General features: G+C 45.0%; 7 protein-coding genes across 16 annotated transcripts; all 7 read right to left on the bottom strand.

The window, feature by feature from the left end:
* Positions 1-54,489: 54,489 nt before the first annotated feature.
* Positions 54,490-92,849, bottom strand: HNRNPR (heterogeneous nuclear ribonucleoprotein R). Of its 3 annotated transcripts, none has more exons than XM_058304137.2 (11): positions 92,360-92,849; positions 88,977-89,145; positions 86,570-86,688; positions 85,775-85,882; positions 81,492-81,605; positions 69,064-69,240; positions 66,829-66,964; positions 63,754-63,959; positions 58,230-58,379; positions 55,906-56,027; positions 54,490-55,773 (listed from the first exon to the last, which is right to left on the bottom strand). In XM_058304137.2, exons 2-11 carry the CDS (start codon positions 89,131-89,133, stop codon positions 55,161-55,163), a joined length of 1,902 nt encoding a protein of 633 aa, XP_058160120.1. In that variant the 5' UTR covers positions 89,134-89,145; positions 92,360-92,849; the 3' UTR covers positions 54,490-55,160. The 3 variants fall into 3 exon arrangements, with proteins under 3 accessions (XP_058160120.1, XP_058160121.1, XP_058160122.1); XM_058304138.2 differs by having other exon boundaries at positions 88,977-89,142; positions 92,360-92,511; XM_058304139.2 differs by lacking the exon at positions 88,977-89,145 and having other exon boundaries at positions 92,360-92,511.
* Positions 92,850-109,094: 16,245 nt separating this feature from the next.
* Positions 109,095-124,247, bottom strand: ZNF436 (zinc finger protein 436). Of its 4 annotated transcripts, none has more exons than XM_004465430.5 (4): positions 117,195-124,247; positions 115,849-115,943; positions 114,900-115,026; positions 109,095-112,901 (listed from the first exon to the last, which is right to left on the bottom strand). In XM_004465430.5, exons 2-4 carry the CDS (start codon positions 115,879-115,881, stop codon positions 111,649-111,651), a joined length of 1,413 nt encoding a protein of 470 aa, XP_004465487.1. In that variant the 5' UTR covers positions 115,882-115,943; positions 117,195-124,247; the 3' UTR covers positions 109,095-111,648. The 4 variants fall into 4 exon arrangements, with proteins under 4 accessions (XP_004465487.1, XP_004465486.1, XP_004465488.1 ...); XM_004465429.4 differs by having other exon boundaries at positions 117,199-124,247; XM_004465431.4 differs by lacking the exon at positions 115,849-115,943 and having other exon boundaries at positions 117,199-124,247.
* A 140-nt stretch (positions 124,248-124,387) lies between these two features.
* On the bottom strand, positions 124,388-160,509 carry TCEA3 (transcription elongation factor A3). Of its 2 annotated transcripts, XM_058304136.2 has the most exons (11): positions 160,316-160,507; positions 155,902-155,964; positions 155,147-155,252; positions 154,471-154,612; positions 147,182-147,244; positions 138,649-138,812; positions 138,441-138,496; positions 135,283-135,438; positions 128,835-128,981; positions 126,838-126,909; positions 124,388-124,505 (listed from the first exon to the last, which is right to left on the bottom strand). In XM_058304136.2, the coding sequence occupies exons 1-11, from the start codon at positions 160,382-160,384 to the stop codon at positions 124,497-124,499; spliced, it is 1,047 nt and encodes a 348-aa protein (XP_058160119.1). In that variant the 5' UTR covers positions 160,385-160,507; the 3' UTR covers positions 124,388-124,496. The 2 variants fall into 2 exon arrangements, with proteins under 2 accessions (XP_058160119.1, XP_071073772.1); XM_071217671.1 differs by lacking the exon at positions 155,902-155,964 and having other exon boundaries at positions 160,316-160,509.
* Positions 160,510-163,079: 2,570 nt separating this feature from the next.
* ASAP3 (ArfGAP with SH3 domain, ankyrin repeat and PH domain 3) lies at positions 163,080-210,905 on the bottom strand. Its single transcript, XM_058304135.2, is given in 26 exon segments — positions 163,080-164,519; positions 165,438-165,497; positions 165,499-165,529; positions 166,122-166,347; positions 167,186-167,381; positions 167,539-167,646; positions 167,744-167,811; positions 168,177-168,292; positions 168,450-168,535; positions 169,475-169,652; positions 169,872-169,966; positions 170,190-170,323; positions 170,407-170,597; positions 170,689-170,737; positions 171,882-171,969; positions 172,303-172,372; positions 173,228-173,337; positions 173,498-173,584; positions 173,758-173,833; positions 174,302-174,387; positions 174,591-174,702; positions 184,298-184,347; positions 185,388-185,462; positions 187,551-187,696; positions 187,791-187,863; positions 210,493-210,905. Coding segments are annotated over 26 exon segments (2,715 nt in total). The 5' UTR covers positions 210,622-210,905; the 3' UTR covers positions 163,080-164,444.
* On the bottom strand, positions 176,468-184,289 carry LOC101416308 (ATP-dependent RNA helicase DDX18). The gene has a single exon (XM_012527864.3). The coding sequence runs from the start codon at positions 179,865-179,867 to the stop codon at positions 178,104-178,106; it is 1,764 nt and encodes a 587-aa protein (XP_012383318.2). The 5' UTR covers positions 179,868-184,289; the 3' UTR covers positions 176,468-178,103.
* A 30,080-nt stretch (positions 210,906-240,985) lies between the features above and the next one.
* On the bottom strand, positions 240,986-261,640 carry E2F2 (E2F transcription factor 2). Of its 4 annotated transcripts, none has more exons than XM_004465422.5 (7): positions 261,216-261,640; positions 255,887-255,992; positions 253,692-253,905; positions 252,734-252,892; positions 251,508-251,622; positions 249,475-249,679; positions 240,986-244,349 (listed from the first exon to the last, which is right to left on the bottom strand). In XM_004465422.5, the coding sequence occupies exons 1-7, from the start codon at positions 261,465-261,467 to the stop codon at positions 244,099-244,101; spliced, it is 1,302 nt and encodes a 433-aa protein (XP_004465479.1). In that variant the 5' UTR covers positions 261,468-261,640; the 3' UTR covers positions 240,986-244,098. The 4 variants fall into 4 exon arrangements, with proteins under 4 accessions (XP_004465479.1, XP_004465478.1, XP_004465481.1 ...); XM_004465421.5 differs by having other exon boundaries at positions 253,686-253,905; positions 261,216-261,635; XM_004465424.5 differs by lacking the exon at positions 261,216-261,640 and adding an exon at positions 259,081-259,253 and having other exon boundaries at positions 253,686-253,905.
* Positions 261,641-286,412: 24,772 nt separating this feature from the next.
* ID3 (inhibitor of DNA binding 3) lies at positions 286,413-288,026 on the bottom strand. The gene is made up of 3 exons (XM_004465420.4): positions 287,630-288,026; positions 287,433-287,515; positions 286,413-286,901 (listed from the first exon to the last, which is right to left on the bottom strand). The coding sequence occupies exons 1-2, from the start codon at positions 287,927-287,929 to the stop codon at positions 287,456-287,458; spliced, it is 360 nt and encodes a 119-aa protein (XP_004465477.1). The 5' UTR covers positions 287,930-288,026; the 3' UTR covers positions 286,413-286,901; positions 287,433-287,455.
* Positions 288,027-288,358: the final 332 nt, after the last annotated feature.

The following is a 288,358-nucleotide window of genomic DNA, read 5'->3' as shown; positions in this document are numbered from 1 at the left end:
TCTTGCTGAAGTTGGGTGGGCACTTAAGACTGAAAACTGAAGGCAGCAACGCCATACAGCAAAATAGTAACAGGTTATTAGGGAATTTACAGACTGGGAAGCTGCAAGATGATAAATATATTTTCTTGAAGTTACTGATATGTTCTAGGAGCAGTTTAGTACAGATAGTTATTGTGCTTAGGAGTGTGCATGTGTGTTTTATGATGCACTTACAGAGGTTTGTTTTTTTGTTGTTGTTTTGTCTCACCTAGGAATATAGTTTCTCTGGTTTATGGCCTCACGCTCCAACCCTCAAAAAACCCACTCTTATATTCTACATGCCCCTCTTCCATGAATATCCCTAAGCAGGAACTGAAGGGCACATCTGGAGGCAGAATTTACAACAAGAATATAAGACACGAATACTAATACCTATGCTATTAATGTCAAAAGGAAAATTAGTAAAACAGATCTCCACTCTGTTAGGTTAACAGGGCAATACTGACCAAGGCATTCCATCTCAGGGAGAAGTCAACAGCTGCACACACCCACCATCAGTTAGATATGGGTTGCAGCTACTTCAATTGCCCATTTTAGGAATTCATTTAATTCTGTTGTAAAGAATAGAAAAATTAACCTAAGGGCCAATATAAGACATTTAGTAGGAACTAACATGGGGACCATTTGGTAATACGCAAGTTACAGGCCCATTTTCTCACAAGATAGTCCCAAACATTAGTTTCTTCCCCAGGGAAGTATACCAAACTTTAGTACCTAAGGGTTCTATGGCATCAGGCAGGGCATTTTATAAAGGAGCCTGTGTTTCAAGCACGGGGCCCTTCTACATATATGGTAGGGATCAGAGTTATAGCTAGTTTCTTTCCTTGAACCCAGTAAGAATACTTGTCCACTTGGATGGCATTTTCCAGTGTAAGGCTCACCAAATTTGGTGGGTGCCTTGGGTATGGCCTGTGACAATCTCAATACAAGTACTTGTTCTCTTCTAATTGGAGGAATATCTTGTTCTGATGTTCTATTCTTACTGCTGATGGAATAGATATCTGAAATGTTCAGATGCTAAGGTTTGTCCAGTTACTGGTGCACTATTAACCTGGTTGCTTCCAGTAATCAAGGTGCCCACCTATGCAGTGAATAGTTGGAAGAAAGCTTTTGTAGCTCCACAGATTCCCATATCCCTCAGCTTGTGTCATTTTTGGTCTCCGGGTTGGCTCGCCAATTGTATAGCTGTGTGAACCTGCAGACTAGGTCCCATCAAAGTCTGATGCACACTTAACACCAAAAATTGAAGCAGGCCACTCCACAGAAGGATAGCCATAGTTTATTAGGGAATTTAACAGACTGGGAAGCTGGTCCCAGGCAGCTGCAGGAAGTTCAGAGTAGTGTTCCGTGCCACCCAGCAGCTTACAGGGGGCTATACAGGGCAAGAACAAAGAAGGCACAGAGCCAAGAAGGGATTTCCAATATTGTAAATATCTTTCTTTGAAGTTACTGTTATGTATCAAGAATAGTTTAGTGCAGATAGTTATTGTGCTTAGGAATGTGCACATGAGTTTTATGAGGCACAGAGGATTTTTATTTTTTTTAGTCTTGTAACTGAGGGTTAAGAATTAATAAATGATTTTGATTACTAAATCATTATATAGATGGCTTTTTTTTAAAGATTCATGTATTTATTTATTTCTCTCCCCTTCCCCCACCCCTCAGTTGTCTGCTCTCTGTGTCCATTTGCTGTGTGTTCTTCTGTGTTGCTTGTATTCTTGTCAGCGGCACTGGCAATCTGTGTCTCGTTTTGTTGCATCATCTTGCTGCATCAGCTCTCTGTGTGCGGCACCACCCTGGGCAGGATGCACTTTTTTCGCGCTGGGTGGCTCTCCTTATGGGGTGCACTCCTTGTGCGTGGGGATCCCCTACACAGGGGACACCCCTGTGTGGCACAGCACTCCTTGCACTCATCAGCAATGTGCATAGGCCAGCTCATCACACAGGTCAGGAGGCCCTAGGTTTGAACCTTGGACCTCCCATGTTGTAGGTGGACGCTCTATCCGTTGAGCCAAATCCTCTTCCCCTAGATGTCTTTTTACTTTCTAGTATATTGTAGAATAGCCAAAATTAATACCTGAAATTACTAAAACCTGTTAGTTTACCCTCAACCTTGTTTTTAGTTATTCTAGACTAGTCTCACCCTCATTTATGGTTATTCTAGACTGGTCTTAGCCTTGTTTATACTTGCTATTATAATGGTAACCACTCCACTCTCCTGTTTGAATCCATAAAACACTTAAACAATTCAGACAGATTTTAGGCCAATAGGCCCTCTGATCTCCCTGCTATGAGCTAACAAACGCTTTCTCTATTTGAGACCCTCAGGAAGTGGTCATTTGAAGTACATCCCATGGGGAAGAAAAACCCACATTTGCTCCTTAACAGTCTTATCTGGGAATTTATGGCTTTGAAGCAAGCTAGTAAAATAGGAAATCAATAGACAGATCTCGAACCTGGCAAAAACCCCACGTGAACGTCAGTACCCCCAAGATGGCTGCTGGGGTCCCAGGTAGAGAGGAAGGGGTTGAAAGGTGATAAAGCAGGCTGATTTACAGACTGCAATTCCCCATTATAGATTATAAATCCCTAGGTTTACTTGCATGGCCACAAGGCAGAGGAAAAATGGTGAGAGCATGGCGCAGAGGGCAGGATGGGTGCACAGGCGAGAGAGCACACGAGAGAGAGAAAACTCAGGCCTGGCACCACTTTTTGACATGTTAATTATCCCACCCCTTTGCTAATGGCAGGGGAGGAGTTCCAGCTGTTTACTGTTTTGATAGCTTATTTCTCCCATCAATCTCCCAGGAGGGCCCAATGATAAAGTCCCTGGGGAATATTCGAGGCTTCTCCTGACTTCTGGAAGAAGTCTTCTTCTGAGTGGCAGAATCTTGGGGAGGGTCTTCCAGCAGCCCTCTTGGGGTTATTGATGTCCACATGGACTTCTTGCCAGGTTCCAGATCTGTCTATTGGTTCTCTAATTTACTAGCCTGCTTCATTACAGCAAAAAGGATACAAATCAAAACAAAGAAGAAGAGGTGATAAGGGGAGGTCTAGGAGAGTCCCAAATATGACATTTCCATTGTCCTCTCCCCATGGAATCAGGACACATCACCTTCTCACCCTCTTAGTACATCAATATATGACAACACAAAGAGCATTACCCACACAAAAAAGAAAAGAAAAAAAAAAGAGTATTACCTGAGGCAGGTTAGGAAAAGGAATGAAGAAAGGCAGTTGGTCAGAATAAAGCTGTAACAGCTGAGACCCCCCTGGTCAGAACCCCCCTGGTCAGAACCCCCCTGGTCAGAACACAACCATGAGCCCCTGCCAGGAAACCCATTGAGGAAAAGTAGCTACTTGAGAACAAAGCCATAATCATTACAGCTGAAAAGCCCACCAAGGCCCGGGTCACGAAGTTCCATTTGAAATTTCCAGGCTCAAAAGAAGTCCTGGATAACTCCAAACAGAAAGGCCTCCCCATTGGTTCCCTGAAAGCTCACAGGGGAAGATAGAAAGCAGCCAATCAGGACAGCAAATAGCCGGGGTCCCTCCTTAATATGGTGAAGGGGGCAGAGGAAAGGCTTTACAAATGCCTATCCCAGGGCCCTATGCACGCCTCTCACCCTGTAGCACATCCACACCCATGTCTCGGGTGTGCACTTTTCCTTTTTCTTGTTTCTTAATAAACTCTTGCTACTGGCCTTATTAAGCTGGCACATCTCTGAATTAGTTCTTGCAATGAGCCAAGAATGGAGAAACCCAGAACCCAGAGCATTCCACTAACATTACCAGCCAGAGAAGCTCACCTAAGCTTCTGTGTCCAATGTTTTTTTTGAGGCATGACTGATTGAATCATTCATGGTTGAACTCAATGTCCAGCCCCCTTCCCTCCCTGGAGGTAGGGCTGATATCAAGTGCCTCAAAGTATCAGCCCTTTAATTACTTTGATTTGCCCTGTCATTTGGTATTCACTATGAATAGCAAAGACATTCCTATCATTCCATTCAGAAATTCAAAGATTTAGAGGTTACCCCCCCAGGAGTCAGAACAAAGACCAGATCTCACTTTGGAGTCCAAATTCCTTACTATATAGGCCATTCACTAGCCTTTCACCATGGCTTTTGTAGCAAAATAATCATATGCCTGGTATTTGAGGAGCCAGAATTATATAGTGCTACCAATATCCTCCCCATCCCCCTAATTTCCTAGATCTACCAGAAAAGTGGAGAAATCCAACTAGTGGAGAATCCTCCCTTGTTCCCCTCTTGGTGAGTGTGAGCACTTATAAAGGGATGTAAGCCAGCTAGCCCTTCTTGCCTATATTTCTCTCCGATTTAGAAAACCAGTGTTTCAACTGGTCATTCCAATTCTCTATTAAACCATTACCCTGAGAATATCTCTCTGCCCATTGTTGGACATTATGGTCTATAAAGTGTGCTCCTTCCTCTGAAGAAATATGATTCAGTGGTCCAAATTGGTGCAGTATCTTCTGTTCCAATTCTTCATAGTATTTGAGCATCTGTATCTACCAGTGAGGAAGCAGAGCCCAGTCCAGAATAAGTGTCTGTTCCTATCAGAACCCAATTGTGGTCTCCTGCAGCAGCTGTCAGACTTGCCAGTTACATGCAGAGCCTTCCCCCTGGGGAACCTGCCCCATAGCCATCTGCAATTCCTGCCTCTCAGGTGGGCAGACAGAACAGTTCTTACTGGCATTTTGTGCCTGAAAGGGTCCAAGAGGAATATATCTCAATTCACCCTATCTCTGCTTTGCTACAGCTCCCCCAACGTCCACTCATTCAAGGGCCCAGGTGGTCACCTCAAGCAAGCAGACTGGGATATCTATTTGTCATTTCCTATTAACTCATAATCCTAGAAGAGACTTTTTCTGATGGGCAAACCCCTCAAATCCTGTAGTGATTTTCATGGGGCCATGATCCATACCGGCACCTCTTTAATAGACCAACTGGGGTTTGGGCCAAGGGATCAGCCAGAATTCAATTCTTGGATTGATTAGATTGCTGGATCATTGCCCCAGGTGATTTAAGGTCAGGTTTCTTGCATTCCTCCACTAAAGCAATGTTGACCTTCAATGTTGGGAGACCAAGGGGAGCTCCCATAGGTCTTCTCAAATTCTAAGAGTGCTGCATTTAGACCTTTGTTTTAATTCATAGCCATCTAAAGAGTTCCACCCTGTTGGGAAGAGTCCCTTGATTCTTCCCTTCCCCCCCCCCCTTTTTTTTTTTTTATTCTAATCTTCCCTATCTGTTGTTTCAGCATAATTTACCCTTTGGAAGAGGGTAACCAGTGGAAGATGCAGTCACTAACCTCAGAGCTTCTTTTAGCACCAGGATCTGCCCCTGTACTTCCTTTGGCAGGGGCCCTGGCCAGCCAAAAGTCAAGGTTCTATGTCTTTAACTTTCATCTTACCTATTACAGTTAACAATATCTGAGGAATTACTTATTTCACTTTTTTCTTTTTCTTTTGTATATCCTATGATTCCAGTGAACCAACTTCCTGAAAGTTGGATCTATAATTTCTAAATTCCGTTGGTAAATTTTACGTTCAATAACTGACCACAACACAGCTGCTATTCTATACCATGGGTGACCCCATGATCACCCAAGAATCAGTTTCCTCATCCTCCATCCTTTCATCCTTTCTCATCCCAAACTACAAGTTTTGGTGAGATAGAGTTGTTCTAGTGAATCTCACTTTGTTAAAAAGGTGAAAATGAAGCCGGCTAGTAAGATAAAGAATCAGTGGATGGATCTGGAACCTGGCAAGAAGTCCACGTGGACATCAATAACCCCAAGATGGCTGCTGGAAGGCCCTCCCCAAGATTCTGCCATTCAGAACAAAGACTGCTTTGGGAAGCCAGGAGAAGCCCCAGATATTCCCCAAGGACTTTATCATTGGGCCCTCACAAGGGATTGATGGGTGAGGTAATCAACCAAAACAGCAAACAGTTGGAACTCCTCCCCTACCATCAGCAAAGGGGTAGAATAATTATTAGTTCAAAGAGCAGACACAAGGTCTGGATTCGCACTCTCAGCCTGTGGACCCCAGTTCCTGCCCTCTGTGTACCACTCTCACGTTTTTCCTCTGCCATGTGGCCATGCAAGTAAACCTGGGCATTTATAATCTATAATGGGGAATTGTAGTCTATAAATCAGCCCGCTTTATCATTTTTCAACCCCTTCCGCTCTACCTGGGACACGATCTGTTATTTTCTCCCATTTCTCCTGCCTGAATAAATTACTGGCCTAACTTACCCAATGTGCTCTTGAAATTCATTTCTGCAGCACAGTCAAGAACCTAGACAAAATCTGATAACAATAAGTGCTGTACAAAAAGTAGAGCAAAGTTAGGAGGATTTGAAATGCCTGACTAGGGGAGGTCAGGCCAGCTATTATTTTAAGTAGGGTAGTCAGTAAAGGCCTTATTGTAATGAAACCATTTGAGCAAAGACTTGAAGGTAGTGAGTGGGTGAGCTTTACAGATATCTGGGGAAAGAGTAATCCAGGCAGAGAACAGTCAGTATAAAGATCCTAAGCTAGAACCTGCCAAATTTCCAGTAGCAGCAAGGAAACCATTGTGGTTAGAGGGGAGTGAGAAAGTCATATTTCTGCTAAAAATCCTCCTCTGACTTCCCATTTCTCTCAAAAAATCTTTGCAACAGCTTCCAAGGTCTGACACAACCTGATTCTCATTACCGTTCTGATTTCATCTCCTACTCCTCCTTGAAGTGCATTGTGGTAGTTTGAGATTAGTAACGAATCCCAAAAAGAGAAAGATAATGTTTGTAAAGTGATCCATTTCTCTGGGTGTGATACCCATTGATTGTATTAAATTTGAAGGATTTACGTTTTCTTGATAAAATCAATTTAGGGCTTTTGATTGGACCACATCGGTAAGGTGACTCAGGTGGCATCCCCGCCCTCTTGGTAGTCTGATATAAATGGACACTCACACGAAGACAGAGAAGAGAGAGAGCTCTGTCATGTTTGATCCTGGGGCCCCAGGGAGAGATGGATCATTTGCCTGATAGTTTGCAAGATAGTTTGGAAGACAGCAGAGACTGATACAGGAAGCCCTCAGAGACAAACCCTAACCAGGAGAGAGAGAGGGGAGTAGAAGCCCCAGGAGGGGGAGTGAAGGAGAGAACTGGCAGAGATCAGCGACCATCTTTAGAATGCTTCAACATGTGGCAACTAACTCGGTAAGAGAGCAACCTGGAGGTGGACTTTTTTTTTTTTTAAGATTTATTTATTTTATTTATTTATTTCTCTCCTTTCCCTGCCCCCCTCCGGTTGTCTGTTCTCTGTGTCTATTTGCTGTGTCTTCTTTGTCTGCTTCTGTTGCCAGAGGCACAGGAATCTGTGTTTCTTTTTGCTGCGTCATCTTGTTGTGTCAGCTCTCCGTGTGTGTGGCACCATTCCTGGGCAGGCTGCACTTTCTTTCACGCTGGGTGGCTCTCCTTATGGGGTGCACTCCTTGCGCATGGGTCCCCTACGAGGGGGACACCCCTGTGTGGCACGGTACTCCTTGCGCGTATTGGCACTGCGCCTGGGCCAGCTCCACACGGGTCAAGGAGGCCCAGGGTTTGAACCGCAAACTTCCCATGTGATAGATGGATGCCCTAACCACTGGGCCAAGTCCGCCGCCTGGAGGTGGACTCTTTATGGCCTTGAAACTGTGAGATTTTACCCCAAACCCTTTATAAAAGCCAATAGATTTCTGGTACTTTGCATCGGCACCCCTTTGGCAGACTAACATATGCATAAACATTTTTGTTTTAACCATACTAGAAAAAAATAGCCTTTTAAAAATCCATTTTCATCTTCTCAAACACAAGAAACATTTTCTTGACAAAAGGTTAATAATACTACTGTACCATAATGACAGAAGTCACAAACCATCCTGAAAATTGCATGTAGATTAAATTGTTAAGGACTGTCAAAGTATAATGTGTGAAATGAAAGACAGATACAGGAAAGTCCAGGACTTGTATAGAATTCCCTTCTTGCTGTCAGTTTCTCATGTACAGGATTTCCCCCTCCAAAGTGTGCAGGTTTCATCTGTTTCAGAGAATTACACTGTTGCCAGACAGAACACCTGGCTAATCAGCCTGATGCACTCAAAGACCAGTCTCCAAACATCAGGATTTCAAAGAGAGGAAGAGTCTTTATTGCATTGTGCAAACAAGGAGATTAGGAGAAAATTCTCAGATCTATTCTCCTCTAATTGTAGGAACTTTGGATTTTTATGAAATTCAAGCAAAGGAGGGTGGAGATAGTGATGTTGGGGTGTTAGGGGATATTGATTCATTTGTTTAATTAGAAGTGTGTAAGAACAGGCCCCAGAGGCTAGCTGGGGTAAACATCAGGTTACAGATCACAAACTGGGTCATAAATTGGTAATGTACATACATTAGGAACTAACAAAGTTTGGCTGGGATAATGCATCAAGTTGTTAATAGTTCAATCCACATAAGATAATGCTAAACTGGTCAAAATTTGGCTGGGATAATGCATAAAGTGTAAATCACCCAATTAACATGACTAAAATAACCAAACAGGCTTGTCAAGGGGCTGTTAAGGATTGACAGAATCCATGTATGATAAATTAAGGGAATACAAACAGGGGTTAGTTACAAATTAAAGATTAGTATTTCTTGTTTGACCTAAAGTAAGGGGGAAATGGAAAGGAGAAATGAGTTTATATGGCTACGAGTTTCTAAAAAAGAGTCTGGAGGCTGGCAGAAGGTTTGCCCTCATGCACAACTGAGCAGAGTCAGAGAGACAGATAAAGCAGATACAACCCCCAGATATTGGTTCCTTTGAGGGCTAAAGAGACCCATGGGAGTTATGGTCATGGCCGATGGGGTTAACTACCAGGGCAGATGGCCCCTCTTTGGAAATGGTGTTTATGTGTGATGAATCTGGACTCAGATGGGATCTCCCTTCATAAGACTTTCATGCTAATGTGCTGGAGGTGCAGTTAATGTTGGGGTTTAAGATATATTTAGGGGATTTGAATCTCTGGACTGACAATGTGATAGCCAGATCCTGAGCCTCAACAGACTCCAGCACCTACAATCTGATTTATTGGACTTACCACACTCAGCTAAGATGGAGGTGAAGAAGGACAACCACCACACCATGGAGCCTAGAGTGATTACAACTGAAAATGGGAGGATTGCATCCAGCATCCAGGTGGAATCTGAGCCTCCTCTTGACATAAAGGTGCAATGGACACAACCAATCCAGTGTCCACATAGAAGAGGTGGCATTGGATTGGGAAAAGTGGACATAATGGACAAAGGGTATGGGGAAAGGCAGGAAGAGATGAGAGGTGGAGGCGTCTTCGGGACATGGAGCTGCCCTGGATGGTGCTTCAGAGGTAATCACCGGACATTGTAAATCCTCACAGGGCCTACATAATGGAATAGAGGAGAGTATGGGCCATGATGTGAACCAATGTATATGAGGTGCAGAGGTGCCCAAAGATGTACTTACCAAATCCAATGGATGTGTCATGATGATGGGAACGAGTGTTGTTGGGGGGGGGGGAGAGGGGGGGGTGGGGGGGGTGGGGTTGAATGGGACCTCACATATATATTTTTAATGTAATATTATTACAAAGTCAATAAAAAATTAAAAAATTAAAAAAAAAAAAAAAAAAAAAAAAAGTATTTCTATTAGAAACAAAGAAATAAGTTTCAGATATTTGTCTCTAGCTACTTTAAAGTTAACATACATCAAGGCAATGGTTATACTACATTATACTAAAAATAAGAAAAAATAAGAAAACATCTATATAATAATTCAGTGACTAGAATTGTTAATTTTCAGTACTCAGTTTCGACACACCTTCAGATTACCTCCAAGGTCCCTTTCAGCTCCAGACTGACTTGTGGCTTTTCAGAGGAGCATATTGCAGCTCAGAAAGAAGAAATTATTTGCCTAAGAGACACATAACCGGGGAAACTAGGAGTCTATTTTAGCCACTAGATGCTACCGTCTTCCAACCCCCTAGCCTTCTCACTCAGCAGCTCCTCACCGAGTCTTCCAGAAGCTCCCAAGAGGACAAAAGTACAGAAATTCCCTCATCTAAGAATAAAACATTTCACCTTATTATTCTCCAGGGACAATTATGGAGTATTTCAGGTTGTGTCACTGATTACTCGCTATCATTCTGCAACTCCAAATAACTAAGTTCCCATAGCAACACACTCTGCTCTGGAAACTGACATTGTTCCCTAATCCACGTGGGAAGGAACAAGAGCTTCTCCTAGAAAACTCACAGCAGGTGAGAGAAGTCGCGCCATGGAATGTGGAAGACGGGATGGTTACTGAAGACTTCCTCCAGTCAAAGACAATGAACCAGTCTTGGTCGCCACTGATTGACTGATCAATCTTCAACCATCCTGGATGGGGCCCAAGGAAGACAGTCTGCCAAGAAAGAGTCTTCATATTGCAAAAAGTGCTATGATGTTTACAGAGTAAGGCAAGAAATTGAGATCCTAAGGTCCATCAAATGGAAGAGATTTCTACTAAATTTCACTAAAAGTACACACTTTTTTTCTTTAAAAAGATGTTGCAAACCCAAAAGATTTATGTTGACAGATAAAACTTAGAGACCTATCTATCTATCACATTCTGAATTATTTGAGGGGTTGTATAACTCATGCCTGCAACCTACTTTGAAATGGGTCATAGAAATAAGATGAATTGATTGATGGAGGGATGTCTAGACATGTAACAAAGCAAGTATAGAAAAATATTCACTTAGAATCTAGGTGATTGGTATAGAGGTATTCCCTATAAATTCCTTCAACTTTCCATAAATTTGAAATTTTCATGGTTGGAATAATCTTAAAGTCATATCACATTATGAGAGATTGGAAAGAGAAAAAAAATAAGTGAGAATAAAGGTGAAAGGGCAAGAAGGAAAAGTGATAAAGAGAAAGGAAGAAGAGGAGAAACAGAAGAAAATAAGTCTCTCTTTCAGTTGACTCCTTTTATTTCCCACTTCTGTCTTTTTTTTAAGATTTTTATTTTTAAAGATTTATTTATTTATTTAATTTCCCCCCCCTCCCCAGGTTGTCTGTTCTCTGTGTCTATTTGCTACGTCTTGTTTCTTTGTCCTCTTCTGTTGTCGTCAGCGGCACGGGAAGTGTGGGCGGCGCCATTCCTGGGCAGGCTGCACTTTGTTTTCACGCTAGGCGGCTTTCCTCACAGGCGCACTCCTTGCGCATGGGGCTCCCCCACGCAGGGGACACCCTTGCGTGGCACGGCACTCCTTGCGCGCATCAGCACTGAGCATGGCCAGCTCCACACGAATCAAGGAGGCCCAGGATTTGAACCGTGGACCTCCCACATGGTAGGCAGACACCCTATCCATTGGGCCAAGTCCACTTCCCCCATTTCTGTCCTTAAAAGCCACTTACAGTAGAAGATCAAAACTGGGGAAAGTGGATGTGGCTCAAGTGATTGGGCTCCTATCTACCATATGGGAGGTCCCAGGTTCAGTTCCAGGGGCCTCCTGGTGAAGGCAAGCTGGCCCATGTGGACAGCTGACACAACAAGATGATACAACAAAAAAGAGACACAGAGGAAAAACAATGAGAGACACAACAAACCATGGAGCTGAGGTGGCTCAAATGATTGAGTGCCTTGCTTCTACGTTGGAAGGTCCTGGGATTGGTTCCTGGTGCCTCCTAAAGAGAAGACGAGAAGAGAAGACAAGCAGACACAGAAGAATGCGCAGTGACTGGACACAGAGAGAAGAGAGCAAGCTGCAAGGGTGAGGGAATAAAGAAAGAAAAGAAATCTTTAAAAAAATTGAGTTGGGTATGAGATTATTGAAATATACCTTGTCAAAAGGAACTCAAATGAATTTTTTTTCTTAAATATTAAATTATTAATGTCACTTGAAGTTTTGGAATTGGCTACTGTTATCCTGTTATATATATTTATGTAAAATAAAATAAGCATCTATGAAGGACAGGGTAGATTTAAACAAAAACATGTTATTTAGGTAGGAAGTCCAATATCTAAAATTTGGAAGTTAAAGCTGACAGCTTTTGGATGTTAGGCCTATTCCTCAAGTTCTAGGCTAGCATAATATATAGTTGGAAGGTTTCTTTAGGCTTAATGCTCATTCCTTTACACAGAGTCCAAAAGAGTAAGTTCTAAGGTATAAACCAAGCTTTGCAAAAATCTTTTAAGTTTGAAGCTAAAAATTTTCTGTGAACTATTGATAGAAACATGCTGCACAAACCCTTGGAAGTAGTTCTAGTCTGAAAGCAACCAAGGCCTATTACCTGTGAAAATAATGCCACCTGGTGGTCAGAATGAGGAATGGTCTAAATAACTTTCCTACCAACTCTGTCTTCCTTTTTGGAGGATTATGTTCCAGATTCTACATTTCCCCCCACCATTCCTAGTCATTACATAAACATTTATAAGGATCCTCTGATGTCCAAGAAAAAGCACACAGGGCTTGGAACCAGAAATCTTATCATCGTACTTGTTTGGGAACACCATAAACCTCACCCATCTAAAAAGGTGAACTTAATTGATAAATGTTTCGTGCTCTGCTTACTCCATCGATCAACCATTCCCCATCTCTCTCCCTCTCCTCAGATCTCCCTATTCCCTGAGACACAACAATATTGAAATTAGGACGTTTAATAACCCTACAATGGACTCTAAGTGTTAAAGTGAAAGGAAGAGTAGCATGTCTCTGACTTTAAATCAAAATGATTAAGCTTAGTGAAGAAGACATGTCAAAAGTTGAGACAGGGAAACAGACTTGGCCCAGCGGTTAGGGTGTCCATCTACCACATGGGAGGTCCGCGGTTCAAACCCCCGGCCTCCTTGACCCGTGTGGAGCTGGCCCATGCACAGTGCTGATGCGTGCAAGGAGGGCCCTGTCAAGCAGGAGTGCCCCCGCGTAGGGGGGGCCCCACGCACAAGGAATGCACCCCATAAGGAGAGCCGGCCAGCGCGAAAGAAAGTGCAGCCTGCCCAGGAATGACACCACACCCACGGAGAGCCGACATAACAAGATGACTCAGCAAAAAGATACACAGATTCACGCCCACTAACAACAACAGAAGAGGACAAAGACGATGCAACAAACAGACACAGAGAACAGACAACCGGGGGGGGGGGGGAGGGGAGAGAAATAAATAAATAAAATCTTAAAAAAATAAAATAAAAAAAAAAGTTGAGACAGGCCAAAAACTAGGCCTCTTGAACCAGTTAGCCAAGTTGTGAATGCAAAGGAAAAGTTCTTGTAGGAAATTAAAAATGCTACTTCAGTGAACACACGAATAAAAAAGCAAATCAGCCTTTTCACTGATATAGAGAAAGTTTTAGTGGTCTGGATAGAATATCAAACCTGCCACAACACTCCCTTAAACCAAAGTCTAATCCAGAGCAAGGCCTTAACTCTCTTCAATTCTATGAAGGCTGAGAGAGGTCAGGAAGCTGCAGAAGAAAGTTGGTTCATGAGATTTAAGGGAAGAAGCCATCTCCATAGCATAAAAGTGCAAGACAAAGCAACAGGTGCTGATGTAGAAGCTACAGCAAGTTATCCAGAAGACCTAACTTAGATAATTGATGAAGGTGGCTGCACCAAACAATGGATATTCACTGTAGACAAAACAGCCTTCAAACAAAAGAAGATGCCACCTAAGACTTTCATCACTTGAGTTGAGAAGTCAATGCCTGGCTTTAAAGCTTCAGAGGACAGACAGACTCTTATTAGGTGCTAATGCAGCTGGTGACTTTAAGTTGAAGCCAAGGCTCATTTACCATTCCAAAAGCCATAGGGCCCTTAAGAATTTTGTTAACTCTGTTCTGCCTGTGCTCTATAAAATGGAACAACAAAGCCTATCAACAGCACATCTGTATACAACATGGTTTACTGAATATTTTATGACCACTATTGAGACCCACTGCTCAGAAAAAAGATTCCTTTCAAAATATTACTGTCATTGACAATGTACCTGGTCACCCAAGAGCTCTGATGAAGAGGTACAATGAAATTGTCATTTTCATGCCTGCCACCAAAACATTTGCTCTGCAACCCATGGATCAAGGACTCATTTCAATTTTCAAGTCTTATTACTTAAGAAATACATTTCTTAAGGCTATAACTGCCATAGAGAGTGATTTCTCTGATGGATCTGGGCAAAGAAAATTGAAAACCTCCTGGAAAGGCTTCACCACATTAGATGCCATGAAGAACATTTGTGATTCATAGGAGGGGGTCAAAATGTCAACATTAACAGGAATTTGGAAGAAGTTGATTCCAACCCTCATGGATGATTTTGAGGGGTTCAAGACTTCAGTGGAGGAAGTAACTGCAGATGTGGTGGAAATAGCAAGAGAATTAGAGTGGAGCTTGAAGATGTGATTGAATTGCTGAAATCTCATGATAAAACTAGAATGAATCAGGAGTTCCTTCTTATGGATAAGCAAAAAAGTGGTTTCTTAAGAAGGAATCTACTCCTGGTGACAATGCCGTGAACATTGTTGAAATGACAATAAAGGATTTAGAATATTACATAAATTTAATTGATAAAGCAGAGGCAGGGTTTGAGAGTATTGACTCCAATTTGGAAAGAAACTTCTACTGTGGGTAAAATGTTATCAAACAGAATCACATGCTACAGAGAAATCTTTCACAACATGAATAATCAGTCGGAGGAAACGGATGTGGCTCAAGCAGTTGGGTTTCTCTTTACCATACAGGAGGTCCAGGGTTCGATGCCCAGGGCCTCCTGGTGAAGGCAGGCTGGTCCGCATGGCAAGCTGGCCCACTCAGAGTGCCGGCCCATGTGGGAGAGCCACCCGGCATGGGAATGCCAGCCAATGCAGAGAGCTGGCATAGCAGATGACACAACAAGAGACACACAGGAGAGACAATAAGAGACCTAGCAGAAAAGGGAGCTGAGTTGGCACAAGAGAATGATCAGGGAAGCGGACTTGGCCCAGCGGTTAGGGCATCTGTGTACCACATGGGAGGTCCATGATTCAAACCCCGGGTCTCCTTGACCCACGTGGAGCTGGCCCATGCGCAGTGCTGATGCGCGCAAGGAGTGCCGTGCCATGCAGGGGTGTCCCCATGTAGGGGAGCCCCACGCGCAAGGAGTGCACCCCATAAGGAGAGCCGCCCAGCGCGAAAGAAAGTGCAGCCTGTCTAAGAATGGTGCCGCCCACACGGAGAAATGGCACAACAAGATGATGCAGCAAAAAGAAACACAGATTCCGGTGCTGCTGACAACAGCAGAAGCGGACAAAGAAGATGCAGCAAACAGACACAGAGAACAAACAACTGGGGTGGGGGGAAAGGGAAAAGGAAGGAAGGAAGGGAGGGAGGGAGGAAATGATCACCTCTCTCCCACTCTGGAAGGTGCCAGGATCAGTTCCAGAGCTGCCTAATGAGAATACAAGCAGACACAGAAGAACACACAGCGAATGAACACAGAGAGCAGACAACAGGGGGGAGGGGGAGAGAAATAAATAAATCTTTTTAAAAAAAAGTCTATCAGGGGAGTGGCGGTGGCTTAACCTGCTTCCCACATGGGTTCGGTTCCTGGTGCCTCCCCAAACAAAAAATCAAACAAGCAAACACACAAAAATCAACTCAGGGGAGCTGATGTGCCTCAGTGGTTGAGTGCCAGGTTCCCACATGTAAGGTCCTGGGTTCAATCCCTGGCCCTGGTACCTCAAAAAAAAGAAAAAAGTCAATCAATGACGTAAACTTTATTATAGTCTTATTTTAAGAAATTATCACACCTTGAAGACATCATGTTGAGTGAAATAAGATAGACACAAAAGAACACTGTATAACCTCACTAATTTGAAATAATTAGAATAAGTAAACTCAGAGAGTCAGAAACTAGAACATAGTTTACCTGGGAATGGGATGGGGATAGGGAATGGGAAGTTATGGCTTAAATTGTACAAGGTTCCTATCTGGAATGATGAAAATGTTTTGGTAATGCATCACATTGTGAACATAATTAACAGCATTGTAATATATGTATCTGAATGTGGTTAAAGGGGGAATTATTAGGTTAGATATATGATAAGAGAATAAGGTTTAAAAATCCATGGAACTACACTACAGAGTGAATCCTAAATTAAACCATGAACTACAGTTAGTATACAAAATGTATAAAAATGTGCTTTCAATTGTAATAAATGTTCATCAGTGCAAGGTGTTAATAATAGGATGGTATATGGGAATCCTGTATTTTATGCATGATTGTTCTGTAAACTCACAACTTCTCTAATAAAGAAAAAAGAAAATTGCCACAGCCACCCCAACCTTCAGCAACCACTACCCTATTTAGTCAATAATCATCAACATCGAGGCATGACCCTCCACCAGCAAAAAGATTCCAACTTGCTGAAAACTGAAATGGTTAGCACTTTTTAGCAATAAAGTATTTTAAAATTAAGGTATGTACATTATTTTTGACCTATTGCTTTGTATACTTAATAGACTACAATATAGTGAAAACATAACTTTTATCTGCACTAGGAAAACAAAAAATTTGTGTGACCCCCTTTATTGTGATATATTCATTTTATTGAAATTTTTGCTTTATTATGGTGATCTGGAACCAAACCAGCAATATCTCCAAGTTATGCCATATTAGCTTTGAACATCACATAGCCCACAGACCAAACTGCCTCCCATTCAGTGCCTTCATGTATTTAAAAGTATAATCATTTTGGTCATTTTATGGGAAATCACAATTTTATATAATTCTCAGAGTCTTCAAATTGAAATGGGAATATCCACAGGAGGAGGAATACCTTAAATGAAAAGACCTGGATTCCTTGATTTCTGCTGTCAGTTTACTAATTGTGTGATTTTGGACCTTCGAATCTGCTTTTTTTAGATGCTATCTGTTCAACCTAATTCATAGGGTTGTTGTTTGGATCTTATGTCCTCCAGAAAAAACAACCTCTGGGATCAGCAGTGCAGGCCTTACTTGACTCCTCTCTTTCCCTGGTAGAGAGAACCCTCTCTGCCTCAACTTGCTCCAGCTGTAAGCAGCAGCTGAAACGGCAGTAAGTCAAGGCAAAAGCAAATACAGCATACCTTCAAAAGCTGACAAAATGAAAAAAGACAAAATGAAAGTTGGTAAAGTAAGACTGCTCAAAGTTGTGGAGATCATTCAATCCAATGAGTTGTTATAAACTTTTTAAAGAAGTAAAAGTGAATTTGGTGGACCAGTCATAGAAGAAATAGGCCATGGAGGAAACAGAAATCCCTGGGCCTTGATTTCTTCATTTATAAAATAGAGAAATAATAGCATTCATCTTATAGGAATGTTTGTAAGGATTAAATTAGATCATTTATTTAAAGAGCTTAGCACTGCTACGTGAAAAGATGCTGCTATTGCTATTATTTTTAATAAGGTAAGTTATTTTTTATTTATTTCCCTCCCCCTCCCACCACCCCCCCCGCCCCCCCCCCCCCCACAGTTGTCTGCTCTCTGTGTCCATTCACTGTGTTTTCTTCTGTGACCACTTCTATCCTTATCAGCGGCACCGGGAATCTGTGTTTCTTTTTGTTGCATCATCTTGCTTTGTCAGCTCTCCATGTGTGCAGCGCCATTCTTGGGCAAGTGGCACTTTCTTTCGCACTGGGTGGCTCTCCTTACGGGGCGCACTCCTTGCACATGGGGCTCCGTACGTGGGGGACACCCCTGCGTGGCAGGGCACTCCTTGCGCACATCAGCTCTGCACATGGACCAGCTCCACACGGGTCAAGGAGGCCCAGGGTTTGAACCGCGGTCCTCCCATGTGGTAGGTGGGCGCCCTATCCATTGGGCCAAGTCTGCTTCCCTATCCCCAGTTCCTTAGGAAACAGTTTGCTCATGGTCCTGGGCACTGCCCTGTTAACTCTTATAGTCAGCAGTCCCTTGTCCTAGGCAGTACCACTTGATAACTCACCCACAGCTTTCTGTAAACCACCTTTTACAGAGTTCTGGCTCGACAGTTCCCTTAGGCCATCAATAGATGGGGCCAGACATACATGCTTCCAGTATGTGCTTAGGGGTTCTCTACTCCCTCCTGTACTGGGATTAGGGATCTACACTGGGAATGCAGTATGGATGGAGCCCTTGAGGGTTGGGGACTCCCTGTCCATTGGGCCAAGTCCGCGTTCCTGTTTCCAGTTTCTGACATTTACAAATGATGGTGCTGTGAACATTCTTGTATATATATCCTGACATATTTGTATGAGTTTCTCTATATATTCAAGGAGTAGCAATACTGCATCATGTGGTAAAAGCTTATATATCTTAAATTTACTAGGTGAAGACATAGTGTTTTATTTTTTTATTTAATGTCTGATTTGGCTGGCAATATGGTCTTTTTTTATTCTTTTTTAAGGAGGTACTAGGGATTGGACCCAGGACTTCATATATGCGAAACAGGTGTTCAACCACTGAGCTACACCAGCTCCCCAAGACATACTGCTTTTTAGTGATAGTTTTAATTGACACTGCCCCCAGCAGTGTATGAGTCTTTCAGGTGCACTGCTTCCTCACTAACACTTGCCATTGTCAGATTTTATTATCTCTATCACCCACCAGAGTGGCATTTCATTGTGGTCTTAATATGTATTTCTTTGATTACTAATGAGGTTGAGCATCTTTTCATATGTTTAGTGGTCACTGGGCTACCCTGTTTTATGATGAGCTGACTCAAATTTCAAATCTTTTGTCCAATTTTCTATTGAGTTATGAATGAAGTGTTCTAGATGTGGTTCAAAAAGCAGAAAGGGAAGGGAGCTACCATGGCTCATAATATCCCTAGTGCTAGCACAGACCTGGCTTAATAAATACTTGCTGATTGATTAATATAAGTCCATAATACTTACCTGCACTTCAAAAGGCCCAAAAATTCTGAAAACCAAAGTAATTTTTCTAAATTTGGTACAAAATTAAATTGAAGACAAAACCTGAACTAACACAAGACTACTTGTAGTTGGGTTTTTTTAAATGTATTTTGCGTGGTAATATTTGACTATGGATGCCACTCTAGACCCTGCTGGGGGATACATAATATACTGTATACATATCTATGCCCCACAGTAGTTGTCTAAATTCTGAAAAATTCTGAATTCCTAAATACACCTGGCCCCAATGATATTATATACAGGATTCTGAATCTACCATTTATTGAATTCTTATAGTAGTCCTAGCATCATGAATAAGTGCTTTACATACATAATAGGATGTAGGTATTAGCCCTTTCACATTTTACAGAGGAGACATCAGAGGCTCAGACAGGTTAAGTAACTTGATTAGTCATACAGCAAACACAGGAATGCTAAGATTCAGGATCACTGGAATTAGAATATTTTGCAAAATATACATTGTGCATATTGGAGCATACCTGAAACTAAAGAGTAATTATAAGGTATCATCAGTACATACTTTTTTTCGGAGGAAGTACCAGGAATTGAACCCCAGGACCTTGTACTGGGAAACAGGCACTGAACCACTAAGTTACATGCATTCCCAAATGAGAGTTGATTTTTTTAGTTTGTTTTGTTTTCATTTGGTTTAGGAGGCACCAGAGATGGAATCTGGGACCTCATACATGGCAAACAAGTACTCAACCACTTGAGCTACATCTATCCCCCAATACATACTTAAAAGGAATAAATGAGCCAAACAGAATGCATGCAGCATATTCAAGAAATGTGATTTAGACTGATTAAACAATCAGTTACACAGAGAAGGAAGAAACTTCGAAGAAAAGCTAGTGTATTCTGCTGGTAGAAATGAAAATACTAAGTGTCAGAGAGGGGAAATGATATGTCCAAAGCCTCACAGCTACCCAAATTTTGATGAATGTTATGACATTAATTTCCTTCTCCTGAACAGGGCTTCCCAACACTTGATATACCCACAATCAACACTGCATTCCTCTATTGTGGATTTTTAAGACAAAGTCAAACTGTTATTCCTGAAAAAGTTAAAGCAAACAAGTTTCAAATTAAGTAAACTTTCTCAAATCTCCCTTCTTACCTTCCAAATTTATATATTCTTACCTCCAGTTTCAGAGGATGAGAGGTCTGTCTTCTTGTCCAAGGTCAGCCTCTCCATTGGGACCTTCCATCCCATTCACTTCCATCTTCTCTAGGGCCTTATTGCAGCAGTCATCATCCCCTCTCTTCCAAGTTCAACCCACCCTTCTAATTAAAAATAAAAGACCTCCCCCCTTCATTCCCTTCTAGCTATGCCTGTTTCCTTTCTCACATTCTCTGCTTTAATTCACCTTTCCCCACCTTGAAAGCTTCCCTTGGGGCTAGTAGTACTCCTGTTTTCCAATTCTGGAGATTTATCTACAGCCTTGACATCTCACTTGAGAAGTCACTTGAGAAATACACATATGGATTATGGATTTCCAAATGCAAATTTTTGGCACCTCCAGAGACAGATCAAACTAACTGTGCTCAAATTCCTTACTCACTCCTCTTAAACCCAGATTTGCTACTGTTTCTTATCTCAGTAAATGATTACAACCTACCAGATAAATCTAGAAACCTGGTGGTCATGTCAGACTTCTTCTCTTGCCCTCAAGCCCTAAGGCCTACATTTACTTTATCAAATAAATAAGAGGAAGAGAAGTCTCTTCCTTTCAAATTGATTGAAAAAATATTTATCAAGCACCATATAATATGCTTAAAACTTACTAGAATTCACCTACCTACAAGTAATTAACCTGCTTATAAAAAAATTTGGCCACCCCAATTGTTGTTCAGAAGTTCTATATGTATACTAAGCAATTTATTTAAATTTAGAACAAAATGCTTTTGGAGAAATCACTAAAGTGTATCAGGAGGGAACAGATGTGGCTCAAGTGGTAGGGCACCCACCTCCCATGTGGGATGTCCCAGGTTCAGTTCCTGGTGCCTCCTAAAGAAGACAAATGGACACAATGAGCAGAGACAATGAGCAGAAAAAACAAGCAGAGAAAATGAGCAGACACAGTGTGCAGACAAACAAGAGGGCCATTTGGGGGGTGGAAAAAATGTATCAGGAATCATAAATAGGATGTTAAGGGCCAACTTTATATACTTGGTTTAATGACAGTGTATAGCCTCAAATTTACCCCAAGTTGCAGCAGCCAGCCTCCAAAATGGCCCGATTCTCAAGTCCTGTATTCTTGCACAGACCTCTCTGATAATGAATAGGATTGACCTGTGTAACCAATAGGATATTGTGGAAATGATCAAGTGTGTGACTTGTACCTTGCTCTTGGATTATTTGCTTTGGGGGAAGAAGCTAGCTGCCATGTCACAAGGACACTCAAGAAGTCCATGAGGGGATTTGCTTGACCAGGAACTGAGGTTGACTGCAAACAACCAGCACTTAATTGCCAGGCATGCAGAGGTTTGTGGAAGGATGTCAATGGACCAAAGGCAGAGCTGAATGCTCTCACAAAAACAAGGGAGAAATAGCCAAAAGTCATCCAAAGGATCTGCTTTGGGGGTCAGCAGACCAGGACACTGCTACACATCTCCCAGGAGGGTGAGGGACAGAGAGAGGAAGAAGCTGGGTGACAAACATGAGTTACCAAGTCCCTTGATGGCTGGGAAGGGTTCCCCTCCCACACCCCCAAGGTATTAAGCTGGGGTAAAACACCTGTCTCACTGTAGGGAAAAAGGAGGGGAGGTTGGGGTACGTTACTTCAGAGGGTTTGGCCAGCAGAGCCCGTTTTGAATCTCCAGTCTGAAGATTCAACACAGGAACATGGGAAAGCCAAGAAAGAAACACCTCCATGGAAATGTGCTCTGACTAGTGCCATCTTCTGGCTGGTCTGGAAATTGCATGGACAAAAATTCTTCATGCTCTCTGAATCCAACCCCGGGGGAGGGGGGGTGGGGGTGGGGTCTGCAACCCACTAGTGAGACCCTGGCCCAATTTTGAAAGCTTAAGCTGGGCAACTTTTTTTTTTTTTTTTTTAACTCAGTGACTTTTTTTTTACTTGAAATATAACTTTACTTTTTATTTTTACAATACAGTGTACAGAATGAATAAGAGTGCAGACACAGGATAAGAATGAGTGCAAAGGATTAGCAAGTCCCAGATAGGTTACCTTTATTAAGGCTGAATCCCTGGTTTGTGTTTTCCACACACATTCATAAAACTACATTCAAATTATTCCTTATCCTTAGACCAAGAGAAAAAAAAATCCAGATTTTAGATTTTCATAAAACAAATCTGGATTAGCCTAAATATGATTCTTCCTGTTTGTTCTGACTTATTATAGAAATGATACCAATAACTAATGAAATGTACATAAGTGATTAAGACAATTACCTCTGACATACCGGGGTCTTAAATCAGGACCACAGCAGTATAGGAAGTGGAATTTGGTCAGAATAGCTAGACAACTAAGACTTTTTTCCATATTCTTTCCAAGAAGCCAGCAATAACTCAGTTTTCACTCTGTTTAGGGACTATGATAAATATCAGCACATCCATATTACTAAGATTGAGAAAAGTTGTGGGCACAAACATTTGTACCCTCTATCAATGCTGATGAGGAAGGAGAGAATAACAGGACTTTGCTGATACCTAAAACATTTCTTGCCACCATGAAAACTTCCTAAAAGTACACGATGGTATGTATGGCTTGTGCTTGGTAGAGGATCTGCTTATGAAAAGAAGCTGGGCAACTTTAAAGACTGGGAATGAGTTAAACCAAATATCAAAGAAGAGCAGTGAAAAAAAAAAAAAAAAAGAGGAAGAAATTGGCCATCAAAGTAAATTCACCAACATACTCAGATACCTAGACATCAGCAAAAAAATTACAACCCATACTAGGAAACAGAAAGAGATGGCCCAGCCAAAAGAACCAAATATCCTGGAGAGATACAGGATTTAATACAGTTAAGCAGAGATAATCACAGAACTCTTCTAAATCACTTCAAATAATTTAAAGAAAACACGACTAAAGAAATAAAGGGTATTAAGAAGACACTGGGGGAAAAGGATTTGGCTCAACAGACAGAGCGTCTGCCTACCATACAGGAGATTCAGGGTTCAAACCCAGGGCCTCCTGACCCATGTGGTGAGCTGGCCCATGTACAGTGCTGATGCTCACAAGGAGGGCCATGCCACACACGGGTGCCCCCCACATAGGGGAGCCACATGCACAAGGAGTGCACCCCACAAGGAGAGCTGCCCAGAAGTGGCACTGCACACACAGAGAGCTGACACAGCAAGATGACACAACAAAAAGAGACAGATTCCCGGTGCCGCTGACAAGAATGCAAACAGACACAGAAGAACACACAGCAAATGGACACAGAGAGCAGACGACGAGAGGGAGGCGAGAGAAATAAATAAAAAATAAATGTTAAAAAAAAAGATGATGACGACACTGGGAGAGCATAAAGAACAATTTGAAAGCCTGCAAAGAAAAGTTACAGGCCTTATGGGAATGAAAGACATGATGGATGAGATTAAAAATACATTAGAGGTGGCAGACTTGGCCCAGTGGTTAGGGCGTCCGTCTACCATATGGGAGGTCCATAGTTCAAATCCTGGGCCTCCTTGACCTGTGTGGAGCTGGCCCACGTGCAGTGCTGATGCACGCAACGAGTGCCATGCCACGCAGGGGTGTCCCCCGCGTAGGGGAGCCCCACGTGCAAGGAGTGTGCCCCATAAGGAGAGCCACCCAGCGCGAAACAAAGAGCAGCCTGCCCAGGAACAGTGCCACATACATGGAGAGCTGACACAAGATGAACTTTCAACTAGGTAGTAAAGTAATTGGGGCTTTAGTATACAAGTAATTGACTTAAAAAATGTTTATTGGAGTATATAATTCATACATGAACATACATAAACAGTAAGTGTATAGTAAAAGTTAAACTTACAAAACAAATATGCATAACATCATACAAGGGTCACATACATCAACCTACCATAAACACTTTGCATTGTTGTGAGACATTTGTTACAAATTACGAAATATTGTCAAAATCTTACTAACTATAGTCCATAACTCCCAATTAGTGTATTTTCCCCTAATGCACCCTATTATTATTTTTTAAATATATTTTTATTACAGAACTTGTGAAGTTACAAAACAATCACACACATGTGTAGAATTCCTATACAACACCCCTTCATTAACACACACCATGGTGGAACATTTGTTACAGATTATGAGACAATATCATCAGACAATTACCACCAACCATGGTCCATAGCTTACACTTGGCACCCTTTTTCCATACTCCTCCATTATCAACACAGTACACCTTTGGCATAGATGCATGAATATTACAGTATTGCTGTTAACCACAGTCCATAGATCATACTAATTTTATTTTTCCCATGCTTCTCCATATTCCCACCACCCTGCAAAAGTGATGTACCTCCAATCTAACTCACAGAACACTCTTGCATCTGTACCATCAAGCACAATTCTCATCCACCTCTGGGTTTACTGTGTTATTCAGTCCCTAAATTATTCTCTAGCTTTCTTTCAATTGACACTGACATTCTTAGACTATCCTTTCCAGCCACATTCCCAATTATAAACCAGCTGCTACTCACTATGATGTGTTATCACCAACTCTATACATTTCCACACTTTTACAGTAAAGTTAATTAAAACTTCTACATACATTAAGAATCAATAGTCCTTCTCAGTCCTCCTCTTATCCCCTTTAAGAATCACCACCTACCACCAGGTCTTGAAGATGTTTCTTACATTTTCTTCTAGGAGCTTTATGGTTCTTCCTTTATATTTAGGTCTTTGATCCATTTTGAGTTAGTTCTTGTATAAGGTGTGGGATAGAGTTCCTCTTTCTTTTGGCTATGGATATCCAGTTCTCCCAGCACCATTTGTTGAATAGACAGTTCTGCCCAAGCTGGGTAGGTTTAAGACTTGTCAAAAATTACTTGACCATTGATATGAGGGTCTTTTTCTAAACCATCAATTCAGTTCCATTGGTCTGTGTCTATCTTTATGCCAGTACCATGCTTTATTTATTTATTTAACTACTGTAGCTAGGTAATATGACTTAAAGCCCGAAAGTGAGAGTCCTCTGACTTCCCTTTTCCTTTTTAAGATGTTTTTAGCTATTCGGAACCCCTTACCCTTCCAAATAAATTTGATAATTGTATTTCATTTGTTTAAAAAATGCTTACAGAAATTTTATTGGGATTGCACTGAATCTGTACATCAATTTGGATAGAATATCTTAATGATATTTAGTATTCCAATCTATGAACATGGAATATTCTTCCAATTACTTAGGTCTTTTTATTATTTCTTTTAACAATGCATTAGTTTTCTGATTACAAGTGCTTTATATCACTGGTTAAGTTTATTTGTAAATAGTTCTTTTAGTCACTATTGTAAATAGAGTTTTTCTCCTGACTTCCTCCTCAGATTGCACATTACTGTGTCTTTTAAGTTCTATTTCACCTGATATAAGTACAGATACTGTTTTTTGTTGTTTTCATTTTGTTTGTTTTTGTTACTGCATGCATGGAATATATTTTTCCAGCCTTTCACTTTCAATCTATTGGTATCCTTGGGTGGCCTAAGGTGAGTCTCTTGCAGACAGTATATAGATGGCTCTTATTTTCTTATCCATCCTGCCAGTGTGTCCTTTCTTTTTTTCAGTCTGTGTCTTTTGATTGAGGGGTTTAGTCCATTAATATTTGATGTTATTACTGTAAAGGTAATTCTTATGTCACCCATTTTGGCCTTTGGATTTTATCTGTCATTTTATTTTCACCATTCTTTTGAGACTTTTAGTTTTACTGATAAAAATCATTTCTAGACTCTCTCCCAAGTCTTTCTCTCCTGTCTTTTCATTTCAGACTGTAGCACACCCATTAGTATTTCCTACAAAGCCAGTCTGTTATAAACTCTCTCAGTTTCTGTTTATCTGTGAATATTCTAAACTTGCCCTCATTTTTGAAAGACAATCTTGCCAGATATAAAATTCTTGGCTGGAAGATTTTCTCCTGCAAATCTTAAATGTATCATACCACTGCCTTCTTGCCTCCATGGCTTCTAATGAGATATCAGCACTCACTCTTATTAGGTATCCCTGATATGTTATGCACTGTTTTCCTCTTGCTGCTCTGAGTTCTGTCTTGTCTCTGGCATTTGACATTCTGATTAGTATGTGTTTCAGAGTTGGTCTATTCAGATTCAGATGGGAGTAAGTTGTGCTTCTTAGACATGGATATCCTTCTATAGGGTTGGAAAACTTTCTACCATTATTTCTTCAAACATTCCTTCTGCCCCTTTACCCTTCTCTTCTTCTGGGACACCCATAACACCTAGGTTTGGACATCTTTTGCTGTTGTTTAGTTCCCTGAGACCTTGTTAAGTTTTTTTCCATTCTTTTCTTCATCTGTTCTTTTGTATGTTTGTTTTTGAAGGCCATGTCTTCAAGCTCACTGATCCTTTCTTCTGCCTCCTCAAGTCAGATGTTATATGACTCAAGTGTATTTTTTATTTCATTTATTGTGCATTTCATTCTCCATGAGCTGTTTTGTCTATGCAAGCCTTCAAAATTTTGTTCACCCAATGTCTTCTTAATATCCTTAATCTCTTTAGCCATTTCGTTGAACTTATTAAGGTTTGTTTGAACTTCTATTATTAGTTGTCTCAATTCCTTTATGTCATCTGGAGGCTCATCTTGTTCCTTTAACTGGGCCGTATCTTCCTGTTCCTTGGTATGGATTGCAATTTTTTGTTGGTGTCTTGGCACCTGGCTTACTAGATGTATTTATTCTGGATGCAGTTTCTCTGTTTAGTTTAGGGCTTTCTTGCCCTTTCTCCCTTGCTGGTTGTGTAGGAAGAGCTAAGGATGTACTTGGTACTGTAAGCTGTGAAAACTGAAGCTGCCCACGTTTCCCCAGGGATCAATGAAGCTCCTCCCATGTTTCTCCTTTGCCAGGGGTAGAGACAGAGACAGTCATGTGTAATAATCCAAGTAGTGCAGGCCAAGACGGTCTGTAGTTGCCCACAGAGACTGATGAAGCTTCACACCCCTTCCTCCCCTGCCTGGGGTATGGATGCAGCTGCAATTGTGGGCAGCAATCTATGTCATGCAGACCCGAAATGACCACAGTTGCCCAGGTAAACAGACACAGCACCAACCCCGCCCTCCCCACCAGGGGTGGGGATGGACCCTCTGGACTGCCCAACCATATAATTTGTGTAGGACAAACGCATCTGCAGTTGCCCTGAGAGGCTGAAGGAGTAGTGTCCCTTTTGCCCTTTAGGGGTGGGCTGAAACCACCAATGCCCAACAGGTCAGTCTGTGTAGGCCAAAAGTGACTGCTGTTGTCTGGAGAGGCAGAGTAAACAGCCGCCCCCTCCTATCCTATTGGGTGGTGGGGGTGGATCCACAGGTTCCTAACAGTTCAGTTCCTGTAGGCTGAAAGTACCTGCTGTTTGGAGAGGCTGAGGATACACCAGGCCCCTCCTCCAATCCTATTGGGGGGTTAGGGTGTATACACAAGTACCCCAGGCCATGAAGGCCAAAAGTGCCTGCCATTACCTAGAAAGGATGAGGAAACAGCTCCCTTCTACCTTACTGGGGGACAAGGATGGAACTATAAGTGCTTGACTACTCTGTGTGAGCCAAAAGCACCTGCAGTTACCCAGAAAGGCTGAGGAGACACAGCTCCCCTCTTATCCTATTGGGAGCAGGGATGGAGCTACAGGTGCCCAAGTATCCAGTCTTGTGTAGGCTGAAAGCACCTGCAATTTCCCAAAAGCTGAAGAAACCCCAGCCCCCTCCTATCCTATGTAGTTGGAAGGGTGTAGTTGGAATTGAAGGTGCTCCACAACCTGTTTCTGTGGACAGAAACTGCCTGCAAGTGCCCAGAGAAATTGAGGAAACACAGCTCTACTTCTGTTTTATTAGGGTGTGGGGATGGAGCCCCAGGTGTCTGACTACTCAGTCCCTGCTGGCTGAATGTACCTGCAGTTAGAGGCTGGTGCAGGTACCCCCAGCTTCCCTTCCAGAGTGGGGCTGGAGCCTAGGCTAGAGCTGCAATCCAATCTGGATGGAATGAAACCGTTCCTACCAGCTCTGATTTCCAGACAGCCCAGCTTGCCCTCATGCTGGGGGGGTAGAGTTAAAATGGCAGCTACCAACCTCTGACTTGAACATGTTCAAACTTTAGCTGTTCTTAGGATTATACTTTAGTCAGCCAGATTTACTCATCAGTAGCTGAAGTCAGTGCCCAATCATTTCTTCCTCCTGTTTTTGGGAAATGGAGCTTCCAATTCCAGCCACAGAATATCTTCACAGGCAGGTTGCGCCGCCAGTGTAGAATAGACACAGTGTAGGATAGGTGCACAGAGTGCTCTACTCAATAAATCTCTGCAGTTGGGCAGCCTCCTTCTTCCACTCTTTCAAGGATGTGCAGTTTGCTCTTCCAGTCTGCAGGAGCCCACAAACAGGTGCTTTAGATAGCTGTAGGTGATTACTAAATGCCCTCCCTGTAGCACAACCTGACTCTTAGAGTGCCTTATTCTGCCATCTTGCTGGTTGTCTCAATAGTAATTCACTTTTTAAAAACTGAGATCCAGACAAAGTACCCTGCACCTCCACTAATCAGATGAGAGTCACACAAGAACTAAGGGAAAAGAATTTGAAACTCACTAGCCACACGGTCAGGTTTTTAGACCATTTCTGCCCAACATTACAATTTACCTTTACGTTCCTATTTTCTATTCCTTCCATCTCAAGCACCAAGTAATCCAAATAGCATTAATGGCCAGTGCAGACGTCTCTAAAAAGTACTTCTGCACCTCGTAACATACTATTTTCATATGGCTCACATTGTATTACACTTAAGTCTCACTTGTCATAATTGAGAGCAATAACTTTCTTTTTGCATATCTGAAGCTTAGCACAGTACCTGAGCACATTGTAGCTGTTGAGATGGCTAGTATCTGCTCTATAATTTGTGACCTCAATGTTTTAGTTACTGTCCTCCCATCACCTTAGAAATTACCCACATTATACACTTTATTTCTAAAGTCCAGGGTTATTTCAAGTACCATCTCCAAAATGCTTTCTAACTTCAAATCACACAAAATGGAAGCAATCTCTACCTCATATGAATCCCAGAAATCTTTAAGCTGTATTTCTTCCTAGCATTATACTTGCTTTGTATATCTAGTCTTTCTTAACAAACTGTGAACAAAAAAGCACAGAAACTGGATCTCCTGTTAGGTCAAATCTTAGTTGAAGAAAGGAATTCAGTTTAAGCATTCCATCTCTAGGAAATCTTTCTTGAATCCCCCTTCCTTAGGTGTAAACTAGCAGTCAATAAAATGTACTCAATCACCTTAGTTTGCCTCCACCACTATACCCTTCATTTCTTGAGGGCACCTAAAAACGATCAAAATGTTGAACTGGAAAGGTATGGTCCACCTCCCTTTACTCTTCCCCTTGTGCCCACTGTTCATCTTTTTCCACAAATCCTGACCATCTTGCTGGTGAGAGCCACCCAGGTATTTTGTAGAACACTATAAAAAATCTTTAGTCCTCTGCCAGTTATTTGGGTAGTTTTAACTTACAGCTGCCTCTCTGAACCTGAGATGAATATTCTCTTCCACTTTAGGTAGCAATCTACATGAAGAATTCAAGGGCTAGAACAATTTCAGGTGCAATACGACTAATGTTGGAAGATAGAAGGCACTAAATTTCCATGAAAGCCAAATCACATTCTTTATTGCTGGGTAGATTTTGTCAGCTGAACTGTTAAAATTCATGTTCCACATGGTCCCCTTTATATGTACTAAAGTGTAAACTACAGCTTTGCTATTCAGCATCACCTGGGAGCTTGTCAGAAATGCAGATTTTTTAAATGGTACCATTTTGGAAATCAGTTTGGCAGTTCCTCAAAATGTTGAGTAGTTACCACTTGACCCAGCAATTCCATTCTTGGGTTTTCACCCAAGAGAAATGAAAGCATGTTCACACAAAAATTTGTTGACAAATGTTTAGAATATTATTCATAATAACCAAAAGCGGAAACCACCCAAATGGCCATCACCTGATGAATGGATTAACAAAATGGGGTACACATCCAGACAATGGAATACTATTTGGTCATAAAAAAACCAATTAAGTACTGAATATGCTACATGAACTCTGAAAACACTATGCTGAAAAAACACACAGTGACAAAAGCCCATGTTATGTATTCCATGTATATAAAATGTCCAGAATGAGCAAATCCAGAGCCAGAAAGATTAGTGGTTGTCAGGGACTGGAAGGAGGGAGAAAACGGAGAGTTACTGCTAACGTGTGTATGTATTTTTTTAAGATTATGATGAAAATAGTGGATGAAACTAGTAATGGCTGCACAACTCTGAATATGTTAAAAACCACTGAACTGTTTACTTTAAAGGAGAGAATTTTATAGTATGTGAATTATATCTCAAACATTTTTTAAAAAAATGCACTCAGGCTGATCCAAGACCTACTGAATCAAAATCCACATTTTAACAAGATTCCCCAGGTGACTCATATACATTAAAGTTTAAGAAAACTTGATATCTAGAAGAAATTAAGGTCAAAATTATTTATCCAGATAATTCATTATTCATGGAATAGTTAACTCAATTTCACCAGGGCATGTTTTCCTTGTCACACTGCTTGAGATACACACTCCACCACTGCTCACATTGGTTTGACAATTTTCCTTTAAAAATATGCAGTTTTAGTATTGGGTGGAATCTGCATTGAGCTAAGAGCAAGAATTGGCATACATGTTTTTAATCTCTCAACAGTATGAAGTATTATAGTAGGTGTTCTTACTTTCATTGAATCACCAATTTTGAAAGGGGCAGCAATAATATACATAAGGTGACAAAAGATATGGAACCCAGGGGGAAATGAGACAAAACAAAAACAAAATTAAAAACCCAACAACAAAAAACCCCACGCACTTCAGAAAACAGTTTATTAAAGGTAAAATCAGAATTACAGAAGTATAAAACAACAAGGGATAAAGGTGCAGAGGTTTCAAGTCAACTATGCATACAAGAAGAAATAAATTACCTACCTGGGGTTCTCAAGAGTTTTCTTTACTATTGCATCTAATTTTTTAAGAATCTTGAACGAGAAGTCTGAACAATTATTTCACATTTTTTCATGATTTAGCAGCTAAAAGAAATGTCCACATTACAAAACAAGATAAAATGTAACTGATTAGCTCTGCTCATCTGCTTCCTTGCTTCCAGTTCTTTAAGTTGGGGGGGTGGGATGGGATGGGGAGAATTGGGTCATTTGGCAAAATGGCTTTCTTGGAGCTAGGACCTGAAGAAAGGTAATTTTTAGTACTGTACTAGGTTTATCTATTAATATGTTTATAAATGCTCGTGCTGTTGGTACATTTCATTTTAAAAACTAGGCAAATTTAATATGGAATATTTTATGGCCACTCATATTCAGTTTAAGTCTATAAATATCACTCAAATTAAGAGTATAAATTCTGAAATCAATCTGCATAGGTTCAAATATTGGTCCTAAATCAGTTGTGCTAATTTGGGCAAGTTAACGTCTCTGCCTTACTTTTCTCATCTCTAAGTATGCTTTAATATAAGTGGCATGTTAGTAAATAATACACGCACACAATCTTTCAAACAGAATTTATCATATTCAGATTAACATACTAGTTAGTGTGGATTGGTGAGAGGGAAATGGAATTAGCTTCTTTTTATTAAAGAGTTTGATTTCCTAAACTAGAATTCCATTTGTACTGCTATCCCTAAGAATGAACTTCTTGAGAACAGCAACTATGTGCTAGTCCATCTTTGAATTCCAGGGCCTGGCACAATGCCTATTAGGCAGGTATATAATATATGTGGAATAATTTAATCCTAGTAACTGCTGAATTATCTACAAAAGCAATACAGAATATGCTAAATACATTAATAGAGACCTATAAAACCCCATAATTTTAGATTACTCTTATTTGACTAAATTTCTAATACCATTTAAGCCTGGCAGAATGTTTGAAGAATTTTAAGAAGTTTTGCAATCGTTCCCTCGAAGGATGAAACTAAAACTCAACCAAAATAAAATAAAAAAAAAAAAAAAAAGGATTTGGGCACAACAGGGCCAACACTTCAGCACTTCATAAACGTCAATCCAAGTTTTGGCTTCGATGCTGAGAAGTAAAGAACAAAGCTGTTACCACCTTTCTCCACAGTATTCAGAACCATACCAAATCGGTGCAAGACCTTTTGAAGCCAGAGTAAAGAAGATGACCATCTTTACTAACATGGAACTGGATTAAAAATACCTAAGCATCTTTCTTCAAAACAGACATCTCACTTACCTTTTCAGTATATTTCCTAAAAACATTAAAGACAGATGTTAAATCTTAGCTGGTAATTTCCATGAACTCAGTTCTTTTCCTCTGTAGCTGGAGTAGATGTGACAAAGCAGGTTTGGGAATGCTAGAAATGAATTCCTACTTCCCCTTGCATTCTTCAGATCCCATTTTCCCCCAAATTTCTGCATTGGCAGTCTTCCATTTCACCATCAGTCACGAAATCTTGAAGGTCAGACACAGTAAACATGTAAGGACATAAAATTAAGTAATATGGGAGTAGTTTGAGGTCTCACAGTTTTAATAAGGATGAGTCATACCTTAAAAGTATGTGGAAAAGAAATACAAATTCTGTTCCTTAATGAAATAATAGCTTAGTCAAACCAAAGGTATTAGTTTGCTACAATCTGAAATTTTGTCTGCTTCTTTTAACAAGCGAAAAAAAGGAATTTCTCATGAAGACAACACAAGTTGATCAATTTACCTGTGTCCCTGACTTATTTTGCATTATAGGTGTGTAAAGGAAAAACAATTTTAAAATTAACAAACTGTTCTGGGTGATTTTCTAACTTGCGAATAAAATTTGAAGTGTTATTTTATTTACATACGTTGTCTGATTATTAGTACAGCTTTAAATTTAAAAAGCCTATTCCATGTAACTGCTTTAGTTACAGAAAATTAGCATTAAAAGCTTAATTTAATTAAGAGGGAAGAAAAAAGAATACCAAATAACTCATTTGGAATTAACCATCAGGAAATGTCTTTACACTTTGCAAAATCACAAATTAAAAATCAAAAGTCTCTACACTCCAAGTGGTAAACAAATTCCTTTTACTTGATTCCTATAAATCATTCAACAAATTTGCTGTAGTCAATGACACTTCAAATCCCTTTGACACCCAAAAGTGACAGAACTAGGAAATGGCACCATTTTGGGTATGAAAACAAAAGTAGCTAGATAAGGGGAACTGTGATACTGACAAACCTTGCTCTTTAAGGGGATGAAAGAGAAAGCAACTGGTATTCCTTAAGAATTTGAGCACTCTGACCATATAATCAGGAAGTTTATCCTTGCTGAATGGTTGTGGATTCCAAATGACACATTCATCCTCTATGTAATCAACCCATCACTGGTTCAGCAGTGGTTCATACTGGAAACCATTTTAAATTGAGCAGTTTGGAATAACAATTATATATCTACACAGCTAGAGAGGCAAAACAAAAGTTAGCATATACAACTATCTTTAGAGAACAGGGCAGAATATTTATCCATGAGTGATAAAAAAAAAATAATGACTAGATACAATAAAATCAAAAAGTATAATTAACTTATCTGGTCTTGAAGAAGTGAGTTTTATTTTTAAGGGTAGGGAATCTTAAAATGCCTGTTTTTCAAAGTATACCCTCCCCTTCCTCTGCACAACTTCAGGATGGCATTTCAGACATGTAAAGAATATAAAATAGCCAAGGAATTTGCTTATCCTGTAAATTATATAATGATTAAAGGACATCTAGACCAGAGAAGAAAAATCCATTAATTTTGAAAAGACATAGCAACAACTGCTACCGCTACTATGTTCTAATAGCAAAAGACAATAGGGACTCATGTTACCTGCTTTTCACTTTATAAAGAAAAACAAAGCTTAGTTCAGTTTAAAAAAAAAAATCACATTTAGGATGACATGAGAAAAAACTGAGGCATTAAGTACCAAGGAGTTGGAGAACAAGTTGGGCTCAACTCTCTTAGTTTGCAGTAAATAGAATATACAAGATGTATATGCAAGTTTCCTTCCAAAGCAAAAACACTACTCAAAGCTCACCAGTGAACAGAAGACCTGTTAAACTAGTATCTGAAAATAAAACAAAAATTAAGTAGTTTGTGGCAGGATTTAGATACATCTTGGATTAAATTCTCTAAACCAAGCGACCTGGTACTTGGCAGTTTTCTGCACTTTGATATCATGGTTTTACTAACTGTGTTGTAACAGTCAACAATAATTCTTAAGTTTCAAGGTTCATATTTGAAACTGATTTTTTCAGTCTTGCATTATGAGTTTCCATGGTAAATCTTCAAGGTCAATGGTAAGACCTAACTACTAAACACTTCTACTGTTGGCATTTCAAATCCTCTAATAATATCTAACATACTGAAATCAGGTTTCACTGACATTTCAGTTGCCCCTACAAACTCAAAAAGGGGGAAGAAATGTAACCATTTTAACTATTCCTAGGTTGACAAGAATGAACCCCATGATCTAGAAAATGAGTTTTTTGTTTCTCTGCATGCCTGGTTTATAAACTGACAACTTGGCATGAGAAAAAAAAAGGGGGTTCCTAAGTTTTCAGAGGTGTTTTCATAATTTCTTGACTTAAACATTTTCCTGGACTCTACCATAAGCAAATAAATTGCCATTGTTCAAATCAAACTATTTCACGGTATTTGTTTGAAGCAGCTTAGGTAACTAAAAGTTTTTCACTCTGGTTTTAAAGTAAACTCCAAAGATACCAGCTTGCCCCACATATAAAAATACATTATAAACTCACTTCAAAGTTAACTACTCTGAGCTACTAACATTTGCATTCTTATGGTGTAAATAATCAAGAACCATGAGTTATATCTTCATGTGATAGCCATATTTCTCTGGCCTACAACAAATTCAGCCACATTTTTAATTGCATGGCGCTTTAAAATATTAATTTCAAACATATAAAATGAGTAACAGTACTATTTTATTGAAAACCAATACTCAGTGTTCCCTGGATGGAGTGGGCTCAATAACCCATCTTTTGAGGAAAACTTATTTGACTCATATATTTTAAGTAGAGCTGAGAGCTCAACTTAGCTCTCAACTCAGGGCCAAAGCCAAGGACAAAACTGAATCTGTAGGTTAGAAGCCTTGATAACAGGCAAAATGGCTACTTTGGAGATAATAGTCAATTACACATATATACATATATATATACACACATACATATATATATATATAAAATGTATCATATATATGGTATATAATGGTTATTGACATAATAGTTAATGGATAAAGGTCAAATGTAACCTGAATCCATAAAATGGCGATTTCTGCAGTGTCAGCTCATGAAAGATTTTAAGACAATGACCCTTTTAAAAGATAAGCAAATGTTAAGATTAGTTTAGTTGTAAAATATTAATTATATCAGGGGAAGTAATAAGGAGAAGGAAAAAAAATCCTAAACCTTATTTTTCTTTCTTTATATACTTTGACAATCTTAAGCCATCAAATTGTTCCTGAGAAAGCCTTTTCCTATCTGATAGCTAACGATGGTGAAGAAAGACTTGTGATTTATTGAGATTCTTCCTTTAGAGGTGCTGTTGCTCTTGTACTGACATTAGAGCCATTGCTACTACCGGGAAACAAAGCAACTGCTGCAAATTTGGGCCTCTAGACTGGCTTTCTATTCGTCCCCAAATGCTTACTTAAGGAATGAAACACTTCTTGTCAGTTGTAAGTAAATCACATACAAATCAAACCAGACCACAAATTGCTTAATATTTGTTATCACATCCTACCTTCCTAATGTTAACCACCCCCCAACTCCATTCCCAACAACTACTTCTCTATTTTCTTTTTTTTAATTTGTGGGGAAAAAATTTTTTTCCACTGCAATAATTATCTGTACTTTCCCCCTCTACTTTCTTTAAAAAAGACATTGCTTTAGGGTTCTTGGAAATTAAAGGTGAAAAAAAATCAAGCTTTAAAGCCACAAGCAGATCTTAGTAAAAGATTACTTTTCATATAAATTATAATCCAAATGGTCAAATTAAGGTGCTTCAAACAATTCTGGTTACCATTCCTCTCACTGTTCTTGCCTTGGTCTCTAGAGTGAAAATCAGAAATCATGGTAACCAACAGAATGGCAGGGACAAAGTGAACACAGGTTATTTTTGAAAAGGATGACTACACCTCTCTTTTAGGTAAAGAGGTAGGAACAGTGACTGGGGCTGTGACAGTATCATGGGCCAAAGACAGTTGTTAGTTTCAGCGTAAATTATAATTTACAAGTTCTATGTTCCCAATTCAAACTCCACAAGAAATAAAAAATTCAAACACAAGCACTATCTTTCAATCATTGCCAAATCAGTATTGCTCTCTTAACAGAAATACCAACATATGCACTCTAAATACCTTATACAAGCCCTCATTTTTCAATCTAACCTGTACTTCCCAGTAACTTTCTAAAAAATGCTATAAAGCAAAGAAGTCATAAAGTCTAGATTCCACCAAACTTTGTTAGTGACTGTAATAAAATCTGGGATGTCACTTGTAAAAATAAACGGACATGTTTTTAAATATTAATGGAGGCTTGTACTCAGTTTCTCCTTGCTTTATGAAAGTGAATTCCTGAAAATCCACTGAATCCATTAAACAAAATTTTATAGTACAGACGAATTTCTTAACAGACTATGATTTCAAAGATGCCTTACTATCTTCACTTCTGATTGCTTTAAAATCAGCACAATCCATCTACATTTTTTTAAAGTAAATTTTTCGAGTTCTACCTGGTATCTTAGATGAATTTGCAATTTTATCTTGCTAATATAAACAGGATATTAGAAGTAGAATATTTCTGATATATTCTTGTCCTCAATCATTTCTAGACTGCATGGGGTCCTTATTCTTAAAGATATGATTATCATGAGAAAGCAGGAAAAGAAACTATATAATATGCATATGTAAAAGTTCATGTTCTCAACTGATTCTGCAGAAGAACCTAGCCCTTGTTTATCATTAACTAGTGAATTCTACTCCAAGTGAATGGAGTGTATGAAAACTTCTCAAGTCCTTCTTTCAGATATCTAATTTTCAAAGAACACTCTTTATGACAAAAAAAAAAATGAATGTGCTAACATTTTTGGTGTCACTTCTACAACTTCTAGTCATAGAAAAGAAATCACAAGTTCATGAAGGATTCACCTTTGCACACTTATCTAAGTTATGTAACAAATATGAATAGGCTTAAATCCAGTGAGGGTACTGGGTTAATAAAAAAGCATTTAGGGACAAAGCCACAGTAATACCTGATTCTGATGAATCTAAAACATGTTTTAGATTAATATTTGCTATTCACTATAAAATTAAATAAAAATTTCACAGAAATACATTAAGACCCTAAATATTTTCTAATGTAACACGAGACCACCTTTTTCAACCTTAAAGATTAAGAGAACTGATGCTATGTTTATAGAAATAATAAGCTCAAAATAGCCCCAAGAGTTCTGGCTTAAACTATACCATTTGAGTTGTTCTGTAAATAATTTTCAGGTTGAATATGGCTAGTATGTAACTAAAAAAGAAAAAGATTTCATAAACCTAATGGAAAGTATTCCTTATACTTTGCACCTATGTCCTTCTTCAAGTCTGAGTGCGCTAATACATGTTGGGGGGAGGGGGAGATCAAAAGAACATTAGCACAAACATTTCCAGTTCATATTACAAACAGAATCACCAGAGAGAAAACAAAACAAAACAAAATAAACTCAAATATGTGACTACAATGAAAACCCGAGACACACAAAATCAAATTGTATTACTTACCAAACCTCTACCCCATGTCCTGACAAATATCCAGGACAAAATGCGAGAAACCATGTATCTATTAATGAGCAGAAAAAAACACTTTATTGCCCTCTTCCTAAATAACGTAATTCAAAATGAAAATTTTAAAGACAAGACAGTACATTCTGAAGTGTTTCTCAGGGAATTTCTAAACCTCTGAATACAGTTCCAGAGTTTCTTGCTCCCAAGTTTGAAGCCTTTTGAAAAGGAATGAAAGCAATCTTTAAATATGTATGTGTGTGTACATATATGTGTATATATATATATGTTTATAGGAGAGAAAACACAATATAGAACATGTGGTAGAGGGAAGTAAGGGGTGTTGGAAGAAGAGGAAGAAACACCAAAAACAAAACAAAAAAACAAAACTAAAAACCTTTTTCAATACTCTCGGGCTCTATTTTTTTTTGCATGTTACTTAGTATGTGAATCATAGCTCAACTACTACCTGTGTGACTTTAATTAAATCTATCTTTAACGCCAGTGCCCTCAACTGTGAAGTGGGGTTGTAAAGATTAAGTATGATTTTTCTCCCCCCCCCCACCCTTTTTTTTTTTTACTTTGCAAAGGTAAAAGAGATCTCCTTGAAGGGCTCTCTGAATATCTGGTATTTATGAGTGTTTTGACAAAGTACCTCATGATTTAACTTTCAGAATAGCTTCAGGAAAACTCTTTTAATTACTGTTTACACAGAAGTAGCTGACCCAAATATAAAATAACACACCTCTTCTCACCTGCATCAACTAATACCAGTATTAGGAAATGGAAGGCACTATGACTTTGTATCATCATGTGTCTGCACCCTAAATAATGAGTGAATTGAATGTTCAAGTTTGCTGGGGGAATAATCAATGTCACTAAGCTATACTATTTGCCAACTTAACTTTTATTCCTTTCTTCTAAAAAACTCAAAGCTTTTGTTTATACAAAGAACAAGTGTATCATTCACAAAATGTGGCAAAGTAGTATCTTTGAACAATGCTTAGGACAGGGGTAACAGAAGCATAAAACAGCAAATTTTTTTTTTAATTTAAAAGAGCTTACTGTATATTTATAGAGAAAAGTAAAAATGAAAATAGAAAATTAATTCTACTTGCTTTGTCACAAATTAGCTATAAAACCTTGGCTAACTCAAATCACTTAAACCCTCCAGACCTCAGAGAGTAGTATCTAGGGATACTACCTAACTCAAGGGTTACTGGGAAGATTAAAGATATTATAAAGCACCTGATTCCATGTGTCTGGCACACAGTAGGAACTCAACCAATAGGAGCTACCCTAAGGATAACATAAGGGGGGTTGGACTAGATATCAGTAAAATCAAAGCTCAAAATATTAAGAAGCCTTTCTTTTGTACTTTCATTTCCTCAAGAGACTATAACATGTAAGAGATTAAGGAGGTACATCCGACATAAGGGTGTTTATCACCATGATGAAGTAAATAATCCCTTAGTTTACCCATAATATAGATTATATAGGCATAGACTGTAACAATCCTTGCTTTCAGAAAATTTACAACAGCATGTACAAAATTTATGTGACCACCTATGGAACTTTTAGGAGTAGGCCAGAACTGGTAAACTGTTTTCCTACAATTTGTCCTGTGAACTTTTCATGAAATAGGATTTTATGAAGTGAAGCAAGAGACTACTTGACAATAGTCACGAGCAAAGAAACGTCTGTCCTTTGAATCACTAGGTTCAGTCTCAAAACCTGTCTGCACACTAGGATCCAAAAAGCTAATTCTGACCCTTCTGTGGTTACTATAGATTTTGTTATTCAAATCATCTAGATAGAAGACTTGGTCCAAATTTGTTGTCAAACTGTCACTTTAGTGATTCCAAGTAATCACCGAAACGGGCCACTGGTTGGAGTTTAGAAATTTTCTTTTTAAAGGAGGTATTGGGGATTGAACCCAGGACCTCCTACATGGGAAGCAAGCACTCAACCAGCGATCTACAATCACTCCCAGAAATCATTTTTAATAGTTCAATCATATGTTCCTGTTATCCTATGAATGGTGTCACATTTCAATCCATGTCTCTTTAGAAAATGGAACAATCTCCAAAATAATTCTAGTTACATGATGGATTAAAACAAGGTGGATAAAGGGGGTAAATTAGTGTTTTTTCCTAAAGCTAACAGTAGACTTAAGGAATGGCACTCAGACTGGAAACAGAATAAAAGGTTTGAAAGGGAAGATGGAATGCCAGGGAGTTTATAAGATCTCCAAGTCCAGAAACTTGAGATTCAACACTATGAGGTAGGAATGATGGGGTTTGTATAATTCTGTAGATAGTAGGGAGCGAGTTTATACCAGATCATTAAAGAGGATTCTAATAGTATAGGAATTGACTTACTTTTAAGGAGATACCAGGGATTAAACCCTGAACCTCATACATGGGAAGCAAGAGCTCAACCACTTGAGCTACATTCACTCCCCAGGAACTAACTTTTAAGATCCAAAGCATTTGCTTTCCAACTTATAAATCCTAGACTTTGGGGTATTTGGAGAGACAAAATGTGTCTCCCTTATTAATAGAATATTAACTCTGTAAGGGGAGAGACTGTCTTAGTGCTATATTTTTTATTATCCAGGATAGTATAGTGTAAAGGTGGCCCTCTAATATTAAATATAGTTAAAGCTGACTGTTGTAATATAACATAATCCACATAAAAATATCCTGAATTCCTAGAACCTTTTAATTCAAATTTTCCAATCAACTGAAGTACTGAACATTCAGCTGTTTTCAGTGACTAGTTGATAATTTTTTCTATACTGGTTCTAAACCATTCTCCTACAAAAAAGGTTGAAATTCACCATCCCAGGATACTGGGTTAATGAATGGAGAAAGTAAAAGCCATTTTAGAAGAAAATTTAGCAAGACTTAACAATCCAAACAGAAGTTATTATGAATGCAGTCTGCATGAAGACTGCAGTCTCTGTGAAGAGGAACTCCCAAAACTTAATTTTTTCAGGGCTCTGTTCACAAGGTTTTGTTCCTTTTGTCAGATTTTCCTCCTTGTATCCCCAATACTAGAGCAGTGCCACCAGCACTAGCGCAGTGCCAGGAAAACAGGTACCCACTGCTTTTCAATGTAAGTTTCATGTGATCTGCAGGCACATATGGCACTAGAGTGAAAGACAGGTTTATTGTATGATTTAGGAAGATATAAAATCCAGTAGCCCTAAACAGCGGACGAAATTCCTACGAGGACAAAAAGACATGGGAAGGGGATGTTACAGGAGACAAAGAAATAAACAGAACTGTGGACCAAAAAGAGGCAGCAAAAACTAGACACAAAGACGAGTTTTGAAGGTTTAATAAATGATATCAAAAGCAATAAAAAGATCAAGGACAATGATGGGGGAAGAGGGAAGGCAACTGAAATGGCCTGAAGATCACTGCTGCCATCTCTGCACACTGATTTCAACTGAGGAGTTATTAAAAGGGTATGTAATTATTAATCTTTTAGGCAGAACACAGCTAGATGGAACACCAAAGCAAGAGACGGCACATTTTTAGTAAGATGAATCACAGTCCTGATATTTCTATTTATTCAATTACTCCCAGAGAACAGATTTTTCCAAAGTTAATAAATAGCAAGGATGCCATTCACCTTCACTTATGCATACTACAGACTTCTTCATCCAGGAATCAAGGTGAGTGGATAACTATCAGGAAATAAGTTCTGATTCTTCTTTATTATTATTCTTTGACCCTAGCCTACACAAATCATTTGAATTATTAAATGAAATTACAACTGGGGGTAATCAGAAAAGATTAAAAATTTTTAAAAAAGTTCATCGACACTAAACAAAGTCATGGTATGTATGCATGCAACCTGCATACTTCATGAGCTTCCAGAAGCTACTTCAAAAGACATCAAAGAAAACCAGGGAATGTACAAAGCAGGTCAACTAATAAGTATTTCACAGGGATCAAGTGGCATTTACCTTTAAAAGAATAAGAACTCCAATCTGGAAAGAGAAAGTTAAAATGATAAAACTGAATTCCATGTAAAAATCATAAGAGCTGCAAAAAAAGTAAACACAGTCTGGCTAATTGTATTAAAAGTAATTTAGGGAAGGGAGTGGAGCATATTGGAATCTCCTATATTTTTTATGTAACATTTACGTAAAGTTTAATTAATTTTTAAAAATTTAAAGCAAACCCTGAAACACTCTAGGTGATCATTTAAGATTGGTAACAGAAATCTTAAATCATAAATATCTCCTAGAGATTGAGAAACAGGACCTCTGGTAACAGATCTACCTGGGTTTAAGACCAGATTAGGGGCGCCGGTGTAGTTCAGTGGTTGAGTGCTGGCCTCCCACTTATAAGGTCCCAGACCAGTAAAGACCAGATTAGCCATTTCAGTTGGAACAAAGTATCTGCATCTCAGCTTCCACATTTACACTTACTTTATAGGGTTAATGTAGTTTAAGTAAGTTAAAGTAATTAAGATAATGAAAGTACAATGGAAAAATACTCAGTATTAGCTCTTTCAAGCTTTTTGGCTGAAATTGTATCCAGTTCAAAATGTTAACAGTGGTTCCTCTCATGCTAAGTTTGTAAAAAGGAAAATGTTTATGAGTAAAAAATAATAAACAGAGCCTTAAGAAGTAAAAAGGCTGGAAATTCACTGGGTAAAACCATGTATTCCTAGAATTCCCCAGGTTTTTCTACAAAAAGGAGCTATTAGCATCAATCTTTTCTTTTTCAAGTAATCAATCCCCTTAGCAGTTACTCATATGTCAAATGTATTAATATTCCATAATACTGCTGACAAAAAATGAGTATCACATTACAGTAAGCAATCTGTAAGACATAATGGAGACTCAAACAGCATAACCTCCTAAGAACTCCTAAAAGTTACTTTAGATGAACCCACTTCATTTTAACCAAGAAACAACTGTATGTCTGTTTATCTTTAGGAAGGGAAGAAATGTTCCTGGAAAACTGCTCATTAATTCAATTCAGACTAGGGATTTCCTGCTTAAAGGCTTAAGTTTTCAGTAATGAAAAAGTAATGAATAGATAAAAATGTAGGGAAACCTACCTTTATATTTGTTCCTTCAGATTCACACAGCACTCAGCCACCCCATCTCTATTTTTTACATTTTCTTTAAATAAATAAAAGCTGAACTGTACAGGTGAAAATTCTTTAAAAAAGCAAGTTACTTTGATCATATCCAGTGGACACTAATTTAATTAGCTAAAAAAAAAATCACAATATACACATTTTAAAAAAATAACCATACTTTTCACTTTCCTCGAGTAATCCAAGTCATACACATTATTAACGTACAATTATAAACTGAATATTTTATGAGCACAGTGTACCTTTCAAATTTCTAATGGTGCTTCTACAAAATTTGGTTTGATGATTATCACTATCACTTATAAATCTATTATTGTCTCTTGTAATCTCTTCTAAATTCTTTGAGGACAATTATAATTTACTAATTATGTACTCCTAATTTCTAAAACACTCAATGAATGGACATATCAGTTATTAATATTAGGCAAATATTAATATTAGGTAAAATCTAGACTTAACCTTTTCAATAAATACCTGATTTTTAGTTGATTTATCTACATTTGGTTGATGATGCACAAGATCAATCCATTTAATGATGCGCCTTCCTAAGCATTAATAGGTTGACCCAGATATTACTGTACTTTCTGAAGAGAATAGTTTATTACTATATACTTCTCAAGAATAAAATTTAGGATAGGAATTTTTGGTAAGCCCTACCACCATATTGGAGGTTTACCTTTTGGAGAAATAAACTAGCAGTTGTAACACAGTTTATTTTTGCAATCCTCTTTTTAAGATGAAAAACACTATGTTGACTTCATAGAACTAAGAATTTCCCACATCACTGCAAGACATGATGAAGTCTCAATTTAGGTTTATGTTAGAGTTATTTAAATATTTTCCTCAAATACTTGTTAAGCAAAATCATGTAAGTTACATACTAAGAGTAATTCACATAAGTGGTCTGCTAGAGCAGTTTTCCAAACTTATACTTTCTTCAAAGCTGCTATATCATACATCTGCATATAGGCTTTCTGCTTTAGAAGGAATCTTTGGGTAAATTTTAAGAAGCATTTATCATTACTTTGACCTATTTTCTGGGATAAAATATAGAGCAACATTAAACGTTACACAAATGCTATTTTTAAAAGAGCAATGAGAGTGAATTTTCAGAAAATATTAACCAGATCTTTAATTAACGTAGCATTTCACATCATTAATAATTTCCTTCTGGCAGGCATTTAATCTACACCAAAGAAAACTATTCCTGGGAAAATTTTGTAACATACATTTAGTTTTCCTAGAACCAAATGAGCTGATAATAGTCGAAAACTAAAATAACTGAATTGAGAGTTTAGGCATGGAAAGAAGGCTTCAGCTTCTCCCTAATGTAGTGTGACAATACTGCTGACATGGTGACCTTAAATTCAGGGCTGATGAATACTCAGAGTCCCAGATTCTATCCTGAAATATTCGATTATTTTAGCAATGAACCAAATTATACACTGTTCTAGAAGCAAGGTTATTTCCATCATTATGTATTAACAAAAACACCATTATCTGTTAACCTGTACTGCTTTTTGTAAGGCTGATATATTTGCATGACTTACAACAGCAGAAAATACTCTAAATGATATAAAGCCATTTTACTAAAATATTTGAAGACCATCTGTGTAGCTGAATCAGAGAAGATAAAATTCTAAGATTACATAAGGAACGCAGGTTCTCCATAACACCAATTTCAGGACTGTGCATAGTGGTTTCTTTCATGTGTAATGCTTCATCATTAATATATGTAATACAAATACCCTCAGGTCAGGTAAGTGAAGCACTTTAACAAACTCTTCCCCTGTATTCCCGAAAAATGTAGGAGGACTAAAATTAAAAATTACATGATGAGAGACAGCTTAATAAATGATCACCTTAAAAATGCTTAAACATTGGATTAAAAATTGAACTCAAGAATGAAGATAAATTTGAGTTGTGTGAATAAAATGTTGAAGGAAAATTTAGTGACATCCTTTTTCAAATCAAGTATAAGCTTGCCTATGTAAACAAAAATCTGGCTTTCTTAAGAGACCAAAATCCAATGATATTTTGGCCTAAATTTTTATAAATGAACAGAAGAAAAACTAATGACAAGCTATCAAAGTAAAACACCAAAAAAAAAAATCACATTAAGCAATTCACCTCAATCTAGGACATTTATTCTAAATTCAAATTAGGTTCAGTAACATTTTAAACTTTATTTAAAGAGCTGTAAAGTAAACTTTACTACTCAATTCTAATCTTAACATTACTAGGCCTATTTCGAATGTGACTGTGTGTGCACTTGGAGCAAGTCTGTTAGAACAGGATTGAATCTTGCTTTTGTCACTTTATTGACTACTAACAAGTTATTTAACTTCAATCTCGAGTTCAGGGACAAACCACTTACCTTGCAGGGTTGTCCATAACATGACACACTGAATGAAAAGTGCCATTTTAGCACAGGGCCTGGTACATTAGTACTCACACTGTAGTTAGTAGTGTTAATTTACCATAAAAGAAAAGCTCATCGTAAAATAAGGAAGCAGCACAGTACGTGCTTTCCATATTTCATCTACAATATTTAAAATACAGTTCTAGAGTTGAGAATCAGCTATTTTATCATTTACCAGCAACTACACCCTAGCCCCTCTTTTTATATAGATTTCTATTCTTCCCTAGCATTTCCCACCCGCTGATTCCATGTACGTTGCTTTTAAAAATCTTTTACCATTTTCTTCTTCATTGTGCTTTAATTTTGCACCACCGACTTTACCCACATTTGATCTAATGAAGAGTAACTTTCTTTTGCAAAGTTAGAGATTTCAAAATAAAGCCACATCACATATTTAGTAATCTATTAATCACTTATCTTGACTTGCTGAGCTATCAAAAGGCATTTTTTAAACAAGTTTATTGAAACATAATAAAGCTACAATTCATCCAAAGTGTACAATCAATGCTATTTGGCTTTTATGTTTTTTATGACTTTTTTTAACTTGTTTTCTAAGTCCTAAGTAAACATGCCATAACATTTTCTTGGTGGCCTGATTATTTTTGCCTTGTTTTTCAAGTTTTTGTATAGTTTTAAATTTATGCACTTGTAATCACCTCACTTATATGAAGCTTCCTTTCCTGTTTGTTTCAAAGCTTTTTCCTTCCCATTATTTTCTATCAATTTTCCCAAACTATTAAAACCTGTTTTTCTAAACTCATTTCATTTTCTTGCTGACTATGCCCTTAATCTCTCCTTAGGATACTAAATACTATTAACATTTGTAGTGCCCTTTACCAGTTGTTTTTTTTTTAATCTCACAATTAGATCTTCAAATAGTTAAAGTCAAATCAAGTCAAATAGCCATTAACATTTTTTCTCCTTAAGTCTTTATACTGAAGTCCCTTGAAATGTGACATCATCTACGAACTTGCTACTACTCAAGTGTGGCATCACCTAGGAGCTTGGTAGAAATGCAGACTCTTGGGTCTCATCCCAGAGCTACTGAATCAGAAACTGCATTTTTAACAAAATCCCCAGCAAGTCCCACCCACATTGAAGTTTAAAGAGCAGCAATGAATGGCGAATTCTGGCCTACACAGCTTAACTAGCAAATTACAATAATCATCAGAAGTTCTTTCAAAATTATTTTGATAAGTGAAATAAGTGGTCTCATTTATCTTTTCTTTCACATTTAAGACAGTCTGTTAGAAATGACATTATAATTAAAAAACAACTACATTGCTCCTTTCCCCTCAGGACTGAAAAGTTTTAATAACAGTATTTATTGTTGAAAGCATTTATTTAGATCAAATAACCTCCCTCACCAACAATACATAGATTATGTTAAAAGTGATTAATCTATTAAAGATCTACTTCTCGTCAGGAAGAATGGAAAAGTTTCAGTATGACAAGTCAATACTATGCATGCACTATGCATCCAAACAAATTTAATTATAACTTGCCAGAATACCCAAGTTCTTCTGATCAAACCAATTCATGTACTTGAACATTAACAAAATGTATAAGCACAATCATAATCAACAGATTCACATGAAAACAGAATTTTTGATAATTCTCATCAATGTAAAAGAAAAATTTCAAAATAGTGGTTTAGTTGATTAAAACAGAATGGCCTTTCAAAATATGTTAACATCTGCTTAACTTACTTAAAAACCTAGGCAACTGAAACTTGCAGATTAAAAAAATTCCTGGCTAAAATATGAACTTAATCCACCAAGAATGGCTGTATAGAATCTCTCTCCAAATTCTATTAAAAAGTTCTGTAAAATATTTGAGATCTTCAGTAATGCAGAGATTTCCCTTTAAGGAAATATTTTCCTATTTACATATTTGAAAACCTGAAGCTAATTTCTTTTATTTAGCAATGTTACTACCCTTGACAATATTAATCCTCACCTTCAACCTTGTGGAAAATAATTGTAAAGGCATTAAACCCATGTTACTCAAAAAGGAATGATGAAGTTTTAAAATTTTACAACCAGTTAATTCTCCTGCTCTCTTACTAAATGGTGAAAGGGGGCTTAGAAATCACCCTTTTGGAATTTTCAGTGAATAGTTAGTTGAACAAAGTACTCATTTGTTCTTAGAAGAAAGTTCTACATGTGGTCATGAGTTATAGTCACAAATTTCAAATCTAATGAAATAGAAATACAATTTTTTTCCCCGTGGTTATAGGCAGAAATAATGATATTTCTCCCCTGTGTGAATATAATACACTCCAGAGGATACTACCTAATAAAATCTTATTTTTAAAAGTAAACAAAATAAATTCAGGGCTTTAAGTCAAGTCAAAAGACACAAATACAGCCTAAGCTTAAAAATGCTCCAAAAGTAACTTTCCTCTATTTTTAAAAAACTAAACAGAAATCAGTAAGCTTTCCTCCCCTTACTCAGGCCACCCTTATCCCTCTACTTGGCTGAGCCAATATCTAAAGGTGTCCACGTTTAGCTATTTTTGCTCTCAGAACACTCTTTTCTGTTTCAATGATTAATCTTTTGATTTTAGGACAAAAGGAAACATTTGAAAAAAAAAAATTTAAGCACATTCTTTCTGGAAAGCACTGGCTTAGGGGAAGGATTTTGTCTACTCACCTTTAAACAATAGGGTAACCTTTTCTTCCAAATAACTCATACTTAATAGTCTTCATTCAAAAGAGAGCATGCAGAATATGCATGGTCTTTTTACTGTTTGTTTACAAATCAAGTCCCTGTCACCTTCCTCTTAAGTCAATTTTCCTATTAATTGCACTGTTAAAAGAATTCCAAAGAAATTCACAGAAAGGACCGGAAAAACATGGAAAAGTACATTACTTCAAGTAGAATTCCATCTTGAGTTGTGGAACTTCTGTTAGCATAGTAAGGAATTATACTCTCAAAGAAAATCAGCCACAAGAAAAACTACTGTATTAGGGCTACCTCTAAAGAATGGGATCAGTATGAAAACAGCAACCTTATAAAGCTTACCCTAAGAAATAAAGGAAGAAAAAAAAGAAAGGGAGAGCTCTTTATGTGGTACTTCTCACAACATATTTCCCACTGATGTATCTCTCAACCTCCAACTCAGTCTTCCTGGAGAACAGTGGGATAAAAAACCTACCGAGAGGCTCGGGATTCAAACAGAAAGCTCCCGAGTCCTGTCGGCCGTCAATAAACCATTTTTCCTTCTCAAAAAAAAAAAAAAACCTACCGAGAGTAGTGCACAAGTGCTTCCTTATGTTCACCTATGTGGGTTCTCCGGATTCATTTCCAATGTGGTTTCTGCCACAATTTCCTCAGAGAAACTTGGTAGTCGGTTAAGCCAAAGCCAACATTCCCATCTGCTACCTGCAGTCCCAGTTCTAACTCCAGCAAAGCTACTTCCTGATACTAATAAAACCCTTGAAATTCAGCCCTTTTACTTTTACTATATCACTCCCTCATTACCTTCCTTCTAACATAATATCTAGTCCTGCATTTAATAAGAACTCCATTTCACCTCAAAAGTCTCAGTTACAGAAATAGTGAATCTCTTTTGTACAATTGAACCCATCACACCCCACCCAAAATCATCAACACAACATTTTGAGCATGTTAAATTTTATTTAAAAATATTTAACATTGTACAAATATTCCAATACAGTTATGGTACATAAACACTGTACCAAAAGCATGGTTTTTATTAAACTGACGATTAAATGGAAAAGTCTTGCAAATGTTCCTGTTTTAATATTTCTCATGTACTATACGCATTACCAACATGTTTGCAGTTTTCAGCCCAATTCCAGAAACATCTTCAAAGCACAGTACTAAATATCATAATAGGATAAATAGAATTCCTACCTATATTTCTGAACAGACTAGAGAAGTCCCTTTTGCCCAGCGATCGTAAGTGTGAAACAGGGATCCTGAAGTTTCTACATCAAAAGAAAGCCCTTATTTATGTTTGAACAATTTAAAGTTTTTTCCCACAATGTCTCCTCTTCTTCTGGTCCCCTGAAATATATTTTTTTCATGGATAAAGCTTATAAATTTGCTCTGTATTTTTCTTAGGTTACATGAACTTCTCAGAATTACTTAACTGTTCCTACTGTTTCCGATAAACTTCCAAAGGAGTTTTTTAGAGCAATCTTCAAAGTTCTCTACCCTGATCTTTTCTATGACTGATATATGCAAAAAAAAAAGATATGTCAGGAGAGAAACAAGAATTTTGATACAACCCAGCAGTCAATGCAATTCTTGAAAAATAATTCCATCGTAGCAATTTACAGCTACTACAGCAAGCTTACAGATAAGGGTTTTATTCATGACAATATTAACACATGTATAACACCTAAAAAAATTCTTTTTAGACCGACAATCCCAACCAATAGAAAATAAGATTCAGTACTATAAGAACATGGAAGGTTTCCTCAGGCATGAAAATTTATAATTACTATTAATCATTGCTTACAATACATTATATTACATGTATTTTCTCATATGGGATGGTCAGGAAATGTCTAGTTTATTAAATTTTATTTTCTGAGTACACTTTAATTCCGAGTATAAAATGGAGATTTTATTATTTAGCAATAATCTAAAACTTGACTTTATTCAACCAACAGATACTAATCATATCTTATTAACAGTCCTGGATTTAAGACAATACAAATTGTTGATGGGTTTGTGATCCTGTCATTTTCAAGATCCTAATAATTCAGCCATGCAACTTACTCCAGACCCTAGGCATCATATCAAATATATCTGTAAACTGAGCCTAATATTATTTTGTTAAATTGCTAAAACTAATTTTTTTACGTTTCACTTCATAATGTCAATATCTTTTGCATGAATTTTTAAAATAAATTTCTTGTGGTGTTTAAACCCTCCCATTCTATCAATATCTTCCTGCTTTGCTAAAATTAGTGTCCAATAAAAATCTCTTAAGATGCATTAAATGCCAACCTACTCATAAAAATGAAGAAAATATGTTAGAGGGACTGAAATCATACGAAATATGGCAAAATTTATTATCTATCCAAATTACTACTTTTTAAATCATAAGATATATCTCTATCACTTAAATATACCCCAAATATTTCATTAATTCATCCTTGTAGGTATTTCCTACTGACCTACTACCAATACGAGAATAATGAGAATGAAGTACTTATGTTCCTATTAAGAACAGAATTATTTAATATTAAAGCCTTATTTTTCTACAAGTCTGGCATAATTGCCCACTTACAGGATATGGGTATTGCCCCACATTTAACATCCCACTACTGAATAAAAAGAAAAAAAAAAAAAAATAGGAAAAAAAAAGTTCTTACCAACAATTCCACTGGTTATCGTCCCCAGCGAACCCCACCTAGCAAGTCGACATCATGACATGTCAGGTCAGGGCAGCCTCAAACACGCTTCCCTGATAGTCAGGTAATAAAAGGAAGGAGTTAAAACAGGAAAAGTACACTTGAAGATTTCTGGATAACATCTGAAAATGATTAAAAACAAAAAAGAAAACAAAAAAACCAGAGCTTCTGGTAACCTCTAAATAATATGTCTTTTTTTTTAAAGGAAAAAAAAAACTTCTGAAAAGATTAACTGCAACTACTTCAAATTAAATATTACCCTTATTTATATTCAATTACTGACCAATACATTATATATGCAGTATTGTTAAAGTTTAGTGTTTGCATTGTTTGCATTTCAAAAACAAGACCTAATGCAAAAGTAAACATGCCTAATCAATCAATTTGTCATTATGGATTCTCCAAGAATCATCCAATTCACTTGTTTACTCAGAAGAACTCCACCCCTAAGTTAACAGAAGCTCCCATTCTCAAAGAAAACATAAACACACTTATAAGTCCAGCTCACTCTTTCTATAAGGCTTTTTCTTAGCTGTTCATATAAATGGCTTCTATATAATTACAGACAACACTAATATCAACATGTCTTCCACATACTTTACTGGCTTTTTAAACAATACTGGATCAAAAGGGTAAATTTTAATACATTTAGAATTCTTTATAATTCACAATAGCCTTATAGCAAGTATTTACTGGAAGGGATTGCGTTTACAAATAATACACAATAAAACATAGGTATGATTATCCAAATGGGCAGGAGGCAAATGATGCAATGAGTTTCAAAGAATACTATATTATATGGCTTTATGCTAGGCGTGGAATTTTATGTCCCTTGTTTTTAGGAATTTAAGATATGCAATTTCTTTTGATGCATCATCACTGACCTTTTTAAAGAGGGTTCACCTTCTAAGTCAGATTTCAAAGTCAAATTAGAGAATATCTACTACTAACAGAAAGCAGTGGGCTTTCTTATGCAGAATAACCCCAGTAACTAAAAAAAATGAAAAAAAAAATTATGCTGAACTCCTTTCTTTAAACAAACAAAAAACTAACTACAGAACCCTAACAACTCATCTTCCATATCTTTTGATCAAGCTTGGATTAGAATCTACCAACTTAGAACATTTTTTGCTTTTAAAAAATTAAAACACCTTCATATAAATATGTACATTTAAGCAACTGCTATAAATGAGTGATCAAATAAAAATTAGCATTCCAGTATTTGAAAGGGGTATATTTATGACAATCTCAGGAGAATACATCCTAAGAGGTCTAACTCAAAGCAAATATATTTCCCAATAGACTTTTACTAGCCAGGTTCATAAATAAAACCAAATCAATTAGGTTGGGGAACAAACTGATGGAAAGGCAGGAAGTAGGAAATCAAGTTTCTCAGAATACATAATTTGTGCCTTAAAAAAAAAAAACCTAATGCAAATCTACAAAAATTAATTTACATTTTTTAGGTTTACATATTACAATGTTAAATTTATTTCTGTGAAAGCTTAATAAGCTTTGAAACAATTTTCTCTGAATGTTAATATATCAATAATTTATAAGACACCAAAGAGGAAGAGCTCTAAAATGAGACTGAATGTTTATAAGGTATGTTTTTTGTTAAATAAAATATCCACAAAACTAAAAAACAGTATTAGCGGATGTCTCTGCAGATAAATATTTTAACTGGTGAGAAGGACAGAGGAAAAGAGAGCCACTTTTAAATTCAAATATAATTTGCAATGAGAAGATTCTGACAAGTAACCCGAGTTTCTGTTCTTGTATGTTTTTGCTACTAGTATTTAAATTTTAGGATGGGTACGAGAAGCACAGTAAGAAATTGCTTTTTCAGAACTGCTTCTATTCCCATTCCTAATATTCTTCATGACAACTTTGTAGCTGGTAACATCTAATTTTTTAAGGAAGACAACATTTTATTTGTAAATCCTTTGCTCTTTTAAGAAAAATCAGGGTTTTAGTTTAGCCTAATTTAGATTTATAGTTATAGCATTAAATCATATTTTCAAAGTTTAAAACAGTATTTAAATAATATTTGGTGTCTTTACTTACACACATGGGCATAAGAGAAAGTGGATCTAAGCCTTACCAAACAGACACCCATGTTAACTTGAAACTACTATACAACAGACCATATAATTCCTTTATCTGTTTCCAAAAACATAAAAGGAATATTAATAAGGCCTGTTAAATTACTATTTAGTAATATATTTGAAAGAGAATTGATTCTCTTTCAATTATTATCAGCAAGTATGATTTTTTTTACTTAAAAACAGGGAGCAAATACAGCTCCAAGTGGTTGAGCGCCTGCTTCCCATAGATGAGATCCGGGGTTTGATCCCCAGTACCTCCTAAAACAACAAAACAAACAAATGAAAAAATCAACTCACTGAGTAGTGAGTGAAGCTCAGTGGTTGATCGCCTGCTTCCCATGTACAAGGTCCTGGGTTCAATTCCCAGTACTCCCTAAAAAAATAATAATAAAATCAAAAAAAGAAGCCATGAAACCCTAAATATGATCTAACCAAGCTCACAAGGAATTAGGTGGCTTATGATTTTGAAATTTAATGTTGCTGTCACAAAAGATACCAAACAGGAACAAAACACAAAATAAAGATGTGTCTATTTTAATTGTTCTCCAATGGCTTATTTTTATTAGCATAAAAACATTTTAGAACCACCTAAGAGTAAAATGGAACAGAAAATACAGCATTAATTTGAAAGCAATCCAGACTTTTCTGCACTGTGAAGTTTTCTCTTGATCCTCCCATTCTCAGCAAAAAAAAAAAAAAAAAAAGTAAATAGAATAAACTAGAATTTCTAAAGAGTAGAAATTCCAAAAACAGATGCTGTGACTTGGCCAACAAAAAATTTAGCCATGAGGGACAGTAAAAAAAGGATATCAAAAGAAAGCCGGAAGGCTGCTGGATATTTTCAAGCCTCTTATAAGGCATGAATGTTTCTCAAAGTAAATTTACATAGCAACAGGAAATTATATTCCTAAACCAGTAACTGAAACGATGGTCATGATCACGTATACTAAAACTGAAATTTTGTTCACAGTGCAATTGAACAGTACTAATGGTTTTCCCTGTTATATATTTTATCCAGAAAAGAAGGACTTCAACCACAAATTATCCTTTATAGAAAATTCAAATGTGGGTCAAAATAAACTGCAGTCTGCTTCCCCAACCCCATTTTATTTGTTTTAACAACTGCAAATTATTCAATGCCTGCAAGAATGATCAAAAGCCTTTGAGGCTGTATTTTTAAAATGAAGGATAAAATTTTTTAATTAGAAGTGACTACAAGAGAACAGCAATCAATGAAGTGCCATTTGAAATAGTTGAATTTAGACTAATTCTCAGTCTGATATTCACAATACATGTTGGAACAGACAAGAAATTTTGCATGAATTTGATCACTCACATAGGCAGTTATACTTTGAAAACAATATTCCTTGCAAGAATTACAAATAAAATAATGTTTTAGGACACAATTGAATTTGAAATAGGTAATGTTTTGAATAGATTTTTGAGTTTTATTGAAATCTTACATGAACAAGAAATTGGAAATACAATCACATCAAAGAACAAATTGTCACGGCTTTGACGTTTAAGCCAAACAAATTTTGTAGGGCAGATTTCAAAAAAGTGTGAAGTTATAACAATTTAAAAACACAGTTAACCTACTTCTAGGAATGCAAAACATACAATCATAGGTTATTTTCAATACAAGAAAACTTAAATTTGTTTGCTTTAATTTTTTAAAACTACTAAGACAAAGCACTAAAGCTTGTACTTTTATTTACAGCATACTCCATACTCCTATGTAATCTATCCCAAATCCAAAAAAATGAAACTGTCCAAAACCAAAGGTTCTGCAAAATCATGATTTAACAGTGTGCCCAGCTTGTTTTGAAGCTAAAATGAAGCCTGAAACGATAAAAGCATTGTAACTCCCAGAATAAGGGAACTCTGCAAGCCCAATAATGTCCAAGAGCATTTATGAAAAGAGGAAAAATAATAAAAAGACTTGAGTATATACACAATAGTGATTCTTCAGCTCAATACAAATGGCAGCAAATTGCTACTTAAAGATGAAACAGTTAAGCCAATTTTTTTTTTGAAGAATGTAGATCTAGAGCCAATCGTTATCTTGCCAATATCATTTTCAAGCCCTCACTTGTCTATTTCCACTGTTGCCCATAAGTATCCTGATAAAATTCCTGGTTGTCATTATTGTAACCATAGTTACCAGAATAGTCACCACCTTGCTGAAGCGGTTGCTGAGCGATGGGCTGGGAACCCCAGTTCTGTTGGTTGTTGGTCTGACGACGCTTGGAATCAGGCTGGTTGTACCCATCTGCCTTTCTCTTGCCTCCTACATTGCCCCCACGATTGCCCCGAGCTCCACGGGAACCACGGCCTCTCTGCTGTTGTGCAGGACCCCCTCTGCCACCCCTAGAGCCTCTTGGTGGTCCCAAAGGTGCCCCCCTTTGAGAATAGCCAGCTCTACCTCTTGGAGGTGGTGCTCCCCGCCCCCTTGGTGGAGGTGGAGCACCTCGCCCTCCCCTTCCTCCTCCTCTTCCTCTTACTGCATAGCCATCATCATAGCCGTAGTAGGGATCTTCATAGCCTCCACGATAGTCGTGATAATCATAACCATAGTAATCATCATAGTAATCTTCGTAGCCATAGTAATCTGGAGGGTAGCCATATCCACCTCTCCCCCCACCACGACCCCGACCTCTAATTGGAGGTGGCATGCGAGGAGGAGGGTGATAGTAATAATCTTCATACCTAGCAATGGAGGGAAGGGAAAGAAGAAAAATAAATTAGTTTTCCTCAAGACTGTTCCTGATTTTAATAGCCTTATCTTTGTTATCAAGTAATTCTCTGTTCAAAGACATATGTATTAAAATACAAACTCACGCAGTGCTTCTGGAGGCCTGTCTAGCAGCTTGGCGCTCTTTCCTTTTCTTGTCTGGTGGCTTGGCTAAGACTATTTCAATTTCTTCCCCTTCTATTTCTTTCCCATTCATTTCATCCATGGCCTATACAAAATTTAAAAAATCAATGTGTAAGTAACAATATTTCAAAATTTAACTACATAAACATGCCTGTGTCATTTAAATACATTTATAAACAAATCACATTTTAATTTGCAAAAGATGAATCTACACAGAAAGTAAAACACAAAGAAAGTACCCAAGTACCCATTTCCCTCGACCTTACATCCCATACAGAAATCACACTGCAAACAAAACGAATGGCCTGCAATTATGCTTACAAAGTTAAAAGAACTGCTGTTCATTAAATTAATCCTTAAAGCTGAAGCCATACCAAAACACAAGTCCACACCAGGGGGGAAATGTCAATATTAATATAAACTAGGCAAAAATTATTTTAAGTTCTCAGGATTCAAAAGTTAATAATCACATGGCATCTAGCATATAGGTCTGAAACAGTTCCTCAATACAAATCTTAGGAATCTGAAACACAAAAGGGTAACTGAATAAGGTTACAAGTTATAGAAAACTAAAAGCCTAGATTTCCTTCTAACACTTAGGGCATACTTTGCCTGAAAAGTTAAAAAGTAAAGAGCCCATAAAAACCCTTAACTAATGAGGACACAAGTACTAACCTAGAAATCAGTGATCAAGTAGTCTATGTTCTAGTCCTTTACTCATGTTGTTCTACCCATCAACCTCTGCCATACTTCAAGGTTCAGATACTCAATAACAAAATATTACCTCTTCACCATAGCTTCCCTCTCTCCCTATACTACCTTTCCCCACTCTGGGCACACACAGTAAGATGTTTTTTCCATAAAGAGTTTCCAGTGATATATAAGGATCCAAGACAAGAACTAAATTAACCCTCCTAGAAAGAGCCCAGTTTTCCTCTTTTAGCACCCCAGCTTTGGGTTACGGCCCAATCCAGAAAAGCTACCTGGTATAAACAAAAGAATGGGGGTATCTACTCTCTGCCCTATTCTGGAAAAGTGATTCCCTGCTCCTCAATTAGGAATTTTATAATTTCGTAGGCTTCTTTTGCAAATCACCCTACCAAAAGCTCTTACAAATATGTTTTATTAGGAAAAGCTATTCAATATCAAACTCAATGAAAAGGACTATTTAGAAAGTATAAATTAACTTAGTTATCTGTGTTCTACACCACTGACAAGTTTAGAAACCAAACATTAAATCTTACACTAGTAACTGTAATATTATAAGCAATACTGCCCTCACTAATTAGCTTCCAGCAATAAGTAAACCAATAAATTCTACCCTATTCCAAGTTAAAGATTCTATAGCGCCCATTTAAAAAAGTAGTCTGGGCAGGAAACAAACAAATACTCAATTCAGAGGCAGCATTATCCCAAACGCCAAACCAACAGAACATGTAGAAAAAGAAACAAGTCTGGAGTCATTGAGATTTTGAATCTATCTTTCTAATTACATAAAAAATATTTTATTAGTGTTTTGTTTTGTCCCTACCCCTATCACCAGGAAAGGAGAGGAACAAGAGGAAGAAAAACTGAAATTTCTGCTCATAAAAGAGTGTGCTGATTCGGTATCAACAGAAAGCAGCATTACATGAAGGTTTTATATTTTAGACATCATATGAAAATATCTTTTTTTAGTTTTCATTACTAATATCAAGGACTAAATCAACTACTAAACATAAGAAATATCTCTAACAACTGTTGAAATCAGCAAAACACGCCCAATATCTTAGAACTTTAAAATGACTAAAGGCAAAACTTTTGTTTTAAAAGTTTTTTTGTTTTGCTTTTTAAGTTTAAAACCATACTCTCAGAATACACCCACTGAACTAAATATGCTGTCCTGTACATAAAGTCATGTACAATGCTCAGTTTCTTTCAGAGTCAGAAAACTGAAATAAAGCAGTTACAGTGCATTCACTACCCATTTAGTATTTAAACCAAGTAATTACTAGATCTTGTAAAAAAACTTCTGAGGCACGAAATGCTATCAACTCTTTTACTTTTAGCTTACAAAAATACAGAGATTAAAAATTACTTAAGATCACAATCAGATTAATAATCAGGCTTTGAAATATGGAATCTTACCTGTTACACCATCACCATTTTATAGAAATATTATTAAATTTCCAGAGTTTGGAAAAAGCTAAAAATCAATTCTATTTCCCTTTTTAAAGGTACTTTATGTATTCAGTAAGTCTCAAAGATGAAACTAAAACATTAAGAAGCATATTTTCAAAATTTCTACCTTAACAGCTGCTCCTCTGTCTTCAAAATGAACAAATGCATAATCTTTCAACTTCTTCACTCTTTCAAGTTTTCCAAATTCGGAAAATGACTTCTCCAATATTTCTTCTGTCACTGTAGTAGCCAAATTTCTCACAAATAAAACTTTCACCTAATATCAACAAATATACAACATTGGTACTGGCCACTTCATTTTAGTTGAAGTCTTAAATAAGTATTTTTTCCTTTCTTCATGGCATAGGCTTTTCTGCTATAAAACATTAAGTGCAAAAACAAATGTCATAGAAATGAGAAGCTGCCAAGAAAATGATTCTGATATTACTTACCAATTTATATAAGCTGTTGGTTCCTGTCCTTACAATTAAACTACCTCACATTAGAATCTGGATCTTTGCGAAACCAATATATAACTACCACTAAACTAGATTAATAATACCACAGCTACCCCAAAAACAACAAGATTTTTCTGTTTCTTTTCTCCCCATGGAATTCTATAAGCTGATTCTAAAGTTTATATGAAAAAATAAGAAAAGCTATGGGTAGGCAATGGAGAATAAGCCCCCAAATTAGAGACTAGGTATGGGAAATACATGGGAACACTGTAATTTCCACATATTTTTTCCATAAACCTATAACTACTCTTTAAAAAAATGAACTTAAAGACTAGCACTACCAAATAAAAAGAAACTATAAAGCTTAAATAATTGAATCAGTAGTCTTATTAGAAGAATAACTAGATAAACAATAAGACAGATTAGGCAGTCCAGAAATAAGCCTAAAAACATGATAAAAGTTTAAAGGCCTTTAGTGATACAACTCTATTTGAAATCAGACAACTTTTTTTAAAGAAAGTACCAGAGATTGAACCCAGGCCCTCATGGATGGGAAGCAGTCGCTCAACCACTGAGCTACACATCCAATCCCCAATGAGAGGTGGTTTTATCGTTTGGTTGGTTTTTACGCAGTACCGGGGATCAAACAATTAACTTCATTTGCTCCTCCAGATAGAATTTTAATAAATCGGAGAACTGGGTAACTATCTGGAAGAATATAAAAGTTGGATCCATACCTCACACTATACAATAGGATAAACTTCAAATAGATTGAAAATTTAAATGGAAACGGGAAAACGAAGAAAGTATTAATATTAGAAAAAAATAACTTGGAATGGGGGAAGCCCTTGTGATTAAAATCCACAAACCACAGAAAAGTGATAAATTCAATCACTAAAAATAAATTTCTACATGGAAAAAAATTTTCACAAGCAAAATCCAAAGAATGACAAACTTGGAAAAAAATTTGCAACATATCACAAAGAGCCCTTCTCTTTTCTATCTAAAGCTCCAGAAAATAAGAAAAACTGAATTGAAAAATAGGCAAAATTCATAAATATATAGCTCATACACACACAAAATGAAATACAAATAAATAGGGTCCTTAAAAACTCAGTACTCATACACACTAAGAAAAATAAATTATAATGGCCCTGGGATACCATCCATTATCAGAATGGCAAAATCCAAAAGCCTGAACACACACTATTTTGTCAAAAATGGGGAAAATTGGTCTCTTATATTTTGCTGGTGGGAGTACAAAACAGTACACCTCCTATAAAAGGGAATACGGTAACATCTTAATAATTAATCCTTTATCCTTTGGCCCATAATTCTACCCCTGAAAGTCTATCCTACAGAAATATCTACACTTATTCCAACTGACAGGATATAAGCTCACTTATTACAGCAATATAAGAACAAAAGATAAGGGAAGCGGACTTGGCCCAGTGGTTAGGGCGTCCGCCTACCACATGGGAGATCCACGGTTCAAACCCCGGGCCTCCTTGACTCGTATGGAGCTGACCCACGTGCAGTGCTGATGTGCCCAAGGAGTGCCCTGCCACGCAGGGGTGCCCCCACGTAAGGGAGCCCCACGTGCAAAGATTGCGCCCCGTAAGGAGAGCCGCCCAGCGCGAAAGTGCAGCCTGCCCAAGAATGGCGCCGCACACATGAAGAGCTGACGCAGCAAGATGACGCAACAAAAAGAAACACAGATTCCCATGCCGCTGACAACAACAGAAGCAGACAAAAAGAACATACAGCAGAGAACAGACAACTGGGGTGGGGGGGAAGGGGAAAGAAATAAATAAAATAAAAATCTTAAAAAAAAAAAAGATAAAAACAACTCAATGTCCAGCTGGTTGAAAATTCTATGGTAATATGCAAAATGTACAATTAAAATTCTGCCATAAAAAAATGAGGAAGATCACCATGAGCTAATATGGAGAGATCGCAAAGATACAATGTTTGTTGGTAAGACACATTTTTCCCCCATTTTTACATTTCTGAAATAAGGATTAGCTTACAGTCAATGTGATAAGCAAGCATTAGGTCAGAGTTTACTTGGCAGCATTTTAAAAATTCCTTAATGTACATGTACCAACAGTGTATTTCCTTAGGGCTGATGAAGTAGAATGGTGAATAAAGCAAATGCAGATCAGTGCTACTAGCAACCATTCATGTAAGAGGTAAGGAAATAAACATATACACATATCTGCTTGTATTTGCCTAAGGCAACACTAAAAGGATAAACCGGAAACTATTAAAAAGAGATGTCTGTAGGCGACAAAGGAGATAAGGTAGACAGGGATAGGGGTAGAAGTGGGATCTCTCTGTCTATACTTTTCTCTATCATTTCTTTTTTCTTTTTTCAGAAAAAGCAGCATAACCTTTATTTAGTGATACAATAGGTGAAAAATTTTTAATCTGAAATTTTACTAATACAATAATTTGTTTATCTAGGTAATTTAATCAAATGTGTGCTTCTTTAAAAATACACTTGGGTAAGGGAAAAAAAATAAAATAAATCTTTAAAAAAATACACTTTAGGGAAATGGATGTGGATCAAGCAATTGGGCTCCACAGCTGGCCCGGGAGGCAAGATGGCCCACGCGTAGTGCTGCCCTACACGGGAGTGCTGGTCTGTGCAGAGAGCTGGCGCAGGAAGATGATGCAACAAAAAGAGAAAGAGAGGAGAGATAATAAGAGACAAAGCAGACTAGGGAGTTGAGGAGGCGCAAGAGAACAATCACCTCTCTCCTCCAGAAGGTCCCAGGATTGGTTCCTGGAGCCATCTAAAGAGAAGACAAGCAGACACAAGAACACACAGCGAATGGACACAGAGAGCAGACAATGGAGGAAGGGGTGATAAATAAAATCTTTTTTAAAAAAATAAATTTTAGGAACCCTAAAATTAATATTAGAGATATGTTTCCTGGTAATACATTATTTAACTTTCTGTAATTAGAGAAAAAGTTTTTTCTTTTTATTCTGACAGAATGTACTATATCTATCTTCCAAAACCAGAGCACTTACAAGTTTCTAATTTATGCACTTCATTGTTCAAATCGAAAACTGAACATCTTCCAAGTAGCCACACTAACAGTCCTACTAAAAATACATTCTTGAGGAGTAGAGTGGCGAGGTTGGGGATATGTATATGGGAACCTCTTGCGTTTTTTAATGTAACATTTTTTGAGATGTATATATCTTCAAAAAAATACAATTTAGGGAAACGGACTTTGGCCCAGTGGTTGGGGCATCCGTCTACCACATGGGAGGTCCGCGGTTCAAACCCCGGGCCTCCTTGACCCGTGTGGAGCTGGCCATGCGCAGTGCTGATGCGCGCAAGGAGTGCCGTGCCACGCAAGGGTGTCCCCCGCGTGGGGGAGCCCCACGCGCAAGGAGTGCGCCCGTGAGGAGAGCCGCCCAGCGTGAAAAGAGGGAGCAGCCTGCCCAGGAATGGCGCCGCCCACACTTCCCGTGCCGCTGACGACAACAGAAGCGGACAAAGAAACAAGACGCAGCAAACAGACACCAAGAACAGACAACCAGGGGAGGGGGGGAAATTAAATAAATAAATAAATCTTTAAAAAAAAAAAAATTTAAAACAACTGAACAGGCTGTTGCCTCTAACAAAGTGCTGTATGAGGGAAGCGGACTTGGCCCAATGGATAGGGCATCCGCCTACCACATGGGAGGTTGGCGGTTCAAACCCCAGGGCCTCCTTGACCCATGTGGAGCTGGCCCATGCACAGTGCTGATGTGTGCAAGGAGTGCCGTGCCACACAGGGGTGTCCCCCGCGTAGGAGAGCCCCACGCGCAAGGAGTGCACCCCTTGAGGAGAGCCGCCCAGGGCGAAAGAAGGTGCAGCCTGCCCAAGAATGGCACTGCACACACAGAGAGCTGACACACAAGATGATGCAACAAAAAGAAACACAGATTCCTGGTGCCACTGATAAGGATAGAAGTAGTCACAGAAGAACACACAGTGAATGGACACAGAGAGAAGACAACTGGGGGGTGGGAGAAAAATAAATAAAAAATAAATCTTTAAAAAAAAAGTGCTGTATGAATAAAAAGCTCAATTTGCACAGTCACAATTGTATTAGGTAAAAAAGAATATGGAGTAAAAATAAAGATAAAAAACTAGGGCTAATTAGATTTCCAGTTCCCTTCCTGGACAAATATCTATTCAAGAAATAGGAGAAAACATACTGAGTACTCCTAAGAGCCTTTCTGTTTCAAATCCACTGGATCTGCTCTGCTTAACTTAAAGATGTCTTTGCCTACAAAGTCTTTACCATACTACTATAAACCAGGGCTCTTCTCCAAACTTGCCTCATCAGAATCTTTAATAAAGGCTTGAGAAAAATGACTTCTCAGTCAAGGAGAATCCAACCAATAATTCATGGCCACCCACAGAGTTGTGAGTTGCTTTGGGAAGGGCAGACACACATACCAAAGCACTAAAAAACTCACTAAAAGCAGTGATGCAACTATGGTCTATTCCTTCAGCCTCAGGAGTCATCCAGATGAAAGCCTAAGAACCAGGATTCAAGGCACCACCAGGCAAAGATTCTGGCAATATAAGTACAGGGCTGCTGAGGAGGAAACTGAAAGCTATCCACACCTTGTCTTACATATTTTCCCACTACCAGGTAACAACAAGCATGGCAACCCTTTGCTTTTCTTCATAGGGACAAACTCCCAATAATTTTTTTATATTATTCATTTTTTAAAAAAAGAAAAGCTAACAGAGAAAACTTACAGATAAATATGAATAAAGTATAATTCATAGCCATAGAATAAAAGCTGTAATAGGATCAATGCAGATTTATAATTCAGAATCTTGAAAACATTACACTCAACAAGACCTTGTCTTTTTCACTCTGTATCTTCTTGGTGCCTAGTACTGAACAAATATTCAGTGTGTGCTGAATAACTAATTGAATGGATTTCATTTTAGCTCCTTTTGCTCATTTAGTATGAAGCAAAAGAAAGGGTTAATGGAAATTCCGGGAATGAAAGTAGGCTATTAACTTTAGTGTTAAAGCAATTCCTTGCCTCAACAGTTAAAAGTCAAGAGCTAAAAATTATTCTTCCTTAAATCTGTCAAAAATCTCATCTTTATTCCGAGTATAGAATTCAAATGATAACACCAACCCCAGCCCAAACGAATGTATTTACCTTAGCCATGACTTCTGGATCTGGTTCTTCCACAGGGTCAGCCCATTCAACTGTAACTACATTTCCCCAGACTTTTACTTTTCCACTCATCAGCCGGCGTCTGGCTTGTGCTGCTGACTTGTGATCCTCATATTCAAGGAAGCAGAACCCCCGATTCTTCTTTTTGTCATCGGGTTGATGATAGAGAATAACGTCCACCAAACCCTCTGTTAAACCAACAGCCAGATATATAAGCCAAAAGCATCCACCACACACCTAGCGACTAGGCAGACATAAATCCACTTGCCGAAGAACAAAAAAAAAATTACTGAAGCAGCCGCAAAGTGATTCACTGATTACTGAGCAGATAATAAGATCAGCATTTTAGATATGGAGAATGAAACAGTATTTTATGTTCCCTTTTAATTTGGGAGGTTCTGAAATATACGTAGACAGTCCAACTACTGCATTCTGACATATAACGTTCTCCAGTGTTCTAGAATGCCTAATATAATTTTAACAATACCTTATAATTTATTAGAACACTATCAAGGAACTTGGTTAGGGGTTGAATTGTGTCCTGGAAAAAGAAATGGTCAAGCCCTACCTAACCCCTGATCCTGTGACTTTGACCTTATTTGGAAATAAGGTCTTTGAAGATGTGATTGGTTGGGATAAGGTCAAAATGGATTAGGGTAGGCCCTAATCTGACTGGTGTCCACATAAGAAGGGGAGATTTGGGTACAGACAGACAAACAGAGGAAGAACACCATACAATGACTATAAGGCAAAGAACACCAGGGACTGCCAGCAAGCCACTCCCAAAAACCAAAAGAATGGAACAGATTCTTCCCTACAGACTTCAGAGAAAGTGTGGCTCTGCTGTCACCTTGACTTGAGATTTCTAGCCTCCAGAACTATGAGAGAATATATTTATTTTAAGTCACTTAGTTTGTGATACTTGGTTACTGTAGGAAACCAAGGCACACTAAAGATCAAGTTATCAATATGAATCTAAGAGAACTATGATTCGGTAACAGTCATGTACAAAATCTTCCTTGGATCTAACTTAAGAAGTTACTCTTTTTACCAAGAATGAAAGTGATTCCTAAATATTTTAGTCCCCTCTCTTTCTGTGGCCTTATGAATGCTTAAGTTTTAAATTCTATTTCTAGCCTAGACCTCTTTGAGATACCGGTATATCTACTTGCTTGACATGTACTCACTGATATCTCAGACATTTCAAATTTAACATGCCCAAAACTCTACCACCATTCCCAAAATGTCTTCCCTAAGACTTCCTTACCTAATCTATCTAATAAATAGTAACACCTACCCAGTTCTCAAGCCAGAAAGCAAGGAATCATTCTTGAGTTCTCCTTTATTTCATTTCCCCAAAATAATTCCAAACCCACATACTTTCCATCTCCACTGCTATCACCTTAATCTAATCTTCTATCTGAACTACACTGACAGGCCCAATTAATTTATCAGCTTCTACTTGTGAGCTGTCTCCAAGCCATCATTCCATATAGGAGTAATATTCTATAAATACAAATCAGATGTTATTCCCTGCTTAAAACCTTCAAATACCCTCTCATTATACTTTGAATAAAATCCAACCTCTATATAGTCTACAAAAGTCCCATCTGCTTTTAGAACCTCATTCTAACTTTCTTTTAACAATACTGGCCTTCTTTCAGCTACTTTAATTTATCAAGTTCTTTCTTGCCTCAGAGCCTTGTCATGTGTTGCTCTCACTTGGTTCCCTTTACTCTTTGTATGGATTGCTACATCCTCATTCTTCAGGTCTTGGTTTAAATGTCACCTAAGAAAAGCATTCCTTGACCCTCATATCCAAAGCAGGGATAGTAGCTATTCTCTAGCTGATTTTTATCCCGTATTTCCCCTTCACAACACTAACCACAATGTACAAATATTTAATTTTTTTGTCTTCTCTTCTTTCCCAGCATGTAGGCTCTGTGAGAGTAGAGAAAACAGCTTTTATTCAATATTGTATCCCAGCACATAACATAATGCCCAGCACTTGACACCTGAAAAACATTTATGCTGAAGGAATGAACAAGGAGACAGAAAGGAGCTGGTGGGTAATAAAAAGCAAGAGGTCTAAGATCTGTGCTAATAAAGGTTTGTTACCAACATAATTATGACAGGTAGTAGAGCAGTGATTACAAAGTGGGATGCAAACAAAATCGGGATTTCAGAGTGGATTGAATTTCTAGTAATAAGATCTAGAATGTGATCTGGATGTGGAAGAACTGAAGTAATGGACTGGAGATGAGGGGTTAACAGAATGAAAAGTCTAGAGTACTGGACAGTTCATATACATGAACGTTAAAGGCACTAAGAATAAATCAAGACTCTTTTTTTTCCCCCAAGACTTACTCTTAAGAATAAGGAAGACTGTGAGCCACAGGCAACCTTCTGAGAAGGTAAAACCAGAGGAGCAATATATGACAGCTTCAAGGAATGGGAGAGGATAGTATGTAAAGGAATAGTGGTGGTAATGGCCTAAAATAAAAAATGTTTTTTAACTGTAGGTACCAATAATGGACTTCAATCAGCATTTTTTTAAAAATGAAATAGAACAGGAAATATCAAAATAAATCATTTGTATTATGGGAAAGTATGGTTTCATAAAACTTTGAGTTATAAACAAATGTATAGTCAGTTGTGATATAAAAAGTACTTCTCAGACAAAGTCCAGGAATTGAGAATTGGAAAATTTGAAAAATCTGTTCTAGCCAAGGCAAGATAAGGGGGAAGATAAGAACCCTCATTCCCCTCAGCCCTAAAGTACAGGGATTATCGAGGAATAAAAGCCTTCACTTGACAACTATGGAGTTAAGGTTCTGAGAAAAACCTGGATAAAACTGAAGCAAAGAAGTGAAGGGAACATTCCAGGAAACTGAGGATATGAGGCAACTTGCTTAGATCAAACCACTAAAAAGCAGAAGGGAGGCAATTTAGACAAAGGAGATTTGAATTCTAAGATTAATATTCCCCTCCCCCCTTTACACTAAGAAATAATGACAATTTCCCCAAAACTAATCTGTAAATTTATTTTTGTTTTACCTGTGACTTTACTGAATTCTTCCAGAATGTTTTCTTTAGTTTTATTCTTCGGAATTGATCCAACAAAAAGCCTGTTGTTTGCCACAGAAATGCACACTCCAAGGTGTTTACCAGGACGAATTTCATAGCTGTCACACTGCAAGGAATAAAAGAACGAAAGACACCCCACAACCACCCCAAACTCAGGACAAGTGATCTTAATCTATAAAATTCAGCAATTTAAGGCCAAACTGTCTCTGCTTCATGGATTCACCAAGTTTCCTTGTGACTGCCATAATACAAATTTGTATTTTTAACTTCACTGTATAGTCTTTCATTTTAGTTTGGTTTTATTGACTTTCACTGCCCTTCCACACTTAAATGACTTATTTGCTTTATTTTTTAAAAAATATTACATTTCATATTTCAATTTTATCTATCTTAAAATTTCCAGAGAATTTCAGAAAAAGTACCCAAAACTGACCATTCAAAGGTCCTTGGAGATGAAACAAGATAAAGGTAAGCCACAGGCAAAATAACAACATATGAAAATCAACAACTATAACTTATATCAATGCAAAACAAATTTGAAATTTCACAATCTACACAAAGGACAGAACTCAAATATATAAAGTTTTAAATTACATATTAAACACAATACTTTCAAAATTATATAAAACGATAGAGCAAAAATGGGGGTAATGGGAACTACATACTTTTATGTATTTTCTCTGTAAACCTAGAACTGTTCTAAAACTAAGGTTTATTATTATTTTTTTAAATCACTAGGGTGGTGCTTGATTCCTTGAAAAACTTTAGCTTAAGCTTTAACATTACTTATTCATCAATATATTAAAAGCTCTGACTCAAATAAAAAAATTACTTTGCCAAAAAAGGGTAAATGAAGCTTTGAAAATTTTCAATAGTAAACAAATAAATTGGAAGGAAAAGTCCATAATGAAAACTAAAATCTGGGTCAAGCTAAGAGCCAAAATAATTCTGAAACCACTAATAAAATTAGAAGCCTTGGTGAAAGAGGTGGTCACCCGTTCTAGAGGAATCAGAACTAGACTGTGAGGCCCTTGGATGTCTGGCAAAAGAGTATGCCAAAAAACAATGACATTATTTTAAGTTACTGAAGCTAATTATCTTAATACAGAGAAGAGAAGATATGCTTAATTTGCAGAACTTTGTTTCTACAACTATAAAGTGAACACAAAGAAAGGCCATTTAGAGATGGAAATTACTAGAAGATGATTGGCTACAAAATGGTAGAAAAGAGAAAAAAGTTAAAGAATGTTATAGAATGAAAGGACACAAGGGTCTGGAAATAAAAAGATAGAACTAAGAACAAAAGCACAACTAGAATATAAATTAATTGTATGATTAAGCTAAGACAAAAATAAAACAAAAGCCCAAAAGAAAAATAAAAAAGATTCAAAATCATTTTCCTGAGTTGTGTTCTAAAAGTCACTGTTGCCCATTTATGGTCCCAAAAACTTCAAACTCTTAAGTTTAACAGCAGGGACTGATATTATTCTTACCTATAACCAAAAGATAAGAGAAATGCAAAAGCCAAATAGTCTAATGAAATTTTTGATATTAATCAACTTAATGATAACATATTAGAATCATGGGAGACCTTCTATGTAACATATATTTCTTGGTATTTTTATTTCTTTCTGCTTCAATTACCCAAAAAAATAAAGCTAGGATCACTCAGGCAATATAAAGATATTCAAAACAAAAAATAAAGAAAAGGGAAAGCGGACTTGGCCCAGTGGTTAGGGTGTCCATCTACTAAATGGGAGGTCTGCAGTTCAAACCCTGGCTTCCTTGACCCGTGTGCAGCTGGCCCATGCGCAGCGCTGATGGTGCGCAAAGAGTGCCGTGCCACAGAGGGGTGTCCTCGCGTAGGGGAGCCCCATACACAAGGAGTGCACCCCATAAGGAGAGCTACCCAGCGCGAAACAAAGCTGAGCCTGCCCAGGAATGGCACCCCACACATGGAGAGCTGATACAATGACGCAGCAAAAAGAGATATACATTCCCGTGCCGCTGACAACAGAAGTGGAGCAAAAAGAACACGCAGCAAAATGGACACAGAGAACAGACAACTAGGGCAGGGAGAAGAGGAGAGAAATAAATAAATCTTTAAAAAAAAGAAGAAAACGAAAATTATTAATTGCAAACATTTTAAAATTGAGATTGAGGCCCTTGAATGACTCTTAGAGAGTGACTATGTCTCTCACATACCAGTTTAACAGCTTCCTGTGCAGCTTCCTTTCCACAGAAGGTAATAAACGCATACCCTCTGTTCTGACCAGACAGTGGATCCATCATAAGACGAAGATCCCAAATGGGACCAGCCTTCTCAAAAAGGGGCACCAACTCATCTTCATATAAATCTCTTGGTATCTTACCTACAAAGACCTGAAATGAAATTTCTTTATTAGAATTCAAACATAAGCATTTGATTTTTAAGCCATAAAACCTAACTGCTCTCCCCCCTTTTAATGCAATGGGAGGAAGAGAAAAAAAAAAGGATAGAGATAATTAAATGTGCCTGGGAAAAGAGACAATTTGATTAGCTGAGTCTTATGTTGACTTGGGAGAGTTAATCCTAATTTTATTATAATGACTCTGGAGTCAAAAACATCGAACATTATTCTATGCTCAACAATGGAAACTGATTAGCACGCAAAATTTGTACTAAAGACTCTACTTATATAGTATAATGTCTTCTCATAAAAAAACAGAATAAAGAGCACATATCATCATGAAAATATGTTCACATTTTTCCAAAAACAGTGATTAAATGAAAGATTGCCACAGCATTCTCCAAGTTTTCTGAACACTAAAAATCTTTACTACTTAAATCAGCAACCTCAGTATTTTTCAGAAACTCCAGTGCTCCAATCTATTTCTCTTTCAGGATAGCCTTTAAAACTTTTTATTGCAGTAATAAATGCACAACTCAATTTCCCATTTTAATCTTTTCAAACATACAATTCAATGGCCTACATTATATGCACAACCAGGATATTACTTTTTTTAAGGATATTATTTTTTACAGATTTTATTATTCCCCACCCCGTTTACACTTGCTGTGCCTGTTCATCTTCTTTTTGTGTCTTTAGGAGGCACCAAGAACTGAACCAGGGACCTCTGACGTGGGAGGGAGGCACTTAATCACTTAAGCCACTTCCATTTCCCATTTTACTGTCTTTTGTTTTTTGTTTATTTGTTCTTAGGAGGTACTAGGGATTGAACCCAGGACCTCATACATGGGAAGCAGGTACTCAAACCACTGAGCTACACCCATACCCCTCATTGTTTTTTTTCTTCTTGTGTCTCACTGCACGATGTTGTTGAGTCAGCTATGCCATACTTGCCAGTCACACCAACTCACTGTCATCTTTAGGAGGTACTGTGAAGCAAACCACAGACCTCCCATGTGGTAGGCAGAAGCTCAATCACTTGAACCACATCCACTTCTCTTAAAGATATTATATATATAAGATTTAATTATTTCTCTCCCCCCCTCCATCCCGGCTGTCTGTTTTGTGTGTTTCTTTTGCTGAGTCTTCTTTGTCCACTTCTGTTGTTGTCAGCGGCACAAGAATTGTGTTTCTTTTTGTTGCATCATCTTGTTGTGTCAGCTCTCTGTGTGGGCGGCACCATTCTCAGGCAGGCTACACTTTCTTTCACACTGGGCGGCTCTCCCTATGGGGCACACTCCTTGTGCGTGGGGCTCCCCTACGCAGGGGGCACTCCCACGTGGCATGGCACTCCTTGCGCGCATCAGCACCGCACATGGGCCAGCTCCACACGGGTCAAGGAGGCCCAGGGTTTGAACCGCAGACCTCCCATGTGGTAGACGGACGCCCTAACCACTGGGCTAAATCCGCTTCCCTAGGATATTATATTTTAAGGTATGAAAAAAATTCTCCACCATTTGAAGAGTTTGTGCTCTATCTTTAATTACAAAATTATTTAAGTAGGATCAATTATACAGTAATTTACAATTAGTCAGAAAACCTCAAGTAAATATAATATCAGACTACAATTTTCTTTGAGCTTGCACAATGTCAGCAATATTAAGAACAAACAGATGTGGCTCAACTGGTCTCCCGGCTACAACATAAGAAGTCCAGGGTTTGATGGCCAGGGCCTCCTGGTGAGCGCAAACTAGCCCACGTGGCAAGCTTGCCCACAGAGATTGCCGGCCCATAGGGGAAAGTCACCCCGCGCAGGACTGCCAGCCAACGCTGAGAGCTGGCACAGCAAGATGATGCAACAAGAGACACAGAGGAAAGAAAATAAGAAGATGAAGCAGAACAGAAAGTTGAGGTGGCCTAAGAGACTAATTGCCTCTCCCCCACTCAGAAGGTCCCAGGTTCAGTTCCCAGAGCCACCTAATGAGAATACAAGCAGATACAAAGGAACACACAGCGAATGGTAAGAGAGCAGACAACGGGGGAGACGGAGGGGGAAGCTTATAAATAAAATAAACCTTTGTAAAAAATCCAATCTTTTATTTAAAAATATTTGCAATCCATATAGTCTTAAATTTAGTATTTATTTGAAAGATGACTCTTCCAGTGAAACTTACCTTCATCAAACTGCACATTGTGAAAAAATACTCTGAACCACAGGTAACAATGTAATAATAGCAAGCAAAGGATGCAAAAATTACTGGATACTAAACTTCCTGAAGTTAAGATCTGTAACAGCTGTGCTATCTTGACACAATCCTTTCCAACACAATCAGATTTACCTTTACTGCTGCCTGATAAAACTTTAGGTTTGACCTAAAAAGCTCGTAGCATGATTCCCACACAACTACTATTCCAATTCTCTATCTTCTTAAACAACCCCAATCCTCATTCACAAAGCCCCATTCTAAGGAGAGCATCACCTGAGGTCAATGATTTCCTCATATTCTTTCCTCACCCTTAAAAAGCTTTCCCAATATCCACCCTGACTTCTTTCCTTCCTATCTCAGAGAGAGATTTACCTCCTCTCCTTAACCTTAATAAATAATCCAATTCTTCTTACCTCCTTTATGCAGAAATAACTGCAAACCTTTATTCCTTCAACTCTTTCCTTTTGTTCAACACATCCTTTCCTTCCCAATGGTTCCTTACTAACTTCAAACATGCCCTAACTACCCATAAAAAATAAAAGTAGAAAAAAAATTCAGCTTATATTACATACCTTTCCTTTCACTTATGCAGCCACCATTTTTAACACATCTATTATATATACTTGTACTGTGAAAGCTACAGAGAAGTAAAGTAAAACATCTAAGACAAGGAGTATCCCTGTAGAAACATCTTTCTAATGAAAACTCAATCTAAAAAGTACTTTGCCCCTTGCTCTCTTTAAGTCCCTAAAATTGGCTTCTTCCTCTACCATTAAACTATGTACCCAGATGTCAGTAATGGACTTTTTTTTTTAAATCACAACCCCCACCCTTGTCTGCTGTGTCCATTCGCCGTACATTCTTCTGTGTCTGCTTGTCTCTCTTTAGGCAGCACCAGGAACAGATCCTGGGACCTTCTGGAGTGGGAGAGAGGTGCTCAATTTCTTACACCACCTCAGCTCCCTGGTCTGCTACAGCTCTTATTGTCTCTCCTCTGTGTCTCTTTTTGTTGTGTCATCTTGCTGTGCCAGCTTCCGCTCACGCCACTTGCCACACAGGCCAGCTTGCCTTCACCGGGAAGACCTGGGAATAGAACTCTGACATCCCTTATGGTAGACAGGAGCCCAATCACTTGAGTCACATCCGCTTCCCACTAATGGACTACTAATACCCAAATTCAAAACTCTGATTTTTTTTGCTCAAGCAGTTTTAATTCAAAAATATGAAATTATTCCCTCACTTTAAAAAGTATCTCCTAAATTCTTGTTTTTAAAAATAAATTTCCCAACAAATAAAAAACAAAAATTTCCCAACATAATAAAACAGTTTAACTTATAGTTCCAGATAATGCACATGTAAATTTAAGCAAACAAAAATGATTTATCTGGAAATCCTGTAAGTACTTTATATAACTGCCTAACTGCTCAAAGTTTCCTTTTCGGCAACTACCCCTCTGCTATGGTAAATAATGCTAAAGAAACATTTCAAACCATTTAACTTAATCCTGCTAATTGAGACCCATTGTCTAGTTTCTTTATATCTTTTTATTGAAAACAGCACTGAACACTAAATGTTCAGCTTTACAATAAACAAATAATCTCCCTAAACCTCTAAATATTAAACAGCTATAGGGCTCAAACATCAAACCTTTTCTTTATCTCACATGTTCCCTTAGTGACTGCATCCAAATTTCTGGTTTTTAAATACCAACTAGATGCTGATGCCGCCCACATTTAAAATCTCCAGTCAGCCTGAACTTCAGGCTCATATAAGCAACTGCTCACTCAACAGCTCCACTTGGATGCCTAAGAAACATCAAACTTACAATAACGTTTTGGTTTTTTTTTTTAAACACTCTAACTTGTCCCTCTCCAGTATTTCTTCATTTCAGTATGGGCAACTCTATTCTTCTAGCTCCTCAGGTCAAAAACCTCAAAGCCATTCCTGACTCCTTTCTCTCATGCCCCCATATCCAATCTGTCAACAAATCGTGTTATATATGCCTTCAAAATATCCAGAATCTGACCATTTTTCACCAGCTTCAGCTACACCACCCTGTGTATCAACCCTATAAATGAGCACTCATTAGCAGGAAACAGCACTAAAAGAAAGCCACTAACAAAAGGTGTCCTAAAGGTGGATGTGAGTGAGGGGGAGAGGGTGGGATATATGGGAATCCCCCTGTATTTTTGATGTATCATTTATGCAATCTAAAGCTTCTTTAAAAATAAAAAAATAAACTTTAAAATGTGTCCTGAAGCAACAAATACACAAGAATAACTGATATTAATTTTCAATTGTGTGGCTAAGATCTCTGGCCTAGCCTGACAATATATTTTTGAATCTAAGCATTTTTTTTAAAGGTTTATTTTATTTCTCTCCCCTTCTGCCCCCTTGTCTGCTCTCTGTGTCCATTCACTGTGTGTTCTTCTGTGTCTGCCTGAATTCTTGTCAAGTGGCACCGGGAAACTGTCACGTTTTTTGTTGCATCATCTTGCTACGTCAGCTCTCCGTGTGTGCGGCACCACTCCTGGGTGGGCTGCGCTTTTATCGCGCAGGGCAGCTCTCCTAGCACGTGGGACACCCCCACGTGGGGGACAGCCCCATGTGGCACGGCACTCCTTGCGCATGGGCCAGCTCACTACACGGGTCAGGAGGCCCTGGGTTTCGAACCCTGGACCCTCCATATGGTAGGTGGACGCTCTATCAGTTGAGTCACAACCACTTCCCCTAAGCATTTTTAAACTGTCTGGAAAGCAAATTCAGCTTTATATTGTTTTCATTAATATAATGCAATGTGCTTAATAAAAATACATCTTTCATCATCTTTCTTTTTTCCCTACGCATTATAAATATATATAAAACAAAGAAAGAGCACATGCAATGAGTGGCAAGATAAAAATATATTTGACACAGCTAAATGAAGAAACTAAATGTCTACTACTTATATAACAGTTGTGCCTATATTTTAGAATTAATACTGGTCTGTCTCATTAAACAAACTTGGTAAGAAAAATGAGTATTTTCCTTACTTAGGAAATTTAATGATTAATCACTTACAGAAAGGATCCACAAGAGCGGTATCATTTGAATATTAACACCCAACTTACAGAATTTTTCGTAAGACTACTTTGTTCATTATAAAAGAAACACCAACAAATCTGTAGTCAGTAAAGTCCCTAACATTACAGTCATTGGGGTCCATGAAGAAACAAGCCATGTATCAAAAATGCAAGTGTATCTGAGAAACAGGATGGGTTCACTTCAAGATAATTTGTTAGGACCTAAAAAGAATTTTAAGGTTATGTAGGGCTGGGGAAGGATAGAGGGATTGAGAGGTAACTGCCGGGGGGGTGTAAAGTTTTTCTTTTTGGAATAATGAAATTGTTCTAAAATTTTGTGTGGTGATGAATACACAACACCGTGATTATACTAAAAGTCTTTGTACACTTTGGATAGATTGTATGGTATATGACTATATCTCAATAAAGCTGCTTTAAAAAAAAAAAAAAAACTAAAAAGAAACAGTATTCACAAACTAATATTGCCCCCCAACCCGCATCCCAGCACAGGACATGACTCCTGGGGATTGGCTTCCCTGGCACTGAGGAATTATTACCAAGCACCAACTAGAGATACCATTTTGAAAAAGACCTTGACCGAAAGGGGTAAATATTAAATACAAAAGAGATTTTATGACTATGAGATTTCAAAGTGAGTCCAGAAATCACTCTAAAAGTTACTGGCTGCCACAGTGAACAATGCCTCAAGCAGCGGTGCTCCTGAGGGCTCTGAAGACATCTAGACATGACAGGCAGGGCAGACAACCCCAGGAAATCAGCACCCTGTTGGTGGGCCTCACCTTAGAATATATGTTAACTTATCTCCCCAACATAACAGAGTAAGACTCATTTACAATTTTCCTACACGTGGTTCTTCTGCCCCTTTTTCTTGAACGTATAATTAGCACTCTACCCGTTAAATATATGTCCCAGAGACTTAAATCTTTGGTCACATGTTTGTTGAGCTGAATCTCAGCAGAGTAGGAACTAGCACCTACTCTCCATTTCACTGGACTCAACCAAGACAACTAACAAAATGATGATGGACAATGCCCTTCCCAAAAAAAACAGAGTATATACAACTGCAAGAAAGACAGTTCCATCCATTGGCCCCACGGGATGTAAGCCCCCTCTCAATCAGAAGCAGAGTGGGCATCATCATCCCCAAATCCTCAAGACTGAGGACTTTTATGGAGGGAATGCAACTAATGGACCAAAGTAGAATTGCTATTATTCTAATAATGGAAGAACTTGTTAACACTGATATAAAGGCATGATCACCAGAGGTTGCAGGGAGGAAGAGGGAAGAATAGATTTAACACGGCCATTCTGGGACATTGGAATTGTTCTGGATGATACCACAATGCCAGATCCAGGCCATTACACATTTTGTCAAAACCTATAAAATTGTACAGTGCAAAGTGTAACCATAATGTAAAGTACAGATCATAATAGCAATGCTTCAATATATGTTCTTTGATTGTAACAAATGTACCGCACTAGTCAAAGATGTTATTAATGGGGAAATTTAAGGAGGGGGGTAGGGTATATGGGAATTCAGTGTAATTTTTATGTAATCTAAAAAAAACTAACAAAGTCACACAACTATGGCCAGTTAAGTCCAGTTGATTTTTGACAACAGCACCAAGACCATAGGGAAACAAGAGTCTCTTCAACAAATGGTAACAGGGCATGCAAAAAATGAATTTGCAACCCTCCCTCTCACCACATACAGAAATTAATTCAAAATATATCAATGTCCTAATTTTTAATAGCCAAATAATAAAACCCTTACAAGAAAGCAAAGGAAATATCATCAGGATCTTGTTTTGGGCAATGGATTTTTAAATTTTACACAAAAAGCTCAAGCAATGAAAGAAAACTGATTAAAAGTAGACCATCGAAATTAAAAACATGTGCAAAAGAGAAAGTAGAGGAAAAAAAAAAACCTTTAAGACTGCACACCAATGTTCTTAACATATGCCCTAGCAATTCTATTCCAAGGTACACATGAGAAATGAAAACATGTCCACATAAAAACGTGTGCACAAATGTTCATGGCAGCATTATTCACAATAGCCAAAAGACAGAAGTAACCCAACTGTCCATCAACAGATGAACGAGTAAACAAATACAGTACATCCTATTCAGCCAAAAAAAGAATGAAGTTTTCATACATGCTATATAAGCTAGACACAAATACTTCACTTATATGAGGTAATTAAAATATACAAATTCATAGAGATATAAAACAGACTATAGGTTACTAGGGACAGATATGTTTGGGGAATGGTGATCTAAGATTACTGAGCACAGAGTTTCTGTTTGGGGCAATGGAAAAGTCCTGATAATGGATGGTGATCAAGGCAGTAGAACATTATGAATATAATGAACACTACTGAATTATATACTTGAAGATGGTTAAAAATGGGAAATCTCACGTTGGATATGTATGTTGCCACAATAAAATTTCTTTTTTTATTTAACTATGTGTCATGTATATTTCTCACCTCAGGACAAAACTTAGCAACAATGTCTGTTAAGGAGTACTAATTTATATGGTTACTTTACAATAAATTTTATCCAAAGATGAAATCTCATAGACCTCTAGTAACTCAATTTTAATACTGCCATAGTCTCAGGTACCGACTCTTAACTTCAACTTTCTCAATCAAGAGCTAGAACAATTTTTAACAATAACTGTACTAAAACAAAAACAAAAATAAAACATAAACATTCTAAATTACATCAATTAAAACCAACTTATTTATTAAATCTATCAGTAACTCAATACATTAAAAATCTATTTTTCTCCTTTATTCAAAACTTTCAGGGAAGTAGATTTGGCCCAATGGATAGGATAGGGCGTCTGCCTACCACATGGGAGGTCCGCGGTTCAAACCTGTCCGCAGTTCAGGCCTCCTGACCTGTGTGATGAGCTGGCCCACGTGCAGTACTGATACACACAACAAGTACCATGCCACATAGGAGTGTCCCCCGCGTAGGGGAGCCCCAAGCACAAGGAGTGCGCACCGTAAGGAGAGTCACCCAGTGTGAAAAAACCACAGCCTGCCCAGGAATGGTGCCACACACACAGAGAGCTGACGCAGCAAGATGATGCAACAGAAAGAGACAGACTCCCCATGCCACTGACAAGAACACAAGCGGACAGAGAGGTACAGTGAATGGACAGAGAGAGCACACAACTGGGGGGGCGGCGAGAAAGGGGAGAGAAACAAAAAATTTAAAAATAAAGCATTTGCGCAACTTTCAAAACAAAACTTTCGTTTTCAACAAGTTTAGGTCAAATCTTCTGCAATCATACTTTGTAGGGAAAATCCAAAACTTTATACTGGTGTCTTGCTGTAGCATAATGTTTTACATGAAAAAGTGGCTTAGACTGGTGATCTCATTAAAGGGATTTTCCTGCAATCATATCTGCTGTACGTAATGATATCTATTATAAAGGAAATTGCTTACTCATCCTAAAGAGGTAACACAACATAAGAGAAAGTACATATTTTACAATTAGCATAATGATTAATTTCTAACTGGAGGGAAGCAAATGTGGCTCAACTGATAGAGCTTACGCCTGGGGCCTCCTGGTGAAAAAGAAGAGAAAGTGGGAAGTGGATGTGGCTCAATGGATAGAGCATCCACCTACCACACGGGAGGTCCAAGGTTCAAACCCAGGGCCTCCTGATCCATGTGGTGAAGCTGGTCCACGTGCAGTACTGACAGGCGCAAGGAGTGCCATGCCATACAGCGGTGTCCCCCATGTAAGGGAGCCCCACATACAAGGAGTTGGCCCTGTAAGGAGAGCTGCCCCACGCAAAAGAAGTGCAGCTTGCCCAGGAGTGGGACTGTACAAACAGAGAACTGACAAAACAAAAAAAGAGACACAGATTCCCGGTGCCACTGACAAGAATACAAGCGGACACAGAAGAACACACACAGCGAATGGACACAGAAAGCAGACAACTGGGGCGGGGAAGGAAGGGGAGAGAAATAAATCTTTAAAAAAAATAGAAGAAGAAGAGAAAGTGTGCCCAAGTGGCAAGCCAATGGCCACATGGTGAGACAGTGCCCCACACAAGTGAGTCATGTAGCAAGATGACGACATATCACAAGAGAAACAAGGGGAGAGTAAAGGTGAAGCACAGCAGAAACCAGGAACTGAGGTGGGGCAAGCGACAGGATTGAATCCCAGTGAATCCTAGAGGAGAGAAAATGAGAAGGCAACACAGACAGCAAAAACAGCAGGGCGGGAGGAGGGGAAGGGGTGAAAATAAATAAATAAATCCTATTTTTTTTCATTTCTAATTGAATACCTAACAGTTTATTCTATTGTTCAAATGTTTCCAGTGAAATATTATTTACTCCTTCCTAATCCATACGAAGCAAAGATAAATCAAGTTGCCATTAATGAATTCCAATCTAATGAGCTTAAAAAAGCTTATATAACTCTTATGAAATATATACAACCAATTTTGTACCAAGGTATGTACTGGGAATTTTGAAGAACATTAAACTATTATATGAAAGTAATTCTTTTCTCCAAGGATTTTATACAAGCTTCAGAAACAAGAATATGATAAATATTATATAATAACTAGACAATAATAACAAGAATATCGAATGTTGAATGGCATGTCATCGATCACTGGTTTTCAAACCATTTTCCTCTTTTGTAGGTGTTTCAGGAACTGCCTCAAGGACTAGGAAGAGGAATAGGAACAGTCCCATTTTTATTATTCATTTTATGTGGGGGGGTTTAAGGTTAAAAAAAATACTGAAGCTAAGAACAAAACTTAAAAACTCTAGAAAAAACACACATGCTGCACAAGTTCAAGTAAAAAAGGTAAACCATATTTCTGTACTGGTTAAAATTCAAATGAAATATAAATGTAGATTCAAGAGTTCATTACAGGAGAAGAACAGAGATGAAGGATGGGGGAGGATGTTAATGAGGACAGAAGTGAAATAAAGCTTAAGTATTATTCACTTATATGCTATGTTTCATCAATGACAACTGCTCCTGCAAGGGAACTTAGATGGCTCAGAGTCTGAGCTCCAACTTTATTGATAATTAAATAATATTAAGTAATTTAGGGTAATTTTAAGAAACTGAAAATAATATGAGCTGATTCAGGTATCACTGGGAAAAAGTGCTTCTTAAGAGTCCCTTTTAAACATATAACACTAAGTATTAAGAAAGAGAATATTAACTATAAAAATGTTAAAAACAAATTCAGGGAACAAAGACCAATTAATGTAAACTCCATTTTACAGACAGAGAAAACCAAACGAGAATTAGTTCTGACATAGATCTTAAAAGTCAGGTTAAGTGGCAACACCTTTGTTTATCCAGTCACAAACTAAATATAATAATCTTTGCTGGGAAGCAGATTTGGTCCAACAGATAGGGCGTCTGCCTACCACATGGGAGGTCCAAGGTTCAAACCCAGAGCCTCCTGACCCATGTGGTGAGCTGGCCCACGCGCAGTGCTGATGCACACAAGGAGTGCCATGTCACACAGGGGTGTCCCCCACGTAGGAAGCCCCACACGCAAGGAGCGTGCCCTGTAAGGAGAGTTGCCCAGCACGTAAAAAGTGCAGCCTGCCCAGGAGTGGCACCGCACAGACAGACCTGACGCAGCGAGCTGACGCAGCAAGATGATGCAACAAAAAGAGACACGGATTCTGGGTGCCGCTGACAAGAATACAGGTGGACACAGGAGAACAGGCAGCAAATGGACACAGAGAGGAGGCAATTGTGGGGGGGGGGGATGAAGGGGAGAGAAATAAATAAAAATTAAATCTTTTAAAAAATAGTAATAATCTTTGCTTTCGGTCACCTGAAAAGTAAGTTTTAGTTTTTAGGATAGTATCAGTAATAACAATCTAAAAAATGAATTACTGTTTCCTTTAAAGTTACTCAAATTAGAGTGTGAATAAACTTAAGATTTCTTAGATCACTAACATAATACCACCTAAATATTTAACTAATACCATAATCTAAGAAAGCTATCCCATATCACTTTAAGAGTTTTATAAAATTATCACTTGATCTAGTTTACATTTTAAGTTACAAGGTCACAATTTCAGCATTCAAAGAAAAAGACCATACTCAATCATTTATCAAATATTAAGTGTCCACTATGTTTCTGGCATTTTGTTAACCACCCAAACAGAAGAGGGCCCGGCTGTTACAGCTTACATTCTGGCATAGTTTTCTCCATTTAAAGGATCAGAACAGCCTAGTGTAAAGACATATGGAGAAATCTTTATGAAGGCATAGGCAGAAAAGGAATTGCTCCCTTGTTCTAGTACAGACCAATGTGCCGAACCTTTTATCTGACTCCACATCCTTCTCTTGTGCACCCACATTGATAAATAACGTTTCTCAGTAAATATTTAGTTATCTTCCATGATGGGGTTGTGGGGGTGGTGGGATGGAAAAGGACACAAGCACTGTTCAAAATTACTGATGAAAGGGAGCCAATGTGGCTCAAGCAGCTGAGCACATGGGAGGTCCCAGGTTCAGTTCCTAAAAAAAAAAAGCCTCCTAAAAAAAAAAAAGAAAACAAATGAAAAAACCAACTCAGGGGAGCCAATGTGGCTCCATGGTTGAACACCAGCTTCTCACATACAAGGTCCCGGGTTCAATCTCCAGTCCCCAGTACCTCAAAAAAAATAAAATTAAAAAAATTACTGATGTAAAAAAGGGCAGAATAAAGCAACTGCTTCTCTTGCAACTCAACCCAAACACCTAAAATGGTGTGATGCCAGTAACACAGTTTCAAGAACCCTGCATTCTTTTATAAGATGTCCAGGTATCTACCAGTCATATGATTATCCTTGCTCATGTTAGCAGCAAAATACAGATAGGTATCCAAAAACAAAAAAAGTAACAACAGATAGATGAGTTTGCAAACTGGAAGGATTTGGGGAGACAGCTGTAAAATACTTACCTCTGTTCCAATTCCAGGTTGCACACCAGAGTACACACTGTCTGGTGGAGGACCACCATACTTCCTCTGTCCTGTGGTTACATCCAGAGTATAACCAGTCCTCTCAAGCAAGGCCTAGAGATAATTATATATCTGTTTACACCTGAATATTAAATCACACATGTAAAAGTATCAGTCTATTAATCTTTTCCAAAACCTCAGGCTATGTAAGAAATGTCAAAATTCATACCACATGTATACATTCCCATCCTTTTACTGTTCCTTTTCATACATTTAATGGAAAGAGTTAAAGGCAAATTAAGTCCCCAATATCTACCACATTTTGTTATAAGAAAACAGAAAAGAGGTAAGGATTATTAAAAGTTTTAAATAAACCAGCCCCAAATTACCTATTCATACTTACTTATAGTATTCCTCATATTGCACCTTCTATTTACTTCAGTCAGACCTCTCCATACTCAATCACTTTAAAAACCGTAATTATTTCCCCCAGTGATTATTTTCAAATGAAATGTCCTCTATCCTTCTAAAATACAAGTCCTACCACCTTCATGCAGTTTTCCTCATTTACCGTTACATTCATATTTCCTACTCTTTCTACTGTACTTGGAGGTTCCATATTTTAATCTTTTCTTTGATCCTTGTTTCATATTCCTGCTATACCATAAGCTCCTTAAGAACCAAACCATTTTTCACACAATATGGGCTCAAAATATTTGGCAATTACCAAATGAGTATCTCAGGTGTCAAAAAACAAAACCATCCATTTTTTTGACTACCAACTTTCCTCATAATGTTACATTAAGTATTATGACGAATCATATCTTTGTCCTGAAGGAGTTTGTTATAACTGAAGCACCACTTATATGAAAGGCCTATAGAACAAGTACACAACTTGCCAACAAAAAAACATAGTACAATCTACCTAGAAAGGAAGAAATTTTACACTCCAGGTTTTTAAAATTATACAATGTCAGAGCAACAAGAGATTTTAGATATTATCAAGTTTAGTGGTTTTCAAAAATATGTTTGGAGGAAACTTGGGATTCCATAGATTCCTTAGGCCTCCATTTTTTTCTTTGACTCAACCAGAGCTAAACATAAAAATACATGTAAGAAATATATATAATTACACCTATAATTTGTACATAATATATTATCTGCATGATATGTACAATATACATATAATAAAATATTCCTGAAAATATATAGGGTGGGACTTCATATGAGAATTCATTTGAAAGAAGGATTCCATTGCTAAAGTTTTAAAAAAAAAACACGTATTGAGTCTAACTCTTGGCTTAACTGACAAGGCAACTGTAGCCCAAAATGATTAAATGATTGTTCAACATTTCATCAGAAGTTAGACTAGAATTAAAGGTATTAAAATGAATTGACAGTCTACAGGTTATGAATTTATGTTCTTCCGGAAGTATCTGTAAAATGAAAGGCAAATCAGTTTGGGGTAGATGTTTCCACCCACTTACTGGGAGCTGCCAGAAACTCTACTTTTGTAGTTTTAGTCTTTTAATTAAACAATATGCAATAAACTTAATGTTCATATCTCTTCACCTTAAAAGGAGGATGATGATAATTTAATTTTCTCATTATCAAAAGCAAACAGCATTAGGGAAATAAATGGGCTCTTCAATGAAAACATATTTTTTTAGACTAGCACCTCAAACATAACGTTCATGTATTTATTTAAAATATTTTAAGAGTGACATTATGCCATTTTACAGTCAAGGAAAAAAACGCACAAGGGAGCTCTATATAAATTAGTTAAAAGATAGAAACTATAAGTTATATTTCCTGTCTGAAACATAAATCATCTATACAAACAACTTCAACATTAACTATTTCAAATTTAAAAGTTTACCACTGGGAAGCGGACGTAGCTCAACTGACAGAGCATTCGCCTACCACACGGGAGGTCCAGGATTCAAACCCAGGGCCTCCTGACCTGTGTGGTGAGCTGGCCCACACTCAGTGCTGCCACGAGCAAGGAATGCCATGCCACGCAGGGGTATCCCCCATGTAGGGGAAGCCCCACGCACAAGGAGTGTGTCCCGCAAGGAGAGCTGCCTCCATGCAAAAAAAGTGCAGCCTGCCCAGGAACAGCACTGTACACACACAGAGCTGACACAGCAAGATGATGCAACAAAAAGAGACACAGATTCCCAGTGCCGCTGAGAATGCAAGTGGACACAGAAGAACACACAGCGAATGGACACAGAGCAGACAATTTGGGGGGGGGGGGGAATAAATAAAAAAAATTTTTTTTTAAGTTTATCACTGCAGCAAATCAACAATATATATTTAACACATCAGGTCCACCAATAGTTACGAAAAGCCAAGGTATACCTAATAACAGTAGTAATAGTAATGGCTCATAGCTGTATAGTTCTTACTTCATTTTGGGTATTATTGTCAAGTAGTTTATGTATGTTCATTCATTTAATTTTTACAGCAACTCTATGAGGCAGGCACTACTACTCTTTCCATTTTACAAACAAAGAAACTGAGGGTAACAAATGTAAATGAAAATTCCAAAAAGCAAAGCAGTTTTAACTGTGAATCTTTACCAAGAAAAAAGAAAGTACCTGGAAAAAAACTGAACCAAAAGCTTTTAAAAGACATTACTGGATCAAGCAAAGAAATGATTACTGGAAGTGTCAGTATCATTCACAGAAGAGCAAGGAACAACAAGAGGCAAACGGATGTGGCTGCTCAACCAACTGGACTCCCGTCTACCATATAGGGGTGTCCAGGGTTCGATCCCCAGGGCCTCCTGGTGACAGCGAGCTGGCCCACACAGAGTGCCGGCCCACTCGGGAATGCCACCCCACACAGGAGTGCCGCCCTGAGTGGGAATGTCGATCCATGCAAGAAAGCCGCCCTGCACAAGAGTGCCGGCCAACATGGAGAGCTGATGCAGCAAGATGACGCAACAAGAGACACAGAGGAGAGAAAATAAAAAGACAAGCAGAATAGGGGAGCTGAGGTGGCACAAGAGAGTAACCGCCTCTCTCCCACTCCAGAAGGTCCCAGGATCAGTTCCCGAAGCCACCTAATGAGAATATAAGCAGACAGAGATGAACACACACAGCGAACGGACACAGAGAGCAGACAATGGGGGAAAAAAGTGGGGATAAATAACATCAACAAAAAAAGTAACTGTAAAATTTAAAAAAAAGGAATGACAACCGTCTGAATTAGGGTTTCTCATCAAACATAATATTAAACATCTGTCTCCCAATTCTACTTCTTGTGTATTAATTAGAAGGTATCTTCCCCCTAAATTAATTTCTGAATACTAGTTTTTAAAAAAGCAAAACCATGGAGCTACATATAAAAACTCTAGGGCGGCGGACTTGGCCCAGTGGTTAGGGCATCCATCTACCACATGGGAGGTCCGCAGTTCAAACCCTGGGCCTCCTTGACCTGTGTGGAGCTGGCCCATGCGCAGTGCTGATGCGCGCAAGGAGTGCCTTCCCCCGCGTAGGGGAGCCCTACGCGCAAGGAGTGGGCCCTGTAAGGAGAGCCGCCCAGCAAGAAAGAAAAGTGCAGCCTGCCCAGGAATGGTGCCACACACACGGAGAGCTGACACAAGATGATGCAACAAAAAGAAACACAGATTCCCGTGCTGCTCACAACAACAGAAGCAGACAGAGAAGACACAGCAAATAGACACAGAGAGCAGACAACCCGGGTGGGGAGGGAAGGGGAGAGAAATAAATAAATCGTTGAAATAAATTTAAAAAAATAAAAATAAAAACTCTAGGAAATCATGAACAGAGGTATTCTTTTTTTTTTAATTTATTTCTCTCCCCTTCCCCCCCCAGCCCCCCCCGCCAGTTGTCTGCTCTCTCTGTCCATTCACTGTGTATTCTTCTGTGTCCGCTTGGATTGTCAGCGGCACCAGGAATCTGTGTCTCTTTTTGTTGCGTCATCTTGCTGCATCAGCTCTCCGTGTGTGTGGCTTAACTTCTAGGCAGGCTCACTTTTTTTGCCCTGGATGGCTCTCCTTATAGGGCACACTCCTTGCATGTGGGGCTCCCCTACGTAGGGGACACCCCTGTGTGGCATGGCACTCCTTGCACGCATCAGCATGCAGGTGGGCCAGCTCACCACACGGGTCAGGAGACCCTCGGGATCAAACCCTGGACCTCCCATATAGTAGGCAGACGCTCTAGCAGTTGAGCCAAATCTGCTTCCCAAAAAGAGGTATTCTACCTAATCGTAAATTTAATTTCATTACAACTATGCAATACAAGTTTTACCTTGATCTTTGCTTCATCAGGTCCCTTTGTGGACTCTTGCACCTTGCTCCCCTGTTTCTCCCTTTGCCTGTAGGTCTTCATAACTCCACATAAAAATGCACTTTTGTTCTAGAACAGGCAAAAAATTCAGTGAAAAAGAATGATAGATAGATAGATAAATAGATAGAAAAAAAAAAAAAGAATCATCAAGAATATTTGGAGGTCCAAATACAAATTTACACTTAAATTTCAGAAGACCAGAATTTTAACAAAATATTCACTCATTCATTCAATGAATAATTGTTGAGTGGTTACTAGAAACTGGACCAGACAGTAGTAAGACAGGAATTTACCTTCTACAATGGGAAAATAAAGTCTTCCATCTGTAGATATTTAACAGCATATGTACTATCTCTGCCAGATGTTCTGAAACTATTCCCTCCCACCTACATTAATTTCCCTCCAAGACAATAAAACAGTATAAAATAACCAAAAAAATGATAAAATATATATAAGCAATTTAAACACATAAAAACCTAATAATAATCATCATCAAATTGGCTTTCATTAAGTTTTTAGAGTAACTTACTACACAAAGTAATTGAGACTTAACTTTATATTCATTGTGCTTCTGCAACTCTTTGCCAAACAGGTCTTTTCTGTTTGTTTTAACTAATTTTTTTTAAAATAGAGGTAAATCATAAACAAAAACTACTACTTCTCCAAAAGGAAGAAAAAGAAGAAAAAAAAAAAAAAACAGAAAAAACAATTCTCAGGTGATTAGCTGTTAAAAACATTTCTGAGTAAAGACCTTACCTGGACATGTGATAAGTCACTTTCCTTGAACTGCTGTAGTACAGACAGAGCTCCTTCTTCATTAAATTCCCTGAGAGCATCAATTGCTCTTTCATCAAGATCCACATAAGCTACCAATCCTAAAAATTAAATTGAAAAGTGGTAACATCATTGCAACAAAAAGGGTAAACTAAACTGTCCTATCAACATTTTCTCAAGAACTATTACATTGAACACTATTACTAACAAACTACATTTTTGTTTACCTACATGCATAATGCAGCTATACAAATACTATAAAGTTAAAGAGCACAAATATGAAAATAGAAGATAAAATGTCAACACCTATAAACATGAATTTCAATCCCCATTTTCCACAGAAAAACATATTGCCCCATCTCCCACTTTCCCAAAATTATAAATCTTGAAAGTCAAATCTGAAATACACCTGATATACACATCATTTGACTGATTTAGCATTAATGTAACAAATTCTAGTTTATATTAAAGTGGTAAGAATACACTGCATTTCCCATCTACCTTCAAAGTATAGACTGTTGTAGTTGTGTTAACTTCAAGTGTAACTAGTAGAACTCAGACAAGAAAGGGGTGGGGGGGGTGAGAAAACCATTTTTACTAAATAATTCTTTCCACTCTCCAAAAAGTGTCAAAGGCTTTCCCTCTTTAACACCAAAGATAAACTGAAATGTACTTGTTTATCTGAGCACCTACTTTGCTGCAGTCAGAATGTGGAAAGGCATTATTTTAAATTTTTTAATTCTTCTATAAATGCAAGTGCAGCTTGAGTAATCAATTCTGAAAATCATATTTTAAGGCATTCTTTGTTCCTCTGAGGTGACAAGCTGAGATTTAAAAGATGCTGTGGCATTCACAACACTGACTATCAATGATAACAATCTTTTTCAAATGGCATTAACTACTATACTATGGACTTACAAGTAAACTATATAGAAAACACAAGCGCTGCGTTCTATATATATATGTAGTATACTTAACTGCACACAGAACATCTACTTAAGTTTAAAACAATTTAACAGTCCATATTAAGTTTGTCATGTCTACATAGATATATATATCAATAGGTATATCAGAATTAATCCAGTGTAAAACGGAAATATTTAACTGATTAAAACCCCCAAGTACATATGGAACTAACAACAAAAGTGACTATTTTGATAAAGCCAAAAGAATTTTATTCCATTCTATAAATTTTAAATAAATGTAATGCCACTGGCAAAGTTACTTATGAAAAAAATGTTGCCATATATTTTAAAAGCTCAAAATGAGCATGCCTAAATAACTGGAGTTTCCTTACCACTACCCAAAGCCACAACTCAGGACACCCATCAATCCATTCTGTCAATCACACCTACACCCAAACCATCAGCCTCTTATCAATAACAAAACACTCTACAAGAGAGCATCTCTAAGCAGATGACTGCCAAGTCTCAATGGCAGAATATCACAAAGTTCCTGAGGACTGATTTTCAAATGGGACCATCACCCAGGAGTCATTTTTAGAAGTCATTTTAGTATCTAAAATTATCCTGAGCTTTCTCAGATTTTAATTTTTTTAAGGACAAAAAAAGTATATTTTGTTACTACTGTACTTAAGACAAGTTTGTAAGACAAATCAATTCGCTATCCCAGAATCTGGATAGGCACACAAAACACAGAGGAAGAAAGTTTCCATCTATGGCCCCAAAGGGGGAGGACACATTTATTTATGAACAACATTCCCTAAGGGTAGATATTTCTCTCCCTCTTTTAAAACTTCAAACCACTTACAACCAACCATATTAAGACATTCAAATTTGCTTATGCACTTAACCATGGGAGTTCTGGATTAAAAAAAAAAAAAAAAAAAAAAGCAGCTATTACAAACCAAACACTTCCAAATTACTGAGAGATGTGGGTTACTATTAGAAATTAGACAGGTCACAAACTCTCAAGAAGTCTGACATTTATTATTGTTTCAGGCAATACAGTCTAGCTATTCCTCTTATTATGCCACCTAACCAAACCTAAACTGATTTAACAATCACTTTAAGAAGCTAAAAGTAGAAAAGTAAAAGCAAAATGATGACTGATTTAGATTTTTTTTTAAAACGCAAAAAAAATTTGGTATGCTGAAACATACATTTTAATTGGTGGTAAATCTAAGAAACTGATGTACTGTTCTGAAGCAACTAAGACTGCATATTCAACACTAAAGAGGCTTCAAAATAAAGTAGTAAGAATATCAAAGTCAAACCCAATATGCCCTTGGTGAAGGGAAAGTAACAAACATTCAGCTCTACACAGATCGGAAACAATAAAGTATTATTTAACCTTAAAAATCTATAAAATTCAAAGTGGTTTGCCCTCGCTTTCACAACCAGTCAGAAACAAGAAATGCATATTATACCTGTCTGAAATATTTCATCAAGTCTCTCTGCCACCTTCTGTGGGAGGCCTGCCTCTATCAGTGTCTTGTAGTGTTCTGTGTGAGTTACACTGGAAGTATCCATTGGTTCTTCCTCTTCTTTTAACTGTACCGCATTACCATTCACCTGATTAGCCATTTTATTATGCTGCTGGAAAAAATTCAGGAGCTATATTACATTAAGCCAGAAATAACTAGTTTGTAGGACAATGCATGATTTATCTAAACTAAGTTGTATACATGCTGCTAATTACCTCTACCAAAATATTTTATGCCTTTTGTGATGTATCTGACCTAAAGTTGCAATAAAAACCCTGCAAAACCATAGAAAATGTACATGAAAACATTATATCTTTAAGGAATTTCATGTACACTAGATAAAATAAATGTCTGAATTTACTGATGGTAGGATCGATCACTGATTAACAAAAGCAGCTGTTGTGTCCTGGTGAGCGTTACCAACAAACCACCACAAAATACTAACAGCCCCTCAGCTCTCAATTTTTAGAAACTTTTTTTAAAAGTTGGGTTTAAAAACAAAATGAACACCCATAGACCACTTAATCAAGGTTTAACGACTTTCCGTTTTCCCTAGCTCCGTTTTTAATCCAACATAGGTGTGAAATAAATGCCCTGTTGTCTCTAGTTCAACATGCTGGTGGTTTGGGTTTTCTCCGCCTCACTTAAAACAAACAAAAAAAAACACAACTTGACGTTAATTTTTGTTCTAAAGTTAATGGTATTTCCATTCAGAGATTTAAAAGAAAAAATGACCAAGTTTAAAATCTGTAACAACTGTTTTAAGTTCATATAAAATAAAAAGTAAGTTGTAGTTGAGGTTACTTTTTAAAAAATCATGAGTACATGTTTTACATTTTAGTAAAATAATGCTGCAAAAATATATTTTGAAGAATGGACAGCTAACTTCTTTCAAATAATTTCAACAAACATCACCTAATTAGGATAAACTTAGGTCAGATTTCTCAGGTTAACCTACCAAAAATCATTGTGTATGTTCAGCCATTAAAATAATGCTGAAATAGATCAACTCCCTGAAGAGATAAATAATAAAACCATACGAGGCCAGTCTCCAAACTGCCTCAGAAGACAGGGAATTAAAGTTAAAGTGCATTTGTCTGTGGTAAAATTATAATTTGATGAAGATAATAGGCAGCAGAATAAAGATATTGCAAAACACACTGAAATAAAGGACATGAAGGTGAATCTCAAGAAAAAGCCTACTTTTCTTGATGAACTCAAGATACCTAGTCGGCTATAGAGAAAATACAAGTCTCCTAAAAAGCACTAAGACACATAAGGTAACCACACTTCCAGATTGCTTATCAAACACTGTGCAAATGCACCAGGTGCAATTTTCTGACTTAAAACAACTTTTCATGAAAAAGTCCACTGGCATTTAGTTGAAGTTAATGAAAGAGGGAGGAAGACCAAGACAAGAAAGAGGTCATTATAGTAGGAGGAAGAAAGGAAAACGCAAAGGGTAACTCTGAAAATGAGATATCATGACTGCTTGTGATTACAAAACATTAAGATTTAATAGCCCTCTAATAGCTGTACAGACGCAGACTTTTTGGTCATTGGGGGGGATGTTTCTCAAGGCAAGCCTCAAATTCAGATGAACTAGCAAAAATGAAAACATTCAAAACTGCACTTTTGATCAAGAAACTGCTTATCGTGCAAGAGGAATACGTTCACTGATTAATACAACATTATTTCTGTAAAGATGCATCCTAAAGTCCAAAATCTCTTCGTGAACACATACTTATGTTTTCCCATCCTCCCCCACCCCAAATACAACCATAAGATCATCAGAACTCAAAAGTTCTCAATTTCACAAGACCCTTACAGCATTGCATCTGGGAATACTACTAGGCACAGAAAGGAAGCAAATTTTTAACAGAAAAGTTCAAGAACATCTGTCAGGGTGGCGGTGTATTAAGAGTATGTAAAGCAAAAAGACAAATAGTGTATTAAGCACAAGATAGAAATATTTATGACTACCACTTAACTGTAAAGGCTCTACAAGTTGATACTGAAATTGGTTGAAATAATTTTTTAAAGTTTTGTAAATTTTAACCAAAAAAAATTGTAAAATATTTAGATTCCAGAAAATAAAACCTTTCAGATCAAGGAAAAAACCTCTCCAAGTCAAATACCAAGTGCTCATTTAAAAAAGACTTTTATGTCATATGAGATCATTTAAACTGTGTCATTTCAACACAATGCCACACAGCCAAACCATATTTCTGGATGCAGCAAATATACTAATGTGACTGAAGTCATTTGATCTAAACATTTTTGCAGAAAGTAGAAATTTAAATAAGATTTAAATGTGACGATAGGAGATTTAAGTCAGTACTAGGCCCTCCCTGACTCTCTGAACACCTAGGTAATTTCTTCTTATTAAGAGAAGGGCTTTAAAAGAGCCAGCGAAATGGAAACTAACGGTTATCTCATAGCTTAGGAGAGTCAAGCCCTTATTCTACAACTAACTCATAAGAACACAAACTCAGCCTCTGGAGGACAGCAAAAATCTCAAAACAGGTAGCGTGAAAGGACTGAACCTTTCAAGAACCCCTCTTGGCTTCAATTTTTTAAGTTTTGGCAAAACGGTTATGACCGTATAAGAAAAAGAATTGCCCTTCCAATTTAGTGCGCCTGTGACAGTCTCAGGTTTATATATATACATAAATCTTAGGCGCTGCTTGTAGCCTAAGTTTCATGGCCTCTAGTAGTCATTTTTTCCTTCAAATCACGGCTCGCAGCATGCAGGAAGGGGGAGAGGAAGAAGGCTTCCCATACGCATCAGCCTTTCGGCTGCTTTTCACACACAAAAGTTTTCTCCGGCTCAGGTAACCCGGGGATTGCATCCCGCCCTCTGCCCACCCCACCCCCTCAGGACCGTTCCGAGTATCAGTACACCCTACTCGTGGCTAGGCTAGCTGAGGCGGGAATGAAGCGGCTCCGGCGGGGAGAGACCACGGGGTCGCGGGCGTCTCAGGCCCTTCGCGGGGCCCAGCAGCCAGCCGCTTGGAGAGGCGGGCGGAGGCGGGAAAAGCACGGCAGACCCAGGCAGGTCGCGCGGAATGCGCCCGACGGGCCCGACTTTGAAACGGGAGTTGGAGGGGCCGGGGAAGGGTGGGAGAGAGCGAGGAGACGCCTCAGCGGGGCTAGGCCTGCAGCAGCGCGGCCGGATGAGGCCGAAGCCGCCCCCAGCCCATCCCCACCCCCACCCCGGGGCCTCGGAGCGAACACGAAACTGGGGACATGGCGCCGAGCGCGGGCCGGGCCGGGTCGGATCGAGGCCCCCGGCCCCTCCCCCCACGGGCTGGCGCGAGACTCACCAGGGCAGAGAAGGGGCCGGCGGCCGGGCCCGTGAGAATCAGCGCGAGGCGCTTTGAAAACGACTAGAAATGGCGCGCGCGCCACCCCCTCCCCCCCCTCATGGACCTAGACGCGATCCCGGCAGCACGCGGGGTTTCCCGGAACTACTTCCAGGGACTCCGAGCTACCGGGCAATCACCTCTCGCGGTGCCCTGAAAGACAGCTCGGTTGGCCAATAATGGCGAGAAGAAGCGGGCTACGCCGGGCGGGCTGGAGAACCAATCGGTGAAACCGTCGACTGAGCCAATGAGGGTACTCAGCGCCGCTGGCTGGGGCGCCTCCGGGGCGGGGGCAGACACACAAAGGGGTCTGTGGTGAGAGCCCCTGGTGGCGGCGAGGCTGCGGGGCACCAGGCCTTAGGTGGTGGAGGCCCCTCCTTCCTCGTCTGCCGCCGCGACGCGGCGGAAAATCTAGGCCTTGCGCCGCGTGGCCGCCTCCGGAACCCCGCCCCCTGCCGTCCGCGCCGGCCTCGTTCTGCCATGGCTCTCCCGCCCCTCAGCCTGCGCGGTCTACCACTTAATCCTCCCCCGCCAGGCTTGCCCATCGCCTCGAGTTCGGGCCTCTCTTGGGGTCATCTTTTTTGGCTATAACTAGAAAAATATTTAAGGATGACTTGGCGCATTGTTTTGCCGGAGAATTTTGTATGTAAAGTCATGCCTTGAAACGATCGGAAAACTGCCTCTGCTTCCTTGGCTCCCTGCCACACATCGTTGGTGGCGGCTCGGAATCTGCGGGAAATGGCTAAAGTTGGCATGACTCAAGAGCACTGTTAGGCACACATGGTGACAGGGACCTTGATAGGGAAGATATATGCCAGAAGAGCTGTCCAAGGAAGGGGGCTAATTCCCAAAGGAAACTAATTCCCGTTATTCCTAAACCACCTTCTTCCCTTCCAAGCCCATGGTTTGCTCCTTATCCTCACCTTAGCCAAAATCTGTCTCAGCCCACAAAACCTCTCCAAGCCGGGTTCCTTAGAGCCAGTCCTTCTTCCCCTCCCCCAGCCTCCAGTGCCCCACCCGTCTTAGGGAGTGGAGAAGGTCAAGCAGTGGGCTGTCGGATCTCCAGATACCCCGTAGGATCATTTAAATTTCCCAGAATCTTTCAACCAAAGCTTAATTTATTGAAAACCTAGTATGTATCCAGTACCGAGCTAAATGCCTCGGTTGATCTAAGTTTGTGTCATAGATTGTGAAACTTTCACAAATGGTGGGGCTTTTAAGAAAAAGAGTATAAAATAACGGATACAAATTTAGAAACTGAGCCTTGGAAGAGCATGATACAAGCGAAGGACCCCTAAAAAGCTTAAACTTTATTAACTTCAACATAAATCTGCTGCTAGCTCAAGGGTTCTTAACCTACTTTTTGCCATTTGGCAGTCTGGTAGAACCTTTGGATTTCCGTCTTTAAATGCATTAAAGAAAATATATAACACTACAAAAGAAACCAATTATATTAAAATTATAAAATATATTTTAATAAATTCATAATATAATAATCGAGGTTTTTTTATGAACACAATAACAAAATCTTGCAGCAGATCTAATTACTGAAATTTTTAAGTGGTGATGAAAAAAGATATTTCAAGAAATCCGTGACAACTATAATGTGATGTGATTTCTATTGTTGATAAAGTGAAAAGTACTGCTAATTCTACAATGGTTTGTTACCTACATTCATATAATAATAAAAAGAATTGCTAAATTTTAATTGAACATTAGTGAAAATAAAAATGTTATTTTTTCCCATCCAAGTTAAAGGAATCACTGAATTCCATTCATAGACTCCTTTGAAGTCCATTAACCTCAGTTTAAGAATCCTTGAGCTAGATACAATTAAAGCAATTCTGTCATCCAATGTTTTCTGAGACAGTATTTCAAATGTTCTACCACATAGTTCTCATAAGTATACTCCAACTTTTCCTGATTTTTTATTTGGAAAATATGGCCCACAAACCTTTGCATTACCAATGTTTCCATATTGTATGTATATTTGTATATGTGTATATATATATTCTGCAATTTCCTATAAATATTTATTCCATGCCCTCTACATACCAATCACTGTGTTAGGAGTAGGGAATATGAAATGAAATGAATAAAACACAATCCCTGTCCTGATATGTTACATTTTAGCTGAGAAGGTAGAACAAATATGCAAACATAATAAAAATGGGCTCCTAATGGGAGATCCACTTATATAGCCTTTTGAGATTTGGTTACACAGTGCAGATAATCCCTTCCACAACCCTCTCCTGTCACAAACCAAATATGTGATCTAAAGTGGTAAGTCAATATGTTTATGCTTCTTACAACAATTACAGGGTGCCAGAATATTCAAATTGAAGTTGTGACTTTTACTACTTACCACTGAAAACAGAGTATGTTCAAATTTATCAAACCTTTTTATTGGATCCTTAGATTAATCCTTGCCTTGCTTGTCCCTTTCATGACGCAGAAGAAATATTTAGTCCATTCCTCAGACTCCGAACAAAATTACACATCAATCCAGCCTCTTGATAATGCCTTCACATACCACTAACTGGGATTACTAGTTCAAAGGAATAGGCAGGAGGAAGGGAAAAAGAAAAAAAGAAAGCACATGCAGAAAGGGTGAAAAAGGAGAGAGAAATGAGGAAATGGAATATGAACAAATACTCTTGTGAAAAATGTTAATAGGGAAGCAGATGTGACTCAAGCAACTGAGCTTCTGCCTACCACACAGGAGGTCCCAGGTTGGGTTTCCCGTGCCTCCTGGAGAAGCTGTGCTGGAGAGCGAGCTGGCATGCAGGCAGAAGCAGTGAACTGATGCAACAAGGAGACACAAAGAGGAAAGATAATGAGAGACATAACAAGACAGGGAGCTGAGGTAGCTCAAGCAATTGAGCACCTCTCTCCCACATGGGAGGCCCCAAGTTCATTTCCCAGTGTGCCTAAAGAGAAGATGAGCAGACATTGAAAACACACAGTGAATGGACAGAGAGAGCAGACAGCGAGCACAAAACAACGAGGTGGGGGGAATAAATAAATAAAAATAAATCTTAAAAAAATAAAAAAGAAGTGGACTTGGATGTGGCTCAAGTGATTGGGCTCCTGTCTACCATATGGGAGGTCCAGGGTTTGATTACCATCGCCTCCTGGTGAAGGCAAGCTGGCCCACACGGTGAGCTGATCCAAGGAGAGAGTTGGGCCACATGGAGTGCTGGCCCACACAGGAGTGCTAGCTCACGCAGGAGTGCTGGCCCGTGTGGCGAGCTGGCACAGCAAGGGATGAAACAAGACTCTTGAAAACCTGATATACATCGCTGCCTGTATACCAAGCTCTACTTGAAAATTTCACTTCTCCTTCAACATTTCTTTTACATTGTCAAATAGAACTATTCATTTTCTTTATCAAACTTTAATAATTTTATTGTCTTAAGGCACTTTTCAAAACAGCTGTGTGCCAACCAAGCCCTAATGATTCACCGGAGCTGAAGGCTGTTTGTGTTTCTTTTATACTTTCTGGAATTGTGCTTCCTAAAAAACTAATAAAGTACTAGACTGGAGACCCTTAGACACCAACCCCAAATGCCTCTGGGACAATGTTGAGCAAGCCTGTTGGAAAAGGCCAACATAAACTTCCAGGACCAACGAGGACAGAGTTCTGGAAGGGGTTAAGAATACACTGCAGCTGCTTATGTAGATGGTAGCTGCAAAAATAATGGGAAAGATAGCACTCAAGCAGGATTTGGAGATTACTGGAGTCCTGGCAATCCTCTAAATGTAAATGAGAGGGTTTCTGACAGCAGACAGAGAGCAGAACTGCAGGCAGCCCACGCAGCAGTTGAACACAGAACAAAAACATAAAGTCACCACTGTAATGGATAGCAAGTTTGTCATCAAACGCATGACAGAATGGATTGGTAACTGGAAAGAAAATGAATGGATAACAACCTCCAAAAAAAGAGGAAGAGATATTGTTAACAGAAAAGATTTTTAAAAGATTGATCAAGCTTCCCAAGGGAAGTTCAAGTATGTTCCTGGTCATTAGCATCAAAGGCAATGAAGAAGCTGATAGATTGTTCACAGAAGGATCTAGAAAACAAAACAATTTTCATGATAGCTGTTACCTGCTCTCTTGGAACTATATTTGCTGGTGCCCATTTCCAAAGATTTCTTTCCATTCTCGCATGAGTATCTCCATATAAAAACTGTCTTCTCACCCTCAGTTGTCTCTATCTTTTTCTACCATTGATATTTACCAACCTCTTTATCAAGTACAATATAATAAAAACAGACTTCCGGCTTTAAAAAAAGTAAAGTACTGGTGGTAATGGTGCAGAACATTGTGAATGTAATTAAAACCACTGAGTTGTATACTTGGAAGTGGTTAAAATGGAAAATGTTATGTTGTGCATATGTTACCACAATAAAAAAATTTTTTAAACAAAATATAGAACTCTACAACACAAAGAGTAAACATTGTGTAAACTAAGGACATTAGTCCATGAAATTCTACTGATATTGGTTCATCACTTGTAACAAATGTACCATACTAATGCGAAATGTTAATGATAGGGAAAACTAGGGTAGCAAGGTATACATTTGGGAGCTCTGAACTATCGGCATAATTTTTCTGTAAACCTACAACTGCTCTAAAAATAATGCTTATTTTTAAAAAATAAAGTACCACATGGATGACTTAAAATAGCTTGCTATCAACTGATTCCAAGATCTTATTGCATACCAGCTTTCTCATCATTTTCACAGCATTTTTTTATTTGGAAGATTATCCTTGAGCTGGCACGTTAAATTCCCTTCTAGTTCTCAAATTTTTCAAAGTCATTTTAAAATTGAAAGTATATTTCCATCTTAGTAGTACATCATTTTAAGCAATAATTGAGGAGCGGATGGGTCTCAAGCAGTTGAACTCCTGCCTCCCACATGGGAGTTCCCAGGTTTGGTTCCTGGTGCCTCTTAGATAAACAAAAATAAACAACAAACAAAACAAATGAAAAAACCAACTCAGGGAAACCGATGTGGCTTAGTAGTTGAGCACTAGCTTCCCACACACAAGGTCCTGCGTTCAATCCTCAGCCCCTGTATCTCAAAAATAAAAGATAAGATAGAGCAATAATCACTACCATGTATTGGGCTACTACTATGTGTCAAGTGTTTTAAAAATATTTTGGGGGAGTGGTACCCAGGATCTCATATGTGCAGAGCAGGCACTCAACCACTCAACCACAGAGCTACACCTGCTCCTCTTAAGTGTTTTAGATATGCATTAATCTAAATATCTATTCTAGCTCTTTACATGAAACCCGAAAGTACAGTAATACTATCCTATTTTATCGAGGAAACCAAGGCTTAGAGAAATTTTAAAATGTGCCAAAGGGAAGCGGATATGGCTCAAGTGATTGATTTCCCACCTACCACATGGAAGGTCCTGGGTTCGGTTCCCTGTGCCTCCTAAAGAAGACAAGCAAGACAGTGAGCTGATGCAAAGGGCTGGCATGGCGAGTTGATGCAACAAGATGGCAACAAGAGACACAAGAAGGAAAAACATGATGGGAAACCCAATAAAGCAGTGAATGGAGGTGGCTCAAGTGTTTAGGTGCCTACCTCCCACATAGGAGGTACTGGGTTCAGTATCCCAGTGCCTCCTAAAAGAAGATGAGCACACAACAAACAGACACAGCAAATGCAAACAATGCAGGGGTGGGGAGAAATAGATAGATAGATAGATAGATAGATAGATAGATAGATAGATAGATAAAATCTTTTTTTAAAAATTGTGCCAAAGTTCACAGCTGAACTAAGATTCAAACTCAGGGCTGTGTGACTTCAAAGCTTCTATATAAATATATAATATTTTTTTTTAACTTCAACTACTTTTCAATTGGAGCCTCACTGTAGAAAGTGAATTTGGTCCATATTTTTAACAGTAGAAAAATCATCATAAGCAATCTGGTAAATAAAGTAGAAAATACTATTTGGGTCCAAAGAAAACTGTAATATAAGATAATGAGAACATTTTCCTTATGTTGTTTGCAAATTAGCTTCACAATTCAATATGAAATTTTTCTGAGAAATTTAAGTATTATAGAACAAAATTGTGGCCACACAAGGTCTTATCTTTGAGGAGCAGCAGTCCTTTGGATAGCTTTGTTAGAAAAGAAAATATCTCATAAAAACTATACCAATATGGACTTCATAATTCTATTAACATTTGTTAAGCACTTACCACATTATCTCATTTAATGTTCACAACAATCCATGAGGCAAGTAACAAAAGGTATTGTCTCCCTCCTACAGATAAAGAAACTGAGACCCTAGTCACAGGTAGTAAGAGGCAGAGCTGGGACTCAGGTCTAGCTCCACGTTCCATTCTCTTAACAACTGCGCTATATAGCCAGAAAAGATGAATCGAAGCCAATAAGGTTAAACCTCCCTGTTTGGGGGGTTTTTAAGATTTATTTTTTATTTTCTCTCTCCACCCCCTCGTTGTTTACACTTGCTCTGTCTGTTTGTCTTCTTTGTTTCTTTAGGAGGCACTAGGAACTGAACCCAGGACCTCCGATATGGGAGGAGGGAGGTGACTAATCACTTAAGCCACCTCCGTTTCCTGCTTTGTTTTATCTGTTAAGTTCTTCCTCTTCTATCTCTTGTTGCATCATCTTGTCAAGTCAGCTTGCCATGCCTGTCCATTACGCCAGCTCACTGTCCTGCTTGGGAAGTGGATGTGGCTCAAGCAATTAGACTCCCTCCTACTACATGGGAGGTCTGTGGTTCAGTTCCCAGTGCCTCCTAAAGAAGACAGCAAGCCGGTACAGTGGGCAGGCGCGGCAGCTGATACAACCAGATGACACAATGAGAGACACAAGAAAAAAAAGATAATGAGAGATGCAACAAAGTTTCCCTGTGCCTTTCCCCTGTTTTTAAGCCTTCAAAATCCCAGCCCCTGGTAGTCTCTGATTTTGACATTCTTTCTGGCTCTCTCTCTCTCTCTCTCTCTCTCTCTCTCTCTCTCTCTCTCTCTCTCTCTCTCTCTCTCTCTCTCTCTCTCTCTCTCTCTCTCTCTCTCTCTCTCTCGTCTTCTGTTTTCCTTGGGTTCTGTTGAGGGACTAGGAAAAAAGTGAAATATTAAATATAACAAAATGAGCTCTCCCAAATTTCTATCCTCCCTAATCAAACTCAAGAAAGCTAGAATCAACTTTTAGTTCTGGTTAGAACTCTTAAAACTACCAAGAGTGAATGAACACTTGGTATTGTGGAAGAATTTAACAGTGTTCTTTCACATGGCAACAGCAGAATTCCCTGGTGACTTTACTACCAGGACCTTGGTATGTCCATCCATTGACCCAATGACACTGAACTCTGCGACCGTTTTTAAGAGCTAGGTACAGGGCAGTGGCTGTGACTGCCACCTATATTCCAGAAGTCAACTTCTAGGAAATTGTTGTATGTAACACTGGGTCCACTGAGTTCAGATTATTTAAAGTCTTCCCAATAGCCAGGCAGAAGAGCTATATATGGTAACTTTTTTTTTAAAGATTTATTTTTAATTTATTTCTCTCCCTTCCCTCCCCCACACCCAGTTGTCTGCTTTCTGTGTCCATTTGCTGTGTGTTCTTCTGTGTCCACTTGTGTCAGCGGCACCCAGAATCTGTGTCGTTTTGTTGCGTCATCTTACTGTGTCAGCTCTCTGTGTGTGTGGCGCCATTCCTGGGCAGGCTGCACTTTTTTCGCACTGGGTGGTTCTCCTTACAGGGTGCACTCCTTGCGCATGGGGCTACCCTGTGCAGGGGACACCACTGCATGGCACAGCACTCGTTGCGTGCATCAGCACTGTGCGTGGGCCAGCTCACCACACGGTCCAGGAGGCCCGGGGTTTGAACCTTGGACCTTCCATGTGGTAGGCGGATGCCCTATCCGTTGGGTCAAATTTGCTTTCCTGGTAACTCTTTTATAGAAGTGTTACTGTAAGCTTTCAACTAAAATACAGTCGAATTCTAAGATAAGCATAATTAGTCATAATAAAATACACAAGTTAAATATATAGTTCCACAGTTCAAACTCAACAGGGATTTTAAGTCCAGTTCCCAACATCAGTGGTGCTGTGAAGTTAACTATAGCATTTAATATAACTTATGTGAGTTTTGTTTTGAAAATTAAGTGAAACAGTGAGAATTAGTTACAAATGGATGATGTGTATATAACTAAATTCCTTAAGTAAAAATATCCATATTAGACTCTCCAATCATTATAATAGTAAGGATATAATACCTTACACTTAAATAGAGCTTTTCCATTTAACAAGAATTTTCAAGTACAATATCTTAGTAGACATCTCTGTAACATTTGAACATCTTGAAATGTGCCTTGGACTTGTGACTCTCCTTTTTCCTCTGGTTTCTATAATATTTCCTTCTAGGTCCTCTTTTCTGCACATTCATTAACTGTTGGGGGAAGTGGACTTGGCCCAGAGGATAGAGTGTCTGCCTACAACATGGGAGGTAGGCGGTTCAGACCCCGGGCCTCCTCGATCCGTGTGGGGCTGGCCCTTGCGCAGTGCTGATGCACGCGGGGAGTGCCCTGCCACGCAGGGGTGTCCCCCGCATAGGGGAGCCCCACGCACAGGGACTGTGCCCCGTAAGAAGAGCCGCCCAGCGCGAAAGAAAGTGCAGCCTGCCCAGGAATGGCGCCGCACACATGGAGAGCTGACGCAGCAAGATGACGCAACAAAAAGAGACACAGATTCCCGGTGCCACTGATAAGGATGGAAGCAGTCACAGAAAAACACACAGCAGATGGACATAGAGAGCAAACAACTGGGGGGGGGGGGGCGGTAAAGGGGAGAGAAATAAATAAAAAATAAATATTAAAAAAAAAAATGAACTGTTGGGGTTCCAGGATTCATCCTTGTCACTATTCTAACACTCTATTACTGTCATCTCCTTCACTTGCATGTTTTCACTACCATCATCTCTATGCTCTTAATTCCCACATCTTTATCTGCAGCCCCATCTTCCATCCTGAGCTTTGAACTCATATTTCCAACTGCCTGCTGCCATGTGAATTTATATTTGATGTAACAGATACCTCAAACTCAACTCCTAGTCTCCAGAAATGCTTTTATATTTTATATACCTCACTGAGCTCCAGCCATACCAGCCTCCTGGTGGTTGTTCCTCCAGCACACCAACTGCTGCATCAGCACCTTTGCATTTGCCCTTTGGGCTGCTCAGAACACTTTCCCCCAGATATCTTGATGAGTTATTGCCTCACTTTATTCAAGCCTCTACTCGAATGCCAACTCTTCCAAAAGACTTTCCCTGACCATCTTCTCTAAAATATCAGCCCCCATTTACTACCCTTACCTTGCTTTTTCTTCATAGCACTAGTTACCACCTGTGGTGGCTTGGAGCTAGGTACCCCAGTAAATTATGTTCTTAATTCATTCTCGGGGGTGTGAACCCATTGTAAAAAGGAATTTTTGATGATCATTCAGTTGAGGTGTGGCCCAACTGAATCAGGATGAGTCTTTTTTAAGACTTATTTATCCTCCCCACCTCCCGTTGTCTGCTTTCTGTGTCCATTTGCTGTGTGTTCTTCTTTGTTTGCTTGTCTTATCATTAGGCACCACCAGGAACTGATCCTGGATCCTTCCAGAGTGGGAAAGAGGCACTCAATTTCTCACACCACCTCAGCTCCCTGGTCTACTGTGCCTCCTATTGTCTCTCCTCTATGTCTTTTTGTTGTTGTTGCGTCATCTTGCTACACCAGCTCTCTGCTCAGGCCAGCTTGCCACACAGGCCAGCACTCCACTCAGACCAGCCCACCAGCCAGGCCAGCAGTCTGTGTGGGCCTTCACTCCTGTGCAGGCCAGGACTCTGCACAAGGCAGCTTGCCTTCACCAGGAGGCCCTGGGAATCGAATCCCAGACCTCCCATATGATAGACAGGAACCCAATTGCCTGAGCTACATCTGCTTCCCAGGATGAGTCTTAATCCTATTACTGGAGGCCTTATAGAGAAGCCCAAAGAGAAAGAAGCCATGGGAAGCAGCCAGAAGCTGAAAGTCAACGGAACCCAAAAGAGAAAGAAAATACCAGCATGTGTATGACAGAAAAGCCAAGAACCAAGGGTCATTGGCAGCCAGTCCCAGAATGCTAGTCTTCAGGGAAAAGCACCACCTTGCTAGTGCCTCAATTTTGCACTTCTCTTAGAAGCAAAACCATGAGCCAATACCTGTTAAGCCAACATACTGTATGGTATTTGTTTTAGCAGCCTGGAAACTAAAACACCACCTGAGGGAAGTGGACATGGCTCAACTGATAAGAGCGTCTGCCTACCATATAGAAGGTCCAGAATTTGATTCCCAGGGCCTCCTGACACAGTGCTGCTGCCATGCGCAAGAAGTGCTGTGCCACACAGGGGTGTCCCCATGTAGGGGTCCCCCACATGCAAGGAGTGTGCCCCGCAAGGAGAGCCCCTCTGCATAAAGAAAGCGCAGCCCACCCAGGAGTTGCGCCGCGCACACGGAGAGCTGACACAGCCAGATGACGCAACAAAAAAGAGACGCAGTTTCCCAGTGCTGCTGGATAATGCAAGCAGACTCAGAACACACAGTGAATGGACACAGCAGACAACAGGGGTGAAGGAGAGAGGAATAAATAAAAAATAAACCTTAAAAAAAAAACCACCTGACAGATATGTTATTTTCCATTTCCCCCACTAGAATGTAAGTTCAACAAGCAAGGTTTTTGTGTCATTCACTCTTGTGGCAAACACATAGGTTGGTATTCAACAGATTTTTATTAAATGATGACCTATAATCTTCATCCCCACCCCAGTCTCCTCATTTTTACGTGTTCTGGTTCCATTCATAGAAAGCACCTACATCGACAAAATCACTCACCTCAGAAATATGGATTCATACGTTCTGATCCCTTATCACAAACCACTCATGGAAATGTTTGATAGTATACTTGGAACCAGGACTGGAGCAAGAAGACAAACTGAGGTTCATGGCCTGAGGCCTCCTTATTCTTTTCCCACCCTGGCTCAGTCCTGTTCGAGAAGGGTTCTCATACCCATGTGTAGCCACCTAAACTGTTGGTCCAAGCTCTGTCCACTCCCCCAAAATCTAAGGCCTACATGTACACATAGGCAGCTTGATCTTCCCTAAGAGAACTACCCTAGGGAAGAGGCCTAGAAGTAGGTCATTTGTTTGAGCAAAGAATTCCAGGGTCCTGGATATCTGCAGTATGTGATTTAGAAGGGGTGGTAGTATGCACTCTGGTTGGGCACATCCCTTTGGCCCCATGGGAAAAAAGGCACATCTGGAGAAGAGACAGATGGGGCCCTCTGAAGAGCAGGTCCAGGGAGGAGGTGCCATTATCCTGGTCAACTGGCAGTACTACCTGTAATAAAACCAAACTCCAGGGAGGTGGATATGGCTCAAGTGATTAAGTTCCCACCTACTACACAGAAGCTCCAAGTTCGGTTCCCAGTGTCTCCTAAAGAAGACGAGGAAGACAGCAAGCTGATGTGACAGGCTGGTGCCGGCAAGCTAAAGCAACAAGATGATGCAACAAGAAACACACAGAGGAAAAACATAATGAAACACACAACAGAGCAGGGAGAGGAGGTGGCTCCAGCAAGTAGGTACCTCCCTCCTATGTGGGAGATCCCAGGTTGGTTTCCCAGTGCTTCCTAAAAAACAAACAAACAGGGAAGCGGATTTGGCTCAACTGATAGAGCATCCACCAGCAGATGGGAAGTCCAGGCTTCAAACCCAGGGCCTCCTGACATATGTGGAGAGCTGGCCCATGCATAGTGCTGATGCACGAAAGGAGTGCTATGCCACACAGGGGTGTCCCCCGCATAGGAGAGCCCCACACGCAAGGAGTGCGCCCCATAAGAGAGTTGCTCCGTGTGAAAAAAGCGCAGCCTGCCCAGTAGTGGCGCCGCACACATGGAGAGCTGATGCAGCAAGATGGTACAACAAAAAGAAAAATACAGATTCCCAGTGCCACTGACAAGAATGCCAACAGATACAGAAGAGCACACAGCAAATGGAAACAGAGAACAGACAATGGGGCGGGGGGAGAAGGGGAGAGAAATAAATAAAAAATAAAAAAACAAATCTTAAAAAAAAAAAAAAGACCAGCCCACAACAAACACAGCAAATGCAACCAACAAGGGGGTGGGCAGAAATAAAAAAATAAATCTTAAAAAAAAAAACACAAAAAAACCCAAACTCCAATAATGGGTAGATATAACCAAAGAAGAGTGAAGTCCAGAAAGCATGCTTCTCTCTATTGCCTAAAAACTAAAGGTTTAAGTTTTATGTCTTAAGAAATTTCAACGTGAAGATGTAGAAAAGGAAGCCTGGATTAAAAGCCAATCAGAGGGAAGTGGATGAGGCTCAAATAATTGGGCTCCCACCTACCATATGGGAGTTTCAGGGTTCAATTCCCAGGGCCTCCTAGTGAAGGTAAGCCAGCCCGCATGGCAAGCTGGTCTGCAAGGCGAGCTGGCCTGAGCAAAGAGTGGGCCCATGTGGAGCACTGGCCCGTGCAGTGAGCTGTCCCTAGAGGAGTGCTGGCCCACGTGGCAAGCTGGCCCAAGTGGAGAGCTAGCACAGCAAGATGATGCAACAAAAAGAGACACAGAGGAGAGACAATAAGAGATGCAGCAGACCAGGGAGCTGAGGTGGCACAGGAGACTGAGCACCTCTCTCCCACTCCAGGAGGTCCCAGGAGCGATTCCTAGTGCTGCCTAAGTAGAAGACAAAGAGACACAGAAAAACACACAGCAGATGAGAGCAGACAAGGCGGCGGGGGGGGGGGGGGGGCGTAGGGTAATAAATAAATAAATCTTAAAAAAAAAAAGCACTGATCAGAAAACTGGACTTGGGAAGTGGATTTGGCTCAATGGATAGAGCGTCTGCCTACCACATGGGAGGTCCAGGGTTCGAACCCAGGGCCTCCTGACCCGTGTGATGAACTGACCCACACACAGTGCTGGTGCACGCAGGGAGTACTGTGCCACACAGGGGTGTCCCCCACGGAGGGGAGCCCCACGTGCATGGAGTGCGCCCTGTAAGGAGAGCCGCCCAGTGCAAAAAAAAGTGCAGCCTGCCCAGGAGTTGCACCACACACATGGAGAGCTGATGCAGCAAGATGACACAATAAAAAGAGACACAGATTCCTGGTGCCGCTGACAAGAATATAACGAGACATAGAAGAACATACAGCGAATGGACAGGCAGGAGGGCGGGGAAGGGGAGGGAAATAAATAAAAAATAAATCTTTAAAAAGATTTAAAAATCTTTAAAAAGATCAGGACAAAGAGTGGCCAAAGACTGCAAACATATCTCATAAAAGACTTATATCCAAAAACACATAAAGAACTCCCAAAAATCAAAAAGAAAAAAAGATCCAAAGCTTTTGTTAGATTCTCAAAGGAATCTGAATTCTCCCCAAAATATTAAGAACCACTGGTCTATGTGCGAGGCTTGGATAATCCAGAGATGAACAAAATGCCACCTACAACATGGAGCTAAGATTCTGCTGAAGCTCCTTGTATTGGAAGCATGCCTTGCAACTCACCTCCAAAGTTGCCACAGAATGAGCACATTCCTAGATAACCCTCCAAAGATGACAGTGATTCATTAAGTGGAAGAGCAGCCAGGGGTGGGTCTATATTTATTCCATCCGTAGGTGAGGGTAGGGAGGGGGAAGGTGGTCTTAAATGAGCCTCATCACCATCTGTGAATCAATTTCCTCTTACATAAAACTCCACCAGATGTACAGAAAAGAATTTCTACAGTTCTGAGTGGTTCGTAAGGTGATGAATCAGAAATAAAGTCACCAGCCCTGCAGAAGGGAATGAAGTTTGCACAGATTCTCCTCTCAGTTCCCTGCCTACCTTAGGTCAAACATTTTTTCAGGGGTTGAAGATACAATGGTGAGCAAAATAGTGACTTCTTTAAGGATGTCAAACCTAGTGAGAGACCAAAAAGTAAGCAGGCAATTATAAAATGGGGACACGTGATTCAACTGGGATAAACCCAGGGAAAAGAAAAAGGACACCCAATCCATTTTTTTTTAAGATTTATTTTTTTTATTTATTTCTCTCCCCTTCCCCGCCCCCCCCCCCCCAGTTGTCTGCTCTCTGTGTCCATTCACTGTGTGTTCTTCTGTGTCCGCTTCTATTCTTGTCAGCGGCATGGGAATCTGTGTCTCTTTTTGTTGTGTCATCTTGCTGCATCAGCTCTCCGTGTGTGAGGCGCCATTCCTGGGCAGGCTGGACTTTCTTTCGCACTGGGCAGCTCTCCTTACGGGATGCACTCCTTGTGCGTGGGCTCCTCTATGCGGGGGACACCCCCGCGTGGCACGGCACTCTGCGCGCATCAGCACTGTGTATGCGCAAGCTCCACATGGGTCTAGGAGGTCCTGGGTTTGAACCGTGGACCTTCCATGTGGTAGGCGGATGTTCTATCCATTGAGCCAAGTCTGCTTCCCCCAATCCATTCTTGTGGGATCAGGAAAGATTTCCTACAAGTTAGGTTTGAGACCTAAAAGATGAGTCAGAGTTGGCATAAAAAGAGTGGAGAGAAGGGTAAAAGAACAACAACAACTTCAGATGGAGGAGAATGAGGCATTCTGGAAATTTCAAGGGTTATAGTATGGATTTGAATAGTAAAGTGGAGAGAACTGAAGCTGGGGAGGCAGCAGAGTCAGATCATGGATAATTTAATAAATCACACTGAAGGGGTTTTAATATATGCTGCTGGCAGTGGGAGGCATGAGAAGGCACAGAAGAGTAGTATGAAGGGATTTTGCCTTTCAGAAAGACCACTCTAACTGCAGGAAGGGACCACAGATTGAAGGGGATGGACAGTAGAAAAGATGGGACTCATTGTTTCAGTAAGATGTGGCCTGGTGATGGTCTGAATAATGGTAGCTAATATTTTGAGCATTCATTGTCTCATTTAACCTTCACAACTCTATGAGATAGATATAATTAGGCCCATTTCATAGATAAGGAAGTTGAAGAACTGAAAAGCTGAGAAACTGCCCAAGATCATGTGGAAAACAGTGACAGTGGGCAGAGGTAGACAGATTTGAGAAGCAATTTAGAAGGTGGTATGATTATGACTGGATGACTAAATATTCAACTAATATTCATTATTGGTTTGGGAAGTGTGGCTAAAGGAGCAGAAGCCATTAAGAATGATATGCAAGTTTCTAGCTTGGATAACTAGGCACTGAATAAGTTCGGAAACACAGAAGAAACAGATGGGGGGATGAGAAAAGAAAGTGATTTCAGTTTGGGGCTCAATTTAAGGTGCCTGGATGATTTCCAGGTGGAGATTCCCAGAAGGCAACTTCAGGGTGTGTGATCTGAAACTCAATGTGAGATTTTGGTGTCACTAACCCCAATCTCCTCATGAAAGAAAAAACTCAAAACAAAAAACAAACCCAAAAAAATCACCTTTGGAGAAGCTGAAAATAATCAACTTTTACAATGAAGCATTTAGGAAAACATAATACAATGCTATCTGCTGCAAAACCATTTTAGGTCATTACAGGATCATTTTCTTCTATTAATTCTTCTCAATTGTTTTTCACTGATGATTTTAACAGCTTTTTATCTTTGAAGTCTTCTATATATTAAGCAGGGCCCAAGTCTGACACTTCATCAAAGAGGTGGGTATCTAACGAATGCCTCCCTAGAAGAAATGAGGTCCATTTCTCCCTGGGCATAGGAATTCCTTTGGGAGCAACACTAACTTTTGAAATACTAGTAAACAATTTAGCAAATTATCATTCAGTGGTGTCCTAAAGGCCTGGGAGCACAGGCCTAACTTAAACTCCCAGAGAACAGCTCAAACAGCAGGAAATCTGCTTCGATAATAATGACAATGGGAAATTATTAGCATATCAAATACACTTAGGGTAGAAACTTTTGAGTTACACTTCTCCAGGTGAATAGACACTTTATTTAGCTTTTCTCCTCAGAAATAAAAATGCTGATCATGAAAAAAGAGAAATAAGATTTTAACAAATTGCTTTAAACAAAAAATCTCTTTTCAAAATTTGGTGATAGGGTTAATTAAAATTTTTATTATTGTACTCCCCCCCTCCGCCATTCAATGCATTTCTATCTACCTTTGCCTAGGCTGGCACTACATTAAAAAAAAAAAGTTTTGTCAGAGAAAATTACTTGTAAGTATTTGAGAACTGGCCACACCCTACAAATACATAATCACTGCCTTAGGAGGACTGTACAACTCTGTCATGAATAGAAAGCCATTGACTATTCCTAAGAAGTATTTCTGTTCAAGGAATTTCAATCCTAGTTCAACAGAAATTGTTCTAGTATTCTTAAGGGATATCCCATAAAGCAACAAAGTCTTCTCTCACTTTTCTATTTGGACTTGGGTTTTTCTTTTCCTTCTCCAAAACTAATGAGTCACCCATACTAAGTATTTCCATGTTGCTTTTGCCACCAGCATAACCTTCACAGCAAACTGTCCAGGTTTTTGCACCCCCCCAAAATAGAAGACACTGTTCTCCCAGATTCCAAGAATATCTGTATAAATGAATCAATAAAAAGACAACCATGCCCAATTTTGCTAGATGTGATTTTAAAAACTGTTAAATGAATAAGTCTTGTATTACTAAAATGATTCTCAAAGATTTTCTCATTTTAAAAATTATACTTTTAATTATAGAATAGTGTTAGAATAATACAGATGTAGATAAACACTAGATAACTGTGACCAATACGATAAGGAAAACTGCTCTACATACTTATGTGTTCACTCATTCTCCACAACCATAGAAAACAGGCACAAAGTGTTGCAGGGTATGAGCAGAAGCAACCAGGGACTTGGGAGCAGAAGACATGCAAAAAGCATCAGTATGGAGGCCAATGTAAAATTTCTACACAAAGTTCAGCACAGCAAAGGGATGGCAGCAACTGGCACGAAGAGAGGAGACAGCTCGTCTGGTCCTTGCCTTTTTAACTTTCCAGCTGGAGTGTACATGTGTGGAGAGATGGATGGGTGCTTAGAAGTCTTTTCTCGAGTGCTTTACCTGTAAGAAGCCAAAAGCAGCAGCAGAAACAGGTTGGGGGTGGGGAAAGAAGAGTAGGGACGGAAAAGGGGGTAAAATACAGTTAAGTTATGGAGAAGCTGTCTTCTATGACCACTCCCAAGCTGATGCCAGGAGTGGCCCATAGAAGCAACAGGAGAACTTTGATGTTCATTAAAAAGCATCAGCAACACTGACAGGGGAAAAGACATTTGAATTTAGTCACCAAGAACATATAAGTCACACAATTAAAATAAGAATACCCACGGTCTGCCAGATTTTGTATAGAACAAAACACATGATCCCTGCCCGCATTTTTATTCACATAAGAGTGGCAACATAAATAAAGCCCTTTGGTGGAGTAGATTTTCATTTTTGTTAATTTTGAGGCTGTTTCATTTGCAAACAATGCAGTCCCACACAGCTGTGGGTCATAATAGTTCACTATAATAAACTACCCAAGAGAGACCACTGGCTCCTTCAACACTAAAGCCCAAAGAGCAATGGCAGAATTTTGTTTTAATGTTACAACATTTGCAATAAAGCACAGCATAAATAACTTGGGACACTCCAAAGAAAATATATTCCTTACTCTATTTCCATCTTCTAGACACCAATTCCCTCCCAACTCCACCCACAAATGCTTGGATAAGCATCAACATTTGGGATATTTCTTAATTCCTACTTGGACTGAGGTAAGAACTGACACTAATGGGCTTAAACTGGGTCAACTCGTATTTTACCCACTTGTATTTATAAACTTGGAGGATGGAAATACATTCGTACCTAGGTTTCTGACTAGGCTAAAGAGTCCTTCATTGCCATGTAAGAAATTTAGTCTGAATCTAGGACAATCAAGCTATTTGTCCAGTCATTATCTTCTACATTTACAGATACATACAAACAAGTGCTTAGTTAGGTACAAAAACAGATCTTACAGGAGAGTGCACATTAAAGCACTAGTGTTTACATTTTTTTTCATAAAGAACAGAAAAAAAAGGACATTTCTCACACTAGAGTTATGTCTGTATTTCTTGTCACATGATCAACATCACTCAAGAACATGCTAATTGTGTGTGACTGGCAGTTTTAGCTATTGGAAAAAACACGGAATACACATTTCACTGTACATACACATGCCCTTATGCAAGCTAAGATAAACACTGGGATGTGGCCCTTATCAAATCCTAATGGTATCAGTAGGGAAGACTGTCCTAAAAGGACAGAGGGGAAAGCACACAGAAATGACGTATATTCCTTGGGAAGGGACTCCATGCTTCCTTCCACGAAGTGGTCAATTCCACTTGCTCCTTATATTCTACCATCACTCATGGCCCTATCTTTCCTTGAAGATATTTTTCCTTACAATGTTCCCTTCAGTGATCCCTGACACAAATTTGCAAATTCTGATTAATGGCAGTAACAATGGAGGGGCATCCCTTGCTAGTCCCCACCACTAATGGGTCCTTGGTCCCAAAACTTGGGTGTCAGTTTTCTTTAAATCTATCTTCAGTTAGCTTTCACAATGGTGTAAGCTTTAAAAATTTAAATAGAAACAAGGGGAAGAAGAAAAATTATGATTACTGCCTTCATTGTACAGAATCCTACTTTCAAGAAGACAGAAAGATACAAATGCTTAAGCAACTTGGGGTAAGAGCCCTTTGGAGGCAAAGATGCATGTGCCCACAACTATGGTGAATGAACAGCTATGGCCATTCTGGCAGAGTCCCTGGTTGCCTTTTTCAATGTAGCCGTGTTACTCTATTACAGTCCCACTTTTCCCCTAGCATAGTTCTTTAGGCTAAAGGATAGGAGAAATTACTTTTAAAGATTTGTTTCATTTTCAGGCCTGAACATTCACCAGCATTTATCCCCTGGTCTTCAGATTTCCAGTTATTTGTGCAGCTAATTTTGATGAAGTAATTCATTAATACTGAGTGAATTTAAAAAAAAAATCACTGTTTTGGGGGAGGGGATAATGTTCCTAAAGCCTTGGGTCAGAATTCCAAATGTCTTTTCTTTTTTGATGTTTTCAACTGCAGCCCACAACTAGAAAATTCAGTATGGTCAAAGCAGCTCAGTCTTGAGGAAGCTCACAGATATCAAATAAAATTGTACCTTCAACTGAATCAATTCTCAGTCATCATAATTATAGGACTTAGTCAGTGTGAACCCTCTTATGTTTAATAAGGGCTGAGCTCCTGCTGAAACTTTTCTCACATTCGGTACATTCATAAGGCTTCTCTCCTGTATGAACTCTCTGATGTGTGATGAGGTTGGAGCTCTGCGTGAAACCTTTTCCACACTGTACACACTCATAGGGTTTCTCTCCTGTGTGGGTTCTCTGGTGTTTAATCAGATCTGACCTTTCACCAAAGCTTCGCCAACACTCATTGCACTCATAGGGCTTCTCTCCAGTGTGGATTTTCTGGTGTGTGATGAGGTGAGAGCTCCGGCTGAAGCTTTTCCCACAAGCATTGCATTCATATGGCTTCTCCCCAGTATGGGTTCTCTGGTGTTGAACCAAGTGCGAGATGCGGCTGAAATTCTCCCCACATTCATTACAGTGATACGGCTTTTCTCCCGTATGTGCTCTGCGATGGCGCACAAGGTCAGAGTTCTGGCTGAAATTCTTCCCACACTCATCACATTTGTAGGGTCTCTCCCCTGTGTGAACTCTATAGTGTTTGATGAGGTCAGATCTCTCACTGAACCCTCGCCCACATTCATTACACTCATAAGGCTTCTCGCCAGTGTGGGTCCTCTGGTGCTGAGCCAGGTGAGAGCTCCGGCTGAAGCTTTTCCCACACTCCTCACACTCATAGGGCTTCTCCCCACTGTGGGTCCTTTGGTGCTGGATTAGGTGAGATAGCCGGCAGAAACTTTTTCCACATTCGTTACATTTGTGGGGCTTCTCTCCAGTGTGTATTGTCTGATGTTGAATGAGGTGAGAGCTTCTTCCAAAGCTTTTCCCACACTCATTACAGTCATAGGGTCTCTCCCCAGTGTGTGTTCTTTGATGCTGAATGAGGTGTGAGCTCCGACTGAAGCCCTTTCCACATTCATAACACTTATAGGGTCTGTCTCCAGTGTGGGTTTTCTGATGTCGATTAAGGTCTGAGATCTGACTAAAGGCCTTTCCACAATGGGAACATATATGATATTGTATGCCTGTGTGGACTTCTTTATGTACAAGCAGATCAGTCACTTGTTGGAGAGGGTAGCTTACCCACTCTTCTGCTGTTAAATCTCCCCACTGTCTTTCTGACCTATTGCTGCTTTCAAAGGCCTCTTCACTTTCAGGATTTTCCTCAGCACTCCCAACAGGTCTTTCAGATGCAGTCTCAAATTCTACATCTTCACTAATTTCTTGCTTTAGATTGACCTCATTCTCACTTCTGATCTCAAAATCTGTAATAAAGGGTAATAATAGTAATACTGGTAAATGTACAAAAAAAATTACCTTGTGCCAGGTACTGTGCTAAGTTCCTTACATGAATTACCTCATTCATTATCACAACCTTCCTGAAGTCTGGCATTATGATGGCTCCAAATTCATGAATGAAAAATCCAAGACCTGGAGTAGTGAAATGATTTATTCTAAGACATATAGTAGTAAATGGTAGAGCCACGATTCAAACTCAGCTCTGTCTAACAAAAGTTCATGCTGTGTACCACTACTATTAAGGCTACCTTATGAAAACTATATTTTGAATCTGGTATTTTGAAAGAAGAAAAAAACAGAAACAGACTCTAAAGTAGAATCTCTAAAAGTCAAAAGCCTACATATTTTATGTGTGTATATGTATATATTTTTTAATGTGTCATGCATTCATCTTACCATCGTATAATATTTACAAAGAACATGCTAAGCTAGTATGGAGAAAAGTCAAATTTTATCTCCTGGTCATGCTTTAGTTGACAAGGAAAGTGACTGCTGTATGTTACTTGCTACTTTCCAGTGGCTTTTTAGTTTAAAAAAAAAAAACAGTGGTGGGAAGGTTGGAGAAGGCAAAAAAATGCCTGGCTCAAAATATTCTCTTTTTTTTTCCAAAATATTCTTGGCAATGACTAAACATATTTCATATATAGTCTTCCAATGAAAGTACACAAATACATAACCACTGTCTCTAAGGAATTTTCTATTAGACACTGCATTTTCCAAATTGTGATTTTTAGTACACTCTTCAGAAAGAGGTTACTAGGTTTGCCAGAAGGAAAAGGTGCATGGATAAATTAGTTTGGTCAAAGTGCAAAGGGCATTCCACATTCTTTCCTTAGAAATTCACAATGCCATGAAAGGTTCTGAGGAGTTCTGATGTAAAGAAGCCTGGTAAGTATTACTTAATCCATTCCCAAACTTATTTGTGCCAGAAGCCTTTTTTTTTTTTTTTTGGTGCTTCTATCTAGTGCTCGTTGGGCTGGACTACAGAAATGCAAATTGAGATTTCTTTAAGATTTTCACTTCTTGTTTTTGTTCGATTGGGTGGAATATTTACTTGGGTTACAAATTGTGATATCTCTGGATAAATAATTTATGATTGCCTTTTTATAGGAGGGATGCAAGAAACATGGGTCATCAGAAAGAGCCAAAGTTCAAAAGGAAAACCCTCATTAGAACTAATCCTTTTCTTGAACTCTATTCCCGTAGACTTTTTAGAACAAAAGGCTACTGTGGGGGGTTTCCTTTTAAACGCAGGCTAGTAAACCATACACTGTTGCTAGCTTCTGTCGAGTCTTAACAGGAGGCAAGTTTGAGTCAAATGACTGGTTAGCTCAAGAATATACAGTTTATTCTAGCTATATCCAGACGAAAGAGTAGCTGAGAAGGCAGGTTTGCCAACCATCAAAAAAAATTAGCTTCCCTAATAAAATCTGTGATCTCATTTAGTTTTGCATTTTCCTAGAACAATACTTGACACACTTGAAATCTAAGATCAACTCTGAAATATCAAGAACCTCCAGATAATAAAGAACCTGAGGCAAAGCTAGGACTCTGAAGGCAAAATAAAAAACAACACAAAAAAGTGGCTTTTGCCTTTCTATGAACTTGGGTCAGAAGCCCATCATCTCTTAGCACCCCAGAGTCAAAGCACGGTTTACAGGGGCATTTATATCCTGGCAAGCACCATTATGTCAGACCTGTTTGGTCAGTGATCTGTGCAAACAGGCTGGAGAATGGCAAATGACTCAGAGCACAAGAAATCTGAATGTTATAAAATGTGCAGAAACATTCTTTCTTTTTAGACAATATGAAGTGAATGTTACTATACTCAAGATTTGCCTGAGGAAATCAACTCAAGCCAAAATTCAATTAAGTGCTTTTAAAAAATCAAACAACTAAGCTGTGTTGAAAGCCATTTGACACAGTCTCAAAAACCTGGGGGTGAAGAAAGGTAGAATCCTTACCTAGTGAGACAACATTTCCATAATTCTCCTGCATAACATCCCTGTAAAGGTCCCTTTGTGTAGGGTCTAGAGGTCTCCATTCTTCCCGGGTGAGGTACATGGCCATATCTTCAAATGTCACGGGTGCCTGAAATCACACAAATACTTCCTCACAACTTGGTACCTAAGACATTAGTTCCAGTTTTTCTTGAAATTATAGACATGGCTAGCAATGTTGAGGAGGCAAGGAAAAAGTAATAAGTCTGATCTATAGCATCTAAAGGGGAAAAAAAAAAACCCACAAACGAGCAAAAAAAGAGGGGTTTTTAAAAGTCTCCACCTTTTAAAAGTGGGGAGAAGGGGGAAGCAATTTATGAGCTGATCTGGTCCGATGCCCAGAGATCCCTGCCCCACCTGGAAACCTTACCCTGTAGCCGTATCTTCCTCACAACACATCTAGCATTTACATGGCTCCAAACCTTTATTCACAATATTCCTCTTCTGGATTTCTGATACTGTGAAATCCTGCTATTCTTCATGGCTCTGCTCCAATATCAACTGCTCTTCAATGTGCCCCATCCCTCCACTCGGCTCCGCTCAGCTCCACCCTTGGACTCCCCAGACAGAATTAATCACTCCCACTTCTTATTTCCCACACCACGGCATTTTGTTCCTACCAAAAGTAGTGCATTTAGCACGTTCTATCACGGTTAGCAGGATTCGTCTGTCTCCCCTAAAGACTCAAAGCGGGTAGCAGGGCCCGTCTCATCCATCTTTTGTCTCTCCGTATTTAAAAGCATACAACAGGTGCTCAATAATTGCTTATGACTATATTGGCCTGGTACCAAGTACCTGGAGGCAGAAAACCGAATTATTAATCTCAGGGAATTTCCCACAGGGATTTGCAGAAGAAAGGCCGGGACGAGGTGGGTAAGCAGAGGGAGGGTCCGAGAAGCCACCCCGGGCTTACCTGGGACCCAGCCATGAGCAAGGTGGCAGCCATCTCGGGCGTTAAGGGTTCGCCTCCCGGGAGAGAGAAGCAGGAAAAGCAGCGAGCAGGCAGCGCTGAAGGAAGGCGAAAAGCAGGGCGTGAGGCAGTGCAAACAGGCCCTGCCCACTCCCCAGGGCTGGAGTTCTGGCCGCAAGGCGGGCGGGGAGGGCCCTAGACCCGGGCCGGGTCACTCTCTTCCCTGACCCTCGAGCGCGACCCGCCCTCTACGTCTCTGCCACCAAGGGGTGGAGGCACTGCGGGAATGTCGGAGGACAGCCCCCTCGCTCTGTGCCCCGGGGCCGGGGGTCAGGCCGATGCTGTCTCAGGGTGGAGGCTCTCAGCCCAGCCCATAGAACGCCTCCGCTCTTTCATCTCCAGGCGGGGCCCTTTCCGGCAGCTGTACAAGCCAATCAAAGAGCGAAGCTCGCAGGAAGCTCTGCCAATTAGATGCCAGCCACTAGACCCGCCCCCTGCAGCGTGGCGGAGCTTCTCTGTCACGCCTGCGCCTGCCCGGGAGCCTGCCGGGAGTTGGAGTTCCACTCTTGCGTACAAAGGCCAGTTAGAGGCCAAAAGCAGGGGAGGGAAAAGAACAAAAGGGGGAAGAAAGAAGCTCGTCCTCGTAGGATTATCTTCCGCTTTCTTCTCTTGGGAACCCCAACCCGATTAAACTGGGGAGGTTACCCTGCCTCTCCTCACTTCCCTAGAAGCTTCTCTTGAGTCGGGCCTTAACCGTGACGTTGGACCCAATTTAGGCGCTGGCCTGTGTCGAGCTCCGCTGGAATTAGTTCTCATTTGACAGCTCAGGCCTGAGAAGAACGCGGCAGCCGCCCACTCCCCGAGGGCCACTCGGCGCCCCTGGTAGAACTTTGAGCCCCGCCCATGCACTACAGCTCCCAGCGGTGCCTGCGGCATTCGCCTCCCGCCACGCAGACTACAACTCCCAGCAGGCCCTGCGCCACCGGTCCGGCTCGCGAGGCGCCTGGCGACCAGGCCTGGCAGTAACCTGGCCCCATCGCTATTAACCCTATAGAGCTGGTCACCCGCGGCCGTCTGAGGAGGTCTCCCCTTGAAGGGCGGGCAGAGTTGCGCCCTGCGGAGGGAAAGCGAAAACCCTAATCCCGAGCGGAATTCAGAAGTAGGGGGTGGGGCCGGGGGGAACGTGCATGGAGGAGAGAGGCAGGTCCCAGGGCGAAGAAGGGCCGTTCTTATATCCCTGAGAGCTAAAAGGGTCTCCGGCGGTCACCCGTACCGAAGGGAACCTAGATCTCTGAAGGCCTGCGACGGCGAGCCCAAAGCGAAAAACCTAAATTCACGAGCAGACTTACCCACCTAGGACTCGCAAAAGATCCACTAGACCGCCGGCTTTAAGATCCAGAAGCCTCAGACAGATCCCAAAGCCAAAGGCAGAGTTCTGGAGATCTCCGGCGTTCGGAGAGATTGTAGAGATTTGGCAGATTCCGGAGATCTCAGACCTGCAGCTAGATCTCGAATCCGTAGGCTTGCAAGCAAAGTCAGTGTAGGCTGATCCCAAATAACTCACAGATTCCCTGCACCTCAGACTCTCAGGCAGCCCAGAGAAACCACAGCAGCTAAGCTGTGTTCAACAGGAGTTCCTCTGAACGGAAAGACTTACAGCCTTCTCTTCCCCCAGTCAGGATAAGGGAATTAGACAATGGAAGCCGAGCACCAGGGAAAGCAGGCATTGTGCGTGGGGAAGAGCTCGAGTTCGCTGTAGCCTTGGAGAGGGAAGTGATGGAAAAAGAATATAGCAGCTTATTAGGGACTCCCACCCTCTTCAAGTTATAAATATCCCCAGAACCTTGGCTACACGCCCAGAAGCCTGTTGTCTCTAACCGTACAGGAGACTTCTCTGCCTGGGCTGGGACAGGGGCTTTTGTTTTGCAGATACATCCACCCACTGGGTACTAGAATTTTGTTTTTTTCAAACATGACTCCAGGCCATGCTTTTATTAGTGAGTGTCCTGTTCGCAATGTCCAGTTATTTATGCTGAAATTACTCACGTATCTAAAAAGGAAGAACTAGGACCCTACTCAGTTATGAGGCAGACTCCACCACTTCCACTCCTCTTCCGACCCCCATCCGTGGGGCTAGGAATTCTTTGGATGCCACAGAATTGTACCAGTCTCCCCCATCTAAAATTTGACCTGGCCACCACAAAATTGAATCCTGGAGGGTATCCTAGAGGCAGTGTCTCTAGTGGACAGAGAGTGGGCCTTGAGGTCGGACAGATCTGGTTTAGAATCCCGGCCGTGTATACATTAGAAAGTCATTTAATCTCACCAGGGCCATTTCCTTTTCTTTAAAATGGGATAATCAGATCTCAGGTGATTGTGAGGAATCAGGTGACTTAAAGCATTCTGCACAGAGGGAGCTCTCTGATGACAACTGTTATCATTATTAATCTTGGCTTTTGTGACAGGGGAGACTTCCAGAAAGGCCTGTTCAGAAAATCTTCACTGGTTCAGAAAATCTGGGAAGTTAGAGTGGCTCAATAGTTGTGAGGATCTGCCAGTGACCTTATCCTCATATTTGGTTTCTACTGGAAATTCAGAGGGAGCTGGAGATTGGGCCAGCTTGGGGTGTAGAGTCCGTGGAGCAGAGGTACTGCCAGAAAAACAGCAAGTTGAGGTTTCACGCTCAGGGAAGCCTCTGGGTCAGGGGTTAATAACCAAACTCCTTGGAACAAAGGGGAGGGGATCATTTCAGACTTTGGTGAGTAATTGCAGGTTTCTAACTGGGCCTAAGGCCGAGGTGAGGGCCTAAGCTCCTCAACCCAGCGGGGCTCCCTTTTCATCCCTTCTCTGACAGATTGCTTTGTAAACTTTCTTAGGCCTTTTCTCCCTTTTGCTCCAGTGCTCTAAGCCTTCTTTGTCCTCTTGCTGTTTCTTTTAATTCCTTGGGCCTGCCTGGGGACAGGACCACTCTCTAAGCCCAGCTTGGCTGCTTGCCTCCTTCTCTAAGAGCTTTTCTCTTTCTTCACCTGGGACTCTCCAGAGGATGGAGAAGAGCGGCAGAGAGCAGATGGAAAGTATGACTGTATTTGGAGCCCCTAAAGGGGAGCAGGGAAGAGGGAGAGGAAAGACAGTGGCTGAGGGGCTTCCTGTTGCAGCCTTCAGCCGGCCTCTGGGGGTTGGGGTCACTGGAGAAGGAGATGGCTTCCTGCCTCATTGTTCAGGACTTCATTGTTTCTCAGGAACACTTACTGTATGTGGGTTTTAAATAACCAACTTGGGAAGCTGTATTTATTCCCATAATTCAGCAAACAATGAGAACCTACTCTGTGCAGAGGCAAAACAGAGCGTATCACCCATGAAAGGAGCCAGGAGAGCCAATTTAGGCTTTGACATTATTTCCAAGGGGGGTTATATATTAGGTCAGAGATACTGACCGGTTTGAACGAAGACCTTCCTTGTGTATCCTTGAGTCCAGAACCAGGCCACTGTGCCTGTGGAACACTATCAATTATTATATTTTAATAAATCCTATAATCATCTTTTGAACAGCACAATTGTGTTGTGTTTTCTTGTGTTAGAAGCATCAATTAATTTGTTAAACATTGAAAAATATGCCTCGGTTTTTGTAATCCTCATTTGCCCTCTCTTCATTCTCAAATATGCCAGGCCCTGCAAAATATCAAAGTGATTCGGGCTTCTCTTGACCTCTGAGAGAAGAGAGGATGAAGGCTCATTATTGCACAAGGAGGAATTGGGGGAATGGGGGGCACACTGACTTACAAAGAGGCATTGCAAGCCAAGTGCTATAGTATAGGGATGAGCTAATCTGTACCAAGGAGGGGGTGGACTCATAGCTGGCGAGTTAGGGGGGAGGCTTCACAGAGGAGGTGACATCTGGGCTGGCTCAAGAAGACTGTGTAGGAGTTTGTGAGGCAGCGAAGGCATTCCAGTCTTGGAGAACAGCATGTGCAAAGGCAAGGAGGCGTGAAAGGACAGAGCCAGCATGTTCCAGAATGGCCAGGATTGAGTGTGGCTTGAGGGAAGAGTGTGGGGGTGGAGTAACCGGGAGGAAGTAGGACAGGGACAGACTCTTGTCCCCTTGCCTGCTTTCTATTTGTCTCTGCCTCTGGCTGTGGGTCAGATGCAGATGGAGGGGGGTCCTAGGGGCTGGCCTGGGAGAGAAGGGCAGATGGGCTCTGCGGGAATGAAGAGGCCTGAGAGGCCCTCTGTGACCTCATGCATTTCAGTTGTTTTTCTCCAAACAGAATCAACATTTTCAAACAAAGGTAAACAATTGCAGTAAAAACATACAACAGACTTATTTAGCCTACTTAACCACATCAAAGAGGCCCATATTCACTGCGCACGGTTACTGGGTCTCTATTCTGTACGAGACTGAGCTGGACAAGGCGACACCTATCCTCACAATGACTGCAGGACTGCTGAGGAGTAAATGCAAGAATGGCTAAAAAACTGCATCACCCATGTGTGCCTGGCACAGAGGAGGGGCTTGGCAAATGGTGGCCACCATCATTACAGGAGGAGGTAAAAATAAGTCTCAAATGCTCTGTGAGGTCAAGCTACATTTTAAACTGACTCAGAGGGCTGGGTTCAAAGCCACATTCTGTTTCTCAGAAGCAAAGTACTTGCTGAACCTTGATTTGTAAAAAGGGTCTAATAACAGTGACCTAGTTCACGGGGGTCAGAAGGTTAGCTGAGAAGATTATTGCAAAGTGCTCTCCTACCCTCAGTAACTACAATAACTAACATTTACTGAGCAGTCACCGTGTGTCAGGAATGATGCTAAGTGACTTAATGAATCCTCACAACAAGCCTTGGAGCTAGGTGTTATTATTGCCACCATTTTACAGATGGGAGATGGAAAAGATGGGAGCAGGGAGAAGTTATATGAATTTGCTCAAGATACCCAGCTGGTAAGTGCTCAATGATTAATAGGTATTACTGGCACTATCGTACAAAGAAATATTAAATGAATCATCCTCATCATCGTGGTAGAATGCGACACATGTGTTGTGGGAGTTCTGAAGAACCATTTCTTGCAGCCAGGGATTCAGAAAAGGTTGCACATCTGAGGTAAGCCTTGAAGAATGGGTAAGAATTTGCCCTGGGTTGGAGAGAACAGTTCAGGAAGAGGAAGTGGAATAGGCAGTCACAAGCGGTAAGGTCCAGTAGGTATTCAAGAACAGAGCAAAACCCTTCCTTAGACTGGAGCATCAGAAGCAGCAGGGGTAGGAGATAAGTCATCAAAGTCAGGCGGAGGGCAGATGGAGGGGAGCTTTGAAAGCCAAATGGTGGTGGACATCCACTGAGGATGATGGAGGGAAAGATGCTCAGAGATCTGCAGGGCATATGCAGGTTAGGTAGGAAGTGCTTGAGTTGCAAGATCAGTGGAAGGCCTTTGCACCAATCCAAGCAAAAAGTAAAATAATAAAACAAAAATACAAAAGAAAACCTGAAAGATTATGCTGATGGTGATGGCAATAAGAGGAGGGCTGGAAGAGGGAAAACTGTAGAACTGGCTACTGATTTTATTTTTATTTTTGGCTACCGATTAAATGAAGAGAGCAAGGGAGAAAGATCAGAGATGGTTCTAAGGAATAAATTAGTTGACAGAAATAGAAAAGACAGCAGAGGGGACTTAAGAAACAGAACATCTGAATTGTTTCAGATTAATTGTATTTGGAGGGCCAGTGTAGTACTTGGGAGGAGATATCCAAATAGGCACTTGTAGGTTCTAGGTTTAAGAAAAATCAGGGCTAAAGATAGAGATTGGGAAGTCTCCATAAGACTTCTAAGAAAGATTTATTCTATAGAGCAGGGGTTCTTAACCAGGGGTCCATGAACTTGAATTGAAATTCAAAAAACATTATTCTTGTGGGGATGTGTTGGTGTGGGTGTGATATATTGATTAAATAGTACACAGTATAGTGTGGACTTAGTAAGGGGTCCGTGGTTTTCACCTGACTGGCAAAAGGGTCTGTGGAACAAAAAAGGTTAAGAACCCCTGCTACTGAGTATTTTAGATTTCTGTAACCCTTTCAGAGCATCTTTTAAATTGGGTTCTTAGATTCATTTCTGTTTACTAAGTCTTTTGGCCATCACCATCCTGGTGAGAACTTCTGTCTTCCCAAGCATGTCACCTCTCTGCTTCACTTCACCTAAATGTGTTTTTTTCCTCCTGTAAGGTAATAATCTCCTTCCAATAGGAAACCTTCCTGGGTAGGCAGAAGTTAATGTAACTCCGCTGTAGCTTGCACCCTCTTCTTTGATATGGAGGAGGTGGGGTGAAACCATGTGTTTCAGCCTACAGGGTGTACAAAGGTTCTGGGACAAGGAAGAGCATGGCATGCTCTGAAGAAGTGAGGGAGGGCCCGTGTGGCAGGATGGGAGTGCGGGGGTGGGGCAGAGGCCAGCCCTGCAGGGCCTCATAGGCCATGCCAAGGGCAATGGGGAAAAAAAGAGGTTTTAGTGGGAGTGGGGGAATAGGGGACTGCAACATGATCAGATCAGCAATTTTGAAAAGCCTCTTTCGGTCAGTTGCAGTGGAGGGCATGAATTGGAGTGAGTCTAGACTGGACACAGGAGGACCAGCTGGGAGGGTATTAACGTCTGCTGATAGACACTATCTGTGGCCTGTTCATGCTTTTCTGTGTCCTTCTGTAAATGCAGATATGTACTTTATAGATGTGTGGACTTGAGCTGACTAGTACTTTTGCTGTATAATCTGACTTATCTCCTTTAAACAGTAAGCTTATTTAAGGTAGAGTTCAGCTTTGTTTTTGTTTTTCTCCTGCTCTTAATCTCTATGACATATAAGGGAAAAAAAAATCTGACTCCAGAAACACACAAGAGATATTTAAACCATAACTATTGAAAATTGCCCCAGGGTGCCACCTTTAAAAAAATTCCCCCCAAGGTAACATTATTACCTTGATAGTGCGTGCTATTTTGTTCTGCTTTTGGTTTCTAGACATTTGGATGGAGGATTAGATAATACAAAGGAAAATCCAGGTATCTAAGCCCTCACTACTCCCAGTGTGGTCTATGGATCAGAAGCTTTGAGCTTTGGCATTACCTGAGAACTTGTTAGAAATGAAAACTTGCAGGTCCCACCCTTGAACCACTGAATCATAATCTGCATTTTAACACTTTCTCCAGGGGATTTCTGCCCCTTTAAAGTTTAAGAAGTACCTGGGGATCTAAGCAGCACACATACCCCCTTTCTGTGGATAATATTCAGACCTCACATGTGGCATTTATCACATACTGTCTGGTGTGGAAGTCTGTGCCTCTGGCTTATTTCCCCTGCCAGGCTGTGAATTACTGGAAGGTAAAACTGAGTCTTATGTATAGCTCTAGGATCTCTCATAGGAGCAAGCACAATGATGGGAAGCTGAAGATCTGGGCTTCAGTCCTGGTTCTGCCTTTATGAATTTATGTGTTATATCATCTGTGTGAGTTTTCAATCTTTCCAAAGGACCTACCCTATTCTGACTATTGCAAGGCTGAAAATGGTGACATACTTCTGTACACAGTTTATTTCCAGACTTCATCATCAGGAGGAGGCACCTGGCAGGTGGAAGGAGAAAAGCAATAACCAGTTCCAGAGTGGACGATGCCCAGGGTATGAAGGAACTTGGGTTGTGGTTACGTGAGCACGTGCTCTAAGGGTGACCTCAAAGCAGACAGAAACCCAGTGGCCTCTGCACAAGGGGACCCAGGCGTTCAGAGATTCCTGTGCTTTAGCCATTTTAGGAAACAGAGTCCAGGAGGCTCACTCTGAGGCCCGAGAGAGTTGTCTGTGAAAGGTCCACCAGATCTGCTCCCATGGTTTTTCTAGAATGTTCCAAGTTTGCCCAACATTCCTATCAGCTTAAAAACTAAGCCAATGTCATCATGGGAGAAGTACGACGAGGCCCCTTGTACTCTACGGACTTCCTAGGAAGCTTGAGCCACAGATGGAACTTAAGGCTTAGGCAGGCTTGGGCAGGTTCTGAGCCTAAGGGGCTGTGGTACTACTCAGGGGCTCTGCTGTACTCAGATAGCCTGAGCTCAGGAGGATTTCTTCCCTGCCTAGAACGACAAGGGCCCCAAAGCCAGCTATGAACAAGGAATAGCAGAGAGTTTAGGAAGAGATGAGGGATTAGGGAAGAAATATTTCTACATGGTGTGGAAGCTGTATCTGTCAACGACAAACATGTACCAACTGTTTTGCAGATGCGGCTCTAGGGTGTGGTGGGTAACATTTGTGTAGATCTGGTATTTTTCAATTTAGAAAAGGCTGAGAGGTTCAGATGTGAGGAAGTGACTCAAAGCAAAGGTCTGACACCCCCTTTTTCAAAGATATGGTACCTCAGCTATGAGGCTCTGCTGTCTCTGAGTTTCTATAAGAGGTTTGTCAGCAGAGACTCTTGGCATCTTACCCCAATTACGTTTCCCCTATTAGCCAATCGTTAATGAGTGATCATTAATTTGCAAAAGAACTTTCCCTCTGCCCCTACCACCCATTCAGAGTTCAGCATTTTCCTTTTCTTCATTTTCATTTTTATTTTGGCTCCAGGTCAAATGGTTTAGTACTTCCTCTTTGTTCTTCCTCACCTTGTTCGCTGCAATCCTGGCTGGTGGTTCCTTCAGCAGAACTGCAAAACCAAAAGGCTATCAGAATTTGAGAGACTGCCCTGTGTCACCTAAGGAAGCTGTTGGGGAACACGAAGAAGAAGATAGGGTCTGGAGCCAGACAGATCAGAGTCCAAATCCCAGCTCTGCCATTATTAGCTCTGTGACTTCGGGCAAATCATTCATCTGTAAAATGGGGATCATACTGCCAGCTCATGTAAGAGTGATAAAAGATTATGAATGGGCAGAGGTTTGGTGGTAGCACATGGTGGTCTCTCACTTCATAGTCAAGAGCATCACCGTGATTACTGCTCATCACAGGTTAGACTTTAGGCCTCCTACATGGCCATGGACACCCCCCGAAAATGCTGTCTGAAGCCATGCAGCTGCCACTGGTAGTAGGCCCTGCCTTTCCAACTAATAAGAATCAGGGAGGAAGGGATGAGTTTGGAGCAGGCAGAATGCCCTTTCTCCAAGAATAATGATCATGAAATCTATCATTTATTGAGCACTTTCTCTGTGCTAGGCTGTGTTAATGTGTTAAAATCTCATTTCATTCTCACAATCATCCTATGAAGTAGGCACTAGTATCATTCCCATTTTTATAGGTAAGGAAATGACTCAGAGGTTAAGTGACTTACTTGAGCTCCCATACTACTACTAGGTGACATATTCAAAATAATTAGAATAGTGGTAAAACATGTGCTCAGGACTGCTTAATATGGTTGTACAGGTTGTTCACTGCACAAGAGAGCCTGACACTCAGCCCATGCTCTGCTTGCAAGCTCTGTACCCTGGCACAAGACTATATCTACCTGGAGGAAAGGACGGCTTTTTCTAATTTGGCAAAGGCATCATATGAGCTATCAGAAGTCTGTTGGTATTACCTTCTCTAATCCTCAAAATAGTTCTCTGGGCTAGATATTAATATCCCCATTTTATAGATGAGGAAATTGAGGACTAGACAGTTAAGGCCATTAACTTAATCACTTTGTATAATGAAAGTGGCAAAGCTAGGATTTGAGTTTGATGCCAAAGTCCATGCTTCAAACCAGTAGGCCACAATATTGGTCCCATCTCCAGGTACTCAATACATACAGACAGGAAAACATATATTCAACGGACTTTTAGCTTTAAACATATGGCAGTTCTAATGAGGCCCCAGGCCTATCAGGCCCTTAGTCATATTGTAGGAAAATCAATCCATCAGGAATTAGGAGCTTTGTCTTTCAGTGCTGCAAGCTGTGATTTTATGCTCCTTATTTAACTATCTCTATAGCTCAATTTCCTCATCTGAAAGTTAGAGTAATAGTATTAATGAACATTTTTTCCAACTGTTGTTTGCAAAGTGTGTGTGCATTTGTAATAATCCTCACACCAAGCCTGGGAGAAGGGCATTATCATCACCTTTTTTTTTTTTTTTTAGGTATTGGGGGTAGGTATTGGACTGGGACCTTCTATGTGGGAAGCTGGCACTCAACTGCTTGAGCCACATCCACTCCCCTGTCATCACCCTTAATTTTGCTCAGGGAGGTGAGTGACATGCTCGGGGTCACACAGAGAATAGGGCAAAGTGGGGACTTGAAACCAGGGCTCCCGACTCCCATGGTCAGTCCTGGGCTCCTTGATAAACACCTTAGAACACCAGGAGCACCTGCCACCTGCCCAGTACCCAGACATCACACAGCACACAGTCAAAGCAGATGGCACTGGAAACTGACAAGAGTCACATGACCACATTCAGCTCTTGCAGAAGGTGGCTTGGCAGAAAGGAGCACTCCAGGAGGAGACTTTGCTTGGCTCCTATACCTGAAAACCAAACCTCTGCCTTTGCAGGAGCTGGAGCAACCCAACCTGGGTTGCAGCCAGGGCAAACAAGGCTTTTCCTGCGCTGCCAGAGAAAGGGAAGATGTCCTGGGGGCATTTGGGAGCAGCTCCGCTCTGACAGGGTCAGACCTCCAAAGATTCTCTCATCCCCGCCAGGTTCAAAGGAAATACCATCTGCAAGAGCACTTTGCAAAGAGGTGTGGTCCACATGCAGAGTGCTATTGCTTTTCCTCCCCTCTCTCTATCTCCCACCTCCTGAGGAGGCTGAACCCATCTGTGCTCAAATGGCAGACTTGCCCATCCTGTGAAAAGCTGTGGGCTGCTAACCCTACCCCTGCTGGGTGCCTCTTATGTGCACTCCCCACTGCTCCACCGACAGCCTGCTGCTCTCCCGGCTCTGCAGACCCACTCTGTGCAGGTCTGCAAGCCCCTCTTGCACAAGGCCCTTTCTTGACTGTGGGTATTTACTCCTTAAGAGTGGAAGTGCCTTGGATGACAGGGGAGGGAGGAAGATATAGACATACAGACCTTCCAGCGATTGCCGCATTCATTGCACAAGACAAAGGTGGTCATGGGCTCATCAGCGCTGCGGGTCTGCACCTGAGGGAGAGAGGGCAGCTCATGGAGTCACTCCCCCATTCTAGGAACTGCCATGCCCCTCGCTGTAAGAGCAGGTCCAAATCCCAGAGCTTGGCACTGTTATTGCCATCCCACCTTGGCATTTCCCTTATCACTGAGAATTCCTTAATTCATGCTTTCCTCTCCTCTCACAGTCAATCACCTCAACCCCAGTATCTTACTGACTCTACCTCGCCTTTGCACTTTCATCCTTGCTGAGTGCTTTAAATTGGTCTCTATTCTCTAGCCTCAAGGCTCATCTCCTTTAGGAAGTATTCCCTGACTCACCCCTGGACACACCTGGTTGGAGATGCCTCACTGATCAGAAATTGAGTGACCTGGACACACCCTTACAGATCATCTAGTTCAGTTTCCCGATTTTACAGGTGAAAGAACTCAAGCCCCAAGAGGAAAAGGGACTCGAAGGTCAATGGGACTGTTTAACTTTGTGTTTCCTTGTTTCTTACTCCCTCAGCCACATCATAAGCCCTTCAGGAGCAGGAACTGGGTTTCCTATGCAAGCCCTTGACATTCTCAGATTTGGCATTGGAATTCCCCCATTATCTACGGCTGACCCCGGAGGGCGATAAATGTAACAAGTTGTCACTTCCCTGACACCCAGCTATGAGTGCTGTGAGCTGAGAGTCTGTGCGGCGGGAGGGAGTCCCCCAGCTAATGAGTCTGCCAGCGGGACACAGCTTAGGACAGCCTTGTCACTGGAGAGCAGTGACAGCTGAGAAAGGATAACAGGGGTTTCTCTGTAGGACAAAAACTTTGCTAACAGGTAGTTTACTTCTAGAGCAGGGGTTCTTAACCCTTTTTTTTCCATGGACCCCTGTGCCAGTCAGGTGAAAATGATGGACACCTAACCAAGTCCACGCTATACTGTGTATTATTTAATAAATATATCACACTCGCACCAACACGCCCCCACAAGAATAACGGTTTTTTTTAAAAGCTTGCGAACTCCTTGTTAGGAACCCCTGTTCTAGAAGGAGGCGATGTACAGGAAGCACGCAACTCTGCCGGGAAATGTGCTTGGGAGAGAGCAGGAGCCTGCAAAAACCTTCCTGGATTCCTAAATCTGGGACTTTCTGAGTGACCCCTCCTGAATGGCAAGGCTAAACTATTTCTGCAGTAGCCACAGAGAACCCCAGTCAGGATACTTTTGCTAAATCTCCCTTGTCAAGTGGATGGAGGAATGAATAGAGTTCTAGGATGACAAGACACCAATTAGTATCCAAGAATCTTGGTGCTCTGAGGGCATAATGTGCACAACCCAGAAATAGGAAGCGGTTTTCTGGTTTCAAGTCTTTTAGAGAAGGAACGTCCATGGCTGCCTTCTGCAGCCACACACACCAGGGCAATGATCTTCACCCTTAGGACGCAGGGCCAGAAGCCCGAGGCTTTATTGACCAAGTGGGCTCTATTGCTGACCTTTGCTGGAAAGTTCTGGATCTGAGAGTCCAAAGGCTCGAGTTTATTACTCTCTCTTCCACTGAGCAGTTGTGCCACCTTAGGCAAAGCTGCACAGCCTGTCCCATCAGGGCCTCAGTTTCCCTGAGTATAACATGAGGGAGTTGGTTTCATCTAAGTTCCCTTCCAACCATCTGTGACTCTACAGAAGCTCTGTGCCCTGTGGGTTCAGTTCCGTGTTTTCACTTCGGGGGAGGCCAAAACGTGCTGGCCAGCTCTCACAGACACCTACAAGAGTGGTTCTACACTCATGAGAATGGTTCTGAGGAGCCATAGGTGTACCAAGGCTTGCCCTCTGCGGCGTGGAGAGTTCTAGCCCTTTCTCTCCTCTGGCTCTACCCTGGGCTTCGCTCTAGTTCCCCACCTCTGTGCCCCTGTGGCTTTTATGACCCGTCTTCTCCACCACAGTCCCCTCCCACCCCCACACACACCTGGTTGTAGGTGCAGTTCTTTTTCTTGCACTTGCTGCATTGGAAGAGGTCCGTGGTGGTGCCACCCGTCTTGGCCATCTGGTGCTCACGGATAGCCTCCTGGGTCATGGCATTCCTCAGCTCCCTCAGCTCATCACTGGCCATTTCCTGGAGAGAAATGAGCCTGCCCTTTAGGGCCAGGGCGTCCCAGGAGTCCTGCTCCCCACTGAAGAGAGGAGGAAGGACATGCTGGGACTGAACACAAGGAGCTAAAGGGAGCCCTGGACTCCTGGCCCTGCCCTAGCTGCAAAAGGCTGCACCCACGAAGTCCCCAATGGCCCCTGGTTGGAAGGTCAGACTCGGGATCTCTGGCTGGTCCAAACACAGGAGGACCTGGGCAGGAGAGCAGCAGGCAAATAGCCTCTGTCCCAGGAGCTTGTACACATTTCCGTGCTCTGGTGCTTGCCTTGCCTGCCACGAACCTTCCCGCTTGAGCTCCCCTGACCACTGCCCACCTCATCTGTGATGTCCCCCTTCCAGTCTGGACTTGACTCAGTGCCTTTTGACCTATGATCACTGCCCAATCCCCTCTGCCTAGTGGGAACCTTGGTCTCAATTATCCACGACTTGCTGCTGCTACCCTCATCCCAGCAGGACCCTGAAGCTCCTGGCCTCACACAACTGCCCAGCTGTGGAAGTACCACAGGACATCTTTTTCTGTAAGTTTTTACAGAACAGGAACTCCTGTTTCTTGCCCAGCTCATGGCAGACACTCAAGGCCCGCATCATCCAGGCCTTTTCCTCTCTGTCCATCACCAAGGCCATTTGACTCCCCTTCAACTTCTGCCAGTGGAAAGCAGAGAGGGGTGCGCTCAAACCAGAAAGCAGCTCTAGGAAAAGGGCCGGTTTGGGGGGAAGGAGGATCGCTGACACTAATGTTAAAAAGAGGATGTGGTACTGCCTAAACATTTTAATTATTGCTATTTATCCTGACATCTTAAACCATGGAAAACAGTTGGAAGAAAGATCAAAGGATTTTAGTGTACTGATCACTGAACCGGAACTGCTCCTGCCTCTTAGTAAAATGCAGACTCCCATGCACCTGAACCTCTAAGGGCAAGGCCCAGGGATATGCATTTTTCACTGGTACTCCCAAAGTTATTCTGATGCACACTAATGCTTAGGTCCTACTGTCTAAAATTCAAGGGCTAGGTCCTCACTGACGACAGGAGACATGCCAACCCAGTACCCTATAATGAGTAAATAAACACATGCCAACCCAGTGCCCTATAATGAGTAAAAAGCAGTTTAGTTTAATTTGCGGGACTTTTCCAGAGCATAATGCATTCATTCATTCAAAAGTTATTGGATGCCAATTTACTGACTGCCTCTAACTGCAGTGGCATGCTGGTAAACTGGCTTTGGGGGTGGGGGAAGAGGGCCCCAATTTGCCAGTTTTCATGGTATCAATATCTCCCACCAAGGCCAATTTCAAGCTACTAAATGTGCTGTAATTGAGTGCAGGGTTGGGAACAGATGCCTATAATCAGCTCTCTTGAGCTGGAAGGAGCCAACTCCAGCACATCACTGCCTCTAAATCCTAAGAATCCAGATATGAGGACTGCTCATCTGGTAGGTTAACCAAACATTTACATAAAGTTGCAACATAGCATATGAAATATTAAAGCAAAGGTATGACAGATACAGACCATTATATATCTTGTCATAACTTAACAAAATTGTGTTAGAGAGAGTGTAAACTATAAGCCACGCTTAGTGGCAATGTTCCAAAATGTGTTCATCAATTGTAACAAATGTACCGCACTAATGAAGGATGTTGTTAATGTGGGAAAATGTGCGAGGGGTAGGGTGCTGGTCATATAGGAATCCCCTATATTTTTATGTAACCTTTATGTAATCTAATTATCGTCTTTAAAAAATAAAAAAGTATATTATACATACATTAAAAACAGCAAAGATATACAGGGTGCAGGGGAAAGTTAACTGCTTGTGGGAAGAGGTGGACCATAAAGGAGGTGACCTCTTGGCCAGTCTTGAAAAATACACAGGTGTTCCCAAGGGGAGATCGCATTCCAGACAAAGAGAACAGTCGAGTCAAAAGGTTGGAGGACAAGAACAGCATGTTTAGGGAAGGGTATTTGGGACGGCTTCAAGGTGAGGACGTGGGAGACACGGCTGGTGGTCAGATTGCAGAAGGAGGGTCTTGTATGCCAGACAAGAAATAGGGAACAGAAATCTCTCTCTACCCACCCACCCATCCGTTTACCTATCTCTGCCCTGCCTCATTCAAAATGAGGACGCATCAAAGACACATGGAGTAAGTAGGGTAATATGAAAAATAAGATAGAAAATGCGAGAAATAAGGGCGGGAGATCACACTGGACCTTCAAGTTGTGTACACTGTTAGAGCAGGACCCCAAATGTGAATTCAGTACATATTTGGTGAGCACTTGGGGGTGCCAGGCACCGTTCTTGAGGCTGGGTAAACAGACAAAATCCTCTGCCCACGGAGTGGACAGTCTTGGATGTCCACGCAATAGCTCTAACGGTTATCTTAGCCTCTACTTCATTCTGTGTACGTCTGGGTGAGGGAGGAGAAGAGAGGAGGAGGAAGAGTGAAGGACTCAGGTGGACCAGGGAAGAGACACAAAAGGGGAATCAGAGAGACCCCGGGATGCAGAGATGTCCATCCACACCCTCTCCGGCAGATTCCCCCCGACAGGAGCTCCTCATCTCTGAGCCACGGCACGGTGGCAGCCCAAATTCAGGATGCTATTTGTCCTTTTGGGGCAAAAATTGTCTTGTATTTCTTATAGAAATTTCCTGCTGGGGCAAAAGATGACCCGCAGAAGAAGGTCTCCTCGGCGTCCAATGCCTGGCTGCTGCCAGACAAGCTCCTTGCCCTGGAGTCCCCATGGGGTCCTGGGCTCGGTCCCCTCAAGTCTGGTCACCTCTTCTTGGGCGTGGGTCCATCACCTAGTTCTCCTGCCCTGTTCTAGTGAGCGGTCCTTGGATGGAGCCAGCATTTCTCCACGTGTCTGGCTTGGCTGGCTGCTTGGCTGGGACTTCTGGGGACTGTCTTTGTCCTGATGCAGATGCTCAGCTCTGCTCCAACCTCCAGCTGCCAGGAACTTTGGGGGTTTGGCTCAAATCTGTGTCTACACTCTCCTCTGGGTTCCCTTGGGTCTGGTTTCTCACCCTGTCTCTGGAATTGACTGTAAAACAGTCTCTTGTTATCATTTCCAGCACTATACACCCAAGGAGAAGCAGAGGGACCCCAGAGCCATAGAGTGAGGAACAGAGAGGTGGAAACACAGGTCTGGTTCCCATCAAAGTCACACCTTTGCCTCACAGGGAAGAAGAATATTCTATAAAGGCAAATTGCAATTTGTAACTCTGGGCATGATGCTGCTTAACTCAAAAACCAGATATTTTAAATTAAGCAGAAAGATAAAGCTGGTCCACCTGAACCAAGTTCTCATTTTATCCTGAAGCCAGGTCTCTCTCGTTTTGGGTATTTAAGGAAAACAGTGAACCCTCTCCTCAGAAAAATGTACAAAGACACACTACATACCTCATATACACACACCTCACACTACCCACTACACACCCCACACACTATCGATTACACACACGGTTACATACTCATCACATACATCACATGCATACCTACACACCCATACACTAAACACACATATCACATACACATTACACACACATACCCTGTGGTGGCTTAGATTTATGTACCCCAGCATCCAGGGAAGCAGAAGTGGCTCAAGCCACATGGGAGGTCCTGGTTCGGTTCCTGGTGCCTCCTGAAGGAGACGAGCAAGACAGCAAGCTGACGGGACGGGCTGGCGCGGGGAGCTGATGCAACAAGAGGACACAGCAAGGAAACACGCAGCAAAGCAGGGAGCTGAGGTGGCTCAAGCGACTGAGTGCCTCTCTCCCTCATGGGAGGTCCCAGGCTCAGTTCCTGGTGCCTCCTAAAGAGAAGACGAGCAGACACAGAGAGCACACAGCGAGCACAAAGCAAGGGGGGCAGGGGGAAATAAATAAATAAAATAAATCTTTTAAAAAATCGCTAATCCATTCCCGTGGGTGCATACCCATCGTAAATAGGAACTTTTGTTGAGGTTCATTCAGTTGAGGTGCGGCCCAGCTGCATCAGGATGAGTCTTACTTCTATGTGGAGGCTTCACAGAGAGGGCCACAGAGAGAGAAGCCATGGGGAGCATCCAGAAGCGGGAAAGTAACGGAATGCAGAAGAGAAAGAAAATACCACCACGTGCATTGCCATGTGACAGAAAAGCCAAGAGCCAAGGGTGACCGGCAGCCAGCCCCAAAGCACCGCCGTCTTTAGGGAAAAAGCGGCACCTTGCTGATGCCTCAGTTTTGGACTTCACCTACTCTCAAAATTGTGAGCCAATTCCCATTGTCTGAGCCAACCCATTGCATAATATTTGTTTTAGCTGTCAGGAAACTGAAACATACACCAAACACAATACAACACCTCTTTCACACACACCATAATATACACCACACATACACACTCCACTCACGCACTAAGCACACACATTCCACGTGCCAGCCACACCATCTTCACACCACACACCCACAAAGACTACACCACATACTCACTACACACACACACAGGGGCACATTTTTGCTAACAGTTTCAGAGGGTTCCAAGACACTGGAAGGCCACCCACAGACTCCAGGTCCCTCAGGCGTTTCCACTCCCCTTCTGAGCCGCTTCAGTTCTCCAAGCTCCCCTCTATCTCTGGGTGCTTGCGGGGAATTCTCTCAGTGCTGGCAGTAAAAAGCCACCCATATCCCAGGATATGCAAGAAGTCTGTCCAGGAGTAGGCTCTGAAATAAGCCCATCTGGGTTCAGATCCTTGTTTTATTATTTACTAGCTGTATGTGGCCTCAGTTTTTTCATCCCTAAAATGGGGATAATATTTCCTCTTTCACAGTATGGAGATGAGGACTACACAAAATGGTTGGTGAATGAGTCTGTTATATGCTAATTATGACTAATATTTATTGAGAGCCCCCCATAGATGAGAAAGACTTTACATATCTTAACCTTTGTAGCAGTTTGATATGGTTATGAATTCCAAAAATAGATATTGGATTATGTTTGTGATCTGATCTGTATTTGGGCTTGATTGAGTTATGATTGGGGCTTTGATTGGGTCATGTCCTTAGGTATGGCGAAGGACAGAGTTGAGCATTTTTGATGTTGGAGTTTTTTTGGTTTTTTTTGATGTTGGAGTTTTGATATTGCAGTTTGATGCTGAAGCTTTAAGCTGAAGCCTCAGGAAGAAGCACACAGAGGAAAGAGAAGCAAGCCCCAGGAAAGGAGGAACCCAGGAAGCCTGAACCCTTGCAGACGTCGGCAGCCATCTTGTTCCAACACGTGAAAATAGACTTTGGTGAGGGAAGTAAGTTACGCTTTATGGCCTGGTATTTGTAAGCTCCTGCCCCAAATAAATACCCTTTATGAAAATCAACCAATTTCTGGTATTTTGCATCAGCACCCCTTTAACTGACTAATACAAACTTCTAGATGCGTCACATATAGTAATTCACTTAATCCGTCATGAGATAGCCATCATTATTATCCCCATTTCATATCATATGGGAAAACAGAGACATGCTGAAGTTAAGTAACTTGTCCAAGATCACACAGCTAGTAAGTAGCAGAGGCAAGATTCAACTTCAGGCAATTTGCACAACTCCCAAGCTTCTAACCACTGCACGACACTGCCTCAAACAGATTCGTGTCCTTTTCCTTCCTATATAAGACTCTCACTGAGCACCCCCCCAGCCTGGCCAGTCCTTCCCTCTGGTGAATTCCCATGGTGGCTCTAATAAGGCGCTTCCCACCTCTGTATTCTACTTGCATGCAAATGTGCCCATCTCCCCATCCCCAACTGTACTCCCTGGAGAAAGGGACTCCTAATTCAAGTTTGGGCCCAGAGCTGGGTCCTGGGATACCGGACTGAAAAGGACAGACGAAGAGGCAGATAAATCAGTGAAAAGTGTGTGCCCTGGGGCCAGACATCTTGCCTCCTGGCCTCAACATTTTCTTCCTGTGTGCGACCGCACATCAGTCAACTCCTGCGTCTCAGTGTCCTCATCTGTAAAACGGGGATAACAAAGCTGTCTACTGTGTGGAGTGTTTATGAAGATAAAATCTGCAAATAAGCACTCAGTACAGCCTCAATACGGACCAGCTCTGCTCACTGAGGGTGCAGAAGCGCCGAGGGTCAGCCTCAGGGTGGGAGGCTCACTCAGCGGGCAGCTGCTGGGAGGCTGAGCTGGTTCTCACTACGAAAGCCCTCTGGCTCGTTGCCACTGCCTCCCAGCCACTGCGCCTCCCGACGAGGCAAAGCTGGAGGGGCCCGGCCGGCCCCCGCCCTCCGGCCGCAGTCCTCACCTCTGCTGTCATCTTGGCAATGAGCCTGGGGGAGATGGCCCCACTGAGCACGTTCCGCCGCAGGCCAGGGTTCCTGGGGTCCTTGAGATTGCTGATCCGGCTGCGCACGCGGTTCCGGTACTTCATGTCCGTGCCTTTGAGTTCCTGATAGATATGTGACACGGTCAAGGGCCAGCCAGACACTCACGGAAGGAGAGAGGAGGGTGGGGAGCCTCGCCCAGACACCCAAGGAGGCCCCAGGGCCACCTCTTCCCCTCCCTGGACTTCAACAGCGGTCAGGTACCTTTGTGGCCTCTGACTCCAAATGGGGATCTCACTTGGGCATCTGGGGTCAACCAAGTGTCAGGGACACGAAACGGCCTCTGGGGTGTGATCAGGTCCCGGCAAGGACCGTGGGGTCAGGGACCCCTGGGAACAGGCACCGTGGGTTTATCTGAGCTCTTCCTGGCTGTGTGACCTCAGGTGAGTTATACAACCTCTCTGTGCCTCAGTTTCCTTATTTGTAAAATAACTTATAAAATAGGAAATACCTATCTCACAGGCTTGCCATAAGGATTCAATGAGCTAAGACACGTCACCCACTAGCAAGGTGTCTGGAACACACTGTGTGCTCAACACTTAGGGGCTAAGATGATGACAATGACGAAGATAACGTCGAGCCCGGAAGGGCCCCTGGAGGTTGAGGCCAGCTGTCAGGCGCCTGTTCTGAGGGCGAGATAACACGAGGAAACACCGCTGTCTGGATACTTCAGCTGGCAACTCACGACACGCATCCTCACCTTTAAGGTTCTACCAAGTAAGAGGTCAGTGGAGCTTCGCTTAAGCTGGCGTTTCCGACCTCTGTGAGGACAAAGCCCCTTCCCTGCTTCCCCCTGAATACCTGTTAGCTTCCCATGGGACCCATTTTGGGAACACTGCAGGCCTTGCTCCAGGTCACAGAGCAAGTTCCCATAAAGCCGGAGGGGAAGCCAGGTCCCCTTCTCCCTCTGCAATGCTGTCTCCACGTGCTCAGCAGCAAGTCAGCCCTGGTCACCCACGCCTGAGCTCTGTGGCTGACACTGCATCCCAGACAGGTCTCCCCTGCCCCCGGCAGGCGTCTGTGCCTCCCACCCCTTCTCTGTCCTTTAGAGGAGCGCAGGGAACACAGCTACGTTTTCTCGTTTTCTCCATCTCCTGAGCCAGACAGAATCAGGAAAACGACGCTGTTGCTGGGAAAAAACGTATGCAACAAAAAGACTGAGGAATGTGGAAAAATGGAAACAGCTAACTTGTTAGATGTGGTGAGACGGGAGGCGGAATTATTTTTTTCGGTTACTGTTGTTGTAATGTTATTTGTGCAATGAAAATAAGAAAAGAATCTGCCTCAATACATTTGAAAGCCAAAACAGTGGTTTAAAAATCTGCAAGATTCCTGGAGGTGTGTGTATCTGCTTGACATGTGGGGACAGCCCAGGATTCCTGGAGGTGTGTGTGTCTGCGCGACGTGTGGGGACAGCCGGGCAGGCAGTACCTTCAGCAGCCTCCTCCTGCCTTCTCCATTTCCCCAGACTGTAGTGGACACCAGGCTGGGGGGACCCAGCCTGGCAGGTGCCTAGGTGTGCCCTGCGGCTGCCACGGTAGTCCGGGTTCACTCCCAAGAGGACACAGCATTCAAGCTCCCCAACGCCTCCCCCGGACCTCCCGCCACCTAAGAGCAAAGCGCTCCAGGCTTGATGCTGCCTCAATTTCTTCTCCCTCAGTGGAGGAGAATGAAGGGAGAGGGCGGGTGTGGACACTGGCACTGGATCGTTCCACCTTGTGTTCCAAACTGGGCTGAGGGTGGAAGGGACCTGCTCTGAGGGACTCTTGGTTCTGAGAAATGGAAGATGAAGCTCACGATAGTCCTGTCCCCATGTGCTCTGTGTTCCCGAGTTAATAGGAAATGATGAAAATGTACTTGTTGAGGAATTAGATGGCTCAAGACGGTTAATAAATAAACGAGGGGGGGAAACGGACTTTGGCCCAGTGGTTAGGGCGTCCGTCTACCATATGGGAGGTCCGCGGTTCAAACCCCGGGCCTCCTTGACCCGTGTGGAGCTGGCCATGCGCAGCGCTGATGCGCGCAAGGAGTGCCGTGTCACGCAAGGGTGTCCCCCGCGTGGGGGAGCCCCACGCGCAAGGAGTGCGCCCGTGAGGAAAAGCCGCCCAGCGTGAAAAGAAAGAGCAGCCTGCCCAGGAATGGCGCCGCCCACACTTCCCGTGCCGCTGACGACAACAGAAGCGGACAAAGAAACAAGACGCAGCAAATAGACACCAAGAACAGACAACCAGGGGAAGGGGGGAAATTAAATAAATAAATAAATCTTTAAAAAAAAAAAAAAAAAAAAAAAAAATAAACGAGGGGAAGGGGGAACTACCAGAAAGCGTGTTGGAGGATAGTAGGGTGGGCCTCAGGCAGGAGAATGAAGCCGGCAAGTGTGTCTCCTGCAGACTGGCCCTCCTCTCCATCTCTTCCACAGGGAGCTCCCTGGGTAGAATCCAAGGAAACCAAAACAGGTGCTCACACCTTGGTGCGACCTCACTTAGCCTCAGCTTCCCTGGGTATTCTGTCCCCCGCCCTCTCTTCCTCTTTATTTCTGACATGCAGAGCTTTGTCTCAAGTAAAAGAAATTCCACTCATTCATTCGGTGGGGGCACAGTGGAGAGAGGTTTTTTTCTCCAAGACAAGAATCTTCTTTTGCAATGGGCCCATCAGTCTAGTGTTTGCCTCCCCTGGCTACAGAAGGCTCCTTTTGGAGAGGAGGGTGGGGATTAGGGCTTGTTGGAAAGAACTCAGGACACGGAATCCAGAGATCGAGGTTTTCAGTCCATTTCTGACACCCAGAGATGTCCTCTCTGTGCCTCAGTGACCGCATCTGTAAAATGGGGTTAATCATGGAACCTGCCTTGTGGGGTTGCTCTCAACATCGAATGAGGTACTGCACATAAATAGATTACAAGAGGCCAGGGGTTGCAAAGCTGAAATGTCAGTGACAGTGAAGAGCTCTGGTTCAGGGGCAGGAAGGGGCTGGCCCCAGAGCCCTTTCCCTCCTCTCTCCCTGTCCTGGGTCCCAGGCACTGAGAAGACCTGTCACTACACTGTCCGGGCGTCCACAGCCCCAGCACAGCACGAGGATATGATCTTCAATTTCCGATGCCATCTTGTCACAGTTGACTCCATAGTCCTTGTAATCATCTAAAAGAGATTCAGGAAATGCAGGCATCACCCAGATATGACCTTTGCAGTGAGCCTCCCCGGACTGGGGACGGCTCCGGGACCATTCCCAGGTTGCCTCGCCTGCCCCCCCCCCCCGGAAGCCCTTCCCCTCCCCCATCCCGAGCTCTCACCTTCCGCCTTCAGGGCCGCCGACAGCATCTCCACGCACTTGTCCCGGACAGAGTCCCCCGTGAGATAGCAGGGAGCCAGGAGGCAGACAGAGGAGGCAAACGTGGGGGTCGAGGGGCTGCTGGGGGTTTTGGGGGTCTCCGCTTTTGAGGTGCTGCTGTTTGATCTGAGGATGGCAATCAGGGATAGACATTCTGATGTATTAAGTCCATAGAGCACTGAGCCCCCTTCTAGACTTCGCTATGGGTGACCTCCTTTAATCCTCTTGAGCCCCAGGAGGTAGGTGCTATTTTAGGAGCTCACCAAAGGCTGTCTCATTGAATCTCAGGACCATCCCGTGAAGTTGGTACTATTCTTAGCCCCACTTCAGAGATGCATTTTAGAGTGCAGTTTAGAGATGCATTTTAAATACCCGCATCAGGCCACACATCTGGTAACCAGTTAGAACCGGGAGTCAAACCCAAGCGGTCGAACTCGGGTGTGGTACCCCAGACTCTTAACTAGCCTTTGTGCCCCACTGGTTAGAGACCAGCGTAACAACAGCAATACCACAGTCCACTGTACCCCCTGCTAGCTGCTCTCTTTACACACGCGGCACATGCGCGCTCCTGTTTAGCCATTTATTCATTCATTCAGTAAATATTTATTAGGCACTTATTCTCCAGGCACTGTGTTAAGAACCAGGGGCAAAGCAGACAAGTCGAAAAAGCTCCCTCCCAGAGCTCAGGAATGAACAGCAATCACTGACCACCAATTCTGAGAGTTGCTTTTACCTCTTGCCAGGAACTGTGTCAGATATTCAAAGGACATTTTCAAATTTAATCCTCAGGGCAGTCCTAGGAGGTAGATACCCTCGTCATCTCCATTTATGGATGAGGGAGCCAACCTGGAGGGTTAAATAACTACCTACCGTTAAGTCACCGAGATTCGAACCCAGGCGTGTCTGGTTCTAATGCCTGCTCCCCTACCCGCCATGATATACTGCCAAACAGCAATCCCATTTTGGCTGTGATTTCTTTTTTTAAAAGACATAAATATATATGCATAGATGAACAGAAGATTGGAAGGATGATCATGTTAATAGTAATTCTCTTTCTGAGGTGGGATTATAGGTGGTTTTTTTCTTTTTTGGCTTATGTGATTTTAAAAAATCTTCTATGAAGAAGTCTTGCTTTCTTGTTTTTAACAGTTGACAATCACTGAGTGGCTGCGCTGTGCTGGTGGCTCAGCCTGGCTTCCTGTCTACCTTCTTGCCAAGGACCTGCCGGCAGAGCAAACAGGCAGAAACACCTGCAGAACCAGAACCAGGGTGATAAGCACCAGGGGCAGAGCTCAGAATGAAGCAAGGGACTGCCAAGAGGGCAGGGAGGACAAGAGGTGAAGGTGACTTTGGCCTTGGCCCAGAAGAGCAGTCCAAGTTTGTTCATCTGCTTGGACCTGCCTCCCTCCAGGAAAGATTTACTTTGGATTAGGAGGATGCATAAAACCTAGCAAGATGGAAATCAAAGAAGATCAAGAGACTTGAGAACACAAAACGGAACCACAAATATGGCTAAACCCTGCACAACATAAAACGGTCCAGCCATGTGTCTGACAAAGAAGGATTGCTTAAACTACGGTACATCCCTGCTATGGAATACTATGCGGTCGTTCAAAATGATGTTGAAGAACATGAAACGATTCAGGGAGAAGTCCATGTTGCTTGCCAAGTGAAAAAGAAGGTGACCAGACACTATGACCATTATGATCTCAATTTTCTTAAAATGTATATATGCAAATTTACAAAGAAAAGAGAAGAGGCTGGAAGACTATGCCCTAGAACGCAAACAGAAATGACACTTTGGAACTGGAATTGAAGTGTATTCTGCCTTTCTTTTGTTATTTATATTCACATTTTTAAGCATCCCTTATTTAATTACTTTTGTAGGCAGAAAAAAGATACAGATCAAGTCTAAAACCCAATATATCATAAAATACCCTAATAAACATGCAAGAGGTGAGATGCAAACTTGGCTCTTAGCTTTCTAGCAGTCATCAAGTAAAACAGTCCAAGGTTCAGCTCCAACTGTGGCTGGTCCTTTCAGGTCATGAAGGAACCGTGGCTGGTCCTTTCAGGTCATGAAGAGGATGCAGCACTATGCGATGCACCGCAGCATCCTGTGCTGGTCCCACAACCAGCATCACGGCGCTGTGCCTTCCCACATGGCTTAAGAAAGGGCAAAAGTGTCACGTTACAGCACTGTTGGGTCTGAGAAATATTGTAAGGATCAGGAGTCAGAGGGGGCGACTCGGAGGAAGGATGGAGAAATACATTCCTGGCAGAAATTCACGGAAGCTAGAACGTCGGTGGGTTTGCATACGCAATGTGGGGGGGCTCAGCGCAGCGGGAGTCCGAGGGGTGCAGCAGCTGGAGAGAAAGGATTTGGGCAAACTCTCGGGCTTATTAAGGACAATAATAACAAAAGCCACCACTTACCAGGGTTTGTTATTTCTTCCTCTGCCTAACCTGCGAGTCACACATTACTGGCTGCATTTTACAGATGAGGGAACGGAGCCTCCGGGAAGTGAAGTGACTCTGAGACGGTTGCCGCCTCCTTCCCTTTCAGAGAACTTACTGCACTTGGGGTGGAGGGAGGGGGGACGGGTGGGGCTCTGGCAGCCAGAAAGATGCCTGGGGTAGATCCTGCAGCTGCTTATCAAGTGCAATTTCCAGGCTCTGGATGTGCTTCTTCCATTGAGGGAGAATATGCTGAGTTTCTAACAAAGCCCCGTCAGGCCCAAGGAATCGTTTCTAGAAGTAAGGCTCAAAAACCTGTGGTGACAATATCTCACTGCAAATTCAATGTAGACTCTGCTGGTGACCGCCAGCCCTTGCTGTTCGGCCTGACCTTGGATCCCCTCTGGCACAACAGACACCCTTGGGCTACCCCGAGGTTCTTCAAAGGGTCTCTTTGCTGCCGTAGGGACCGGGGGAAGGAAGGGTGGGGGGTGGCCCAGGGAACCATGCCCTGCTCTTATCAGGTTTACATTTTAAATCCTAAACATTTTGTTCAAAGATATCTCTAGCTTTTTAATTTTTTTAAGGTAGTTTGAAACATACTGTTCTAGATTAATTTACCCTGGATTCTTTCCAACCCTGCCAGACAACTGGGTGGCCTGGCAGCAGGGCAGGGAGGTACAAAGTTGACACCCAGCTGGATCTGGCCTGGAGTCAGATTTCAGAGGGAGGGAACGTGTGGGTGACGGAAGGCTAGGGAGGGCATAAACTCACAGTCCGAGGGGCTGCCTGCAGTCAAAACAAAACCTTCTCTCACCCAACCCCTGTCTCACTTGCCAGGCCACATCAGTCACCGAGCTGGTCTCCCTGTCCCCTCTCACCCACGTCACAATCCATTTGCCTCACAGCAGCCAGAGGGAAGTCTAAAAAACGGAGACGATAGTGCCACAGCCCTACAACAGCTTCCATCATTCTCAGCAAGGTCACACCCTTCACCGTGGCCTTCAGGCCTCCCCACGTCTGATCCCAGCCTCCCCCTCGGACGGCATCTCATGCCACCCGCCTCCCCCCCAGTTCACCGAGTGCCCCCTCCACTGCTTCTCTCTGCCCTTTGAACACACTCATCACTCTCAGGGAGGTGCCTTGGCGCCGGCTGGTGGCCCCTCAAGGCCCCGGCTCCAGTTTTCCCGGGCCTGGTGTCTTTCCACCGTCAGGTCTCAGCTCAAGGGTCATGTTCTCAGAGAGGCCCCCCCACCTGAGGCAGACTGTCCCCACCTGTGACTCCCTAGCACAGCACCCAATTTCTTTCCTTTCTAGAACCTATCCACAGCTGTAATTAACTTGTTCATGTGTTTATAAATACTGTCTGCCTCCATCTCCAGATTATAGGTTCCAGGCTCCAGCCAGGAGGGAGCTCACAGGCTGGCTCCGCTGAATCAGTGCTGGAGGTAGGCGCTTGATAAACCTTTGTTACGTGAATGAAGGAATGATGAACTGTGGGAATCTCGGGGACCTCGACAGAGCTGAATTGGCAGGGGCAGGTCCTCTTTGGAAGGACGGTGGCCACGCTCCCAGGGCCAAGAGAGGGATCTCTAAGTCAGTGTCCACCAACTCCCATGACCTGAGCCCACCTATTCCCTGCCGCTGGGAGGAAGCCCCAGGTTCTTCGTGGTGCTGCCCCTCCCTGGCCTGTGCCCCTCACCACATCCCCAACATCTGGCACTCACCAGAAGGGAACGGCCGGAGGGGAGCCTGTAGCATGCCGTTTGGAGGGAGGCACAGCACAACAATAACAACAACAGCTGCCATTTTGGATGCCTACCCCGAGGAGGCTGATTTATTAAGAACCTAGGCACCAACCACAGATGGAAGAAAAAAGGTCCTCGCACTTTCTGTCTGGTTGTGGCAGGCAAGACTGAATGGGGAAACGTAGGATATTCTAAAAACATGGAGAAGGGAAAATAATCTTTACTGCAACCCAGAAATAAACTTGTAAACAGTGGGGTGGGGGGGAGAACCTAGACTTCAGAGCTGAACTCCCAGGTTCAAATTCTGACACCACCACTTTGTAGCTGTGTGACCTTAGACAAGTTCCTTAACCTCTCTGTGCCTCTGTTTTCTCACTTGTAAAATGGGGATAACAATAGTGCCCACCTTCAGGGTACTGATAGGATTAAAGCACCTAAGAGAATGCCAGGAACAAAGTATTAGGTAATTTTACATAGACTTCACATTGAGTGTATTATTACTAACCACACACATTTATTGAGTACGTATGTGGTCTGGGAACAGTGCTTAGTACTTCGTTACCTAATTTGCTCCTCTCAATGACCTTGAGAGAGGGTCATAATCGTTCTTGTTTTACAGATCAATACACTGAGGCTCAGAAAGCTGAACTGACTTTTCCAAGGTCATCCAGTCAGGCCATTTCAACGCATTTTACTGTGTCTCTAAAAGACAGACTGCTCTCCAGGGTCCCATTACCCAAGCTAGGTTAGGCTGCTTGGAGCATTTTCTCCCCACCTTCCCGGCAGGCACTACTCCACCCGGGGTCTCCTGAGCTTGGCACGGAGGTGGCTGGCAGGGTGGACATCGTGACTGGGTGGCATTTCAGGCAGCCAAGCTCATTTTGCTTTCAATGCAAAAGATTAGGAATGGTGCCAAACTGCAGACAAGGCATCTCTGGAGGGGGTGGGTGGGTGGTGGGACTGAATTTACCAAGAGCTTCCTTCCGACCCCCGGGTACGCCGGCACCAGCCTGTGGTCTGACAACACTAAGCCCTAGAAAATTTTCCCGCCCCAGGTCTGAGCAGGGGCACCTGGAGGCACGGCGCCCTGCTCCTGAGCGCCACCTAGAGAGAATTTCAGTTACTGCATCGATGCGCTCCGGGGAACAAGGAATTCTGACAGCCCGGTCCTAAAAGTGGCTGAAAGGCCCTAACTTTGTTTCCTTGTCACGGGAGTGCCCTTCATGGTCTGTTCCCCGGTACTTCAGCTACAGTTCCCTAAGTACCCTGCTCACTCAAACTACCCCACCTTTGGACGTGCCATTCCCTCTGCCGGGGGTGCCCTCTCCTGGCCTGTCTACCAGGGAAATGCCTATTCGTTTTTCCTTCCTCAGCTCAAATCTCTTCCTTGACTTCTCAAGTCAAGTTGCAGCATTCTTCTTGTGGTCCCATGGTGTGTTAAAGCCACTCCCCGTAAAAACAATCATCTTGGTGCCTGCCTCTGCACGGGTGGTAGTTCTTTGAGGGCAGAGAAAATGACCCTTAATCTTTGCACCAGGCACAGGGTGGGCTACAAATATGTTTTGCTTGGCATACTGTGTTTTAGAAAAAGTCGACTAAATTGCCAGTATTTAAAATTGGGAGTTTCATATGAAAATCCGTACGCCCAGCTTTCCCTGAAAAGTGGAAAGACATGGCACACCAGGCCTGCATTTCCCCGAAGTGACAATCAGCTGGGGCCGGGTAGCAGTTGCCCCTTTCATACGGGATACATATCCCCTACTTGCCGTGGTCTCCTCTCATTACCCAGGGTTTGCACATGCCCTTGACCCTGGAGGATGTTGAGTTTGCAAGGAGGTGCTCCACAAATGTGCTCGCCAGATGAATGAATGAATGAATGAATGAATGAATGAACAGAAGGCAAAGATGAAATACAAAGGGAAAGGGTGCAAGAAATGATCTGAGTAGTGGAGAGAGAGAACTAACAAGGCTGGCTTCTGTCCCTTCTGGCTGTGCACCCCCAATGCTAAAGCAGTAGGAAATGGCAAACTGCTGGAAAGAGAAACATTTGTACTTTGATTGACCTTCAGAAAAAAAAAAAGAACGTGTCTTCGGAGGGAGTAAGGAGGCTTCAAGCCCACGAAAGCAAAGTCAGGAGAGGGGTCTGGAGGTTTACCTTCTTCACAAATGTCAAATGTTTTCATTACAGCAGCAAACCCAGGACTGGATTAGTGGCCAGAGTTTCTCAGGGGGCCCTAGCAGCCTTTTGGGATAGGACAATCCTTCATGATGCCAGACTAACCTTCACATTCCAGGGCATTTAGTCCCTCTAGCCCTTGCCTACTAAATGCCAAGGGTGCCCCCCACAAGTCTTAGCGGCATTCAAAAATACCTTCACAAATTTCTAAACGCCCGCTGTGAGGACCACGGGTGTAGAACCAGGATGACAGTGGAGCCGCCATTCCCGGGCTTCACCCGTGGCAGGCATCACCAACTGACTGCGGAATTCTTTCCTTCAGAAGCAGGAGGCAGCAGGCAGCCTCAGGCTCCTCCTCCAAGGGCACTCCAGAGAGCCTCCACTCGTCAGCTGGAGCGGGCACTCAGGCTGCCATACTGGAGTTTGTACAAAAGAGCAGGCCTGTCAACCTCCCAGCCTGCTTAATCTGCACAGAGCTTTAAATGACCCAATTTTGGGGCCTCTTTTTCTCTTTCCAATAGCGGTCTGATTAGTACATTAGATCTAAAATCACCATGCAGTTCCCACACATACTCTGCTAGAAGCCAACACCTTTGTTTGTCTCACCAGGTCCCCCCAACATCCAAGGTCATGCCTGCCCCTAATCATTTGCCTTGATCCACTTCTAAGTCACTCCTGGACTTCCCTGCTCTCCCCTGGCCCTGCTTCTCCGCTCAGACCGCAAACCTCCTTCCTGGCCCACAGTCCACACTCACTCCTTTATCCACAAGCTCTCTTTGGTGATCTCATCTGGTCTTGTGGCTTCACGGGCCAGCTACACACTGAGTTTGAAATTTTTATTTCCAGCCAAGACGGTCTTCCTGAATTCCAGTCTCATATGACCCAACTGCTTATTCAACTTCTCCACCTGAATGACTAATACACACCTCAAATATCGCTCATATCCAAGCCTGAACTCTTTTGCCCAAGGCTTGATTGATACACAGCCTTCCCCACACCAGTTAATGGCAACTCCATCCTTGCAGATGTTCACGAGAAAAATCTCGGAGTCACCTTGGACTCCTTTTTTTCTCTCATACCCTATGTCCCACCTGTCAGGGAATACTATTGGCTCTACCTCCAAAACGTACCCAGAATTCACCAATTCTCCCCATCCCCACCGTCCTGATCCGAGCCAACACATCTTGCCTGGTCCCCCTGCTTCTGCCTCTGCCCCTACCACAGCCAGAGGGATCCAGTCTTGTGATTCTTCTGTCCAGCGCCCTCCAGTGGCTTCCAATTCATGCCAAGGCTCTCCTCAGTGTGGCCTCCACTGCCTCTCTGCTCTCATCTCCTCCTCTTCTCCCCCTTCACTCACTCTGCTCCAGCCACCTTGGCTGCCTTGTTCCTTGACTCTGCCAGGCACGTGCTCATCTCAAGGCCCCACTTGGAGGGCCCCCATACCTGCATGCCTCCCTCTCTCGCATCTTTCAAATTTTTGCTCCTTCCTCAATGAGGCTTTTCCTGACCATTCTGATGATCTCCCCATTTCCCCTCTCTGAGCTCTATTGTTTTTCAAAGTATGTGTCACCTTCTAAACCACTGAATAATTTATTTACTTATTATATATACTGTCTGTTGGCTCGCCTCAGCCCTGCTCCCACTAGAATGTAGGCCCCAAGAGAGCCGGGATTTTTGTCTCCTTTGTTCATGGCTGTATACCCAGCAACTAGAACCCCCAGCATCTAGAACAGCTCCTCGCACATGGTAAGTAAGCCCTCAATAAATATTTGATGAATGCATGACTTATGCTGCTTTGGTGTAGTCACCCCAACCAGTGCAACCCAAACACGGAGGTCCTCGTTCCAGGCACAGCTCTCATGACCTCTGTCCTCACTGCGTTCAACCTGACCTTGAGAAAGCTCCCCTGTCAGTGATGGGGCAACAGCTGCTGGTCAGCCACCCAGCGGAGGAGCCACAGCTCTGACTCAGCGGCCCCCTCAGGCTTACTGCACTGCCCTACAATTTAGAGGGGACATCACGCATGCGATTTCCTCCTGTCCCCTCCTCAGGCTCCCTCCATTAAATCAGAGAGGGATGCCAAAGGTCCTCTGGAAACCTCTGGCTTCCTTTACCTTTCCATCGATGGCCTTTTTGGAGAGGAGGCGGCAGAAGACTTGGAGTCCACAGAGTCTCTCCTGAAAGAAGAAAGATTGGGGATGAGACTCTCTTGCAGGCTGATGTCAGTACGGAGTGTTGAGAGTGAGCCGGGGAGAAAGCATCCTGGGGAGCGGCCGCTGGCCGAGGATGAGGGAGCCCACGTGGACTGCAGCTGCCTGGGAGATGCGGCCCCAGGCAGTGCCAGCTGATCACCTTCACCTGCCCTTCATCAAGATCAAGTCAAAAAGGGCAGGGAGGCCGGAGCGGTTGAGCACCTGCTTCCCACATGGGAGGTCCTGGGTTTGCTTCCTGGTGCCTCCTAAAACCACAAAAACGAACAACAAGCAAACAAACGAAAAAACCAACACAGGGGAGCCGATGTGGCTCAGTGGTTGAGTGCCAGCTTCCCATTCTTAGCTTCTGGGCAAGTTTTAGCTATTATAGTTAAGTCCACAGAGGCCGGAGTTCCTGGGATTACCTATTTTCACTGAGGGAGGCCAGCTTCAGCCTCCCCTGTAGGTATCTTAGGAGGGAGGGGGGAAGCATGTGAGCCCTGGAGATAGAAGAACTGGGTAAAAATGGCAAGTGAAAAAGCAGGGGACAAAATTGTACGCAAACTGCCTATAAGAAAACCAATGCCTAGAAGGAAAGAAAAGAAAACATGGAAAGAAAATACACCAAAATGCTAACAACAGTTGTTAGGGTGATGGGATTAGAGGTGAAAAAATTCTTTTCCATTTTCTGAAATACATGTAACTGTAATCTTTTTATGATATATATATATTTTCCTTTTATTGGTTTTATAAAATTTTTGTGTTTGCAATTCCCACTTCCCATCTCACTTACACAGCTCTCCTTTTTATTCCAGAGAACATATCACACTCCAACACACTTTAAAATTTACTTATTATATTTACTTTTCGACACACACATCACCACTACCCCCACATACATTCTGCAAGGGCAGAGTTTGGTGGGTTTTGTTCACTGTGGCAAACATTGTCAGTGCCAAGTCCAAATCTTGCTGGACACTCACCCTCCACATGCACTGGACTCAAGGGCTTCCTCCCGCTCCTGCCAGCTCCCCTGGGCAAGCTGGAGGGAGTTCTCCAGGCAGAAAGCTGAGCAGGCTGCAAGTGCTGGGCAGTGAACCACCCCAGGAGCAGCTCCAGGGGAACTGGTGGGAAACACCCTTGGGGAGTGTTGTCCACTGTCATCCCGAGTTCCCCAGCAGGATATAAGCTTTGGCTGTTCACAGGAGTAAGCTGCCCCTTCCCTTTCCTTTATCTGTTTCCTGAAATCCCTTGCACCTGAATTCTTGCCTTAGGGGCTGCTTCTGGGGGTAGTTATCCAAAGTGCAGAGAAGAGTGTCTGACACAGAAAGGGCACTCTGTAATTAATTGTTGCCGAATGCTGTGAGGTCAAAACAGTATGAAAATATAAAAAGAAAAAAAAATGTACAAAAAGAAACTTCCTGAGAGGTAGGCACTATTAAGTTTGGTGTCTTTCCTCTTTCCTTCCAGAGTTTTATCTACATGCACACAAACATATACAATATTTGTAATGGCATAAATGGAGGTGACAATTTGAGTTGTAATCCCAGCCCTGCCCTGGGGCAGGACATCCTCATCTGTCAAAGTGGGGAGAAGACCACCCCACGTTTGGGCCTGGCTGGGAAGAGGACAGTAGATCATTTATATGCCTAGAGCAGTTGCTAGCACAACGCTCTGTAATCCAAGGCAACTGATTTCTAGCGTGCCCCAAATGACCGTGTTTTACAGAATGTGCTTATGTCCCCACAGGATTGTCCAGCTCCACCTCTTCCTCCGGGTGGTCTGGGAGGCCCCAGGGGCTTTCCCTGCTTACCCTGCAGACTGGTTCCCAGAAGAGAGGAAGAAGGAGGAAGGGCCTACTTCACGTGCCCCCCACTCCCTCGCTGGGCCCTGGAAACGCCTCTGCAGGGCCCGTTGCCCTGCCCCTCAGGGACAGATAGGTGCAGGCAGGAGCTGGAAGCCAGAATTCCTGCACCAGGAGAGTGGAGAGAAGACAAGAGCTCCTGACCCAGACTCCTACCATTTTCTGGCCTTTCCTCATAGCTTTACTTTTTAGAACAAGCCAGAGATACTCTACTGTTATTGCAAATGATCGTTACGAAAACTATTCAGGAACAGGGAAAAACAAAAGGCTTAAAATACAATATGAAGATAAATAAACAGGAGTCAAAATATCTCCTACACTTTTGGAAAAATTATGGGTGTAAATGGACCAGAACTGGGAAGGAAAAGGGAAAACTTAAAATTTAAAAAGCCGCTTTATTTGCCCGGGGCGGCACAACTGCAGATAAATGTTTTTCATTCTTATTTCAAATTTCACTCCTCTGGTTATAATGTTTGTATGACAAATAATTATAAGTAAATAAGAAATTCACCAATTGAGCTGAAATAAAGGCGGCGGACTTGGCCCATGTGGAGCTGGCCCATGCGCAGTGCTGATGTGCGCAAGGAGTGCTGTGCCACGCAGGGGTGTCCCCCATGTAGGGGAGCCCCACACGCAAGGAGTGCGCCCGGTAAGGAGAGCCGCCCAGCGTGAAAGAAAGTGCAGCCTGCCCGGGAATGGTGCCACCCACACGGAGAGCTGACACAACAAGATGACGCAGCAAGAAGAAACACAGATTCCAATGCCGCTGAAAACAAAAGAAGCGGACAAAGAAGACGCAGCAAATAGACACGGAGAACAGACAACGGCGGGGGGGAGGGGAGGCGGAAATAAATTAATAAATAAATCTTTAAAAAAAAAATTGAGCTGAAATAGTACCCCTGCCAAACTCACTTCTCCCAGGAGGGTGGGGTGAAACCCTCCCCTCTCTGCTTGGTCACAGTGACAATGTCATTTCATAGCTCCATGGGCTGTGGGCTAGGAAAAGTAAGCTGACATTAACATTTCAATGTCCTGGGAAAACGCTCAAAATGTTACGTGTAAAATGCTGGCTACAAAATAGTATGTGTCGTGTGCTTCCAACTTTATCAAGAAACTATAAATGGATATATATATATATATCTATGTTCTTTAAAAACTAGAAAGATATACATGAAAATGTTAACTGGTTAGTTCTGCTATGTTCTTGTGTAAGATTTTCTAAACTTTTTACATTTTTTACTGTTGAAATAATATAGACATTAAAAGAGTTTACAAGATACTATACAGAGTATAGTTCCATTTTTATCAAAACAAATATTTTATGAATAGTGATACAGTGAAAAAAAGTCTAATAGGCGATATATATATCTACAGTTATAATTAATAATGGGTGATTTTAAATTTTCCTATTTATATTTTAAAAACTTTCTGCAAGGAACAAGTAATTGCCTGTGTAATAAAATAAATATAATACAAGGTAAGTTAAAACAATAAATATAATTACAATAATATATTACAGATAAAACATTATATTTTTAAGAAGTACTGATGTGATGTCCATTTCTCAGGCCATGGTGCTGAAGTTCAGGGACTAAGGGTGTGAGTTAGTGGTCCGGTTCAGCCCACAACCTAGCTCTCTGCCTTTTGCATTTTGTAGCTCTTGTCTCTTCTCCCACACCTGTTGTCCTTGTAGGCCTTTCAAAGAAATCCTTGCTGATCATTTAGTGGGGCTTGGGGAGGAAGCAAAAGGAAGCACCTGTGTTCAGGCTTTCATCTTCATCCGGAAGTCTACACTCCCTATTGTACAGCTTTGTCCCATATCCCATCTGACCTCTTCTCCCAATAGTTCAGTCTCTGTCCTTTCAATGGCATCTCATGACCTCTCCCCCATCCCGGTCCTTCTTTTGCCAGTGTGTTCGGAACCAAACAGGATGCTCTGGGTGGGGCCAGACCACCCAGAGCATGAAGGTTAGTCCACAGGGGACTGCTGTGGGGCCACTGGGTCTATTCATAAATGTGCTAGACACGGTGGAGAGGTGGAGAGGGCCAGGGGATCCCTGTCAGCCAGTCTTCTAGCCCCTTTGGGGAAACAAAATACACACAAAGAGTTCAATGTCGATTAGGATTTTTCCAAGTGGGATACAATCGCAAAATGGCCAAAATGTAAGGAACAGAACATAGAAAATGTTACAGAACCATTTGACAAGTATTATAAGTGCCTGGCAATTATAAATTCACATTTTAAAAAGCAGATTAGAGCAGCGGACTTGGCCCAGTGGTTAGGGTGTCCATCTACCATATGAGAGGTCCACAGTTCAAACCCCAGGCCTCCTTAACCGTGTGGAGCTGGCCCATGTGCAGTGCTGATGCGCGCAAGGAGTGCCCTGCCACGCAGGGGTGTCCCCGCGTAGGGGAGCCCCACATGCAAGGAGTGCACCCCGTAAGGAGAGCTGCCCAGTGCAGAAGAAAGTGCAGCCTGCTCAGGAATGGCGCCACACACACGGAGAGCTGACACAGCAAGATGACGCAACAAAAAGAAACACAGATTCCTGTGCCGCTGACAACAACAGAAGCGGACAAAGAAGACGCAGTAAATAAACACAAAGAACAGACAACCGGGGTGGGGGGAGGGGAGAGAAATAAATGAATGTGGCTCAAGCTGTTGAGCAACCTGCTTCTCACATGGGAGGTCCCAGGTTCGATTCCCAGTGCCTCCTGAAAAAAAACAAAAACAAATAACAAGCAAAACAAACCAAAAAAAACAACTCAGGAAAGTTGATGTGGCTCAGTGGTTGAGTGCCAACTGCCCACATATGAGGTCCCGGGTTCAATCCCAGACCCCAGTACTTTAAAAAGTCTCATTATTATTATTATTATTATTATTTAGGTACTGGGACCAGAGATTGAACCCGGGACTCATATGTGGGAGGCTGATACTCAACCACTGAGCCACACTGACTCCCCTGAGTTGGCTCCCCCGAGTTGGCTCCCTCATCTGCTTGCTCATTGTTTGGTTGGTTGTTTTCTTTAGGAGGCACTGGGAACCAAACCCGGGACCTCCCATGTGGGAGGCAGGCACTCAACTGCTTGAGCCACATCTGCTCCCTCATTATTTTTTATTTAAAAATTAATACATATTCATTGAAAAAAACTAGAAAGACAAAAATTAGCACACAAAAGGAAAAAAAAAAACACCTCTCTCTCAATCCTACCACCCAGAATTAATCACTATTAACTTTCTGGTGCATATTTGCCTGATCTTTTATCCTGTATGTACACACAGGATTCATTGGCTTAATTTTTATTAAAAAATGGTATCATAGTATTTATACTACACTGCACTACACTGGACTCAGCTTTTCCTGATATAAAGTAAACATTTTCTCATGCCATTAAATATTCTTCAGTCCTCTCATGCTTCTCAAAGGGGACCCTAAAGGCAATTTGGACATAAACAGTTCCTCAATGTGTGGGAATATCCCGTGCACTGAAGGATATTTTGCACTCCTGCCCCCACAGTTATTCTGAAAACCAAAAACAGGATTGTGAGATGGAGATCTGTCTTCTAGCTAGTCAAGCAGCACTCTTTTTAAAGCATCATTTCCTAAGATGTTTCCTATAGAACACTTATTTTATAGGATTATAATACACATTCACTATAAAAAGAATACTGAGGTCAAAAAGGTTTCAGAGAATGTCAGCAGAAAAATGTTTCAAACAGAACAACATATAATCTTTGTGCTTTAATCTGATTAATTCCTGAAGATGAATTCCTTGGAGTGGATATAATGGGTCAAAAGGTATGTACTTTTAAAAATGTAGCAGTTTGATACGGTTGTTAATTCCAAAAAATAGATATTGGATTATGTTTGTAATCTGGTCTGTACCTGGGCGTGACTGAGTTATGATTGGGGCTTAGACTGGGCCACGTCATTAGGGTGGGGACCCACCCTCGGTGGATGGGGACTCACAGATAAAAGGCATGGCAACAGACAGAGTTGGGGCTTTTAATGTTGGAGTTTGATGCTGAAGTCTTAAGCTGGAGCCCTGGGGAGAGACACAGAGCTGTTTGCCTGATAATCTACAGCTGACCTTGTGGAGAAAGGCAAAGGCTATAGAGGCTCATAGTCTACAGTTGACCTTGTGGAGAAACAGAGGAGCTGAGCCCAGAGGAACCCAGGAAGCCTGAACCCTCACAGGTGCCGGCAGCCATCTTGCTCCAACATGTGAAAATAGACTTTGGTGAGGGAAGTAATTTATGCTTTATGACCTGGTATCTGTAAGCTCCCACCCCAAATAAATACCCTTCATAAAAACCAACCAATTTCTGTTATTTTGCATCAGCACCCCTTTGGCTGACTAATGAAATCACTGATGGTAAGAGTTTTCAATCTTATGTAGTACCATCTATTAGATGAACATAGACAACAGAAGTAATTTGTCCAGTCACAGTGGAAATAAGTGGAACTTATTCCCTGATTCATACGTCCTTGAAGGCCTTCATGTGCCATGGTGGATAAGACCCTGGGCCCTATCTGAAAGCCCCCGATTTTGAGGGAAACCCTGACTGCAGCAGGCATGGGCAACACGCATGGAGTTGAGACAAGTTGTCCTGGGGGTCTGACAGATACTTCTTTGACTCCCACTCGAGCACATAATAGCTGTGTGATGGTGTCCCTGTCCCCTGACCTTCAGCTTCCTCATCCTCACTGCTAAATGGGAATGTTGGATCAAGAGGAAACGAAATGTTCTTCCTTCTCTATGAACGAGTGCCTAGTCCCATCACCAGCAACACTGCTTGTAGTGTAAATGACCACTGAGTGCAAATTATGTCTAGACAGGAAAGACAGTGAATGCCTATAAATGGTCGGTGGAAAACCACAGCTTTCAGCCTTCCCTGAGTGCAGTCAATGCTAACTAGACACTGCCCTTGCTGGGATTCTGGATGCTCTGTCCGTGGGACTGTTCAAAGATTTGGTTAGAACAAGGGACTTTGGGGGGTTCCCACCCATTGTGGTCTCATTTCTTCACACCAGGGCTGTCACCCACATAGGCCAGAGACGAGCCCTGGACCGCTATATGGCCTTCTACAGGAACTCTTGCTGATGAGAAATGCCTGAGGCTGCCCTTCCAGCATGTTATATTTCCTGTCCTTGCCAAGAATGACTCACCTGGAGCAAGTGAATCTACTGTCTGGTTGCACCAAAGAAGACCGCTAAGGGGGCACCGCAGGAGACAGTACCCACCCCACGGCGTTGTGAGCATGAAATGAAATAAAAGATGTAGAGCTGCCAGGAGAGGAGGTGACGAGCGTCAGTCTGCTTCTCTCCATATCAGAAAAATATACCTGTCTTTGGGCTCTTCTCGTTTTTTCCCTGGTGGAGAAAGGCCTGCCTCTGGCTTCCAATCTGAGCAATCATGTCCTTTTTCATTCTTCTTTGCTTTTTCTCTTTCCTCTCCTTTTTCTCCTTTGGGTGGTCCAGCAGAGTCTGAAAATAAAAGGGTGGGATTGTCCCTGCCTCAGAAGGACCCAACATGACTTTGGGGAAGAGGGAACAAAGGAAAGGGATTGGGACAGCAGCACAGTCTCCCAACTCACACACATGGAAATATACATTTACACACAGCTCCCCCATACACACAAATGCATACACTATATGCACATCTGTGTGCAAACACATTCACACATGGGGAGATAAATATACTTGCGTACACATCTATATACATATTCATATAGGTGTGTGTATACATAGACGCACTATATACAAGCATACAAGCATATAGACATACATATGTACATGTATATAAAAACTCACACGTCTACAAGTGCTCATGCTTATATACACAAACACACTGGCACTCCCCGTTAGCTAACTTCCTGATTTTGATCCAAGCTCACTTGTCGTCTATTAAGTCATTGAACAAACATCCACTGAGTGCGTGCTATGAGCCAGGCACAGTCCTGGATGCTGAGAATATATGGAGAGACATACATAGGCCCAAGTCAACCTCGCCCCTCTCACCCAGGAGCCGCTTCCAGTTTCTGATGAGGACTTTGGCCAAGGACACTACTTCCTTGTCTGAGCAGTGCTTGCGGACCCCGTTAACGGCCACTCCAATCCTGGTTGTCTGCGAAATGAGAAGGTTAGGGGCTGGCCTGGGGACAGGTGCACAGCACTGGCTCCCCCAAACAGCAGGCCCAGCCCTGCTCAACCACCCCTCACCCCTCACCCCTCCAAGCCCCAACCCTGACCCATGACTGAGGTGACAGCCCTGGTCCTATAACCGGGCCCTGGTGAAAAGCTGAGGGGGAGGCTGTGGCTGACAATCAGGACCCCTCCCCTTGCCCAGGTCCCTAGTGTCTTTGAGCCCAAGTTTTAACTTAGCCACAGATCCGGCTGCCACGGCTTGAGTCTGTGCTAATTTCTGAGGGTCAAGAGGCTTCTGGCAAAGTTTGGGGGCTAAATGGGCAATACAGGGAGGATCTAAAAACAGGGGGGACCTTCCCCTCTTTCTGGACCACTGGCCTCTTGGCTCCCACAGGCCTGGGGCCCTGGGAATTGGGATGTTCAGTCTTTCTCTGACACCTCGAGGGCCTGCCTTGGAAGGTGCCTGGCCTCCTGCTAGATGCCTCAGTGTCTCTCTAAGTGCCCACCCTCCGTGGTCTGCACCTCAAACTCCCCACTCCCTTCAGCTTCCCCTGCAACCAGGGTCTCTCCCTCCCCAACAAGGTGTCTCCCTGAGAGGCACAGCCCCCAAGCTCCCACCACCACCCCACCTGTAGGAGCTGGATGGACATCTGGCAGCTGTTCAGCTTCTTGAGAAGGTCGAGGGCCCCTTCCTGCGGGAGGCCACAAGGTGAGAACGGAGGCCCGTGGGCTCTGCTCTGGGCCCCAAGCCCTGATCCCTGTATGGACTTGGTGGGAGAGAAGGGGCAGGGGGCTGGGAGGGGACCACTCAAGCCAGAGACAGACAGACAGTGGTGGAAGCACAGGCAAGCAGAAGAAAGAAGGAGAGGGAAGGAAAAGAGTCCATCCCAGGCCTGCTCTCTAACCTCCTCTTCCACCACTGCCTGGGTTCAAACCCCTCCGAGTCAGGGGACAGCCCTAACTACTCCCAGCCCAGGCCACTGTTCCCACTGCTCCTTCCAGCAGGCATGTCCCCCCACCAAAAAAATAATTACTTCACAGTTTATTGCTGTTGCTGTGTGGTTGTACCCCCCCTTCCCTTCCCTTCCCAACAGGGTAAGGACTGTGGACATTTTTTTTTATACCCCTATTGAGGTATAATTGACCTACAATAAACTGTACACGTTGTAGAGTACAATTTGATGAGTTTTGACATCCCATGACCACAATCAAGATGAGTACATATCATTGTCCCCAAATATTTCCTGGTGCCCCTTTGTAATCCCTCCCTCCCATCTCCCCACCCCCAGGACCCGACAATCACTAATCTGCTGTTTGTCACTATAGATGAACTTGCATTTTTAAGGATTTTATATAAAGAGTACCATAGGGACTCTTTTTTTTGTGTGTGTGTGGGGGGTCTGGTTTCTCTTACTCAGTGTGATTATTTTGAGATTCATCCATGGTGCTGTGGGAATCCACAGTGTTATTTATTTTTTCCATAGTGTCTTTTCATTGCCGAATTGTTTTCCACTGTATGGCTATCCCACCATTTATTTTCCTGCTGATGGGACTTTTGGTAGTTTCCAGTTTGGGGCTACTACAAATAAAGCTGCTATGAACATTCAAGTACAAGGCTTTGTGGGGACATGTTTTCATTTCTCTTGGGAAAAGAGAACTATTTTCATCACTAAGATACTAAGACTTGGCACAGAGCTCAGGGCTCCCTTAGTGAATGAATGAATGAAGTAGGGTGCACAAGGTGGAAGGGAAAAAAGGAGGCTCAGATGCGTGAACCTGCTGAACAACCCCTGGCCCATGCCTGCCTTCTCCTGCCTCCTACTCCCTTCCTGGAAGCAGTCCCAAACTCCTTTCTGAGATGGATCCCCTGGGGAGCCCCCATTGACTGTCTTGCATGCCCCTTTCTCCTCGGCCCCCACTGCCCAGCACCAGCTGCTAGCCCCCTCCCTGCCAGGCTCCTGGACTATGTGCCAAGGGCTACCCTCAGCCAGTCCTCAGTATCCCTTAAAACTTGGATTCACAGTATTTTCTTCGGAGGTGTGACTGGCTCTGCAATCACGTGCTCATGTAAGCCGTGCTCTAGCTCACTGGACTCTCACAACCCTATGAGGTGGGTACTATGACTAGTTCCTGCAGCGTCACTGAATAATTTTTAGAGAATAATTTTTACAGAATTATTTTTATGGAATTATGATCTTATTTTCACAGAAAAGGAATCCAAGAAACAGAGACGTTAAGACAATTTGCCCAAGGTTACAAAACTTGTAAGGAGCTGAGCAGGGATTCAAACTGAGGCCTTTTGGGCTCTAACCAACATTGTGAAGGTATGGAGACAAATCTGCAAGGACATGTACAACTGGGGACTCTCGACGTGGGGAAGTGCAGTGAGCTGATGGTTGTTGTTCAACAACTTGTTCTCCAGGAAAACAAAACAAAACTGTTCTGTGGTTTTTGTCGAGTTCTGTGGTGTAAATACTCCTCTTAGGGTCAATTTCAAGCTACCAACATGCTGTCATTGAGCTGGAAGAGGTATTGGGAAGAGATGTGCGGTGCTGTCCCCTTACCCTGCATTTCCACCAGATAGCTACTATAGAAGTAAATAACCACTAGACCACAGACAATAGTGAAGTGGAGTAAAATAATTAGGAAGAGATGGCTTGGGACTATTTCTTATTTTTGTTTTTAATATAATTTTATTTCAATTTAAGCATATAATTTAATTAAAAAAATTTTTTTTAAAAGCTGTTTAAACACTGGTTTGCAAAATTCCTGAAGATTCACCAATCAGCTCTAACAAACCTTAGCTCACCACCAGGTATTGGCCGCTGTAGACTCTGTAACTGGGTCATGCTGGATAATGACAGCCATGAGCCTGGTTTAGCTGGGCTCACAAAACCCCACGCAGGTATTGCCAGGGGTGTGGATGTATGGGCTGTGTGGAGCTGCGTGATGCAGCTGAAGGCACAATTACGTCTACTCGCCTTTATGGCATCATGCCTGGGTTCTAACATTTGCCTGTTTGCTAAGTCTGTAGCTATGTGTCTGGGTATAACTGTGTTTCAAGTGTGTGTGCGTGTGTGCGTATAGTTGTCTTTGTGTTCTTTCTGTAAATGATTAACGGTAGTGTATTTGCCAGGGTCCGTGTGTCTGTCATGTCAGTGTCGGCAGTCATCCATGTCTTGTATGCAGTAATGTCTGTAGCTGTTCGTAACTATGTGTATGTGTAGCTGCGGCTACTGGCGTCCGACTGTTTCAGTCGGTGCACACTCACCAAGGCCCCAAGTCCCTGGCACTTGGGCAACTGGCAGTAAACCCCAGGCCTGAGCTGCAACGTGGAGGATCCGTCTTGTTACAGGAAGTGTGTCCTCCTCTCCCTGACCACCAGTGGGCGGGCTCACTTTCATTCCCACAGCCCCACCTTTCTCGGCCAGATGCCCAGAGCTCTGTGCCCACCCAGGCACTGCCAGCAGCCCAGGCTCAGACGTGGCTGCAGACTGCCTCTGCGTTGCAGGGACCCTGCGGCCAGACTTCCTGGAGAGGCAGCCGGGCACGTCCATGAGCACACATCCCAGGAGATACCGTGTCTTCTTCCCATTTCACAGAAGAGAAAACGGAGGCCCAGAAAGGGAAAGTAGAGAGGTTTACCTGGGGCTATCAAAGGAGGGGGAGGCTATTTCCTCCTCACAGAACCCCACCCCAGCGAGCTGCCTTTCCCCAGGTCTCAACCCTCCCCTCCCCACCCCACCCATCTCACCTAGAGGCCCAAGCCTGGGATCAGCAGGGGGAGGGGCTGGGATAACCAGCCTCCCCGACCCAGAATTCAGTTCTTCCCAGGCCGCAGCCCCACTCCAAGGGCTGCGTGTACCTCTCTCATCCTTTCAGCCCTCACAACCACCAGCAGAGTCACAAATCCAGCCAACCTCTCCCCACTCTGCAAATGAAGAAACGAGTTTACCCTCCAGGGTTCCACCACTGCTCCCTCTTTCTTTTAGAACCCTCTTTTGGGCCACAGAATGAGCTGGATAGGTGGGTCCTGCTCCAGAACGTGGCTAGGGCGAGTGGGAGGAGGAGGCTCTGGGACACAAAAAGAGGTCCTCGGTGGCTGCCCCAGGACCCGCTGGGCCCCCCTACCCTCTCTTCCCGGGTTGTGCCCTCGCCCTGCCAGCCCCAAGGCCAAGTTTGTTCTGGCCAGGAGACTAGGCCTGGCCAGCCCAAGGCAAAGATCACACGGAGGATCAAACATTAACTTTCAGAGGGACCTGCAGGACTCCCAGGGGCCCTCAGGCAGGGCCCCCGGCCCCGACTCCCCCCAGCCTCCGCGTCCCATCCACCCCGCCCCGCACCAGTGGCCCGGGCCTCCAGCCCAGCCCACACTCCCGCCCTCCTCCCCCTCCCCGGCCCCGTTGGGCCTCGAGGGCCCTGCGACAGCCCCGCACCTGTTCGGCCCCCTCCGCCGAGGCTCCACCCGGCGGCCACGGAAAGCGAAAGTTTGGGAAAGGGAAAGCTGCAAACAGAACGGACCTCGACGGCCCGTGGGGTCGGGGAGCCGGAGCCCAAGCCCAAGTTCCCGTCTCAAAATCCACTCTAGCGGCACCCGGAAAATGCAGCACCCTCCACCAGCTCAAGTTTCCTTGTCCCCTCTGGGGCCACCCAGGATCTGCACACACACCCCGCCCCGTTTCTCCACCGCCGCTCCTGGGTCTTTGCACACGCCATGCGTCCCGGGACCCCGAAAGTCCCTCCCCAGGTCCAGTTCTCTTCGATCTATTTCCCAGGCCCCTGGGTCCTACAAGTCTGGAGAACCCTACAAGCCCGTATGCGATCCCCCCCACCCCGGCGCCCTGAGCCAAGCACACGCCCACCCGAGGTGCCCAGCAGTCTCCCAGGGGCACTACACGCTGCGCAAGCCGCGCCTCGCTCGGGTCCCTGCGTCCCGCACGCGCCTCCTGGGCACCCAGCCAGCACGCGCCCCCGGGACACCCGGGCTCGCCTGCGCCGCGCCTCCCGGGGGCGGGGGCTGTGGCCCAAACTCGGCGGCCTCACCGTGTTCTTCCTGGCCACCATCTTCTCCAGCTTTTTGGCGATCCTCAGAAGCTCTTCTTCCTGGCCCATGGTGGCCGGCGACGCTCGGCGGGCCGAGGGGCGCTGGGGCTGCAGCCGGGCCTCGCGGGCAGGAGGCGCAAAGCCCGAAAGCGCGCCCCCGGCGCCTGCCCCAAACACACACGACACACACGCCTGCGGGGGCGGGGCTCGCCCCCACTCTCCCCACCCCGGGCCCGCCCGTCTCGGAACAGTGTGGGGGGGAGGGGTGGCGTGCACTAAATATAGACTTCAAGGACTCGCCCGGGCAAAGATTGCCCGCGCCGGCCCGCCAGGCCTTAGGGGAGGGAAGGGGCTGCGACAGAGGGACCTCCACCTCAGGCCCTTCCAAGGGGGTGCGGGAGGCTGCCGGAAGTTCTGGGGAGGAGGGCTCTCCGGCGAGCTGGACGACGGTCATCTCGGTCATATCGGGACAGAAGAGCCGGTCCGGGCACGGAGGATGCCTGAGTGCTCCAGGAGCTCCTGGAAGAGTTCTGGGCTCCCACATCTGTGCACGGTTGCAGCGTCGAATCACATTTTTGTGCACGGCCCTGAAATCCAGTTCTGCCTCTAACTTGTGTTCACCCATTCTTGCCCACGATCTGTGCACACATCTGTGTGTGCTGTTTTCGTCTATACACCCCAAAGGGCACACCATTTACATGCTTCCTACATGAGGCTTTGCATTTCTTACAGGTGCTACGAGTGCGGCTTGTCCTGAAGACAAGATTCTGAGCTGTGAGGGTTTAGCAGATTCTTAAGTGCATCCAACTTTGAGAAGTATTGATCCAATGGGGCTGGGCCTGGAAGGGTCATTTTTGGTAGAGGGACGGACACACAATTGTGCCCCCTCCCCTCACAGCCGTGCACACTTGTAGAATGGGTGACTTTCCAAGTTAACATTCCACCCCACCCCCCGGGTTTCCAGTTAAGTCCCTTCCTTTGGGACCCGGAGAAAGGCAAGAAAAGTGGTGCACATGTGTATTTGGTGGAGGGGAGCTGTGGCTTGGGGTATCCAGCAACATCTCTGGACTTTTCCGAAAGACCTCCTTCTTAGAGAAACTCCATCCCAGCCTGAGTCAAGGAGACAGCCTGGTGTGGACTCGTTCTGCCTTCAAAGTGCAGCCGTGTGACCTGGGGCCAAGGAAGGAAGGAGTGGGCTTTTAAAATCATTCACAAATATATATTGGGTGCCCAGGCAATGAACAAGGCAGACCTAGTCCCAGCAAACTTGTGGCTCAGTCTATGGGCAAGAGAAACGGCAAATAAATATGGACACAATCAATTATCATTTTGATCAAGTTTGGAGGGAGGGTCAGGAAGAAGGGGAGGATATGTTAAGGGAACATTGAGGGGACCTGCACTAGTTTTGGGGGTGGGGGATGGTCATGTTCTCTGAAGAAACTAAGTTTAAGCTTTGGGCTGAAAGTGGAAGTTTGGAAGAGAAAGGAGGGATGTTCAGAGTACTAGAGGAGAAATGTTCATTCATTCGTTCATTCAACCTAACAATGTACCAGGCAGTTCTAGACCTGGGCATCTAGTGAGGAACAAAACAGCCCTCCTGGAGTTTCCAATGTGCAATGCTTTAGGGTGGGAGGGTGCTGGGCATGTCAGGGTTCAGGAGCCAAAAGATTAGTGAAGCTGCAGCAAAAAGGAGAGGGGAGTGGGAGAGGGCAGGCAGAAAGGCAGGAGGGAGGTGGGGCCTCTCCACCAGCCCTCAGCCAAGCACCTCTGGGTTGAAGGGACAGCAGAAAGGCACAGGCTGCCTATGGTTTTTTTAGTGTTGGCTTTTTAAAAAACAAACATTTGATATTCCTTAAATCCCACCCCCTCCCCCCCGCCGCCCCGGGGCAGTCCAACATCAAAAGAAGCCACTACCTCAGAGCTCAAAATACACTCAGGAAAACCTGGAGTTCAGTGCCGTCCCTGTAGAGAATGCAAGACTGCTGCCCAGGGAGGATGGCAGGTGACTCAGCGTTGCCTTGCTTGACTGTATCGGCTGGCACCCATAGCATCCTGTCTGCCCACCCTGGACACACCCCTCAGGCTGCTTCCCCAGCTTTCTGACTGAGGGCTTCAAGGGAGGCTGGCAGTGCTCGGGAATTAATGCCCTTACAAGGACCCCCAGCCAAAGAGAGACTAGAGTTGGTGGGAAAGACACCAATTTCTTCACTCTCGATAGTGACAACTTGAAGTCATCTTCTAATCAATAGTCTCTCAAAGGGGTGCCCAAGACTAAGCCCTAGTTGCCCAGCAGTAACCCCTTCATTAACACATCCTTTATTGCTTTTTGACCTTCTTTGCTTTTCCCTACTCCTTCATTATGCTTCCTGGAATCACTTCCCAAATGAGCTACTTGCCCCCAAATCTTTATCTGAGGGGAAATCAAATTAAAGACGGGGACAGCGGCAGAGCCAGGGATTCTCAACCTCAGCACCATTTTGGACCCAGTAATTCTTTGTTGTAGGGGGCCATCCTGTTTACGGCGGCACGCCTGGTTTCTTCCCACTAGATGCCAGTAGCACCCCGCAGTGTGATAGCCAAAAATGTCTCCGGGAATGGCTAGGTATCCCCTGGGGCAGAAATCCCCTTTCCCCCAGCTGTGAACTACTGCTCTATACCAGGGCTTGGCTGTCTCTCTCACCAGGGCTAGAGAAAAAATTCCAAGTCCTAAGAATCCCTCCCTTTCCCTATTGCCCTTCAGACAACATAAATGGAACCACTGGAATTTACAAAAAAAAAAAAAAAATCCTTTATTAGGGATGAGTGAGATAACAAGTCTGAGATGAACGAAATGAGACCCCGGGGGCTCAGAAGACAGCCCTGTGCCCGGGGCACCACAGACCACACAGGTTTCCTGGGGAAGCCGCGCAGCTGCAGGGTTAGACTGCGGCACCTGCCCGTGATGCCCTTGGCCTTGCTGCTTGGCCTTGCCCGTGCCCACCAGGGCCGAAGCTCTCAGGGATGCGGGAAGCTGGGGTGTTAAAGCTGAGATGTTAGTGGTTCATGTATATCTGCTTTCTAATGTGGGCTGAAGAACCCAAAGCAATGGCTCCAATGGTGGCGTTTCTGACACTGAGAGCAGTGGGTCTCTGCTCTCCCATTTCTCTCACTGTCCCTTCTTAGCCCTTTCCTCCCCCAGACCAGAAGACTCTTGAGTTGACCTAGAGAAAGAGAGAAGAGGGGCTCAGTCATCCAAGACCATCCCTTCATTCCCTGCAGAATCTAGGAGAGTAGGCAAATAGGGGTGAGTCCCCCTACTTCCTGGCCAGGGAATATGGTACAAAGAGATCCCCGAGAAGGCCATGCTGTCCCTCAACAGGAGTGAGACTCAGAATATATAACAGCAGTACAGCATGCGCACTGACCAAGCAAAATGGAAAGGGCTGCAGATAGCCGCTATGATCCTGTGGGTGCAAACCAGCTGATTGCCAGCCTTGCCCATGAGCCTGGAACCACCCCCTGGACTATGGCCCAGCCCATTCCCAAGCTCAACCCTGGGACCAGACCCTCCCCAGCAAGGGAGCACATCTGCAGCCCTCATCTTCTTCATTGTTGCACCCCCCCCCAAGCCTAGCACAGGCCTGGGCAGAGCGCTGGAACTCAGTAAATGAATACTGAACTAACGAATGGCCGAGAGAGCAATCCCTAGACTGGCGGAATCCCTGGTCTGGATGTGGAGAAATTGGAGGGCTGGTACTACCCTGGTGGAGCTCTCAGACTAATGGGGAGCAACAGGTCTGGTCTGATGAGAGAGTCTGGGTTCTGCAGCTAAAGCAAGCTCCGGAGCTCTCAGAGCCTGCTCTGGGGCTCTCGGGCCCCTGGGTGGGGTTATGAGCTACAGGGGAAAGAACCACCATCAGCCGTCACACAGAGGGGCCGAGTATCCTTGGCAGGGGCAGGGGCCATGTGAGGGAGGAAGGCCAGCCATAGAGGTCAAGGGAAGGAGAGAGCAAGACCCGAGGAAAGGAGCGCCGCCCTCCCTAGTCTTGTGGACTAGGGAGTCCTGTGAGTTTTATGGTTCCAGCATGGGTCTGTGAGTCTTGCGGGTCCAGCATGGGGGTGGTTCAGGCACGCAGGGCTCAGCAAGGAGCTAATCTTGCAGAAGTTGCACAGAATTTGCTAGGAGAACCCCAGTCCTTGAGCCATCTCCTTCAGTGAGGCCAGCCTGGGGAAAGGATGAAAACTGATATTTTTCTAAGCATCTATTATGTACCAAGTGTTTATCTCACTCAGTTTCACAACTGTCCTATTGTGGGTGGATTCAATTATCCCCATTTTACAGGTGCTGGAACCAAGGCTTGAAGAAGTGAAGCCACTTGCCCAAGGTCTCCTGACTCTAAAGCCTGAGCTCTTATGTTTTATTCCACATTGAAAGGCAGCAACAAAATGGTGGGTGATGGGTACCTGGTTTTCAGGGCAATCGTGGAACCAGGATGTGGACACAGATTTGTGTCTGGCACCTGATTGATGGACTGAGGATGATGATTCGCCAGAGAAACCAACGTGCTGCCCCTTCCACTCCCTACTCCCAACAAAGACAACCCCAAGGATTCCCCAGGGAAATAAGGGGCAGAGAAGGCTTCCTTCCTGATACAACTGGCTCTGCACCCTGAGGCTGCTCAAGTAAGTATTGTTCAAGACTGGGATTCAGCTGGGAGAACCTGGATTAAGGACAATGGCTCTTGCCTTGTCCCTGTCACATCCTGTATGCCTGGAAACTGAAGTCTGAGTGGATTCCAGGACACCTGTACATAGGGAGCCTCTTCTGCAGGGAAGTGATTCCTTCCCCGAGACACCAGCAGGGCTGGAAAAGACTTTCCCATTCTCTCCAGGGGAGCAGCCAGGGCTTGGGCCTCATCACCTCTCCCGCCCCTCAAGGCCTGGGCACTCCTCAGTTTCTCCTGGCCCTGGGTGGAGCAGGAAGGAGCAATGGGGCAGGGCATGGCCTAGCTGTAGCCACCTGGGCCCATACGTGCCCCCATCATGGGGAGAGGTCTCCCACCCTAATATGCCTCCTCTTGACCAAAGCTGCCTCCGAGACACCCCACCACCTCCCCTCAAACCACAGCCCCAGAGCTCCTACCAGTATGTTCCTTCTGAGCAGAGGATGCCGTGCCAAGGAATTGTCTTCCGGGCTCCGTCCCTGCCCGCCGATAGGAGCGAGTGCTCTCGGAGCTGGAAGGCAGGGAAAGGCCAGCATGTCCCCGACCCGGAGAACTCCTCAGAGTGGGGACAGCAAGGCTGGAGGCTTAGGATGGGGGGGTGGGCAAGGAGCCCACGAGACCCCCAAGAGGCCTAAGTGGCCTGAAACTGATATCCAGAAGTATCTGGGGGATACCCCCAGGTCTACTTCTCCCCAGGCCCCAAAGTGAAAGGGTTTGCAAGGAAAGAAGAGGACTGGATCCAGGGTTGAGGGTGGGAGACAGACTGACAGACTGAAGACCCCACTTGGAGCCTCCAGAACAAGCTACACAGGCAAGGCTGAGCCTGCTCTACCAGGCTCAGCTGTCTGGGTCCCAGGCTCCTCCCCAGCTTTCTAGGCCAGATGCAGGAGCAGGTGTGTGTGGGGAGGAGGGGTGCAAAACTGCGTGGTGGTGGGGAGGAATGCAATCACCCCTTGCTCCAGAGTCAGCCCTTCTGCATTTGCCACAGGCCGCAGAACTGAAGGTATCCCAGTCTTCAGGTAGCAACCATTCAGAGGTGAGGACATGGCTGCTCCCAGAGGTTAGAAGATTTGCCCAGGTTGCAGAGCTGGGCCCTTACCAACCTGAACCTGACGGGGGGATACATCTCTGCAGGGGTGGTCCCACATGGCAGGCTGGGCCGGGAGGTGCCTGAGGGCTCCCGGAGACCCTCCTCAGAGCCGGGTGGGGCTTGGCTGGGAAACCCAGGTTCCACGGGGCTTGTGAGGCTGGAGGAGGAGGAGGTTGGACTGCCCAGACTCTCAGAGGCGCCAGGGGGTTCTGAGCTCAGGCTGGGGGCTTCAGGGCGATCTGGAAGCAGAAGGGACAGGCCTGTCTTTATCACTCACTCTGTGCTCAATTTCAAAGCAGTCTTTGGCCTCTAGGGTTTGTCATGGTTGTTTCCAGCTCCCCATCTACCTCCCAGCACTCTCCTGCAACTCTTCCCCATCATGCTTCAGCCTCTCGTGCATCATTCATTCACGAGAGCCAGGGCCACCGTGATGCACTGTTTTGCTTCTGCTTATAACCTCTCCTCAGTCAGGACTCTACCCCCAGCCCGTAGGCTCGGCTCAGATCTTACCCCCACCAGGAAGCCCTCCTAAACCACCCCCACTCCCCAGCGGATATGTTCCTTCCCTCCTCTGAGCTCTCAGATTAAGAAGAGAGTTCTTGAGAACAGCCAGGTGCTGTGCTAGGTGCTGGAGAAAGAGTGGTTATCAAAACACTCAGAGTCCTTATTCTTTTAGGATTTACATTCCACATCACATTGGGCCTTGCATTATAATGAACTATGTTGCAGTTTTTATCTCTACCACTAGCCTACTCAGTGGCCTCTACAGGACTTGGCATACAATGGATACTCAGTAAATGCTTCTCTCTCTCTTTTCATTTATGTGAAGTACTGAGGAATTTGGAATAAGACAGACCTAGGTTTGAATCCCACAATCATTTATTAGCTGTGTGATCTTGGGAATGTAACTTAACATCTCTGTTCCTTTACTTGTAAAGGGGACATGACAACCTCTACTTGACAGGTGATTGTGCGGATGATCTGGACTAACACACGGACCCTTAGCTCAGAACTCCAGCACACAGTAGGCCTTCAAGGAATGATATGAGGAGCATTTTTCTGGGCAGCCAAACGTACCTCCACTGGCATGTCCTGCATGCCCTTGAACCAAGGTCCGAGCAGGGTTTTTGACTGGCAAGGGTGGGGGGAAATCCTCACTCTGGCTCCGGGTGGCAGCTGGTCCCAGGCTGGCGATGGTCTCATAGGTCTTGTTGCTGATGTCCAGCCTCCCACTGCCCCAGCGGCCTTGAGCAGGGGGCTTCAGAGGGCAGCGCTGCTGGAGCAAACATACAGGAGGAAGGACAGTCTAGGAGGGACGACAGCTCAGCCCAGCCATCTCCCCACTATGGCCAATCTGGCTCTTCCTTCTGCCAACCCAGGATCAAGCCGCCCTAAGGACCCAAGGGACAGGGACTGGGACTGGGACCCACCTTTTCCTCCTCCTCCTCCTCACTGTCAGAGCCAGGCTCCATGGAAATTCCCCAGGAGTAGTCCATGTGCAGAGGAAAGGCAAGGGTCCCAGCCTGGGCCTGCTCCAGCTGCCACAAAAGAAGGCTTGGCAGTTCAGACGGTCAGGGACTCAGTGGAGAGAGAAAAAGGGCCAGGGCCAGGGCCACCGTCCACCCCAGACCTCACCAGCTCCTCACACTCCTTGTGTTGCTTCTTCCTGGCCATGTCCAGAGCTGTCTCTCCTGCCTCGTTCACTGTGAAAGGTAAAGTCAGGGACCAAAAAGGTTAAGTAACTTGCCCAAGATCACACAGCCAGGAAGTGACAGGGCCAGGATTCAAACCCAAATAATTTGATTCCAGAGCCCATCTCAACCTCTAAGCTATAATGCCTCTTTGACTGGCCTTGGTCCCTGACTTTACCTTTCACAGTCAAAGAGGCATTATAGCTTAGAGGTTGAGATGGGCTCTGGAATCAAATTATTTGGGTTTGAATCCTGGCCCTGTCACTTCCTGGCTGTGTGATCTTGGGCAAGTTACTTAACCTTTTTGGACCCTACGTGTGGTCCCACACAAAGGGCAGAAGGGACGAGGGTCTTATGGAGGAGGTATCTGGCCCCACCTGTGCCAAGTGGAGCTCTCCCTTTCAGCAGCAGCTTGAGGCAGTCGGGCTGGTTGTAGAGGGTGGCGTAGTGCAGAGCGGTGTTCCCATCAGGGGCTTTGGCATCCAGGTGGCCGCTGGGGGGTGGTCAGGGAGGAAGGAAGGGGGCACACAGGTGAGAGGATGAGAGTCAGGGGAAAAAAGAGGAAGAGGAAAGGAGGGAAGGGGCAGGGAGAAGAGGAAGGAAAGGAGAGAAGTGCGAGGAGGTGGGCAAAGGGGCAGGGAGGTTCTCACCCGTTCTGGATGATGAAATCCACGAGGGGCAAGGAGGCTTGGTTGGCGACTCTGACAGCCAAGTGCAGGGCAAGCTCTCCAGGTGCCTGAACACAGGTCCACACCTCTGAGCTTCCCCCCAGCTCATCTGCCCCCCACCCAAGATTACCATCATGAACTCTTGCCACCACTGGCACCCAAGATGTGAAGCTGCCAGAACCCCTGAGAGATGAGACTAGATGGACAGAACCTCATCTTTGGGAGGGGGTGAAGGACCACTCCTTCACCGCTTCCTTCAGTGGTTCCTCTTCCTCTTGCTCCCAGAGGAAGAGGTCCCCAAACTTTGGTTCTTGGCTCTGGGCTCCTCTCTCTGCTCCCACTGCACCTGAGACCTTGGCTAACTCCTGTTTCCAGCTATTGCTCCTGTGCAGGCTGTTGCAAATCCTTACCTCGCCTAAGTGCTACACCCTCTCTGTCCACCAAGATATCAAGCAGGCAGCTCAAAGACATCTACGTCATGATGTCCAACCAGCCAGCCACACCTCCAATTTAGTCTCTCAGCTGTCTCTGGTATCCTTTCTTCCTATCTCTCACTAGGCTGGACCCCCTGGCTCATCTGCTGTTTCAGTTATGGTAGCACGGAGGCAACAGGTGTCTCTGCTTTAATCTGACCTGCACTTACTCATTTCCAAGGCTATCCAAGAAAAAAAGATGCTAATATTTATTGCACACCCGACGTACCAGACCCTCTACATGAGTCTCACTTCAACCCTGTGGGTGCCATTATTAGCCCATTTTACAGATGAGGAAATAGAGATGCGGAGAAATTAAGTAACCTGCCCTGGATCAAATGGCTAGGAAGAGCCAGGATTCTGGCCCAGATATGTTTAACCGAAGCTGTGCTCTTTCCCACTGACCCCTCTGATGTGTGGGTTTTGAGCAGATGTCAGAAGGGGGCAGAAGAGAGTCATGGCCGGTCCTGCCAGAGGACTGGGTAGTCCGGGGGTGTGGGTTGGTTACAAGCGGCCCTCACAGGGGATTCCCACCTGCCCGTCAGGCGCCGGCAGCGGCTGTCCGAAGTCCTGCCCGTTGGCAAAGGCCTCTAGTACTGACAAGAGGTCCCGGTTGCAAATGTCTGTCCAGAGTCTCTGAGGCTCCGGTGTGGACCGGCGGGCAAACCTGCGTTCCACATATTTGGCCACGATGTATTCCCTGCGGGTGCTCCTGCCAAAAACGGACAGGGGGGTTTCAGAGCAAGGACCCTCTCCTCAGGGCTGACCCTGGGACCAGCCCACGGGAGATACAAGTTCCTTTTCCCCAGAACCATGCCCGAGGGACACCCAGACCTGCGACTCCCCTCTCCCCAGACCTCGGGTGGAAGAGCCTTCCAAGCCCGCCCTCCAGCAGAAGCCCCCGCCAGGCCGCTCCCGAGAATGCCCTTACATGTCGCTCTCGACTGAGGGCTTGGGGCCGCCGTGGGAGGGTAGCTGGGCCTCCATGACCTCGTTGAAGCGAGCGTTGCCAATGTTCAAGGCCAGCTGGGGTCGCAGGAAGGTGGGGTCACAGCAGGCGGTGAGGACAGGCCCCCTAGAGGGCGAAGCCCCGAGGCCCGGCCCCTCGCATGCCCCCCTTTGCCAGGCCCCGCCCCTGGCCACCCCCTTTCTGGCTCAGCCCGTCCTACCCTCCCCCGCTACAAGCGCTGGCTGAGCCAGCGGACCCAAGCCCCGCCCCCAACCGCCCCTTCAGGCCCCGCCCCCTCACCAACAACTCGGCAGGGCCCAGCAGGTCCAAGGTGAGGGAATGCATGCGTGAGAAGCGCACGCCCAGCTCGCGGTGCACGCCGGAGCACTGGATGCAGGTGAGCACGCCCAGGTTGGTGCTGAGCCACGTGGGGTCTGCAAGGTAGAGCAGCTCGTGCCTGGGGGTGCGGCCCCCACCCCTCCTCTCCCATCCCCCTTCTGGCCCAGGCCCCACCGACCTGCAGCTCCGCAGTCGCAGCATTGGCCGTTCCCGGGCCGGCTCTTCACCTCGGCGATGAGCAGCTTGGCGAGGTCCTGGGGCTCCCCGTCCAGCGCGGCACCCGCCCAGGGTCCAGGGCCGCCGCCGGGCTCCCCGAGGAAGGCGCTGCTCAGGGCTTCATCCTTGCTGTTCTGCAGCACGGACACCCACCTGCCGAGGATGCGCGGGGTGGGGAGCGATGACAGGCGGGTTTGGGGGTCTCCCATTCCGCCACCCCCAAGGCTGACTGTGGGGCACTCACGCTTCACACTCATGTTCGTCCTCAGTCTGGAAGTGGTACGTCCTGTTGTCTGTGAAGGGGGTGGGGGGGCTCTGGGACACTCGAATCCTGCGCACCTTCCCTTGGCCCAGCGAACCCTCACCAAAACCACCCCCCACCCCCCACCCCGTGGCGAAATGGAGCTTTTGTCCCTACCCAAGCTAGGGGTGGGAGGTAAAGAGACAGCAGGGGTAAGAGCTCCTCCAAGGACACTGCAAAGTGGGATCCCAATAAGGCTTCCGCTGTGTGAAGCCCTGACCCAGGAGGTGGGAGGAGGGGCCTCTGAGGGAGCACACAGGCAGGTGTTCTAAGGCCTACTGCCACCACCCCACTCAGCCCTCAGCCTCCTGCCTGCTCCTCCTGCTTCCCCTCTCTGCCTTACCCCAGCCTGTACCAGCTGTCAGCTTGCTCTGCCTAAGGTTCTGCTCTAAGCATGTCACACCCCTGCTCCATGATCTCCCATGGCTCCCTATTGCCAGGAAATAAGGACCACCCTTTCACGAGGCTTCATTTCCCACTGTTCTTCTATGAATCCTCCACACTGCCCAAACTGGACCACCACTGGCCAGATCCACTTCCTGCCTCTGTGCCTTTCATCATATCACTTTTGTCTCCTGAAATATCCTTCCTTAAACTCTACATCTTAGTTGTTTCTAAGGCCAAACTCCAATGTCCTCTCCTCCAAGAAGCTTTTTCTGATTCCCCAGAGCAGGGCACACCTTCCCTCTAATCTTCTAGAGTGCCAGACCTGTACCTGTCTTCTGGACACACCCCCTCATCTTATAGTCCTGAGTCCCCACCTCACACCCCTGCCAGAGAGAGCTCCCTTTCTCAGCCTGCGCCCACCTGCACATAGAGCCTGCCATCAAGTTCCAAAATATGACAAATGGAAGCTCAAAAGAGATCATTTCAAAAGTCGAATTATCCAAACCCATTCCATTATGTTTTAGAGAAATATTCCTACGTGGGTGTATTTTTAAAGTTTACTATGATGTGAGGTGAAGCCTCTAGAAAGTGTGCCCAGGGCCTGATGAAGTCTCATGACTGCAGTCGCAGCTGTTCAATAAACTTGTGTGGAACTAGATACAGACCCTGTGAGTAAGCCTCCCGGGAGCTGACGAGGCTCTTAAAGACGCCTGGTCAGTGGTGGGAGGAGGGGTGCAGGGACCACTCACGGGTCACCAGGTCGAAGCACTTTTTCTCCTCCAGGTTTGGCCTCACTTGGCACGTCAGCAGAGTCAGCTTCACTGGGGGCCGGTTTATCTGTGGGAAGTTAGGGGTGGAAGATGGACATGTAATCTCTGGGGCTCCCAAGCTCTTTGGGCTTTTTTGGGCCTCAGCTTCCCAATTTGTCAAGTGAACATAACAATCCTGTTCCAGCTCGTCTTCCCTCTCCCCGCACTCCAGGATGTGGGACGTGGACAGAGGCTAGATTGGGGGCTCTGGCTCCCATCCTTCCTTCTGCAAGGGGTCTCTGTCCACCTGGATCAGGTTTGGGGGCCAGTCTTGGAGAGAGGGCTTGGCATTTGTCTGCGCAGAACAGCAGGAGGAGAGTACCCATCCTGCCCCGGGACCCGCACCCCCTCCAGGCCTCACCGTGCTGTGTGAGATGGTCAGGCAGCCATACTTGACCCCACACTTCCTTTTCTGCCAAACTCTTCGAATTCTAGAACCCAGAGGGAGAGGAAGACTGTGACCCAAGGGTCATGCCTAACTCCCCCGTATCAGAAGACAGTCCTGCACCAGGCCCCCGACCTCCAGCCACACCTCTTCAGCCCTTCTCTCCTGACCCTGACAGCCCTCTGGGAGCTGCCTTCTGATGGAGGAGACACAGCCCTGCCTTTGGGAAGCTCCCAGTCTGATGGGGGAAACATGACCCTACTCTCTGGGAATTCCTATTCTACCGGGGATGATGTGGCCCTGGCCTTCTGAGAGCTTGTATTCTGCTGGAGGAGACACAGTGCCCAACTTTAGGGAGCTCCAAGTCTGAGAGCGGGAACAGGCTCTCAACTGAATCATGGTTGAAGTCAAAGCAAGGTAAATATTGAGACCAACCAAAAGAAAATTAGCAAATCCACAATTAACCTCTTTCTTGTATAGGTAAATATTAACTGATTTAAATAAAAATATTCTTCTCTGATAAAACCTGATTGGTAAATAGAAACACGAACACATCCCATAGGGCATCTTTGCCTTTCACTGACTGATTTTTTACATGAGGGAGCAAGGCACAGTCCACACTTTCATTTCCAGGCATTTTCAGTGTACTGTAGAGGTCAAGAGTGAAGGCTATGAAGTCATACTTTTTGGAGCATAGTAAGTGCTCAGTAAGTGTTAATTGCTATTATTATCACTAAAGTTAAGAACATCCAGTGACCTTTGGCAGAACCTCACATCCCAGGTACCATGGACAATCCAGGATCCTGATGATTCTATACTGCCTATTGGTCCTGGAACCTTCAGGGTCTACACAAACAATATGAATAGTCCCTTTGGGCAAATTACTCTCAGAGACACTTACCCATCACTTTTCTTGTACAGAAAGCCCACCTTCTCTGTCCCAAACTGCTTGTTGCCTTGGTGCTGGTGAATGTTGTAGCTACCTCCTGAGTTCTTCCGGCTCAGGTTCTCCTGTTTCTCAGATATGCAAGGGAGAGCTTACGGCATCTGGCTGGGAAGTGGCCCATTTTACAGCAGTCTCACTTGGAGACTTCTCAAGGGGACACTATTAGGCCTTTTTTCCCCTGCCTCCCTCCCTGGTGGGCCTTGGAGAAGATGGTTAGGAGCTAACCTCTCTGCTCTCTATCTGCAGTGTCCCTCGGAGGGAGTCCCGGAGCTGGGCCAGCTTCTGCAGCTCCTCCTCCTGGGCCTGGCGCAGCTAAGGGACAGACCCCATCGTCAGCCAGCAGACATCCCAGGTGCAGAGCCCAGACCCAGAGGAGGGGGCGCTGTGGCATCACTATATGGGCAGGAGCCAGTTTGTCCACACCTGCAGGTTTTCTGGAAGGACAAGGAGTTTGGCCATGTGCCCAAGGGAAAGGCCTGACTTACTGTGTGTACGGAGGCCGCCAACTTCTCGATGAAGGGGGACAAGCTCTGAGCAGCCTTCCAGCCATCTTGGAAAAAGCTAAGAGGTGTTCCAGAGGCCAAACAAGGGAGAAGAGAGAGATGAAAAAGAGCGATGAAGCCTGAAGTGGAGGGGGAGATGCTCTAAAGAATCACAGGGCACCAGGGCAGTCTAGACTGATGGTCCAGAGCAGGCACCCTGGAGTCAGACCATTTGGGTTCAGATCCCACTCACTAGCTGTGTGATCTTGGTAAATCTAGCCTCAGTTTTCTCATCTGTAAAATAGGGATAATTGTTCCTGCTCATTCACAGGGCTGCTGAGGGATTAAGTAAGATCGAGTGTGTAAAGTACTTGGTGCCTGGCACGTGGTGAGCACTCAATAAACAGCTGTAAACAGCATTATGAATAAGGTACATTTAAACGTCCCTAAGGGACTGTCAGATCTTGTTCTGTGACCTGAGGTCTAGGGCATGGGCTGATGGGGGTGGGGTGGGGCCCAGCACCCATGGCAATGGGGAGGTACCTACTTGTGCTGGGCATGGAAGAACTTGATGAGGCTCTGCAGGAAATCAGGCCCCTGCTTCATCTGGCTCTCCCCGGCTTTGAGCAGATACTGGGGGGAGGGTGGAGCAAGATGTGTGACGTGAGCCAAAGGTGAATCTTGGGGACCAGAGACTGCAGTCCTCTTCCCAGGCTAATCCTCTTTGCCATGACTAAGCCACAGGGATAGCCCACAGTGAAGGTGACCTGGCCAGGACCTGTGCTGAGCCCGTGACTGCACCCCTGGGACACACCCCACCCCCACCCCACCCTTACCTCGCACATGTGCAGCTGGAAGACGCGTCGCTCTCTCTGCGTGTCCTGGGCCACCTCCCCAGGGCTCCCTCCTGTCACCCTGGCCCGATCTCTCTCCTTCTCCAGCCTGGCCCTAGGCCCCAAGGAACGAGAGGTCTGAACAACACTTGCCTGGTCTCTGTCACATCCCACATCCCTACACCCTCCTCCTCCTCTCTGCCACGAATACACAAGAACAAGGGTGCTGTGCAGCCAGGAGGCCCTCCTGCAGGCCAGCTCGGGTGGTGAGCCTGCGGTACAGTGGAGAACAAGACACAGGGAAGCCACAGGCTCGTGGGGGAGAAAGAAATGAATCATATCACAACCATCACAAGAGCATAAAACGGGGGGTTCGGGGCCGCTCAGGGACTGAGGTTTGAGCTGCCATCTGAAGCCTGAGAAATTTCTTTGGAGGATGCAAGGGCTGGGTAATATGGTCAGACCATGGGACGGCAAGAGGGATCAGGGAACAGATAGAAGGTCCGATGGACTCAAGTACGGACATGGAGAAGAAGGTGGTTCTCGTGAGGATGGACCAGACCAGGTGGGGCCTATTTAAGACCATGAGCAGGGTGGGTGCAGCTCAGGGGTTGAGCGTCTGCTTCATGTGTATGAGGTCCCAGGTTCAATCCCTGGTACCTCCTAAAAAAAATAATGATAATTTTTCATCAGTTGTAATAGATGAAAGATGTGGTTAAAGGGGGAAAGTATGAGAGGGGGTCAGGTATATGGGAATCCCCTATATTTTCAATGCAACATTTATGTAATCTAAAGCTTCTTTGAAAATCAAGAAAGAAAAAAAAAAAGACCATGAGAAGATTCTTAGAAGTCTTTATCCTGAGAGCAAGGGGAAGAAGATTTGAGGATTTCTATGCAGGAAGACAATGGGCCCAGATAAGGGCCAGGCAGGATTTCGGGTGACCAGTTCTGGTTTTGCTGAAGGGATTCAGGATGGTAGCTGAGAAGACCACAGAGAGCCTTCACTCTTCTGAGCCCATGAGCTTTCCATTTAAAGCTTCAAAAACCTTTCTTCTTTCATTTTCAAGTGATGACAGAGAGCAGCTCTTACTCTTGTAACTGAGTAACCTGGCCTTCTCCCTAACTATCTTAAGGGTGCGGCTGTGTATAAGTGGTTTCCTAGAAAGCCCACGCCCAGCAGACTACCTCCTCCCAGCCAGGAGAGTACTTCTGGGTACCATGAACCCCAGTGAAGGAGACAGGCATCTTCTTTAACAGTTATGTTCCCCAAGCAGAGGAGAGAGACCTGGCCCTGTAATAATACTAGCTGCACTTCCCCTCTCCAGGCTTCAGTTTCCTCATCTGGAAAATGGGGGTCTTAATCTGCACCCAGATGCAATAAAGTATGCAAAAGACTTAGCATCCAGAAGACATGGCTTATTTTATATAAAGTATTATTACAGGCTCCTCTAGACCTCAGCTTTCCCATTTGTAAACAGAGGGGGCAGTGGCCTAGAATGAGTCTTAAGGGCCTCCTGGCTCTAAGGTCCTGGGCCTTCAGGACAGTGTTTATGTGCAGAATCTGTTCTTGGGAACCTGTTGAGCCGAGTGGCTCAGCCTCGGAATGACTGAAATTTGGGCTGGATAATCCGCGCTGTGGGGCCTGTCCTGTGCACTGTGGATGTCTAGCCGCATTCCTGGCCTCTGCCCACTACATGCCTGGAGGAACCTCTGAAATGTCTCCTGACACTGCCAAGTGAGAACCACTGCTCAGAGCAGAGTCCAGCGGGCCTGCCTCCCTTCTTTCCTCCTTCCTTCCCTTTCTTTTTTTTTTTTTCTTTTTCTTTCTCACTCTTTTTAAAAATTTTCTGAGAAGGTGTTCTTTTTCATTTCCCTAAAGCTTTTTTTTTTTTTGTAATTATTTAATGAGGTGGGGAAATAAATGTTATGAAATATATTGGTTATTACAAAGTAACAGGTAGATGATAGCTTCACTTTTGGTAAAAAAAAAAAAAAAAGTTAAAAAGTATCATCATGTGTAAAAACGGGACAGATTTCCAAAGATCTACAGTATCTAGTTCTGTTCAGTGATTAAACACTCTTCCTTTTGCCTTTTTCGTACTTTTTGGAAGCATGATTACTTCTCAAACAAAGCAAGCTCCTGGAAGGAACGTTATCAAATGCTGGGAGTTGGGAGCCCAGCAGCCAAGGTCTGAACCCCAGGAGGGCAGGGCCAGCCTGGCACCCATGGTCAAACTCAGTTGCAGAATCTAGTTCTTTTCCTATTGGAATGCTACTTCTAAGACCGTCTACCCTACACTTGGTATTCTCAGTGTACTTGTATTTAATGAGACTCCATGAAGGTTAACTGGTGTTAAGAGCAATATGATGCTAGCCAGTCTTGAATACTCTGAAATAGAACTACCCTACCACACAGAACACAGTAGAAACCAAGTGCTCCTATAAGAAAACTCACCTGACTAAAACACCAGCTTTGCAGGTTTTCTCTGACCTTCCTTCATATTCAACTTACACTGCCACTCTGTGTTTCATGGATTCTGGAAGAGGTAATTTTTTCTCACAAAGACACTAACATAAATGTTGACAAATTTGAATGAGGAATGTGCCATTCTGTCTTAAAAAAAGGTCTCTGCAAAGTTACCAAATATAGAACAACAGCTTATACCTATATTGATGCAACTGAGGCTCAAAAAGCCCAGATTTTCTCCAATATTAAGCCTGCAAGGAGCACTTTGTTGAACAAGTAGTATATAAAAATTGATACCACCTTGAACCTAAAGTGCTTCTAAGGTATTTCCCAAAGCTCTGATTTTTTGAACTGTAGCATTTCCAAGAAGGATCAAGAACTGCTGTGAAAGTCCAAGAAAAAACCCAAACCAAAAAATCCAAGACTACTTTCTGTATCACCACTGCCTCTCTACAACACACTCTCCCCTGCCTTTTAGTGAGTTAGTACTGCCATCTTTGCCATAAAAATTTTTAGGCACCAGGAAAGGTACAGAGAGAATTCTATTAACAATGACATACATTTTGGGGAAAAAAGATTTTTAAATATTCTTAGCTTTGCCCTTGGGCAACCAAGAAAAAGTGAATTGCTTTATAACCAAAAAATAAAAAATTTTGCTGAAAATAAAGAATGCTCAGTGCTTGCAACATGAGTACTCTTATTATATCAGTTCAAATCATCGAAATAAGTTCCTTTGTTAGAGCAAGGAAAGAAAATCCATTTCAGGACAAAGTTATTCAGGATGAAAGGCAGGTTTGTCTTCAGTGAGAGAACTGTCTGCTGTCAGATGATTTCCTGCTAATGTTTTTGAAGATTTTGGACTTTTCAATTTTCTTAGCTTTCTGGTAACCAAGTCCACCACCTCCTCCTCTCTTTTTAAGTTTGCCATCATTGCTGTTCACATTCAGATCAACAAAAGGAGGCACCTTGAAACCGAATGACAGAGCAACCTGAGGCAAATTTAAATTATTAACATTATAGATTTGTTTCAGAGAATGGGAATCATATGCTCAGATGTATGACTTATAAGCTTCTTGGGCTGACTTATGAAGGAAGTAGTTCTTTTCAATCAATTTCTCAAGCTGAGACTGAATGTCAGAAATTTTGGACCAGGAAAACTCAAATTCACTTAATGGTACCTTGGATTGCTTCAAGTAACGAAGGAAACCCAATTCTTCTGGGCGCAAAATGAGCAAGGCATGTCCTCTTCCATTTAGGCCTCTGGCTGTTCGACCCACACGATGAATGTATTCCTTTGGGTCATCTGGAGGGTCATACTGCACAATCCAGTCGACTTCAGGAATATCCAGCCCTCGGACTGCCACATCTGTACACAGCAGTATCCCCGAATCTGCATTGCAGAACTGGAAGAAGGTGCTTGTCCGCTTATTTTGCTTCTGCCTTCCATGAATGGCCAAGACAGGCAAATCAATGTAGTTCAGCAACTCATAGTGGTATTTCACAGACATACAGGATGAAAAGAATACCATCATTTTCTTCTTTCGGTTCTTCTTAAGGAAGGTAAAGAGCAGAAGGAATCTCTTTTCAGAGGGACAAACAACATATCCCTGCTCAAGACCATCCACTGTTGCATTAGTTTTATCATCATCAACACCAACATACAATGGCTCCTTTTTCAGAGAAATTCTTGCTAGGTCTTCAACTTTGTGAGTTTGTGTGGCAGAAAAGAGCATGGTCTGCCTGCGTACTGGCAGAAGTTTAATAATTTGCTTTAATTCCTCTTCAAACCCAACATCCAAGATACGATCAGCCTCATCAATAACAAGACACTGCAGGTTTTTATACATAAACCCTGGGGTATTCTGCATATGGTCCAGGAGCCGGCCTGGTATGGCCACAATGATGTTGATCCCATTTCCAAGTTTCTGTGCTTCAGCAGATCTGTTACTACCACCCATTATCAACCCATAGGTGTGGACGTGGTACGTCATTAGCTCCTTAAGCACACCAAAAGTCTGCATGGCCAGTTCCCTGGTAGGTGAAAGAATAAGGACTCCTGTTCCATTCCTGGGCATGAATTTTAACTTATAAATGAGTTCAACAGCAGGGATGAGAAATGCCAGAGTTTTGCCACTGCCTGTTTTTGCAGCTGCTAGAAGATCTCTGCCTTCCAGAAGTGGTCTGATACTTTTATGTTGGATTTCAGTCATGTGTGTAAAGCCCATTTCTTTTATTGCCTTCAGGGTGTTTTCATTGACAAGATTAGCTAGGGATGTGAAGGAAGTATCCTCAAAAGCACCTGTCAGCCCCAGGGGCAAGCTGGGCACTTCACTGTCATCTTCATCATTGGGCTTCTCCACACTGTTTTCTGTTTCTTCAGGAGCTCCAGCACCTTCTTCTTCAGTCTCCTCTTTATTTTCAGTTTTTGTTTTTTTTGCATCAGGCAAAGCATTTTCTGCCATTTTTCTCTTTTTCTTCTTCTTTTTCTTCTTTGTTTCTGAATTGGGTGACTGTGTTGCTGCTTCCCCATTGGCTAAGACAGTAGATTTCTTTCGAGATTTTTTAACTTTATGATTTTTCATTGTTTCATTAGACATGTCTCTATTTTGGGTATCTGACAAGCCCACATCCATAGACTGTTTTAGGGATTTCTTAATTTTTCCAGCTTCCACAGTTACTTCAGATGCATCTCCATTTTGGATTTCTGATAGGCTCACACCTGAGGCCCCCAGTAGCTTTAGATTTCGCTGCCGCAATTTTAAATTCCGCTTCTCGATCTTTTTGCGCAGGAGTTTCATCTGTAGGTGAGACATGATGTCCGCGGACAGCCTCCACCCCAGACAGGCAACCAGGTTCCTCGGCTCGCGCGGCTGACGTTACTTCCTTCTGGGCCGCACGTGCGTACCTCCATCCCTAAAGCTTTATGATATCCCAAACAGGAGTGTGTGGCAGGATGGTGGAGTTGGGGTGGAGAATGACCCTGTGAACAAGGTCAGGGGTCAAGGCGGAGGTCTTTATCCTGAGAGCAAGGGGAAGTAGATTTGAGGATTTCTATTCAGGAAGATGATGGGCCCAGATAACGGCCAGGTGGATTTGGGGTGACCAGTTCAGGGGGATCTGAGGTTGAGAAAGCAGCAGAAATGGGAGGCAAACACGAGCCTGCTATGGGTTAGCAACAATGGGCCTGGCAGCTGGCTAAGGAGGGGGCACATCTCCTGTGTACAGTGCTACCATATCTTTCACTAATGAAAAATGAAAAGCAAGCTAAGTGTCTGTTAATAGGAAGTAGTTGGACAAAGTATAGTATATCCACGTATAGGAAAACTATGCAGTTGTTAAAAAGGATGAGGAAGATCTGCATATACCAACATGGAATGACATCTGCCCCAGAGTAAAGGGACAAGAAGCAAAATGCAGTATAGTACAGTGGTAAGAAGTGTCAATTCTGGGCTTGAACTCAGCTCCTTAACCTTTATGAATTTTCTATGTTTCAGTTTTCCCGCTTTGAAAATAAGCTCAATATTAACTAGTCCTTAGAGGATATAATGCATGGGAAACAGTACAGTTCCTGGCAAAATGGTAAGCCCTTAAAAAAATGACAAGATTATGATGATGCTATGATGACCATTATAGTAATGACTGTTGGTGATTCCTTTTAGATAATTTTTAGCATAGGGAACTTCCTTATTTATTGATTTTATATTTTTTATACAGGTCTAGGGGAGATAAAGGACAGGACGTTCTTAGCTGTGAACATCTGTCAACAGCTTTGTGAATTACCACTGCTCTATCCCTCAGCCTCAGCTATGGTAATTCACAGAGATGTACCCCCCAAAGTGTCTGACACAGTCAAACTAGTTGCTGGGAGTGCTTTTATCCCAGAAAATAACAGTTCCCATTCCTTCCTTATAAACATTTCAAATGCTTGGAATATTTTTATTTCTTTTGAATAGAGTTGCAGTGGAAGGAATGAAATGAAATAATGGGTGGAAAGTGCTTACATTCTAGTTACTAAGATGGCCAAGACGACTAGAGAAAAGGACTCCAGCAACAATCTAAATTAATTCAAGGGATATTCCAGGTAGAGTGAGGAGGCCGAAGAGGAGGGAGATGGGGGAGGAAGGGACTCCTGAGTCATGCTCCCACTGACCTTGATGCCTGGCACCAACCGTGTCCCCCACGCCCTGCCCCAACTTCCTGTGATGTCTTTTCTGACCATACTTCTTTCCACCCAAACAAAACCACCCACTTTTGCCACTCTCTGATCCTATCCTTATGGCATTGTCACACTGTACGTCAATTGTTAATTGATCCACCTCTCTTCTTGCCTTACATACCTGTAGGATACACAAAAAAAATTGCATTTCATGGTTGTGCTTTTTTTTTTTTAACCTGCTTAACTATAAACTGTGGGTAACAGTACCTTTTCCTGCCAGTGGAAATAAATCTGGTAACTGATGTAAATGGCTGACCATAGAACCTGACACAAAGGAAACTCTCAATAAGCATTAGCTGCTATTATTACTAATTATTATTTCAAGCAGTAATTTTGTACCAGATGTCCTGCCAAGCCCTCCACAGAGTGAAGCGATAACCACAAGAGACAGAAACATGACCCCGTTTTATAGATGAGGAGCCTGGGGCTCTGAGATGACAAGTCACTTGCTCATGTCACGCAGCTCTTATAGGTGGAGGCGGGATGTAACCCAGGTCTGCCTGAAGCCAGAACGCTGGGGGCAGGTCTCGTAACCAACTCTGTGGCTTGGCTTGGCTCCATCCCTCCTCCTCTGCTGCCTCCCTCCAGCTGGGACAGCCACACGGGGTCTTTTCTGAGAGATCATCGTCAGGGACCATTTTACAGATGAAAAAGCTGAGACCCTGAGAGCAGAGGGGACTTGCCCAAGGCCACAAGCTGGTTAGGGGAAATACTAGAAGCAGAGGCCTGGGCTTCCACCTCTCAGCCCCTGCCTTGTTATTGTGCCAGTTCTGGCTCAGAATAGACTTGTTAATTGAAGTGCCAGGCACTTCAACTGCATTGTGCTCTTATTTCATCCCCACATCAACAACACTGTAAGATATCACTGGCTTCATTTTACAGAAGGAAAGAGACATGCAAGAACCTAGGTAAACTTGACCCCTCCTGAGATGCCTCGCTCAGCAACCCCAGGTAGAGAGGGGAGCCCCCTTCGCTTATGAACAGCCAGGGGTAAAGCTCTCAGGGGTATCTAACAGATGTAATCAGGGTCCCTGCCCTTCCAGCGGCTGCTCAGGCCGCTTTCCTAAGAATGAAGTAGAATTGCGCAGTAGCTTGTGGCTCGCCAGTATCTGGCTATACCAGGAACCCGCATGAAAAGGAATGTATACAGACACTGGCGCCAGGACATGCAGTTCCAACTATGTAACGTGCATGGCAGGAGCCAGGAGACCGCGTAGCATGATGAAAAGAGCACTGGACTCAGAGCTCAGAGGCCCGGGTCCAAGTCAAGATGTCAATAACTCACTGAATAACCTTAGCCAAGTCCCTAACCCCATAATCTAATGGAGTCTTCTTTAGACGAATTCTTACAGGCAAGCTCAATATATAAATCTGGTAAAAGAAGAGCTGCTTGGGATGGTCAGCAAAGGAAGACTTATTGTTTCCATTTGGCACATGATGCCCTTTAAGGCTAAGGGCTTAGTCAAGGTAACTGAGGAAGATGAGGGCTACGAGGTTCCACATCAAATCAGAAAAGACCAAGATAGTGTGTCTCCACTGCAGGGGCCCTGGGCCTCTAAAGATGGCAGATGGCCACACCCCATCACAGACAGGGATGAGATGGCCATGCAGCTCCAACACCCCTTGCCATGAGATCTCTACCCACAGATGGGGTAGGAGATTCTGGGGGAGGGAGAAAATGTGGCCTTTCTTCAGACTTGGGGAGGTCTCCATGGCTCTGCAAGCTGGAGGAATAAAAATTTCTTGGAATTGATCCTATAGAAATAATTACGGGTGGGAGCAAAGATACAAGGATGCTTCCCCAGCCCCAGGGGTGGATTAGATACATTATGCACATGCAGGTACATGCATATGCATGTGTAGGATATGGAGTATGTGGAGTATGCATATGTTGGTACACCTTATACCCATTTATGGTTAATAAGAATATTGAGTGAAGCAGAAAGATGGCCAAGATGTATTTTTAAGTGAAAAGAGCAGATTACAAAAGAGTATGGTTATAATTATCTTTGTTTTGTAAAAATATTTCTTTATATATAGAAAAATAACTGGAAAGATGTTAATACTTTAGGCTTGGAAATTAAGGATTTCCCCCTAATGTTTGGTAGTTCTCACCTCTTCTTTTTAAATGGTAAAATTACAGTGCTACCCATACCTTGTAAAAAATATTCAAACAACAGAGAAGTATTAGGTATCCTCCATATGATTCTAAACTTCTCCAAAGATGACTGAAAATATTTCTTCTTTTATTTCTCCATATTTTAAAAAGTCTTCATAATGAACATGAATTGCTTTTGCAAAGTGCAAAAAAAAACATCTTACAAAGAAGAGCAAACAATGTTGTGAGGTGTAGTGGAGCCGTGCAGGCCCTGAGGGCAGAGTCCTCAGAAGAAGGAGCCCAAGGAGTCTCTTCTGGGGAGGAACTGGTCACTGGACACTAAGGCTTCTTCTGTCCCCAAATGTCCCAGTTGGTGGTGAGTGAGCTGGCGTATCATGTGGAACACAGGAGGCCTGGGCATGACATCAGCTCCCTCTTCCTCCTCCATTGCCCTCTGCATGTTTATAGATACCACCGGGGGTTGCACCCCAGCTCTGCCTCTGCCTAGCTGTGTGGCCTGGGCCAAGGGACTTGACCTCTCTGAGACTCTGATTCCTCCTCTGACCATATGGATACTACTACCTCCCCCAGATGGCTGGGGGAGTGTGAGGATTCAATGGCCGGCACGTGGAGGTGTTCAGTGACTAGCAGCTCCTTACCACCCCTGCCCCCCCAGCACCATCTAGCAGCCGGGTCTGTGACACCAGCCTCTGAAGTCCCTTCAAAACAGCTCCCCCTTGGTGGTCTCGTGATTCAGCCCTAGACCCCAGTCAGGACTGGACATAAGCCTTGTAAACGCCTCTAAGAAGCGAGCTGCCCGTTGTGGGTGACACGTGCTGGCAGCATTTAGGGTCTTCCCTACATCCAGCCTCCTGCTGCAACACAAGTGCCACTTTCTTGGACAACCCATTCTGGCCACGGCCACTTACATTTTGGCTTCGTAGTCCTTCCATGCCTTTTCCAGCTGCTTTTTGGAATCCTGTGGGTTTAAAAGCACAATTTGCCCATAGGGGTGCTTGTGTTCTGGAATAAGCAATAGACTTTGCAACCTTTGGGGGACCACCACATGTGGTGGGCTGAGCCATCCCCCAGCCAACCCCTACTCCTGAAGCCCTGACTGCAAACTGGTTCTGCCCCACCCCTGCCCGACCCGATGACCCCATTTCGCAGGGCTGAGCCCCTTCTTCAGCATCTGGTCTTCCCCTCCCCACAGATGCAGGAATCAGGCCTGGAGTGGGGGGAAATGATGGTTCCTCAGAAGATGGAGCTCGGCCATGAGAATGAGAAGGATCAAGGTCAAGCCCCTCCCCTAATTAGCCCACTGTTCTCTCCTGCCCGGCACACCATCATCTTCTTACCAGAAGGAAGGTGCAGGCCAGTAACATATGCACCGAGAGGCTGAGAAGTCTACCCAAGGATATACCACAAGGCAGGGAGCCCTGGCTGACCCCCAGCCCAGCTCACTTGGGCCTCATCTTGCCCAGCTGCTCACACCCTTCTCAACAGCCCCGAGTGAAAAAGCTGCCTGTCTGGTTTGGGCGGTTCCCAGGCTGGTGCCCAGCCAAGGGCAGGGAGGGAGCCCTCTGGGGGAAGGACGACTCCTCCCTGGGTTTTCTGGGGCAGACTTCCCAGGGAGATTATCCTGTCACCTTCTCTGAGCTCCACTCTGCCTCGTGCCAGGAGCTGCCAGGCGCAGAGAAAACAGCCCAGGTGTGGGAGTCAGGAGCCCTGGATTCCCGCACTGGCTGCTCCACTTACTGGCTGTGTAAACTCCACTTCCTCAACTGCAAATTGGGGGTGACGATACCGACAGAACCTACCTGACATAAGGGGGCTGGTGGACTGCAGGTCAGCCACCCTAGGCTGACCCCAGACCCAGGTCCTCCAGTCCTCCTGGGGTCAGCACGCCCACCCCGACAGCCCCCTCGCTAGGCCTCAGTCTCATCCAGTCGCCTCCCCTGTGGTCTCCCGCCCACCCTTCTCTCTCCACCTCACCATCTCTGGCCTGTGGAAGCTCACCTGCCGACCGTCCCTCAGCTGCGCCTTCAACAGACTGTCCAAGGGGAAAGAGACAATGTTGTTCAGGTTCTGAACCTGGAAAAAGCAGAGATTCCCCCCACCCCCGCCTCGGGTGACTGTCTGTCCAGCCTCAAGGGGCTCAGAGTACAGTGAAACGTCATGAGGCAAGAGAGAGCAAGGGGGTGAAGGAGACGAGAGAGAAAGAGGTACGAAGGCGGGAAGGCAGAGGGGAAGCAGACGGGGTCGGAGTCGGCCTCCCATCACGGCTGCTGCCTCCACACCCCCTCCTCTGGCTCTCCAGCCTCACCTCTTGGCTCCAGGAACAGACCTGGGTCAGTCCACCTGTTCCCTTGGCAGGAGCATCCTCACTCTCCTGCTCTCCACCCCTGTGGTGCACCTCTGAGGTTTCTGGCTGGCTCCTCATCTCCCCTTCTAAAGTTAACTGACCCCTTTCCCTGTGGGAAACCCCCCCACCGTTAGGTGGGGTAAACACAGGAGCCAGGTCTGCCCAGAGCACTCCATTCCCCCAGGCTAGTGCCTGGGTCAGGAATGCGCATGTGACTCCATCTTTCTTCCAGTAAGATGAATCTGGGCCTGTTGGTGGCCATCCTGTCCACTGAGCAATGACAGAGCAATGACAGAGAGAAACTAGCCAAGATCAAAGGAAGAAAGCTTAAAGCAAACTGCACCCCTGGACTTGCCAGTTAGAGGGGCCCATGAATTCCTTTTTTTTTTTAAGCTAACCTCTACCATCTTTAGAGCAGCATTATTAATAGGCAAAAAGTGGAAACAACCCAAAGATCCATCAACTTGATGAGTGGGTAAGCAAATGTGGTCTATGCATACAAAGGAATGTTATTCAGACATAAAAAGGAAGGTGCTGCAATATGGTTCACCAGGTTGCCTGAAGTAGGGGGGAGAGGTGAACACAGAGGATGCTGATTTAGAAGAACCCAAACATTGTTAAAGGCCTCTGCATGTACTGAGTAAGGTGCTGCTGGGCAGAGATTTAATGACAGGAGGCGACCTTAACTGACATTTACTGAGTGCCTCCTACGGAAAGGCACTTCCCCTGCCCATCCACAATACAGCTCTGTGAGGTGGGCACCATTTTTATCCCCATTCTATAGATGAGAGAACTAGGGCTCCAGTAGGGTGACTGACTTGCCCAGGGTCACACGCCTAGTGACTGGCAGAGCAGGGACCTGAAGTGAGTCTAAGCCCCAGGATCAGGTGCTTAAGCACTGAGCAAACTGCTTCTGGGAGATGATGCGGTCCCTGCCAGCCAGGGCTCTCAGCCTCCAGAGAGAACACCGGGTAAGACTGGAGCCACGAGAGGCGATCCAAAGGCCACAGAGCCTGGAGGGAGGCTTTCCAGGAGGCGGGAGAGCCAGGTAAGTGCCCAGACTCTGGAACCAGACAACCAGGGTTCAAACCCAGCTGTGTGTGCTCGGGCAAGTTACTCATAATCTGTGTCCTAGTTTCCTAGAGTGATACCAACCACACAGAGCTGTTCTTGAGGATTCAATGAGTTCATGCACAGCAAGTCCTTAGAACCGTGCCTGCACGTGGAAGGAGCTCTACATGCTTGAGCATGTCCAAGGCAGGGACCTGGAGGACAGGGAAGGAGGCAAACCTCAAGGAACTTGGGGCCACTGGGCCAGGTGCAGAAGCTGAGAGGCTTTCTGAGGCGAGAGTAGGTTCCAGGATTTAAGGAGGAAGCCGATGTGATTAGGAATGCAGAAGACAAGGAGAATGTGAGGGAGGTGGCAGTGGCAGCAACAGGGGAGCGGGGGGCAAAGGTAGGAGCCCCAGAGTCCATCCCCCTTCTCCCCAACCTCCTCCAGGGAACCCTCCCTTGCCCGGGGCTCTCCCCTGCGTGAACCTCCTCTGCTCCAGGATAGTCACCAAAGAAGAGAAAGAGGAGGGCAGGGAAAAAGAGAAAGGAGGGGAGGTGCTGGGTGAGCAATCAGAGGAAGGCAAAGGATGTGAGGGGTGGGTCAGACCTAGGAAAGGGACCTCCTTCAGAGGTCAGAGGACAAGGGAGACTACAGGTCAAGGGCAACCAGGAGAAGGGAGGACAGGATCCGTTCCCAGTCAGCTTCTCAGGACCACTGGATTTCTCCTGAGCCTAGGCTAAGGGCTGCGTGAGGAAGGCCTCACCAGGTTCTTGAAGAGTGCGGCCATCTCGCGGGTGAACACAGCCAAATTCAGGAAGCCTGTGGACAGCTCGTGGCTGTTCTGGGACAGGTGGCTGTTGCCCAAGGACTCCACAGCCTCCCGGTACTGCTCCTCATTCTCCACATGGCCTGTGGAGGTGGAAAAAGCAGCTCAGAGCTGGCTGTGGGATGGAGCAGGGAAAGGGGCTGCCGGGCCAGGCTGGGCACGGGCAGGCTCACTCACCAAGACCGGAGCTGTGAATAGCCCGCACAGACTTCTTTATTTTCTGCAAGATGACCTGGTCTCCTTCCAGGCTCTGGAAGCAAATGGACAGAGGTTCAGGGATGCTGGGCTGGGTAGGGGGCACTTTCTCCAGGAACCCTGAGTCCACCATCCACATCCTCCAAATACAGCATTTTGCTGTCTGGAACCTCTCTCTAGGGCCCCCAGCTCCCCTCACCAAGCATAAGCAGCCCACCCTCTTCTACCATGCCCATCACACCATTCCAGAATGACCACAGACTTCCCCCCCCAGCTCAAAAGCAGGTCAAATCAACACAGTGATTCAGTGGGGCAGGCCAGAGCTGGGTTTGAATTTTGGCTCTGGTGCTAACTAGTGAGACAATTTAGACAAATTTGCTAACTTCTCTGAGGGTTGGATGCCTTGCCTGCAAAATGGGGATGATACTATGAACACATGGAGTTTCTGAGAGGATTAGTGATCTGCTGAACATGAACAAAATGCTTAGCAAAAGACCAGAGAAGAGAATACAGACATCTCCATATTCTCCCAAAGGCTTATATGGGAAATGTTCACCACATCCAAATCCCTTGAACATTCATGTGAGGATGAGGAGGAAGAGGGTGGGATACCCTGGGTGGGCAGTGAACCGTTGGAAGCATTCAGATACCCAGGCCTGAGATGATGAGAAAGGACAGAGGGAGCACACTTCACATACCACCCCCCCCCATGGGGGTGAACTGCTGGGGTGACATCAAGCAACCCCAAAGTCCAGAGGTTGCAAAGAAAAAGGGAAGGTGAGAAGATGGTGATGACAAGAAATGGGATTCACACATGCCAGGTGGGCTCAGCCAGAGGGTAACACTCCCTCTCTCAGCAGCGTTTGGAGATTGCCAGCCTCCTGAAAACCTTGTGAATGCAGTTCCCTTGGGAATTAGAGAATTTCAGGGCAGGAAGGCTAGAAGGGACCCATAGACCTACTACAGAGGAGGAAACTGAGCCCGAGAGAGGGGAGGGCCTTGCCCAGGGTCACATGGCGGGGTGGCAAGCAAGCTGGGCTTCCGAGGGATGCCCAGGGCAGTTCTTCTTCCACCAGACTGCAGCCCACTCTGACCTCCACACCCACCAATTCGGTCTAAAATGGGATTAGAGCTTGACTTCCAAAGAGCTACTTCAACACTACAAGAGTTAACAGGCACATTTGGGACTGGGTCTACAAAGATTCTAAAAGAGATTCGCAGGAGAACACGCACGGTGCAGACCTCGAAGGCAATGGGGAGTGCGCTCGGAAGCCTTTGAGTCTGGTGCTGAAGCCCCACTCCACCACCCAGATGCTGTGTAACCTTGGGCAAGCTGCGTACTCTCTCTGAGCTTCCTGATTCCCCACCTGTGAAATGGGGGAAATAATGCCTACCTGTCAGGGTTGTTGTGAGGATTACACATGTACGGCAGGGGTTCTTAACAAGGGGTCTGTGAGCTTGAATTGAAATTCAAAAAAACATTATTCTTGTGGGGATGTGTTAGTGCAGGTGTGATATATTTATTAAATAATACACAGTATAGTGTGGACTTAGTAAGGGGCCCGTGGTTTTCACCTGCCTGGCAAAAAGGTCCTTGGAACAAAAAAGCTTACGAACCCGCCCCTGATGTAAAGGGTTCAGCCCAGGCACAGCTGTGTCCTCAGTGATAGTACCATGGCCATTATTAGCTGCTGCTGCTGACGCCAGAAAGATCCATCAAATTCTAGGTGTTTTTGGTACAGGTACTAGAACTCTTGAAGATTCCATCGGTCTGTAAGTCTGTCCTTGTGCCAGCACTACACTGTTTCAATTACTGAGTAAAGGTATTAAAAACCTAACATTCTCCATCCTGGGTGTGAACTTGAAATGCTTTCAGGCCCAGGAGCAATGGAAGCCCATACCAGGGCTGAAGAGAGGAAGTCAAGGAATCCGAGACTAGGAAGGAGGAGCCATATTTGAGTTGGCTAAAGAAAACCAGGACATTTCTTACAGAAAAGACATATCTATGGTTCCCAAAAATCAAGAGGAGGAAATGTACTCGCCAAACCCCAGCATTCACATCACAACCAGTAACCCTACCCACTACGATACAATGTGGCGCACGATATAAGGTAAAGGAATATAGTTTTGTTTTTTCCTTTTTTCAGGAGGTACTGGGGATTGAACCTGGGACCTTGTACATGTGAAGCAGGTGCTTAACCACTGTGCTGCACCTGTTCAGCAGAATACAGTTGGTTTTTTTTAAAAGTATGTCTTCCTTTTTTTAAAAATTAATTAATTAATCTATTTATTTATTTATTTATCTCCCTCCCCTTCTCCCCCCCATCCCAGTTGTCTGTTCTCTGTGTCTATTTGCTGCGTGTTCTTTGTCCGCTTCTGTTGTCAGCGGCACGGGAACCTGTGTTTCTTTTTGTTGTGTCATCTTGTTGTGTCAGCTCTCCGTGTGTGCGGCGCCATTCCTGGGCAGGCTGCACTTTCTTTTTTTTTTTTTTTTAATTTTATTTATTTATTTAATTCCCCCCCTCCCCCGGTTGTCTGTTCTCTGTGTCTATTTGCTGCGTCTTGTTTCTTTGTCCGCTTCTGTTGTCATCAGCGGCACGGGAGGTGTGTGTGGCGCCATTCCTGGGCAGGCTGCTCTTTCTTTTTCACGCTGGGCGGCTCTCCTCACAGGTGCACTCCTTACGTGTGGGGCTCCCCTACGCAGGTGACACCCCTGAGTGGGGCGGCACTCCTTGCGCGCATCAGCACTGCGCATGGGCCAGCTCCTCACGGATCAAGGAGGCCCGGGGTTTGAACCGCGGACCTCCCATGTGGTAGACGGACGCCCTAACCACTGGGCCAAGTCTGCTTGCCCAGAATACAGTTTTAAGGAGGAAATTCTGACATTAGCCTGGGAAAGGATGGCATCTGGGGAAGGGCAGAGAGGTTTCCAGGCCCCTGTATTGTCACTACCACAGCATGAGTCAGGAGCTGGGAGTCTACTCCTAGCCACCGTCCCCCAAAACTATGTCCAGTTATCTGAATCGCCTCTTCTTTAAAATGGGAGAAAAATCAGATAAGATGGGAATAAAAAAATCTATTCTCCACCTAACTCACAGTTACCGTGAGGCTTATCTGAGCTCGCAGGTAAGGCAGCACATGGCAAGGTTGGAGCCATTTGGAATATACTCCTATGCTCTCACTGGTTTGTTTCCGATCCCCCTGTGAGATCAGCCCTCAATCTCCACACCTGACACCAGATTCAGGGGGCCATGGACCAGCAGCATCAGCAACACCTGGGAACTTGTTCGACATGCAAAGTCTCAGGCCCTACCTTAGAAGGCTGAGTCAGAGCATCTGGAGGTGAGGCCGAGCAAGCTGGGTTTTAACAAGCCCTCCAGGGGATGCAGATGCAGCTAAAGTTTGGGAACCACGGGTCTAATTCTACCCTTCATTCTGGCAGTAAATCTTCATTGGTAAAAATGTGGGGCTGGCCTCAAACTACTTAGGTTTGAATCGCAGCTCCCTCAGTTACCTGCCGTGTGACCTCTCTGTGCCTCAATTTTCCCTGCACATTAAATGAAAATGATAATAGTTCCTACACCACAGAGTTGTTGGGAAGAGTAAATAAATTCTCATAAGTGCTTAGAATACTATCTATTATTAGATAGCAAATAATTTTATGTATTTCAAAATTAAATTCAATTTAGTCTGGGAATTTCTCAACTTTCTGTGAGCTAATTAAAGATATCCCCACCCCCAATGACCCTGCTTAGCAAGATGTGGGGATCTCAGGTGCAGGGGGGCCACAGTAAAACCTCTGGCTCTGGAGCCATCACACATGGTAGGATGTTACCTGTCCCGGGCACTTGCTCTGTGCCTCCTGGTCACCCTGCATATCATCCCAATTTTACAGATGAAGCTGCCAAGAGAAGAAATGTGTCCAGGTCACACAGCCTTGGATGGTGGCAAAATTGTAATTTAAATCCAGGTCTGGCCAAATCCAGAGCCAATGTTCTTTTCCCATCACCATGCTGCCCCACAGAAGTTAGGGTTCACAGCTCTGACCCTGGAACTGGAGCTGCCTCAGAACTCCACCACTTTAACCACATCTCCAGACCATCGTCAAATTCAAGGAGGGAGAAGAGTGGATCAGAGGGAGCCCTGTCCAAAGGAAAAGCGCCAGCAGCAGTGGTGGGGCCCCAACTACAAACACTCAAAGGGCTCTCGCACTGAAGAGAAATGAAATTTGTTTGGCTTGGTCCTGAGACATCTCCCAGGACTGAGAGGTGGAAATTAGGGGGAAAGAAAAAGACTTAAATTTAAACTGAGGAAGAATTTCCTAATGAAGAATAAACTCACTCCCAAGGAGCGAGCTCCCCATCACTTGAAGTAGTCAAAGACTTCAGGTACTGGAAAATTATACCGGCACTAGATTTTGGATTAGAATTGACAGAAATTTAGATTTCTTTCAGAGCTAAGAGGGTTTGTTTGTTTTTTAAAAAAGGTTTATTTATTTATCCCCCCCGCCCCCCCTCCCAGTTGTTTGTGCTTGCTGTGTGCTCTCTGTGCCTGTTCTTTGTCTGCTCTCTGTGTCTGCTGTCTTTTTTTAGGAGGCACTGGGAACCAAACCTGGGACCTCCCATGTGGGAGGGAGGTGCCCAATTGCTTGAGCCACCTCCACTCCCTACTTGTCATGTCTTTGTGTTTCCTCATTGTGTCATCTTGTTGCATGATCTTGCTGCCTTGCTCCTTTTTTAGAAGGCACCAGGAACTGAACCCAGGACCTCCTGTGTGGTAGGTGGGCGCCCAACTGCTTGAGCCACATATGCTTCCCTCAAAGCTAAGCGTTTTAATGGCTCCATGCAAGAGCCTGGGCAGGCACTGGTCAAAGGCAGGTGAAACACAAAGGCAGGGACATGTCTGAACTTGGGAAACCAATCAGAGTCCTTCACGCAGCCTTGCGTGGTCAGCCCTGAACAAAGCGTGAGTTCCAGCTGCTAGCACTGCCCCCATCACTGCCTACACACACACACCATGCTCTGGCTCTCTGGTTTGCGTACTCTGCAGGCAAAAACCCAAAGATGGCAGCACTAGGGCCATGCCCAGCCTGGAAAGGCCCTTTACATATCCCCCTTGTGGGTCAGGATTCATCAATAGGACCCATTCTTCATTCCTGTGATTTCTCAGACATCTGTGGTTACCATGGTGACTTAGCCAAGGATATAAGGGGCAGAGCTACTGGTGGCTAAAGCCGTGGGAGCTGCAGATTAAATTTCACCATTAGATATTCATTCCTTTGGACTATGATTTTTGGGATACAGACATCATTAATCGATCACAGTATTTTCCCCACTGACCCTGGGTTTGGCTCACCCTTCTGCTCACACTGCTTTTCAGGCAGCCTCTACCAATTAAACTAGAGTTGGCATAGAAGAGGAAATTTTTTAATCCTTGCTTTGGGCCATGATGTCATCCCTTGACTGACTAAATCACAGAACTTTTTCTCCTCATTTTAGAAACTGCAAAACAAAGGCTCAGAGGAGTTTCTTGCACCAGGCCTGCCTGGAAAGGCAAACAATCTAAGGAAAAAATACAAACAAAAATTGTACAGCACTTTAGAGTTTGTAAAGCAGTTTGTCATCTACCATTTAGGACTTACAACATCCCCAAATGAGGCAGTGATTGTTTTTAATTTCCATATGGCAATGAGGCAGTGAGGCTCAGAGTGGTAAAGAAAATTGTCTGGGGTCACACAGCCAGAAGGTGGCCAAGATGGACCTGGGACCCAAACCACTGGACTCTGACTCCCTTGTTTGCTCCCAGCCAGGGGCCCCAAATCCTAGAAGTGCATGGAGTTGTCTCCAGGTCTTTTAAAGCCAGGCTTCTAGTAAGAACTCTAGAGCAAATGGTAGGAAAAAAAGTCTTACAATATCAGTTTGACTATTTTCCAAATATGAATGCAACTGCTATGATCAGTAAGACACAAAAACCTTTAAAAGCATTCTTTTTTTAAAAAAAGATTTATTTTATTTTTATGTCTCTCCCCTTTCCCATCCCCCCACTCAGTTGTCTGCTCTCTGTGTCCATTCACTGTGTTCTTCCGCGTCCACTTATATTCTTATCAGCAGCACTGGGAATCTGTGTCTCTTTTTATTGCGTCATCTTGCTGCATCAGCTCTCCGTGAGTATGGCGCCACTCCTGGGCAGGCTGCCCTTTTTTCATGCTGGGCAGCTCTCCTTACGGGGCACACTCCTTGTGCGTGGGGCTCCCCTATGCGGGGGACACCCAAGTGGCACAGTACTCCTTGTGCGCATCAGCACTGCGTGTGGGCTAGCTCATCGTATGGGTCAGGAGGCCCTGGGTTTGAACCCTGGATCTCCCACATGGTAGGCGGATGCTCTATCCGTTGAGCCAAATCTGCTTCCCTAAAAGTATCTCGAATTTATGGTAGCTTTTTGTCATTACCCTTTTCTCAACTGATACTAAAAGTACAATTGTCATGGGAAGGTCAGTGTAACTCTGGCATTACAAAGAGATTCTCCTATGAGGTGGCTCCTTTGATCTTTGACTTGGATGCCAAGAAGATTAAATTATATGTACTACATATTAATTGTAATAATTAATATAGGGCATTTTAATGAGCAAACCAAGTTACACTTAAAACATTTAATAAAATGGTATATAAATTATACAAAAAATGAGTCTTCATTCTAGATTTGACTGCCAATTTACAGGAAATGCAGAAGATGGAGAAACTTGTTAAATTCACCTGGGATGCATCAGTAAGCATAATCAGACGTGGGAGATTACCAAACACCACCAGTCTCTTTAACAGATTGCAAAAACAAAAACAGAAGTCTTAAAAGACATATCAACAAAGGGCAATGCATGGATCTTACTTCAATCCTGATTTTTAAAAAGTAAACTGTAGGGAAACAGATGTGGCTCAGCCAACTGGGCTCCTGTCTACCATATGGGAGGTCCAGGGTTCGATGCCCAGGGTCTCCTGGTGAGGGCAAGCTTGCCCACACAGCAAGCTGGCCCACATGGAGTTCCAGCCCATGTGGGAATGTCACCCTGTGCAGGAGTGCCACCCTGCATGAGAACGCTATCCCGCACAGAAAGCCGCCCCGTGCAGGACTGCTGGCTGGCATGAAGAGCTGGTACAGCAAGATGACTCAACAAGAGACACAGAGGAGAGAAAGTAAGACGTAGCAGAACAGGGAGTTGAGGTGGCGCAAGAGAATAATTGCCTCTCTCCCACTCCAGAAGGTCCCAGGAGCAGTTCCCAGAGCCACCCAATGAGAATATAAGCAGACACAGAAGAACACACAGCAAATACACACAGAGAGCAGACAACAAGGAGAGGGGGAGGGGGAGAAATAAATAAAAACAAATCTTTAAAAAAAAAAAAGTAAACTGTAAAGAAAAGTATGACAGTTATAAGACAATTGGAAATTTGAACTGACTAGATAACTGATTCAGGGATGATTGTTAATGTTTTTGGAGAACAATATTTGTATTGTAGTTATGTAAACAAAAAAGGAGTTCTTACCTTTTAGAGAGACATACTGAAATATTTAAGAATGAAATGACATGATGGTTGGGATTTGCTCCAGAATAATATGAGAGTAGTAGAAGCAGGTGGGGGTGTAGACAGGGCGGGACCAGGTGATGAGTAAATGGGGGTTCATCATGCTATTCTATTTCTGTTAATAATCCAAAGTCTCCATAATAAGAAAAAAGTGGGCACTGGTAGATGAAAAAAAACATGACTGGCAAAATACTGATACTTGTTGAAACTGCGTGATGCTACTAAAGACAAGGGTTCTCCAATTCAGAAAGGTTGGGAGCCACTGCTCTAGTTATCTGCAACTAGTCCTCAGCACTTTATCATACTGCAACGGTCCCTTTTCAATGGACAGCCATCTGGGCATAGCTTCCAACACAGGGATGGGGTGGGAGGGAGTGGGGCTCAGCAGAAGTCAGCCTGAGGGGGGCCAGAGGGTCCTGGGGCCCAGAACCAAGGGAGGGCAAAGGACCAGGCAGGAGGGCCCTAGAGGGGGAGGAGGGAATAGGCTAAGACCTGCATGCTCAAGGAGTCCCCCTAGCACCGGGGCCTTCTTACAAAGGGCACAGAGTAGACGGAGCACAGGATGTGGGGCCAGGAGACCTCTCCCAGCCACAGACTCTGTACCTGCAAAATGGGAATGACAGTCATGGCTGCCCCAGCCACCTCCACTGCGAATGGGCTTTGTGGCCTGCGCACATGTGAGCTGCCCTGCTTATGTCATGCCCTAACTTTGCTTTTTCTGCCCACTTGCCCAACCATCCAGATTCCGAGAAAGGCAGGGAGTCCCACAGGGCCCTTCCTGCAAGGAGGGCAAAAGGGTGGAAATGAGAAAGTAGTTGTTACATCCCATCCACTGGGCAATCCCAGCTCAGTCCTAGTCCCTCTAGGTGACTGGAGGGCCCCTTAATAGCCGTCTGCTAGGGAATCTCAAATGGGAAAACAGAGCCCTTCCAACCCCAATGGGGCAGAGGGAGGAGCTGGGGTAAAGTCTCTAAGAGTCCCTGGCACATAGTAAGAGCTCGTTCACACACACCGAGTGCCTGGCTGTATACAAGGCCCTGTGCAGATGATGGGGATAGAGGGGTATCAGGCCATTTCCTCCCCTCCAGGTGCCCACAGCCCAGTGGGGCAGGCAGGACATGACAAGGATGTGCTTGCTAAAGGCTGAGGAGTCCTTTGCAAGGTTGGGGCAGGACAGAAGCCTGTTGTGGGGGCACAAACGAGGAACACCCATCCCACCCTGGGATGAGGTAATGTTTCATCAGAGTCTGGAAAAATTAGGGCAAGCAAAGCAAGGAAGGGGAAGATGGCCCTGAGAGAGGAGAGGTGCCTCTGCAAAGTCCCAGGTTGGGGGCACCCAGCAACATTTGGGGCAGAGGCAGTCAGGAGTTGATCGGAGCAGGCACTAAGGGGAGCAAGTGGAGAAGTGGTGAACTGTGAGAACTCAGGGCCAACAGGGGCCTGGCAGGAAACCACGTTAAAGATGAGAAGCTGGGAAGCAGATGTCGCTCAAGCAGTTGGATGCCTGCCTCCCACACGGGAGGTCCCAGGTTCAGCTCCTGGTGTCTCCTAAAGAAGATGAGCAAGACAGCTGATGCAATGGGCTGGTATGGCAAGCTGATGCAATGAAGAGACACAACAAGGAAACACAATGAGAGAACAACAAGCAGGGAGTGGAGGTGGCTCAAGCGATTGGGCACCTCCCTCCCACATGGGAGGTCCCGGGATTCACTTCCCAGTGCCTCCAAAAAAAAAAAAACTAGCACACAATGAAAAGACACAGAGAACAGACAGCAAGTGCATACAATGCGGGCTAGAAATAAATAAAAAATGTTTTTAATTACAAAGGAAAAAAAGAGGCTTTACATACTGTGTATTATTTCCTGTAATCCTTTCAACAACCCTGGGAGGTTTTACAGATGAGGAAACTGAGGCCAGGGAAGTTAAGGCATTTGCCCAAGCTCACACAAATAGTAAGAGGAGGAACTTAGACTCAAATCCAGAAAGTCTGGCTCCAGAGGCCAATTTTTTTTTTTTTTTTAAGATTTATTTATTTTTAAATTATTTCTCTCCCCTCCCTCCCCCCATTGTCTGTTCTCTGTATCCATTCATTGTGTGTTCTTCTGTGTCTGCTTATATTCTGGTCAGCAGCACCAGGAATCTGTGTCTCTTTTTGTTGTATCATCTTGCTGCATCAGCTCTCCATGTGTGCAGCGCCACTCCTGGGCAGGCTGCGCTTTTTTTGCATGAGGCAGCTCTCCTCACAGGGCGCACTTCTTCCATGTAGGGTTCTCCTACTCGGGGGACACCCCTGCGTGGCAGGGCACTCCTTGCACGCATCAGCACTGCATGTGGGCCAGCTCATCACACGGGTCAGGAGGCCCTGGGTTTGAACCCTGGACCTCCCATGTGGTAGGTGGATGCTCTATTTGTTGGGCCAAATCTGTTCCCCAGAGGCCAAGCTTTTGACCAAACCCCCTAGGTTTGATCTCGCAGTGACAGAGCTCCTGGAGGGTTCTAAGCAAGAGAGGAGAGACTTGATAAATTCCTGCAGCAGAAAGATGAATTCTGGGGCATGGCTGCAGACCCGTGTCCAAGTGGGAGAAAGGCAGTGAGGCCTTGTCCCCCCAGGCAGGACGAGGTGACTGGGGAGCACAGCCCAGGCCTGGCCCAAGCAGATCCCCAAACAGGAAGGACTCCAATTCCAAGCTCCCAGAACGAGTCTAGTTATGAACACGAATCCAACCTCCACCCTGCTTGCCGAGTGCTTGCTTTGGGGCAGGCACTTCATGCCTGTCACCTCATTTAATTCTCCCGCCAACTCTGGGAGGCAATTACTACCTGCACCCACCCCTTCCACCATTTTACAGATGAGGACACTGAGGTTAGATGACTTGCTCAAGGTCATAGGTAGCTAGAAGTGCAGAGCCACCTGCCTCCAGAGCTCCCTTACTTCACACAAACCATGAAGTAAACCCCACCTCTCTGGGCCTCACCTGTGAAGGTTACATGAGGTGATAGGTTTTATCTAATGGTGGGATTTCAGGCATCATAGAAGATGATGCAGAAAACACTTGGGGGCAAAGAGCTTCTAGGACACACAGTACCAGGCGTAAGACCAAGAACCTGGCTTAGGAGGTGGGGGTGGGGGTCAGGGACTGAATTTTAGGCCAAATCTGCTACGAGCCCCGCTGTGTGCCTCTGAGCAAGCTTCTTCATCCTGTGCCTCCGTTTCCCAATATGTACAGTTTAGAGTTGAAGGACATGAGCTCTGAATCCCTTTCTAGGTCAACGCTCTGGGACCTGGAGCTGAAGTCCATCACCCTCTGCAAGGCTGCTCCGACCTCAGCTGCCTGCTCAGCAGCAAAGGAGCAGGACGCAGTCTCCAAATGGTCTTTGTCTGGTGAAGCACAACTCGCAGGCTCATTCCGTTCTGGAGAACTGAGAATCCAGGCTGGGGTGGGGCGGGTGGCCAGAGGAGGGCAGGGCTCTTCCCAAGGGGGGCCCCGGCAGTGGCTACTCTGCAAGGCCTGGGAGCCGGGACCCCGAGCCCCAGCCCAAGCTCTGCTCCAGGCCCGTGGGGTGACCTTGCCCCGACTTCTCTGGAATGAAGGGGTGGGGCGGCGACGTGGAGGGCTCCGCCAGCCTCGACGTTTATTTCAGGATTCCTCTTGCTGTTTTCTTTCCTGCACTGCTGGGGCCTTGACTGGCCGGGCGCCCCTTCCATGGGGCCTCACAGACACCCTCCCAGTCCGGGCACCTGTCCAGCCTTCCAACTGAGCCTCGCCTGCTGCCCCTCGCAGGGTGGTAGGGAGGGAGAGGGATTGTCCGTAAACCCCAATTGTCCCGGCTGGGATTTTTCTGGGAAGAATGCTCAGCAGTGATGAGTTAAGAGAGCAAGAATTCTACTGGACCAGCCACTGAAGGTTCCCGCCAGACCCCTGGCTCTGAGTACCAAATTCTGTGGTCCCCTGGGGAGAGCCGTGCCTGGCCTCTCAGACAGAGCTGCAAAGGATCTGGTGCCCTGGCCTGGACAGCCATCGCTTACCCCTGACACACCAGCCCCGTGGAACTCTCTGCAATTTCCTAAAACTGCCAGGCTGTTTCCAGCCCTTGCCCTTTGCTCACGATGCTCCCTCTGCCTGGAGAGTCCTTCCCCTTTCCTGCCTTGTAAACACTTCATCTTTCCTGACTCAGCTCCTGGCCGCCCTCTTCCCACCACATCTGACTCCTCCTGTCTTTGGGCCATCCTGGGCCCAATGGGGCTACTAGCAGAGAGCCGGAGGCCCTTGAGGATTGATTACCACACAACTCCTCTACAGGGGCTGAAAACGCTAGAAGGGCAGAGGTTCTCTCATTCGCCTTTGTATCCATAGCATCCAGCACAGGGTGGCAATCAACATTTATGTAATGAATGACTGACTACGGGAACAGAGAAAAGGCAAAAGGAGTTAGGAGCCTAGGCTTTCACATCACACTGTCCCAAAGTATGAATTGTGCTTCCAGTAGTTTTAGCTGTGTGACCTGGGGCAAGTAACTCAGCCTCTCTGAGCCTCCATTTCCCCATCTCATAGGGCTGTGTGAGGACTGAATGCAATCAGGTAATGAAGCACCTTGCTCAGTACACCATACACAGCAAGGGCTCCATGTCAGCTATCCTGCCCAGCAGACACCTTCTCAGCATCCCCAGGCCCTGGGACACACCCCCAGGCTGCCCAAGGAGTCACCTAGAAGGCTTTCAAAAAATAAGATGCCCAGGCCTCACCCCAGACCTAAATCAGAGGCCCTTGGGGCAGAGTGGGAGGGCCGGGAGGGTGAGGTATCACTAGTTGAGTGAGTGATGTCTTGGGACTGCCCAAGTCCAAATCCTGGCTTTGCCACCTACTGCTAGTACAGTTGCCAAATTTAGCAAAAATACATCTAGGACACCAGTTAAATTTGAATTTCAGATCATCAATGAATAGGTTTTAGTATAAGTATGTCCGAATTTTGCATGGGCATCCTGCATTTTCTCTGGCAACAATGCTTATGTGGTTATTTCACCTCTCTGGGCTTTAGTCTCCCGACCTGAGGATTTCATGGGTTAATGTATGGAAAGTGCTTTCAGCAGTGCCTGTATGCTCTCTGTGTTTGCTATTCCTATCCTTATTGGTTTAAAAGCAACCCAGGGAAGTGGATTTGGCTCAACTGATAGAGCATCTGCCTACCACATAGGAGGCCCTGGGCTCAAACCCAGGGCCTCCTGACCTGTGAGCAGGCCCACACACAGTGCTGATGTGCACAAGGAGTGCCCTGCCATGCAGGGGGGTGTCCCCTGCGTAGGGGAGCCCCATGCACAAGGGGTGCGCCCCTCAAGGAGAGCTGCCCCATGTGAAAAAAGCGCAGCCTCCCCAGGAGTGGCACCGCACACTCGGAGAGCTCACGCAGCAAGATGACGCAACAAAAAAGAGACACAGATTCTAGGTGCCGCTGACAAGAATGCAAGCAGACAAAGAACACACAGCGAATGGACACTGAGAGCAGACAACAGGGGTGGGGGGAGTGGGGAGTGGAGAGAAATAAAAAAATTAATAAATCTTAGAAAAAAAAGTAACCCAGACCACATGCATGAACCTTGAAAAATGTAATGCTCACTGAAAGAAGCCTGACACAGAAGGCCACATATTGTAGATTCCTTTTATATGAAATGTCCAAAATAGACAAATCCATAGAGACAAAAAGTAGAATAGTGGTTGCCAGGGGGCTGCACAGGTTTCTTTTCGGGGTGGTGGAAATGTTCTAGAATTAGATAACAGTGATGGTTGCACGCATTAAGAATATACTAAAAACACTAAACTGTACACCTTAAAATGATGAGTTTGATATTATGTGAATTTTATCCCAATAAAAACAAACCTACCTAAAAGCAACCCAGAGGATTCTAACGTGTTCTGGGAAGGCTCTCAGCAAATGTTTGATGAAGAAAGGAATGGACAGGAGAGAGCTGAGGGCAGAACCTGTCTGGTTCAAACCCAGGGGCAGCTATTTGTTCCCAACACCTCCAAGGTACACAAGACTTCTCTTTTCGCTTTGGCTTCCAGGACAGGCCCAGACAATCTCAGCACTCAATCGTCATAATTATTACCTCATCCCTGTTTCAAGGTATAATTATCTTCCCTTTTTCTGTGTGTCTCCTCATCTCTTTACTTACCCTGTGTACAAGTATACTTATCTTTTTTAGTAAAAGGAAATTTTAAAAATTAAGTACCTGTTATGTCCCAGGTACATGCTAGATGCTTTATATATAACCCCCTCGAACAACCCCATAAGATCATTATCATTCCTGATTTACAGAAGAGGAAACTGAGTTTGAGAATGGTTACATCATTTGCCCAAGGTCACACAGTCAATAGGAATTCAAACCCAAGTCTGTTGGACTTTAGTTACCTGATTCTCTCCACAGACCTCAGGCACATCCCTGCATCCTCTGCTGTGGGTTTTCATGGGCATACGTTTTCCTTTTCTGACCCAAGCGGGGACCTTGAGTAGTTATCTCCAGCTCCTCAGAACCAATCATTCAGCCTCTGTACACAGCAGGTGTTCCAGAAATGTGTCTTAATGGCCTCTCAACCTTAAGGGGGCGCATTCACCACAGCAGCATTCACCCTGCCTGCTCATCAGAGTCACCTGGAGAGCTGAATTGCACATTTGCCGAGACCTCACCCCCGGGAGATTCTGATTCGATAGGTCTGGATAGAGCCGACAGGATGAGGTCAAAACCCAGCAGAGTTTTGACTCTCCAACACTGTTCCCAGACGCTCCCCACAATCTTGAGCAGCAGCCTCCCAGACTCTCCAAAGCGCCTCCACTGACCTGGTGAGGCCAAGTCTGTTCCCAGGATGGAAGGAACCTGGGGCCCTGCCCAAGAGCCGGGAAACTCACCGTACCTCCCGGGCCTCACTTCCGTATCTGCACTGGTCCCAAGTCCTAGGCCCGTTGAAGGGACCTTCCAGCAACAAGGTCTTGCTAAGGACTCTACAAGATCGAATTGCTTTCAGGGAAAACATTTTCCTTCTCTGATCTGAAGTTCCAGTTTCAGTCCCCAGAGCTGCCTCTGTCACCTCAATGGTCAGAAAAAGCTGAACATGAGGCAAGGAAGTGAACACTGAAGAAGACTGAAATCCAGGGAGAGGAGACTAAGAGACCAGACTTGAGGCTGACAAGTCCAGGAAGAGCCATCACCCTCTTGCAGAGGCAACCTGGCAGCGGAAGAGGCTGGGCTCTGCAGAGCTGAGTCCCAATCCCATCCTAGAAAACCCTCTTGACCCCCAGTTCCTCCAGCCACCACCCTGTGTCTCTGCTCCCCTTTTCAGGAAAACACCATACCTTCCCCCACCTCAAGTCAATCCAGGCTGGTGTGGAGGGGGAGAAGAACCCTAACCTGTTCTCAGGTCACCAACAACCTCCATGTTGCCAAATCCAGGTAATGTCTCTGTCATCTTGTATTACCTTTAGACAGCTGAGAAGCATCTGACAGAGCTGAGCATTGGCCCCTCCTCAAATGACTCATCTCCTGGCTTTGGAGGCACAGCACTCTCTTGATTTCCCCCCTTCCTCACTGGCAGCTCCTTTTCAGTCTCCTTTATTAACTCCTCTTCCTCTCCCAATCACTTGATGTTAGAGCTCCTCAGAGCTTCGGCCTGGGCCCTTTTTTTCACTCTCCCGAGGTTGATCTTATCCACCCCAAAGCTTTAAATACCAGTTAAAACAAAGTATTCATGGACCACCTGAGTGGGAATCTCCTGGGGGATGCTTATAAAAATTTCAGATGCCCAGACACCCTCATGCATTGGTAATCTGCTGTCAAGGACATGTCTCATTCTTGCCAGCCTGGCATCTGAACCTAACTTCCTTCCTACATGCTAGGGAAATACTTGTGCAGTCTTGGCAGAGCCTAACTTCTAATGAAGCTGAAAAGACCAAATGCCTGCTTTCCTAGCCTTCCTTGCAGCAAGGGTACTGGCACATGACCTAGACTTGACCAATCAGAGCTACTCTGTAGACTATGACTCAGAAGTAGAGAAAGTGGAAGATCCATTCAAATGCCACTGACAATAGCCAGTGGTGCCCAGTGTCCAGGGCAGTGGCAAAACAAGCTGTGGCCTTACTATGTGGCAGCAGTGTCCTCACTGAACTGGCTCGGTAATGTGATTTTGGCTGAGATCCTGCCTGCTCTTCAACCTCCCTTGTCCCTGCCCAGTTCCCCAGCTTTCCAGAAATCCTGTGAACTACTGAATATTCCATTTCAATGAATTCCTTTTCTGTTTAAATCAGCTCAGGTTCGTTTCTTTTGCCTGTAGTAAGAACCCTAACATACACCTACGGAATCAGTCTCTTAGAATGATGCTGGAGATTCTGCATCTTAACACATTCACCAGGGGATTCCTACCGATGCAAGTGTGAAATACTTCTCATTGCTGACAATTCTCAAATTTGTATTCCCCACCCACTCTTTTCCTCTGAGCTCCAGACTCATATATCCAACTGACTTTTTGACACCTCCACTTGGATGTCTCAAAGACTTATAAGACATTACATAGAATTCTTGATATTCCCCCATCCCATTCTTCTCCCCATCTTTTCCTTCTCAGTCCATGGCAGCACCCTTCTATCAGAAGTTTGGGAACCATTCTACTTTCCCATTCACTCCATTAGCAAATCTTGATGTTACTATTCATGAAATATTTCTAGCATTTGTACACTTCTCTCTTCTTCCACGAATCCTAGCCCTGTCCACACCACTAACATCTCTTCCCTGAACAACTGCAACAGCCTTCTCCTTGGGTCTTCTGTCTCCTTCAATCTAGTCTCCAAACAGCAGCTGAGACAATCTTTCTAAAATATAAGCTGGACCATGTAGCTTGCCTGCAAAATCAATAAAATCCAAACTTGTGACAAGGGCCCACAAGCCTGAGCGTGGGTAGCCCCTGCTGACCTTCCCAACGTCATTTGGCATCACTCTTCCATTTGCCCACCACCTTACCCAGCTGCTCTGGCCTCCTTTCAAGGTGTCACAAATCTTTTCAGTTCTTTACTGGCTCAGGGCTGTTTCCTCCATCTAGAGTGCCCTCACACCATTATTCTCTATTTATGTTCCTTTTTTGTTTTCTTCTTCTATTCATTTTTGAGCACTTACTTAATGGGCTCAGTAAAAACTAAGGATACAATGGGAGGGTTACATTTCATTCTCAGGGAACTCAAAATCTAGTGAGAGATCAAATTTTGATAAAATAATTATATAAATAATTGGAAAATTTATCTGACATGTGCTACAAAGGAGATTCCGTGCTATCCAGGGAACTTGCTCTATGGTAAAAGTAGAGAGAACAGTTAGAAGGCTGTTACTATGTTCTAAGGGAGAGATGATGGTGGCTGGAGCTACAGTAGAGATGCAAGGAAGTGGGCAGACATAGAGAAGCTTAGAAGGTCATACTGATGACCAGTGGTGATGAAGTGTATGTGTGGAAGTGTGGCGCTCTGGCTTATGTAACAGAATAGAGGGGGGTGCCACTGACTGAGACAAGGAACACTGGAAGTGTTAGCCAGGGGGCAAGTTCATGCATGTAGTTTTGAACACACTGGACATCTAAACAAAACCTTCAGGAGAGCAGTTGTATATCTGGGTCTGAGCTGGCAGTGCAAATGTGTGAGTCATCGAGAGATGGGAGGTGAGGGAAACCATGAATGTGGATGAGATTGCCTGGGAAAAGGGGCCAACAGGCTGAGAGATGAGGGCCCAGGGTCCAAAGCCTTGATGGTCCAAACCTCAAGGAAGGCCAGGATGAGAATGAATCCCCATGCCACTTATCACATGTGCAACTGCTAACTTGTTTGTTTACTTGTTTTCTGCCCATCTTCCCCAGAAGCTCCACCAGGCAGGGACTCTACATCTGTTTCACTCGCCGGTATGTCTACACCATGCCTAACACAGGGCCTGGCGTGGAGTGGACCCCAATAAATATTTGTTTACATTACCGAAGTCCCAGCTTCCTCATTTTACTAGCTGCGTGATCTTGGGCAAGATATTAGCCTCCCAGAGCCTCAGCCTTCTTATCTGTAAAATGAAATCTCACTTTCTTCATAGGCTTATTCTAAGGATAAAATGAGATAACATATAAAGAGTCTATGCAGTACAATGTACAAAGAAACAGATCATTCTCTTGAGTTTCTATTTACTAACATAGAAAATGGGGAGAAATTACTAATTAGAAAAGTCTAACAAATCTAGGGAAGGGGCAGGATCAGGCAGCCCACCTTCTGCTGCTACACAGACTGAGCCAGGCCCTCACGCAATAAGGCTTTTCCTCCTGCCACCTGACTAGCCACCAGAACTGAGTCGTCCCCCACCTCCATGACCTTGGAGAGAAACAATTTTTTGGGTGTGGCCTAGGGCCTAGTTATTTCCCTTCTCTGGGTCTCTATTACCATAATGGGATTTCTCTGCCCCCCAAGACCCTGCCATCCCACCAGGTCAGAATGTGCTGGCCCTCAGCTGGGCCAGCCTTATGCAATCTTGGGCAACATGATTGGTCCCCGCTGCCCAGGAAAAAGCCTGAATGCCTCACGGACATTCAAGGCCCTCCAAGTCTGGCTGCACCCCCTTAACTTTCCAGTCGCTCTTTCCAATTCCCCTTGACATGAGCTTTTCAAAGTGGGATTGTTCATTATACCTGGACAGCCAGGGAGGTACAAAATAGTGCCTTGCCCTAAAGCCTGGATTGTGCCAAACAGAGAGTACTTGGCATGGATACTTTCTGGGACACTATTCAGACCCTACCCCTCATCTCTGAGAAGCACCCCTTCCCATAGGGTAGGTCCCAGTGGCTATGTTTATCCTGCCTGAGTCTAACCCTGGGGTGGAGAATTGGTTCTGGAAACAATCCAGAAACTGGGCCAGGCCATCACCCTCTCTGCCAGAAAGTTGGAAGTGGGACAAAGGACTGGCTCCATTACCTTCAGACACTGGACCAGTGAGGTCTTGTGAGTGCAGGGGTGAAGCTGGCCTTTGGGACTGTGATGATGAGTGAGCAAGAACACTGATCAGCTATGCAGAATGAAAAGAAGCAAGGTAGAGTGAGAATGAGCCTTAGCTCCTGATGACTTCTCAGCCTTGAGTTCCAGGCCTGGTGAGTCTACTTCTACATCCTGCTATTCAATTCTATGAGGGACCTCTAATTCCTTAAAACAAATTCCCCTTCAACATAAATGAGCATGTGAGGACTTGTGTTTCTTATAACAGTCTCTATGATTACATAATTTTTATACTAAAATATGGACATGTTACGAAGCAGAATGTAAAAATCTGAAAAATACTAAAAACTGAAATGAAATCCTTTCTAAAGTAAGATTCAAAAAAAGCAAAAGTGGGGAGCAGATGTGGCTCAAGCAATTGGGCACCCACTTCCCACATGAGAGGTCTGGGGTTCAGTTCCCAGTGCCTCCTAAAGAAGACAAGCAGATGCTGCAACCAGCAGATGCTGTAACCAGGGGCGGAAGTGGCTCAAATGGTTGGGGACTCGAGGCCCCGGGTTCAATTCCCAGTGCCTACTAAAGAAGACAAGCAGACAAAAAAGGGAGCCATCTGAGGACGGGGGGAATAAAAAAATAAATAAAAATTAAAATTAAAAACAAGGCTAGCAATTAAAAAAAAGCAAAAGTCACACACAAAAAAGATAAATTTGATTAACAAAAATTTAAAACTGTGCAGTACAAGACATGATACCAATTTATGTAAAAACTCCCTCTAACCCTTCCCCACCAATAATATACTTTCTATGAGCATATATACATTCAGAAGCACACACATTAAATTGTTCATAGCAGTTACCTCTGGGAAAGATAGAAGGATTGTGAGAAATGTTCCTAGGAGACTTTAACCTCTTCTGTTATGTTTTAAATTTTTTATTAAACAATATTTATGTCCCTTACGCAATTAAAATTTATTTTAAAATCTCAAAAAGTATATAAAACACAGCCTTTAAAGATCCCCTATTTGGGGTGGACTGCATCATCCAAGACCCACTGGGAGATATGAGTTCACTAGTAGTTTGAGATGCAGAATACAGCCTGGGATCTTAGCTCCAGTCAAAAGGGCTTACTTGGTTCCCAAACAGACTCTCTTCCCACCAGTCTCCAGGTTCACTCACATGTCCTACCATCCTTCAAAACCCAGCTGGAAGCCTTCACCTCCTCTAGGAAGCTCTCCTTGACTTTCTCAGTCCTCTCTGTTCTCTCCCTCCTTCCCTCTGCCAGCCTCTCATAGCACTGACTGTCCCCTTCACTGGGCACTTGGGACAGACTCCTGGGATTCCTACATCTCTCCCTAAGACAGGCCATATCTCCCCAACCAGCCAGCAAACCAGGGCAGCATCTTCACAGCCTTGGCGCCTAGCACAGAGATGGCCTAGAGGATGAACAGAACACAGCCTCGGAGTCAGCCAGGCCCACTGTGTGACACGGGGCAACACCTTAACATCCCTGGCCCTGTTTTCACAGGTGTTACTGAGAATATCAACAAGAGGATGATGTAAAGGCACTTGGGACCTTTACATCCTGACAGTCCTGATCGATGGAATGATTATCTTAACATCCCCTCTCATTTGTACAGTGTTTCCCAATTAAAAACACTCACAAACTTAATGATCCAGTAAGGTATACAAGGAGGGGATTATCAGCCCCATTTTATAGATGAAATAACTGAAGCTCAGAGATTTTACACAGGAGGACAGGCAGGTGGACTTTAGCTGGAAAGAGCACAAGACTAGGGGTTAGAACACCTGGGTGGAAATGCCAGTTCTTCCATTACCCAGCTATATGAGCCTGGACAAGTCTCTCGTCCTCTGTGAACATCAGTTTCTCCATCTAAAACAAGAGAGTTCACAGCTGATCTCTATCTTAAAGGGTCCCCCAGCCCTGACGCTAGTTTCCTGTGACCTGCCCAGGGTCCTTCCCAGCAGGACTGCAAAAAGGGCTTGTAAGTCCCAGGTCAGGGTCGCTGGTTACTCTCAGAAAACCAGCTGGGACTAGAAGCAGCCAGGACTGGAAGAAGGGATTTAAGAATTCAGTTGCATTTTGATTCAGCTAAGTGGAGCTTCAAGCCATGGGCTAGATTAGTCATGCCTAGAACTGGGACAGGGTGGGGGAGGGCAGGGAATGCCAGCATCCAACTACATGTAAATATAAACATGAAAGCAAAACCAAACAGGAAACTTGGGAAAGTCCAATCCAAAGGTCAGATTCTAACTTTTGGGGCACTGAAATGCTGGAGAGAAAAGCTTTATTTGGTTGCCACACACCTTTCTGTTGCAAAAACGGACCCATGTGTGCACCAAACCAAAGTACTCTAGGCAAAGGAAAGAGGCCTGAGCAGGGCCAGAGGTGAGCCCTGACCAGAGCCTGCTTCCGCCTCCATTTCTAAGGGCTCCTTTTCTCCGACACACAAAAGTGCTTATGCACACACAGAAAGCCAGGCAAGGCCAGGTGCAGGGGCATAAATGGGCATTTCTCTCCATGGAGAAGGCTTCCTAGAGCAGCCCCTTGCTCCTGCTCTCTCTTAACATTCTAATGGATGATCCAGACAGGAGGGTGAACTGCGAGCGCCCCAAGGATGCTGATGGCTCTGAATTCTTTCAAGACATGAAATGTGAGGCTATGAAGATAAACCTCAAGGTGAGGATATTAGGCAGTAAGTTTCCCTGTGAGCCTCCCAGTAACATTTAACCCAAATTCATAGGCAGTGGGGCCCAAGTGCCCAAGGAAGAAAGCTAAAGGTCAATGGCTGCTGCATTATTTTAACTAAAACACATACCCCTTCTATATAGCCTATACTAGGCTAGGCTCTGTGAAAGAAATGAGGACAGAAGAGGCCCAGGTACTGTCCAAAGAGGCCCATCAATTAACCTGATGATAACCATTTCATTGATCAAGATATATACTTCATACAAATTGCCTCATGGAATACCACAGTCCTGTGAGGTAAACATTATTTTCTCCATTTTACAGATGACAAAAGTGGGGCTCAGATCAGGTCACATGCCCAAGCTCACCCAGGTGATAAACCAAAGAACCAGAATTTGAACCCCGGTCTGCCTTCTCCAAAATCAGTGCCCTTCCCACAATGCTCTATTATCCTTATAAGAGATACAGAGTCTTCGATGGAAAGTTCAGCCTGCCAGAGGAGAGGAGGAGGAGGAGAGATGTTTCCAGACTTCCGCCCAATGTATTATGAACAGTCCTAGTGAACTGAACTCTGTGCCTGCGACACACAGTAGGTACCTGGTACACTTTTGGTGAAAGATGGAAAGTGAGAGCCACTGCTGAGTTCCAAAATACCACCCAAATACAGGGCAGCCTCTGGAAAGGAGCTGCAAAACTACATTTTTCTCCATTGGCCCAAAGCCTGCCCTAGAATATTCCCAGCAAAGGAGCCCCGGGAAAGTTGCAGCAAGGCGGGAGAGGAATGAACTCCTAGGAGCACGGGAATGGGGTGGGGCAGCCTGCGCGGACTAAAGAAAAGGCCCAGGACGCTAAACTCAAAAAGACAAAGAGGAGAGGGGAGCGAAGGCTACAAACTTGCCAAGAGCCGGGCCAAAGTGAACCCCGGCTCCTGGCACCTTCCCGTTCGCATTCATTCCACAAACCAGAGGCGAGGGGAAGGGGGCCTCCCTGCCGTCTGGGAGAATTTAGTTCAGGAAAGAGGCGGGGAAGGCCTGCTTTTCAGAAGGGGAGTGGCTTGGGGGGCGACAGACTGTGGGGCTCGGAAGACAAAAACTCAAAACCGATGCAGGAAGGCGCTGAGGCAACACACACGCGATGGGGCAGGTCAGCAAGGGCGTTTAAGGTATGCCCCCCAGTCTTTGAAGTCTGTCATCGACGTGACCTCGAGGCCCCCCCTCCCCAGTGGTTGCTCGGGCCCTCCCTCGGCCTCGAAGGTGAGGACGCGGATGTCTGAGATGCGCTGGGTTCTTACAGATCTAAGAAAGGGGCAGGTTTTCCGGGACGCAGGTGAAGGGCTATCACAGCTCCGGTCCCTCCTGTGAAGGTCAAGGCCCTGTCCGGACCGCGACCCCTCCCACCTCGGGCCCCCTTACCTCCTCCCGCGCCAGTGCCGCCCCCCGGCACCGGGGCATCTTAGCGGCGAAGGCAGCAGCCCCGGCGGGGGAGCTGAGGTCCTCTGCGGTGATAGCCAGGAACTCGGCGACGCTGAATTGCTCGGGCATGGCGCGCGGGGGCTGGGGCTCCAGAGCGGCCTGAGCGGGGCGCGGGGGGCGCTGCGCTGCACCGCGCTGCACCGCGCTGGGCCCGCCTCACCGTCCGCCGCGGGCCCGTCCCGGATCCGCACGCCCCGCCCCCTCCGCCCCTCCTCCGCCTGCCTCAGCGGGGCACCGCCGCGTCCCCTCGCGTCTCAGGAGTCCCGAACGCCCCCGACCTTTCCGCCTCCCTGGCCCCCTTAGCCCGGGCTGCCCCGCCCCGGCCCCTCGCCGGGTTCCTCGGCACCGCCCTCAGGCCTGCCAGACGCTACAGCCCCGCCCCTGGCGCTCCTGCCCCGCCCCTGGCCCCCCGCCCAACTCCCAGGCCCCGCCCCTCAGGCCTCGGCGCTCCAAGCCGCGTCTCGGGGCTCCTGGCCCGCCCCCGGCCTCCCCCGAGGCTCCTCCGCCCCGCCTCCCTCCCTGCCCTCCACGCCCCGCCCCCTTCTCGCGCCTCGGCCTCTCACGGCCCCGCGGGCGCCAACGGAGGCCGCCCCGCGCCCCTCCCCGGTACCGCCCCCTCCACGAGCCCACCCTCGCGGCCTCCTTCCCGGCACGTGGGTTCCCGGCCCCCGTGGCCCCGCCCCCTCAGCCGCCTTTCCCCCTCCCCCGCCGCCCCGCCCCCGGCGCGCTCCCAGCTCCGCCCAGTCTCCGAGCCGCGTTCGGGCCGGGTCGCTCCGCCGCTCCGCTCGCAGCCTCGTCCTGCCCGCCCTCCTTCTGGCTTCGCCCGGCCACCGCGTGGCTCGCCTCCGGGGACGGTGTGGCTTCGCGACGCTCGCTAGCTGTGGAACTCTGAGAAAATTACTCATCTTTTTCAGAAACCCAGTTTTCTTCTCTGTGAAATGGGAGGCCCGTTGCCCCCTTGGTTGTGCTGTGAGGAAAGGACGCGCACAGAGCGCGTTCCCGAAAGGCGCCCAGGGGCCCGGCGCCCTTACCCACGCCTTCTCTCTGCCTCGGCTCCCTCTGTTCTTTTCACCGCTCAACCCCTCTCACCATCCCCACTAGGCTAAATACTGCCACTCCTCCCCAGCCGCTAGCCTTGGTCTCCTAAACACAGACTTCTTGTGCAGTAGAATTAAAAGTTGGAAAAAGCGTCCAGTTCAGGTGAGGGGACGGGACAAATATGCTGTTAAATACAATTCTGGCCCGCCCCCCTTCACCCTTCAGCCCGCCCCAAGCTGCTGTCGTCCATAATACTCCACTCCGAGAGTTCTTTCCAGATCAACTAAGGTCTCCTCGTGGGAGCCCAATGGGTACTCTTCTTACTTGACTTCTGGGAGCATTTGACTCTGTCACCATTCCTTCCTTCTTGAACACTCCTTCCATTGAGTTCTGGAATAACCATTTTCCTGGCCGTTCTCCTCTGCGCCTTCTCAGGAACCTTCATGAGAAATGCTTCCTCTGCCCGTCTGGTAAATGCTGGAGCCCCTGGGGGCTCTGCTACCCAAGTTTCATGGACATCATCATCCCATCCCAGCAGCTTCACTTACACCGGTGAAATTCATGCCTTCTGTATCACTTTCCTATGACTGCTGTACCAAATTAACACAAACGTGGTGGCTTAAAACAACACACCACCTCTGCCAGTTCTAGAGGCCAGACCAAAGCCAATTTTACAGAGCTGAAATCAAGCTGTCCGCCAGGCTGCACTCCCTCAGGAGTCTCTAGGGAAGACTCGGTTTTTACCTTTTCGGGATTCTAGAGTTGCATTCTTTGCATTTCTAAGCTGTTGGTATATTCCTCGAGCTCCCAGGCCTTCAGGGAGCCTAGCTTCTTAGTGTATGGTCACATTGTCTTCTCTGTGGCCAAATCTCCCTCTGTCTCCTTCTTATAAGGACAAGTGCATTAGATTTAGGCCCACCTGGATAATCCACATGCTACACCCTGCATGTCACGGTCTTTAATTTAATCATTCCTGTAAAATCCCTCTTGCCATGTGAAGTAACAGTCACACATTCCAGTGGTTAGGACCTGGATATCTTTTTGGGGGCCACTCTCTTCCAAGGCTGTATCTCCAGCCTGGACTCTTCTCTGGCTTGAGATCTACGTATCCAGATGCTTTGGGACATTCCACGTGTTTCAAAGACATATCCCAAAACTGAACTCACCGTCCTTACCCTGTCGCTGACCAGTGCCTTCTCGTCTTTGTCTTGGTGGAAGGCACCAGATGCACCCCCTGGGAGTTATTCTCCCCTCCTTCTTCCCCCAATCTCCACTCAATCACCAAAGCTTGCCATTACCTCCAGCCCATCTCTCACCTTCTCACTGTTCTGTCCCCAGTCTTGCAACTCTGAATTGTTTATTCCTTGCTTAAACCCCTTTAATGCCCCCTCCCACCATTGCTCTCTGGATAAGAGCCAAAACCTCTCATTAGAGTGACCTGGTGGGGCGTGGTTTTGTGGATCCTAACATTTACAGTCCTGTCCCTTACCAGTCTGTCCTGCATGATCTGAGCCCCACAGGACTCTTCCTTCTGCCTGTGACAATGCCCCCACCTTCTTTCTACTGGTCAACTTAGATGTCAATCCCTCCAAGAAGCCTTCCCTGATGTCCTTACCTGGGACTCCTCCACAACTCTCTATTCCTCTCACAGTGCTTATGGCTGTGGACTCTAATGGCCTGTTTGCCGTCTGGGTCTCAGGACCACTTACCTATTTATTTATTGCGCACTTACTATGTGCTAGTCACAGTACTAAGGGCAATACAAACAATATCTCACTCAAAATCCACAACCACCCTAGGGAGCAGGTAACATTATTCTTTCCATTTCCGTGTTATAGGTGAAGAAACTGAGGCTTAGACACTCAATTTGTATAAAGTCACAGAACTAACGTAATAGAATCAGAATTCTAACCTAAGCCTGCCTGCCTCCAAAACTTATTTTTGTTTTGTTTGTTTTTTGTTTTATTATTCAATCATGCAACCTAACTAGAAAATGTTGCCTCATGTAAATTGAGTAGATGTGAATGTTCTGTACATTCTCTTTTATACTTAACACATGTTACCCACCAGAGGCAGAATACTATCAGACTATCTCATAGGCTAACAAATACCTTATTATTTTGTAAAGGAATTAGGGTACTTCACTATCAAATCCCATATTAAATACTCAAGCTGAGAGACATGTACTACTGATGGTGGGATCTTTTCTGAAACATCAGTTTTTTTTTTTTAATTTTAAATTAGAAAAGTTGTATGTTTACATAAAAAGAATGTAAAAAAAATACGGTATTCCCATAGACTACCCTATTGTTGACACTGAATTACTATGACACCTTTGTTACAATTGATGAAAGAATATTAAAACTGTACTGTTAACTATACTCCATAGTTTATATTAGGTGTATTTTCTCCCATATACCACCCTATTATTAACACCTTGCATTAGTGTGGTACATTTGTTATAATTCATGAAAGAACATTTTTATACTTGTACTATGAACTATAGTCCATTCTTTTTTTTAATTTATTTTATTTTTTTTAATTTATTCATTTAAAAAAAATATTACATTAAAAAATATGAAGTCCCATTCAACCCCACTGCCTCCTATAGTCCATTCTTTTTTTTTTTTTAAAGATTTATTTATTTAATTCCCCTCCCCTCCCCCGGTTGTCTGTTTTCTGTGTCTTTTTGCTGCGTCTTGTTTCTTTGTCTGCTTCTGTTGTCGTCAGCGGCACGGGAAGTGTGGGCGGTGCCATTCCTGGGCAGGCTGCACTTTCTTTTCACGCTGGGCAGCTTTCCTCACGGGCGCACTCCTTGCGCGTGGGGCTCCCCTACACGGGGGACACCCCTGTGTGGCACGGCACTCCTTGCGCGCATCAGCGCTGCACATGGCCAGCTCCACACGGGTCAAGGAGGCCCGGGGTTTGAACCGCGGACCTCCCATGTGGTAGACGGACGCCCTAACCACTGGGCCAAAGTCCGTTTCCCTATAGTCCATTCTTTACAATAGGGTTCACTGGGTTATACAGTTCTATGTTTTATCTTTTAATTTGTATTCTAGGAACAAATATATATCACCTGAAGTTCCCCCATTCAACCACATTCACGTGTATAGTTCAGTGCTGTTAATACACTCACAATATTGTGCTACTATCACCACCATCCATTTCCAAAATTTTACAATCAACCTAAACAGAAATTCTGTATAAATTAAGCATTATAAATTAACCCAGCCCCTGGTAACCAATATTCTAGATTCTAATTCTATGAGATTGCTTATTCTAATTTTTTTTCAATGAGCTCATACAATATTTGTCCTTTTGTGTTTTTTTGTTTTTTGTTTTTTAAAGATTTATTTATTTATTTATTTCTCTCCCCTCCCCCCCCACCCTGGTTGTCTGTTCTCTGTGCCTATTTGCTGCGTCTTCTTTGTCCCCTTCTGTTGTTGTCAGCAGCACGGGAATCTTGTGTTTCTTTTTGTTGCATCATCTTGTTGTGTCAGCTCTCCGTGTGGGCAGCGCCATTCTTAGGCAGGCTGTACTTTCTTTTGCGCTGGGAGGCTCTCCTTCCAGGGTGCACTCCTTGCGCATGGGGTGCCCCTACACGGGGGACACCCCTGCGTGGCACAGCACTCCTTGCACGCATCAGCGCTGCCCATGGGCCAGCTGCACATGGATCAAGGAGGCCCGGGGTTTGAAACACAGACCTCCCATGTGATAGATGTATGCCCTCACCATTGGGCCAAGTCCGCCACCCCAATATTTGTCCTTTTGTATCTGGCTTATTTCACTCAGCATAATGTCTTCAAGGTTCATCCATGTTGTTGCATATATGAGGACTTCATTCCTTTTTATGGCTGAATAATATTCCATTGTATATATATACCACGTTTTGTTTACCCATTCATCGGTTGATGAACACTTGGGTTGCTTCCATCTTTTGGCAATTGAGATTAATACCACTATTAACATTGGTGTGAAAATATCTGTTCCAGTCCCTGCTTTCAATTCTTTGGGTGTACACTTAATTTTCAGAGTAACTGCCAAACTCTTTCACAGTGACTGCATCATTTTTACATTCCCACCACCAATGAATGAATGTTCCTATTTCTCCACATCCTCTCCAACAGTTGTAATTTTCTGTTTATTTAGTAGTGGCAATTATAGTGAGTGTGAAATAGTACTTCATTGTGGGTTTGTTTTTTTTCTTGTCCACATCCTCTCCAACACTTGTAATTTTCTGTTTATTTAATAGTGGCGATTCTAGTGAGTGTGAATAGTACTTCATTGTGGATTCCCCCACCCCCACCTGCCGCCCCCCACTATTTTTGCTGTGTGTCTATTCACTACGTGATCTTCTGTATCTTTTTCTCTTTTTGTCTTCTCTTCTCGTTTTTCTTCTCTAGGATTCGCTGGCATTCAATCCTGGGGACCTCTGATGTGGAGAGAGGTTCCCTGTCACTTGCGCCACCTCAGTTCCTGATTTCTGCTGCATTTCACCTTGACTCTCCTTTGTTTCTCTTTTGTTGCATCGTCATCTTGCTGCATGACTCATTTACACAGGTACTGGCTCACGGCATGGGCACTCAGCTTGCCAAGTGGGTACTGGCCTGCTGCACAGGCACACTTTCTCTTTTTCTTTTTTACCAGGAGTTTTTTTTACCAGGAGGACCAGGGATTGAACCTGGGTCCTCCCATATGGTAGGCGGAAGCCCTATCACTTGGACTGCATCCACTTCCCATTCATTGTGGTTTTGATTTGCTAATGGCTACTGATATTGAGTATCTTTTCATGTGCTTTTTTTTTAGCCATTTGAATATCTTCTTTGGAGAAATGTCTATTCAAGTCTTTTGCCCATGTTTTAATTGGATTGTTTATCTTTCTATTGTTGAATTATAGGGTTTCTTTATATATTCTGAATATTAAACCCTTATCAGATATGTGGTTTCCAAATATTTTCTCCCACTGAATAGATTTTTCATTTTTACAATAAAGTCTTTGATGAACAAAAGTTTTTAATTTTGATGAGGTCCCACTTACCTATTTTTTTCTTTCATTGTTTGTGCTTTGGGTGGAAAGTCTAAAAAATGATTGCCTAACACAAGATCCTGAAAAAGCTTCCCTATGTTTTCTTCTAGGAGTTTTATAGTCCTGGTTCTTATATTTAGGTCTGTGATCCATTTTGAGTAAATTTTGGTATATGGTGTGAGATGGGGTCCTCCTTCCTTCTTTCACATATGTTTACCTAGTTCTCTAAGCACCATTTGTTGAAGAAACAGTTCTTTCCCAATTGGGTGGACTTTGCATCCTTGTCAAAAATCAATTGGCTATAGAATGTGAGGGTCTATTTCTGACCTCTCAATTCAATTCCATTGGTTTGTATGTCTATCCTTGTGCCAGTAATATGCTGTGGTTTTTTGTTTTGTTTTGTTGAGGTAATGGGAGCTGGACTGAACCTGGGTCCTCACATATGGGAAGCCAGCACCCACCACTGAGCCACATTGGCTTCCCTGATTTGGCTTTTCTTTCCTGTTTTGCTTGTTGTTTGATTTGTTGTTGTTGTTGTTGTTTTCAGGAGGCACTGGCAACCAAATCTGGGACCTACCATGTGGGAGGTGGCCGCCCAACTGCTTGAGTCACATCTGCTCCCCAACATGCTGTTTTAATCATGTGGCTTTATAATAATATTTTTTTTACTTTATTTTGTACATTTAATATTTGAAAATATAAACAAAAACAAAAAAGAAAACATACTTGAATAAAAACATACATTTCTCATTTAAATGTACTGGATACATATAATTTTTTTTTAATCATACAATATGTTACACAATATATTTGGTTCATAGTAATGCATTTATATAGTATTTGGCCTTTTGTGTCTGGCTTGCTTTGCTCAACATAATGTCCTCCAGGTTGATTCATGCTGTCATGTTTTACAACTTCATTTCTTCTTACAGCTGCATAATACTCCATCATGTGAACAGATCACAGTCTGTTTATCCATTCATCTGTTGATGGACACCTGGGTTGTTTCCAACTTTTGGCAATCGTGAATAATGCTGCTATGAACATCAGTGTGCAGATGTCTGTTCATGTCACTGCTCTCAGTTCTTCTGGGTATATACCCTGTAGTTGTATTGCAGGGTCATGTGGCAAGTCTATATTCAACTTTAGGAGCTGCCGAACAATCCTCCACAGTGGCTGTACCATTCTGCCTTCCCACCAACAGTGAATAAGTGTTCCTATCTCTCCACATCCTCTCCAACACTTAGAGTCCTCTGTCTTTTTAATAGTGGCCTTTCCGATAGGTGTGAAATGATATTCCAATGTAGTTTTAATTTGCATTTCCCTAATCATTAGTGATGTTGAGCATTTCTTCATGTGTTTCTTTGCCATTTGTATTTCTTCTTTGGACAAATGCTATTCAAATCTTTTGCCCATTTTTTAATTGGGTCGTTTTGTCTTTTTTTGTTGTTGAGTTGTAACATCTCTTTATATATCCTGGATATTAAACCCTTATCTAATATGTGATTTCCAAATATTTTCTCCCATTGAGTAGGCTGCCTTCTCACACGTTTGACAAAGGCCTGGGAGGTGCAAAAGTGTTTAATTTGAGGAGGTCCCTTTATCTATTTTTTCTTTTTCTTTTTTTTTTTTTAAGATTTATTTTTTATTTATTTCTCTCCCCTTCCCCGCCCCCCGCCCCCCAGTTGTCTGCTCTCTGTGTCCATTTGCTGTGTGTTCTGTGACCGCTTCTATCCTTGTCAGCAGCACTGGGAATCTGTGTTTCTTTTTGTTGCATCATCTTGTTGTGTCAGCTCTCCGTGTGTGCGATGCCATTCCTGGACAGGCTGCACTTTCCTTTTTTGCGCTGGGCGGCTCTCCTTACGGGGTGCACTCCTTGTGCATGGGGCTCCCCTACGCGGGGGACACCCCTGCATGGCAGTGCACTCCTTGCATGCATCAGCACTGCACATGGGCCAGCTCCACACAGGTCAAGGAGGCCCAGAGTTTGAACCATGGACCTCCCATGTGGTAGGCAGAAGCCCTATCCATTGGGCCAAGTCCGCTTCCCTATCTATTTTTTCTTTTGTTGCATGTGCTTTGGTTGTAAGGTCCAAGAAACCACTACCTACTACAAGGTCTTGAAGATGTTTCCCTACATTTTCTTCTAGTAGTTTTATGATCCTGGCTTTTATGTTTAGGTGTGAGATAGGGGTCCTCTTTCATTCTTTTGGTTATAGATATCCAGTTCTCCCAGCACCATTTGTTGAAGACTGTTTTGTTCCATTAACATTGACTTGGTAGGTTTGTCAAAACCAGTTGAGAGAAATGGACTTTGGCCCAGTGGTTAGGGCGTCCGTCTACCACATGGGAGGTCCGTGGTTCAAGCCCCGGGCCTCCTTGACCCGTGTGGAGCTGGCCCATGCGCAGTGCTGATGTGCACAAGGAGTGCCATGCCACACAGGGGTGTGCCCCGTGTAGGGGAGCCCCATGCGCAAGGAGTGCACCCGTAAGGAGAGCCGCCCAGCGCAAAAGAAAGTGCAGCCTGCCCAGGAATGGCGCCGCCCACACTTCCTGTGCTGCTGACAACAGAAGCAGACAAAGAAACAAGATGCAGCAAAAAGACACAGAAAACAGACAACTGGGGGAGGGGAGGGGAATTAAATAAATAAATAATAAATAAATCTTTTTTAAAAAAAACCAGTTGACTGTGTAGGTGAGGATTTATTTCTGGGTTCTCAATTCAGTTCCACTGATCGATGTGTCTATCTTTATGCTAGTACCATGCTGTTTTGACCTCTGTAGCTTTGTAATATATTTCAAGGTCAGGAAGTGAAATTCCACCTAAGTCGCTCTTCTTTTTTAGAATGCTTTTGGCTCTTTGGGTGCACTTTCCCTTCCAAATGTATTTAGTTATTGCCTTTTCTAATTCTGTAAAGTAAACTATTGGGATTTTGATTGATATTGCATTGAATCTATAAATCAGTTTGGATAAGATTGACATCTTCACAATATTTATTCTTCCAATCCATGAACACGGAATGTCTTTCCATTTGTTTAGGTCTTTTAAAATTTCTTTTATAGTTTTCCACATATAGGTCCTCTACTCTTTGGTTAAAGAATTCCTAGGTATTTGAGTCTTTTTGTGGCTATTGTAAATGGAATTTTCCCCCTAATTTCCTCTTTAGATTGTTCAGCACTAGTGTACAAAAACATTACTGATTTTTGCTTGTTGCTCTTGTATCCTGCCATTTTGCTGAACTCATTTATTAGCTCAAGTAGCTTTGTCATGGGTACTTCAGGATTTTCTAAATACAGAAACATGTCCACAAACAGTGAGAGTTTTACTTCCTCTTTCCTATTTGAATGCCTTCAACTTTTTTTTTTTTTTTTTTTTTTGGTCTAATTGCCCCAGCTAGAACTTCTAGTACAATATTGAATAACAATGATAACAGTGGGCATCCTTGTCTTGTTCCAGATCTTAGAAGGAAAGCTTTCAACCTTTCCCCACTGAGTACAGTGTTGGCTGTGGGTTTTCTTACATGCCTTTTATCATATTGAGTAATTTTCCTTCTATTCCTGCCTTTTGAAGTGTTTTATCAAAAAAGGATGCTGGATTTTGTTGAATGCTTTTTCTGTGTTGATTGAGGTGATAATGTGTTTTTTCCTTCAATTTATTAATGTGGTGTATTACATTGATTGATTTTCTTATGTTGAACCAGCCTTACATACCAGGAATAAATCCCACTTGGTCATGATGTATGTCTTTTGATATGCTCTTGGATTTGATTTGCAAGTATTTTGTTGAGAATTTTTACATCCATGTTCATTAGAGAGATTGGTCTGTACTTTTCTTTTCTTGTAGTATCTTTATCTGGCTTTGGTTTTAGTGTGATGTTGGCTTCATAAAATGGGTTGGGTAATTTTCCCTCCTCTTCAATTTTTTGGAAGAGGTCAAACAGGATTGGTATTAATTCTTTTTTAAATGCTTGGTAGAACTCACTTGTCCATTTGGTCCTGAACTTTTCTTTGCTGGGAGATTTTTGATGACGGATTCAATCTCCTTAAATGTGATTAGTTTGTTAAGTTCTTGTAGCATCAGTGTAGGTTGTTTGTGCATTTCTAGGAATTTGTCCATTTCATCTAGGTTATCTAGTTTCTTGGCATACAGTTTCTCACAATATCCTCTTATGATTCTTTTTATTTCTATGGGGTCAGTTTTAACTTCCCCCCTTTCATTTCTGATTGTATTTATTTGCATCTTCTCTATTTTTTTCTTTGTTAGTCTAGTTAGTGGCTTGTCAATTTTATTAATCATCTCAAAGAACCAGCTTTTTGTTCTTTTGATTTTCTCTGTTTTTTTTTTTTTTTTTTTTTGCAATTTCATTTATTTTTGCTCTAATCTTTATAATTGCTTTCCTGGCTTGCTTTGGGATTGGTTTGCTGTTCTAGATTTTTTTTTTCCTAGTTTCTCTAATTGTTCAGTTAAATCTTTAAGTTTAGATCTTTCTTCTTTTTTAATATAGGCATTTAGGGCTATAAATTTTCCTCTCAAGACTGCCTTTGCTGTATCCCATAAGTTTTGATAAGTTGTATTCTCGTTTTCATTAGTCTCAATATATTTACTGATTTCACTTGCAATTTCTTCTTTGACCCACTGATTATTTAGGAGTGTGTTGTTCAGCCTCCACACATTTGCACATTTACTTTTTTTCCTATCTATTATTGATTTCCAGTTTTATTCCATTATGATCTGAGAAGGTGCTTTGTATAATTTCAATCTTTTTATATTTATCGAGAGCTGCATTGTGCCCTAACATGTGATCTATCCTGGGGAAAGATTCAGGAGCACTTGAGAAGAAGTATAACCCACTGAGTTTGGATGCAGTGTTCTATATATGTCTGTTAGGTTGAACTCAGCTATCATATTGTTCAAGTTCTCTGTTTCCTTGTTGATCTTCTCTTTAGTTATTCTAGCTAATGATGTGAGTGCGGTGTTGAAGTCTCCAACGATTATTGTAGAAATGTCTATTTCTCCCTTTAGTTTTCCCAGAGTTTATCTCATGTATTTTGGGGCACCTTGGTTAGGTGCATAGATATTTATGACTGTTATATCTTCCTGGAGGATTGTCCCTTTTATTAAAATATAATGGTCTTCTGTATCTCTTTTAACCTTTTTGCATTTAAAGTCTGTTTTGTCTGATATTAGCATAGCTATTCCTGCTCTTTTCTGCTTACTATTTGTATGGAGTATCTTTTTCCATCCTTTCACTTTCAGCTGGTTTGTATCCCTGAGTCTAAGGTGAATTTCTTGTAAGCAGCATATGGATGGATCATGTTTTTTTTATCCATTCAGTCAGCCTGTGTCTTTTTATTGGGGAGTTTAATCCATTCACATTCAATGATATTACTGTAAATGCACTATTTACTTCCTCCATTTTATTCTTTAGTTTTCATATGCCATATCTTATTTTTTTCTGTCTTTTTACTCTTTTGGTTATCCTTTCTGCTATTCTTTTTTTTACACTCTCCTTCAAGCCTGTCTCTCCTGTCTTTTTCTTTCAGGTTCTAAGGCCTCCTTTAATATTTCATGCAAAGGTGGATTCTTTTTTGCAAAATCTCTTTGTTTCTGTTTGTGAGTATTTTATACTCACTTTCATATTTGTTTTTTTTTAAGATTTATTATTTTTTATTTCTCTCCCCTCTCCCCTACCCCAGTTGTGTGTTCTCTGTGTCCATTTGCTGTGTGTTCTTCTTTTTTGTCCGCTTCTGTTGTTATCAGCGGCACAGGAATCTGTGTTTCTTTGTTGTTGTTGTTGTTGTTGTTGTTGTTGTTGCGTCATCTTGCTGAGTCAGCTCTCCGTGTGTGCAGTGCCATTCCTGGGCAGGCTGCACTTTCTTTTCGCACTGGGCGGCTCTCCTTACAGGGCGCACTCCTTGCGCGTGGGGCTCCCCTATGCGGGGGACACCCCTGTGTGGCACATCACTCCTTGCGCACATCAGCACTGCACATGGGTCAGTTCCACACGGGTCAAGGAGGCCCAGGGTTTGAACCGCGGACCTCCCATGTGGTAGACGGATGCCCTATCCACTGGGCCAAGTCCGCTTCCCTCACTTTCATATTTGAAGGACAATTTTGCTGGGTAAAGAATTCTCAGCTGGCAGTTTTCCTCTTTCAGTATCCTAATTGTATCATACCACTATCTTCTTGCCTCCATCGTTTCTGTGCTAAGTCTTACTGGGCATCCCTTATATGTGATGGTTTGCTTCTCCCTAGCTACTCTGAGAATTTTATCTTTGACATTTGACATTCTGAGTAATATGTGTCTTAGAGTAGTTCTATTTGGATTTATTCTGATTGGGGCACGGTGTGCTTCTTGGACATGTAAGTTCATTTCTTTCATGAGAGTTGAGACATTTTCAGCTCTTATTTCCTCAAATACTCTTTCTGCCCCTTTTCACTTCTCTTCTCCTTTTGGAACTACCATGATATGAATGTTGTTGCTTTTTGTGTTGTCATTCAACTCTCTGAGCCCCTCCTAATTTTTTCCATTCTTTCCTCTCTTCAATTTTTAGCTGTCTGTCTTCGGAATCATTTATTCTTTCTTCTATCATTTTGAGTCCGCTCTTGTATGCCACAAATATGTTTTCGATCTCACCTATTGTGTCTTTCATTCCCATGAGCTCTGTTACTTTTCTGTTCAGGATTTCAAATTCTTCTTTGCACTCACTCAATATCTTCTTGATGTCATTTATCTCTTTAACCATATTGTCTTTCAGCTCATTAATTTGATTTTGGAAATTTGTGCACATCTCACTCATAAGTACTCTCAAATGTTTCATCTCTTCTGGGATTTTTCTTGAGCCATGTCTTCTATTTTCTTAGTATAGCTCATGATTTTTTGCTGATATCTAGGCATCTGATTAGGATGTAGTTAACTCAGATGCTCAATTTCTTTCTTTTTTGTAGGGATTTAGTGTCAGGTGGCTGTAAGTTACCACTGCTCTTCAATTCTTGGCTCAAGCTGGATTGTTAGTAGGATTGTCCTGCTGGTTGCTAAAAACTGGGCACTGGACCCAGTAATTGGTTGTAGAGTCACTTCTTTTTTTTTTTTTTCCTGCGATCTCTTTATTTATTTTTTTAATGTTACATTAAAAATATATAAGAGGGGGAAGTTGGGCTCTCATCTACCACATGGGAGACTCTGGGTTCATGTCCCAGGGCCTCCTTGTGAAGACAGGCTCGCCCACACATTGTGGAGAGCCATCCAGCCTGCAAGTGCTGTGGAGCGCCACCCAGCCTGCAGATGCGGCGGGGAGTTGATTCAGCAAGGTGACACAACAAAAAAGGGAGACAAGCAAAAACACAGAAGAGCATGCAGCTAATGGACGCAGAGAGCAGACAGCAAGCAAGCTGCAAGGGGGGAAGGGAAATTAAATAAATAAATACAGACAGAAGAACACACAGCAAATGGACACAGAGCAGATAGCACACAAAAAAAAAGCCACAAGGGGGGGATATAAATATATATATATATATATAAAAGAGGTTCCCATATACCCCCCACCCCTTCTCATCCCACTCCTCCCACATCAACAATCTCTTTCATCATTGTGGCACATTCATTGCATTTGGTAAATACATTTTGGAGCACTGCTGCACCACATGGATAATAGTTTACATTGTAGTTTACACTCTCCCCCAGTCCATTCCGTGGGTTATGGCAGGATATATAATGTCCAGCATCTGTCCCTGCAATATCATTTAGACAACTCCAAGTCCATAAAATACCCCCACATCACATCTCTTCTTCCCAGTCCCTGCCCTTAGCAACTACCATGACCACTTTCTCCACATCAATACTACAATTTCTTCCATTACTAGTCACAATAGTTCCGTAGTAGAATATCCGTAAGTCCACTCTAATCCATATTTTATTCCTACATTCTGTGGACCCTGGGATGGTGATGTCCACTCCACCTCTATATCGAGAGGGGTCTTAGATTCCACATGGATCATGGATGCAGTTCTCCTCCTTACAGTTGTAAGTATTCTCGGTTCCCTAGAATCACTTCTTAGGGCCTTGGGGAGGGAGGCTATGTAGGCCAAAAAAGCCTCTCCTACTTATTTTCAATTATCTTGAGTGCACTTCCTTGGTCTGCCAGCAGATGGCACTCTTTGTCAGTGCACTGTTCGATGCCTAGTCAGAGTGTATTTGAACACAGACGGGATCAATGTGATAGAGCTTCCTGTCTGGAGGCTAAGAGACTTATAACTAAAATTTTCTCTGAAACAGTTCTCCACCTTCTCTGGCAGCCCCCTCCCTTTTCCCAGGTTGGAAATATTTCCCCTCTGAGTCCTCAACAATCAGTCCCTGTTAGTAGAGGAGGAGATTGGGAGGGTCGTGTATCTTTAGCCCCTTGCCAGCTCTCAAGGCAAACACTGGCTCAGCCCTGCCTGGCCTGGAAGGGCTCCTGGGACACAGCAGAGCAACTTTGTGGGTCAGAAGCTGCGTCAGTCTTAGGCAGTGTCCCTCTCTCTCCCCTTTCCTGGGGTGGTAGACCCTTAGGGCCCCCTTTGTCTGTAGTCTCAGAGGCCCAAGAGTTCTAAAATGCCTTTATGTGCGGAATGGTGCTGGCAGCAACCGCTGCTGGTTTCAACTCACAGTTCTGTTGTTGCGATTTCCCTCCTTTGTCCCTCTCCCCTCTGGGCAGTGTTCAGCCTTCGCCTGGTGTCCTAAACCGTAGCAGATTTTTTTCTAGGCTGTTTCAGCCTCTCTGGCTATTTTTCTGGAGGAGAAAGAAGTCCCGTGTCTTTCCGGTCTGCCATCTTCCCGAAGTCTTCTATAATACGTTTTAATATTGGAAAGTGTGAATCCTCCATTTCTGTTCTTCTTTTTCAAGATGAGACTGTTATCGGATTTCATTTAGGTTCTTTGACTATGCTGGAGTAATGAATTTCAAGAGCACATCGGGTGAGTTAGGCCAGTAATTTATTCAGGTAGGGAGGGAAGAGAAATGGGAGAAAATAACAGAAAATAACAGAGCAGGGGTCCCAGGTAGTGAGGAAGGAGATGAAAAGGGATGAAGAGGGCTAATTTACAAGCTACAATTCCCCATTATAGATTATAAGCCCCCGGGGTTACTTGTGTGGCCCCATAGCAGAGGAAAAATGATAACAGTGGCACACAGAGGCAGGACAAGTCCGCAGGCAAAAGAGCAGGTCGAGAGAACAAGCGAGCTCAAGCCTTGTGGTTTGCTTTCAAATTGTTAATTTTTCCGCCCCCTTGGTACTAGGAGGGGGGCTCCAGCTATTTGCTGTTCGGACTGATTACCCCACCCATCAGTTCCTCAGTGAGCACCCAATGATAAAGTTCCTAGAGGACATCTGGGCTTTCCCTTGTTCCAGGAAGGAGTCTTTGTTCTAGGTAGCAGAATCCTGGGGGTGGGGTTCCTCCAGCAGCCATCTTGGGGTTGCTGATGTACACGTGGACTCTTGCCAGGTTCCAGGTCCATCTATTAATTATTAGCCAGCTTCAGGACCTACCCTTCCAAATAAATTTGCTAATTGGTTTTTCCTTTTCTGCAAAGTAGGGTATTGGAATTTTGATTGGGATTGCTTTCAATCTGTAAATTAGTTTAGGTAGAATTGATGTCTTAATGATATTTAGTCTCCCAACCCATGAACACGAAATGTCCTTCCATTTATTTAGGCCTTCTTTGATTTTTTTTTAGCAATGTTTTGTAGTTTTCTGTATACAAGTCCATTATATTTTCTTAAGATTTATTTTATTTATTTCTCTCCCCTTCCCCCCCCCCATTGTCTGCTCTGTGTCCATTTGCTGTGTTCTTCTGTGTCTGCTTGCATTATCAGGTGGCACTGGGAAACTGGTGTCTCTTTTTTGTTGCATCATCTTGCTGCATCAGCTCTCTGTGTATACTGCGCCACTCCTGGGCAGGCTGCACTTTTTTCACATGGGGCAGCACTCCTTGCACGTGGGCCACCCCTATACAGGGGCATCCCTGTGTGGCATGGCACTCCTTGCACACGGCAGCACTGTGCGTGGTCCGCTTACCACACGGGTCAGGAGACCCTGGGGATCAAACTCTGGACCCTCCATATGGTAGGTGGACACTCTTTCAGTTGAGCCACATCTGCTTCCCATGTACAACTCCTTTACATCCTTGGTTAAATTTATTCTTGGGTAAGCGGATGTGACTCAACTGATAGAGCATCCGCCTACCATATAGGAGGTCCAGGGTTCAAACTCAGGGTCTCCTGGCCCATGTGGTGAACTGGCCCACACACAGCGCTGCTGTGCGCAAGGAGTGCCGTGCCATGCAGGGGTGTCCCCCGTGTAGGGGAGCCCCACATGCATAGAGTGTGCCTCACAAGGAAAGCCACCCCTCATGAAAAGCACAGTCTGCCCAGAAGTAATGCTGCACACACAGAGAGCTGACGCAGCCAAGATGACACAACAAAAAAGAGACACAGATTCCTAGTGCTGCCGAGAATGCAAGTGGACACAGAAGAACACACAGTGAATGGACACAAGAGAGCAGACAATGGGGGGGCGTGAGAAGGGGAAATAAATAAAATGATATAAATCTTTTTTTAAAAAATTTATTCCTATTTTATTCTTTTAATTGCTATTGTAAATGGAATTTTCTTTCTTGATTTCCTCCTCAGATTGCTCATTACTAGTGTATAGAAACACTACTGATCTTGTTTTAAATTCCCCCCCCCTTGCAGCTTGCTATCTATCTGCTTTCTGTGTCCATTCACTGAGCATTCTTTTGTGTCTGCTTGTCTCCCTCTGTGGCATCATCTTGCTGCACCAGTTCTCCATGGGTGCAGGCCAGCCTGCCTTCACAAGGAGGCCCTGGGACACCAACCCAGGACCTCCTATATGGTAGACAGGAGCCCAATCGATTGAGCCACAGCCGCTTCCAGAAAAGCTACTGATTTTTGCATGTTGATCTTGTGCCCCACCACTTCGCTGAATTTGTTCATTAGTTCTAGTAGCTTTGTTGTAGATTTTTCAGGACTTTCTATGTATAGGATCATGTCATCTGCAAATAGTGAAACCTTTACTTCTTCCTTTCCAATCTGAATGTCTTTTGTTTTATTTTATTATTTTTTTTTTTCTAACTGCTCTGGCTAGAACTTCCAGCACAATGTCGACTAACACTGGTGACAGTGGGCGTCTTTGAGAATGACGCTAGCTGTGGGTTTTTTCATATATGAAGCACCAGTTTTATTTTGTTTTGTTTTGTTTTGTTCTTGGAGGAAGCATCAGTTTTATTTCAAGATTTTAGGGAGAAAATTGAATAGCAAAGGGAATTGGCTCATGTGACTATGGTGACTGGCAAATCCAAATTCCAGAGGGTAAGCTGCAAGTTGGGAACTCCAATGAAGGTGAGGATGAATTCCCCAGAAGAAGCTGGGTGGCTGAAGTAGAGATAAAAATTTCTACTTCTTTATTCCTCTAACTGATTGGATAAACAGATTCCTCTCATTGTTGAGAGCAATCTCCCTGCTACTGTAGTTGTAATTAGCCATGGGTGCAATCAACTGACTGATTTAAATTCACTGACTAGGGAAGCGGACTTGGCTCAACAGATAGAGCCTACCACATGGGAGGTCCACGGTTCAAACCCCGGGCATCCTTGACCCGTGTGGAGCTGGCCCATGTGCAGTGCTGCTGCGCACAAGGAGTGCCCTACCACACAGGAGTGTCCCCTGCGTAGGGGAGCCCCACACGCAAGGAGTGTGCCTCATAAGGAGAGCCGCCCAGAGCAAAAGAAAGTGCAGCCTGCGCCAGAGTGGTGCTGCACACATGGAGAGCTGATGCAGCAACATGACACAACAAAACGAGACACAGATTCCTGGTGCTGCTGACAAGAATTCAAGTGGACACAGAAGAACACACAGCGAATGGACACAGAAAACGGACAACTGAAGGGGGGAGGGGAGAGAAATAAATTTTTAAAATCTTAAAAAAAAAAAAATCCAGTGACTAATGATTTAAATCAACCGACCAATGATTTAAATACCCTCACAGTAACAATCAGGCCAGTATTTGCTTGACCAAACAAGATATCATAACCTAGCCAAGTTGACACATGGACTTAACCATCAGAATAAGTGCCTTAGTTTGTCAGCAGGTCTGCCAATGCAAAGTCCTAGAAATGGGGTTGGCTTTTCTAATGGGAATTTTATTTCAGGTAAAAGATTGCAGTTCCGAGGCCTTAAAACAGCCAAGTCTAGGCATCAGCAGAGATGCTTTCTCACCAAAGTCAGCTACTGGTGATCCTGGCAGAGCAAGATGGTCACCCATCTCTCCCGAGGTCCCTGCCTTCCTCTCCAGAATCTACCGTCTCCCAGAGCTCAGCTGTGTGCAACCAGGAATAAGGTTTGTCTCGTTTTTGCACCTCCTCTACCAGGCTTAGCTGCTCCACTTTCTTCAGGAGTTCAGCTGTGGGCAATCAGGCATATAACACATCTCTTCGGCCTTGAGCTGCTCTGTAGGCCCAGCCCCCTAGGGGCTTCATGCTTAACTTTGGCTGCTAATAGTCCTCGATCATCAAGTCCTCTCTTGCATGGCAGGATCAAAACTGGCAGAGCTCCCTTTTCCTGTCTCTCTCTCTCTCTATGCATCTCCATTTATATGAGACCCAGCAAGAGGGCAGAGACTCAACCTGAGTCACGCCTCACTGATAGAGTCCAACCAAAAGGGTCTCAGGCCCACAGGAATGGAATAGTTCAGAAACATCATCTTTTTCTTTTTGGGGATTCATGAAAGAACTTCCGACTGTCACAGTAAGTGACGAAATTTTTATGACTTTTAAGAGAACACATGTGCCTTCAAGGAATTTTCCAGTTGCTTTCAGCTATTTCCCCCATGTATGTAAATATTCACTGTCCTAGGGCTATTTCTAGAGAACAGTTTGAGACACACTTCTTATAAAACAGCTGTTTCTAGGTCTTGGACCAGCCTGTACAGCCCCGCTCCCCTGGAATTCACTTGTTCCCTTGACATTCATCAAGCAGTTTGAAGCATCAGCCTGGAGGGAAGGTGAGGAGTGAGGAGGCTGTGGATACAAAGATGGGCGAGACATGGAGCATCAGAGACAAATTATAAATGCTCTTAGAGAGGTGCTGTGAGAATTAACAGGCGGGAAGGGGAAAAGAAAGCCCTTCTAGCTTCCAGCTGAGGAGGCTTCCGGGAAGAGAGGCCACCGAGCTGAACCTGGAAAGATTGGAGGGAGCTGCGGACAGAGTAAGCAAAGGAAGGGAGGAAAGAAAGTCTGCTCCCCTCAGCACTGATACATGTGTAATGTCCCCTGTATCAAAACAATTCTTTGTGTGCTAACTTCTCCCTCCAGCTACTACCCCATTTCTCTGCTGCCTTTTGCAGCAAAAGTCTTTGGAAAGCTGTCTCTATTCACAGTATCTAATTCGTCTCCTCCCATATTCTCTTAACCCCCCTCTGATGAGGCTTTTGCTCTCATTGCTTTACTGCAACTGCTCTCATTAAGGTCATCAGTGACCACCACAATGTCAGTACTCAGAGCCCACCTTACTTGGACTTCCAGCAGCATTCAACATGCTTCATCACACCCTCCTCCCTCCTGGACTTTCTTCACTTGGCTTCCAGGAGACCACACCGTCTTGACTTTCCTCACCCTTCCCTGAGGCTCCTTCTCAGTCTTCTTTGTTGGATCCTCCTCTTGTTTCTTATTTCCCAACACTGAGGACCCCAGTTCTTGGTCCTCTCCCTCCCCTCTCTATACACACTCCCTTGGTGATCTCTTTCAGTCTCATGGCTTTAAATACAAGATACTGGTGATTCTCAGTGCCTTGAACTCCAAACTCCTACATCCAATTGCCTCCTTGCCATTTCCACCTGTAGGTCTAATAGGGTGTCTTGAGGTTAATGTGTCCAAAGCTGAACTCCTGATACTCTTCCCAAACCTCTTCTCCCACCCATCTCTGCTCCCGTATTCTCCATCTCAGTTGATGGCAACTCTGTTTATCCAGTTACTTAGGCTAACATTATTGACTCTTCTCTTTCTCTCACATCCCACTTCATGAAATCTGTTGGCTCTAACTCCAAAATATATCTGGAATCCACCACTTCTCATCACTCCACTGCTACCAGCCTCATCCAAGAGCCACCATCATCTCTTGCCTGGATTACTGAAAGCACTTTCTATGGGTCTCCTGCTTCTAGAGTCTATTCTGCTCCTCCATTCTATTCTCAACACAATAGTGAGTGGTCCTTTAAAAATATAAGGCAAGCCAAAAGGTGGAAGCAACAAAGTGTACATCAACAATTAAGTGGATAGGGGAAGCGGACTTGGCCCAGTGGTTGGGGCATCCGCCTACCACATGGGAGGTCCATGGTTCAAACCCCGGGCCTCCTTGACCCATGTGGAGCTGGCCCATGTGCAGTGCTGATGTGCGTAAGGAGGGCCCTGCCACGCAGGGGTGTCCCTGCGTAGGGGAGCCCCATGTGCAAGGAGTGCACCCCGTAAGGAGAGTCACCCAGTGTGAAAGAAAGTTCAGCTGGCCCAGGAATGGTGCTGCACACACGGAGAGCTGACACAACAAGATGACGCAACAAAAAGAAACACAGATTTCCGTGCCGCTGACAACAACAAAAGCAGACAAAGAAGAACGCACAGCAAATAGACAGAGAGAACAGACAACTGGGGTGGAGGGGAGAAGGGGATAGAAATAAATAAACAAATAAATCTTTAAAAAACAACAACAGCAGCAATTGAGTGGATAAACAAAATGTGTTGTACCATACAATGGGATATTATTCAGCCATAAAAAGAAATGAAGTGTTGATACATGCTACAGCATAGATGAACCTTGAGGATATATTGAGTGAAATAAGCCGGACACAAAATAAGCCGGACACTATGATTTTGCTTATATGAAATACTTAGAATAAGCAAATTCATACAGACAGAAAGCAGAATACTGTAACCAGAGGTGGAGGAAGGGGGGATGGGGAATTATTGCTTAATGGATATGAATTTCTGTATGAGAAGATGAAAATGTTCTGGGAATAGATAGTGGTAAAAGTTACACAATCTTACCAGTGTACTTAGTGTCACACAATTTTCACTTAAAAATGGTTAAAATGTTTTTTTGTTATGTATATTTTACCACAATTTAAAAATAACAGTTAAAAAATAAGTCAAACCATGTCATTTCACTCCTCAAAACCCTTTAATGGATCTATAACAAAGGCATGTTACTAATACAGAGTGTTGACAGTGGGTGGTTTATGGGGGAAAATGCACCTAAAGAGTATTTCTATGGGATATAAATATATCCTTTTTGACATAGGTATGTTTTCTAGATAGATAGAGCCCACATAACAGCTAACAAAATATTAAACCTTCCTCCTTGGGAAGTTCTACTTCCATCTCAAATAAGATGGCAAAAAAATCTGGAACATATAAGCCTTGCGTAATAAAAGAAAACAGGCCCGTAAGCCAAGCTCTTAATCTTAATGATGGTACTCATGAATCTTATTCCTGTAATAATGAAACTAAGCCTAACTTAGTTAATACTTAAGAGTTACCCCCTGAAAATCTTCTTGTTACTCAAATATGGCCTCTCCCTGAGTCAACTTCGCAAATAAACTCAATGGGACACGACTCTCAGGGATGAGCCTTCCTGGCATAAAAGGATTATTACCAAGCATTAATCAGTGATGCATTTGGAGAAAGACCTTAACCAAAAGAGGAAAATAGTAAATAAAATAGAGTTTTCATGGCAAAGAGATTTCAAAGTGTGTGGGGAAGGAAGTCATTCTGGAGGTTGTGCTCATATAGCTCTCACCAGACTTCACAAACTGCCACAGTAAAGAAAGCCCCAAACAAAAATACTCCTGAGGGGAAGCAGATGTGGCCCAAATGATTGGGCTCCTGTCTACCATATGGGAAGCCCAGATTTGATTCCTGGGGTCTCCAGGTAAAGGCAAGCTGGCCCACATCGTGGAGAGCTGATGGCCCATGGAGAGCTGATGACCCACATTGCAGAGAGCTGGTGCGGCAAGATGATGCAACAAAGGGAGGTGCAGAGGAGACACAGTAAGAGACACAGCAGATTAGGGAGCTGAGGTGACTCAAGCAATTGAATGCCTCTCTGCACTGGTGGGTCCCATAATTGGTTCCCAGTCCCTCCTAAAGAGAAAGACAAGAAGAAAAGACAAGCAGACACAGAAAGAACACACAGCAAGTGAACGCAGAGAGCAGACAGTGAGCACAAACAACGGGGGTGGGGGGACTATAAGAAAATACTTCTGAGGGCCCTAGGAAAGTCCAGAGACACCACAGGAAAGCTACACGGCCCCATAAAATCAACACCCCCTTGGCAGGCTCTATCTGAGAATATATGAAAATCTATTTCCCCAATATAACATAATTATACTTGTTTATAATTACCCTAATCATGATTCTTCTACTTCTTTTATTTGGATCTTTTCAATTTGCCTGTTAAGTGTATTTGTAGAGGTTTAAATTTTTGGATTGTTCATATGCCGGTTAAGCCCTGAAACCCAGCAGAGTTGCAGCCAATTTCTACTCTCCTGTTCTTCAGGCTTGCCCTGCTCAACTAACAAAATGATGATGATGGACCAGTCCCATCCCCAAAATAGGGAGCATCTTCCTCTGCCACATGTTATATATGTCCTTTCTAAGCCTGCAGCAATCAGAATGGACTTTGTCCCAAATCCCTCAAAATTGAGGAATGAACAGAAGTAAGGGGAGAGTTGGGAGCAGATGTAGTTTAAGCAGTTGAGTGCCTGTTTCTCACACAGTTCCCGATGCCTCCTAAAGAAGATGAGCAGACACCACAACCAGCAGGGAGCAGAAGTGGCTCAGGCAGTTGGGTGCTCGCCCCCCACATGGGAGGTTCTGGTTCAGTTCCCAGTGCCTCCTGAAAAAACAAAAACAAGCAACAAGCAAAACAAACGAGAGAGCCAACTCAGGGAAGCCAATGTGGCTCAGGGGTTGAGCTTCAGCTTCCCACATATGAGGTCCCAGGTTCAATCTCTGGCCCCCAGTGCCTCAAAACAAACAAAAATAGTGAATTGAGAAACGGACGTGGCTCAACTGATAGAGTGTCCGTCTACCATATGGAGGGTTCAGGGTTCGATCCTCAGGGCCTCCTGACCCGTGTGGTAAGCTGGCCCATGTGCAGTGCTGCCACGCGCAAGGAATGCTGTGCCACGCAGGGGCACCCCCACATAGGGGTGCACCACATGCAAGGAGTGCGTCCCGCAAGGAGAGCTGCCCCGCATGAAAAAAGTGCAGCCCGCCCAGGAGTGGCGCCACACACACGGAGAGCTGATGCAGCAAGATGATGCAACAAAAAAAGAGATGCAGTTTCCCAAGGCGCCAGATAATGCAAGCGGACGCAGAAGAACACACAGCAAATGGACACAGAGAACAGACAACGGGGCAGGGGGCAGGGGAGAGAAATAAATAAAATAAATCTTAAAAAGAAGGAAAAATAATGCATTGGTTCTCGGGGAAACTACTGATATAGACCCTGATGAAACATGATAGCAAAGTGAGAAGGGCTAAAACAGCCAAGTTGGGTACAAGTGAATCACACAAATGCTAATTACCTTCCCCCCAGTGAGCGTTCTCCTTCTATGACTCCTGACTGCACAGTACAATGACAATCATGTGTATTTTCACAATGGACAGTAGATCAGCTCTGTTGCAACTTCAGTCATTTATCTAATGAACACTTTCTCAGCACCTCCAACGAGCCTGTCTGGAGCCAACTGCCAGGGTTGGAGTGGTGGGGAGAAGGCGCTGGCCCTGAAGGACTTGGTCCATTGGGGAAGGTTTGTAAGCAGGGAAATCACGGGATCAAACTTGGTCTAGGAGCTCGAGAGGACAGCTTGGTGGTGGTGGATTTGGTGCCAGCCTGCCTTAGGGGACTCCCTACGTGGGGAGAGGGACTCCCTGGAGCTGGGGAGCTGCCTGCAAACTTCCCTAGGACGTGCTCCCTTAGGACACTAAACACAACAAATAGTGCTTCCATTGCTGCTCCTGGAGCAAGCTGTCTTCCCACAATTTACGTGTGAGGGACCACCAGTCACGCTTCTCGTGGGCGAAGGACTGCTTGTTTCCCCAGCATCCGGCACGTTGTACTCACATAGGGAACATCTGAGGTCAGAACGGAGCCCCTGTAGTGCCAATTGGGAGAGTGGGTGCCATGGTAATTAAGACAAGGGGGCCTTGGAGTGTAGATGACCTGGTTCCATCATCAGGACTGGGACGAGGCAAGGCAGGCAACAAGCCTCCTGTGTGACCTCAGCCAAGTATCTTCACATCTCTGAGCCTCACTGGGGATAATAACACCTATTCTATAGGATTTGGGAGAAGATTAAGTAAGATAAAAACTGAGGTCTTAAAGAGGTCTCAATAATTATCGAAGAAATCGTCCGATTTCTGCATTTGGCAGAGTGGCCGCCAGAGGGCAGCGGTCCCCTGTGCTGAGAACACCACCCCTGCGGTGTCCGAGGGAGCCCTTTGATTGAGTAACCACACCGGACAGGAAGGGTGTGGCCTTGGCTGGGTGAACACAGCCACCAGCCAACCGGTACGCTGCGCATCGTGCTGGTCACTCTCTGTTGTGGTCACTGGAGAACTGGCATGAACCTGGGAAGCCACGTGGCATGATTTACTGGGGTACTTTATTCCGTGTACTCTTGACCATGCCCTGGCTAGTCACCTGGCCTTTTCCAGAGGTTCTCTGGCTGCTGTGACTTCTTCCCTTCTTTCCTTTAGCAAATGTTTCTCCATCAAGTCCCAGCCTCAAGGTGAAGTCTCTTGAGGAGTCTGTCTGGGATTGCAAAGAATTCTATTCTTTCCTTAACTGCAGCACTTATATCATCAAAGGACTTATTTGTTATTTAACTAGAGGCTAAGAGGGGACCCACTCTTGAGTACCCATAGTCTGGGCTCCCTCACTGTGTGACCTTGTGCACCTGAACTCTGAGTCTCAGTTCCCTCATTTGTAAAAATGGGCCTGATAACAAACAATACCTGCCTCAGAGCCGGTGTTTGTTGAGTGAATGCATGAGTGAGCGAATGCCTCTGAAAGCCCCTGGGGCTGAAAGCGCCTCAGGAGTAGGGATTGTTTTCATTCTTTTTTACTCTTTTTTAATGTCTGAATCCCAGCAGATTTAGTGGGCCTCTTGTCAAGTGCAGTGCTTCTTAAAATTGAGCCTCCACCAGCAGCAGCTTCCACACCACCAGGAACTTGTTAGACTTGCACATTTTCAGGCCCCGCCCCACAGGTGGAGATGAAACTGGGGGTGCTGCCCAGCAGTCTGGGCGTTAACAAGCCCGCCAGGTGACTCAGATGTGCACTGAAGTTCAAGATCCATCAGCTTTGCACCTGGAGGCTTTTGACCACTTGTATTTCCTCTGTGGAAAATAAGGGGCCCCAAATAGCCAAAGTGAACTTGAAAAGGAACAAAGGTGGAGTACTCACACTTCCCAATCTTAAAACTTAATATAAAACCACAGTAATCAAAACAGCATGGTGAGAGCAGATGTAGCTCAAGTGGCTGAGCACCTGCTTCCCTGTACAAGGTCCCAGTACACGTGCAACACGGACAGGCCTTGAAAACATGTGGAGTGAAATAAGCCAGGATCGAATATTGTATGATCTCACTGATACGAAATAACTAGAATAAGCAAATTCAAAGAGTCAGCAACTCAAATAGTTTACCAGGGTGAGGGCAGGGAATGGGGTATTAACGCTTAATTGGTACAGTTTGTTCAGGGTGATGGAAAAGTTGTGTTAATGTGATATAGCCTGTGCATTAAAAACAAAATTATTTCCAAGAGTACCTAGTCTCCAAGATGGTCAAATAAGTAATTTAGGCCCTATAGTCTTTGAATGTTCAGAAGGGATGTGAGACTGAATGTGTATTCAGGGCTGCCTCCAGACGATGTGGAAGATATGCTAATCCAAACTGGCTTGGATGTGGAGAATATGTAACTCACCGGGAGGAAATAACCTATCTGATACTAAGATCTGAAGAACCTAACCAAAGGTCTGTTTACCATCACTGTTAGTCTTCCTAATCCTATATCCTCTGTATAAAAGGGTCTGTAAAAGGCTGTTCGGGGCTCGGTTTTTATTAGGACAAGAGTCCGCCGAGCCCGGCCGGTCGAAATAAACCAACTTCCTTCTTGGTACTCTCGTGTCCTGTCCTTCGAAACCGCGCCTATCCGAATTTCTCCACTACAAATGGACGGTGGTGATGGGAGCACAACATTGTGAGTGTAATTAGTGCCGTTGCCTTAGATATTTGAATATTGGTAAAAAAGGAGAAATTTTAGGTTGCATATATATCACTAGAATAAACAGCTTTTTTAAAAAGCCATAGGACTATACAAATTGTGAATCCTAATTTAATTATGGATTATAGTTAATAGTAAAATGATAATATTTTTTCATAATTGTAATGAAGACCACACTAATGCAAAGTGTTACTAACAGGGAAGTCTTTTTGTGTGAAGGGGGTATATGGGAGCTTCATTTTCTGCATGATTTTTCTATAAATCTACAACTCCTCAATAAAAAAAAAATAGAAAAAAATCTATACCAAATTCGAGGGCTTATCTTTGGATTCTCAGTTCCATTTCATAAATCTATTTGTTTCTCCTTATGCTAGCTCCGTACTTCCTAACTTAACAGCTTTGTAGTAAGCTTTTAAATTGGTAACTATGAGTCCTCCAACTTTGGCTTTGTTTTTCAAGACTTTTTTCAGTCCCTTGAATTTCCAAGTGAATTTTAGGATCAGCTTGTCAATTTCTTCAAATGATCCAGCTGGCGTTTTTTGTTTTTTTTTTAGAATATTTATGTATTATTTATTTATTTATTTATTTTTAATTATTTATTATTATTTTTTAATTATTTATTTATTTTTTAAAATTATTTATCCAGCTGGCGTTTTGATGGGGACTGTGTTGAATCTATAAATCAATTTGGGGAGTTTTGCCATCTTAACAATATCAAGTCTTTCACTACACAAATATGGGATGTTGTTCTGTGTATTTATGTATTCTTTAAAATCTTTTAACAATGTTTTGTAATTTTCTCAGTTTTATACATTTGTTACATTTATTCCTAAGTATTGTATTCAGTTTGATGCCATTGTAAGTGGAATTATTTTTCTAACTTCATTTTTGGATTGTTCACTGCTAGGGTTTGGAAGTACAATTGATTTTTGTATATTGACCTTGTATCCTGCAGCCTTACTGAACTCTTTATTTATTTATTTATTTATTTCTCCTCCCTCTCCTCCCCGCCCCCCAATTGTCTCTGCTCTCTGTGTCCATTTGCTGTGTGTTCTTTGTGTCTGCTTGTATTCTCATTAGGCAGCTCCGGAACTGATCCTGGGACCTCCTGGAGTGGGAGAGAGGCGATCATTCTTTTGCACCACCTCAGCTCCCTGATCTGCTGTGTCTCTCATTCTCTCTCCTCTGTGTCTCTTATTGTGTCATCTTGCTGCACCAGCTCTCTGCGTGGACCAGCACTCCTGCACGGGGCAGTACTCCGTACAGGCTAGCACTCCGTGTGGGCCAGTTCGCCACACGGTCCAGCTTGTCTTCACCAGGAGGCCCTGGGCATCGAACCCTGGACCTCTTGTATGGTAGGCGGGAGCCCAATTGCTTGAGCCATATCTGCTTCCGTGAACTTTTTTTTTTTCAAGATTTATTTTTTAATTTATTTCTCTCCCCTCCCCCCCAACCAAGTTGTCTGCTCTCTGTGTCCATTCACTGTGTGTGCTTCTGTGTCCGCTTGTATTCTTGTCAGTGGCACTGGGAATCTTTTTGTTGTTGTTGTTGTGTCATCTTGCTGCTCAGCTCTCCATGTGTGTGGCGCCACTCCTGGGCAGGTTGCACTTTTTTTGTATGAGACTGTTCTCCATATAGGGCACACTCCTTGCACGTGGGGCTCCCCTACACAGGGGACACCCCTGTGTGGCAGGGCACTTGTTGCACACATCAACACTGTGCATGGGTGAGCTCACCGCACAGGTCAGGAGGACCTGGGTTTAAACCGTGGACCTCCCATGTGCTAGGCAGATGCTCTATCAGTTGAGCCAAATCCGCTTCCCTCTGAGCTCATTTTTTCATTCTAATTGTTTTTTTAGTGGATTTCTTAGGACATTCTATATATAAAATCATGTAATGTGCAAATATAGTTTTTAATTCTTTCTTTCCAATCTGGAGGCTTTAATTTCATTTTCTTGTGTAACTGCCCTGGCTAGAACTTCCAGGACAATGTTGACTAGAAATGGAGAGTAGGTATCCTTGTTCCTGATCTTAGAGGCAAAGCATTTGGTACTTCAATGTTCAGTGTGAGCTGTGGATTCTTTGTAAGTGTACTTCACCAGGTCGAGAAAGTTCCCTTCTATTCCTAAGCTTGTTGAGTGTTTTCATTATGAGTTATCTATTGAGATGATCATGCACTGTTGTTTTTTTATCGTACATTCTATTGATATGGTATCTTACATTAACAGATTTTAGGATATTAAATCAATCTCCTGGGGGAATTCCCACTGGGTCATGTGGTCATGTTGCTGAAATTGGTTTGCTAATACATTGTTGAGAATTTCTGCATTTGTATTTATGAGAACTCTCATGTCCATTGGGCTAGTCCTGTTCCCACCCCCAATTCCAGGCAAATGCTAATATACTTTTTCTAGATAGATTATCTTTTTCAGAAACTGTCAAACTGTTTCCCAAAAGTGGCTAACCCACTTTCCATTTTTTTAGCCTGTTTCTTCTCCTACGGTGGGGACAATAACACCAGCTTTACAGAGTTGCAAGCATTAAATGCAATAATGATGTGCAAAGGGCTTAATGCAGTGCAAAGCCCAGAACAAGGTAAAGACTCAATAAAGGACAGGTTTTTCCCTTGTCTGTGCTCATGCCCCAAACCTAAGACTTTGCTTTGCTCATGTGGAATGGCCTGTCTTCATGCCTCCCAGATAAACTGATTTCCTGGTGTCAAGGTCCAGATTGTCCTCGTTAGCCAGTTAGCACCCCTGGCATAGCGGGGCCCCCAGACCTGCTGTCAGCCTCTTTGGCTTCGTGGACTTTCCTGATTCAAGAGCTCCAAACTGGTTAAGAGTTGGGCTCTTAGGCTGCTTTGTGGCTTTTAGCCCTGCAGTGTCCCTCCTCAGGAGCAGGGGGCAGTGTTCCTGTCTGCTGGAAGGCAGGAGGGGAGGTATGGATTTCTCTGCGAGGAAGGTCTCCCTCTCCCCGTGTTCCCTAACCCCAAACTACTCCTGTTTATCCTTTATGACATAGTTTGGGCACCTTCTCCAGGAAGCCTTCCTCGACCTGCTACCCATGCCTATAATGTATATTACTGCAACTGTCACATCATTTGTGATTATATCTCTATGTGTCTGTCTTCTGAACATCCTCAGAATGCAGACTTGGTCTTATTGACCTTTCCTGGTGTCTAACACATAGTAGGTATGCATTATCCATAATTACATCTGTGTGCAAAGTACTAACAATGACATGCAAGTGGGTCAGGGACAACTCTACAGAAATGGCTCTTGAGCCAAGCCTGGAAGAATGAGCCTGCTTAGCTGAGATGGAGGGAAGGAAATCCCAGGTGAAGTAACACCACGTGTAAAGGCCCAGAAGAGAAAATACATTGTTTTCAGGAACTGACAAAGTCCAGCGTGGCTTCCAGTGGTGGTAAGAAGCGGCCAGCAAGGCTGGTGAGGTAGGGTAAGCCAGATTGTGAGTGACCTTTTATGCCAAGCCAAGAACGCCATCCTGGGAGCAGAGAGGAGCCATGGACGGGCGTTACACAGGAGAACGACATGGCTAGAAGGGTATATAAAAGGCTCTCTCTGGGATCATGGAGACCACGGGGTCTCAAACGTCAACTGCATCAGAATCACCCGGAAGGCCCGTTAAGACATGCTGCTGGATCCCATCCCCAGAGTTTCTGATTCAGCAGGTCTGAAGTGGGGTTCAGGAACTGGCATGTCTCACAAGTTTCCAGGTGCTGCCGCTGCTGCTGGTGAGAGGACTACACTTTGAGAACCAGTGATAGAGGATGAGATAGAGAAGAGTGTGCTGCAGCAAGAATGTGACGGAGGCTACTGCAATAGTCCAGGTGAGAAGTGATGAAGGCAGAGCAGAGCAGGTACTTACGTTTCACATCTTGGTACTTCTAACTTCTCACTGTCTTAATGGTGCAGTTGGACACAGTAATAAGCCAGGGTTAGGAAAAGGAGGCTATTTCTAGAAGGACCAGACTCAGAGCCGGTGATGAACTTCAGAAAACACAACAAAGACGAGGCGCCCAGAATTGCCATTTAATGCCGATCATCACAACACAAGAAAGTTTACATGGTGCTTAACAAGGCAGGGCCCGGATGAGACCAGACCAGACGAAAACAACCCAAATGGAGTCCTAACGCAGGGACCAATTTCCCTCAGGCCCGGCTCCCTCTCAAGACAAAGGTGCCAACGAGGCTTTTTCATCTCAGCCCGGAGCCAGCAGGCTGGCCGGGGTCGTGGTTGCCATGGTCACTGAGGGCCCTTGTGGGAGAACAAGGTCCCAGGCTGAGGTGGGGACCTCAGGACACAACAAGAACCAGAATGCTGCTTTCAAACAACCCCAAAAGGCTTTCATTTCAAATGCACTAAGCCACACAATGCTCGGATGCTAGGAAAACCCACTCACTAAAAACACTACATGCTGCGCAGAGCTGAGGCTGAGGACACTTGGGGAGGGAAAAGCATTTTATCAGCTGCACCAGCTCCCTCTTCTTCCTGCAGCCACACTGGCGACCGTCAGCCACAGTGCGATGGACAAGGGACAGTGATCTAGTCTATCCTTTAATGGCTTTAATGGGAGGGGCCTCGGGAACATGTCCCAGTTCTTAAGAAGTCTCTGTGAATCTCCAACTCTATGGAACAGGTTAATGCTACTAGGTTCCCTGGAGCTCCCCAGCCTTTGATGGCCCTGAGGACAGGGGTGACTCGATGGCTGCTATTGGAGCTGGGAAATTTCCTGGAAGAAATCATTTACCTTGGAAAGAAAGCGGCTTTTCTCTTACCCAAGTTTTAAAGTTTACCGGGCCCCGAAAGGAAATACTGCTCAAAACTGCTTTCTTAAAACACCCTAGATGGAATTTGGGAGTTTTAAGCATCAGTGGCAAGAAAGAGGCACGAGCTTGTTTCCCACACTGAGCCTGAGCCGCGGCTCAGACGGCCTGGCTCCTCAGCGGGACAAAGTGAGGAGAGGACCGCACGGGATGAGGCAGCTGCTCAGGGTCCAGGCCACCGGCCCACGCGGCAGCCCCTCTGGATGTGTGGGGGGTTTCAATTCCATCCAGAATTCAGCACTGAACTTATTTCCAATGGGTCCCATGGGCCCCTTCTCCCTTTTCTTTAATTCTAGGAGAAAGCTTTAGACAGAGTCCAAGGTAAGGAAATCAGACATGTCTGTCTTGAAAGATGGCGCCCGGCTAAGTGGCACCATCTCCAGCCCCAGGCGGGGCCCTGAACCAGATCCCTCACAGCAGCCCCCACCCTGAGCACGCTGCCAGATCGTCCTGTGGCCCTGGGCCACATCTTGAATTGGGTTTCTGATGAGACCCTTGTATTTAGGAAAGGGAAACCAAAGGCATTTCTTCAAAGCACACAAAATAAGCCCTGCTTGGAGTGCGGGAATCCGCAACCTGCTGACCATTCCTGGGACGGGAGCCGATGTGGGAGCCCAACAAGATGAACAAATGACAAGGCACGACCGTCCCCAGGTGGGTATGAGCAGCTGGACCCCAGCCGCAAACACGCCAGCGTGCCAAACTTCAGAAACCAGGAAGTCAGCTCAGGAGAGAGCCAACGAGAAGGCCAATTTCACATTTTAAACCAACTTAATGCTACAGTTTTCTTTTAAAGTGCCGCCCAGCTGAGCCCCTGAGTAAACCTAGCTCTGAAGGTGGGTGATGGGCCTCTCAGACCACTGTTCCTGGCTGCTTCTCTCCAGAAGGCACAGCCTTGGATCAACCCAGGCTGGTTGGGGAGCAGAACTGATTGCCCCCACTGCTCAAGCTGAGCTCTAGGACGATGCTGGCTGGTCAAACCTCTGGGGGATGGGATGAAGCCAAAAGATACTCTGGGGACCCTAAGCCTGATGGGTAACATAAGCCCATCTCCCCTTTGGTTGCCAAGACCTGGTCAGCTATGAAGACCCCTCTGTCACCCCCTGAGCGCTCCTGTGACAGGAGCAAAGGCGCCAACATGGTACCAAACATGGTCACCTCTGTCCTTGGAGTAAGGGTGGGGGGGAAGTTCAACAAGCTTGGCAAAAAGAATAAAAAAATTTAAAAATCCTCTCAGGGAGGGTGGGGGGAATACAAGCAGGTACCAGAGGAAAAACTTTTCAGCTGAGTTCCCTTTCCCAGAGCTCCTTGTTTTAACCTCTCCCTTCTCTGTGGTAGAGCTGCCTATTTCCAGGTCCATGGCATAAAATGGACCCTGGGCAAGGGTAAGGCAAAAACTCTGAGGAAGGTTGCCCATATCAGCCAGTACATCTGCCTCCACATTCCTGCCTGGGTTCTCCTCAGGAGCTCTTTTCCTGAAGGATCATTTTTATGTTCAAAGGGAAGGGAGAGGTAAGGAATTCCATAGGAAAGGGATCTTCTTAACTGGCTGCCCCTTTTCCTGTAGGAGCCCCATGCCCTCTGCCCTGGATGGCTCTCTGGAACCATCTCTGGGGCAAAGGAGACCAAGAATCTAAGGCTGGCGCCTCAGCTGGAGACACAGGCCGAGAGCAGGAGAGGTCACAGGGCCTGCTGCCACCACTTACTAGAATTACAAGGCCTAAGTGCAATTAGCGCTTTGGCAGCCTCAACGGCCCCTCAGAGACCCAGCCCCCCACCACTGAGGGGAAATCAGGTAGCTGGCCCTTGGACAGTGGACAGTGCTGGATCTGTCTGAGGAAAAGTCTTCCTAGAAACTAGAACAATCTCCCTGCTAAAACTCAGGGAAGACAAACAAACCTCAACCTGAAATAAATACAAAGGCATTGAGTGCTTCTTAATAAACGGAGGATCCTAACTACCCCTTCTAAGGAGCTGGCAGGGCCCTTCCCTGGACCTGGTTGCCTCACCGGTAGCCCTTTGCATTAGAGGTCAGAGGTCGAAAGACTGGACCCCAGGCCCAGCTTCCATTAGGAAGGACAGAAGGACAGGACCCAACCCCTGATACGCCCCTCACTTACAACCTCCAAATCCCCCCAGCCAGCTTCAGCTGGTGGGGGGGTATGAAAGGAGAGGAAACCCCCTTACCCTGAGGGCAGCACCTGGTACCCAACGTCCCTGTGCAGACAGAGGGCCTGTCAGTCTGTCCGTGAGGAGGTAGAGATGGACGGGGCCGCTGGGGACAGGCAGGGCCATTCAATTAATCAACAGGTCCCCAAGGTCATAGGAGTCAAAGAGGTCACTGATGCCCTCGCCCCCATCCAGACCCCACAGGTAGTCGTCCTGGTGCAAGGGCGGGGAGAAGCTGATCAGAGGGGAGCTGCACAGGGTCGGGGACAGGAACTGGTCCTCGGTCTGCTGCAGCAGCGGTTGTGGCAGCTCCAGCATGCTGTCAGTGGCCTCCAGGGGGACGAGGGGCGGCGGCGGCACCTGCTGGGGAGTCAGCGCTGGCATTGGAGACAAACAGACAACGGTCAGGCGGGCCCTGGTCCCTAACCCCCTCCGGGGCACTGCGCTGAGCCTCCCCGTTCTAGACACCTGTGCACGCTCCTCCTTTCTCCTCCACCTGCCCCACACCTAATGGCGCAGGGACGCCCCCCCCCCCCCCCCCCCCCCCCGCCTGGCAGCAGCTCTAACAACCTCCCCCACTCAGTTCCACCCTCCATGTCTCCTCCCACACTGGGGGAAGTGTCCTGCTCCCAGAGGCCAGCCTCCAGCTTTTCTGCCCAATGCTGTCCCCATTCACCTTGGAGGCCCTCACCCCTGCAATCACTTCCTCTTTCTCCTACATCAATCTCTCTCACTCTGCTAGATCATTCACATCAACCCACAGATGTACTCTCTGTCTCATAACTCCAAGGCATCCTCCCGACCTCACGACCCTCCCCAGTGCCTGGGCTCTTTCACAGGAAAATTTCTCGAGACTCGACAGTGTTCCCGCTCTTCTTCCTCACTGCCCCCTCCGGTCTGAGGTCTGTCCCCGCCAGCTGCTGAGCCAGTGACCTCCATGTTGCTAAATCCAACGGGCAGTTCTCAGCCTCATCTCACTTGACTTTTCAGCAGAATCCGACACAGTCATTTGCTCCCCTCCTTCCTCAAGCACCTTCTTCACTTGGCTTCGGCACCCTAGATTCTTCTAGTTTTCCTCTTATCACTTTGCTTCTCTTTGGTCTTCTGTGCTGGATCCCCCTCCTTTTCTCAACTTCTCAGCCCTGAGGACCCCAGGGCTCCATCCTCAGACTCCTCCCTCACCTGACTGCACTCCTGCCCAGGTGACCATCCAGCTCCGGAGCTTTAAATCTCTCTCTAGACCTATGCTCCCAAATGGAAGCCAGCTGTACCCCACCCCCGAGCTCTGGGCTCCTGACTGCTCCTGCAACTTCTCAGGGTGAATGGCTGAGATGCACCAGAACTTAGCACGACAAACCACACTCCTGCTCTCGCCTCACACTTGTGCCTCCCCTGGTCTTCCCCTGCTCCTGTCAGCGAACCACCACCCACTCAGGTGACCAAGCTAAAAGGCCCAGGACTCATCCATAATTCCCCCATATCCCCCATATCCAATCCAGCAGCAATCGGTCATTTCTAGAACCAAATGAATTCTCCAAGACCCCTCCTCTCTCACCTGGGCCATTGCAGGAGCCTCCTCACTAGTCATCTTACTTTGACTCCTGCTCCTTATCATGGCTTGCCACCGGCTTAGAATAAAATCCAAGTTCCGACGGGGGTTGTGAGGGGCCTGTGATCCTTTCCACCCTCTTCCACCCCCACACTCTACTATTCTTCAGCACACCAAGTGCATTTCCACTTAGAGGTCAGAAGCTGATTTCCCATTCAAGGGCACCAGAAACCCCCTGCCAAATACATCCTGATGTCCAGATCCCCACCATTTGAGTCATTTCTTAAGCCCCAACCAAGCACCGCTCTGAAAGCGCAGCTGGGCTGCTGCAGCGAGGTGGCCTCTGCAGCCAGATGGCCTGATCGACCCCTCACTGGCTGGGTAATTGTATGCAAGTGACTTAATTTTTCTGAGCCTCAGTTCCTCACCTTTTAAATGGGGATGATAATTTAACCTACCTCAAAGGGCTATTGAGAGAATGAAACGATAAATGCGCCTAAAAAACAGCTGTTCTGGAGTGCTGTGCCATGCAGGTGTGTCCCCCGCGTAGGGGAGCACCACGTGCAAGGAGTGCACCCTGCAAGGAGAGCCGTCCTGCACGAAAAAAGCGCAGGCTGCCCAGGAGTGGCACCGCACACATGGAGAGCTGACGCAACAAAGAGACACAGATTCCCGGTGCCGCTGACAAGAATACAACCGAACTCAGAAGAACACACGGCAAATGGACACAGAGAGCAGACAACTGAGGCATGGGGAAGGGGAGAGAAATAAAGAAAAAATAAATATTAAAAAAAAAAAAAAAAGAACAGCTGGTCTGCAGAAACCCATTTTAGGTCTGACATGCTGCCCTTGTGGATGATAAGAATAGCCCCCAAAAGGAAAAAAAAAAAAAGCTTCCATTTACAACAGCTTACCAGAGGACCAGATCTGCCCTCCAGGCAAGGCATGTTCCACCTCCTCGCACACGAGCAGGCCTGAGGTAGACCAGGCTGGTACTTCTATTTACAGATGAGGAGACTGAGGCTTCAAGAAGTCAATTAAATGCATTGGAGTCGAACACCAACAACAAGCCCTCACATCTGTTCGCCCTTTGTGGAGGTGTGCTGGCGTGACAGAAAGCAGTCTAGCTTAGGAACAGGAAGAAAGTGGGTTCAGCCGCCAGCTCCACCTCTCCCTGGCTGTAGGACCCAGCACCTCAGATTTCTCCTCAGGAAAGTAAGGGTGCCCCTCACTGACTTGCAGGGAGCAGTTACTGAGAACAGGCATGGGAAAGCCTGACTACACGCTGGACATTGCTCTTCTCTCTCGCCGTTTATCACATCCAGAACAGACTTGCTGTTTGTGATTATCTGTCTCTCCACCGCACTCTGAACGTCCCTTGATGGCAAGGACTGTATCTTACTCAATGTCGTATCTCCAACACTGCACAAGGCCTGGCATACAGCAGGCGCTCAGTTCACATTCATCTTTTTAAAAAAATCACGTCCACACAATATTATCTCCTGTAATCCAGTAATCATGAGGGAGTTTAAGTGTCCCCATTTTAGAGATCTGGAGACAAGAGGCTCCGAGAGGTTCAGGCAACTCACCCAGAGTCATAAGGTCACGAAAAGTTCAGGCAACGACTTGAAATCAAGTCTTGCAATTTCAAATCCCATGTCCTGTTTACCTCAGAACGTGAGAGCCTGGATGCTGGAGATAACTCTTGTTCAAACCCCTTTTACTACAAGGGAGAGAAACTGAGGCCCCAAAGGGTTAGTGATTCCCCTGGTGATATCAAAACTAAGGCCAGAACCCAGGACCCAGAGAATAGAGCAGCCACTGGTACTCAGGCCTCAAGATGACTCTATGTTTGGTCCAGAACAGAGCATGCATGTGAGCGTGTGTGTTTGTGTATGAGAACCTTCTGAGAAACTTCTCTTCTCTTCAGCAGGGATAACACTGAGGCCATGTGGCAAGTGGGGGGGATGGCAGCTGTGGTATGAGCCCTGAAACAGACATCAGGAAAGCTGGCTTTCTGGCTGGCCCTACCACTGACTGAGACCTCTCTGGACCTCAGGCTCATGATCTGTAAAACAGAGGTTAAAAAAAAGATAACAAAAACCTTCCAGCCGTACAGGCCTCAGGATGACTGAAGTGAAGATGATCCTAACATGGAGAGTACGCACATGTTGACATTTGAGCAAGAAGGTAGCGTAGGAGAAAAAGGGAAAAGAGGGTGGAGTGCAGGTCTGGGGTAGGAGATAGGTACCGGGAGGTGCCCAGAGGAACAGATGGCTAGTGCAGAGAGAAGCCTGGCCTCTCCCTGCCAACAGACCCAGGGGAGCTCGCCCGAGACTGGGCTCTTGCCCCAGCTCTGCCACCAACTTGTTTTGTGACCTTAGCGGAGACGCTAGCCCTCTCTGCGCCTCGGTTCAGTCTTGTGTGAAATAAAGGATTGCGTTAGGACAGAGGTCAGTCTTTTTTGTTTTTTAAACAAGTCTTCAGAAATGTGAAAACCATTCTAAGCTCTAGGCTGTACTCAAAAGGGCCAGATTTGGCCTGCAGGCAATTGTTTGTGGATCCTCGAGATAGAGGAATGGAATCCTACTTGTGTTCCTCTGTCATCAGAGCAGTTCTTCCTTAAGGCAGTTCTGCAGCTAAGAAAACCCGAGGTGGAACACTGGCCTACCAGGCCTCGAAGGATCCTGCCAGGCTGACTCAAGGCATGGCCCCAGTAAAGGGCAGAACCACGGGGGGTGGGCTTTGGGGCGGCCCTCTCTGCCCCTTCCCGACCCCACTCTCCCTGGGAAGCCCTGAGGACCTCTCCTGCTGGACGGAGCCAGCTTTTAGCTGTGTCCACCTCCCAGGCAGGGTTAGCCCCTCCAGCCAGGAGGCCTGTAGCTGACTTGTTCTGCGCCTCGTGGAGAAAGCCCTGGGCTAGGAACATAGAGACCAAGGGTCACCAGCCCTGTTGCCTCCCGGCTGGGGACCTTGGGCAAGTCACGTCATTTCTTTGCCTTCATTCTTTTTACTCTAAACTAGAAATGAACAAAACCCACCTCAAGAATTGCTGTGAGACGCCGTGACTGTAATTAACAGCATTGAATTATACATTTGAATATGGATTAAAGGAGAAATTTTAGGTTGCATATATGTCATGAGAATAAAAATTAAAAACAAGAAACAAACCACAGGACTGTACAACATAAATAGTGAACCCTAATGTAAACAATGGGCTATAGTTAATGGTACAGTTATAGTAATAAGATTCTCTCATTAATTGTAATAAAGTAATAAAGATACAATATTAAGACAAGGTATTAATAACGGGGCAGGGTATATGGAAACTTAGTATTTCCCATATGATTTTTCTGTAAACCTCTAATAAAAATTGTATATTAAAAAACTGTTTTGAGGATTAAGTGGGACAATGAATATACCTGGTATACAGTTGTTATTATCTCCCAAGAAAGTTTGGAGACAACCTCCCCCCAAAAACACACCCTGTAGTTCCCATTTACTGTGGGCCTATTAAGAGCCAGGAACATTGTCATTACAGTCATAGTAGTGGCAGTAGTAGCAGTGACGACAATAACTGTAGAAGAGTCATTGCCACATCTGAGGGCTTTACCTAAAATAACTCACTCAATCCTCACAACAACCTATGAGGTAGGCACTAATACTATTAATTACTATGCTCAATTTACAGATGAGGAAATGGAGGCAAAGAGAGGTTAAGAGACTTGCCCAAGGTCACACAGCTAGTAAGTGAGAGAGCTGGGATTCAAAGCCAGGCCCTCTGGCTCCGGAGCGGCATCGGCCTCCCCAGTGAGACAAGGAAAGCACATGCACTTTACAAAGTATCAAGTGCGGTGCCATGTGGCAGGGGTGGGGGGTGGGGAACGACTGTGCCCCTGCTGCTGGGTAGATGGCAGGTACCCAACAGATGTTGACAGAGAAGAGGGCCCTACCTGAGGACACTGTGGATTCCATGGTCCCGGGGCTGGGGATGTCACTGGGCTGGACAGAGTCGGGGCTGGGGCTGGGGCTGGGGCTGGGGGTGGAGGTGGAAGGGAGAGGATCCTTGGCAGGACTGCCCGGCTCTTGCACCTCCTCCGGGCACAGGTAGACTTCAATGGGCCCTTGGGTGCTCTTCAGATATATCTGCAGGTTCTCCTGGAGAAGAAGAGAAGTCAGGTCATGGCTCTGGGCAGTTGGACGTTTACCTAGCGTCCGTGTTTGTGGATGGCCACATGTGGCCCCCAACGACTAGGTGAGCAAGCTCAGTTCCCGAGCTGGGCACCGAGGCCTGCCCACCTGCTCTGTGGTGGACACCTGCTGCTTCTGCTCCCAAGCCCCCCTCTTTTAGGGACAGCACCTTGCTTTTCCTTTGGGAAACCAGTCCTTCCCCACTCTCAGGTCATGTGGTCTGGTTGGGGCCAGCACCCTTTCCCAATCCCAGTAGGTGAGCCTGTGAGGCAGGCTGGGAACATCAGAGTCTCAGAGATTGGTTCAGGGTGGGCCCTGACCCAGCTCAGCCCAAGAGCACTAGGCCCAGGACTTCTGCTGGACTTGGGGAACCCCCCTCCCTTCCCACGGGGTTGCTGAGCTGGTAGCATAAAAGCTGTCTTTAAAGCACAAGAAGAAGACCTGCCTGGGGATGGAGTCAGCACGGAGAAAGGCAGAGTGTGAGGACGTGACAGTCTGAGCCCCTGCACCCAGCCTTGCCTGCCATCTCCAAATCTTCCCCTGGCTTTGTCATTTAGTTTCCTTCTTCCCCTACTCAAGCCGGTTGGACTTGGCTTTCTGTACTTGTAACCAAGAGTCCTGATACTTCGTCTTCTCACCCCTGCCCCCTCCCTGCCATGTGCCCGGAGCTTAACCACAATGGGCCACACGCATGCCCTCCCTCATGCGGGCCCCTCTGCGCATCCCTGCTTCCTGCAAAAGTCCTATTCAGGTTAACTGTCACCACCTGTGGGATATCTCTTCCAACTATCCTTTCTCCGTGCCCTCAAAGCATTGCATCAGTCTACAAAAGACAGCATCCCTGCTTGCTTGGCTCTTCTTCCCACTAGGTCCTGAGCACCTCCAACGGAGGGGAAGGGCCTTATATCTGCAGCCCCAGTTCTCCCATTAAATCAATTATTTCTTGAGCCCTTACAGAGTGCCAGGGCCTTGGCTCAGGGTGCAATGTGAGCAGAACATTCCCTCATGGAGCTTACACTCTAATAGAGAAAGCAAGACAGTCTCATAATAACCCAAACATGTCAGAGCAAAGGGAGGTTAAGCGCAGAGAAAAAGCACAGGTAGTTAAGAAGCCTGAGGGTGATCAGGGAAGGCTTCCTTGAGGAAGTGACATTAAGGTTGAGACCCGTAGGATGAATAGCAGCACTAAACAGGGCAGGGAAAGGAGTGCTGGAGGGAACAGCGTGTGTGAAGATCATGCACTGGAGATGAGCTTAGTGTGGTAGAGAAACCACAGGTAGGTCAGTGTGGCCAAAGCAAAGAAAGAATGAAGACAGGATGGAAAAGGAGGTTGGCACGGTCAGCTGGCACTGGGGCTTGCAGAGCCCCATAGACAGTGTTTGTGTTGGTCCTTACTTATTTTATTTTTTTAAAGGGGTAGTAGGGATTGATCTGGGGAGCTCTTATCTGTGAAGCAGGCACTTAACCACTGATCTACACCTGCTGCATTTTTTGGTTTGTTTTTGTTTTGGTCTTTAGCCTAAGAAAGCAATGGTTATCGGGAAAGGATTGATGTGAGTACAAACGCCTTCTTGCGTGGGCACATGTGCAGGAACACTGGGGATGGTGGGGTGCAGAAAGAGTCCAGGAACAGAGATTTCTCAGGCCGGCACTGGGGCCCTGTTGCCCTTTCCAGCTTCCAGGATTTCTGCCCCAGCTCGGAATCCACTGATATTGCCGTGGGCACCAGAACGGACCCAAGAGGCTTGGGGCTGTGCAGTGCCAGGGCCCCTCCCAACCCCGCCGCCCCTCTCACCTCGCTCATGTCAGGCACTTCCAGCCGTGTCTGCGGAGGGGCCTTGACGGCGATCACCGTCTGCTCCTTAAAGTTGTCAACAGCACGGATGTCCTGGTAAGTCACGTAGGCCAGTGTAGGGACAAGAGTCAAGAAAAGTCAACTCCTGGTCAAAATCCAAACCCCAGCCTGCCAGGCAGGGCTTTAATTCACGTCTCCTAAGTCCTTAAAACATCTTTCTCACTCCTTCTTTATAGCTTAGAAATAACCAAAAACTGTGAACTGTTCTTTTTAATTAAGATCACAAGCAATTTAGACCCCTTTAGAAAGCATGTGGGGATACATACACACTAAAAACGCTGCCTTATATCGGGTTTTTGTGTGCGATTTCATCTCTCAAACTAGATCATTAGCTCTGAGAAGGCAGGAAAATAGGCTTTATTTCTATTTCTCATGATGCCTGTAGCATCCTTCGGAAAACACCAGGATCAGATCCAAAAAAACAATTAGATAATGAAACCATTTGGGCAAGTGTATAAAGAGCCTTAGCAAAGTCCCTGCTCTTTGACCTCATCATTTCAATTCTAGCAATTAGCCTAGGGAAATAAATAAAATATGGGGAAATGTTCTCTATACAAAGATATTCACTGAAGTATTGCCTATAAAAGCAAAATTCTAGAACTAATGTAAATATCCATTAGAGGCCTTATCAACAAGTCAGAATATAGTCTGAGTAAGACATTCTCAAATCACTAAATATTAGGTTGAACCATAAACAATTGCTGTTTTTGCAGGTAAAAAATGGTTGAATATCAGCAATTTCATGTGGATTGACCCAATGATTGAAAGATGTGCAATAACATAGAAAAATATTTTTGGAAATATCATAAGTGGAAAAAAGCAGAATACAAAATGTTACGTAGAGTAGGCATGAAATTATATTTAAATAACACACGTCCTATGCACAGTTAAGGAATAATGGCTGTGTTAAGTAGCAGGTCAAGATTTCTTTCTTTTCTCCATTTTCCAGATTTAAAGAAAAGCATTTGCCTTATTTTTATAATGGGAAAGTCACCTTAATAGACTTGAAAGGAAAAGCCACTGAGAAAGGAAGGAAGAGACAGATGTACCAGATCCCTAGGGTGGATTAGTCCTGGCAGGGAGGCTCTGATTCAGTCCTGGATAGACAGAAGCATCAACGGCCCCTTCCCTGCCACCTTCCACCACGCCCCCATCAACTAGGATATCTCTTGTTGGTGTTGTCCTCAGTCAGGTGCTTGAAGTTCAGAGAGCAGCTGTGGATGAGCTGGTCCAAGGCCTGCTCCATGCTCACCAGGTCTTTCAGCTCCTGCCCCAGCTGCTGCTGCTTCCCGGGCCAGGTGGGGTCTTTGAACATTTCCCTGCCTCTGGGAACAGAGCATCTATGGGTGTGAGTCTCAGTCCACACCAGGGGCCCCAACCCCAGGACTGCCATGTAAAGCCACAAAGACAATGCCCGGCAAAACTCCAGAACAAGGCTGTTCACGTGGTCTCTGGGTGTGCCCGCTCCCCCCAGTGCTGTGCAACTCAATGGTCCCGGGGAGCTGCCAGGCACTGAAACTTGAGGTTTGGGGGTTGCGAGAGAGAAGAGAGAAGTCAGGGCCCAAACTCCATTTGGTGGGGACTCTCGACTGTTTATTCCTTTATCTTAATATTCCCCCAAATGACAAGGAGCAGAGTAACTTAACTCCCCTGCTTGGGTTCTCTTAGGGTTCATGCCAGGAGCCCTTCTAGAAATGGGAAGACGACCCTGGAGTATTCATGTCTCAGAGCCGGAAGGAATCTGGGTTACATTATCCCTGGGCTCCCAGGGGACTGCCGTAAACTAGAAGAGGAGAATCTTGGGCTCCTTCACTCAAGAGAAAGGATCTGGGATCCCCTTAGGCCTTTACATGTCGTTTTCCACCCCTCTCTAGTCATGCTCTCTGAACACCACTTGAGCACATCCACCTGTAATTCCACACCCCCTTAAAAACCTTGGCTCCACCCCCAATACAGAAACCTCAAGGCCGTTGCTCTTGGTCTGTCCCCAGCACTTGTGCCCACTGGACGTTGCCCTCCCCCGCCTCTGACATTCACACCCACTGGCTATTGCCCCTGGCCCCGCCCCCAGCACACACACCCACTGGATGGTGCCATCGGCCCAGCCCAGGCACTCACACCCACTGGATGTTGTTCTTGGCCTTCTTGCGGATGAGCTGGATGCCCTCCAGCACGTTGGTGATGTCGTAGATGCGCCGCTTCTGCACATCCAGCACCTCCGCAGCCCAGTTCAGGTCCAGGACCCCGTCCTCAGACTCACTCAGCAGGTAAATGAACTTCTTGGTGAGCAGCCCCAGTGACGTGTCATACCGAGTCTTCTCCCCAGGAGACTTGGGGGCTGAGGGGGATAAAGGGCCCAGTCACCACTCAGGGAGGACCAGCCTGGGACACATCCTCTATTGACCTGGACCCACCAAGTACCCTCTTCTTCCCATGGATACCCACTTTCCAGTATCCAGTACACTGCAGCACATGGTACAGACAGGGAACCTGATGCCTGAAGAAGGAAAGTGACTTGCGGAAGATCTCATGGCCAGGGTCAGTCGTCAGGTCTGGAAGCCAAAAGTCCCAACTCCCAGTTCGGAGCTCTTTCCACCCAGCTTGGGGCAGTCATCGCAAACACAACAACAAATGCAGCGCAGGACACTGCTCTAAGAGCCCTCCATAGACTAACATTTTGAGTCCTTCCAACCCTGTAAGATCAGTGTATGACTATCTCCATTTCATAAATTGCTAGCTCACTTGGCTAGACAATGGCAAAGTTGGAATTTAAATCCAGACTGTCCGGCTCTGAGTCCTCCTGAACTATTGCCCTGTCCTTCCAATTGTATGTCAGGAATTTGGAATGGGAAATGACAAGCCTGGATTCGAGAACATTTTTTACATAGACTTTCATATACTTGCTTTTTCTTTTAAGTGTAGCCCAATGGTTATCTGAAAGGAATCAGCCTTAAAACACGAAATGGGGCAGGTTTATGAAAAAGCTTCCTTTCTCAATGGGTCCAGTGTCACAATAGCACATCTCAGCTACAGCATCTTAAACCACAAGAGGCCTCTTGCAATCAAGTGATCTGTAAGATATATAGCAAGTTAGTAGCCAAGCTAGTTCTGGAACCAGAGTCTTAGAGAATCTCAGATTCCTCTGGAATGGAACTGAAGAATCCATTAATACATAGATAGCACATGTTGGCACACAGGCTCCTTTGTCAGTTTTGCTCCCGTGGAAGACATGACTAATTGATCAACATACTCTTTTTCTCCATCCCCGTGAGCCTTAAGATCATGCAATGTGGAGCTCTGGGTAGACCACCAGTCAATTGGAGAGGAAACTTCCTTGCCCTTCCTGATTTAGCAGTGCCTCATTTTACAGATGAGACAACTAAGGTTCACGGAAGAGTGACCAGTTGCGTTTGGCATGCTTCCCACCCGACCACACAGCTTCCTTGTTAGGTTTCTGACCCCCAAAACTAGCCTTCCTCTAAAACACAGTTGCTTAAACTCCTGCCCTGACTAGAATATTGACTGAAAATATCAAGAAACAGAAATTCCCTCCCGCTTAGCTTTAGGTTGGCACCACCTGGACGGTCTCTGAGTCCTAAAAACTCTGAGCGGGTGCAGGCTGGATTAACCCGTATTCCATTTCCCTTTGAGTCAGTTATTTAGCTCTCTGACATGTGGGAGTAAGTTCCCAGTTCAGGCTCTGCTCCTCTCTGAGCTGAATTCTCCGTTTAGAACAGATCAGCTTGCACTATATGTGACAACGTATTGTCAATAGTAACACCACCGCCCCCAATGCTGGTCATCATGTTTGGATTATAGAGCACTCGTACATCATGGGGAGTAGATGTGGCTCAAGCAGTTGAGCGCCTGCTTCCCACATGGGGGGGGTCCCAGGTTTGGTTCCCAGTGCCAGAAAAAACAAAAACGAATAAACAAAACAAATGAAAAAACCAACTCAGGGAAGCAGATGTGGCTCAGTGGTTGAGCACCGGCTTCCTACATATGAGGTCCAGGAAAAAAAAAAAAATACATTGTGGGAGAAGCAGTACCAAGGCTTACATGCCCAGGTCCTCGTCCTGATTCTGTGCCCTAGCCGTCCTGATTCTGTGCCCTAGCCGTGTAACCTTGGGCATGCCACTAAGCTCTGAGTCTCAAGGTGCCTCCTAAGTTAAAAGGCGGCTACTCATACCCACCGGGCAGGATCAAGTGAGAGAACCCCAGGAGGTGTGATACAAATGCTAATCCTGATGACTTGGGCACAGCTGCCCCCAGCCCCGGTCTCCCGAGCCCACCCTTGCTGCCCTAGCAGCGCAGCTTACTTCTGTGGCTGGGGAGGCCATCCACAGTGACACACTTCCCCTTGGGAGTCCGGAATTCAGGGACTGTGGGCCGCCCGATCCCCTCCAGGTCCAGCTTCCTTTTGGCCTTGGAGAGAAAGGGGAGAGAGAAAAAGAGGTTGAGAATCTTTCCTCCTTAAGCATTCTCCAGCGTGCTGAGGCCACTCACTAGAGTTTCTCACTAGACCAGTGAAACACTGCGGCACCTAGAAGCATCAGGGACCTGAGATGTGAGGTTTCAACAGGAGGAAATCCTATTTTAGAGGGGCAAACACCACTCCCATCCTCCGAGGCGCCGGGACTTGAGAGTCTCCCAAAGTCAGTCTGGCCAAGGGCTCAGGGTTCCTTCTCAGCAGGCCCAACTTTGTTTCTACACCCCCCTCCCAGCAGCGGGCGGGCAGGAAGGAGCGGGTGTGGCCTAAACCACATCAGGCTGGGGAGAGGCCCCCTGCAGAAGCAGCTGGCCCAGCCAGGCCCGGTGCCCATCACAGCCCCACAGCTGGCCCTTATCAGGGTGGGGCTGGCACCCGCCCAGGCCCAGGGCACTTCCTGGCTCAGTGCCACACCCCAGTGAGTGGCCTACATCGGGGAAGCAGTGCAAACATCCCCACCCCCAGGTTTGGGCTCCGGCCCGCAGCCTGCACGGGACCTCCTGAATAGACTGTGTTTGCTGTTCTTTCTTTGTGGAGAGCAGCAGACAATGAATCCTTCCCCTGTGTCTTAAGAACAAGCAGCTGAAGGCCCCCTGCTCCCTCTCCCTGTTCCCGCCAAGCTTGGGAAACACCTGCTGGGGAAATCAAACCACAAACCCATCTGCTCCTCTCCAGCCCCCCACCCACCCGGCCCCTACTAGGCCCAGAAAGGGCCTTTCTTCTGGTGAGGGCTGGGCTGGGCAGGGCCGGGGCACTGGGGCACGGGTCAGAGACCTGGGCTTACAGCCCCCATCTCCTTCACAGATTCACTTTGACTGGGCCCAATGCTCCACAACTAGGAGCCTCAAATTTCTCTTCTCTTCTGCAAAATAGGGCAGAAAACCCATGGGGCTGTTGAGAATATCTGAGGAGGTAATATGTGAGCCCAATAGGTGTTCAGGAAATTCGGAGGCCCTCCCCTAAAACCCAATCTTGGCCTCTTCCTTAACACACCCTTCTGGGGGTCACTGAGCTCACTTCCTTCCTCCTTCACCCCACCCTCCCAAGTCACCCAGACATTGTAGGCCCCTCCCCTGGCTGGCAGAGAGAGGCCTATTTTAACCTTCGGTGACGGGGTTATGCTTGGCAGGGCTGGGACTGCTAACCGCTGCTGAGCACAGCTGGGCTGACAGGTGTTGGGGGGGCAGCAGCTCTTCCTGCTCTCAGCTCCCCTCCCCCCACTCCTGCCTCTTCCAGGAAGTCTTTCTGGGCTGATCTGAAGAGCCTTGCTCAGAGATGCTGCTCCTCTCCCCACCCCTTCTTGGACCCAGACATGATCCAAACACCTCTCTGCTTATTCATGTCTCTCTTGAATATTCCTTTTCTACCCTCTCAGCTGGGTTGAGATTCTAGATTCAAGAGAAGGTGACTTGCTCTAGTCCCATCCTGTTCCTAGAGCAAGTCCTAACCATTTGCTGAGACTTCCCCTGTGCCAAGCCTCAGCATTCACCACCTTTCTGAATCTTTCCAGCACCACCAAAAGAAGGGCATTATTTCAATCCCCATTTCACAGCTGAAGTCATCGAGGCTCTGGAGAGCTGTAAGGCCTTTGTGAGCTGCTGCCCTTCCAGGATCCTTATTCCCATTCCTCAGAAGTGCCATGAGCAGGGAGAGGAAGGAAAGGTCAGGCTGAGTCCTACCTGAGGCAGAGGCGGGGCAGCCCAGTTGCCCCAAAGCCACCCACCTCCCCCTGGTCACAGCAGCCTGAGCCTGAGCCATCCCTTGCTCAGGTCACTGAACACACAGGAGGACGCGTGCTGCCTGCGCAGCGTGGGGAGGGCGGACCTGGACCAGAGCGCCTGGCCTGCGCTCACAGCAGCCCTGCACACCAGAATTGGCAGTCTCTGTTGGCACGTGAGAAGTGGAGACTCAGAGAGGTTAAGCCACATGCCCAAGGTCACACCAAGGGCAGAGGCAGGGACTGAACCCAGGTCTGATTCCAAAGCTGTATGGCAGGTTGCCTCTGCCCCATCCCACACATGCTCCCCAGAATTGGGGCCAAGGCCTGGCCATGCTTACCTGCCCCCTCCACCATCCCCCCCATCCCCTCCCAGACCCAGCCCTTTCCTTCCTTTTACTCTCCCTTACCCTTTTTCTATACTCCTATGCAGCAAGTGCCCCCCCACGATACCTCTCTAGGCCCCGTAGGCATCCCCCAGGGAAAAGCCACCTCTTGGGTGGCCCAAAATCTGCAGAACAGAGGTGGCAGAAGACAAGCCCGGGAAGAAGAGGACCAAGGAGTGGCTGAGCACAGGCCTTGGAGTCAGACCAACCTGGGTTCAAATCTCCCCCCTTCTTAGCTTGGTGAGCTGCACAAGTCAGTTGACCTCTTGAGCCCACCTGTAAAATGGGAAGAGTCCACTCCACCTGACCATGCAGCAAAGCACTGTGCACCGCCCCCATGGGGTGCTGCTATCACTAAAGTACCCAGGCACCAGCAAGGGCAAGTTCAGTGGTGAGCCTTAAAGAGACAAGGACAGTGCCTAGGAGAACAAAGGTCTGTGGCCACACCCAGAAGCCAGCTTGCCCCACCTGCGCCCTCTTGGGCAGCCCCTCCCCTCCCTGGCCCTAGAGGCCTGGTGAGGACTCGAGCCCGACCCTGCCCTTCTCCAGGGAGAAGGCAAAGCCCTCGAAGTACAGAGGGTCAGAGACCACCAGGCATAACCTCCAGGAAACTGGAGCTCAGAGGGAAAGTGACTTGTCCAAGGTCACAGACGGAGTGGAGCCAGGTCTCTCCTAAGCCCAAATTAGACAGTGGAGAGTAGGGGTAGAAGGCTGACATAGCCCGGGATTCACTTCCTTTCCTCTGAGCCTCCACTTCCTCGTTGGATCATCTTTGTAAGTCTGTCTGTTAAAATGTGCTTTTCCCCCTGTTCTCAGAGGAAATCTGGAAAGTACAGAAAATTAAAGGGAACCCTGTGCAAGATCCGACATCTTCACAGGTTCCTGCAGGGAGGGGTGGGGGAGCAGAATAATGCAGTGTACCTGGTCAGAGGAGGCACTCAGCGAAGTTGTATCCCCTGCCTTCCTCAGAGCGGGGTGAAAGAATACCAGATGGAGTGAGGAGACCTGGGTGCTGGCCTTTATTCTGCTATTGAACTTGGCTGCCATCCTTGGGCAGGGCCTGGAGGTCCCTTTAAGCACCCTAACAAATCCTGCTCACCCTGTACTTTGCAGCCTGGCCACAAAGCAAGGGCTACACCCAGGGTTGGGCTTGGAGCCACTCCAGGTCACACCCGAGGAGGTGAGTAAGCAGGGGGCTGACAGAAGAGGGGGCTCCGGACCTGGTAGAAGGGCCCAGGCCCCATGGCTGGGGCTTTAGGGTGGTCTGGTACAAGGAGGCTCCCCATTTCTTGGCTTGTGACCTTGGCAAGTGACTGCATGTCTCTGCTCAGTTTCCTCATCTGCAAGATGCCTTATCCTGGGCATCTCGACCAAGATAACGAGTGTGAAGAGTGCCAAGCAGTGCCTGTCACACAACAGGCTGTCAGTAAAAGGGAGCCATTCTTGCTGCGATCACTGAGCCCCCTGGGAGGGATGGTACAGACAGATGCACCCGGGCTCCTCTGGGAGGGAAGCAGTTCAAAACCACAGCTGTTACTGAAACTCCACCCGAGCATCTGAAAGCAGCTGGCCGGAGAGAATGGGCCCTGCCACGGAGCCCCCTTCCCTGGAGGCCACCCAGATCCTAGGTCAGGCAATAGTAGGGAAAAGTCAAGGCTACATAGAGAAGAGACTGCCCATCACCTGCCATGTGGGTCAGGGGACCTCAGGCCTAGACTTCATTCTACCCCATCTCCCTGTGTGACCTTGACTAGGTCATATCCCCTGAGCCTCAGTTTCCCCTTGTAATATGGAGCTTCTAACAGCATCTACTCCACAAAAAGGGCACAAAAAGTTTTTAAATTGTAAGATGCGGACTGCAGGATAGATACATTGTCCCAGTTATCCTCAATTGCTTGACCTGTAAAATGGGATAACATCCACCCCTGCTTCCTTGCTCTGAGCTGAAAATAACATGTAGGAAGGGACTCTAAAAAGGTTAAAGCCTGGACACCAGCAAAGCATGATTCTGACAGCAGGGAGCCGGGGCTCTGCCTGCAGCCACAGATAGCTGGGGGTCTATGCTGGCTGACCACAGGGTATAACGAGATGCCTTGGGAGCAGCGGGGGTGGTTCTAGCTCTGTTTACGAACTTATTGACCCCCATCTCCCCTCCCCAGAGCCTGCTTCCAAAAGTCAGGGCCAGGAGCTGAAAGTGACCTAAGATGAGCTAGCCCCACAGCTACCCCAAACACACATGCATTTTCCAGTTGCAGAAACCGAGGCCAGACTGGAGTCAAGACTTTTCCCAGACCACACAGGGAGTTAGTAGCAGAGTCAGGGCACCAGTAACCAGGCTTTCTACCACCACCCACACTCAGGCTTTTCCCACCCCACTCTCACACTCTGGGTTCTAGGAATTCCACTCCCACAAAACACACCCGCGTGAGGTGGGCAGAAGGCCTGCTGCCACCATGCTCTGGGCCCTCAAAGGAACCCCTGGGGGCTACCCCCAATTTGTACCTGCTGCTCAGTCTGGGACGGAGGACTGGGCCTGGGGAAGGACCTGCGGCAGGTAGTTGGGAAGGAGTTGGGAGAATGGACAATTTGGTATCTGTCTGTGCCAAGCTGCACCTTAGAGACCCACCAGACCTAGCCCCTCTTCTCCCCCATTTTTAAAGTCCCCGCAGTATCCTCCCCAGGGCAAGCCCTGTGCCTGGACAATAGCAGGTGCCAGTACTGGTTTCTAAGCCAAACAATGAATGAAAGAATGAATGAATGGTGGCTCCCTGGACTCCCCCAAGGTGGCACAGTGCACTGGGAGGAACAGGCCAGGTGTCCAGTCTCCCTCCCCGTGTTCATTCACTCCACTCCAGTGGATGAGGTTATTTCATCCAAAATCTGAAAATGAAGAAGTCTCTTCAGATATTGGGGACAGTGAGTTGTCTGAAAGCGGAAGGGGATCTGTCCCTTCCTAAAAGTTGACTTGCTTCACTCACGCTGGGTCCCAAGCGCCCCTCCCTCCTTCCCATACCCGGAAAAGCAGAGGGAGAAGCGGTGGGGGTCCCCAGCATTACCGGCAGCCGGCCTGCTGGCACGCATCGCACAGCTTGGCCATCGGGTCCGTGGGGGGTGGCGTCGAGGCAGGTGCCCGAGGCCGCGGCGGGGGGCACCGTCTGCGGGTACAGCGGGGTGTAGTAGGTGGTGGTGGTCGGGCACAGCTGGGGGCTGCCAAGGCCGGGAGGCCACAGCTCGGTGGGGCTCGTCGCCGACAGCCCCTTGGCGGGCGGCCCTACGGCGGGCGCCAGGGCCCGGGGTCCTCGCAGCATGGCGAGCACGGCGCCCCCTCCCCACCCGGGCTGGCGCGCCCGCGGCACCTGCAGGCTCCGGAGCCCGCAGCGGCTCACACGGCCCGCGGCATAGCACGGAGGCGGTGGGGAGGCCGCCAATGGACGCCTGCCGGGCAAGGCCGGACCCTCCTCTCCTGGCCCGCGGCCGAGCCGAGCTGCGCTTGGAGATCGCCGCTTGGAGATCACCCCGCGGCGGCGGCACGGCCAGGGGCTGCCCCGCCCCGAGGGCGGCCGCGACCCGGGACAGCCCTACGCCGCTGAAGGCCTGGGCGCCGGGGGTCTGGCCCGCTACCGGGAGGGGGCTCCGGGGTGCCCGCAGGACCAGCGGAGGCACGATGCGCCCGGGGGAGGAGGGGGCGATGGCACCGACTCCCTCTCGGCTCGCTCCCTAGTCCCGGAGCCTTTCTCTGGTTCTTTTTTTTTCTCCTTCTTCTTTTTAGCGCCAAACTGCGTGCCGCGAAATTCGGATCTCCCGCGGAAAATGCCGCGCTTCGATTGGTCGCTGCAACATGTGCAGGCTCCACCCCCCGGAAAGGACCTGTTCTCCGGGCGGCGATTGCTACTCAAGTTTTGCTGCTTAAAGGGGCCGTAGCGCCTGCTAGCCCTGGCACTAGCCGGGGTTAGCCACCCCGAAACTGAGACTGGGACGGTGGTTCCTGAGAAGTACCTTGAATAGGCCTCCAGAGCAGCTCAGACTGCGCCTAGGAATGGGCCCAAATTCTCAGGGAGTGCAAGGGAGGGGAGATGGGGGTAATTTGGGCACCGAATCCTGATCTGAGGCGATACCCACCAGTGAATTCCCCAGACCCCCGGGCGGGGGGGGCGGGGGGTGTTAGTCTGCATGTTGCTCAGCTAGCATAAATGCATTTACATCCCATTTCTCCGCTGAAATGAAATCCAGGAACCTATTCCTTTCCTTGGGAGGGGGCAGAGGGGCGAAGCCTAATATTTATACCTCTTCATAGGGAAGAACTAATATCTATTGAGCACCTACCATATGCCAAGCACCGTGCTAGATCGTTCCTTATATTGTTTTATTTAATTTAATCCAACAGTTCTGGAAAGAGCAATGATGATCTCTGTAGATGGAGAGCCTGGGAGCCTAGATAACTTGTCCAAGGTCATGTAATGAAATTTGCTGATTTGCAGAGCTGGCAGTTGAATCTGGGTCAGTCCAGCTCCAGAGCCCTGTTTTTTTCCAATGAGAGGTTCCTCCCCACTCGCCCAAGCTGTGCCCTGCCCCTTGCAGGCATGGGGTCCAGAGTGCAGAGCTCTATCTTGTACACAGTTGTATTCCCAGGGCCTGACACTCAGTCAATATTTGAACATCTCCAGGTTTCTCCTAAAACAATCCTTATTCAAAAAAGCCTCTCTCATTCATTCAGAAACCTTCATTGCTGATAAACCATTTACATTCCTCATCTCTCCAGCTTAGAGATGCTGAGGCTCAGACAAGTGACCCAGTTAGAAAAGAAAGCTGCTAGAAACTGCTGTTAGATTGGAGGTCTGCTGACTCCCGCCCAGTGCTGTGTGATTCTTACGCAAGTCTGAATCTGGCATTCAAGACCCTCTAGAGTCAGTTCCAGTTTAAGACCCAGTCAGATCATGAGGCAATAATGCATGGTGCTTGAGGGCCCCAGCTTTGGAGCAGACAGGTCTTGCCAATTACTAGCCGTGTTACCCCAGACAGGTTTTGTAAACTCTCTGAGCCTGGATTTTCTCATTCCTAATAACACCCACCTCATAGGATTATGAGGAAATCTCATGAGATAATTCATGTAAAGCTCTTAGCACAGATCTGGCTCATAGCGAACCTTAAGAAACAGCAGCTGTTATTACATCTCTGGCCTTATCTCCACTCCACAGACCTCTTCACTCTAGTACATCTCTCACTCATCCTTCGAGACCAAGCTGAAACCTCATCTCCAGGAAGCCTTCCCCGCAGGCCTTCCCTCTCCTAGCCATCGTGCCTCTCGCCCTCCTTGGACCCTTAATGTTTTCTGCCTCATATTCCAAAGCTTTGTTTTCATGCCTTGATTATCATTTAGGTTCCAAGCTCCCTGATGTGTCCAGGTCATAGTCCTCTTTGTATATCCCTAGCATCTAGGGTCTAACTTTGGTAATGAATGTTGATTATATGATTCATTTACCTTCCCAGCAGAGCGTGGCAGGAGTTAATGCGATCTGGTTTCAGAGAGTCAGAATGTCCTCACTCAACTCTTCTCAGCTGAGTGACCCTGGACAGGTTGTTGCTCTTCACAGCAGTTTCCTCAACCATCAAATAAGAATAATGCCACCATTCAGCCTATTTCAGGCCATTAAAATGTCAATGGTGTGATGATTGCTGATGTTTACTGAGAATCTCCTCTGATCTTCAACAAAGCCCCCTGAGACAGGTACTATTATCACCCCCATTTTATAGACGAGGGAACCTGGAAGGAATTGTAGCAGAGTGAGTTTGTTGAAGGAGCAGTGCCCCAGGGCCAGGGAGGGAAATGGGGGTGGCAGGGTGGGGCTGAGAGGAAAGAAGGGAGCCAGCAAGGGGGCTGAGAGCCAGCTCTCTGCTTTAGAGTTTCGGGCAGTTGGGATTGGCTTTGGAGTTTCACTGTCTGGGAACTGACTAATTCCTGTAAGAGGTATGGGGCACAGATCTAAAATCTGTCTTTCTGAGTTTGAATTCCTGGCCCATTTCTAGCATTGGACTATTGGCCGTGTAGCTTGACTTCTCTGAGTCTCGATTTCATCTTTGAAATGGGGATGGCAAAAGTGAACCTCTCATTTTCTGCAAGTATTCAATAAGGTATTAAACATAAAGTCTTTAAAGGGATGCAGATGCATAGTAGGTGCTTAATATATTTTAGACAAAGTTTGTGTCATGGAAAAGAAGAGGCTTCACATGGTACTAAACTAAAATACTTTCAGTTTTCTGTATATGTCCTGAACTTTCTCACCAATCTTTGTTTACACGGTCCCATACCCAGATTGTCCCACCTCCCCTCCATTCCTAAGTGCCCAAACTGGTCCATCCTTCAAGACCCCAGCTCAAATGGTGAAGAAGTGAGAGCAGAGTCTGAAGTCAGACACCTGACAAAATTTTGAACTTCTTGGGAACAGGAACCATGTTTTTTTCTACCTTTGTGCCCTCCTCCCCTGAGAAACCCAGGTACATAGTAAGTCTGCAGTAAATGATGATAGCTCACTTTTCCTGAGCACTTCCTCCATGTGAAGCACCGAGCTCAGCACTTTTTTTTTTTTTAAGATTTATTTATTTATTTAATTTCCCCCCCTCCCCTGGTTGTCTGTTCTTGGTGTCTGTTTGCTGCTTCTTGTTTCTTTGTCCGCTTCTGTTGTCTTCAGCGGCACGGGAAGTGTGGGCGGCACCATTCCTGGGCAGGCTGCTCTTTCTTTTCACGCTGGGTGGCTTTCCTCACGGGCGCACTCCTTGCACGTGGGGCTCCCCCACGCGGGGGACACCCTTGTGTGGCACGGCACTCCTTGCGTGCATCAGTGCTGTGCATGGCCAGCTCCACACGGGTCAAGGAGGCCCGGGTTTGAACCGCGGACCTCCCATATGGTAGACAGACACCCTAACCACTGGGCCAAAGTCCGTTTTCCCCGAGCTCAGCACTTTACATACATTATTTTGTTGAAACCTTCCAAGTACCCTACAATGGAGGTACAGTTTGGACAGATGAGGAACCTGAGGCTCAAACATGAAAAGGGACTTGACCAAGGGCTGGTTAAAGATCATACCTGGACCTGAACCTAGATCCCTATCTCCCAAGGCAATGGCTATTTTGAAGAAAGAACTCACTCAGTATCCCATGTATAGCAGTTTGATATGGGTATGAATTCCAAAAATAGATATTGGATTATGTTTGTAAACCAATCTGTACCTGGGCATGATTAAATTATGATTAGGGCTTTCATTGGACCACATCAGTAGGGCCCCCTTGGGGGGTGGGGACTCACAGATAAAAGACATGGCAAAGGACAATGTTGGGGTTTTGATGCTGGAGTCTTCAGCTGGAGCCCAAGGAAGTAATCACATAGAGGTGCTTGGTTGTGAGGAAAGAGAAGCAAGCCCCAAGAAGAGAGGAGCCCTGAGTTTGGCGAGAAGCAAGCTCTGGGAAAAGAGGAACCCTGAACCTGGAGAGAAGCAAGCCCTGGGAAGAGAGGAACCCAGGAAGCCTGAACCCTGGCTGACATTGGCAGTCATCTTGCTCCAACACATGGCAAAAGACTTTGGTCAGGGAAGTATTTTATGCTTTATGGCCTACTAACTGGTAGCTTCTACCCCAAATAAATACCCTTTATAAAAGCCAACCAAATTCTGGTATTTTGCATCAGCATCCCTTTGACTGACTAATACAGAATTTGGTACCGAGGAGTGGGGAAGTGCTTTTACAATTACCAAAATGTTGGAATGGTTTTATAAATGGGTAAGGGGTATTTTTGGGGGGAATTGTGAGATGCTTAGTAGAAAAGCCCTACAGTGTTTTGAAGAGACTGTTGATATTAATATGGACATTAAAGAGACTTTTTATGATGCTTAGAAATAAATGATACTATTATTGGAAAGTGGAAGAAAGATGATCCATGTTTTAAAATTGCTGAGAGCCAAATAGAGGGAACTGTATCTCTTGAGAGAAAGGGTGGTTCCCAGGGCATTAGGGCAGTTGAGCAAGTCAGGCCCCGAACACTGTTGCAAGTATCTCTGGACGTGGCTCCTCAGGAAATGGAGATTGGCTGTCGCTGTGGGCCCCAAGGGGAGGGGAAAATGGATGTTGAATGGATGGAACCAAGGTAAATGTGGGGGTAAGAGAGGAGTTTCGCGAGAATACAAAAGGATGGATATAAAACATGTAATATTACACCATAAACAGATAGGGGATGACAGACTAATAATGTAAACCATAATGTAAAACATAGGATAACTAAAAATTTAGAAAACTGTATATCCTAAAGTATGGACCACAATGTAAGCACAGATGTCACCTTGTTTGAAAGCTCTTGTCTCAGAGTCTGTACATCAGTTTAAGTAAATATGATATGAATAAGTTATAAGAATATCACTGTGGAAGGGAAAAGGTTTTATGGTGGATGTGTAGGAGTACTGTATATTGTATATATGAATTACTGTGATCTAGGGCTCTTGTGAAGAGACGCTCAATAATTAGGAAAAAAGAAAAGAAAAAGATAGGATGTAGAATTTTTCCAAATCAATACGTATTCTATATCTAACCTTTAAACCCATCGCTATATTCCATTTTACTAGTAAGGGATCCTGACATTATATTGGGCTCCACTTTTCAGGAAGTTTTGGATCATAGAGTGGTTCAACAATGGCAGTGGAGGAATACTGGTATAGGATGTTATTGACAGGTGATATATGGTTGACAGGGAGTTATACAGGGCATATGTCCAGGGTGCATGGTAATGTTTGGATATACTCATAGTGGAAACAATTAAAAACAACAGCTGGGGGAGTACTGGGTTTCTGGCCGGGGGTGCTCTGTTGTGGTCCCTAGGGGAGCAGCGGCAGCCCCCCAGGTGCAATGGTAAGGACCAGGAAGGAATGAGGGTCCAACAGCGAGCCCCTGATACTAATGACTATGCTTGTGAGCCTATATGCCTGAAATAAGAACAAGGCCTAGAGCAGCACTGTGCCTAGGAGTTTCCTCCTGACAGCCTTCATGTTACTCAAATGTGGCCAGTCTCAAAGCCAAACTCAGCATGTAAATGCAATGCCTTCCCCCCAGCGTGGGACATGACACCCGGGAATGAGCCTCCCTGGCACTGAGGGATCACTACCAAGTACCAGCTGATGATGCAACTAGAAAATGACCTTGAATTAAAGGTTCAACGTGGACCAGCAGAATATCCCTGTCTACATATAATAACAGGAGTTAAAAATGCTGTTTGACCTAAATTAAGGGGGAAATAGAAAGGACAAATGAGTTTATATGGCTATGAGTCTCTAAAAAAGAGTCTGGAGGATGTCAGAAGGATTGCCCTTATGCACACCTGAGCAGAGTCTCAGAGACAGATAAAGTAGATACAACCCCAGGTATTGGTTCTTTTGAGGGCTAAAGAGACCCACAGGTTCTATGGTCATGGCAGATGGGGTTCACTGCCATGTCAGTTGGCCCTTCTTTGGAGCTGGCGTTTCTGCATGATGGAGCTGGACACAGATGGGATCTCTTTTCACAAGGTTTTCATGCTACTTTACTGGAATTGTAGTTGGTGCTGGGGTTTAAGATATATCTAGGGGATTTGAATCTCTGGACTGACAATATGATAGCCAGGCCCTGAGCCTCAACAGACTTCAACTCCTACACTCTGATTTATTGGACTTACCCCACTCAGCTAACATGGAGTTGAAGAATGTCAACCACCACACCATGGAGCTTACAGTGCCTACAACTGAAAGCAGGAGGATTGCATCCAGTATCCATGTGGAATCTAAGCCTCCTCTTGACATAGATGTGCAATGGACACAACCAATCCAATGTCCACAGAGAAAATGTGGCATTGGTGTGGGAAAAATGGCCATGGTGGCTGATGGGTGCGGGGAATGGGAGGGAGAGATGAGATGTGGAGGCATTTTCGAGACTTGGAGTTGTCCTGGGTGGTGCTTCAGGGACAATTATCAGACATTGTAGATCCTCCCAGGGCCCACTGGATGGAACTTGAGAGAGTATGGGCTATGATGTGGACCATTGACCATGAGGTGCAGCGATACCCAGAGATATACTTACCAAATGCAATGGATGTGTCATGATGATGGGAGAGAGTGTTGCTGGGGGGGGGGGGAGTGGTGGTGGGGGGGTGATGGGGTTGAATGGGACCTCATATTTTTTGAATGTAATATTTTTACAAAATGAATTTAAAAAATTAAAAATAAATAAATAAAATTGCTGAGAACTTAGCAAGATTAACTCCTGGTATTTTTTATGGAAGGCAGATGTTGAAAATGGTTAGCCTGGGCATATAGCTAAAGAACTTTCCAAAGTAAACCCAGAGAATGTGGCTTGGCTTCTCCTTACAGCTTACAACAAAATGCAAAACAAGAGAAATACGCTGAGGACTGAATTGTTGGGCAAAAAGAAAACAGAAACTGATTCTGGAAATTCCAAACCTCTGAAAATGATGCTCCCAGAAGTTAGTGCCCCATTTGAAGACTTAACTAAACTTGGAACTTGCAAATCAGGACTGAAAATGCAGTTATCTAGGAAAGATTTGTGGAGAGTCTTACTGTCTGATGGCTTGAACCCCTGCTTCTTGCATGCTAAACCAACAAGCTTTTTGAGAGAGATGTATGAACAAAACCATCAACTTGGACTAAAAGGGACATGGAAAGGCAAGTTTGAAGGCGAAATAGTTTTAAGAGGAAAACCATGGAAGCTGAGCTCTGGAATTAAGACATCATCTTGGGCCAAGAGAAGAACCCCATGTAGGTGTACAGAAAGGGTGAGTTTGCCCCAGCAGTTGAAGAGGGTGGATGTTCCCACCCAATGTGTGGGGAAACTTTTGCCACCCCAGGGTATGGAGAGGGTGGAGAACATTCCTCAAGGATTTGGGAGGTTAAGGTCAGCACCCCATAGGTCTGAGAGGGGTAGACCTTTCCCCCATGGATTAGGGAAGGCCAGGTGGTTGCTCTGTGAGGACTGAACCTGTATGCCAAAGGTTAGGGAGGATGTTGTTTTCACTTCAGCGTGCCAGGGGGGTTGAGTATCTAACCCAAAGTTTGGGTAAGGTGTGGCAATCACCCCAATGCTCTTTGAGGGTGAGATCTGGAGCTTAGTAGCCACCTAGATGCATGATGAGGGTGGAACCAAGGAAATGACTGTTGGGCAAGCCTGTGGAAAGTGTGGGTTCCCATAAGGCCACAGGAAGAAGAAACCATCATCTTAAGAATGACTGTCAGGCTTTGAAATCGAATGGAGGATGCCCTGCAGGTTTAGCGAACTGTTCTGGACCCATAACTCATGTTTCCCTCCAAATTTCTCCTTATTGTAATGAACATGTTTATCCTTTGTCTGTCCATTTGTGTATTGGAAGCCGATAAATTGTTCTGTAAGCAGATAGGATTTTGCCCCAAGACAAACTGTATTTCTTGAAACTGATTGCAATGTGATTCTATACTTAGTGTTGCTACTGATTTAAGGTCTTTTTGAATATCGTAATGTCCTTTTGGAATCAGAGGGTGGAGTGTAGCCATTTGATATGGTTATGAATTCCAAATATAGATATTGGATTATGTTTGTAAACTGGTCTGTAACTGGGCATGATTAAATTATGATTAGGGCTTTGATTGGGCCACATCATAGGGTGTTGAGTCCCCACCCACCAAGATAAAAGACATGGCAAAGGACAATGTTGGAGTTTTGCTGTTGGGGTTTTGATGCTGAAGTCTTGAGCTGGATCCCCAGGAAGTAATCACACAGAGGTGGTTGGTTGTGAGGAAAGAGAAGCAAGCCCTGGGAAGAGAGAAACCCTGAGTCTGGAGAGAAGCAAGCCCCAGGAAGAGAGGAACCCAGGAAGCCTGAACACTGGCAGATGTTGGGGCAACCATCTTCCTCCAGCATGTGGCAAAAGACTTTGGTGAGGGAAGTAACTTATGCTTATAGCCTGGTAACTGTAAGCTTCTAACTCAAATAAATACCCTTTATAAAAACCAACCAAATTCCGGTATTTTACATCAGCACCACTTTGGCTGACTAATATGAAGAAGGGCGTGGTCTGCCAATAGACCAGGGATTCCAGCGCTGCAGTATATTAATGGTTGCTGGGGGTATTGTTGGAGGTGGAAACAGTATGCCGCACAACTGGATGAGTTAGGCATGCTTAGCCCCATTTTACAAATGAAGATGCTGAGGCACAGTGATGATAAGTGACTTGACTGAGGCTGCGTAGCTGGTAAGTGAGGGAGCCCCTGTTTCAGTGAAGCCCAGGCAGCCCTGAAAAGACTCCCAGACCAAAGTAAACATCATTCCAGCTGGTGTATCTCCTGGAAAATGCATCAGATTCCCTCTGCTCAAAGTTCTATTCATCAGAATCCAAAATGCTTGGCAAGCTTCCTGAAGGTACAGACTTTCTGTTCTGGAGCTCCCAGTGTGTCACCTCTTCATGGAAATCCAAAATCAGCGAAAAGTCAAATCAGAGCTGAGGGGAAGTAGAGAGCAAAGTCTCTGCTTCATCTTCTTTATGCTTCTCTGTAAAGTCTTTTCCAAATTCTCTACAATAAACATGTATTACTTTGGTAATTGGAGAGAAAAAGTTACTTTTAAAAAAGAAACAAGTTGCTGCTTTCCAGGAAGTTCTGCTTGCGATAACACTTTTACAGGAAAATTGTTGGCGTGTGAGGTTCATGAGCTCTCTGGAATGCCGACTAGCACATAATTAGTACTGTACGGATTCCTGTAAAATAGAATTCCAGGCCCTGACATTCCTTCCATTCCTTGAGCTATGTACCCTTGGGCTCTGTCCTGGGTCTCAGTTGCTTCACCTGTAAAACAGGGCTAATTGTGGATGCTTCTGAGGGCTGTTGTGATAGTTGAAGTGGATCTAGGTTGTAAATGTGCTTTGCTATTCCAAGAAAAAGGATTAAGTTTAGCTTTCACATGGTGATATGGAATCAGGGAAAGAGAAACTAAAGACAGCCTCATGGTTTCCACCCACATCCTAATAGGGGAACTAGCTAAAATCAACTCTGCATTTAAGGGAAGGAGGGAAAAAAGGCTCTAACGGCCCTGGTGCTAAGTGCAAAAGGCAGCTCCAAGTTTGAAAATGTGCCAATTCCTTATATGGTAAAAATAAGTAAAGGCCAGAGTCACTGGAATGTGGGGAATGGAACTCACGTGAGTTAGAACTCTCGGATAGGCTGTAACCTCTGGAGTATACAACTAATGGAGAAACAGGAGGGATCTGTGTGCCAGGCTTAGGGAATAAATTTTGCTGCGTTCTGCCATTTGGCGTGCCAACCTCTATCTTCTGGTTGTGCACCTGTTCTTGCAAGATCATAAATAAATTTGTTTCTCCTCCACAATTGGGTAAGCATTTATTCTCTTACAGATATGGCTTTCTTTCTAACAGCTATTATATATAAATGCAAATGTATATATGTTTATATAAATGGCTACTGGAATATACTGAGAGGGCAAAGGATTTAAGTAGACATTTCTTCAAAGATGGTATACAAATGGCCAGTAAGTAAATGAAAAGATGCTCAAGGGAAGTGGATTTGGCCCAACGAATACGGCATCTGCCTACCACAGGGGAGGTTCAGGATTCAAACCCAGGGCCTCCTGACCCATGTGGTGAGCTGGCCCACTCACAGTGCTGATGCGCACAAGGAGCGTTGTGCCACGCAGGGGTGTCCGCTGTGTAGGAGAGCCCCACACACAAGGAGTGCGCCCCTTAAGGAGAGCCACCCTGCGCAAAAAAAGTGCAGCCTGCCCAGGAGTGGAGCCGCACACACGGAGAACTGATGCAGCAAGATGACGCAACAAAATGAGACACAGATTCTGGGTGCCACTGACAAGAATACAAGTGGTCACAGAAGAACACACAGCAAATGGACTCAGAAAGAAGACAACTGGAAGGGAATGGAAGGGGAGAGAAATTAAAAAATAATAAATCTTTTTTTAAAAAAAGAATAAAGGATGACATTACAAAAAAATCTTTAAAAAAAAAGAAAAGATGCTCAACATTATTAGTCATTAGAGAAATGCAACTCAAAATCAATAAGATACCACTTCACACCCACTTAGATGGCTGTAATAAAAAAAGACAATAACAAGAGTTTGTGAGAATGTGGGGAAATCGAGAGTGCCGGAGGGAATGTTAAATGTACCAGTCTCTTTGGAAAACAATTTTGCAGGTCCTCAGAAAGTTAAACACAGGATTACCATATGGCCTAGCGATTCCACTCTAACATACATACTCAAGAAAAATGAAAACACATGTCCACACAAAAATGAGTGCACAAATGTTCATAGCAACAGTATTCACAATAGCCAAAGAGTGGAAACAACACAAACGTCCATCAACTGATGAATGGATAAAGAAAATGTGGTTATATGTATATACGTACAGTGGAATATTATTCAACCATGAAAAAGAATGAAGTTCTGAGACATGAGCAACATGGACGAAATGAAAACATTCTGCTAAGTGAGAGGAGCCACATAGTGAAGATTCTGTATGTATAAAATGTCCTGAATAGGCAGATCCCTAGAGACAGAGGATGTTAGTGGTTGCCAAGGGCTGGAGGAAGGGGAAGGGGAGGATTGGGGAGTAACTGCTAATGGATACAGGGTTTCTTTTGCGGGTGATGAAAATGTCCTGGAATTAGTGTTGATTGTGCAACTGAACACAGCTGAATCATGGGCTTTAAAAGGGCGGATTTTATGGTATGTGAATTATATTTCCTTTTTAAAAAGCATATTGCGAGCTTGCCCTGAGTCAGGCTCTATGCTAAAGGCTCTATCTACCTTGTCTGTGGTCCTTACAAGAGTCTTGCCAGGAGACATAGGGTGGATCAATCTCATTTACAGATTAGCAAACTGAGGCTCAGAGAGGCCAAGACCCACTGTGCACAGCTATCTATGTGACTTTGGGCCAGTGACTTCTAAAGATGTGCATCTGGGAGGGAGTTTGTGCGGCTTGAAGGAATGTTCTCTCAGTGCCTGGCAGGGTTGGCAGTAGGCGGATGTGGGGCCCTTGTAAACTCTTCCAAAGGGTTAGTTCCTTTTTCCTTCTCCGAGGCCTTGGGATGGAAGCTGATGGGGTTTGAGGTTTAGGGCTGCCATCTACAGGTCAACACCAGTATCTGTCAAAAACTTGTGAGCTGGTCTGTTTTTCCCTGAGTTAACATCCTGTGGATTTGGGGAGGGTACAGGATGTGGAAGACACAGCCCCGCTAGGAGCGCCAGGGCTACTAGATTGGACAGATTCTTTCCAGAGTTTCCAGACCCTGAAGATGTTTTGTTTAACAGATCTTGGGTCCTGTGAGGTGGCTGCACATTAAGGGAGGGTGATTGGGTTTGGGGTAGCAGCCTCTATAATTTCTTTTTTTTTTTAGATTTTTAAATTTTTGTTTCTCTCCTCCACCCCCGGCCCCCCCCCCCCACCACCGTTGTCTGCTCTCTTGTGCCCATTTGCTGTGTGTTCTTCTGCATCCGCTTGCACTGTCAGATGGCCCTGGGAAACTGCATCTCTTTTTTGTTGCGTCATCTTGCTGTGTCAGCTCTCTGTGTGTGTGGCACCACTCCTGGGCGGGCTGTGCTTTTTTCACTTGGGGCGGCTCTCCTTGCGGGGCGCACTCCTTGTGCGTGGGGCACCCCTATGCGGGGGCACCCCTACATGGCACAGCATGGCACTCCTTGCGCGCGGCAGCGCTGTGTGTGGGCCAGTTTACCGTATGGGTCAGGAGGCCCTGGCTATCAAACCCTGGACCCTCCATATGGTAGGCAGACGCTCTATCAGTTGAGCCATGTCTTCTTCCCTAAAATTCTTGTGTTTAAAGCCTCTCCTGTTACTTTTACCAGAACTATAGTTGGTACTGGGGTTTAATGTATACCCAAGGGACCTGAATCTCTGGACTAACCATGTGATAGCCAGGCCCTGGGCCTCAACAGACTTGCAGCTCCTACACTCTGGTTTATTGGACTTACCCCACTCAGCTAACATGGAGGTGAAGAAGGTCGACCACCACACCAGGGAGCCAAGAGTGCCTACAATTGAAAGCAGGAGAATTGCATCCATGTGGAATCTAAGCCCCCTCTTGATATAGATGTGGAGTGGACACGGCCATTCTAGGGTTCACAGGTTGGAGGAATAGAGAATGGATTAGAGTGGACTTACTGATATTCTTCTGGAACTATTGTGATTAGTAATCGAAGAAAATGTGGCATTGGTGTGGAGAAAGTGGCCATGGTGGCTGCTGGGGATAGGGAGTGGGAGGAAGAGATGTGATGTGGGGGCATTTTCTGGGGTTGGAGTTGTCCTGGGTGATGCTATAGGGACAGTTACCAGACATTGTATGTCCTCCCATGGCCCACTGGGTGGACTGTGGGAGAGTGTAGGCTATGGTGTGGACCATTGACCATGAGGTGCTGCGGTGCTCAGAGATGTATTCACCAAATGCAATGAATGTCTCATGATGATGGAGGAGATTGTTGTTATGGGGGGAAGAGTGGGGTGAGGGGGGTATATGGGGAACTTATTTTTTTTTAATGTAACATTAAAAAAATAAAGTGGGATGCACAAAAAATAAAAATTCTTGTGTTTATCAGTTTATTCCTTCCTTTTCTAGTGGGATCTCTTTAAAAGGCACACCTGATCTTGTACTCTCTAGTTTAAAATCTGGTGAGTAGCTCCATGCCATGGTCTTGCCACCCTCACCACCCCCAAGCAGCCCCCTTGATCTTCACCACCTTCACACACAGACCTTAGTTTCTGGTCAAACACACTTTTTCAATCCCCCCTCTGGTCCCTCTCCCTGGCTGCCTAGGCTGCCCTCTGCTTATGTGCACTGTTCCACCTGTTTACCTGGGAAAGTTCTGTATGGACATAAGATTCTCCTTCCTTTCCTTTCCTTAAATCAGATACATAAGTCATTAAGAATGCTGTGTACCCATATCCATGCATGTTCTCAAACAACATTCTGGAACAATGGGTATATTTTAACTCTTCAGATTAACAGAACTGAAAGCTGGGGCAGCAAAATCAAGAATCCAGATCAATTACTAGCATTGCAAAATAAGGCTTAGAACTCTTGCGAGATAAGCAAGACATTTGGTCTTTGGAACCCAGGTGCTGTTGGCCACCGCATGGGTGGTGACAGCTTATAACTGCCATCTTTCAGAAGCTGACCCTTCGCCTCCTGTTGGGAACCTCACTCTATCAGCACTTTGTAAGGTAATTACAGCTGTTTTTATCATCTGTCCTCCCTACCAGACTTAAGCTGCTCCTTGTCTTATCTTTACACCCCATTATCCCGCCCAGTGACAATCCAGAGTAGAAGCCCAAGAATTATTGTTGAACTCAATTCAATGGAAGGTTTTTGAAATTGTTGAAAGATGACACCCAGTCCCTTCCCAAGAAAGTCTCCTGCCACTCTCAGAGTCTCTCTGTGACTGCGCATGGGGGAAAATGTTGAGTTGGGGACCCTGGAGGCCACAGATGCCAGAAATCTTGGGTACCTCCTTCTCCAGGCCCATGCAAAGAAGAGAAGCATAACTTCTTCAGACTTTCTACCTCTCCCTCCAGGATCTTTCCTCCCCCACAGGCAGATAATAGCAGAACACATCCACACCCCAAAACCACTTCAACTGGTTTCATTGGAATATACTGAGAGGGCAAAGGATTTTGCCCTTATTAAGGAAGTCATAAGTTTAGCCCCATTTTACAGCTGAAGGAACCGAGGCCCAGAGCGGTTCAATGACATGCCCAAGGACACACAGCCGAAGGAGTGTCAAGGCCCAGAATTTTATTTATTTACTTTGCACCCGCTGTCACCATTCCTAAGGCATACAAACCTTAACTCACGTGATCCTCATAACATCCCCGTGAGGTATGCATTATTATCACCACCTCTTACAGATGAGGAAACTGAGGCGCAGGGAGTTCAGGGAATGCTCCATTGACGGTGGAGCAGGTTTTGAACCAGGGCCCTCAATCACTCTCTATCCTTTCTTCCAGATCTCCTCTGAAAGCCTTGGTTTCATCATGTGTAAGTAGGATAACAGCACCACGTCCCAGAGGGGATGTGAGAATTACATCTAATACCTGTGGATATTAGGAACATGGTAGCTCCCAGGAAGACGCTCTAATACCAAGTCACAACGAACTATTGTATTGTAGTGAATGGCCACCAGAGGGCAGTCACATGCCAAAGACCTAAGCCCCTCCCAGGGACCCGGTTGACCATTCAACTCTTAAGAATTCTTCTGAGCCCTTTTAAACCCTGTGCCCCACCTTGGGAGCAAGGATATAGCCCACCTGCCTGGAACCTCAAGGAGCTTTGTGACATAAGAAACAAGGCTCAGGCCCTAAACCCAGGCCCCTTTGCCAACACCAGTTCTGGGACTGGAGGGGGATAAGTAGTGCCTCATTTGGGGGGGTGGGCAATTATGAGCAATTCCCCTCCTGCTGGGGCTGGGTTCCTGGAGTCACAGCTGCAGGATGGGAGGTAGCGGAGAGAGCTTTGGAATTGTCTCCTTAGGGGTTTCCATGGTTACAGATTGATGCAGGCAGCCCACTAGACTGGGTCCTTTATCTCTATTGTCTTCTGGGGAGACAATGAGCTTTGCGGTTGGGGGAGGGGCAGTCCATGCAGATCACTGCTGCAGCAGGGGTCTTGTGTGCCCTGCTCTGAGAACCCCCTGACCCCAGCTACCAGTGCTGAGGGAATGGGTCATGGGGTTCAGCCTTGGTAATTACTCCTTGCTTTTGGGTACCACACTAGGGCTGCAGGGTTTAGGAGAGGCCATCTATTGAGCCACTTAAGCAGATCCCAGACTCCGACATGGCAAAGAAGCAGAAGCCCCCAGGTATGACATGGAAAGCACATGCTTTGGAGTCAGATAGCCCTGATCAAATCATGATTCCATTCTTTAATGGGCGTATGACTTCGGCAAGCTATTTCACCTATCTGAGTCTCAATGATCTCATCTGGAATTTGGGGACAATACCTGCTTTATGAAATCGCTGTGAAGAAGAAATGAGGGTATGCATAAAAACACCAGACACAACGCCTGGTGCCCAGAAGATCCTCGACTCAAGGTAGGTGAGAGAGTGCCTGAGCTCAACAGGTTCACAGTAGGTCTTGGGTCTAGCCCTGGCTTTGCCAATTATTACTCTGTGGCCTTAGCCAAGGCTCTTCTCTCTCTGGGCTTCAGCTGCCTCCTCTATAACTTGGGAACTTTGAAAGGTTTATAAAGGATGAAATGAGATGATGAAAAGAAAGTGCTTGGGAAACGGACTTTGGCCCAGTGGTTAGGGCGTCCGTCTACCATATGGGAGGTCCGCGGTTCAAACCCCGGGCCTCCTTGACCCGTGTGGAGCTGGCCATGCGCAGCGCTGATGCGTGCAAGCAGTGCCGTGCCACGCAAGGGTGTCCCCCGCGTGGGGGAGTCCCACGCGCAAGGAGTGCGCCCGTGAGGAGAGCCGCCCAGCGTGAAAAGAAAGTGCAGCCTGCCCAGGAATGGCGCCGCCCACACTTCCCGTGCCGCTGACGACAACAGAAGCGGACAAAGAAACAAGACGCAGCAAATAGACACAGAACAGACAACCAGGGGAGAGGGGGAAATTAAATAAATACATAAATCTTTAAAAAAAAAAAAAAAAAGAAAGTGCTTGGAAAATAGAAATCACACCACTAACATGTCACCCTGCCTTCTAGGACTTAAATCTAGTTGGATATGCACCACGTGATCACAGCTGGCATGTGGTTTTGTGCAGGAGAATCCTTGGGACTAGGTCAGTTAGGGGAGGTTCTGAAGGAGGTAGGACTTAAGCTGGGCCTTGGGAGGTCTCAGAATCAGGGAATTATTCCAGAAAGATCTGCCACAGTGTGCCAAGGAGAAACAGAAGCCTGAAGAGATGAAGGGACAGTCCTAACCATCTTGCCCGGTCCCATCCTGTTTTACCAAGGGAAGGGTGTGTGTGTGTGTGGGAAAGAGTAAGGGAAAGCTATCGGCATTCATGGGTCAACTTTATGTAACACAGGTTGATCCTTAGTCCCATTTAATACTTAAGGAAACTGAGATTGCTATTACTGTTATTCAACTGGATTGACCAAATAATGTATACAGTCCAAGAATAAAATAAATTTTTCAGTGGTATGAAAGACAGAACTTGCCCAAAGGAAAGGTGAAGCAGTCTCTTCTGGTTTAAACGATGAGAAAAAGCGAACAGAGAATCTTCAAATGCCCCTCACTCCTCCTTCCCTTATAGGCACTTAGTCCAGAACTTCACACACATGTGCTCAATAAATGAACATTCTTATCGGCATCAGTTATCAAATTTATTACTACACAGTCAATGCTGGGGATACAAAGGTAAATAAAATTCCTGCCTGTCTTTGAGAAATTTGATCTAGTGAGAGGGAAGGAGATGCAAAAAAAAAATGATCTCTTACACATGTTCAATTTGACAGTTTGCAAATCAATTTTATATATACCATTTCACTGAATTCTCCAAACAACCTGTGAGGAAGGCATTTATCCCATTTTGCAGGTAAGGAAACTGAGGCTCAGTGAGCTTTCATAACTTGCCCAGACATGGTGAACTATGAATAAAATACAAAATAAATAAAATAAAACCATATTAGGGGGAATACACCTTTCACTGAATTAACAGATGTGTGAAAAGGCAATAAAGTTTATTAATAATATGACACGTAGACTATTAATTAGTCCTGTTTTATCAAAGAATATATAAAAGATAACTTTTACTGAATTAAAAAATGAATTAGGGATTGTGGGGCATAAAAATATGAATTAGGCCTTTAAGAAGTCTTATTTATGGAGCAATGACTAGGTGTCAGGCATTTTTTTTTTTAATGCCATTTTCTCTAATCCTCACAACAACCCAGAGAGGTAGAAATGGCTAGCTCCCTTTCACAGATGAGAAAGCCGAGGTTCAGAGAGGGAAACCACATGCCTAGGGTTGCACAGCAAGGAGCAGACAGTGCTGGGGCTGGAAGCCAGGCTCAGACACTAAGGCTTGGGTTAAGAGCTGGAGCCATGACTTCCTCCCAGGTCATCTTGGCTGTATGAAAGTTGCTGCTGCTACGAGGCAAGCATCCCTCTTCTTGCCTCACTCTGCAGTCCTCCAAGGGAAGAGGGCTTGTTTCAGCCCATTTAGGAAGGAGTACAGCATGGCCTTTTCAAAGCGCGTGTGTCCATGTGTGCCTGTGTGAAATTGGCTGGATGCCAGGCCTTGCAAAGCCATGTGATAAAAATATGGTGCATCTTCCTGAAATGTCAACTTGACTCAAAAAAAAATATATGAGGAGAGACATCATGATTTTATATTAAAGAACAGATGGCTATAGAATGGATGAAAAGAAACAAATGCTATCTGATGTGCTAAGATAATGGCAATTAGCATTTGAGGGTTTCTTGTCACGTGCCAAGCACTAGTCTGAGTTTTATGTATTAACTAATTCAATCCTCATAACAGCCATTTGTGATAGGGGCTATTATTAGCCCCCATTTTATAGACTTAGAAACTGGATCAAAGAAGTAACGCAACTTGCTGAAGATCACACAGCTAATAAGTGGAGGAACCTGAGCGCACACAGGTATTTCAATCGCCAAATATTAGAACTTTTGTATTTGTCAATGTTTGTTTACTTGAAAGTTTGCACTAAAATTTGCAGATGAGGATGATAAAGCAGCTGGCACCCTCTTGATTTTTCCTTGATGAAATCATAAGGGCAGCCAACAGCAAGCAACTCACCTGTGTTGTATTTAATTCTTACTACAACCCTGTGAGAGAGGAACCACGGGGAGTTTTAGAAAAGAGAAGAAACTGGCTCTGAGGGGTGGCATCACTTAGCTGGTCACACAGCTAAGAAGCACAGAGCCACGACTGGAGCACTGGTCTGTCGGAGGGCAGAGTTCCATGTCATGCCCCCTCTTCCCCAATTCCCCTTTTCTTCTAGAGAGCAGTGGTTTCTCGAGTGAACTGGCTCTGGGCCACGCTGAGCCTGGACAGGCTCACAAGGTCTGAGTTCTGTCCTTCTTGCTGAAAACACACTTATCATGAAATAATTATAAATCCCAATAGCAGCAACAAGAAAGTAACAGCTGGGCACTGCCCGAGAGTATGATGATCTGGTTTGTTATCCCCAGGTGTGTGGCAAAATCTTTCTACCTTGGACAAGCCACTTTCCTCCTCTGGGACTCAGTTTCTCCACGTGTGAAATAAGAATAGTTTCACCTGCTAACACTCCAGCTTGTCGGGGCTAGCCTGCTTCTCGGTGGTTGCCTTTCAGTTCCTCGCTAATTCACACCACAGCACTGTGGGCAGTTTCTGGGATTAGCCCCGTGTTACAGGGAGGAAACTGAGGCTCAGAGAAGCAAAGGATCTGGTCCAAGGTTGCAGAGCCTAGGCTGGAGGTGCTGGGCTGGAGTCCTGCTTTTAGCCCTTACACTGTTCTTCAAGGCACCAGTTTGTCCTGCAGATTAGATGCTCCTGGGCATGGGCGAAGGGGCTCTGAAAAGTACAAATACTAGAGGAGGCGGTCCTGAGACGTGCCTTTGGTTTGTGCCAACAACATTGCCACCCCGGAGAGATGAGGAAGCCATTATCTTGGGAATCTGATAACCAGCCCTAGTAAACTCCAGTGGCTGGGGTTACTCAGGCATTTTACATATGTCACCTGATTTAATCATCACATCAATCCTGTGAGGCAAGATCTTTATTGTTCCCATTTTACAGATACAGATATTGAGGCTCAGGGAGGCTACATAACTTGAGTATGATGGCATACCTGGTAAATGACAAAGCTGGAATCTCAACCAGGGTTTGTCTGATTCCCACACTCACAAAAAGAAAATACCGGAAGAGCTACTGGGGTTGGAGAAGGCTGCATGTTAAATGCCTGTAAATGTACAATGCCATTGATTTACAGTAAGTTTGCAATAAGGTATGATGATGATGATGTTGATGATGATGATGATGTTGTTGATGATGATGAAACTAGCACCTCCTCACTCCTGCATCCTCTTGATAAAAAAATTCAAAGAGCTTAAGAGGTCAAAAGCACTGCATGTGAAGCCTGACATTGGAGACTATGGCTCTGCTACTTACTCCAAGTGAGCTTTGGCAGGTCCCCTAGTATCTCTGAGCCTTGTAGGGGTGAAATGGAGACAGCCCCTGCCCAGATCCCCTGTGACCATGGAGAGTATAAGGAGCTGCACACAAGGGCCTCTTCTGAACACTTTCTTACTGCTCTTTTTGTAGGTGTAAAATACAAATCTACAGTGAAAAATACAATGGAAAAGATGTGCAACCAACATCTACGCCCCTCAGGGCCCACCTGGATGACGCCACAGTGGAAGCCGGACCACGAACAGAGGATCGAGCTCTCACACACCTGCTCCAGATGCAAGACACCTTTCTGGCCTCTGGCCCCGACCAGGAAGGGGCTGTGGAAGTTGAGGAGGGGGGAGGACTGTCTGATCTGATGCTCCCCAAGTCCTCATCTCCTTCCAGTCTAATCTACAGTGAGTGGTTCAGTACCCTGGAGTGTCTTGAAACCCTTTTTTTTTTAAAGCTAGAAATGGCATAGGCCAAAAACAAAAGGAGATTCAGGAAGAATCTGGGTCAGTGAGGGAGCCAGTTATTCTGGGGAGTCCGCCATGCCCTGGGTACCCTCCCTGTCACACAGCACACATGCTTAGCCCCCAAACGACTGACTGCCAGCTGGCCAGCGACCACCTCAACTTAGAGTAATGAGTTCCACATGTTTCCATAAGAACCCAGCTAAGCTTTTCCCCAGCAGTCTTTCTCTCCAGAAAGCGCCCCTCCTTCCCCTGGCTTCCAACTCACGCTTGGCCACCCTTGTTCCACTTGCTTTTAGTGAGGGCAGTTGGGGGCTGGGCAGACAATGACAAGGAGACAATGGCTTTGGAGGAATCCCCGTTTCCCAGATCTTCAGGGTCGGGAGGGGCTGTGCCGGGCACCAGTCCCTGGCAGTCTGTCTGTGAGAGCTGTGAGTCTCAGCCTCTCCGGGCCCATCTCCCCTGCTCAGTGTAGGGACAGTATCATGGAGAAGCTATGATGCTCTTGGCTTGGCCACTGACGTGCTGTGTGTCCCTGAGCAGGCTCCTTCCCCATCCCTGGGCCACATTTGTGACTTCTAAGGTTCCTTCTTTCCCCAATAGACTTTGGAATTAGGCACAGATGACAAAAAGGACAGGGAAGGGCAGCTACCTGCCTGTTACACACATGGGTGGCTCCAGCGGGCGGGTGCCTGGAAAGCAGGCCTCCCTACCCGGGCCAGCTTTGCTGCCAGCCTGCGCCCCCTCGGACCACCCTCTGGACCAACGAGAGCTTCTGCCTGCAGCAGGGTGGGGTGAGGAGAGGAGGTGCCCCAGATAGAAGGGCAACTTGGGAAGGGGGAGCTAAAAGGTCGGCCTCAGCCATGGAGGGCTGTGAATCTGGATCAGAGGCCCACTGAGGGCCTTATCTGGTCAGAGGCAACTCCCGAAGCCGCGCCAGAGGGTGGCCTACCTACGCTGACCCCCTCTGTGCCCTGACCCTACCCAAGGACTGACTCACTGGCCTTGGCCACCCACCCTACCCGCCAGACTGACCCCCACACCCGAGCCTCTAACTCTGGCCAGAGACTGACGCCGCCAGTTTCTACCCCCGCATATCCCAATTCGGCCACATTGACCCCTCGCCCGCTTCAGACTGACCCCTGTTCTCAGGCACAAAGCGCCCCCCCGCTTCTTTGGCCCTGATCGCCCCCTCACATGAAAAACAGAACTAAGGACTAAACTCTGAGCGAAACAGGACAGCCAAGAAGCGAGCAGGGGCTGGGGGCGGGGGCTTCCCGGAGGACCCGGGCAGGCGCGGGGCCACACTCGGAGGGTCGGAGAGGCCTCGCGCGGGGCACGTCGCAGGCGCTCGAGGAATGCGAGCTGCCCGAAAGAATGAAGGAAGGAAGGAACGGGGTGCGAGCCAGGGCGGCCACCCGGCCGTGGCAAAGCCGCGAGGCAGGAAGCGAGGTGGGGGCGCGCCGGGGCCGCAGCGGCCCGAGCGCAGCTGGGGGCAGCGGGAGAGCAGTCGGGTCAGCGACTCCGCTGGGTGGGGGGCCCCCCAGCCCGGGAGGCTGGGAACCGGGAGGCCGCGCTGCTGGCAGAGCGGCGGGGGCGCCGCGAGGCTCCGGATGGGCTGGGAGCCCCGCCCGCAGGCTGCGGAGGGAGCCGGAGCCAGAGCGGAGCCAGAGCTCAGACATCCGGGCGCCAGCGAACACCTGCGAACGGCCCCCGGGGCCGCGGGGGGAGGCCGGGCCGCCGGCCGGGGGCGGGGATGCGGCCGGCCCCGCCCCGCCGGGCTGCGGGCCACGTGGGCCGAGGCTCGGCCCCTGCTCCCGCGCCCGGGTGCCGAGCGCAGGGAGTCGCTCTCTCCCCCGAGGCCCGGGGCTGGACCGAGGGGCCCCTGGGACCAGCTCTGCGGAAATGAGAGATTTTCCCGGGTGTAGCCTGGGGAATGGGGGGAAGTGGTGGCCGGGAGAGGTGATGAGGCCGGGAAGAAGGATAATTGAAAGTTGTCTGCGCATCCGCAGCTAAAAAAAGCTGTAATCTGCCTTCTCGAAAGGGCACCGTTTCTGGTGTCACGGGCACGAATTTGAACCCCTGCTTTGTTACTTAGGATCTGTATGACCAGGAGCAAGTTCTGAACCTGTGTCTCTTTACAAAGTAAAGATAGTTCCAAATTGCTCCAATTTCAAAGCGGATGCAAGAATCGCATTCGATCATTAGCGGACAACACTCAATTAACAGTGAATCTTGTTATTCGGGGAGCCTGCTGTAAACTTCATGATTTTTTTTCTTTAATCCGAACAACAAACCTGCAAGGAAGGTACAGCGTGCGTCTTTCACAGATAGGGAGCAGAGGGGAGAGGTGGGGTGGCCTCAGGTCTTTCCTTCAACAAGCACTCACTGGGTGCCAGAGACGTGCCAGACTCAGGGAATGGGAGGGCAGAGAGCCAGATTGGAGTAGTGGGGAGCTCGTGGCTAGATGGAGCAGGGATTCCTAATCTCTGCTCTGCCACTTCCCTGCTATGTGATCTGGATCAAGCTATTCAGCGGCTCTGAGGCTGTTTCATCTGTAAAACGGGAATAATGATACCCACCTAGCTGGGATGTGGATGAAAGAAAGTTAAGGTAAATTGGAGTTTGGCAAAATGTGGGCACTCTCTGCGTGACTATGACAGAAGACGTGATCCTGTCTTTAGGAGTTCTGTGACCTAGGGCCAAATTGCTTTCACTCTCTAATGACTAATGGATTGGCTCACTGGTCTGGGCTTTTGTCCCGGCCACCTGAACAGCTCAGTCCCTGCAGACCTGACAGGCAATTTCCTCTGAATTAGCTTAATAATACCTCGTAGGTGTGTGATGCATTTCAAAGAACTTTCCCACCATTATCTCCTATCCTGGGAGGCTGCAGTGCAGGAACCACCAGCTGCTGGTGGAGAGAAGAGGGAGAGGCTGGGGTTGTTGAAGTGGCTTGCTCAAGGTCATATGGCAGGTGAGTGAGGCTGCTCTTCTCACCTTCCAGCATCCCACAACTTCGGAGTAAACTGGAGGCAGCATGTTGCGGTGGAAAGGGTGCAGGTTGTGGCATCCAGAGACTTGAGTTCATTGCTTGGCTATGCTTGATTATACTGTAATTCACGCTGTAGTGCGGGACTAGGAGACTCTGAGCTGCTTTCTCAGGATCAGCTCCCTTTTACAGAGGTGGAAACTGAGGCTCGCAAGAGACCTGTGATTATACAGCTAGTATGTGGTAGGACAGGGATTCGCACCCGGGTGTGTGTTTCCAGAGCCAGCACAGCACACCTTAACAATCCAAGCTCCACCCAGCCTGGGCCACGCACTTGATTTAGAGCAAGGGTTCCTTGTGTGGGGCCTGTGGGTTTATGGGAGTGGGGTTGGGGGAGGGAGGTCTGCTCTTCCTCGGCAAATACATGTGCATATTTTCTAAAGTCTTTGCATCTCTCACCTGAGACCCCGCTCAAAACAGGTTAAGAACCGCTGGTCGGGCTGGTAGGATAGGTGGCAAAGAGGGAGAGAGGTTGCCTCTGCCCCATGCCCCTGTTCACCCCAGCAAGCTCAGCAGGGTTAAGGCACAAAGAGTAGTGACATGATGTTTGTTATGAAATATGGCAGTAACTCATTCCATGGGCCAATACACCGATGAGATCATATCACTAACAGGAATACAGTGAGGGCAAGCACTGGTGGAGCCACCTGGGGAGCAGCCTGGTAGAGGTCCCACTCCTGTCCATTACAATTGCTGGAGTTAAGGTTCAGGTCTCATCACTGCCTTTTTAAGGGGCCGTGAGACCCTGGTTCAGACCCATAATCGCTGCGTCTCAGTTCCCCCTTTCTGAACTAGAGATAAAGCAGCTTACGTTGTAAGCCCTAGATGGAGGTGTTGTAAGAAGGGAAAACCCAAAGGAATGAGGGCTGTGGGCATCTTCCTCAAATTCCCAGCCCAGGGTTTGTCTACAATTGCCTGTCCAGAGATATTGGTAGAGAAGGGATTAATAGCACATCCCAGTCAGCCCCCCAAATCCTTCTCATTGAAGTGGCTGGGCATTAGAAGCCCCTCTCTTCTTTTTCCATTCCTGGAAGCCCACAAGGAAGCCAGACCAGAGAGCACCAGGAGGGAAATGAAACCAGGCCTAGCCTTCAGTCTATTCATCTCTGAAATGTCTTTCAACCACCACCCATGTCTGGACACCAGGTGAGAGAAGCCCCAGGCTCACTCCCCGCCTGCTAGAAAGGGGTCATGAATAATCCACCCTGGTAGGAACGGCCGGGCCGGGCCGTCTGCTAAAGCCGTGGAACGGTTCTCAAGGGATCGAAGGACTCCCAACTTGCTGGATGAGCTTGTACCCATCACATCCCTTCTCTGGTCATCTAAAATGAGGGGGCAGGACCAAAACTCTTCCCCACACCCAACCATCAATGAATAGAGGGTCTCATCACGAGACCTTCCCATACTGTCACCCCAATCTCAGCCTCAAACTGGGCATTTTCCCATCTCCCTCTTACGGGAATAAATGAGTTTGCCTATAAGCCCCAAGGACAGACATTTCTTTTCCTAAATTCACCTAGTGTGAGAGTGTATGGGGATGCAGGTACCCAGTCAGATGATATACACAAGTGTTTAAAAACCGTTTATTATGCAAAATGTTAACTTTTATAAAAAGTTTAATATACATCGCATGGTTACAGAAAGTCACCTTCCTGTAAAAAAAAAAGGTACAAAAGCTATATAACTCTATTATAGAGTTCATAATCAGGGCAACTGAGCCTTTCTCCAAGGAGACCAGAAGACCAACCCTCCCAGCCTTGGCAGAGTTTGGAGAGCAGCCACCACTTCTCCCCACACCTCCATACTCTGAAAAGACAGTCTTTAAACTTGGGAGTGGGGTGGGGGCAGTGTGCCGTTGCCCAGCTGGTACCCAGAGCTAGCTCTGGCTCTTCAGGCCACCCAAGTTCACAGTCCTTCGTTCCCGGGCGCCAGGTCCAGCCTCGAGGCATTTGGGGGAGTCAAGTGGGCAGGGCAAGGTTGGGGCCCATCCATGTCCTTGAGCTTCCGGCCGGAGAGGGTCCCGGGGTTCCAGGCGGAGCGGGCGCCAGCACCTGCGTTCTGGGCGGAGGAGGGAAGGAGACAAGGGAGCCGTCAGTTTCCGCCAAGCGCGCCGAGGCTGGGGCGGTCCGCAGACTGGCCGGCGCCAGGGAGGAAACTTGGGCTCTACCTCCAGCTGATAACTGCGCGCCCCGTGCCGCCCCCACCCAGTTGGGGCCAAAGGAGCACAGGCGGAGCTTGCACCACTCCACCCCTTGGAACTGACACTTGCTAGGAGGGGGCTGAGGCAGACTACTCCAAAATCCCCTTTGCAACCCCACACAGAAAAGCTATTTGATTTAGTCTGACCCCCGCCTGCTTTCCCTGGTCTTTGGCCGCCGAGGAGGGAAGGGGCAACGTGCGTTTAGTGCTGGGATACACAACTAAGGGAAGCTGGTTCTGCCAATTCACTTAGTGTGACCGTGGGCAAGTCACTTGCCCCTCTCTGGGCTCAGCTTCTCTGCCCTGATAGGGCGGCAATCCCCTGCCAAATCCGGGATTTGTCATTTAAGTCCCTCTCCCCCGGGGGGTACCGGAGGCGGGGATACTCACCTGGAGGCGCCAGGACAACCGGGTCAGTGGCAGAAGCTCCTCTTGTCGTTGGAGATCACAAGTTCCGGCGCGAGTTCGGCTGTCTAAGAAAGGGGGACAAGAGAGTTAAAGCATGACCCTTGAGGGCCCTCGGGGTCCCACAGCATCCCGACCTCGGCGCTCTGCCCCGCCGCAGCCCCGCGCACGCCCAAGCGCACCTGGATGGGGAGATGCGGGCCGTCGGGGGGCCCGGGAGCCGGCTCGGCCAGGACCACCTGCAGATCGAGGATATAGTCGATGACGCGCTGCAGGATTTCCACCTGGCTAAGCTGAGTGCCTCGCGGGACGCCGGGGACCAGGTCCCGCAGGCGCGAATAGCAGTGGTTCATGTCGTCGAGCAGGCTCAGCGGCTCCTCGGCTGCCGGGCCCTTGCCGCGGCCGCGCGCGATGGCCAGACTGCGCTCGGACAGGCAGCACACCGCCTCGTAGCAGCCGCGCACCGGGCTCAGAGCCTTCATGTCGGAGAGCGAGGGCAGAGACACCGCAAGGACGCGACCCAAAAAACCAAAAGAACCCCCAGAGTGGCTGGCGACGCGCTCACGCCGGCCGCCCCGGCTCTTATAGCGCGGGCCGGGACCGCACGCCCCTTTACGCAAAGTGCCCGCCCGGCCCCGCCCCCGCAGCCCTGGGCGTTCACAGGCCGCTGAAATTGCAAACAGGCTTCCTCCCGCTGGTCTGACGCCGAATGCCGCCGAGCCGCGGGCGCAAAGAATGAGGAAGCGCCGAGACCGGGGAGAGGCGGGCCTCCTCGCCAGCAAGGATTTAAACACGCACTTAAAACCATTAACTTTCAGAATTTGCCTTTTCCTGGCAGCGCCCCAGATCTTTGAGCTCCGTCTGCCCCAACACTGGTTCGAACCCACGGCTCGTCCGAGGTCATAAATCCC

This window comes from Dasypus novemcinctus, chromosome 9, assembly GCF_030445035.2.
Source record: "Dasypus novemcinctus isolate mDasNov1 chromosome 9, mDasNov1.1.hap2, whole genome shotgun sequence".
Taxonomy (NCBI): Eukaryota; Metazoa; Chordata; class Mammalia; order Cingulata; family Dasypodidae; genus Dasypus; species Dasypus novemcinctus.
Note: the sequence above shows the minus strand (reverse complement) of the source record. Positions and strands in the feature narration are given on the sequence as shown.

Excerpts from the sequence above, each read along its gene's own strand:
- HNRNPR (XM_058304137.2), bottom strand. The coding sequence starts at position 89,133 with ATGGCTAATCAGGTGAATGGTAATGCGGTACAGTTAAAAGAAGAGGAA. Across the intron at positions 81,606-85,774 it reads CTGATGAAGCAAAGATCAAG|GCCTTGCTTGAGAGGACTGG; the intron begins GTAAAACTTGTA and ends AATTATCTCTAG. Across the intron at positions 66,965-69,063 it reads CACAGGAAGCTGTTAAACTG|TGTGACAGCTATGAAATTCG; the intron begins GTATGTGAGAGA and ends TATTCCTTGCAG.
- ZNF436 (XM_004465430.5), bottom strand. The coding sequence starts at position 115,881 with ATGGCTGCCACCTTGCTCATGGCTGGGTCCCAG. Across the intron at positions 115,027-115,848 it reads TGCTCATGGCTGGGTCCCAG|GCACCCGTGACATTTGAAGA; the intron begins GTAAGCCCGGGG and ends GTGTGATTTCAG. Across the intron at positions 112,902-114,899 it reads TGGAAATGTTGTCTCACTAG|ATTTTGAGATCAGAAGTGAG; the intron begins GTAAGGATTCTA and ends CCTTTATTACAG.
- TCEA3 (XM_058304136.2), bottom strand. The coding sequence starts at position 160,384 with ATGGGCCAGGAAGAAGAGCTTCTGAGGATCGCCAAAAAGCTGGAGAAG. Across the intron at positions 155,965-160,315 it reads TGGTGGCCAGGAAGAACACG|GAAGGGGCCCTCGACCTTCT; the intron begins GTGAGGCCGCCG and ends GGCCTCCCGCAG. Across the intron at positions 154,613-155,146 it reads AAACTGGAAGCGGCTCCTGG|ACTCTGCTGGACCACCCAAA; the intron begins GTGAGAGGGGCG and ends TTTTATTTTCAG.
- LOC101416308 (XM_012527864.3), bottom strand. The coding sequence starts at position 179,867 with ATGTCTCACCTACAGATGAAACTCCTGCGCAAAAAGATCGAGAAGCGG.
- E2F2 (XM_004465421.5), bottom strand. The coding sequence starts at position 261,467 with ATGCTGCGAGGACCCCGGGCCCTGGCGCCCGCCGTAGGGCCGCCCGCC. Across the intron at positions 252,893-253,685 it reads AAGAACAACATCCAGTGGGT|AGGCAGGGAAATGTTCAAAG; the intron begins GTGAGTGCCTGG and ends CTCTGTTCCCAG. Across the intron at positions 249,680-251,507 it reads AAGTGCCTGACATGAGCGAG|GAGAACCTGCAGATATATCT; the intron begins GTGAGAGGGGCG and ends CTTCTTCTCCAG.
- ID3 (XM_004465420.4), bottom strand. The coding sequence starts at position 287,929 with ATGAAGGCTCTGAGCCCGGTGCGCGGCTGCTACGAGGCGGTGTGCTGC. Across the intron at positions 287,516-287,629 it reads GCCCGCATCTCCCCATCCAG|ACAGCCGAACTCGCGCCGGA; the intron begins GTGCGCTTGGGC and ends CCCCTTTCTTAG.